General features: G+C 44.5%; 4 protein-coding genes across 6 annotated transcripts; 2 read left to right on the top strand and 2 right to left on the bottom strand.

The window, feature by feature from the left end:
- Positions 1–58489: 58489 nt before the first annotated feature.
- Positions 58490–148457, top strand: DMTF1 (cyclin D binding myb like transcription factor 1). 3 transcript variants are annotated; one of them, XM_088468788.1, is made up of 17 exons: positions 58490–58575; positions 64853–64922; positions 87410–87528; positions 92597–92691; positions 97842–97956; positions 100109–100185; positions 100524–100681; positions 101763–101795; positions 102687–102796; positions 105333–105561; positions 106864–107015; positions 115558–115767; positions 116486–116565; positions 116700–116858; positions 120883–121260; positions 125331–125472; positions 147886–148457. In XM_088468788.1, exons 3-17 carry the CDS (start codon positions 87417–87419, stop codon positions 147981–147983), a joined length of 2148 nt encoding a protein of 715 aa, XP_088324914.1. In that variant the 5' UTR covers positions 58490–58575; positions 64853–64922; positions 87410–87416; the 3' UTR covers positions 147984–148457. The 3 variants fall into 3 exon arrangements, with proteins under 3 accessions (XP_088324914.1, XP_088324916.1, XP_088324915.1); XM_088468789.1 differs by lacking the exon at positions 58490–58575 and adding an exon at positions 60068–60156; XM_088468790.1 differs by lacking the exon at positions 64853–64922 and having other exon boundaries at positions 58516–58575.
- Positions 148458–151396: 2939 nt separating this feature from the next.
- Positions 151397–196083, bottom strand: TMEM243 (transmembrane protein 243). Its single transcript, XM_088468791.1, has 5 exons — positions 195941–196083; positions 180067–180350; positions 156085–156135; positions 154782–154886; positions 151397–151956 (listed from the first exon to the last, which is right to left on the bottom strand). Exons 2-5 carry the CDS (start codon positions 180169–180171, stop codon positions 151834–151836), a joined length of 384 nt encoding a protein of 127 aa, XP_088324917.1. The 5' UTR covers positions 180172–180350; positions 195941–196083; the 3' UTR covers positions 151397–151833.
- Positions 196084–218370: 22287 nt separating this feature from the next.
- On the bottom strand, positions 218371–242160 carry MEIG1 (meiosis/spermiogenesis associated 1). Its single transcript, XM_088468787.1, has 3 exons — positions 241767–242160; positions 230858–231061; positions 218371–218795 (listed from the first exon to the last, which is right to left on the bottom strand). Exons 2-3 carry the CDS (start codon positions 231014–231016, stop codon positions 218667–218669), a joined length of 288 nt encoding a protein of 95 aa, XP_088324913.1. The 5' UTR covers positions 231017–231061; positions 241767–242160; the 3' UTR covers positions 218371–218666.
- On the top strand, positions 241958–286349 carry DCLRE1C (DNA cross-link repair 1C). The gene is made up of 13 exons (XM_088468786.1): positions 241958–242407; positions 249767–249818; positions 251664–251748; positions 252289–252348; positions 259605–259660; positions 264733–264907; positions 264984–265124; positions 267040–267141; positions 275944–276080; positions 280019–280073; positions 280910–280998; positions 282360–282460; positions 284912–286349. The coding sequence occupies exons 1-13, from the start codon at positions 242299–242301 to the stop codon at positions 285892–285894; spliced, it is 2145 nt and encodes a 714-aa protein (XP_088324912.1). The 5' UTR covers positions 241958–242298; the 3' UTR covers positions 285895–286349.
- The last annotated feature ends 2009 nt before the right edge of the window (positions 286350–288358 follow it).

Genomic DNA, 288358 nt, shown 5'->3' with positions numbered 1-288358 from the left:
TTAGAATAATTTTTGGTGTGGGTAATGTTAAAATTAAAGCTACCTGCTTAGGCCTAGAATTGCAAACATACTGATTCACCATAATACCTTTGGTGTTTGTTTTTAGCAACAAAGGGTACTAAACCTTTCAAATTAAGAAATTACAGTATTAGGCATTAAGCAACTTTGCATTTTTAGAAACAGGTTACACTTGGTTGTAATTTACGATGGAAATGGTTGGTTAACGTAAAATAAAAGTTTAATGCACACAAATAATAAACACCAAGTGAATTGACACAATAAATTAAAAAATTGAAAACACACACACAAGTCCAAACCACACCAAAACCCCCCAAAAAACACAATCAGGAACTGTTTGAAGAAGTAGCATGCCAACATGAATCCACAAATGAGGAGAAGAAATCATTGTTCCCGAAGTTATATCCAATGTGTCCACATAAAGTCATTTGTGTTGATCAGGTAGTAGGCATGGATTTTTAGGGTCATTTGAGGGATTAAAAAAAAAAAAAACAGTTAAAAGTGTACTTTAAAATAATACATGTCTACATTGTGGCAATTAAAAAAATTTGTGGAAATAATTACCTAAAAAATCTGGCCACAACTTCATCGCGTATGGCCCCCCCACATACTGACCTCTGACCAACCTCGGGGGGGCCATCCTCAGGCAAGGCATCCCTTGGTGCATTGGGACACCACTCCTTATGGCGATATTGTGAAATATCCCACACAGGACCACAATTTTGGAAACCATAGCCGGCAAATACATGAGGTCGCCACCAGAGCGGTGGAGGCATCTTAATCGGCCCTATAAAAGGCCGATACAGCACTCCACCACCTGCCTTGTGGCTGTAAGTGCGGAATTATACTGACTTTGTGGTCCTGGTGTGGGAACCAAATAAGGAGTGAGCAGCCAGGGCGTGCAAGGGTAACCACTGTCTCCTGTGAAAATATAAAAAAAAACATCAGGACCATTGTGTAACAAGCTTTGCATTGGTTTCAACAGAAGGTATCAACTTACCCAGAAGCCACGCATCACCAGCTTGTAGGTTGTTTCATTTGTGCCAAATCCCTGATTGCCGGATGACGAAGGAATCATGTGCACTGCCGGGGAATTTGGCATTCAGGGACAGGATCTGGTGGGAGGCATCACATACCACCATTACATTCAGTGAATGAAAGTGCTTGCGGTTCCTAAAAATAGCCTCCTGCCTTGCTGGAGTCTGAAGTGGTATGTGAGTGCCATCCACAACCCCTATGATGTGTGGGAAGCCAGCAATTTGGTAAAAATTAGCCTTTGCCACATTAAGGGAACCCATATCCAATGGCATTTTAATAAAATGATGGAGGTGTTTAAAAAGTGCCTCCATCACTGCCCTCAGGATCCTTGAAAAGGAGGATTGGGATATTCCAGCAACTATTCCCACAGTGGTTTGAAAGGATCCTGAGGCACAAAATTGTAACACTGACATTAATTGCGTAAGTGGTGGTATTGCTGTAGGAATGACAATTTGCCATTCAAGATCACTCTCTATTAATGAGAGAGTGTCTATGATGATTTGTGGCGGAAGACGGTATCGCCTTAACACCTCATCATCTGGCATTCCAAAAAGGGTGACACGTGTTCTATATATCTGGGGCCTTGCACACCTACGAGGCCTATGCCTGGGATGAAGTTGAGGTTGGTCGGGTTCTGGAACCATGGCCAATATAATACGACCAACATCAACCTGAAATGTTAAGCCAGGTAGTTATTGTTTTAGACAAATGTGTTAAGAAAAATATACTTATCTTTTCAAAGCAAACCAAAGATGCTTACAGGCCTGGGACGTGTCATGTGCAAACCAACCTACATTTCAAAAGTAGAAAATATTTTTAAGATTAATTTAATAAACTATGAATGAAAACAAATATAGTTTTTGAAAAAATAGAGAAGGGAGCACACATTAGTTCTCAAAATAGTACGCTACATTTATTGGTAAGACATGATTTTACACAGAAAAATTCAAAAAACATTAGTTCGCAAAATAGTACGCTACTTTTACAGTTAAAAACAAAAAAACATTAGTTCGCTAAATAGTAAGCTACTTTTACAGTTAAAACCAAAAAAACATTAGTTCGCTAAATAGTACGCTACTTTTACAGTTAAATAAGGACACATTAGTTCGCTAAATAGTACGCTACTTTTACAGTTAAAAAAACACATTATTTCGGTAAATAGTACGCTACATTTAGTGGTAAGACATGATTTTTCACAGAACAAAAAAACATTACTTAGTGAAACATATGCTAAGACCAACACATCGAATTTGTAAATTCATAAAACCAAAAACACTTACCAAAAACAGACAAATATCCCAAAGTTATAAAACGTCACTGGGTCACTGCCAAAATAACTGTAAAAAAAAAAAAAATTGGAAACTATTTACTATTAATTTTTTAGGTGGATTTTTGAAATACTTACTCAAAAATTAAAAAAAAAAAGGCAAAAAAAAGGCAAAAATGCTAACGGAAAAAAAACAAGTAAGAAAAAAAACAAAAATATCACAAATAACAACTACTTCTTCGAAACAACCACAAAGCACCAACAATCCACTACACCGCAAAACTTCCAACAATCCTAAAATGCCACCTCGACTCGAGTCACACCAAGCCATAAATAGGCTTTATTTTCCCGCTCAAATTAAGGACAGACAATAGGAGCGCACAAGGAATGATGCGGCCGAATAATGCTGACGCATGTCTAAAAACGTCACTGAGGGCAAAAATCGGTCTGCTACATTGAGAAAAAACAATGAGTACAGAGCAGCAAAGTACTAGCCAACAGGCACCATGTAAGTGGTTTTTTTTTATGGGAAAATGCGTATGTTTAACATTACATTTTAAAACATTTTACTAAAAATATTTTTTAACATTTTAAAAAAAAGGTGTGGAGGATGCCATGGAAAGTATGCAAACAAAAAAAAGGCAGCCACAATTCACAAGGAAGGAGATGGAGGTTTTGGTGCAAATGTGCAATGACAACCTGGCACAGGCACCAAGGAATTTGGGTGCAACCCAGAGATGGAAACTGTGGGACGACATAGCCAGTGCTGTCAATGGTGTGGGTGAGTTTGAACGTTCAACCCGGGAGGTCAAACGCCGGTACGTAAAAACTGCATTTTAGTAAAAAGTGTTTACAGGTCAAAATACTGCAGGAGTAATGCCAAATTTTAAACCAACAGATGGAGCGACTTCAAATATCGGCTTAAACAAAAACTGGCTGATAGGGCTAGGCATGCAGGGGGGACAGGTGGGGGTCCCACCCCTGTGTCACTTGTGCTCACAGATTTGGAGGAGCTGGCCCAGGGGTGTGTGTAGGATGAGGAGGTGTTTGGCGTGTCGAACATGGATACCGACATGCCAGACTTTGCGGCTCCTCATGTTGCCCCAGGTAAATGTTGTAATGTTAACAACTCAGAAATGTGTTTTTGACAATATCCAGATTATAATTTTACTCTTTTCTTTTTTTCTCACAGAGACACAGACGGATGAGTCTGCTCCAGAGGTGAGCTTTGGCCGCAGAATTTCTTCTGGCTCTGCAGGGGAGGAAGCAGTAGATCCGGCTGGGGACCCTGTGACAGACAGTCCAGGGCATTCCCCCTCACAGGCAGTGGCCCTCCTCACTGATCTCAATGTTAAAACGGATCAGCAGACCGAGATTCTGCTGAGGATGGACGCCAATCTCTGTACGGGTGGTGGACGCCCTGGAGCAAAGTGCTGCGGCCAACGTGACCATTGCTAAGGCCCTGGCGGAAAATCTGGGACCAACATGCGAATAGCAAATGCCCTGGAGCAGCTCGTTCGCCAGCACATGTTGGAGCCGGCCTCCCTTCCTGCCAGAACATTAGGACCCTCCACCTCTGGCACAACAACAGCCATCCCTCCAAATGTGCCTAGCCATATGCCTGTCCAGAGGCCACAACATCTGCCTCTGGCCAGGCCAGCCGAAGGACCCGTTCAGGCTCCCTCCAACCCCCGGCCAAATGGCCTAAAAGGCGATGACAGCACTGGCTAATTTCCCCACAATCCATCTCTGTGTTTGCCCCATATTCCGGTATGCCAAAAACCTCCCTCTCCTTTCTTGTGAATTGTTTTTATTTGTTTTATTTGTGTTCAAATGCCAGTTATTTTGTTGGTGTGTGGCCAAAATGATTTCTACATTTTGTTCCCTGAAAAATAATATGTTTACTTAATAAAAAACATTAAACCCCCCCAAAAAAATTCATAAACTTTGGAACCAAATTTGCCAAATTCTATTGTTGATTTATTCACAAAATGGTTAAAAGGTAATCCCTCTAACAAACTTACAAACAATACAACGGAAATAGAAATATTTTATATTTTTTTGACAAAAAAAGGGTTAAAAACAATTTATGAGTTTTTATTAACAATTATCCAAAAACAAAAGGACGAGTGTTTTCTTGGTCAAAAAATAAAATTGAAAAAAACCAAAAATGCGTACAATATTGTTTGCCTAAAAAATAAACACTTACAAATATGCCAAAAGCACACAAAAAACACAAACATTTGTTAGCTAATTGATTGTATGACCCAGAAATTAGCAGCTGAGTAGTTCACCTGCGTTCGGTTTTTAGCTACTAAAAAAGGTCTATTTGCTAAACACCTTACAAGCTGTTTAGCAATTAAAAGTTAATTGTTTTTGTTGCCTCACTTGATTAATCGCAACACCATCGATGAGTCCAGGGAAGAACGAGGAGACCATCATCATTGCAGTAGACTATACCAGACCACAAGCTGAGTGAGCAGTCTTAATGGAAATTGGATCACACAGTGACGTGTACAAAATAGCGTCCACATTGGACATTCGCACAAGATAATACATGTACACCCAAAAAACGCCTTGCCACGCCTGCGTTTTCTCATCTCCACCCCCGTTGCTACCCATAAACTGAACATTCTGTCAATCAAATGACATAGGACGCATGCGTGGTTTAAAACAATCGAATGCGTACGAGCGAATGGCTGATAGCGTCCGGCTCTGAATGAGGTCCTGAATCCGCTTGCAATGTCGATGTTCACATATTTCAGCAATTTTTTTGCAACTGCGCATGTACGAAAGTTTTGAAAGACTCGTTCAGCGCATGTGTTACAGAGTGTATGCACAAAGGTGCTGTTGCCATCGAGACAGACGGTATCAGCAACGTTGCGGAAAAGTGACGGGCATTCCTTGGCAGCGACTGGGAGGTGGCTAAACCCCCCCCCCCTTTCAAAAATGGTCTTTTCAGTGGGTATGTTGTGGGAGTTGTTGCAGGAGTGTCAATCAGGGCTGGATTAATAATGGGGCGAATGGAGCTGCAGCTCCAGGCTCCATATTAAAATAGGCCCACCGGTGACGGACAGCATTGACACAGGCTGCCAGCAGTCATCCTCGTAGGCCCCTCCCATACAAACCCTGCTGAGCCAGCCACACTTCAGTCTGTACGGGAGAACATCTCCGTTCTGTGTGAGTCGGGTCCTGTGCATTACAAACACTTCACTATCCCTTGCTATGCTGGGTGACATCACAAAAGTGCCGCTCAAGACCCCACCAGTGGCTAAGTACCGTGGTCTAGGCCCATCTGCTGCTTGCACCCAACTCACCTCACACTGCTTCTGCGCACAGGGCAGCTGAGAGTCTATTTGTTGTAGGGGCCTGGCAGCGGCTGGGTCTGATGCCGCACCCCTTCTTACCTGTCAGCAGCAGCTTCTCTCCCCAGCCCAGCACACGCTACTGTGTGCACCACTTCCTTTTGGAGGAGGGAGCAATCACACTGATCATCCCACCCAGTTTGATTTTCCCTTGGCTATGGGACTCACAGCGCCTCCCTTTGTTCGAAGTGCTGTAATCTTATTTATATTTTTGGAAGGGGGTGAGGTTACATCCGGCAAAAAGTACCCTGGCCAGGCTTACTACGGCCCTGGTTGAGCATAGTGCACCAACCACAAGGGGGCTCTGCAATGTCCAACCCACACGTTACTGGGAGGTCCTTTCACGGAGTTTGCTGGGGGTCCTAGTTGTTCCTGCAGGATTGTGCCAGGAGTCCGATGCTCAACTCTCTGCTCACACTGGCCACTTTCTGCACCACCGTACCTTACAGGCAACACTCCTACATGGCCAGGATGAACACTGCAGGAAAGGGAAGAGGGAGGAGGTTGGAGAAGGGGTGTATGGTTATGGATAGGATGGAATAGTGACAGATCAGGCTGTGCAGTAGAATATAATGGGGCATGGGAAGGGCATTATTTATAGAATGGGACACAGGAAGGGAAATTTTTATATAATGGTACATGGGAAGCCTATTATATTTGTATGGGGCATGGGAAGAGCATTCTATCTATAATGGGCATGATAAGACCACTATTTATGTAATGGGCCATTCTTAATGGCTGTTACCATGTTCCTATAGAAATGTTACCATGTAGCCGCTGTGTCAGGCTCACACTGAGGGGACCATTTATTATTAATCAGGTTTTAGACCTGGTAATTATAATTTCTTATTGCTGCTTATAGTGGAAATAAGAAATGATCAGCCTTATTCATAGTTGGACGGTATTGCACAGCCGCAGGGAAGTGGTTGTGCAATACTGTACAACTAATATGCTAATGCAGCAGGAGGAGTCTGGTGTAAATAGATGCCTCCTGTCCTAAGACGTAGCATCGTATCTTCTGTGAGACCATCAGCAATCTGAGTTCCACTGGAACTGGTGGCCATGTACCATTGTACATTCTGAGCAACCATAGGGTTGCTTGAATGTCCGATGGTTTGGCCAATGTTCTATCAATGTGCACTGCGAGGTCTTGTTAGATCCACCAAGGATCTGTGATTACCCTTTCAATAGAGGGTCACTACATACACACTTTACAAGTTGGTTATAATGATACATTTATTCAACAAATATCTGCTAAATTGACAATTTGTATCAATAGACTCTCCACCAAGTGTAATCAGTGCCTGTGTGAGCAATGCTACTTTCAGTCCTGCTGCCACATATGCATTTTATGTTTCAATTTTTTTTAATTATTATTTTGTGTCTCTATTGTATATTGTGAGATTTATTAAACTATTTATTTTATTGTATATAATCCATTGTCTTTGTAGTGACTTCGCTCCTGCTTTGTGTTTTTTATATGAATTTGATTGTTAAATGAGAATCAGCTCCTCTTTGGGAGCAGCAGTCCTACAGGATTTTAGTTTATTCAATTAATTTTGACATCTCTGTCTAGTGCCCCTTACTGTTTTTTGTTTAGGTGTAAATAGATGCCTCCTGTCCTAAGACACAGTATCATATCTTCTGCGAGACCATCAGCAATCTGAGGTTACTCAGATTTCCCCTAGCAGCTCCATAGCCGAGGACAGGAAGTCTGCATCGAAAGATGCAGACCATGGCCTCGGCACTCTCAGAAAACGGACTACCCGATCCCGTTTTCTGGAATGGAGGCCGGTCCCATCCATTTTACACCCCCAGTTTGCAATTCCATTGGTATTCCTTGGCATTGACTTGAGGGTATATTTCATTGACAGGCTTGTCGGAGGCATGCCGGTGTCAGGGACTGTGTCTGAAAATGCAGTTCCACTGTAACTGGTGGCCATGTACCATCGGACATTCTGAGCAACCGTAGGGTTGCTTGAATGTCCGATGGTGCATCCATTGTTCAATCAATGTGCACACATTGGTGGTCTTGCACCACGGCCAGTGTGAATCTCAATAGGACTCCCGTCGGCTGCGGCATTAGCATAAAGATGCAGTAGCAGCTGAGACTTTGTTACAGCTGCTAAAGTGTCCACCTCTGAATCTGCCCAATATATACTATGTGGGAAGAAATATGCAGCTACCTCAAAGGATGTCAGCAATGCCTTCTTACAGAGTTCACCCTTCCTGACTTTAGGAGACTCACGTAAAGCTGAACTAAAGAGGGGCACACAGGTCAAATTCCCCATGTCTGCCTCTTTCATCACCCTCCCACCCCCTCCCAGACAATAAAGTTACAGCTGCGGAGCAGTAAGCAGGTCAGAGTGGGAAGGGGTGAAGCCTGAGTAGGGGGGCGAGGCTGTGCAGTCTTGCTCGCGCTGGCACTATTGGAGATAAGGGGGAGTGGAGAAGCTGCAGTCCTCAGAGTGACAATTCTTTTGCCTGTAAGGTAAGTGACGGGGACACTATATTGTGTGACCCCATCTGTATCTTTGTGTGACCCTGAATGTGTATCAGACCCTCTTATATATACATATATGTCAACCTGTCCATGTCTTTGTGGCTCTGTGTGACTATGCATGTCTATATGTAACGCTATACATGCTAGGAAAACCTTTATTCCAGCTTTGGGAGACTCTATAGGTGTGTTAAGCAGCAGCTGGAAGTGACACAGGTGGGAGGGATCAGAGCTCATACCACCTGTCTTTACATTCCAATGAGATGACAATTTTTGCCAGCTGTCAATTTTATTATATAGATATACAATTCTGAAACAGATAATAATAGTAATACAAGTAGCAGAAGTCAGGATTTCCCCACACAAAGAGCCCACTAATCATATTATATTTTCAAACATAATAAACTATAAATGTAGTGCAAAATATTCATATAATGTAATTTATAAATAGTTGACAATATTGTGTTTACATTGTTAAAAATGTATGGTACTGTCATAGTACAGAAGTCATAAACACAATAATGTATTAAAATACAAGGGATAAATATGTCTTTATACTGTAGTGTAGTTGTTAATAGTAAAGACTCTAGTCAGGTCATAAACACTGTAAATGTATCATAATATAATGTGATGAAGAGTCATTACAAAATGAAGAATAGTTTATTTACTACAAATAGTTTTTACTGAGAAATGTGGCCTCTGTATCTATGTGCTATAGCTAAAGTTTTGTTGTTTTTTTAAATGTTTATTGAAAGAGTCATACAAAATAGAAGTGTGCAACAATAGCAATAACAACTTTGAGAAACAGAAAATAGAGGTAACAGTACAGGTTGAGTCTCCCATATCCAAATTTTCCGAAATACGGAATATTCCGAATTACGGAATAATTTTGGCATGACTGAGGTAATAAAACCTTTGATTTTTGATGGTTCAATGTACACAAACTTTGTCTAAGGCACAAATTATTAAAAATATGGTATAAAATTACCTTCAGGCTGTGTGTATAGGGTGTAAATGAAACAAATTTATTTCATGTATGTACACAAACTTTGCTTGAGCCACAAAATTATTGAAAATATTGTAGAAAATGAGCTGCAGGCTATGTGTATAAGGTGCATATAACACATATATGCATTCTGTGTGTATATTGGGGTCCCATTCCCAAGATATTTCATTATGATATGCAATTATTCCAAAATACGGAATATTCCTTTATCCAAAATACCCCTGGTCCCAAGCATTTTGGATATGGGAGACTCAACCTGTAATAGTGATAAAAGTAACAATAAAGTTATTCAGAGGCTGGTACAGTCTTTTAAGAAGGAGAACATTGGGATTTTGGGAGGACGGAGAGAAGGGTTGACATAACAATAAAACAAAATAGTAAGGGCAACACTGTAGTTATTTAGAGAAAAAAATACTAGAAAGGGGGGAACCCTTTGGACAAATTATACCAAGACGTCAGTTTGACCACTTGTCTAGTATATTCAATAACATGAGAAGGCATGGTGACAAAATAGGGGAGCCAGATATCAAGTAATTTTTCTACTCCAGCCTCTACATCTAGTGAACATTGAATCCAATCCATCTGAAATAAGAATGCCAATCTAGGAAGTAATAACGTCAATGAAATAGCCTCACTATGAATCCACTGGGATAAGATAGCCTTTTTAGCAGCGGCAGCTATATTGGCTAAAAACCTGGCATTGCCTGCTGAATAGTGGCGTGTAATAGGGGAAGCACGGATATCCCATTATGCCTATGTCATATCTATAGTAAAAATTATGCTCAAATCCCCAGAAATGTAGGTTTGAACTTTTAACCAAAATTCCACTATGTTGCAGGACCACATGCAGTTTATTAGGTCAGCGTCAATCTGAGAGCAATTGAAGCATTTGGGATCTGAAGATACACCCGTTAGGTGTCGCATTTTCGGAGTGTAGTAAGCCCTATGTATTAATTTGTAGTGCATCTCAGTTTAAGACACCAAGACCATATGTTTGTTAAGCCTTGCACAAGAGCTGATGATAGTCTGTAGGCTCGTTGCCAGAAAAACATTGTGCCACTTGGCCATTCCATTCTTTAACATGGATAAATCCAATCTATGTATGGAGTGAGCATAAATACATTAAGTGGGATAAGGCCCAATAATTTTGTGCCAGATTGTCCTATCTAAAGGATCGGCCTTGTCTTGGGGCTTTAATCTAGACAGCAATATATTGGCATAGCTACGAATTTGAAAATATGAGAATAAGGAGAAATCCCAGAGAGGGGCAAGCATAAGGAACGAGGTGCACCCACCATCCAAAAATTGGTAAACATAATGTAAACCCTGATGGTACCAAGAAGGAATAATACTACAGGGATTACCATGTTGGAAGTCGGGATTAGAAACAATAGGTAGAAATAACGAATGGGATGCAGAGAGGTGGAGTCGTTACTGAAAACTCATCATGAATGACAAGTCATGAAGATTAGTGGATTGTCGATGAGATTAGGTGGAAACTGAGAAGGGTGTCTATGAAATAAACTAATCAAATTATGTGTGTGTTCAATCCTTTTATTGACAAAGTTGTCCCCCCCACCAATCCAGTCTATTGCATATCTACAGTTAGCGACTAACGCATAATCTGGAAGGCATGGGACGTTTACACCGCCAAGACACAGAGGTTGTTGCAATTTGAAAAGAGATATATGAGGACAATTGTTGGCCCAAATAAATGTAGTCAGGGAGCATCCAAATGGGATTAAGAATACGGGGAAAATTGATCATTTTAAACAAATGAGAATTACCTAAGTAGGAGAAAGGGGGATGTATCCATCTAAAATCAGCCATCATTTGGGAAATTAATTTTCGGGAAATTGGGCGAATATAAAAGAGATGGATGAGGTGGTATTTGTAATCCTAAATAAATTATGCAGTCTGTGGCCAACCTAAAATTCATCAATCTTTCATCGCTTCAGCATGAAGCGCTAAAACTTCAGTTTTGAATGGATTTACTTGTAAACCAGAAATCAAATGGAAATCGTGTAATATGTCTAATAATAAAGGCATAGCATATTTGTGTTTGTTAAAATATAAGAGAAGATAATCTGTCAAAGCAGAAATCTTTATATCATGATCACGTATCAACAACGATCTCGTACGATGTGTTTAATTAAAGTGTCAAGGGCCAAATAAAAAAGCATTGGAGACAATGATGCAGTACAAACAAGGGAGTGTTCAGACCACTGATGGTCGAAAAAGCAGTTGGTCTATGATACAGCATTTAGAAAGGATATATGAAATCCTGGCCCAATTGCCGGATATGTAGTACCCTCAGGATATGTGACCAGGAAACATGGTAAAAGGCTTTTTCTGTGTCACAGCTAACCACAATATGGTTCTTGTCACCTTGCAGATGTTATTGAGTCATGGCGGTCACAAATAGGCAGGCATTGTGCACTGAGGTACGGCCATGGACAAAACCCATCTCAACTGGATGAAGGAGTGAAGGCAAAAGTCTCTGCAATTGTATAGCATCCAGTCTGGTGAATTACTTTAAATCCTGGTTTAAAAGGGATATTGGTCAGCATGATTGTATGGTAAAACAATAATTTGGGCTGTATTAAAATCGGGAGTGGGAGGGGGGGGTCATTTCCCTTTAACATGGAATTGTAAAGATGAGTGAGATGAGGAAGTATATGAGCATTTGATAATACTCCCCAAAACCATCAGGGCCAAGGGATTTACCCTTGTTAAGTGATTTAATCAAGTTAAGAAGTTCTGGTTTAATAAGAAGAAATGCAAACAGGAATGTTTACCATTCATGCCTTATCATCCATTCCCGAAGGAGATTCCGTAGAAAGAGAATCCAAAGAGTTCTTAGTGGTGTGTGGAGTGTCGAAGAGTTAAGGCTTTCCAACATATGAGACCCTCAACTTTGCGGGATAAATAAGCAAAGAGGTTGTACTTTTCAAAAAGCTGCTTACAAACTGGAGAGGTCCCAACGTTTCGTCGCCAGCATGAACGCGAAATCTATTCCCATTATGGGTGTGTCCCCAATGCTTCCTATATGCCTCCATAAGCAGTACCTTGTCCACATAGTTAAGGATTCCTATGATGACCGGTTGAGGTCAGCCCTGTTGATTCAAACGTTCTGGGCCAACACGATGAACCCTTTCCACCAGATGACCTGTACATAGAATGCAGCCTAGTTTACAAGGAAGCCAATAGGAGACTAATGGCATTAAATCCTTTGGTTTTACGGATTTCTAAGAGGCCAATGAGACGTAGATTATTTAGTCTGTTTCTGTTTTCAAAGTCTTCGATGAGATCGCAACCTCCTGTGTGCAAAGTACAGTTTTCTCTGCTGAGACATTGTCCTCCAAGTCGAAATCCTTTGTTCAGCATCCGAGATGTGCTGGGAGTTGGATTAATTTGTGTAAGAGCAGAGTTCAAGGAGTCTTTAGTAGTAGCCTTCTGGTTCAGAAGGCAGGATAATTGAAGTGGATGCTTGGAGATGACGTCATCTCCAAGCGCCGCTGAAGTCGGCCAATCGGCAGGCATGCGGCACGATCCGGGTTTTATATATATATATATCACTACAAAAAGTGACAACCTAGAATGGGTTCTATTACACCATCAGGTTGGCAGTCTTCCCATGTAACAATGATTCTTATGTAAATGCTGCATTACTGTATCACTAATAGGCTGTGCTAAAGCAAATATATTTGTTCTTAAAGTCATGTAACCCAAAGTACAGTATTTACAAAGGGTGACGATTTCAGTGTTGCATTGTTTAATGTAATCCCAGATTTACTGGGTGTTTTTTAACTGCAATATAATTTTATCACAAAAGGAATACAGTATAAGTTTTACAAACCAAAGTAAAATAAACAAGAAAAACAAGTCTGACATACATACAGTCAAAGGGGAAATTCTTGTTGCTTGTTGTATGTTTTATTTTCCACCAAGCCAAGCTTCTACTGCTTTACACCACTTTATTACACTTTTATACAACTTCCAATTTAAAAAGTGGCACTTTGGAATGCTGCCCTTAATATAGACCAGTTTAGAAAGCAATTCTTCCTTTTTCGTTTAGAGGTTGCAGATCCTCTGCTTACAGTTATGTGCTGTTGTTTTTTTAAGCTGTGGAGAACAGGTGTGTCTGCAATGCATAAACTCCACTCTCTCCCCTGCTAAAGGCATTAGGCGGTACCTTTGTCTTCTTTGTTTAATTATAACGTTCTTATCTTTGCTACAGTGTATAATTAATAAAACACCCAATTCTAATTTAGTCATAGTGTTTATGCTAAGACAGCAATATTTACACTATATTTAGCAATTTGTTCAGCACAGATGTGGTCACACAGCAAATTTAGCTGGTCACACAAACACGCTCCTGTATAGCATACTGAATGTGATTGCTCATTCAGAACATGGACAAATAGCAATAGCACAATCCGTACAAATTATAAATAACATAACACCCACCTATCCGTAGCAGGAAAACAAATGAGGAATCTGCACTAACTTGTATGAAGAAAGCAATAGTAAATTTATCGTAATTAGTTCAACGACATCAGGGCTCATCTAGTAGCCCGCACATATTTTAAAAGCAGCAATAATTTAAAAGCCAAAACCAGAATGCTAATGATGGACATTCACTATGCAATTATCTGTCAGATATCTGTCCAATCTGATTAGTTGGAATGAAAACCTGGTAATGTATGGGAGCAAATGACAATAGAAATTTGCTCCCAAACACTAGAAAATGGACCAGATTTTCCTTCCCACCAGACAGATTTGGCAGATATCTGACAGATAATTGTAGAGTGTATACCCAGCATTAGGGAGATGTGTCTGTTGTGGTGTACAAATTGATTGAATGTAAAATCACCAACATACTGTACGTATGCATTAAAATTCAATTGCAAGCTGCCGTTTTGTCCATATTTTTACATCAATAATACCACTGGCGTGCAGATGGAAAAAATGCAGTTTGGCACTGTTAGTAGTGTTGCCCCCCCATTGTGATAGCGGTGAAATAGGTTGGGGAAACTATATCCCCCAGCAGTCCTTGAGTAAGCAGGAAGAAGTAGATGGAATGGGGGCAGAAGAGGAGATCCTGACCTAATTATCACCACTTCTAATACAAGTGTCAAACAATTACAGGTTTATTGTAAATGGTGACAGAGGCATCACAGGGATTAGTGTCACCCAGTGTGCCTATTCACCCTTTCAGCCACTCTGCTGTGGGCTCCTTGTGAAAGGGGCATGGCCTCATGTCCACAAAGCCACTCCCCTTGCTGAATGACGTTTTTTGGGGAGTGATATCACTCTGGGGGCTAGGTCAAAACTTGCGGAGCTGCTGGGCAGCCCCCAGCTTCTCCAGACACAGTTTGGATGGCGCGCATGTACACATCCAGAGCCGGACTTAGACCTCATGGGGCCCTAGGCAAGATACCGGTTTTGGGGCCCCCCTCCCCCAAGCCATCTATAGCACTATACTTTCATTCCAAAATCATGCTGCTGTACAGCACCCTAATATGCCATGGCCTTGAAACGTTGGCTATGTATGTATGAATACACTTGATTTTTGCTAAGCTTTTCAAAGTTTGGCCCCACTGATTGCCCCCTCTATAGCTCTCACTGCCAGTCTATATCACACTGACTCACTGCCCTCTCACAGTGATCACTCATTCAGCACACTGACCTTCATCCCAACTCACAAGTTTCCCCCCATAGCACATCGACCCCCCAATGCACACACTGACCCAGTTACTGCCCACTTCACAGCATACTACCCCCTTCACTGCCCCCTCACAGAACCACGTATTGCCCCTCGCAGAACTACATACTACCCCATTCACTTCCTGTCTCACAGCACAGAACCCCTTTCCCCTCACAGCACAAAAGCCCTGTCACCTCAGAGCACAGAACCCACTCAGCACAGACCCTCTCCCCTAATGCACAAACCCCACTCAGCACCCCTCTACCTTCACAGCCCCCCTCTCTTCTTACAGCACAGACCCCTTTTACCTCTGAGCACCCCTCTCTACTCACAGCACAGACCGCTCTCCCCTCTCAGCACAAACCCCCTCTCCCTCACAGCACAGACCCCCTCTCCCCTCACAGCACAGATCACCCCTCTCAGCACAGATCCCCACTCTGCCCTTTCAGGACAGACCCCTCTCAGCACAGTCCCCCCCCTCTGCCATCACAGAACAGATCCCCCTTTGCCCTCACAGCGCAGACCCCACTCCCATCTCCTCACAGCACCTTTCTCCCATCCCCCCGCCAAACGTATCTGCCGGGAACACTTGTATTTGTGCCGCGGATCTGCATGGCTCCTTGAGTAGCTCATCCTCTGCCTCCCAGACAGTATAATTGTGATGTGACATGATGACATCATGTCGTATAACTGAGCAGGGCCAAGTCTCCTGAATACGCAGGGAGAGGGGGTCCAAGTGAGTTACTCACTGGCGCTCTACTCATAATGATAGAGCCGGGCCGGCCCAGGCCTGCAACCTTGCCTCCTCCTCCCCCGTGCTGCTGCTGTCAGACTCATAGTTGCATTAAGACTTTGGGGGGCCTTGGGCACTTAAGGCAGGGGGGCCCTAAAGTCTAAAATGAAAATCATAGTGTCATCAATCACTAGAGAAAGAATTACCGTATGACACAATTATTTGGTGAATATTAATATTATATATAGCATATAGGTATCCTGTAGAAAGGAAAAGGCTGCACTCCACAAACTTTTAAAATAGTTTAAATCTGTATTAATAGTTACCGATATTTCAAGACCTCTATCAGTCTTTTCCTCAGGGTACAGATTTACACTAATTTAAAATAGGGATGTGCAGGCTCGGATAGGTTCGAGTTTGCACGTTGAGTTCGGATTTTTCCCTCCAAAAAAACGGAACTCAGAAAGAGGCAAAACGTCATCTTACATGGACGAACATAATCATTCCAGGACAAAAGTCCAGGAATGATGATGTTCATAAGATGATGATGTTCGTCCATGTAAGATGACGTTTAGCCTCTTTCTGAGTTCCGTTTTTTTGGAGGGAAAAATCCGAACTCAACGTGCAAACTCGAACCTATCCGAGCCTGCACATCCCTAATTTAAAAGTATGTGGAGTGATGCTTCTTTCTATCTACAGGATACCTATATGCTTCTACTTACGTAGGAGGGCAGCCCGGCATACTGTTTCTTTTCCAGAGTGCCAAACTTCACACATTGGCCGGGATGTACTAAATGGGAAAATGCAGTAAAACACCATAAACGGGGGTATTACCACATTTTCTTTATGTACTAAGCACCTCGTCCCAGAGGGTAACGCCACCATATGTTCTTCGGCACTAACACTGTGTAGTGGCTAATGTTGCTCAGGTGGCCTCCTCTCAGGCAGTGTATATATATATATATATATATATATATATATATACAGCACCTCAGCAAGCAACCCGTTAGCTTGGATCAAGCATGAGTGCCAGTAACCTTTGTGATAGATAGATAGATAGATAGATAGATAGATAGATAGATAGATAGATAGATAGATAGATAGATAGATAGATACACACACACATAAATTATATATATATATATATACATACATATATATATTTATATATACACAAATACAATGCTATAGGACCCAGTGCCTTCAATTACAGTAACTACATTTTATTTGGTGACAAAAAAAAAAAGAGCTCTTCAATACTGTCTGTCTTACTTTATGATGATGCTGACAGACTGTGTGACACACTGGCTCAGTCACAGCCGCCCTCAGCTGCATTGCGGCATGTTCCAGCTTCCAGCTTCTCTTCTGTGGCTGTGTGCCCAGCGCCCGCCCCTCCTTTCCACGTCACATCCTCTCTTCCCTGCAGCCTGCACGCCAACCAGTCACTGGGAAACGTAGGCTGCTACTCGGCATCTGATTCAGCGCCAGCGGGGACTCTGTGAATGCTACCTCATCGCGGGATCCGATCTGCGGCGGGGGGGCCCAGGAGGACTTTCCTCCAATGACCACCCCCCACCTTTAATCCAGGATTGATCAGACTGCTTCCTCCCCAGGCCCCGGCTGGTGCGCTCAAAGCTCAGAGCAGCACTGCAGGTTCTCTCCAGGGCCGGATTACCGGGGGGGCCCCGGGCCTCTGGGGACCCACAGGGCCCTAGGCGGCCGCCTAGGTTGCCTAGCGGTAAATCTGGCCCTGCACACATCATCCATCACCTCTATAAGGGGACATCCCTGGATCATGGCCACACCTCCTTCCAGTATCAGTCAGTGAGGAGAGGCAGTGGCGGAGACAACCGAGAGAGCAGATGTGCCTACATTGCTGAAAGAGGACGACCACAGAGCTCAAAAGGTGAGTGCATTGCTGGCCTGGCAGCGTAAGTGCATATGTAGGCGGCACCGGCCACACAGCAGCCGCACCCACTGCGTCTATGGTAGCTACGCGTATACCTGTAGGCAGGAGTGGTTCTGCAGAGGAGGGGGCCCGTGTGCAGTCTCCAACATGGGCCCCCTCCTCTCCCTCCAGTGGCCAGCGCCACACTAATAGACTCTGGGCACTAGAGTGTGCCCGGAGTCTATAGCGCATGCACAAGTCACCAGGAAAACGGCGGCCATTTTCCCTGTACTGCGCATTTTCTGCCCGTTTTTACAGCACCGCCCCACCACACCGACGTGGGACTCCAGAGAGGTAAGTATACTATGGGCAGGCGCGTAACTAGGGTGGTGCGACTTGTGCCATGGCACAGGGCACTGCAGGGCAGGGGGCGGTGTTTGGGCCTGTCAGTTTTCCTGTTTATTATCATTCTCACTTGCAGCTTCCTCTTCTTTTATCCCCATCTCTTCCCTGGCCTCCCCTATCTCTTCCCTGGCCCTTCCCCATGAAGCCATGGCCCTTTTTCAGGTGCACTATCTTATGTGAAAAAAAAAAACAAATGTAGCACTAGTAGAACAAAAATACAAACAATTTAATAACAATGTCACAATCAATAAAAACAATACATGTGTAACAATATAAGAGTACACTGCAATTCCTCAGAAATGGAGGAACAAAGGAGATGAATATCTCTCTAAATGATGAATTGATATGAGGTAAGTGTCACTCAAAAAAGTCCAATGTTAATATCCACTGATAAAATAAGAACTGATGAGTATATACACCAAGCAACAGGCTAATGGATAAATCTCCAAAAAGGCTGATGGAGTGAGAGCCGTACAAATGAGATGGATAGACGGCTCACCTTTGCCTGAGAAATATGTCCAAACCTTCAGTAGGTACACACAGTCCATGTACAGGTACCCCGGTGTCTATGCAGGAACCGTGAGAACATCCCCTGTAAGCACTCGGTACGTGCACGCTGACCGCGGCTGCTGTGGATGGAGCTGAAAGTCACAGCCGCTGACAGTACATGCGGGGGCCCAGCTCGGAAGGTAAAGGGAGAAATCACCACTGTGGGCGCTCAGCCTGTGAGCAAGCGGCTCATCCAGCCGTCGGTGGAACTTGTATAAATACAACTGCAGTTGTTTTAGCTTAGTGACGGTGTGGTGTCAGAAAGTCTCCTCTCGGCTGGGGTTCTCCAAGTCGGGTATGGACAATAAAAAGGCAGGTGTATAATTGGCCGTGTATAGCCCATAAAAAGCCTTAACGCGTTTCTCCGGGACAGCACTCCCGGTTTCCTCAGAAGGTGGGCTCAGGTAGTTTGCACTTCCTGTCAGGGTATATATTGGCTCCACAATCACACACCTCTCAGCAATCATCAATGGGAAAGGCAATTCTCATATGTTGATTTTGTTGGGTTGTAGGTTCCTGACATTGTAGCAGCTAGTTGTAGATCAAATTGTTCTTAGGTTGAGCATATTTGCGCATCATTCCTTTGTTCTCTTTGAATAAACAAGAAAAACTGCGCTAATATACAGACAAGTGTAAAATAATAAGTTAATTTATTGGAGTCAAAATAAAATACCAAAAAATAAACAAAATATCAAGAAATATGTATAGATATATAAATGGTGGATGGAAATAGTGAACCACTAAAAATAACCACAGAATATCTAAAAGTAATGGGAATGAATGAATATCAAAAATGAATATTAATTAAAAAAAATAAATGCATATAAAAAAATAACATACATTTGACAATAAAAAACACACGTAATCCACAGTGAATAAATCTGTGCTAAATTGATTCGCTGGTATATATAAAGAATGACACAAATATTGCTATATTGAAGTTATAGAGCAACAGTCATTGCATGAAGAAAGTTCAATTGCATCAAATAAAAGTATTTAGCACACTTAATTAATTAGTAGCGTAATATTGCAACACTGTAACAGCAAGCCTGCAATTAAAGTATCCTTTTGAGTGTCCACAATGATATGCTGTCTGAGGTTTGTGTTTTGAGAGGTAATTATTAAATTGCGAAAGTCAGAGTGTCACCCTGTCGGGCGCACAGTACTGAGAAAAAGAGTAATATTACTGACCAGCCTCAAAGTCTCAGACGGCAGCTGATGTAAATAGCATAGCTCTCTATCCAGCTGTGCAGTGGAGAATAATAGCCAGAGAAGAAGACAGCCTCACTGTCTCGCAGCTGTAAGAATCAGGTGGTATGGCTCTCTGTCCGGCTACAGAATGATGATTACCTGCCGGTGATCAGGGCCAGAAAGGATGCAGGAGAATATTGAGTGGGTGGATAAGCACGGCCGCGGCTTGTCAGATCTCTCTGCCCCAAAAGCTTGTCGGATCTCCCCACAGGGACCCTGAGACAACAGATCTGGTCACAGAGGAAGTTGGAGAGGAATGTCTATGGAGAGACTTTGAAGGTCGGAGTACCAAGAGGACTGTTCCCCCCTTTTGCTTGAAATTCCTAAGAACCCGAGGTAGAAGGGAGACTGGAGGAAAGAGGTATGCCAAATGGAAGGTCCACCTCACAGATAATGCATCCACAAAGGCTGCAACAGGGTCCCTCATCCTGGCCCTGTACACTGGAAGCTTGTGTTTGTGAGGCCATGAGGTCCACGTACGGTAGACCCCATTTGTCCACCAGGAGCTGAAATACTTCTGAATGTAGAGACCACTCCCCTGTCTGCACATTGTTACGGCTTAAGGAAATCTGCTTCCCAATTGAGAATCCCCGGGATTAACACTGTGGAGATGGCTGGGAGATGTCGTTCGGCCCATGTGAGAATGGGGAACACTTCTGCCATTGCTGGCAGACTTCGAGTGCCTCCTTGGTGATTGAGGTAGGCCACTGCCGTGGCATTGTCGAACTGTACTTGTACTGGTCTGCCTTTAAGAAGATCCTGAGCCAGAGTGAGGGCTTTGTAAATGGCTCGGAGTTCCATTACATTGATTGGAGTCCAGCATCCCTGGAAGGAGTGCTGGCCAGTCACTGCACCCCACCCATGAAAGCTTGCATCCGTGGTGAGGAGTGCCCAGTTCAGGATCCAAAAGGGGCAACCCCTGTTTAAGTAGGACATCTGTAGCCACCAGGAGAGGGACAGGCGAACCTCCGGAGAGAGGCCCATTGTCTAGGATCTGAGCAGATGGGGCAGTCCGTTTCACCTGAATTGACACTCAGCAAATGTGGAGTAGCCTGCACACTCGGTGCTGTAGTGCAGAGATTTTGTCTGCTGTCAGGAAGATTCTCTGAACCTGAGAGTCCTGGAGGGCTCCCAGATGTACCATCTTTCAAAAGGAGTGAGGGAAGACTTTTTTCAGTTGATCAACCAACTGTGCATTTTCAGAAAGGTAATGGTTATTTGTAGAAGATGGTGAAGAATGTCTGGGGAGCGTGCTAAAAGCAAGAGATCGTCTAAGTATGGTAGCAATCTGAGCCCTTGACAACAAAGATAGGCTGCCATAACTGCCATGATCTTGGTAAGACCCGAGGAGCCAAAGGCAGAGCATGAAATTGGTAATGTTGCTGTAGTACAGCACATCGGAGATACTGGTGATGAGAGGGCACTATAGGTACATGAAGGTAAGTGTCTTGAATGTCCCCATAAAGTTCCCAGGCTCTATAGCCAGGACAATAGAGCATAAAGTTTCCATGCGAAATTTGGTCACCCTGATAAACTTGTTCAGAGACTTGAGGTTTAGGATAGGCCGATGAGACCCATTGGGCTTCTGAACCAAGAAAAGGGTAGAATAGCCCTTCCCTCGCTGTGATGAGGGGAGCGGAATTATTACCCCCAAGAGCAGTAAGGACTAAATGTCCTTTTCAAACAGCAGGGCTTTGCTTGGATCCGATGGAGGTCCTGTGCAAAAGAACTGCTGGGGTGCTGCCTCAGGAATAAGAGGGCGTATCTGTGGGAGACCACTTCTTTTACCCAGGTATCTGAGGTATTCTGATGCCAGAATTGGGTGAACTGACGAAGTCGGCCTCCCACCCTGGGAGCCCCCAGGTAGAGGCCCACCCCATCAGGCTGAAGACTTGTTCTCATATTTGGTAGGTGGACGTCTAGAAGCCCAAGTCTGTTTGATCCTAGGCTTGGAGCTCTTAGTGGATGCCTTGGAAAGGACTGACCTTTAGCTTTTCCTTGAGGACTCCGTCTTGGAAGCTGCCAAGGTTGTCACAATCTTGTCCAATTCTGGGCCAAACAGGATCTCCTCAGAATAAGGCAGAGACTCCAATGCCTTTTTAGAGTCCGACCTGCCTTCCATGAGTGAAGTCAAGCAATACGGCGGGCTACCACGGAAGTAACAGATGCCTTGGAAGCTAGGAGAAACGCTTCACCTAAATAGGAGGCTGCATCTCTAATGTAATATATGTAGGTCAGCTGTTCTCTCGAAGCATCTGAGGGAAATGTATCTTCTAGGGTCCAGCTCTCAATGGCTTTTGCCACCCAGGCCATAGCCAGGGCAGGACGAGTAATATAAAAGTGTATTGTAAGAGCGTATATAGATTTCAGGCAAGCTTCAATTCTTCTATCCATGGTCTCCTTTAAGGAGTTTGCAAAATGGATAGGTAAGGTAGCGTTCTTAACTGGGAATCCACTGCAGGGGGAACTTCCCATTTAGTGCAATCAGTAGCTGGAAAGGGGTAAAAGGAAATTAAGCATTTAGGCAGCTGAAAACTTTTACTTAGCATGCCTCAATCATATGATCAGATAGCTGATCAGAGTGAGGAAACTGTGGAAAAACTACCTTTTGTTGTTTAAATAGTGGCGCTTTTGCCTTAGGGGAGGGTTCTGCCTCTTCTATTTGAAGAATAGATTTTACAGCTCTCACAAGTGCAGGTATATTCAATTTAGAGGGGGTTCCTTGTCTCCCAAGGGGAAGTCAAAGAGAGAGAGGTCTGCCTCTTCTGCCTCCCCAGATGATAACTCAGAATCTGATAGCTGGGAGGACTGGGAAGATAACACAGCACGCTTAGTAGGTTTACTAGGTAAGGGTCTCTCTTTTTGCAGCATTTGTTGAAAGGCTGTAGAGGTATCCGCCAGACTCTGCACTAAGGTAGAAAGTTCGTCCACCCATGGGGAAGCAAAGGATTTGCAGGGAATACCTGCTGTGGCCATCCCATAGGGGGGATACCACATGGACCACTAGGTGGTCCACAATTTTTGCCAACACCTGTGAAAAAGAAGCACAGGGGGCTCAAGGGGGCACAAAGACCATCTTGAATGAGATACTCTGAAGCTAAACCTGCTAAGCAGGAATTGCAAGCCACTAGGCTGCTTGTTATTCTTGCCTTTGTCAGACATAGCTGCAAGAATAATGTAGCACACAATCTGGCACAGTGCAATGAGCAACCCAGAGATATGTGCAATTTGGCACAGCGTAGAACAGATCACAGATATATAGTAAATGATAGCCCTCACAAATATAGGGAGATGTAAGGTACAATAAACCCCCTATACCTCAGTATTCCGGCATTATAATGAAAGAAAGAGAACGGTATAAGCTGACAATTGTGAAAAATAAGTAAATAAACAGACAGCAGCGCTAGCACAAGTCACATACAATGCAGACCATACAATATAACTGCAGTGGGCACTAAATTCAAATACACAGACCGCAGTGGCTGATAGGAAATAGCGCTGTATAACCTGGCCCTGGGGAGAGTTATACAGGGAGACTGGACCCAGCATTCCCGGAGACCTGAATGCAGAAAATGGCTGCCGTGAGTCTCAGAGGGGGACAGAAGGTGAGGGAGAAGCAGCTCAGGTGCAGAAAGACCGCAGTGGAATGGCGTCCTGAACCAGGGGAGGGGCCGCAGGGAGAGGATCTTTTCTCCTATGCTGATATCAACCTCCGGGTCAATGGTGTGGTGTTTTGTAATGTCCTAGTGGTCTAGTGGAGTCCCGGACAAACTGGTGTCCACATCAGCGACTCCGGTCTGTCTCCAGAGACCGGAGGAAAGACTGTGCATAGACAGGGATCCGCCTAACCTGTCCCCTTGTTCCCTTGAGTCCTTGCTGCAGTCTGGGGTCTGAGGATCCAAGCTAGCTAGGTCGTCCCGGAGCCTCATCGAGAGTACCTAGCCGAGTGCTGGTGTCACGATGCCGCAGAGGGCTAATGGAGCACCGGTGCAGACGTCCATAGGACTGTCTAGTGCTGCTGCTTTGTAGTAAAATTGAAAATAAAAGTAAATCATAAAAATAAAGCTTGGGTTGCTTAATAGCAGCCCCACTGTTCTAACTGTCATCCAGCTCCTGCTGGACACCAATTAAACTGATTTGCCTTCAGGCTGTGGGCGGGGTATAGGGGGAAGGACCGGAGCATCCTGGAATAGGAAAAAGCTTTGCTGTTGGTGTCCGGTCCTCCAAGTACCACCTACACCCCATTGTCTCCCTGCGGAGCCCTATGGACCATGAAGAAGAAAGAGGGTTTAAAATTAGTTTGCCACAATGGGGTTCCAAAATAATTGCTAAATAATTGGTGTTATTAATATTTTATAAATTATAACTGTTAGAGGTAGTCAACAGAAGGGGGTAAATTTACTAAAGGTCGATTTGCAGCACGATTTGAGGAATGATTAAGCACTTCTCACATCGACTCAAATCGCAAGCAGTGAAAACCGTTTTTTCACTGCATTTACTATTAGTCGATTTGTTTTGGAACCCCATTGTGGCTGTATAATACATACACTCCACTGCCACCACTGCATATATGCTTAGAGCAGTGGTCATCAACCCGTCATAATTTCGGTAGCTCAGAGTCAACTATGAGGAAGTGATGAGGCCATGGGTAGAACCATGGGGAAGCACGTCAGGTGACACCCCAATTAAGGTTGGCGACCACTGGCTTAGAATGTGTGCACATAGACACACCACAGGCAACATTATTACCTTATATGCTCCTGACTGAATGGTGAGCTAGTAGGAAAAATTAGCTCACCAGATAGGACCCAGATTTCCTCTCAGCTAGTCTGTGTAGAAACTAGGGGACACTAAGCGACCAGGAAATCAAGTCCATTGGCTCAGGCTCACTGCAGAGAAAAGTGCTGACAAGTACAGCACACAAGAGCTACTGGGTGCATCTGCAAACAAGTCATTCCAGAGATTTAATTATTTTGAGCCAGCTTCCCACTTGCTCAAGTTAACTGATTCCCTGGAATGACGTGTGGCCATAGCCCTTCAAAGTAAAGTACTTTAGTAATGTTATGATGATGCTGTAGGACTTACCAAAATGTTTCTGGATTATACAGTGGTCGCTGGGATGTTCTCACTAACATATGGTGGCCAATGGGATGCTATCTGTGTCACTGGGATGATCTCTATATTGTACAGTGATCACTAGAATGCTCTCTGAAATTCATAGTAGTTACTGGGATGCTCTTTATATTGCATAGTGGTAACTGGGATTCACTATATTACATGGTGTTAACTGGGATACTCTCTGTATTGTGTGGTGATAACTGTGATACTATCTGTTTTGCACAGCAGTTTGTATTGAATGGCAGTTACTTGGATGTGCTCAGTTTAATGATGGTCACTGTTTGTTTTGTATGAAGTTCACTGGGATGCACTCTGCATTGTATAGTGGTCATTGTCATGTTCTCTGTATTTTTAGGCAGTGACAGGAATGCTACCTCTAGAGTGGTCACAGAGATGCTCTGTATTGTACAGTGGTCACTGTAATGCTCTCTGTATTCTATGGCGTTCACTGGTATTCTCTTTGTAACATACCATGGTCACTGGGGTTTTCTTTTTTGTCAAGCAGTCACTGGGATTGTCTTTGTATCATACAGCGGTTGGTGAAATGCTCTCTGAATTGTGCTGCAGTGATCTGAATGCTCTCTGTATTATTTGGCTGTAATTGGAACACTCTTTGGTCACTAAGATGTTATCTGTATTGTTTGTCTCTAGGATGCTCTATTTTGGATATAATTAGGCAGTGGCAATGTGAATTATTTTTCGTCACTGCTAGGGGAAATACATTTTAACCCAGACCCACTTTTGCATTGGCCTAATTTACAATTGATTTGGTCTCCCCTACATGAGGCTACATTCATGTATTTTCTTCAGGACCACTTTAATGTTCCTATCTGCCCCTGTTTTGTGTTGAATGGTTTAGAATAACAAGACATTATTAATATGTAAATTGAATTCTGCAGCTGCACAGTCTCTATGGTTGTGCTTAACAGCACCATAGTTACAGTATTCAAGCTGTATGATTCAGTAAGTAAGCCATATATCATTGTCTCATTCAATTTGTATTGCCTTTTCCAATTGTGTCACATCTATCCACTTTAATCATTTGTTTATAAACTAATTCCTGCACCCACTACTCACACACCTCTCCTTTATATATCACTTTTGGAGCTGCGCTCATACATTAAGCAGCACTGTTCTTTACATGTATTTTTGAACATTTAACAACTTTAATTCACACTGTCTCTATATCTCACAGCCTCCACTCCAGTTTACATCTCAATTATTACCTTGTCCACAGCATGAACACCCTTACTTCACACAACCCCCATATTCTATGTCCACATAATCCTCTACTTTATCCTTCCGTCTCCTCCCCCTCCTGTCTACTCCACTTGCTGTTCTTCCTTTTTTTCTCTCATCAGTCTGCTTCCAACCCTCTGCTTCTTTCCTCCACCTCTCCTATACCTCCACTCTCAACCACCTCCCTCCATGGTCTGGTTACCCCACTACTAAGCCCCATTCCCTCCTCGTTCTGTCTGTCACCTCCAGGGCTGCCAAGAGAAATTCTGGGCCCGGGTACTGCAACAGCCTGTGGGACCACATCACGTATGGCTGCACCCATTTGTGAGTGGGTCTAGCATGTGAGATGCACCCACTCACAGGAGCATGGCATAGCACCCAGCAGCTGGAACTAAAGTAGTCACTACTGTATTAGGATGGCGGGACAGTGCCATAATAGCTGCATTTCTTGTCAGGCTGTATATAGATGCTAAAATGTAACGCACAAATTAAAGTGCTTCTACTTTACTTTGTACATCTCTCATGTAAATAACACAAACAATCTATTTTCTATCATAGAGATAGATGTATGAAGGACTTAATTTTTACATAACATCAGGTCATCTTATACACACACATTCCGCAGCACATATCCTAACCCACTGCTCCATGCTCCTTCCTCACTATCTACCCCTCTGTGTCGCCCCTGTCTGTCTGCCCTTCCCCTTTAGAATGTAAGCTCTCACGAGCAGGGCCCTCGTCCCTCATGTGCTTCTCCTCCCCCTACTTATAGTATAATTTACTCATAACTCCCCACAATGGCACCTAACACCTGGTTGCTCATGTCCTGCTGCTTGTGTTTTGCAGCTGAGTTTATAACCTTGTCCTTGTCCTGCATTGCTTTGTATTACTATTAACTGTTTTTCTTGTGTGCTCATTTATGTACTGTGTAAGGCGCTGCGGAACCTTTGTGGCACCATATAAATAAAGGATAATAATAATAATAATAATAATAATAATAATAAAGCAAAAACATATTTAGTGCAGTTTTCATTTTACCTGTATAATGTTGTCAATTACTAGATAAGAGACATTAAGTGGGTTTTGTGCATGTTGAATATATGTACATGTGGGGCTCTACCATGGTCATTATTAAACAGAAATGCATATTAAAAAAAAGTCTTATGGCTTTATAAAAGACAAAAGTTCTTGTTATACAAACAAGGTTTATTAATTAAGGCATGTCAACAGATGTAGTATCTTGTAAGTCACACCTCTTGATAGTAAACCATTCTGAAATATTAATTTATTTAAAAATGGAATCAAGTTCTGATACTGAAAAATATATTTTTATAATTGAAAGCACACAAAGCATATAGAAAATTTAACAAACATGATATTATTCCAAACAACATAATTGTTACTTAATATAAAACTGCTCTTAGGGGCATATTTATCAAAGCTTTATGTGAGATAAAATTGTTAGATATATATCACCAACCAATCAGCTCCAAACTATAGTTTTTTAACACAGCCTGCAAAATGTAAGTTATTTCACATCAAGCTTTGATACATATGCCCCTTAAACTTGGACTTTTTGGAATTGTAGAAGAGAACTTTTTTTCTTACACAGAACGTTACCGAATTTAAAAATGAATGAAAAACCGTGAAAGGAGGACATTCTTTTCCTGGCTTTTAAAAAGGGTCGTATTGTTGATGAGGCATACTCCAGAATTTCTGGCTTTCTCCAAGAAATAACATGCCAGTTCCTCCAATCCCTTTCACAACATGAGTACCTTAAACCTGAAAATACTTTGAAGAATGCCTGTTTAATATTAATTTAGCATCAACTAGGAATGAAAGATCACTAAGAATCATTACTTAAATAGCTAAATCATCTTAAGCGACCATGAAAACATTGTAATTTCAAAATTGTAAGATTCACTCCATTTTTTTTAACAATGAAAATCCTGGAATAGAAATGTATGTTTCTTTAATGAGCAGGAGCCCAGATAATCACCTGAATTTATAAAAGCCGCAGACTGTCCAACATATTCAATCGTTCTTATGGAGACCATGGAAGTAGGAATTGTTCACCATTTTCTAATTGTAACATGCCACAAAACATCACAAGTCCTATTACAAATCATAGAAATACAGTTGCACATACAGTATAAAAGAGAACAAATATACATGAGGTTGATGAAGGAAGGGTAGACGAAATAGCCTGTGGATATTTAATAAATTCCAATGAAACCCTCATAAAGCTGTTGTAAAGACACATGCACCCATAGTTGTTCATGATTACGAAAGCCTTGCTATCCTGCCTCCCACCCTTTGGGTTCTTAATAGAAAGAAACCTCTTGGGCATCATTTGTAAGAAACTTGGGAAACCTCTTGCCCCTCATTAGTCAAAATCCCTGCCTTGAGGTTCCTGCGTGGATTTGGCTTTTACTTGGCCTGTATCTTTTGACATCTAAAATCTGAGTGGTCTACCCCTGAAAACACCTTCAGAATGTTTTCCTGTAGAGCCTGTCTTGTGACAAGTCCAGCTTCTCATCAAAAAGGTACAAAACTTATAATCTTGTAATAGTACCTCTGGCATTTTATTAATGCTAGTACTTTCCTGCTCCTTGTGTATTTGAACCTCTGAATTCTGCAATTCTACAAGCAGCCACTAGATTTCAACTTCTCCCACCAGTTACTGAAATTATACTAAATGAAAAAGTACCTGAAAAAACTACCGAGTATATTTAGGAAAGTGCAAAAAGCACTATTGATGATGAATACTTTTTGCCTGCAATAGAGCTTTACACAGGGGTGTATCCAGGGGTCCGAGCACCCCTGGCAAAGTAAGGAACTGGCACCCTCCATTGGCATTTAGTAAACAGACACCGTGGTGGCTGTACAAGCGGCGATCACCCCCCTTGTTCTCCCTCGTTGTCTGGCGCTGATGCTTCTGACTGAGAGATCAGCAGCAGCACAGACCTTTGACAGACAGAACTGGGCGTCACTGCTGGGCGGCGCCGGCGCCCCACCACCAGCCAGCTCCCCTGGGAAGTGCCATCCTGGCCAGTAGGAAGATACGCCCATGGCTTTGCACTATAGGCAAGGGTGGTACTGATGTGTTAACCTTTGTCAGGTATTGCAACTGATAATTTCCCCCATGGGGAGCCTATTTAACAAGTATTACGGTAATACACCATCACAATCCTTATTCTGTTATCGACTTTCTCCATTACTATAAAGTCAGCCTAATTGGCAAAGTAAAAAAATAAGACACCTAACCTAATCTGCAATTTAAGACCTACCTAATGACAGTCTGGTCTATCAGTCAAGTGAATCATACTACTTGTACATATGAAACCTATGATTTCAGCACATCTGGGCTTATTTCAAGGTGGCTTCTAACTGACTCATTAAGCTCAAAGAATATCAACAGTTGACCCCAAAAACAGCAATCATCACTACAACTTAAGAATGTTTGGGGCAGATGTATGAAGCTCTGGGAAGTGATAAAGTGGTGAGTGATAATCGACCAACCATTCAGCTCCCTGTCATTTTTCAAACACAGCCTGTAACATGACAGTTAGGAGCTGATTGGCTGGTTGTTTATCACTCTCCACAGCTTCATACAACTTCCCCTTTGTGTCACAAATATATTTTGGAATCATGTGTTCTAATTAGGGGTGAGCGGGTTCGGATTTCTGAAATCCGAACCCCCCCGAGCCCCCCCGATCCGAGTCCGATCCGAATCAGGCTCGACTTTTCCCGCCTGACTCGGATCTGAAATCGAGGCAAAACGTCATCATCCCGCCTTCCGAGTCTCGCGGGTTTTGGAACCTATATAAGGTACCCACGTCGGCGCCATTTTCTCACTCGGCTGTGGACAGTGAAGAGGGAGGGTGGGAGTTAGGGCTGTGTAGTGTAGTGTAGTGTAGTGCTGCTGTTGTCCACTACTTCAAAGTCCATAGGGGCTGGCTGTGTTGTGCTGTGCTGCTGTTGTTAATAGGGGCTGTGTCCACTACTTCAAAGTCCATAGGGGCTGGCTGGACTGTGTTGTGCAGTCAGTTCTCCATAGGGGCTGTGTCCACTCCAAAGTCCTGTGCAGTGTCCCAGTCCTAAAGAGGTGCTGTAGTGTTGTCCAGGGGGTGCTCTGTCCATCAGGGGTGCTCCCCCCAAGTGCTAAAAAAATAATATATTTTCTGTGTTTGTGAATTGTGTGTGCAGTAGCCGCACGTGCATCAACAAAGTAGTGCCAAGCGTGCGCCTGTGTCATAAGTAAAGGGCCGGCTGGCTTGACCGTTAAAGGGTGCTGTAACCCCCGAAAGTACACTCCAGTCCAAACCCAAAAAAAAATTATTTTCTGTGTTTGTGAATTGTGTGCGCAGTAGCCGCACGTGCATCAACAAAGTAGTGCCAAGCGTGCGCCTGTGTCATAAGTAAAGGGCCGGCTGGCTTGACCGTTAAGGGTGCTGTAACCCCCGAAAGTACACTCCAGTCCAAACCAAAAAAAAAATTATTTTCTGTGTTTGTGAATTGTGTGCGCAGTAGCCGCACGTGCATCAACAAAGTAGTGCCAAGCGTGCGCCTGTGTCATAAGTAAAGGGCCGGCTGGCTTGACCGTTAAGGGTGCTGTAACCCCCGAAAGTACACTCCAGTCCAAACCAAAAAAGAATTATTTTCTGTGTTTGTGAATTGTGTGCGCAGTAGCCGCACGTGCATCAACAAAGTAGTGCCAAGCGTGCGCCTGTGTCATAAGTAAAGGGCCGGCTGGCTTGACCGTTAAGGGTGCTGTAACCCCCGAAAGTACACTCCAGTCCAAACCAAAAAAAAAATTATTTTCTGTGTTTGTGAATTGTGTGCGCAGTAGCCGCACGTGCATCAACAAAGTAGTGCCAAGCGTGCGCCTGTGTCATAAGTAAAGGGCCGGCTGGCTTGACCGTTAAGGGTGCTGTAACCCCCGAAAGTACACTCCAGTCCAAACCAAAAAAAAAATTATTTTCTGTGTTTGTGAATTGTGTGCGCAGTAGCCGCACGTGCATCAACAAAGTAGTGCCAAGCGTGCGCCTGTGTCATAAGTAAAGGGCCGGCTGGCTTGACCGTTAAGGGTGCTGTAACCCCCGAAAGTACACTCCAGTCCAAACCAAAAAAAAAATTATTTTCTGTGTTTGTGAATTGTGTGCGCAGTAGCCGCACGTGCATCAACAAAGTAGTGCCAAGCGTGCGCCTGTGTCATAAGTAAAGGGCCGGCTCGCTTGACCGTTAAAGGGTTCTGTAACCCCCAAAGTACACTCCAAACCAAAAAAATATATATTTTCTGTGTTTGTGACTTGTGTGCACTGTGGCTGCACGTGCATCAACAAAGGAGCAGCGCCAAGCGTGCGCCTGTGTCCCATAAGTAAAGAGTCGGCTGGCTCATTTCTTAAAGGGTGGTGTAACCCACAAAGTGCACTACTCTCCAGCAAAAATAAAAAAATATTTTCTGTGTTTGTGTGCGCTTTAGCCGCACGTATATATATCAATATAACATAAATGGAGGACCAAACTTTCTCTGATAAAAATAAAATAGGGAAAGATCAAGAACCACTTCCTACTAGTGCTGTTGCTGCTGCTGGGAGTTGTTCATCATCCCAGAGAGGAAGTAGGAACATCACTACTTTTACTAAACAATTGACCCTCCAACAGTCCCTAGCGATGAGGATGAAGTACGACAGCAGTCATCCTGAAGCAAAACGTATAACTGAGGCCTTGACTGCTATGTTGGTGTTAGACGTGCGTCCGGTATCCGACATTAGTGCAGTGGGATTTAGACAATTGATGGAGGTAGTGTGTCCTCGGTTCCAAATCCCGTCTAGATTCCACCTGCATCCTCAAAGCAGCAGCGACAAGCGTGCGTCTGTCTGTTAAAGGGTGGTGACACCCTCAAAGTGTGCTACACAAACAATTAAAATATTGTTCTTTTTTTTTCTGTCTTTGTGAAATGTGTGGGCTGTAGCCGCACCTGCATCCTTAAAGCAGCAGCGACAAGTGTGCGTCTGTCTGTTAAAGGGTGGTGACACCCTCAAAGTGTGCTACACAAACAATTAAAATATTGTTCTTTTTTTTTCTGTCTTTGTGAATTGTGTGGGCTGTAGCCGCACTTGCATCCTCAAAGCAGCAGCGACAAGCGTGCGTCTGTCTGTTAAAGGGTGTTGTAACTCTCAAAGTGCTCCAAAAAAATCAAAAAATTTTTTTTTATGTGTTTGTGACTTGTGTGCGATGTAGCCACACTTGCATCCTCAAAGCAGCAGCGACAAGCGTGCGTCTGTCTGTTAAAGGGTGGTGACACCCTCAAAGTGTGCTACACAAACAATAAAAATATTCTTCTTCTTTTTTCTGTCTTTGTAAATTGTGTGGGCTGTAGCCGCACCTGCATCCTTAAAGCAGCAGCGACAAGCGTGCGTCTGTCTGTTAAAGGGTGGTGTAACTCCACGAAGTGCTCCAAAAAATAAAAAACTATTTTTTTAATGTGTTTGTGACTTGTGTGCGATGTAGCCGCACTTGCATCCTCAAAGCAGCAGCGACAAGCGTGCGTCTGTCTGTTAAAGGGTGGTGACACCCTCAAAGTGTGCTACACAAACAATAAAAATATTCTTCTTTTTTGTGTCTTTGTGAATTGTGTGGGCTGTAGCCGCACCTGCATCCTTAAAGCAGCAGCAACAAGCGTGCGTCTGTCTGTTAAAGGGTGGTGACACCCTCAAAGTGTGCTACACAAACAATTAAAATATTGTTCTTTTTTCTGTCTTTGTGAATTGTGTGGGCTGTAGCCGCACCTGCATCCTTAAAGCAGCTGCGACAAGCGTGCGTCTGTCTGTTAAAGGGTGGTGACACCCTCAAAGTGTGCTACACAAACAATTAAAATATTGTTCTTTTTTTTTCGGTCTTTGTGAAATGTGTGGGCTGTAGCCGCACCTGCATCCTTAAAGCAGCAGCGACAAGCGTGCGTCTGTCTGTTAAAGGGTGGTGACACCCTCAAAGTGTGCTACACAAACAATAAAAATATTCTTCTTCTTTTATCTGTCTATGTGAATTGTGTGGGCTGTAGCCGCACCTGCATCCTTAAAGCAGCAGCGACAAGCGTGCGTCTGTCTGTTAAAGGGTGGTGACACCCTCAAAGTGTTCTACACAATCAATTAAAATATTGTTCTTTTTTTTCGGTCTTTGTGAAATGTGTGGGCTGTAGCCGCACCTGCATCCTTAAAGCAGCAGCGACAAGCGTGCGTCTGTCTGTTAAAGGGTGGTGTAACTCTCAAAGTGCTCCAAAAAATAAAAAACTATTTTTTTTATGTGTTTGTGACTTGTGTGCGATGTAGCCGCACTTGCATCCTCAAAGCAGCAGCGACAAGCGTGCATCTGTCTGTTAAAGGGTGGTGACACCCTCAAAGTGTGCTACACAAACAATAAAAATATTCTTCTTTTTTCTGTCTTTGTAAATTGTGTGGGCTGTAGCCGCACCTGCATCCTTAAAGCAGCAGCGACAAGCGTGCGTCTGTCTGTTAAAGGGTGGTGACACCCTCAAAGTGTGCTACACAAACAATTAAAATATTGTTCTTTTTTTTTCGGTCTTTGTGAAATGTGTGGGCTGTAGCCGCACCTGCATCCTTAAAGCAGCAGCGACAAGCGTGCGTCTGTCTGTTAGAGGGTGGTGTAACCCTCAAAGTGTGCTCCACAAACAATAAAAATATTCTTTTTTTTTTTCTGTCTTTGTGAATTGTGTGGGCTGTAGCCGCACTTGAATCCTCAAAGCAGCAGCGACAAGCGTGCGTCTGTCTGTTAAAGGATTACATCGGTGACAGCATCCAAGTAGGCATGTCAGACAGTCCGTACCTGTACTGGCAGGAAAAAGAAGCAATTTGGAGGTCCCTGTACAAACTGGCTCTATTTTACCTGAGTTGCCCCCCCTCCAGTGTGTACTCCGAAAGAGTGTTTAGTGCAGCCGGGAACCTTGTTAGCGAAAGGCGTAGGAGGTTGCTTCCACAAAATGTGGAGAAGATGATGTTCATAAAATGAATGATCAACTCTTCCAGGGAGACCAGCCTCCAGAACGTACAGAGGGACCTGTGGTTCCAGCAGGGACGAATTAATACTCTGTGAGGATGAGGATGTACATAACACTGAAGAGGGTGAGGAATCTGTGGATGAGGAGGATGAGGACGACTTCTTGCCTCCGTAGAGCCAGTTTGTGCAGGGACAGATTAATTGCCAGCTTGTTTTGTGGGGGCCCAAACGAACCAATCATTTCAGCCACAGTTGTGTGGCAGACCCTGGCGCTGAAATGATTGGTTTGTTAAAGTGTGCATGTCCTGTTTATACAACATAAGGGTGGGTGGAAGGGCCCAAGGACAATTCCATCTTGCACCTCTTTTTTTTCTTTGCATTATGTACAGTTTGGGGCCTAGTTTTTCAATGCCATCCTGTCTGCCACTGCAGTTTCACGCCTAGATGGGTCACGTGTTTGTGCCGCCCACTCGTGTCGCTTAGCATAGTCATCCAGCTACCTCGGTGCAACCTTTTGGACATAAAAACACTATTGTGAGGTGTGAGGTATTCAGAATAGACTGGAAATGAGTGGAAATTAAGGTTATTGAGGTTAATAATAGCATAGGAGCAGAAAAACCTACAAATTCTGTGATTTTAGCTGTTTTTATGCTTTTTTTCAAAAAAATACAGATCCAAAACACAAAACCCAGAACCCAAAACACGGAAGGGTGGTTTTGGCAAAACCAATCCAGATCCAAAACACGAAGAAAGATCCAGATCCAAAACACAAAACACGAAAAGTGGCCGGTGCACACCCCTAGTTCTAATGTACCAAAGTGGGACTTACACTACATAGAACAGGGGTGTGGAGTCTAAAGCATCAGTGTTTTTTTGCCAGGATCCACTGTAGGGGGATTTGGGCTTTGTTCTGTCCGACCCTACAGGAGTGAACCAAACTTGCAGCGTCAGATTCTGCAGGGGTAACTGAAACAATTGGTTTTCCCTGGGAGTAAATAAAATCAATAGGAAAATCCTTGGTTGTACAGGTGTAAAAAATTATATTACAGAACTTGCCCTGAATGCCATTCAAAAGTAGCAGTATGTAAGGCAGGGTAACCCCAGAATGATTGAGGAAATAGCTGTAGGGATCACTAGAAAGGTTATACTATATTTGACAAGCGTTCCAATCTAAATTTGCACAGATACTGTCTTACTCCCATTTTAAGTAGTTAGGGAAAAAGTAATGGCAGATGTTTTGTAGATAATGCCAGTTTATAAACAACTGAGGAAGAAAAGAGATTCCCAACTGCCCTGAAACCAATGAAGGCTAACAATGAAACCATTGCTGGTCCCTCATGGAGAGAAACTTTAATAATGAATGCAGTGACAAAATAGACTGAGGAGATTGACGTACTGTTCCTAACATAGCCTCCCAATAACCAGTTAGAGTTTCCTGACTGATCAGGTCATTTAGAACAAAGAGGGAATTATGGAACCAGATTAACCACAAACCAAGGGCCGAATGTGATAGAGTGACAGTTTAGAAAATGTGAGAGTCTAGCAGTAAACTCTCACACTATTATATTGGTTGAGTTGTATCTTCAAAATGGGAAAGAATCTGGATGACAGTTTACATTGTGAGTTTTTTGTGTCTGAAAAACATGTGAGTTTGCATGTTCTCAAACTCTATTACTTTAGGTGAGTTTAAAAAGTGTGAGAGTTTACTCTCACATTTTCTAAACTTTCACCCTATTACATTTGGCCCCATAGTTTGTTTCTAATCCTTTGCTCCTGTTCTTCCGGAAGGATGCAAACTCTGGCCACATGCACAGGTTCTTCATGTGAAGAGATGGGATTAGAAATATGAGGTATGCATTTGAATTGGGTTCCTCCACACTAGTGGTTCTCAGACTCAACCCTTAAGTTTTCCCCGCAGGTCATATTTTGTGGATTTCTGTCCATGGAAGCAGGTGGGGTAATTACTGACCCAGCTAAATAGGTTAATTTACAAGTGCATGATTAAAGACATCCACAATAAAATATGACCTGTTTGTGGCACTTGAGGATTGGAGTTGAGAATTCCAGTTCTACAGTGTTCTATTTCATTAGAATTTTTGGGACAGGAGATTTACTTTGATACATAGAGATATTCTAAATAAGATTTTACTGCGCTCTGAAACAATGAATACGTTGATATATGGCAGCACTTTAAATAGATAAAGGGGTCCTCCTTCTTACATATACAATGAGAATAAAGAAAAAAGTGCGCTCAGATGCTCAACCTGATTAAATAAATCCTGATATGAAATAAATAGCTGATGCACGGGATTGAATAAAAATTTATTAATTTATTAATAAACTAAAATAGTCCTAAGACGAATCTTCCCTGTAAACGTCAATATGCAGTGACTCAACCCTCCAAGGGGCTGCTAATTGAGAATCAGGTGTCGAATTGGTAATCACCTGTATGTTCTGTGTCACTGTGGGGAGTCAGCTTATCTTTTAGGGACAAGCTCTCCGTATGTTCTCTGCTGCTGTGCTTATAACATACGTACCCCTGGGGGCTGCTATGCAGTCATCATTGAATAAACATAAATGTAATATTATAAGCACTAACCACCTTAATCAGTCTCACTGCGGGAGGTCAGCCTTTCTTGCAGGGATAGGCTCTCCGTATGATCTCTGTTTGTAACTTGTATCATACGTCTCCCAGGAGGTTGCTATGCAGCTGTCAGTGAGAAAGTGGCTATGCTGTGTAATGGTATGAATAACACAGTAGGGGGCGTCCCGCACTGTTACTCACCCCACTTCTGGGTGACTTCTCGTCTGAAGTCTATCCCCTCCTGGAGTGCAGAGTTATTTGCAGTGTAGAATTCATGCAAACTTGCCCTTCTGTATGGAGGCGTGTGTTGTCAATCAGCTATTGCTGTGAATCCTTGGATACCAGGTCAATCAGTCCTATGTTACCGGGACTTGGTCCGGGATTCCTTAAATGTCTGTCTGCTTGTCGCGGTGAAAGCTGCTTGTCTTCAAGCTGCTCGTGCTGGTAATGGAACTCCGTGGATAACGAGTCCCTCAGTGTTATGTAGCGGGGACTCAGTCCAGGGTTCCGTCTCTGCTTGAACCGCTTGTAGGGGTAAAGCTGGTTCATGCTTACTGCTCGAGCTGCTTCTGACATGCCAGTTGCATCCGAGTTTGTCTCTGTTAGGTCATGCGGGGATTCCCAACGCGTATCGGCCTCTGATTGGCCTTCCCCAGGGGGGTGTGTTTCTTGTGTCTGTGATAGTGCTGCCTCTATAAGGTGCAGGCTCCGTTCCTATTGGTCAGCAGGGGGCATCATAAATTGCTTGTTGGCTTCCTAATTAGTGCCGAATGACATAAATCTCAGTATGAGAATCTAATAGGTGCTTGGTGCCTTAGTAGGATAATTTAATAGTTGTTCTATGGCTACCTCATTAAAGATCCACAGCAATAGCTGATTGACAACACATGCCTCCATACAGAAGTGCAAGTTTGCATGAACTCTACACTGCAAACAACTCTGCACTCCGGGAGGGGATTGACTTCAGACGAGAAGTCACCCAGAAGTGGGGTGAGTAACAGTGCGGGACGCCACCTGTGTTATTCATACCATTACACAGCATTGCCACTTTCTCACTGATGGCTGCATAGCAACCTCCTGGGAGCCGTATGATACAAGTTACAAACAGAGATCATACAGAGAGTCTATCCCTGCAAGAAAGGCTGACCTCCCGCAGTGAGACTGATTAAGGTGGTTAGTGCTTATAATATTACAACACATTTATGTTTATTCACTGATGACTGCATAGCAGCCCCCAGGGGTACGTATGTTATAAGCACAGCAGCAGAGAACATACGGAGAGCTTGTCCCTAAAAGATAAGCTGACTCCCCACAGTGACACAGAACATACAGGTGATTACCAATTCGACACCTGATTCTCAATTAGCGGCCCCTTCCCTTTTACAGGGAAGATTCGTCTTAGGACTATTTTAGTTTATTAATAAATTAATAAATTTTTATTCAATCCCGTGCATCAGTAATTTATTTCATATCAGGATTTATTTAATCAGGTTGAGCATCTGAGCACACTTTTTTCTTTATTCTCATTGATACATAGAGAGACAAAGTTAGCAGCAGCAGATGAAGTCCCCCTGGGCTCATCAAATACCGATACTAGAATATGACAATATAAATCAAATGCCGTCCTTAATGTACAGAGGAAATGTTACAATCATGGGGTCATTACGTTCCCGTAGAGAAAAAGCCCATGCAGGAACTTCATTGGATTGCAAGAAAATTATATTTGCTTCTAACTGAAGTACCCAGCATTGCCTGGGTTTAAATCTTCAAGTTATTAAGTTTTATTATGTAATGTCATCCAAATCCATCCAGTGGAAGGACCACAACAGACTCCCCGGGTCAAAGTTCTGCTCAGAGCCCCCGTGTCAAAGTCCAGCCCAGCATACACCAATGGAACCCCCTCGTATATCTTCTGGGATCCAATGTTACCACTCTGTGAAGTTTTCGTCCAAATTATGTGATGTCATCCAAATCCATCTAGTGGAAGGGCCAGAACTGGCTCCCTGGGTCAAAGTTCTGCTTGGCACACTCTGCCATGAGGTCTGACCCCAGGACCCCAACCATGCCATTAGGCATCCCAAACTAATTGCCACCTCTCTGTGTAATTTTCATCCAAATTCATCCAGTGGAAGGCCCTGAACAGGCTCTCCGGGTCAACGTTTTGCCCAGCGTCCCCTGATCAAAGTTCTGCCCAGTGAACAACAACAGGTGGTCCGACCGGGACCTCAACACCCTAGTATGTCTTCTGGGATTCAACGTTAACACTCTGTGAAGTTTTCATCCAAATTCATCCAGTGATAGGCTCAGAACAGGCTCAAAGGTCAAAGTTCTGCCCAGCATACACCAACGGGAGGTGTGACCGGGACCTCAACCCCCTAGTATGTCTTCTGGAATCCAATGTTACCATTCTGTGAAGTTTTCATCCAAATCCATCCAGTGGAAGGCTCAGAACAGGCTCCCCGGTTGAAAGTTCTGCCCAGCGTACGCCAACGGAGGTCCAACCAGGACCCTAACCCCACTAAAACCTGGCCAGGATCCAACTGGACCATCTAACGTCGGTTTCATCCCAATTGGTGCAGGGTTGTCCGAATGCATAACCGGACAGACAAACAAATAAACAAACAGACCAATGAATTTAATATAGAAGCTTTTTTCAAAGAGAAATTATTAAGTTGCAGCCATTCAGCCAGTGGAAGATTTTATCTAGGGGCTGCAGACCCCATCACCCACCACCATCCCCAGTAAAATCCACCACAAACCAAATCTCCTAGTCCATGCACTTGCAGCTGGCAGGATTCCTATCAGACTTGAGATGTCACTAACAATGTCATGCTGCAGAATGCAGCATGACACGTCCCTCCCCCCGTCGGACCCGGCATTGGCAAGTGTGTATGACAATCGGCCATTTGCTCCCAAATATTAGAAAACACGAAAAAGGTTGTTCAGGCAAACTGGTTAAATCTATTTGATTTAACAACTTGTCTAAACAACAGCTTTCGTCCTTTTCACAGTGTTTGGGAGCAAATGGCTGATTGTCATTTGCTCCCATGCATTACCAGATTTTCATTCCAACCAACCAATTAGTTGGATGGTTGGAGGAAAGTTGGTCTTCACCATAAACAATCTTAATATAAATATTGATAAAGCCGGAATATGTGGCCGTACGTATTTCTTCAGCAATTCACGAATATATGCATGCTTATGTCTTTCATTATTTTCATTGCAATTAAGAGTACATAGAAATGATTCAGGAGATATATTAGTTGTAAGTTGCAGAGGACCGTCACATGTGTTGAATGGCCTCAGGCCTAGAGATGAGGTCTACCCTCTCTCTAAAGTAGGCAGGTGTGTGTCTGAAGCAACAGTTATTATTGGTTAATATTGTATAATCTAAAGGTATAGGTGTTATTACAGAAATAGGTATACATTAGAACTGATGAAAACCATTTCTTCTCTAGCAAGATAGAATAATGGGTTAGTTGAATATGAACAGACTAGGAGACAGTAGGTCCCAGATCCGTATAAACAAGAAGGGAGTTAATCGGGATAGCCTTGGCCTATAAGCGGTCACCAGTATTTTGAGAACATAGAAAGGAGATTATAGGTTTTGTTATGATTAAAACATATTATCAGTGAAATGTTTAGTGCGCATGAATATTGAATTAAGTAATTAATATTCGTCATTTAAGAAAATGTCAGTAGCAGAGAGGGAAAAAGTATAAAAGATTGATCAAATAGGGGAGGGGTGGGTCAGTCGGGTTGAGCAGGAGAGATCGTAGGTCGAGAGAGTCCCGGGGCGCTGGGCTGTAAGTATAAACAGGGCTGATTGTCACCTTGTGAGTCTATGCTAGGCATTGCAAATAATCATTTTGTCACTGCTGCTGAACTTGTTGTTTTTTTATGTTATAAGTCTGCTTTGTCAATAATACAATTATACATGTATAATTTGCTTTTAAGTAAAACATTGTCATTTATTTTAGAGTTGGTATTGGTGTGAATTATTTCATTTGTTCTTATAAGTAAGGTTTATAAATACTATCCAAAACACCTCGCATTATCAATCAATAGATATAAGAAAACACTTATTTGTATATGAAGGTCCATACATACTGTATATCTCATAATTAACTGATGTGTGGGTCTATAACTCGGTACATAGTACATCAATAAGCCCAGTGTGAAAAAGAGAAACCATACCTTCAGAAATTAATAATCTGTAGCATTAAGATTCCTTACACAGCATACAGAGCACTCCCATTCATCTGCAGAGAAACCGGCTGCAGAGTCGTTTCCACGTGGAACGCATACTGGAACCAACTCTCACTCATGAGTGTGTGAAAGCCTCGGCTTGCACTCCACTGTGGTGCGCATCACCTCACACTAGGGATGTGAGCCGGAACATTTTTGCCGGATTTGGATTTGGTTCTAATTCATCGTCCGGCTTTGGATTTGCCAAAATGCAGTGACTGGCTTTGGATTTGGATTTTTTTACAAAAATTGACAAAAAAAGCTAAAATCACATAAATTGGTCTTTTTTTTCTTCCTAGAGTATTATTAACCTCAATAACATTAATTTCCAGTCAATTTAGAACACCTCACAGCTTATAATATTGTTTTCAACATTATTGGCCAAAGGTTGCAGTGAGCTGACTGGTTACTAAGCGACAAAGCAGCAGCACAATGACACAGACACCACAGTATAAAGCACATCTATGACACATTGCCACACAGCAGTGGCAGAAATGAAAAAGTAGTGCACCCACCCAGTGGGGTACGGCCAGCAGAATCACAGTACTTATTTACAAAGTGGGCTACGGCCCTAGGAGTCACAGTGCACAATCTTATTCACATTACACCGCACATAGTGCCCCTGATTCACATTACACCATAAAGTAGTGTCTCTTATTTATGTTACGACACACAGTAGTGCCCCTTTTACACAATGCCCACAGTAGTGACCCCTTTTACACAATGCCCACAGTAGTGACCCTTTTGCACAATGCCCACAGTAGTGACCCTTTTGCACAATGCCCACAGTAGTAATGCCCCTTATACAATGCCCACAGCAGTAGTGCCACTTATACAATGCCCACAGCAATAGTGTCTAAAGATACTGCCTTGGAACCTCTATATACCCCTGCCTACACCTTCTAATATCCTGCCTATAAACCTCTAAGGATGACACTAATTTGCATACGCAGTCATACAGTAAATAAAGACTCCAGACCTAGAACCTGTGGTTCTAAAGCACAAAGTAATATTCAAGTAAAAGTACAGCAGTTACACGTTATGATCCTCATATAATCTTAGCGCAAAGAGATTATACAGACCCAAGTACAATTATACATACGCAGCGCTCTCTGGTCCAGATGTTAGGCATCAGCAAGCAACCCCTCGTCAATCAGCATTCAGCACAAAGACTAGGAACCTAGAGTCAGAGCACACATATTTATACCCCCCAGAAATAAACACAATAGAGAAGTTTGTTGCTAATACCATTGGTCCTAAAGGAGAGGGCATATGTTACAAGGCATTTAATAGGTTGATTCAAATAGATACAACCCAGCCTCTAACAACTAGGGGTCTCTGGTTTCCTGCCTCATAAAATATCCTAACAGTTGTTCATATAATGTACATTTTGTTGCTTGAAGTCTCTGCGGTCCATAAGTTGAGAATGCATGATGCGATCTCCACACCGATGGTACCGGAATACTGTTGAAAGAGTACGCATCAGTACAATACCAATCAATGCTTACTTATCATGTATAAAACCTTAGTTACCAAATAATCTTTATTTCACAGCATCTATGCTAAATGAACAAACTTAAATCTTATACTTTAAAGCTTATTAAACCTTTTATGTGAATATGTAATGTGTAAGTATGCGGGGTGTGATGTAAAGATGCTAGTGAACTTGGGGCAGATGCGTGCACATAAAGCTAATAAACAGTGTTTTCATACAGGATCTTATGCATTCGCTAATATGTGACTAGTTAACAGCGCAATTGTGCGTATTAATGTGTGTATGAGAAATGGTGCACTTAAATCTCACTTAAACCAAGTGAACACCTAGCGGTGTGGAATGCTGAGCCGTATAGTTCCATGACTTGCACATGCCCCAGCAGCCCCCACCCTTTTCAGGCTCCAAATACTGGTCTTTGTTCTCCCAGGGCCTGTGTGAATGCAAATTACCACAGCTACAAGATCCAAACCTCAGATAACACTCTTGGCTTTGAAGGTATTTTATTGTAGGAAGCCTGCTAATGTAAGGTGCTACAAATGACCCTCTTGCTGTATTCGGGCCACCTGGAGTGAGAGCAGACGTTATGTCCATGAAGCTTGTCTACACAGGCTAGTTGTCACGTGGCCATTTGCTCTGCTTAGCTAATGCAATCCAATTTTGACATACTGTATAGCCATTTCTGAAATATATCCTTTAGGGGAATTATAATAATATACACTTTATCCAGAGCACCCAAACTATGTGAAGTCATGAAAATGGGCTTTTGATGAATCGCCGTAACTTATGGCGATGGTCACAGATGCAATCGCATGATGCTAATAGTAATATCGCCACATGTACTAAAGTGTGAGTTTATCTAAAATGGCGCTTAGGCGGCCATTCGCAAAATGGCGTCTTGCAATCTCATTTCCAAGATGGCTTCTTGCAGCCAGTCGCAAGATGGTGTCACTGCGATTCAATTTTAAACTGATCTTGTCTCAGCCAATAATCCAGCTTCGACAGTCCACCCTATGATAGCGAACAACATGGTATCACAATCTGATTTTAAAATATAATTTAGGCTTACATTTATATACTATTTAGTGTTATTATGGGATGGCACAAGGTCGTTCTTAATTCATAAATAATGTGTCTCTGTGTGGGGACATAAAACTACTATTATACGCACACTGCGGATCTTGGAAGATCATGTGAAAGGTGTGGGGATACACCAGTCCTATAAAGGCAGTCTTGAAGGGGAATTGAGACTTTACATTATCTGAGGTGTTTTTAAAAATAACATTTCAATAATATATTCTATTCATGTCTAAATATTATACATTAAATGATGGTATTTCCTAGTTCAGGGTTGTAATGCAGTTCTGTATTTACCTCGGTATTCATACTGACCACCATCATAATTTCGTTCTTTCGTTTTACTCTATTTTTACATTTTCCACACTTCAATACAATAGGAACACACCGGACACATATGCCAATTATTATGATGACAATCAGTAAAAGGATCAGGGAGAACATAAGGAATAGTATGCATCATTATCATTAAACACATTTACCTTGCAAACAATCCTATTTCTTGGTCTTCCATCTGGTACATGCAAGTTTCTGGCTGTATTATTTTAGCACAATAACCATCTGGCACCTTACCAATAATTTCTTTGGTGGAACTCAATGTATAGCGATACCTAAAATGTTTCCCACTATATTTAATTGAGCGTAACAGATCATGGTTTATGGACTCATTATCAGCTCTTTGTGAGAAGGTCATCATCTGATTATTCCCCATCACTTCCCAACTCCCGGGTTTATTGGAGTTGGTTATGTTTAAACACAAAAGTGATCTATCTACTTGGAATTGATATAGTTTGAAATTAGGTGGTTTGGATGAGAGAAATTTTCCATCCAATGTTTTCCCTTTTTGTAATTCTAAAATTTCCGTGATATTCAGCGGAAATGGCACCAACCCTACATTATGCTGTCCCTGTGGCACATGTGAACACACCCAGCAATCAGTTTCATTTAACACTTTGCCTACCATGCTATGATAATCCTCTAAAGGATACCCACCCCAGTACGGGTTATATTTAGGCTGGCACCGTTGCATACAGTTCTCATCAACTAGGGACCCACAAAGCTCACAAATACAGGAATCTTCAGACGATAAACCTCCACACTGTCCCCGAGTATCAGGAATGACAGCTCTCTTAACAATAACAGTACTAAGATTGGTCAGACACTTCCCTGATTGGCATTGCACTCCTCCTGACTCCACTCCATCAGCACTGCCATCAGCTCCCATTTCCTCAATCGGTCTCCCATCACAGAAACTGGATATTCCCGAACCGACCAGGATGGTGAACACTCTAAAAGAGAATATGAAAATTAACACAGCAGGCCCGTCCATTGTCACAACAAGACCTGCAAATTTCTCTTAGTTCAGGTATCTCACTACAACCTTTCCAATCCTCCCGGAACAAGCTCATGAGCGACAGGTCCACGCTATCAGCCTGGTCTCCGACTTGTTTCTCCACCGGTTGATTGACCTTTTTGCAGTGAGTGGAATGGACCCAGGTATCTATCTCAGCCACCTTCAAAGATGTAGTACTTGTCAGCAGCACCTGGTACAGACCTTCCCACCGATCAGTCAAACAACCTAAACGCAAGAAATTTCTGATCATAACATATTCTCCTGGTTCAACATCATGACAGCTAGTTTCAGGCATATCATGGGACAATTTCAGTTTCTGCTGCTATTGCTTTAACTGCTTACTCATTGATACAAGATACTTTACAGTTACCTCGTTGTTACCCTTCAAGTCTTCCTGTGGACTTATAATCAAATGAGGTTGTCTACCGAACAGTATTTCAAAGGGGGATAGAATTAGAGGGGGTCTAGGAGTGGTCCTTATGCTATGTAGGACCAAAGGTAACGCTTCTGGCCATCCTAGTCCAGTCTCTGCCATGATTTTACTTAACTTATTTTTAATAGTCCCGTTCATCCTCTCTACCTAGGCGCTGGCTTGCGGTCGGTAGGGGGTGTGAAGTCGGCTATTAATACCCATCAGCTTACACATATTTTGAAAAACATCACCTGTGAAATGAGTACCCCTGTCACTCTCAATGATTTTAAGGATACCGTACCTGCATACAAATTCCTGATCTATTTTCTTGGCAGTAAATGCAGCAGTATTAGTGGCTGCTAGGTAGGCCTCAACCCAATTAGAAAATACATCAGTGCACACTAATACATACTTAAGATTCCTGCAGGGTGGTAATTGGATGAAATCAATTTGTATCACCTCGAAAAGTCCATCAGTCGGTGGAATGTGGGATGGTTCGGTAGGGATCGCTTTCCCTATGTTCTTCCTCAAGCAGGTCAGACAGGACATTGCTATCTTTTCTGCTTGTGAAGAAAAACCTGGTGCGCACCAGTATGCTCTCACCAACTTGCACATACCTTGTATTCCCAGATGAGTCAGACCGTGTGCTGCCTCAGCCAGGCTGGGGTAATATGCTTTGGGGGCTACTGGTTTACCTTGTCCGTCCCTCCAGAGCCCAGAGGACTCTTGCTAACATCCCTTGGACTTCCAAATGGACTTTTACTGAATTGAACACAAATTTTGCATCTCAATTAATTTCAGCATATCAATTGTTTGGAAAGACATAATTTTTTCAGTGGGAGAAAACATTTTTAACCCTGCTGGTTGCCCATTTTGCAGCTTCATCGGCTCTGTTGTTGCCCAGTGACACTGGATCATCCTCACATGTATGGGCTTTACATTTAATTACTGCCACCACTATGGGCAGTTGGATTGCTTCTAAAAGATGTTTTATGTGTCGGGAATGTGCAACTGGTGTGCCTGCTGCTGTCATAAAATTTCTCAGATGCCAGAGCCCCAAAATCGTGCACCACCCCGAACGCGTACCTCGAGTCAGTGTAAATGTTAGCAGATTTGCCTGCTGCCAGGCACACGCTCTAGTTAGTGCTACTAACTCTGCCACCTGGGCTGAGTGAGGAGGACCAAGAGGTTTAGCTTCTATGATGTCTGTGTCATTTACAACAGCTGTACATAATTCACCTGTGTCTGTTTGTCTATGACAACTCCCATCCGTATAAAAAGTCACATCCACATTCTCTAAAGGTGTGTCGTGTATGTCAGGTCTAGCAGTAAAGGTCTGATTCAGATATTCCATACAATCGTGCGTATCATTATGTCCGCTGAACTCACCTCCCGCCAGCAACTCGCCTCCTTCCACCCTTTGTACATCATGTTGTACATATGGTAAATACGTTGCTGGATTCAGCGTGCTGCAATGTTTAACAGTGATGTTTGCGGGTGCGATTAGAGCTAGTTCCCATTTGGTAAACATAGCCAAAGAGACGTGTCTGGTTTGAGCTGAGTTCAGCAGAGCAGATACAGCATGGGGAGTGTAGACAATCATATCATGACCCAATACAAAGTCCTCACTTTTACTCACCAATAAAGCGGTAGCTGCTACACTTCTCAAACAAGTGGGGAGTGATCTTGCTACAGTGTCCAATTGGGCACTGTAGTATGCTACGGGCCTACTGGCATCACCATGTTTTTGTGTAAGGATACCTGCAGCACAACCATCGGCTTCCGTACAATACAAATCAAAAGGTTTTTCATAATCAGGTATTCCTTATGCAGGAGCTTTTGTCAGACTATCCTTAAGATTAAGAAAAGCCTGCTCTGTTCCCTCTGTGTGTATGACATGATCGGGCTTTGAGGAAGAGACTAATTCCTGTAAAGGCAAGGCCAAAATAGAAAAACCTGGGATCCACATTCTACAGTAACCACACATTCCCAAGAAGGTAGAAATTTGCTGTTGATTCTGCGGCAGTGTCATGTTCTGTATGGCCTGGATTCTATCATTTGTAAGATGTCGTAACCCCTGGGTTAGGCAGTGTCCCAAATATTTTACTTTGGATTGGCACGGCTGTAGTTTGTCCTTAGCCACCTTGTGTCCTATATGCGAGAGATGAAGCAACAAAAGTTTAATATCATTCAAACATGACATAAACGAGTCAGAACATAGCAATAAATTGTCCACATATTGAATTAGAACAGATCCATTGGCAGGTTGAAAAGATTGTAAACAGTCGTGCAATGCCTGGGAGAAGATACTGGGGCTGTCTATGAAACCTTGGGGTAACCGTGTCCATGTGTATTGTACACCTCTGTATGTAAATGCGAATAGATACTGACAGTCAGGGTGGAGAGGCACAGAGAAGAAAGCAGAACAGAGGTCAATGAAAGTGAAATGGGTTGCATTTGGTGGGATCTGCATCAGGATGACAGCTCGATTTGGCACTACAGGGAATTGGCTCTCTAGTACCTTATTAACACCTCTAACGTCTTGGACCAGCCTATAACCCCTCCCACCACTCTTCTTCACCGGGAAGATGGGACTGTTGGCTACACTAGCTGTACGAACTAAAATTCCCTGTTGCAATAATCGCTCAATTTTTGGAAAAACCGCTAATTCTACCTCCTGTTTTAGTGGGTACTGGGGAATTTTTGGAGCTTGCCTACCGCTTTTTACATTTACCATTACAGGGCTTACGTTTGCCATTAATCCAGTGTCCTGTCCATCCTTAGTCCAAAGGGAATCTGGAACATTTCATCTACCCGAGATGGATTTTCATTTAAACTTGTAGAGTGATACACCTTTGGGAGTGTCCAACATATCCCGCAACTCTCTCTGGGATAGCTAAAAATACACCATCAGGGGTGCAATATATAACACATCCCATCTTACATAACAAGTCTCTACCCAGCAGGTTAGTAGGAGTCACAGCAGCCAGAAGGAAAGAATGCCTGGTATGCAATGGCCCAATAGTAACCTCTGTGGACTTTGTTAAAGGATAATGTTCCACTTTACCTGTTACACCCATTGTTGGTACTGTCTCGGATTTTATCACTGACCTGGTCGCCCCTGTGTCTACAAGAAAAGGATATTCAGTACCAGCTACATCAACCATCATGACCGGTTCTTCCCTAGTACTTCCCGTTAACCTATCTGTAGACGACAGTTATGACCTGACCCCTAGCGTTGGCTACCATTCTCCAATAAAGCATTTACGGCCACAATTGGAGCTGGTGCCTGCTGGACATTTGCTGGTCTCTGTGCATATCCCTTATGGGGATGTCCAGGTCTTCCCTGATTTGGGGTTCCTACTCTTTTTACTGTATAGTTTCTACTTAAGTGTCCTGTTTGTTTACAATTAAAACATGTTCGTGGATCGGGTGAAGACACGTGTTGTTGTGAGGTTTGAGCAGAGGGTAAAGGTGGTGGATATGGGTAAGGATAGAGGGGGTAAGGGTACTGTGGGGGAGATGAGGTTTCTTAGTATGGGACCTATGGTTGTATAGGGTTTGTGGAATAGAGCTGTTTGTTGTTGTGTGGGGTTAGTGAGGGCATATAACTGTTCAGGTGTAAGTGTGTGTGCAGATGCGAGTATGTCTGTTGGCTGTGATGTTAACATCATATACTGACAGCCATTAGTTTTTTGCTCTGGGTCTCTCTTCTTTGAGATGTTTTTATCATGTTCTATGACAGATTCTATGAGGGTATCTATTGTGACTCCCCTCCAGCCAGGTAAAGAGGTCTTAACCCGAGTCTTTAAATTCTCTTTCAGACCGTCCATGAATACCGTGACTATCATTCCCCTGTGATGAGTGCTATCTTTAATATCTTCTAACCCAATGTACTGGGTGATAGCCTGCAGTGCCCGGTCGCAATAATCTTCTGCAGATTCACTCTCCTTTTGCTTAATGGCCTGTGTGAATGCAAATTAGCACAGCTACAAGACCCAAACCTCAGATAACACTCTTGGCTTTGAAGGTATTTTATTGTAGGAAGCCTGCTAATGTAAGGTGCTACAAACGACCCTCTTGCTGTATTCGAGCAGGGCCACCTGGAGTGAGAGCAGACGTTATGTCCATGAAGCTTGTCTACACAGGCTAGTTGTCACGTGGCCATTTGCTCTGCTTAGCTAATGCAATCCAATTTTGACATACTGTACAGCCATTTCTGAAATATATCCTTTAGGGGAATTATAATAATATACACTTTATCCAGAGCACCCAAACTATGTGAAGTCATGAAAATGGGCTTTTGATGAATCGCCGTAACTTATGGCGATGGTCACAGATGCAATCGCATGATGCTAATAGTAATATCGCCACATGTACTAAAGTGTGAGTTTATCTAAAATGGCGCTTAGGCGGCCATTCGCAAAATGGCATCTTGCGATCTCATTTCCAAGATGGCGTCTTGCGGCCAGTCGCAAGATGGTGTCGCTGCGATTCAATTTTAAACTGATCTTGTCTTGCCAATAATCCAGCTTCGACATGTCCCTTACACAATGCCCCCAATTGTGGTGCCCCCTTAGTAGTAAGGCCCCCTATGCAGTGCCCCCAGTAGTAGTATGCCCCCCATTAGCAGGCCCTCAGTAGTATACCCCCCCAGTAGTATGCCCCCCATTAGCTGGCCCCCATAAGCAGGCCCCCAGTAGTATTCCCCCCATTAGCTGGCCCCCAGTAGTATGCCCCCATAAGCAGGCCCCCGTAGTATGCCCCCCATTAGCAGGCCCCCTGTAGTATGCCCCCCATTAGCAGGCCCCCTGTAGTATGCCCCCAGTAGCAGGCCCCTCTATTAGCAGGCCCACATACACACATAAAAAAAACAACTTACCTGTATCCCCACTCCAGCCGCCGTACGCTCTGCTGCCATGCGACGAGGAGGGAGCCGGAAGACGGAGCTTATGAGTGAGCTCCAGCCGGCTCCCTCCGTGCAGCAGCCAATGAGAGTCTGTGACTCTCATTGGCTGCTGTAACAAACACACAGCTACCGCTGGCGGCTGTGTTTGTTCTGTGTAGGGCAGACCGCTATCACAGCAGTCTGCCCTACACTCGAGGAGCCCTGATGTCGGATTCTCTAGTGAGAATCCGACATCAGGCGGCCGCCGTTCGACCCCGAACGGGGATCCAAGTCAGGCGGAGAACACCCGAACAGGGTTCGGGTGGACTTGGATCCCCTATGTTCGGAGCGGTTCGAATTCCACAGAATTAAGGGAGGGGGGGTCCGCGATCATGGGGGCGGGGCTTAGCGCCGGGGGGGGTAGTAGCGGCGGCCAGTCAGCACATGTGTGGGCACTTTGTCATGGTATTTTTTGCGAAAATACCGTGATAAGGCTCCGAAGGGGATTCGCAGGAACGGACCTTAAACAGACTCAATTAAAAGAGACATAAAGTTGTCAATATAAATAGATATAAATATCTAAAACCCACTAAGGTATATTACATCAATGTAAATATACCAATCAATCTCTAGAGGACATTTAATGAGGAATTACATGGACTGAGAAGACAAAGGGCCTGATTGCAACCGCTTACGCAGACTGGCCGATTGTTGCAGGCATGCCTGTCCATTTGAACGACGTTAAATTGGCATGCATAAATTAGCCACTGAGATTGCATATGCAACTTGAATACTACGGCGTGCGATGAGACTTGCATTTTCTGAGACAGGTCAGAGCTGCTGTAATTGTGCGTGATGGGCAGATGTTCCTCGATGGCACTGATGTATACGCAGGAGTGCGAGTTATTAGGGATGTGAGAAAGCAGCAGTGGGCATCTCTATGCTGGCAGAGCGGTGGCAGACATTACCATATTTTCACAGATGCATTGCATGCGATTACGGAGTTGCGATCACAATTGCGATCCGGGCTGAATCATGCCCAAAGTCATCAGAATAGAAAAATAATAAAAATGGTCACAGACTATATAGTGGTCATATTAAACTGCCTCATTTCCCCGGAAAAAGAGAGAGGACATATAAACCAAACCAAAAACCACAACATATATATATATATTTTAGGGATGAGCGGGTTTGGATTTCTGAAATCTGAACCCCCCCAATCCGACTCGGAAACCAACTGAAATCGAGGCAAAACGTCATCATCCCGCCTTCCGGATCTCGCGGGTTTTGGATTCTATAAAAGGTCCCCGAGACGGCGCCAATTCTCACTCCGGCTGTGGGCAGTGAAGAGGGAGGGTGGGAGTTAGGGCTGGCTGGGCTGTGTTGCTGTTGTCCATAGGGGCTGTGTCCACTCCTCCAAAGTCCATAGGGGATGGCTGGGTTGTGTTGTGCTGCTGTTGTCCATAGGGGCTGGCTAGGCTGTGTTTTGCAGTCAGTTGTCCATAGGGGCTGTGTCCACTCCAAAAGTCTATAGGGGCTGGCTGGGCTGTGTTGTGCAGTGCCCCATAAATTCTGTAGTCCTTAAGGGCTGCTGTAGTGTTGTCCAGGGGGTGATCTGTCCATCAGGGGTGCTCCCCACAAAGTGCAAAAAAACCCATATATTTCTGTGTTTGTGAATTGTGTGCACGTGCATCAACAAAGGAGCAGCGCCAAGCGTGCGCCTGTGTCATAATTAAAGGGCCGGCTGGCTCGTCTGTTATAGGGTGGTGTAACCCCCAAAGAGCACTCCCAAAAAAAATAAAACATTCTTCTTTTCTGTTTGTGTGCGCCTTAGCCACACATATATATCAATATAACATAAATGGAGGACAAAACTTTGTCCAATAAAATAAAATAGTGAAGATCAAGAACCACTTCCTCCTAGTGCTGAAGCTGCTGCCTCTAGTCATGACATAGACGATAAAATGCCATCAACGTCGTCTGTCAAGGTCGATGCCCATTGTCATTGTAGAGGGCATATAAAATCCCAAATGACAAAGTTCAGGAAAATGACCTTAAAAAAAAAATTTAAATCATCTGAGGAGAAACGTAAACTTGTCAATATGCCAGTTATGACACAGAGCGGCAAGGAACGGCTAAGGTCTTTCCCTATGTTCATGACTAGTGGTTCAGCTTCACATGATGGAAGCCCTCCTCCCGCTAAAAAAATCAAACGAGTTAAGTGCCTTCTAAGAAGATATCTCAAATCCCCAAGGAGAGTCCAAGTGTGGTGGCGGTTGCGATGCCTGACCTTCCCAGCACTGGACAGGAAGAGGTGGATCTTTCCACCATTTGCACGCCCTCTGCAAGTGCTGAAAGGAGCACCCACAGTCCACTTGCTGATATGCAAATTGAAGATGTCACTGTTGAAGTACAACAGGATGAGGATACTGATGTAGCTGGCGCTGAGGAGGAAGTTGGCGAGGAGGATTCTGATGGTGATGTGGTTTGTTTAAATCAGGCTCCGGGGGAGAGTTGTTGTCCGTGGGATGAAAAAGCCCATCACGGTCATGCCTGGGCAGAAGACCAAACATCCCACCTCTTTGGTCTGGAAAGATTTCTATCCAAATCCGGACAATTGTCTTGCCATATGTACCATATATAAAGGTGAAATAAGTAGGGGTAGGGACGTTAACCACCTAGGAACATCCTCCCTTATACGTCACCTGCAGCATGTTCATAAAAAGTTACTGTCAAGTTCAGAAACTTTGGCTAAGACCGTAAGCAGTCCAGGGACACCTAAATCCCTTTGTCCTGTTGTATCCAAGAGCCTGCAAACCACACCATCAACTCCCTCCTCGTCAATTTCCTCCTTAGTCAGGATTGGAAGTAGTGCTGCAGGCCATGTCACTGGCATGACTGACTCTCCTATCCGGGATTCCTACACAGGATCCTGCATTGCTACGCCTACTGCTGCCGCTGTTGCTGCTGGGAGCCATTCATCATCCCAGAGAGGAAGTAGGAACACCACTACTTTTACTAAACAATTGACCCTCCAACAGTTCTTAGCGAGGATGAAGTACGACAGCAGTCATCCTGAAGCAAAACGGATAACTGAGGCCTTGACTGCTATATTGGTGTTAGACGTGCGTCCGGTATCCGCCATTAGTGCAGTGGGATTTAGACAATTGATGAAGGTAGTGTGTCCCCGGTTCCAAATCCCATCTAGATTCCACTTCACTAGGCAGGCGATACCGAGTCTGTACAGAAACGTCAGAAAAAGTGTCCTCAGTGTCTAAAAAATGCGGTTGTACCCAATGTCCACTTAACCACGGACATGTGGAACAGGGCATACTAAGGACTATATGACTGTGACAACCCACTGGGTAGATTTATCACCTTACACAGCAAAAACAGCAACGTCACCAGTAGCAGCATCTCAGAAACACAAGCTCGCTCCAAGGCAGGCTACATTGAGTATCACCGGTTTCAGTAAGAGGCACAACGCCGACAACCTCTTAGATGAACTGAGGGAAATCATCATCCAGTGGCTTACCCAACTTAGACTCTCCTGGGGATTTGTGATATCTGATGCCACCAATATTGTACAGGCATTACATCTGGGCAAATTCCAGCACGTTCCATGTTTTGCTCACACAATAAATTTGGTGGTGCAGAATTTTCTTAAAAACGACAGGGGTTTGCAGGAGACGCTTTGGGTGGCCCAAAAAATTTCTGTCCACTTTCGCCATTCAGCGACTGCGTGCCGAAGACTGGAGCGCCAGCAAACACTCTTGAACCTGCCCCATCACCTGAAGCAAGAGGTTGTGACGCAGTGGAACTCAACCCTCTATATGCTTCAGAGGATGGAGGAGCAGCAAAAGGCCATTCAAGCCTATACATCCATTAATGACATAGGCAAAGGAGGGGGTATGCACCTGACTCAAGTGCAGTGGAGAATGATTTTCGTGTTGTGCAAGGTTCTCCAGCCCTTCAAACTTGCCACATGTGAAGTCAGTTCAGACACTGCCAGCTTGAATCAGGTCATTCCCCTCATCAAGCTTTTGCAGAAGCAGCTGGAGAAAGTGAAGGAGGAGCTAAGACGGAGCGATTCCGCTTGGCATGTGGGAGTTGTGGATGAAGCCCTTCATTCACTTTGCCAGGATTCCAGGGTGGTCAATCTGTTGAAATCAGACCACTACATTTTGGCCACCGTGCTCAATCCTAGGTTTAAAGCCTATGTGGTGTCTCTCTTTCTGGCCGACACAAGCCTGCAGAGGTGCAAAGACCTGCTGGTGAAAACACTGTCAGCTGTATCAGAACGTTGGCAGTGATGCAGGGCAGGCAGGACCAAGTTTGGACATCTGGTCCAGACTGAAGGACCTGGCAACAATTTCTGACATGTCTACTGTCACTGCATATGATACTGTCACCATTGACAGAATGGTGGAGGATTACATCGGTGACAGCATCCAAGTAGGCATGTCAGACAGTCCGTACCTGAACTGGCAGGAAAAAGAGGCAATTTGGAGGCCCCTGTACAAACTGGCTCTATTTTACCTGAGTTGCGCCCCCTCCAGTATGTACTCCGAAAGAGTGTTTAGTGCAGCCGGGAACCTTGTCAGCAAAAGGCGTAGGAGGTTGCTTCCACAAAATGTGGAGAAGATGGTGTTCATAAAAATGAATTATCAACTCTTCCAGGGAGATCAGCCTCCAGAACGTACAGAGGGACCTGTGATGGTGGATTCCAGCGGGGACGAATTAATACTCTGTGAGGATGAGGATGTACACAACACTGAAGAGGGTGAGGAATCGGTGGATGAGGACGACATGTTGCCTCGGTAGAGCCAGTTTGTGTAGGGACAGATTAATTGCCAGCTTGTTTTGTGGGGGCCCAAACGAACCAATCATTTCAGCCACAGTCATGTGGCAGACCCTGGCGCTGAAATGATTGGTTTGTTAAAGTGTGCATGTCCTGTTTATACAACATAAGGGTGGGTGGGAGGGCTCAAGGACAATTCCATCTTGCACCTCTTTTTTTCCTTTGCATTATGTACTGTTTGGGGCCTAGTTTTTCAATCTGCCATCCTGTCTGCCACTGCAGTGTCACTCCTAGATGGGCCACGTGTTTGTGCTGCCCACTCGTGTCGCTTAGCATAGTCATCCACCTACCTCGGTGCAACCTTTTGGACTAAAAACAATATATTGTGAGGTGTTCAGAATAGACTGGAAATGAGTGGAAATTAATGTTATTGAGGTTAATAATAGCATAGGAGCAGAAAAATCCACAAATTCTGTGATTTTAGCTGTTTTTAAAAAAAAATACAGATCCAAAACACAAAACCCAGAACCCAAAAGTCGGAAGGGTGGTTTTGGCAAAACCAATCCAGATCCAAAACACGAAGAAAGATCCAGACCCAACAAAAAGTGGCCGGTGCACACCCCTAATATATATATTTATATATATATATAAAATCATACAGACTCGGCACTCACTTGCTTTACAAACTGCAACTCCTTTGAATACAGGGAGTGTTGGTTCCAAAATATTGCAATAATTTGTTAAGCTGACCACCACTTCACGATCATTCCCATCTGGCCAGTCCCTACACTAATTCTCAGATAAATTATCTTGGTCTGCCACCTTTGGCTCAAGCTTGCATACATTTTAAACATGAATATGGGTCCTGGCTTAAAGAGACAGGACCACACCCAAAGATATCAGTTAATAAGCACCTGGAGAAAGACAAAAAAGTTTGTCTCACATTTGAAAAACAGGGTGCCCTAGCAAGTGTGACCCCAAAATTTAAATAAATGACAGGCTTAATCCACGGCACTCAACCATGTGGCACTCTTTCTTCCTCCATCTGCATCACTCTGCCCCCCCCCAACTGTGCAACTCTGTCTCCTCCCCCCACCCGCACTACTCTGTCCTTACCCATCCACACTAATCTGTTTTCCCCAATCCCTACTGTTGTGTTCTCCTATTTCTGCTAGTCTGTATTCCCTTATCCGCGCCAATCTGTCTTTGCCCATCTGCACTGCTCTGTCTTCCCATGTCCATGCCACTCTCTTCCCCATCCACGTCGCTGTCCCCCCATACCGTGCCACTGTTTCCCCTCATCCGCACCACTGTTTTCCACTCATCTGCATTACTTTGGCTAGCCCCCCCTCTGTACTGCTTAACCTTCCCTCCTCTAAACACCTTTGTGTCTCACCTATCCACACTGCTGTCTCCTCCCCCCATCCACAGCACTTTTACCCCATCTGACCAGCTCTATGCACCTGAGAAAATCAAATCAATAAGTCACAGATGGACGAAAGCAGCAGTGAGATCTACACATCTAAGTTAAAAATTGAATGTGTAAAAAAAAAAGTGCCATAAAAAAGTGCATCTCCGTGCGTCTGAATATCCACCTCGCAGGAATGCCCAAACATTTCTACAATCGGTCCTGCGCCTACGCAGATTCTCGACAATCAGGAATCTGTGCTCAGAGGGCACTAGCGTGTACTGCTGCATAAGGCTCAGTGGGGGGAATTCAATGGTTTTATCACTGTGTTTTTACCTGTGCTAAATGTGTTTAGGTGTGATAAAATTTAGTCGTTATTCAATTGAACTTTTTTTGTCGTGATAATTGTGATTCAGCTGTAACATGGCCAGGGCTATTCAATTGTTGTAAATTAGGCGTGATAAAAAATATTGGTCGACCTATTTTTCACTTTATCACCTGTCAGTTCTCACTACCCCTAGAGGGTGTGAGTTTTGAATAAAAAGAATTTTAATATTAGAATTTTATTAAAAATTAACTGGTATGCTATTTCTGAAGGTTGAATATCATTGATTTAATAAAATATTTCAATAAAATTACTTTTTGTAGGGACAAAGTACAGGGAAAAAATAAGCCGAGTGGGAAGGTGATCAGGATGTAGCCGATGGGTTGGGTATGAAATCCCGGCTGTCGGGATGCCACTGGTCAGAATACCGACAGCAGCATCCCGACACCCATAAGGAATCAAGGTAAGTCTAACCCTAACCGTCCCTCGTGCCTAACCTCCCCCTAACACCCCGATACTTACCTTCGGGATGATGCAGTGCCCCCAGTAGTGGTCTCTCCTATGCAATGCCCCTTAGAGTGCCACCTTTAGAGGTCCTCCCTATGCAGTGCCCCCATTTGTACCCCCAGTAGTGGCTCTTATAGGATGCCCCCAGTAGTCTTCCCCCTAATACATTTCCCCAGGTAGTGGTCACTCCTATGCAGTGCCCCTTATGCCCCCAGTAGTGGTCCCCCCATTAGAGGTCCTCCCTATGCAGTGCCCCTTATAGAGTGCTCCCAGTAGTGTCCCCCCCTATTCAATACCCCTTATAGAGTGCCCCCATATGTATTACCCCTTAGAGTGCCCCCAGAAGTGGTCCCCCATGCCTCTTGCAAATACACAGACAAACCCTTCACCCATGGCGGGAGTCGGAAGGTTGAGCTCCGGCCATGGGTGCTTGGCTGCTTCCGGCTCCCGCCGTGGGTGAAGAGACGTGGAAGGACAGAGGTGCAGACGGCAGCGGCAGGAGAGAGGATTAAGGCAAGTATGTATTTGTCTGTGTATTTGTAAGGGGCATGGGGGACCACTTCTGGGGGCACTATAGAGGTCCGCAGTACACAGACAGGCAGACCGGCCTGTCAACCTCCCCCCCTCCCACTGCCCTATTCCTTCCTAAGGAACCCTAGTTACCCCCACTGCCCTATTCTCCCCTAATTAAGCTTAGCCCCCCCTAGTAAGAAGATCTCACCTGGTTTCAATACAGCAGCTAAGTCTGCTATACAGCTAGAGGCAGCCGGAGGGACGGCCTGGGCATGCAGAAAAGCTCATTGCCGCCCAGCTGTTTTACACACCCACATGAAAGGGAAAGAATTGAATTGGGATCTAACCAGCAGGCTGGCTAGCCGCGATGTCGGTGAAGATACAGGGCAGTGAAATAGCAATCCCCCCCCCAAAAAAAACAACTGAATTCCCCTCAGTAATCTTAAATTCACATTGAATGCCACAATGCATTTCCCAAATGTTCATTATATGTCACACTACGCCCCTATTTCACATCATATGCCATGCTGCAGTAATTCACATCATATGCCATGCTGTGCCCCTACTTCACATCATATGCCATGCTGTGCCCCTGAATCACATTACACTGCAATATGCCAATAATTCAATAACAATGCCATGTACTGGGCACACAGTCACCACGAGACAGTGTTCAGCTACGTGCCGCCCTCCATGTCAGGTAAGGGCAGAAGTTACGCTGGAAGCAGTGGAAGGCAATTTCCGTTTCCTACGTGGCGCAGGAGGCGTGTCTGTGCTCTGTGGGATGCTCTGTTGTTCCTGCATCCTGGTACCTCGGAGCCTCCATCCTGCTCGTCAAGTGCCCGGACTAAAAACAGGAAGTGAGTATGAGGCCCGGCCCTGTGACAGGCAGCCGGGCCCGAGTGACAGCATAGCAGCCTTATCCCCGGTGTCCCGGCACCTGCTGGCGCGGGAGAGCCCGAGCTGTGCCCGTCACTATCACACAAGTCCTGTCAGTCTGTGTACAGGCAGCTACATAGCCCTCATTAACCCCATCCTGGCTGCACTGCGGGAGTGGTTTACTGCTGTCTAATATAATATATACGGGCAGTAACTATGTTACAAGCATCTGCTATATACTCTCCCAAATGCATATAAGTGCATCCCTCTCTCTACCTGCTGTATGTGTGCTCCTCCCAATACGTACAGTCGCTGGCTCATTGGTAACTTCATTGTGTTTTAATTCAATCTGCAGATGAGTTATGCAGCTGCATAATAATAGATGTAATATCATCCGCAATGACTGTTGAGATATTGCATTTCTATTACAATTCTTTCAGCATAAATAAAACGAGTCATATTAAAAGGAGTAGCATTAAATAGAAGTGGAGCAGTTATATTACTTTTTGGGGGTAAACAAATTATACTTTGGTCAGTATGTTCACTGATATCCCAGAAGCTTACCTTTAAAAGTTCATTTTTAGTCCAAATAAAGAATACAGCTTTGAGCTCTTTGGGTTTTCTGGCTTTTTTCTCATTCTATAACACAGGTTCTCAAACTTGGTCCTCAGGACCCCAAACAGTGCATGTTTTCCATGTCTCCTCACAGGATCAATTACTCAAGCTGTATAGACGCAAAAGGAAATAAATGATTACACTCCTACATAACCTACTACTACTAACTGAAGTACCCAGAGTTGCCCGGGTTTAAATCTTCAAGTTACGTTTTATGTGATGTCATCCAAATCCATCTCGTGGAAGGCCCAGAACTGGCTCCCTGGGTCAAAGTTCTGCCCGGCGCACTCCACTGTGAGCTCCGACTGGGACATCAACCATTCCATTTGGCATCCCAGACCAATTGCCACCCCTCTGTAAAGTTTTCATCCAAATCCATCCAGTGGAAGGCTCAGGACAACCTCCTTGGGACAAAGTTCTGAGGTCCGACTAGGACCTCAACCCCCTAGTATATCTTCTGGGATCCAATGTTACTACTCTGTGAAGTTTTCGTCCAAATCCATCCAGTGGAAGGTCCAGAACAGGCTCCCTGAAACAAAGTTCATTTCAGCGCATTCCGCCGTGAGGTCCGACTGAGACCCCAACTACTCCATTAGGTATTCCAGACCAATTGCCACCCCTCTGTGAAGTTTTCATCCAAATCCATGCAGTGGAAGGCCCATAACAGGCTTCCCAGGTCAAAGTTTTGGCCAGCGTACACTAACAGGAGGTCCGACCAGGACCTCAACCCACTAGTATAGCTTCTGGAATCCAATATTACCACTCTATGGAGTTTTCGTCCAAATCCATCCAGTGGAAGGCCCAGAACAGGCTTCCCGGGTCAAAGTTCTGCCCAGCGTACACCAGCAGGAGGTCCGACCGGGACCTTAACCCCCCTAAAACCTGGTCAGGATCCAACTGGACCACCTCGTGGACAGACAAACAAACAGACCAATGAATTTTATAAGGTAAAAATTAAAACAAACATGCTATTATGATTTAATACTCTATGTAGAATATATATTGCCATTGTTTTTAGAGATGCAATAATAAGTTCTATTTTAAATATACACAAATACAAATATAAAGAATGCCCTACAAAGATTTTTTATTTTTTTGCATCTATGAAATTTGAGTAATTGATCATTATACCAAATTCTGGGAGCACCGCCAACGGAATCGGTATGATTTACCGCCGGACACATGCCCGGCGGTTGGAATCCTGACAGCAGCATCCCGGCAGAGGAGGAAATCCCGAACGTCCAAGGTAAGTATTGTCTAACCTAATTCCACCCCCTAACCCTCCCTTAGGGGTGCCTAACCCTAACCTTCCCCCCCAGTGCCTAACCCTAATCCCCTCTCTAAATGCCTAAACCTAACCCACCCCCTTCCCCGCCGCCTAAACCTAAGTCCCCCGGGGGGGTGCCTAACCCCCCTAGCCTAAACCTAATCTCCCGGGGCGGTGCCTAACCCTAAATCCCCCCCGGGAACCCTAAACCTAACCCTCCCCCACCGCGGCTATCTGTGCTCGGCGTCCCTTCAATTGGGATTCCGGTCTCCCGGCATCGGTAAAATGACAGGCGTCTAGATTTAGACGCCAGTCATTTAACCCTCACTGGGATTAAGCAGTCTGGATGCCGGCTGTCGGGATTAGGTCCGCCGGCTTCCCGACTGCATACCCCGCCAACCAGGTGCTATATCCACAGTAGAACATATAGCAATTATGTTGGTTTAAACAGATTGTCATAAAAAAGCGATTTTAAGCATGTGCAGATCCGTCCCCAGATATTTGAAGAGCTCCTCACAGAATCGCAAGTGAAATAATTAGCTCCACCTGTGTCAGTGAGTAATAAGTACACCTGTGCACTTTCTGGGTGAACTGGAAAACGTGACCTGTGTGGGGTCCTGAGGACCGAGTTTGAGAACCACTGTTCTATAATATTGGGCACTGTCTAAATATTCTGAATTTCATTTAATGATGACCCCTATCTTCCCACACCAAGGCTCATTTATTGTATAACTTTTTTTGCACAATCACACATAATTGTCCTTGCTCTACACTTCCAGGTTGATGTCCATTTCCAGTAATTTAAGAGAGTATGAGCACATCTGTACGCTATTTATTACAGATGTCGCCTTGTGCGAAGTGCGCCTTTATCGACAAAGTGCAACCCATTAAAAGTGTATGGATGCTGTTTTGCAGGAGAGACAAATAGTAGGATTGCCTGCCTAAATGTTTCTTTTTCTCCCTGGAGTATGAAAGTAGGTGCAGTTGATTACCTACTGTAATCCAGATTTAGCAGGGCACAGCTTAATCACCCCAGTTTTCTCACTGTGAAGTGCAATCTTTTGCACCAAAACAGTGATCACCAATTTGTTCTGCACATCCAGGCGGATTCTAATAATAATTTTATTTATATAGCGCTTTTCTCCAGAAGCACTCAAGCAAATTTGGACAAAATTATGAGAGATATGTCATGAAAGAGTATTTGCGCTGTGGAGTTGTGAAATCTATGGTTGATAAAGACCCTTATTGTCACTGTTGGTATTATTACATTGCTTGGCAAAGCTCTTCTGAGCAACTGCAGATGGACATTCTGTAAGGTGCATACACACGTAAAGATTTGCTGTCCAACCATCCAACTAGTTGATTGGTTGGAATGAAAATCTGGTAACGTATGGGAGTAAATGATGATCAGCAATTTGCTCATAAATGCCAGAAAACAGATGAAAATAGTCGTCAGACAAGTTTGTTAAATGTTTGATCTAAATAATTTGTTCAAACAACAGTTTTTGTCCATTTTCCGGCATTTGGGAGCAAATTGCTGATTGTCATTTGCTTTCATACCTTACCATACTTTCATTCCAACCAATCAACTAGTTGGATGGTTGGACAGAAAATCTTTAGGTGTGTACCCAGCTTAACCATGTTTCTCAACTCCTGTCCGTATACACTACCAATAGCTCATGTTTTAATGATTTTTGTCTGTGGAGATATGTAGGATAATAACTGACCCAGCCAGTTAGACTAAGAGGCCCATATGTCAATAAATATTTGCGGCTTATTCCCCAAAAACATCTGTTTTTGGGGGTAAACACAAATATTTTGTATCCCCTAAATCAGGGGTGGGGAACTTTTTTTTTTGCCGAGGGCCATTTTGAGATATATAACATTATTCACAGGCCCGGTGCATTCCACGCCCCCTCTGTGTGATGTCACATGGGACGGGGCCACATTCGCAGTATGCTCCAAGGAGCTGTAAGGGCAGTGGTATGACTGTCTGAAATATCCTAAGGACGGTCCAGGCGGCACTGCTGCATAGATTCTAGTTACAGTGTGCCATTCTAGGCACTGTGCTAGCCAGATAAGGCTAGCAGAAAAATGCTCTGAGGGCACGATATTGCCATATTTAGCAACTTCCGGACTGAGATACATCCTGGAGATTGGACCCTGCAGGTGCTGTTATCTGAAGGTGGCGGTAGCCTTCTGTAGCCTATGGGCTACACATTGCAAAAACTACAGGGAGAGGGTCCTTAGGAACCCTCCCCCGGGCATTGGCCTCGATGCGAGGTCAGAACACCTGGCATGCGCTAGAGTCCAGGCACAGAAGTAAAGACACCGTTAACGTGGTCAGTTCACTTCCAGGACATCAATTAAATAATACATTATCAAGCCTGCTTTAAGTGTAGTTAACAGAGCACAAAAAATGTTATACTATGTTGTGGCTGCAGCTCTAGGAGAATTGTATACTACTGCTATTATGGTCATGATTTGAGCTGCTCCAGGCGACTGGAAACCCCACATGCATTTGCCTATGTGAGTTATAACTATTTTCTTTCTGGTCATTGTTGGACTAATGCAAAAAATTGTACATTGAGGGGATTGTGATGTGAAACATTACATAGATAAAACAGGAGGTAAAGATGACTTAACATGTAAGGTATTATATATCAACAGTAGCTGTTTGTGTAGATACATGTTCATGGTTACAGCTGTATTAATGTTTGGCGCCTGGCATTTGGTGGATACAGGCACTGGCTTGGCTCCTGGCGTTTAATGGATACAGCACTGCCCAAGATATCCGCCATAGATGACAAAATTACTGATCATCAGTGGCAAATCATCAATGGGTGTTAATCGTCCATGGCCAGCCCTAGGAAGGGGGAAGTAGGATCATAGGGCCATTCAGCAAGGATCGCAACTGCGATTACACACGCAATCGGGCGATTGTTACACAAACCCGACGCAGAGTGATTGACGGGAAGTACTATTTGGGGATGGTGACTGGGGGGTGGTCGGCGTAACACAGGTGTGCCAGTGCGTTTGAACGCCGTTACAGGGGCGTGCATAAATTAGGCACTGCGATGCCATACGTAGCTAGTGTACTCACTGTGTGCGACGAGGTTAGCAATTCCTGAGTAAGCTCAGAGCTTGTCATGTGTGCGTGAGGCTGCGATTGTACTTGATGTTACCGATTGTTTTGCAGTCTTGCCAAGTATTATGGATGTGTGTAAGGTAAGGTGGGCGTTCTTATGTTGTGCTGCGACGGCATAGTGATCGAAGTGGGTTAGCATATCTTCAGTGAGACTGCGTGCGTAATCACTATTGCAATCACAGTTGAGGTCTGTACTGAATCAGTCCCATAGTGTGTATGCACTACTTCGCATCACCCCCCAGTTACGCATTACATTGGGGGTGTGACTGTGCATCATGCCACCATTACTCGCTAGGCTAGAGGCATGCCCAGCACTTCCATAACTGCTGGGCACAGGCGATGAGAGTATCCTCCCAACTTTTCCCTCTGTGGTACTCTGCGACTGTGGGTGGGACAATAGGACAGTGACCAAAAAGCGGGACTGTCCTACTAAAATTGGGATGGCTGTGTGGTATGCATTGGGAGTATGGTGCTTTGCTATGTTGTCACAGCCAAGCACCAAACTTCCAGGACCAGGAGGAGAAGATGTCATCCCCATCTCCAAACTGCTAAGGTAAGCAGCAGTGGTCAGAGCAAAACGTTGGGAGAGTGGGTGGCAGCCCTGTTCTAGCTACAGCCCTGCTTTGGCTTCCATTGTGCTAGTTTCAAGCTGGGTTGGGTATGATATCCCGGCTGTCGGGATGCCGCTAGTCAGAATTCCGACAGTGGCATTCCGACAGCCAGAATGAGGGTGAGTATTTTCCTACCCCCTCCCCTAACCCTAGCCCACCCTTGCCGGTGCCTAGCCCTTAACCCTCCCCCCCCCCTAGTGCCTAAACCTAACCCTCCCTCCCCGTTGCCTAACCGAAACCCTCCCCTTAGTGCCTAACCCTAACCCCTCTACCTAACGCTACCCTCCCCCTGCACCCCGATACTTACCTTCGGGATACTGACAGTCGGGATACTGGTGCCGGGGTTTCAGCACCGGTATTAAGACTGCCAGCATCCCGCACGCCGGATCCCGACTACATCCCTTTCAAGCCCTAGGTAGTTCAAAACCACAGCTATGGCACAGGTTTCTTGCAGCTGGTAATTGCAGGTACAGCACTAGTTCCTGGCTCTGGGCAGTTGGTAATTACGGTTAATGCACAGCTTTTAATAGGAAATGCAGAATTTTACATTTTGATGTATTATGATTTTCTATAAATGTGTACGTACTCTGTTAACTGTTATTTATTTTATATCTTAGGGGTGAACAAAATGATGTAGAAGTCAGGAGCCTATGAATCAAATCTAGAAGCCAGCAAGATCTTTTAAAGGTCAGACATTTATTTCAGTATAATGCAAATTATAGGCACCAGCAGTACATTTCTAGGTGCATTGGTTATAGTGTATATAAGTTTTGGGCAATGCCCATTTTTTATTTATCCTTTTATGCCTCTAACAGGGGTATTCAATATGGGAGCGAAAACATCTTTTTTCCGTTAATATCGGAGGTATGACGTCATTATTGCAGGTTTTACTTTTACACCGTATTCAATTTCAAAGACTTATCGCAGTTTTTAAAAGTCTTTGATAAAAAATGGGGATAACTTTTCATCACTGAATAGGTGTCGAAAAAAAGTGCAGAATTGGGGTTTAGGGGTGCAGGCTTAAAAAAAATAGCCTGCACCCCTGGGAATGACATTTAAAAAAGAACTGTGTCAAAAAAAGTTTTTTTAAAAAAATAGGGACACCCCAAAAAATTAATTAAAAAATTGGGGTGAAAAAAAAAAAATTGGAAAAAAATTGTATAACAATAGGGAAATAGGTTCAGGGCTATTCTGCAAGTATGCGGCAGGTGTTTTGAAGAATAGAATTATAGCGGCAAGTGCACAAATGCAGAATTTTTTCAAATTTACTTTAGGGACTTAAAAATATGCTAGTACCCATTTTCATGTACCCCAAATTTGATGGGACCACTTAAAAAAACGAAAAAAATAACCTAAGTGCTCTTCTGCAACACTTCTTCAATGTCGGGAAAAAAACACCTGCTGCGGCTATTTAAATCCCCGACTTTCATTTAAAGGCTAAAACGGGGGTACCCATAGTGTTCCCCCATGTTTTTACAACTTTAGGGGAGTCTTACAATTTTTTAAAGGAAAAATTCGTAACTTTACGCAAATCCAACTTCGGAGTTTCCCGTTTTCGTTAATTTTATATTGAATACGGGGATAAGCGGGAGCGCGCCCGATACTTTAACGCAGGTAAAAACTCCGATATGAAATGTTAACTTCGACAGTGAAGTTAACGTTTCATATTGAATACCCCTCTAAAACTTGATTTACTCAGCCACAAATAAAATAACTAATTAAATCTAAAATATATTTACTGTAGGGAATGGGAATCACGCGCTGGAGACAGCATCTTATAAATATATATGTGATTTATTGTTGATTAACAGTTCTGGCATCTACATCATCACTGAATAGCACACTCTCCTCTCTAATGCTGGGCATACACTGGATAAAATGTCGATCAGACTGACAGTCATTTTATCTGACAGCCTGAAACCCATCAGATATATTGTGGCCATACATACACTGAGAGATATTTCACAGTTTATGGCTCACCTTATCTGTGATCCTTCCGAGGGGAGGAGACATTCCCCCATTCCTTCCCTGTGAAGGAACAGGTGAAAAGTGGGCGGTTGGCTGTGGCAGTGCATACACTGCTAGATGCGGCCATGATCAGGTCAGTCAGGCATCTTGGAAGAGTTCACATACCTAACCGTCCGATCATCAGTGACCGATCTCTGTAATACACTATGCAATTACCAGCCCGAACTGCCGATAATCTGGGGATTGGGCTGATTATTGCATAATGTATGCCCAGTTTAACTCCTCAGACATTTACATTCAAATATAAACAACCAGCAGCTCCAGCTCCTGTTATGCTGACCCTCCTCTCCTGAACATTTCCAGGCTACCTTGAAGTCAACTGCACACACAATACACACAACACTGTATACATCTTCTACCTGGCTTATATTGGAACAACACGACCATGCAGGGGCACACTTCTTAAACATTACATAACATTACTATATATAATAAGCCTAAATCAGTGCTGGATTCTTGAGACTCAGGTGTGGGTACTTACAAGGACCAGGTTTTTCTCGTTTCTATATATAACAGGCTTTACTGTAACGATAAGCACTTTGCTTATAGCATTTGTGAAAAACACCCATAACAGTATAAAGAAGAAATAGTGGACCTCACTGTAACAATAAGCACTTCACGTATAGCATTTGTAAAAAGCAATAACAGTCTATAGGAGAATAGCAGATCTCACTGTAATAATAAGCCCTTCAGCAGTTTCCTTATACAATTTGTGAACAGCAATAATAGTCTATAGGAGAATAGCAGGCCTCACTGTAAGAATAATCCCTTCAGCAGTTTCCTTATAGCATTTGTGAACAGCAATAACTGTCTATAGGAGAATAGCAGGCCTCACTGTAATAATCAGCCATTCAGCAGTTTCCTTATAGCATTTGTGAACACCAATAACAGCCTATAGGAGAATAGCAGGCATCACTGTAATGATAAGCACTTCCGCAGTTTCCTTATAGCATTTGTGAACAGCAATAATAGTCTATAGGAGAATAGCAGGCCTCACTGTAATAATAAGCCATTCAGCAGTATCCTTATAGCATTTGTGAACAGCAATAACAGTCTATAGGAGAATAGCAGGCCTCACTGTAATGATAAGCCCTTCAGCAGTTTCCTTATAGGATTTGTGAACAACAATAACAGCCTATAGGAGAATAGCAGGCCTCACTGTAATAATCAGCCCTTCAGCAGTTTCCTTATAGCAATTGTGAACAACAATAACAGCCTATAGGAGAATAGCAGGCGTCACTGTAATGATAAGCACTTCAGCAGTTTCCTTATAGCATTTGTGAACAGCAATAACAGCCTATAGGAGAATAGCATGCCTCACTGTAATAATCAGACCTTCAGCAGTTTCCCTATAACATTTGCGAACAACAATAACAGCCTATAGGAGAATAGCAGGCGTCACTGTAATGATAAGTACTTCAGCAGTTTCCTTATAGCATTTGTGAACAACAATAACAGTCTATAGGAGAATAGCAGGCCTCACTGTAATAATCAGCCCTTCAGCAGTTTCCTTATAGCATTTGTGAACACCAATAACAGCCTATAGGAGAATAGCAGGCATCACTGTAATGATAAGCACTTCAGCAGTTTCCTTATAGCATTTGTGAACAGCAATAATAGTCTATAGGAGAATAGCAGGCCTCACTGTAATAATAAGCCATTCAGCAGTATCCTTATAGCATTTGTGAACAGCAATAACAGTCTATAGGAGAATAGCTGGCCTCACTGTAATGATAAGCACGTCAGCAGTTTCCTTATAGCATTTGTGAATAGCAATAACAGTCTATAGGAGAATAGCAGGCCTCACTGTAATAATCAGCCCTTCAGCAGTTTCCTTATAGCATTTGTGAACACCAATAACAGCCTATAGGAGAATAGCAGGCCTCACTGTAATGATAAGCCCTTCAGCAGATTCCTTATAGCATTTGTGAACAGCAATAGTCTATAGGAGAATAGCAGGCCTCACTGTAATGATAAGCCCTTCATCAGTTTCCTTATAGCATTTGTGAACAGCAATAACAGTCTATAGGAGAATAGCAGGCCTCACTGTAATGATAATCCCTTCAGCAGATTCCTTATAGCATTTGTGAACAGCAATAATAGTCTATAGGAGAATAGCAGGCCTCACTGTAATGATAAGCCACTTCAGCAGTTTCCTTATAGCATTTGTGAACAGCAATAATAGTCTATAGGAGAATAGCAGGCCTCACTGTAAGAATAATCCCTTCAGCAGTTTCCTTATAGCATTTGTGAACAACAATAACAGCCTATAGGAGAATAGCAGGCCTCACTGTAATGATAAGCCCTTCATCAGTTTCCTTATAGCATTTGTGAACAACAATAACAGCCTATAGGAGAATAGCAGGCCTCACTGTAATAATCAGCCCTTCAGCAGTTTCCTTATAGCATTTGTGAACAACAATAACAGTCTATAGGAGAATAGCAGGCCTCACTGTAATGATAAGCCATTCAGCAGTTTCCTTATAGCATTTGTGAACAGCAATAACAGTCTATAGGAGAATAGCAGGCCTCACTGTAATGATAAGCACTTAAAGTAAAAGAGATTTTTTTTCTTTATAAATGCAAGCCTTGACAGAAGCAGATTATGAAGGATCTGTCTGTGAATAACTACTTCCCCTTCTTAGCTGGGACATTCCCAATAACATCTTAAGAGCAGGTTGTTAGCAGGGCAGTTACTAGTGTATGTGTAGATGTGTGTGTGTCAGCACCAACCTCTTCTGCAAACTGGTTTAACCTAAATGGCTCCCTCAGGGATGGGGTGGGGTCCGACAGCAGCGCTGACAGGAATGGGGTCTCAGCATCCTTCCTTTCTAGGAAACTGGAGTCAGGGTCAGCCTCTCTTCCCTCAGCTGACAAGCAGTGGCTCGCTCCCTCAGCTGTTCGGCAGTGGAACTTGCAGCAAACGGCTGCGGCTTCCATCCATAGTGGGGGGTGGGCTAACAGCACCTCATAACTATCCCCTGACTGGTCTCGACACCCGGGCTCTTCAACCCGGGCTCTTCAGCAGAATCTGCTAGACTTCTTCCCCTGCCACCTCTTCATGCACTGCTCTGCCTCAGTTTCTGGCATCATTCTTTTCTGCTCTGCCAGCTGGTATGGTCCTGTCACTAGTCTCTGCACCTGCTGCCCTGCCCCCTGTTGGGACTTTGGCCTTCCGTACTCCATGCTACTGCTATGTTCTGATTCTCACTGAAAAGACCCCTCACAGGCACACACTGCTGCTTTTTTTTACCAACTCGGTGAAGCTACGCCACCTCTGGGAGATTCCTGTAGCTTGGTCCAGGTCTCGCTGGCACAGGGGGACACCACTGGACTTCTGCCCCACAACATCAGTCCCTAATCAGCTGAGGGGGCCAAAACCAGTCTTTTTGACCATTGCTGGGTCTCTAGGACAGTCTTCCTACTCTTCCAACCCTTTCTGAGTTTGTCCAGCTAGAGGGGGTCACATATAGTTCAGATGAACCTTGTATGCTTAACAGGGCTGCATTCATACAGTGCTATACTGTACTGTATATCAATAGTGGTACTCCAATTCCACCTGCCTAATATTTCGTAGGTCCCCCACTTGTCGCCAAAATAGCTCTGACACATGGAGGCATGGGCTCCACAACACCTCTGAATATGTCCTGTGGTATCGGGCACAAAGACTTTAGCAGCAGATCCTTTAAAGCTGGGTATACACTATGGTGCAACCCAGTGACAATGCGATGTAACGATACAACACGCGTGCCGTAGACACATTGTTACAATTTATCGTATGATGTGCACCTAGCTGAAGTCCTGTAAGTTGCAAGGTGGGGCCTTCATGGCTCCGACTTGTTTTTCCAGCACATCTCACATATGCTCGATTGGGTTAATATATGGGGAATTTGAAGGACTAGGGCCTGATCCAGAGTAGTACACAAACCCAATGGTTTGCGTATTGCTCTGATTGAGAGAGACCTGCGCATGTGCAGGATGTGTACTGCGCATGTGTAAGACCCGGGGCTGCGTCTTACGATGCTGGCCTTGGCACTGGAGCTTTGAGGGGCAATTTGAGTAACCTCAGGGTTAGGGAAAAAAGAAGCAAAAGTACTCCTATTGGAGGGACACACTTCCATTTATACAATAAAACACAAATCTTTATTGGTCAATTTAAAATTGGGGGCAAAGAAACCACATTCTCAGAAATGTTTGGTACATGAGCCAGAAAATAATACAGGTTGAGTCTCCCATATCCAAATATTCAGAAATAGGGAATATTCTGAAATACGGAATAATTTTGGCATGACTGAGATAATGAAACCTTTGATTTTTGATGGTTCAATGTACACAAACTTTGTCTAAGGCACAAATGATTAAAAATATTGTATAAAATTACCTTCAGGCTGTGTGTATAAGGTGTATATGAAATAAGGATATTGAATTAGAACCTCTATATACTCCTGCCTATACTTTCTAATATCCTGCCTATACCTTCTAATATCCTGCCTATAAACCTCTAAGGATGACGCTATTTTGTGTACGCAGTCATATAGTAAATAAAGACTCCAGACCTTGAACCTGTGGTTCCAAAGCACAAAGTGATATTTCAAGTAAAAGTACAGTCAGTTACACGCTATGATCTAAGTACAATTTAGCGCAAAGAATTATACAGACCCAAGTACAGTTATACATACGCAGCGCTTTTGGACCAGATGCAGGCATCAGCAAGAAACCCCCGTCTATCAGCATTCAGCAAGAAGACTCAGACTGGGGTCACAACACACACGTTTATACTCTCACAGAAACAGACAAAACAATAGAGAGGCTTGTCGCTGATACCATTGGTTGCCAAGGAGGATGCATCTGTTGCAGAGCATTTAACAGGTTGATTCAAATAGACACAGTCCAGCCATTAACAACTGGTTGTCTCTGGTTTCCTGCCTCATGCACATCCTAACAGTTGGTCATATAATGTACATTTCGGTGCTTTAAGTCTCTGCGGTCCATAAGTTGAGAATGCATGTTGCGATCTTCACACCGACGATACCAGAATGCTGTTGAAAGAGTGCAGATCAGTATAATATCAAACATGACTTACTTATCATGTATTAAACCTTAACTACCAAATAACCTTTATTTCACAGCAATTATAATAAATGAACAAACTTGAATCTTATACTTTAAAGCTTATGAGACCTTTTATGTGAATATATACTGTGTAAGTATTTGGGGTTTGATATAAAGACGCTAGTTAACTTGGGGCAGATGCGTGCGCATGAAGCTAACAAACAGCGTTTTCATACAGGATCTTATGCATTCGCTAATATGCGACTAGTTAACAGCGCAATTGTGCGTATTTATGTGTGTATGAGAAATGGTGTAAGATGCAATCGCATGATGCTAATAGTAACATTGCCATATGTACTTAAGTGTGAGTTTAGCTAAAATGGCACTGGGCGGCCATTCGCAAAATGGCGTTTTGCAATCTAATTTACAAGATGGCGTCTTGCGGCCAGTCGTAAGATGGCATCGTTGCGACCTAATGTTAGGCTGGTCTTGTCTCAGCCAATTATCCAGCTTCGACAGTCCACCCTTTGATAGCGAACAACATACTATCACAATTTGATTTTAAAAATTAATTTAGGCTTACATTTATATATTATTTAGTGTTATTATGGGATGGCACAAGGTGGTTCTTAATCCATCAATAATGTGTCTCTGAGTGGGGACATAAAACTACTATTATACGCACACCGCAGATCTTGGAAGATCATGTGAAAGGTGTGGGGATACACCAATCCTATAAAGGCAGTCTTGAAGGGGAATTTGAGACTTTACATTATGTGTTTTAAAAATAACATTTCAATAATACATTCTATGCATGTCTAAATATAATACATTAAATTATGGTATTTCCTAGTTCAGGGTTGTAATGCAGTTCTATATTTACCTCAGTATTCATATTGCCATTACTGACCACCATCATAATTTCGTTCTTTCGTTTTACTCTATTTTTACATTTTCCACACTTCAGCACAATAGGAACACACCGGACACATAGGCCAATTATTATGATCACAATCAGTATAAGGATCAAGAATTTGCCTATGCTGGCAATCACTCCTGGACCCATTCCCCTAGGCCTGAGAACCATTTCACTGGGTTCAGCCATGAGACCCATCCTTCTATCTTCTCCCCTACTTCAGCCACTAAAGCATTATGGTTCTTAAGAAACTCCCATTTTAGCTGCAGAATTTCGTCCATCTTCCGGTCTATCACCTCTTTGGGGTCGCTGGTATCATTGGTGACATAGGTGCAACACTCTACTCCAAATTGAGTGGCCAATGTTACGCAATACCCTCCAGTAACAGCAGTTAAATAATTCAACACTAGCCTGTGTTGCACCAGTCCTTTCTTGTACGCTTGCAATTCTCTCCCTGTATACCTGAATGTGTCATCATACATCTCGGTGATATTACCTATCAATTTAGCAAGTTCCTGAATATATCTAAAATTTAATGTACCCCAAGCGATTCTGGTGGGATCCAGTGCGACTAAAACTTGGAAGCCAGTTGTCTCACTAATTAACTGAGTGGCTTTATGCACGTCACCAGGTATCATATTTCTTTTGCCTCTGTGTTCATATTGCGTGTGAAAATATGGTGATGGTGTGTTTTTATGGATACCGAGCATTTCAACATGTGTGAGGGTCATAACTTCTGGGACTACTCTTCCCGGGTAACACCAACCTTCGGAACTCGGGGAGAGCCACTTATACGCCTTTCTTCCACATATAAAATGCACATTATCAGGGAGAACATAAGGAATAGTATGCATCATTATCATTAAACACATTTACCTTGCAAACAATCCTATCTCAGGGTCTTCCATCTGGTACATGCAAGTCTCTGGTTGTATTATTTTAGCACAATAACCATCTGGTACCTTACCAATAATTTCTTTGGTGGAACGCAATGTGTACCGGTACCTAAAATGTTTCCCACTAGATTTAATTGAGCGTAACAGATCATGGTTTATGGACTCATTATCATCTCTCTGGGAGAAGGTCATCGTCTGATTATTCCCCGTCACTTCCCAACTCCGGGGTTTATTGGGGTTGGTTATGTTTAAACACAAAAGTGATCTGGAATTGATAGTTTGAAATGAGGTGGTTTGGATGAGAGGAATTTTCCATCCAATTTTTTCCCTTTCTGTATTTCTAAAAGTTCCATGATATTCAGCGGATAAGGCACCAACCCTACGTTATGCTGTCCCTGTGGCACATGTGAACACACCCAGCAATCAGTTTGGTTTAACACTTTGCCTACCATGCTATGATAATCCTCTAAAGGATACCCACCCCAATACAGGTTATATTTAGGCTGGCCCCGTTGCATACAGTTCTCATCAACTAGGGACCCACAAAGCTCACAAATACAGGAATCTTCAGACGATAAACCTCCACACCGTCCCCTAGTATCCGGAATTATAGCTCTCTTAACAATAACAGTACTAAGATTGGTCAGACACTCCCCTGATTGGCATTGCACTCTTCCTGACTCCATTCCATCAGCACTGCCATCAGCTCCCATCTCCTCAATTGGTCCCTCGTCACAGAAACCGGATATCCCTGAGCCAACCAGAATGGTGAAAACTGGAAAAGAATATGAAAATGAACACAGCAGGCCAGTCCATTGTCACAACAAAGACCTGCAGATTTCTTTTAGTTCAGGTATCTCACTACAACCTTTTCAATCCTCCCGGAACAAGCTCACGATAGACAGGTCCACACTATCAGCCTTGTCTCCGACTTGTTTCTCCACTGGTTGATTGACCTTTTTGCAATGAGTAGAATGGACCCAGGTATCTCTCTCAGCCACCTTCAAAGATGAAGTACTTGTCAGCAGCACCTGGTACGGACCTTCCCACCGATCAGTTAAACAACCTGAACGCAAGAAATTTCTGATCATAACATATTCTCCTGGTTCAACATCATGACAGATATTTGTAGGCACATCATTGGACAACAATTTCAGTTTCTGCTGCTGTTGTTTTAACTGCTTACTTATTGATATAAGATACCTTACAGTTACCTCGTTGTTACCCTTCAAGTCTTCCTGTGGACTTATAATCAAATGAGGTTGTCTACCGAACAGTATTTCAAAGGGGGACAGATTTAGAGGGGGTCTAGGAGTGGTCCTTATACTATGTAGAACCAATAGTAACGCTTCTGGCCATCCTAGTGGAGTCTCTGCCATGATTTTACTTAACTTATTTTTAATAGTCCCGTTCATCCTCTCTACCTTGGCGCTGGCTTGCGGTCGGTAGGGGGTGTGAAGTCGGCTATTAATACCCATCAGCTTACACTTATTTTGAAAAACATCACCTGTGAAATGAGTACCCCTGTCACTCTCGATGATTTTAGGGATACCGTACCTGCCTACAAATTCCTGAACTATTTTCTTGGCAGTAAATGCAGCCGTATTAGTGGCCGCTGGGTAGGCCTCAACCCAGTTGGAAAATACATCAGTGCACACTAATACATACTTAAGGTTCCTGCAGGGTGGTAATTGGATGAAATCAATTTGTATTACGTGGAAAGGTCCATCAGTCGGTGGAATGTGGGATGGTTCGGTAGGGATCACTTTCCCTATGTTCTTCCTCAAGCAGGTCAGACTGGAAATTGCTCTCTTTTCTGCTTGGGAAGAAAAACCTGGTGCGCACCAGTATGCCCTCACCAATTTACACATACCTTGTTTTCCCAGATGAGTCAGACCGTGGGCTGCCTCAGCCAGGCTGGGGTAATATGCTTTGGGGGCTACTGGCTTACCTTGTCCGTCCCTCCAGAGCCCAGAGGACTCTTGCCCACATCCCTTGGATTTCCAGATGGTCTTTTCCTGAGTTGAACACAAATTTTGCATCTCAATTAATTTCAGCATGTCAATTGTTTGAAAAGACATAGGCCCTGATTCAGAGCCGGACACTCTGACCAGAGCGCTCGCTCTGAATCAGGGCCCACCTCCATTAAAATGGAGCGTCCTCCTGGATGCTCGTATAGCTGTGGGTCACCACCCACAGCATATACGAGCGTCCAACAAGATGGTCGCGATGGTCTTGACCATCGCGACCATCGGACTTGCGAGTGAAACCCTGTGGTCGGGTTTCACAACCGCAAGGCCAGGAGTGATTTTGGCTCTATCAGAGCCAAAATCACTCCCACTGACATCACTAGTGATTTCAGTGGGGCCGGCTTCAGACGGTAGGCGTTCCTATAGGAACGCCTCCGTCTGGCAGGCACGCCCCCGGAACGCTGACCAAAGGGGGCGTGCTGTCAATCAACATCGACAGCACGCCCCCTTTGGTGCGAGACCCGGAGCGATGGAAAGTCCTTCGCTCGCCGGGTCTCGCGCATGCGCATGACGGAGCTCCCTCCGTCGTGCGCATGCGCAGTGGGGACCATCGACCCACTTGCGAGCGTACTGCCGCTCGCGAGTGGGTCTGAATGACCCCCATAATTTGTTCAGTTGGAGAAAACATTTTTAACCCTGCTGCCCATTTTGCAGTTTCATCGGCTCTGTTGTTGCCCTGTGACACCGGATCATCCTCACATGTATGGGCTTTACACTTAATTACTGCCACCGCTTTGGGCAGTTGGATTGCTTCTAAAAGGTGTTTTATGTGTCGGGAATGTGCAATTGGTCTGCCTGCTGCTGTCATAAAATTTCTCAGACGCCATAGAGCCCCGAAATCGTGCACCACCCCGAACGCATACCTAGAGTCAGTGTAAATGTTAGCAGACTTGCCTGCTGCCAATTCACACGCTCTTGTTAGTGCTACTAACTCTGCCACCTGGGCTGAGTGAGGAGGACCAAGAGGTTCAGCTTCTATGATGTCTGTGTCATTTACAACAGCATAACCTGTACATAACTCACCTGTGTCTGTTTGTCTATGACAACTCCCATCCGTGTAAAAAGTCACATCTACATTCTCGAAAGGTGTGTCACGTATGTCAGGTCTAGCAGTAAAGGTCTGATTTAGATATTCCATACAATCATGTGCATCATTATGTCCGCTGAACTCACCTCCCGCCAGCAACTCGTCCCCTTCCACCCTTTGTACATCATGTTGTACATATGGTAAATACATTGCTGGATTCAGCGTACTACAACGTTTAACAGTGATGTTTGCAGGTGCAATTAGAGCTAGTTCCCGTCTCCTAGCCGAGGAGACGTGTCTGGTTTGAGCAGAGTTCAGCAGAGCAGATACAGCGTGGGGAGTGTAGACAATCATATCATGACCCAATACTACGTCCTCACTTTTACTCACCAATAGAGCAGTAGCTGCTACACTTCTCAAACAGGTGGGGAGTGATCTTGCTACAGTGTCCAATTGGGCACTGTAGTATGCTACGGGCCTACTGGCATCACCATGTTTTTGTGTGAGGACACCTGCAGCACAACCATCGGCTTCTGTACAATACAAATCAAAAGGTTTTTCATAATCAGGTATTCCCAATGTAGGTGCTTTTATCAGACTATCCTTAAGATTAAGGAAAGCCTGCTCTGATTCCTCTGTGTGTATGACACGATCGGGCTTTGAGGAAGAGACTAATTCCTGTAAAGGCACATTCTACAGTATCCACACATTCCCAAGAAGGTATGAATTTGCTGTTGATTCTGCGGCAGTGCCAGGTTCTGTATGGCCTGTATTCTGTCATTTGTGAGATGTCGTAACCCCTGAGTTAGGCAGTGTCCCAAATATTTTACTCTGGATTGGCACGGCTGTAGTTTGTCCTTAGCAACCTTGTGAACTGTATGCGAGAGATGAAGTAACAAAAGTTTAGTATCATTCAAACATGACATAAACGAATCAGAACATAGCAGTAAATCGTCCACATATTGAATTAGAACAGATCCATTGGCAGGTTGAAAAGATTGTAAGCAGTCGTGCAAGGCCTGGGAGAAGATACTGGGGCTGTCTATGAAACCTTGGGGTAACCGTGTCCATATGTATTGTACACCTCTGTATGTAAATGCGAATAAATATTGACAGTCAGGGTGGAGAGGCACAGAGAAGAAAGCAGAACAGAGGTCAATGACAGTGAAATGGGTTGCGTTTGGAGGGATCTGCATAAGAATGACAGCTGGATTTGGCACTATGGGGAATTGGATCTCTACTACCTTATTAACACCTCTAAGGTCTTGTACCAGCCTATAACCCCTCCCACCACTCTTTTTCACTGGGAAGATGGGACTGTTGGCTACACTAGCTGTACGAACTAAAATTATCTGTTGCAATAATTGCTCAATTATTGGAATAACCCCTAATTCTACCTCCTGTTTTAGTGGGTACTGGGGAATTTTTGGAGCTTGCCTACCGCCTTTTAAATTCACCATTACGGGGCTTACGTTTGCCATTAATCCAGTGTCCTGTCCATCCTTAGTCCAAAAGAGAATCTGGAATTTGGGACAACATTTGATCTACCTGAGATGGATTTTCATTTAAACTGGTAGAGTGATACATTATCCTTTTGGGGAGTGTCCAACATATCCCGCACCTCGTTCGCGCAACTCTCTCAGGGGTATCTAGAAAACACCATCAGGGGTGCAATATATGACACATCCCATCTTACATAACAAATCTCTACCCAGCAGGTTAGTAGGAGCCGCAGCAGCCAGAAGGAAAGAATGCCTGGTATACAACGGTCCGATAGTAACCCCTGCGGATTTTGTTAAAGGATATTGTTCCACTTTACCTGTTACACCCATTGTTGGTACTGTCTCGTTGGTCACTTGTAAATTAACGGGAGATTTTATCACTGACCTGGTCGCCCCTGTGACTACAAGAAAAGGATATTTAGTACCAGCTACATCAACCATCATGACCTGTTCTTCCCTAGTACTTCCCGTTAACCTGACTATCTGTAGACTACAGGTATGACCTGACCCCTAGTGTTGGCTCCCACTCTCCAATAAAGCATTAACGGCTACTATTGGAGCTGGTGCCTGTTGGACATTTGCTGGTCTCTGTGCATATCCCTTATGGGGATATGCAGGTTTTCCCTGATTTGGGGGTCCTACCCATTTTGCTCTGCAGTTTCTACTTACATGTCCTGGCTGGTTACAATTAAAACATGTTCGTGGATCGGATGAAGACACGGGTTGTTGTGAGGTTTGAGCAGGGGGAAAAGGTAATGGATATGGGTAGGGATATGGAGGATAAGGGTATTGTGGGGGGTATGAAGTTTGTGAGTAGCATGGGACCTGTGGTTGTGTAGGGTTAGTGGAATAGAGCTGTGTTTGCTGTTGCGTGGGATTAGTGAGGGCATATAACTGTTCAGGTGCAAGTGTGTCTGTTGGCTGTGATGTGACCGTCATTCCTTCCAGAGCTTTGATACTGACAGCCATTCGTTTTTCGCACTGGGTCTCTCTCTTCTTTGAGATGTTTTTATCATGTTCTATGGCAGATTCTATGAGTGTATCTATTGTGACTCCCCAGACTGCGAGGTCTGAACCCGGGTCTTTAGGTTCTCTTTAAGACTGTCCATGAGTATGTGACTATCATTCTCCTGTGGTGAGTGCTATCTTTATTATCCTCTAACCCAGTGTACTGGGTCATAGCCTGCAGAGCCCGGTCGCAATAATCTTCTGCAGATTCACTCTCCTTTTGCTTTATGGTGAAAATTTTGTTCCAGTTAACTACTACTGAGAAATATATACCCAATTGAGTTACAATGCGGGAAATGTTACCTTGGTTTACTTGGTCTGTTAAGGGAACGTCACCATCCAATACACAATCCGTGATAAATTTTGGCACGTCAGTATTGTGTGGTAGACAGGCCCTTAACACCATACGCCAATCTTTATTAGTTGGTTCATGAGAACTACCCAGATTCCTCAAAAATCTTTGACATTTGGCTAGTTCCTTTTTGGGATCGGAGAAATCATTTATGATGGAATTTAGTTCTGCTGTTGTCCAAGGACAAGGCATTACCACTTCCCTCGTGGGCACTACATCGTTCGCATCTGCATTTCCATTCGGAACGGTTATTGTCCGAATGGGATGCAGACCGACAGTGCTGCTACCTTTTGACCTTGTTAGCTGGCTGGGGGTTTATTCTGTTGCTGCTACGTATGGTATTAACAACTTCCTCCACGAGTGCAGAGGGTGTTAACACTTCCCTTGCTCTTACCGATGAAGATGGCGGCACCACTCGTGATTGTTGTGGTGCAGCATCTATCATCTGTACAGCATGGGAAATGGCAGACATTACAATAGGCTCATCATCCACATCATGAACATTTTCTTTATGGTTGCTTAAGAGAGGGTATAAATTGCTTGTTACATTTTTATGGGTATTTTTGATAACTGTACTTGCACCTCCATCCACATAAGGTGGAGGTGGTGCGCGTGAACTGCCGACAATACTTTCCACAACGCTACCTTGCTGCACGTGCTCGCCCGCATTGCAATTTAGCGTCGCGGATGTACTCTCTGGCAACGCGCTGGCAACGCTAGTTTGCGTCGCTTGCGCATTTTTAAGCCACGCATCCCCTTCATGCTGCCACAACTTTAAACATTCATAATATTTTACCTTTTTCTCTCGGGAGCGCATCAGACTGATGTGGTCCCGGACATTATTTAATACATCTTTATCAAAATTACCAATTCTGGGAAACGGTCTAACACTCTTCATCGTCATTTTAAACCATACATCACAATACCTTATTGCATAAGTACCGTACTTAGTATGCATAATACGACGGGCCGATCCAAGCGGCGCTTCCATTAGCAGCACATCATTGTCTAACATCTCTATTGTTTGCGTGGCTCCCATTCTGAGACAACTCCTACGTTTTTCAATAAAGATTTAAACTGGTGAAAGGCAGTCAAGATACTTTCACTTACCTGTGGACGATTTAAACGGCAGTGCCCACACACCTGTGAAGATTTGAAGAAGGCTACTCCACACACCCGGATAAGATTTAAGAAGGCAACTTCCACACCTATGGAAGTTTAAGTCGGCTACTTCCACGCACCTCTCTGCAACAAAGACAACATGTACACCTGCTACTGTGTATACAACGGTAAGCTGCTTACCGAGCGGCTAGCACTTAGCCCTTAAAGGTCATACGGTACCTTAAACTTTAGGGAACAAGTTACCCCTACCAACAAATACTCACTGTTACACACTTTTTCCTGCGCAGAAAAATACACTTTAACCCAGATATTGATAACAATTGAAAAATGTAAACCTCAATGGCTTTGTTTAAACACGTGGCAGCACAACCGGAAGTACGTATACGCTATTGTGCGACCAGTCGCATACACAATAATGAGACTACCACACAACTGTATGACAACCATTAGCTGCGTACACAAAAGTGCGTCTTGACTGTGTGTGCAACTGCGACTCAGCCGCGTACTCAATACTGCGGCACCCCTCTAAACATAAGGTTCTATCAACAAAGGAAAACAAATTTTTTTCCTCTCTTGTCCCTGGATTCTAGTCAGCGTCCCTGGCTAACACGAGAACGGGTAGCTATTTCTCAGCACCGAGCGGTTGCAGGTAAGCCCTGCATGTGGCCACTCCACCCTTTGGTGAGATATCGATATCCGTATGTGCCGTGTGAGTAGGTACGTGACTTCACTATGAGCCCCCAACTAAGGATATTGAATTAGAACCTCTATACACTCCTGCCTATACATTCTAATATCCTGTCTATACCTTCTAATATCCTGCCTATAAACCTCTAAGGATGACGCTATTTTGCATACGCAGTCATATAGTAAATAAAGACTCCAGACCTTGAACCTGTGGTTCCAAAGCACAAAGTGATATTTCAAGTAAAAGTACAGTCGGTTACACGCTATGATCTAAGTACAATTTAGCACAAAGAATTATACAGACCCAAGTACAGTTATACATACGCAGCGCTCTGGGCCAGATGTAGGCATCAGCAAGAAGACTCAGACTGGGGTCACAACACACACGTTTATACTCTCACAGAAACAGACAACACAATAGAGAGGCTTGTCGCTGATGCCATTGGTTCCCAAGGAGGATGCATCTGTTGCAGAGCATTTAACAGGTTGATTCAAATAGACACAGTCCAGCCTCTAACAACTGGTTGTCTCTGTTTTCCTGCCTCATGCACATCCTAACAGTTGGTCATATAATGTACATTTCGGTGCTTTAAGTCTCTGCAGGCCATAAGTTGAGAATGCATGTTGCGATCTTCACACTGACGATACCAGAATGCTGTTGAAAGAGTGCAGATCAGTATAATATCAAACATGACTTACTTATCATGTTTTAAAACTTAGCTACCAAATACCGTATATACTCGAGTATAAGCCGAGTTTTTCAGCACATTTTTTGTGCTGAAAAAGCACCCCCTCGGCTTATACTCGAGTCATGCCCGCATGGTACGCTGCTGAGTAGCGTACCATGCGGGCCGCGGTGCAGACTGTGTCACTGTGACACAGCCTGCACCGCGTGTGTAGCGCTGACCGGACGGAGTTCGGTCAGCACTACACACTGCTAAACACACAGCCGCCGTAGCCGGCAGCTATGTGTTTGGTGTAATCAGCAGCCGCTGAGAGTCTGTCAGACTCTCAGCGGCTACTGCTGCTCCCACTGCGGGAGCCATCTTCCGGCTCCCGCAGTGGGTAATGGGAGAGACGTCGTCATGACGACGTCTGTCCCATTATGCAAAGCGGCGGAGGAGCCTGTAGCAGCGTCGGGACCAGGAGCGGGGTTACAGGTAAGTGTTTTTTTTTTTTACATTTCCTTCTACTGGGGGGGGTACTACCAGGGGGGGATATCGCTACTACCAGAGGGGGGGATTAATAATGGGGGAACTACCAGGGGGGGGGATGTTGCTACTGGGGGCACTACCAGGGAGGGGGGGAATACTGGGGGCACTACCAGGGGGGATGTTGCTACTGGGGGCACTACCAGGGGGGGTTAATACTGGGGGCACTACCAGGGGGGGATATTGCTACTGGGGGCACTACCAGGGGGGGGGGATTAATACTGGGGGCACTACCAGGGGGGGATGTTGCTACTGGGGGCACTACCAGGGGGGGTTAATACTGGGGGCACTACCAGGGGGGGATATTGCTACTGGGGGCACTACCAGGGGGGGATATTGCTATTGGGGGCACTACCAGGGGGGATGTTGCTACTGGGGGCACTACCAGGGGGGGGATTAATACTGGGGGCACTACCAGGGGGGGATATTGCTACTGGGGACACTACCAGGGGGGGTATTACTACTGGGGGCACTACCAGGGGGGGATATTACTACTGGGGGCACTACCAGGGGGGGATATTACTACTGGGGGCACTACCAGGGGGGGGGGATTAATACTGGGGGCACTACCAGGGGGGGATTACTACTGGGGACAGTACCAGAGGGGGGGATTACTACCAGTAGCTGCTGCATTTCCCACCCTAGGCTTATACTCGAGTCAATACGTTTTCCCAGTTTTTTGTGGTTAAATTAGGTACCTCGGCTTATATTTGGGTCGACTTATACTCGAGTATATACGGTAACCTTTATTTCACAGCAATTATAATAAATGAACAAACTTGAATCTTATACTTTAAAGCTTATGAGACCTTTTATGTGAATATGTACTGTGTAAGTATTTGGGGTTTGATATAAAGACGCTAGTTAACTTGGGGCAGATGCGTGCGCATGAAGCTAACAAACAGAGTTTTCATACAGGATCTTATGCATTCGCTAATATGCGACTAGTTAACAGCGCAATTGTGCGTATTTATGTGTGTATGAGAAATGGTGTAAGATGCAATCGCATGATGCTAATAGTAACATCGCCATATGTACTTAAGTGTGAGTTTAGCTAAAATGGCACTGGGCGGCCATTCGCAAAATGGCGTTTTGCGATCTGATTTACAAGATGGCGTCTTGCGGCCAGTCGCAAGATGGCGTCGTTACGACCTAATTTTAAGCTGGTCTTGTCTCAGCCAATTATCTAGCTTCGACAGAAACATAAATGAATTTCATTTCTGTACACAAACTTTGCTTGAGCCACAAAATTGTTGAAAATATTGTATAAAATGACCTGCAGGCTGTGTGTAAGTCGTATATAACACATAAATGCATTTTGTGTGTATATTGGGGTCCCATTCCCAAGAGATTTCATTATGATATGCAATTATTCCAAAATACGAAATATTCCGTTATGCAAAATACCCCTGGTCCCAAGCATTTTGGATATGGGACACTCAACCTGCATATATTGCACCATTTTTTTTATGAATAGATATACATAACAATTAATACCATATTGATGCAAATGTTATATTAAGAAAAAATAGAGTATTGAACAATGTTGACATAACTGGCAACATTGAACATTCTGGTGTCGCCATTATGAATGTTGACTTTGTAAATTTCAACATGATGACTACATCCTGCTGGGGTGACCTGCTTATTTCACAGTTACAGTACCTAGGACAATGTGATGCCAAAGCGAATCAGGGAATCACAGAAATAAATAGTATATCTACAGTTCAGACTTTGTCATAGCAGATTACTGGTGTGGTATAATAGATGTACATGAAAAAGGTCGACAATGTTTAGATGGACACCAGGGGTCAAATGTAATAGGGTGAGAGTTTATAAAATATGAGAGTTTAGCAGTAAAACACTCACACTAATACATCGAGTTGTATTTTCAGTACAGGAAACACCTGGATGAGAGTTTAAATCTTGAGAGTTATTTGAGTCTGAAAAACATGCAAGTTTGCATGTTCTGTGACTTTGTATCATTGGTGGAGTTTAAAAATGTGAGAGTTTTCTCTCACATTTTCTAAACTCTCACCCTATTACATTTGGCCCCAGATGTTAGACAGACAAAAGGTTGACACACTAAAAGTTGACATGGAAGAAGGTCGACAGGTTCAAAAGATCGACGTGAAAAATGGTCGACACACAAATGGTCGACAAGTTTTTTTCTTCCTTTTTTTACCCTAATCTTTACCCTAGCCCTAACCCTCCCTTGGTGCCTAACCCTAACCCTCCCTCCTAACCCTAACTGTCCCTTCTAGTGCCTAAACCTAACCCTCCGGTAAGTGCCTAACCCTAAAAAAAACAAAAACCTGTGTTGACCATTTGTACATGTCAACCTTTTGTGCCTGTCAACCTATTGTCTGTCTAACATCTGGTGTCTATCTAGATATTGTCGACCTTTTTCATGTAAATCTATATTCCGGATACCACAGATTAGTAACTATTCTGTAACAAGCACTGATCTTTATACCCTAGCTGAGTGACATCACAGATGCTATTCATAATGTAAGTCATAAGCTCAGTCATGTAATTGTCACCCTACCTGCATTTTATATATGAAAGGATAATTATCTGCTTTTGATATTTTAATTGGCTCTAACAATTTCTGTTTTTAGATATAAGTGAATAATCCTACCACATCAGTGACTATTATAAAGCTACATAATTGTTTCTGACATTTTGTACTAGTAACAAAGTTCTTATCTTGCCTCTCAAATTCTAATTCTGTAGTACCCCTTTTATACCGCAGCTAAAACCCGGGTTATTGCCGGGTTAACCTGGGTTGCTGCTCGGTGTAAAAGGGGCCAGAGACGGATTTCCAGGTCGAGTGACCCTGCAATCCAACTCGGGTAGCTTGCAGGGTTTAACACAGGAACGACCCGTGTAAACTGGCAACCAGGTCATTCGACCCGGTTCTGTTTACAGCATGGGGAGATACGGATTTCCTGGTGCTTGGAGATATTGTCATCTACAAGCATTGGCAGAAGAGTTCCACTGCACACGGGTTCAGGGTGAATGGCGCCGACCCGGGAATAACCCAGTCTGCCCTGGGTCTGACCCAGTTTGGAACCATGTTCAAAATGGTATACAATCGGGAAACCGGCTGCCTTAATACCGACAGCTGGCTTCCCGACTGTCATATCCCGGCGATGGTGAAATGCCGGGCATCTAGATGTAGATGCCTGTCATTTCCCCGACGCGGCGCCTGGCATCCCGATCGAAGTGATGCCGGGTGCCGCGAGCGGACAGCCGCAGGGGGGGGGGGTTAGGTTTAGGGCACCCGGGGGGGACTTAGAGTTAGCCCCCCCCCCACTCCCGGAGTGGGTTAGGGTTAGGCTAGGGGGAGGGAAGGTTAGGGATAGGCACCCCCGGGGGGACTTAGGGTTAGGCAGCGGGGAATGGGGGGGTTCGGTTTAGGCACTTGGGGGGGAGGTTAGGGTTAGGCACCCCTAAGGAGGGTTAGTTTTAGGGGGATAGGTTAGGTTAGTTTATACTTACCTTAGCGACGATCGTGATTTCCAGCGCTGTCGGGCTCCCACTGCCGGGAACTCTGCCTTTGTCGGCCAGGCGCTGCTGGGAATCAAACCGATTCCATTCAAAATACCTGTTCAGACTCGGTACTTAAGTGTAAAACGGGTATAAGAAACTCTCTGAGCCTGCAATTTGTCTCATTGGCAATGGGGAAATACAGCTGGCCACTGTTAATGTGAGGAACAACAAATAGTGAGCTGTATACTTCTGCACTTAAAATCTATCTGTCTGTCTGTCTGTCTGTCTATCTATCTATCTATCTATCTATCTATCTATCTATCTATCTATCTATCTATCTTGTGGTAGTGGCAGATTGGTTCCAATTTTCCTGTGCCTCTGTACTGAGTGACATCGCAGTGAATTTCACTGCTCGTAGCCATCCCCATTGGAAGGAATATCCTGGCCGCCCCCTCCACCATGACCCCAGCTTACCCTGCACTGGAGACAAGCATTGAAGTCTCTTAGCCTCTCCCTCTCCTACTGGAGCCTGCCAAACAATAAGCAAGATGCCGGGTGGAGGGGTTCAGTTCCCACCCACCTCCCCGGTCTGCACTCTCCCTCCATGGCTACCTCATAATGCTGCCCGGCATTAAAAAAATTCTGGGGAGGACACTACGTCACGGCTTCGTCCCTCCTCGACACCCCCACCCTTACTTACTTGGCGGCCAGTCCATCTTTCAAAAGTCTATCTGATCTCCCTTTCAATGGGAGCCATTGGGCCTTGCGCCCAGGCTTCCACTACTTGTGCACTGAGGAGATGGAACAGACCTTCCGCAGATATTATACAGTATGGATGTGTGTGCAAATAATCTCTCAAATATCGACAGACTGTTTAACTAACCAGCATGTTATATTAGTCTTTGCCTCTGAGTGGCGCACAGCTCCATCCTGTGGTAGTCAAATGACCACCAGCTTCTCTTTCCTCTGCAGTGCTTTTGTTGCCAGACATTACAACGGGTTCTCCACTATTAGAACTCACAAGGACAGTGACCTGGTAATGTGCTATTACAGCAGTCACAATCACAAAATCCTGGTCATGACATCATGGGTTTCCAGCAAATAGAGGGCCGCCACCCTCACTGCCATTATAGCACAGTATACAGTCAGGGCCGTAACTAGGGTGATGCGACCTGTGCCATGGCACAGGGCACCGCAGGGCAGGGGGCGCTGTTTGGGCCTGTCAATTTCCTGTTTATTATCATTTTCACTTGTAGCGTCCTCTTCTTTTATCCCCAGCATCTCCAGGCCTCCCCTATCTCTTCCCTGGCCCTTCCCCATGAGGCCATGGTCTTTTTTCAGGTGCACTATCTTATGTCCTTATTTAAAAAAGGGGGGGCACCAATGCTCTCTGTGGCACAGGGCACCGAAAAGTCTAGCTACAGCTCTGTATACAGTACCACAACACTAAGCTCTAATTGCAGAGCATCAGTTGTAGTGATTCTCAGCAAATGCATTACAGTAAGTTGTAACAGACCATCTTAAAAATGAAAAAGGAAGTGACTGACAAAATCGACAATGTACTATGTCTCTATCTTTTTTTTTTTTAAAGTATATCATTTTTTTAGATATTGCATCTACTGTATAAATCTAGTTGTGATAGGCATATAATATTTAACAATGGACTCTGCAAGAGATTTCATTGGTATGATGATATTTAGTTTTAATGTTTGCAACCTTTCTAATTATCATGTGATTGATGAAAGTGAATGTTTTGGAGCCTTGCCTTAGAAATGGGCACTACTTTGGTGTATCATGTTGCCAGTGCTGTAGGTTTCAGCATTATATCAGTGTTCTGTTTTCATGCAGGTTGAGTATGAGCACAGCTGAAGACGAGTCTGGAACAGTGAAAGTACAAACCACCAGGAACTCTCTAACACTCACACAGGACCTTGATGGAAACTTAATCCTCCATTGTCCTCAAAATGGTACCATAAATTACTTTACAGCATCTTAACAGTGCTTAAAATAGACAATGTACATGGAACACTCGGGTAAATAAGAAAAAGTCTATTCAAAGTAATGGCTTCCATAACATGACTCAACTATACTTGGTCATGGGTCACAAGCACCAGTATTTTGCATGATATTCATTTGTTATTTTAAGTAAAAATTATCAGCAAACTGCAGCATTGCGCTGGTGTCGGCTCTAGACCACAATTCTTCAACATCAATTTGAGATGTACAATCAGATAGAAAATCAGCATTTGACTGGTTGGCTGCTGCTCTGCCCTTTATGGAGGCCCTAATTGAAATATATCCAAGTTGCCCAATGTTTACCCAGTGTTTCCATTTTCCTCTCCATAATGTTTGTCTTGTATTTAGTTGTATACGTTTACAATTATATTAACACATACTGCCAAGTACAAATGTTTACATTTGCCTGTGTTATAAAACTATTCTGTGATGACTTCCACACCAGTGTCAAAATACATTACTCATGTGTGTATATATATATATATATATAAAAAAAAAAGTTATTACACTTTTTGTCTAGCAAAGTAATACAGGTAAACCCCTTCATAACTAAAACAACTTTCTTATGCAGTTTTCCCTCCTGCTTACACTGTGGTAGACATAGTAAAGTAAATAGAGACTGTAATAGGTTTCTCCTACTGTATATTTAACACTAATTGATTCACTGTAAACTATATCTAACAGTAACCATAGCTCAGCTAGTGCTACACCCAGTTCAACATTCACATTCCTTCTATTTTACCCATATACCAAGTGGAAGAAGATACTATGTTCAGATGAGATAATGGATAAACATTTTGACATGTAGCTTAACACTGAGTATCTTCAACACTACACCTGTACAGTGAAACATGCTGGTGGGAGTATAATGCTAAGGGGGATGTTTCTCTACTTTAGAGACTATAACTAGCAAGGGTTTATTTACAAACATTATATGTACTTGCAAATGTGTGCCAAATTATAGTAACCAATCAGATATTTGCTTTTATTATTCAACTTGCAGTAGCCAGGTTAAAAGCTCACTTCAAATTAGTTGGGGTTTAGTTCAAGCTTTGCACTTACGAGAATATGCAGTGTTAGTAAATGAGCAAAATAAAGAGCAAAATGGATGGCAGCTGAAGAAAAAAAACACATCTTGGAGTAGAAACTGCTGCAGTCTACAAAAGACCTAGGACTAGAGAAAAGATTTAAGTTAAGAGAATAAGTAAAGCACTGCTGCTTACCACTGGTATCCATGGACCCTGAATGAAATCGAGTAATAAGTGAAACCTGCAGTGTCCTGATGTGCAGGGCTGATGGAGACTAATTAGGCTTCTGGCTCTAAATACAGATAAATGTGCTTCTAACAAGTAAAAAAGTTGGTGAATAATTTTGTTTTGTAATTAATTAGAACAGTTTTTTAATTAAGCATTACAGATTGTTTTGTGGGGTTTTTATATTGTAGAGAATTTTCATATCCATCCAGTTTGAGTCTGTGAAGTATGAAAATTTGTAAAATGCATAAGGGTGTGAATGCTTTTTAAAAATGATGTAAAGTAATTGTTGGATAGGAGAACTAAGGGCCTGATTCAGAGCCGCTCGTAAGCGGCCGTTCGTTCGTTCCGAGCGATTTGCACAACTGCGGATCGTAATACGCATGCGCGAACCAGTCAATGCTGCCGAAATTCGTTTGTTCGCTAAATAGCGAATGCCTGCTATTTTGAGTGACATGAGGGTGGGTGGTAACAGGGGAAGGTGCTTGAAAACGGGGAGTGGAGATGAGAACGCAGGCGTGCTTAAAGGTCAAAACGGGCGTTTTATGGGTGTGCATAATTAATACAGCAGCGTCATTGACCACGTCACTGGGTTATTTTATAGTTAGAACTGCTCGCAAGATTGTGGTAGGAAAAACCAACCACAAGAATAGCGAACAGTTCATACGCTGATCGATGTACTCGATTAATCTAATAAATAGGGGACATGACGTAGGATGCGAGCGGCCAGGGGGCGTAGTTTTCCAAAAAACGACCGCAAGTTTTGTTCGCTCATTCAGACCTAGAGGCGTGAACAAACCGCAAAGAGCGAACGGTTCATTTGAATAGCCACCCCTTTTTTCTCAACGAGCGAGCGCAAATAGTGTCCGGCTCTGAATCAGGGCCTAAGCGTTGCACAGGAGAACTAAGATTCCCCTACCAAAGCTCATGGGTTTGTGAAAGATTATAAATTTGCTTGGCTAATCAGCTAGGACATTCATACCATGCTAAGTACAGAGTAGGCACACTGATACACCAAGCTTTGCATAGCAATGCAAAGTGATAATTAGCTTTGTGATATAAAACTATTGATAATCGATTAAGGGGGAAATTTAATTTGTCGTGGGATTTAACGCGGACTATTAGCTCCCGGGTTAAGAGCCCAGAGCTATTCAATTAATACCCATGGTTAGCCCTGAGGGTGTTCTTTACGTGGACTTCTGTTCGCAACTCAGGAGGCTCGGGGGGCTTACTGCGTGCCCTTCATGGGGATTTCTGTATGCATCCTCCTGAGTTGCGAACAGAAATCCACGTAAAGCGTGCAGACATAGGCTCCCTACTACTTTACAAAGCAAGGCTCACTTCTAGCTTACAAACCTAGACTCACTTTCAGCTTACAAACCAAGCACAATTTCTAGTTTTTAAATTCAGGCTCTCTACTAGTTTACTAATCTAGGCTCAGTGCATTTGAGGCCACAGTGAAAAGACAAGGCATTTGGCGGTGAGCATTTAGCCTATTTAGTAAATGTATTTGAAACTTAGAACATTTTGCTGTATTCACAATGATTTAAGCAACACAAACCCTTAGTCCAGCTGTCATTGATGCTGCCCGGTCAGTACACTGAGGGCCGTCAGCCTGTACAGCCATGGCCAAAAGTTTTGAGAATGACACAAGTTTTGGTTTTCACAAAGTTTGCTGCTTCAGTGTTTTTAGACCTTTATGTCAGATGTTACTATGGTATACTGAAGTAAAATTACAAGCATTTCATAAGTGTCAAAGTCTTTTATTGACAATTACATTAAGTTTATGCAAAGTGTCAATATTTGCAGCGTTTGACCCTTCTTAGTCAAGACCTCTGCAGTTCGCCCTGGCATGCTGTCAATCAAATTCTGGGCCACATACTGACTGATGGTCGCACCCATTCTTTCCTAATCCATGCTTGGAGTTTGTCAGAATTTGTGGGTTTTTGTTGTCCACCCGCCTCTTGAGGATTGACCACAAGTTCTCAATGGGATTAAGGTCTGGGGAGCTTCCTGGCCATGGACTCAAAATTTCGATGTTTTGTTCCCTGAGTCACTTAGTTATCACTTTTGCCTTATGGCAAGGTGCTCCCTCATGCTGGAAAAGGCATTGCTTGTCACCAAACAGTTCTTGGATGGTTGGGAGAAGTTGCTCTTGGAGGATGTTTTGGTACCATTCTTTATTCATGGCTGTGTTCTTAGGCAAAATTGTGAGTGAACCCACTCCCTTGACTGAGAAGCAATCCCACACATGAATGGTCTCAGGATGCTTTACTGTTGGCAGGACATGGCGCTCACCTTTCTTCTCCGGACAAGCAGTTTTCCAGATGCCCCAAAAAATCTGAAAGGGGATTCATCAGAGAAAATAACTTTACCCCAGTCCTCAGCAGTCCAATCCCTGTACCTTTTGCAGAATATCAGGCTGTCCCTGATGTTTATTTCGGAGAGAAGTGGCTTCTTTGCTGCCCTTCTTGACACCAGGCCTTCCTTCCAAAAGTCTTCACCTCACTGTGTGTGAAGATGCACTCACACCTGCCTGCTGCCATTCCTGAGCAAGCTCTGCACTGGTAGTGCCCCAACCAACCCCGCAGCTGAATCAACTTTAGGAGACTGTCTTTGCGCTTGCTGGATGTTCTTGGGCGCCCTGAAGCCTTCTTCACAATTATTGAACCTGTCTCCTTGAAGTTCTTGATGATTTGATAAATGGTTGATTTAGATGCCATCTTACTAGCAGCAATATCCTTGCCTTTTGGTGCAAAGCAATGATGACTGCACATCTTTCCTTGCAGGTAACCATGGTTAACAGAGGAAGAACAATTATTTCAAGCTCCACCCTCCTTTTAAAGCTTCCAGTCTGTTATTCTAACTCAATCAGCATGACAGAGTGATCTCCAGCCTTGTCCTCGTCAACATTCTCACCTGTGTTAACGAGAACATCACTGACATGATGTCAGCTGGTCCTTTTGTGTCAGGGCTGAAATGCAGTGGAAATGTTTTTGGGATTAAGGGCCTGATTCAGAGCCGGACGCTTTGACAGAGCGCTCGCTCTGAATCAGGGCCGTCCCTCTGGTTTTTTTTAGAGTGGCCTCCTGGCCGCTCGCATAGCTGTGGGTGACCACACACAGCTATAGCGAGCGGCCACGAAGATGGTCGCGTTGGTCAAGACCATCGCGACCATCGGGCTTGCGACGAGACCCTTGTGGTAGGGTCTCATTGCCGCAAGCCCTAGAGTGCTTTCAGCTCTATCAGAGCCTAAAGCACTCCCACTGACATCACTTTGGTACGAGACCCAGAGCGACGGCTTGCCCGTCGCTATCCGGGTCTCACGCATGCGCACGACGGAGCTGGCTCCGTCGTGCGCATGCACACTGGACCGACATCGACCCGCTTGTGAGCGCTCAGCGCTCACGAGCGTGTCTGAATCAGGCCCTAAGTTCATTCTCATGGCAAAGAGGGATTTTGCAATTAATTGCAATTCATCTGATCACTCTTCATGACATTCTGGAGTATATGCAAATTGCCATCATAAAAACTGAAGCAGACTTTGTGAAAACCAATACTTGTGTCATTCTGAAAACCTTTGGCCATGGCTGTACATCCCTGCTGCTATATATGTTATTTTGCACTCTCTCTCTTTTTTTTTGTGGGATTGTACAGTGACATAGTCTTTTAGCACTTACAGTATGTACCCATTACTATGGCTCCTTTAATGTTGAAAGTTAAAATTGTGATGTTTACATACATTGTATTTACTTCTTTCTTTTAGTATCAGAGCATGACCAGAGCTTTGAGGTGACCATGACTGCTACCACAGAAGTGGCAGATGATGACATTAATGAAGAATCTGTAACTCAGATCCAGGTAAAATAAGACATTCCACCCTTTTAACTATATCTCTCCCATGTTGATAACAATTGTCCTAGAATTCTGAAGCATTTAACAGTGAGCAAAATGCGAGTTGGGATGGCAACAATATAAATAATTCTTTATTCAAATTGATCTATCCAACATCTATATTCCTGGCTTTTTCTATTCAGCCATGCTAATTCTAGCACTTCATAGGTATGGTACAAAACAAGATGATATAAATAATATGGGGTAGATTTGAGTTAACCAAACACTTGGGGGAAATGTAATGGGGTCCGATTTAGCAAAGGTGTAGATTTTGCAGTAAGATTCATATCAGCATATTTTTCTAAAGGCTAAAGCAGTATGTTTTTATTGCTTTGGGGCCCAAAGTTGGAAGCACACAGGGCCTGATTCAGAGCCGAACGCTCTGACCAGAGCGCTCGCTCTGAATCAGTGCCCTCCTCCATGAAAATGGAGCGGCCTCCTGGCCGCTCGCATAGCTGTGGGTGACCACCCACAGCATATGCGAGCGGCCAAAAAGATGGTCGCGATGGTCAAGACCATCGCGACCATCGGACTTGCGACGGAGACCCTGTGGTAGGGTCTCCCTGCCGCAAGCCCTGGAGTGATTTTGGCTCTATCAGCCAAAATCACTCCCACTGACATCACTAGTGATGTCAGTGGGGCCGGCTTCAATCAACATCGACAGCACGCCCCCTTTGGTGCGAGATCCGGAGCGATGGTGAGCCCGTCACTTGCCGGGTCTCGCGCATGCGCACGACGGAGCTCCCTCCGTCGTGCGCATGCACAGTGGGGAACATCGACCCGCTTGCGAACGTCCTGCCGCTCGCGAGCGGGTCTGAATGACCACCACAGTTCTCTAAACTATCATTGTATGCTGTAGCATTAAGCTTTCCCTTCTCTGAAATGAAAGGGCCCAGGCCAAACCACAAAAAACCACAAAAAAACAGCCCAGACCATTATTCCTCTTCTACTAACCTCTACAGTTGACAGTATACCTTTGGGCAGGATGTGTCCTCCTTACAACACTCCATCTGATGTTTGATGTTGCGCATGGTGATCTGAGGCTTGTGTGTTCATCTGTTTGGTCATGGAAACCCAATCCATGAAGCTTCCAATTAAAAATTCTTAGTGCTATTTTGCAACTGAGCCCTTTATCCTTCAAAATTCGATAGTAATGTTCTGTGATCTTGCGTGGCCTACTGCTTTAAGACTGAGCAGTTGTTGCTCCTAGGCATTTTCTCATCATAGTAGTAGCATTTACTTTACAGTTGATGGAGGCAGCTCTAGAAGGGGAGACATTTGGTGAGGGCTCCCATTGCCAATAATGATGGCTCTTCTGCTGCCCATTGTGTGTCATCCGCATTCCCACCTAGCTGCTCTTTATTTCTCCAGAGCAGGAGATGGAGGTCCCAGAACATGATATGCCCTCTAAACACACAGCCTGAAAAAAAGGGGGATAGGGAAAGGGAGAACTGAGGAAGGGTATTTTGCAGAGAGAATATTTTCTGTATACATAACTCCACATCAGTGGCGTAACTAGGGTATTTAGAGCCCAGGTCAAGATGAAAAATAGAGCAACCACCATGTGCCTGCACAGAAAGTGGGTGTGGTCACATGTCACAGGGGGCGTGGCCACTGAAAATGGGGCTTGTCAACATGACATACCCCTGTTTCTCGTCATTCTGGGAACATTCCTTTTCGTGCCCTCAGTAGTAGTGCCCCTTATGCAATGCTCCAAGTGGTAGTGCCCCTTATGCAATACCCCCTGTTGTAGTGCACATTATGCAGTGCCCCTCATGCAATGTCCCCTGTAGTAGTGCCCCCTGTTGTAGTGCACATTATGCAGTGCCCCCAGTAGTGCACCTTACGCAGTGCCCAATATATAGTGCCCCCAGTAGTGCCCAATTTATAGTGCATCCAGTAGTTCCCCTTATACAATGACCCTTATGCAGTGCCCCATTTGTGCTCAATATATAGTGCCCCCAGTAGTGGCCAATATATAGTGCCCCCTATGCAGTGCCCAATATACAGGGCCCCCAGTAGCAGGCCTTTGACATAAAACACACAATATTATACTTAACGGAATCCCTGCTCCTGCGCCTGCCGCTGTCTGCTGCTCATTGTCCCGCTCGGCACTATGGGAGAGACGTCATGATATCTCTCCCTTCACCCAGTGTGGGAGCCAGAAGGCGGAGCTCATGAGTGAGCTCCAGCCCTGCTCCTGCCCTGGGTGCTGCAGCCAATAAGAGTCTCTGACTCTTATTTGCTGCAGTGCTAAAACAAACACACCGCTGCCGCCGTGTTTGTTTTAATAAGTAGTGAAGCAAACCGCATATGACCTTGACTGCGGCCTACAGTGCCAACGGCACCCAGGGCATGTGCCCTGCTCGACTCCCCCCCACCTTACGCCACTGCTCTACATAGATACACCAAACCCTTACCAACTCTTTGCTATTAGCAGGATGTTTTCTTTTCTTCAAATGCTTCACCAGTTTTTCATTGAGACTATATTTTGTAGTTGTGGCCAAACAGTTATATTTTGGATTCATCAGTCCACAGCATGGTGTTTCAGGAAGTTTCTGGGATTTTAATTAATGTTTTACGTACTTCGGACATTTATATGATGAGGTCATAGGAAATATGTACTTCTGACAACTCATCATTTAGATCATTTTTGTGTAGGCAAATCATTAATGTGGCCCACTACTCCAGTGTCAGCTAACCTATTTCAAGTGATATGTGGGTTCTCCTTTGCATTTGTCACCAGTTTATAAGAAGTTCTATCAGAAATATTTCTGGGACTTCAAGATCTCAACTTTCAACAGTTCTCCTTAACTACCATTTCTTAATAATGTTTCTGACAGTGAAACTTCCAAACTCGAAGCTGTTAGGTTTAATATGACTATCACATTAAATGAGGGACTACTTTTTTATTTATTTTACACAAGATAGGGGAGATATGGGCTTTATATTCTCTGCCCCCAATGTGTGGCAAATGTTATGTTTTGTGTACTGTTTTAGTCATTGTCTGGTGATCACCAGACAAAAACTATTAAGTGGGCACATCATTTGAAAGAGGAGACCCCCCTCTTTCATACAATTGTACACCCATGCATGTGTGGACCAGTATGGAAATATGGGGTAGATAGGGCACATTGTGCCCTTCCCCATCTATGGAAAACTATTGTTTTTTGTAGCATTGGGTGATTTTGTCTGGTGATAACAGGAGCTGATAAGTGGCCATATCATTTTAAAGAGGGGACTTGCATCTTTGATATGTGGGTCTCGTAATCTTTGCAAGTGTTATTATGAGCTTGGAAAATATAGAGCAAATCGGTAATAGCTCACTGGTTGCTTCTAATCCCGACGCTGAAAAAATGATTATTAATTGTGTTATTTACCAATTATACCGCCGGCCACAGGCAAGCTAGTTGCTACTAAATACACAACAGAAAAAATACTCACAAGGGAGCGCTATAATAAAAAGTTACAAATTTAATAAAACATGATTGTTAGGATACATTTTACACCTTACATATAATAAAACCACTTAATATGGCCAATGATAATTTAAATAAATAAAAAACAAGTATAGAATAGAGCAGAATAGCCTCAAGAAGAACAAATATAAAGTCCACTATGCCTTTAGAAATCCGTTTAAAATGCGGTGATCCACTTTGCAAATTAACGTGTACATTTATCCAGGTATACAATATAAGGATCAATAAGCCCCAATGCTGGCTTTTCAAGCGCAACCTCCTCACCGTGAATCAACCTCACCACCTTGCAGATTTCGATCCCCAGTACTCTGTCCCAGAGTAGCAGCGGTGGGAGGACAATACCTCAGTGACTTACACTCCCCGTGAGATGTACACACATCCACCTGATGTTGAAGATGGAGCTGTGTCAGTGGGAGCAACACATCATTGGCCGGTGTTTAGGGAGGGAGACGCAGATGGAATAGCGTAATAGGTCCAAATTGCTTGTATCCACGCGGTACTGATTGTTCACATATAAACCGCTGGAATCTGTGGCAATAGTGGGCAAGCAAAGAAACTGTTACACGTTTATAACAGAGAAACCAGTTAAGTACTTATCCACAGGCTTGCCCACTATTGCCACAGATTCAGGATCCCGTGGATGCAAGCAATTTGGATCTATTACGCTACGGGCGGCATTCCGGTATGTTAACCGCAACCCCAAAAAAGAACCTATATTAAAACACATAAATAAGTTTATACTGCAGCAGCCTTTAAATCTAGAGATGCATGTATCTTTGAGTTCACCCATTGGAAACCATATAATTCCTTCAGTGTCTTTCAGTTAATGAATTTCTGCACATGCGTCTAAGTTGCGCCAGGCATGCGTCCCGATTGGCTCCGTGCAGAGTTACAGTTATAGTTTCTGGCGCATGTAGAGATAAGTGTAGTGTGAATATAGTGGGTCCTGGGTGGTGACTGGGAAGTGGATAGAATTGCACACAAACATGGTCCGTTCAAAGGGCGTGTTATGGAAGTGTTACGGGCGTATCAGTGAAAGCAGCTGCCTACATAGACACACATATAAGAAGCCATACACGAATGAAGGAACTTCACCTGCCATAGAGCTGGTTCAAGTTTCGATGGTGTGTTGGTTGCGCCTAAGATTGCACCCATCGATATTACAGCGTGTACGGATACTGCTAGTGAACATCGCCAATAGATGTTGCTGTGTACAACCCCAACAGTGAACTCTGCAAAGACAAGTTCCCTAACATTCTGTGTTTCAGATCGATTTTATATGTAGATATATAATGATAATTTGTTTAAATAACATGTAATGTGATTAATAAAAGAGATGATAGATTGGTGTTGTGTGTGACATAATGATAATTCCAAAGCTGAGGATATCTAAATTAAAACAAATGTAAGCCCTGAGGGGGTAGAGAACCTGTGCCCTTTTGCCAAAAAGCTTCCCATTGTAGATGTAATTTAGAACAAGCTATGTCTTTTTTTTAGTGGTAGTAGTTAGCCAGATCCAATAAAATGAAAATATGGGCGATATGTGGGCTTTTAAAAAAAAAAAAACAATAATAATGCACGACAATAGGTTTATCAGTTTTACTTTCAGTTACTGAATTTTTTTTTTCTCCTTTTAAGATCCTCCAAAATGAACAACTTGCTGACCTCTCTCCTGGAGGCAATGATGAGGTGTCAGCAGTCAGTCGTGCCTGGTTTACTAGCAAAGAAGACAAAGATTCTCTCACCAACAAAGGTATAGATTTAAAGTGTATAGCAATTCTCTAACACCAGTTTACTTTCAATGTGCTAGGGCAGATGTATTGCACTAAGAAAGTGTCCTGGTTATAAAACCCTTCTCACTTACAGATCAATAACTGCACCACTAGAATATAGGCCCATCCTCTTAAATGAACAGGAAGTAGTTAAATAGCTGTTTCTATCCCAGTAAATTCTTGTCCCTTACAGAGGGCAGGAGCAGTGGGCTTCCTCCATTATTTTTGTACATATAGTGAGGCCAACCTCTCGCTCACCTGCGAAGCATATGTCAATGCGAAGCAGGCTAAGTGCGCTTGGAGGGCGAGCTTTTGGATACAGGTTGTGGCAATCTGTGTTGGCAGATCTTTGAGGCCCAGCATGCCTCATGCTGCCTTAATATGCTGAGCTGAGGGTGTTCACAGACTGGTGGAAGAATCAACTCTCCCCATCTGACTTGAACCAACCACACCCAGTGTATGGTTTATCTTGGATTTTGGTTCCCATCGCTGTGTTTTCTTTCCATAGATGTAAACTTACCACCCAGAAACAGTAATCTTAGCATTAACGCAATGTAAATGTGTATGTAGGAAGATCAGACTTTTATAAAAATAAAAAAAAAACATAATTTTGTTACCGTTGTACAGATTAGAAGATTACTGACAAAGCCCCTACTTTAATGACAAATTTGAAGGGTAGATTTGATGTTATGTACAAAGCACAGAACCACCTCTTCCAAGTCAGACCAGGGAATTTCTATGTCTTGGTTGGCCGAATGGAAGGATGCAGATCTTATAATCTAAGGAATTAAAGGAAGACTACTTGGAGGAAGATTAATCATATTAAACAAAAAGAGGACAGGTATAGGCCAGGTGAATGTGCTGTGCCGCTAAAATGATACCAGAAAAGGTATTTCCAATGCAAAGAACAATCCACAATATATTTACAACTCAAAGGACATATTCAGAAAAGAATGCACCAAGGCATGGTTGGCCTGTTTCCAAGCAGACGTTGGCCAGATGGATCCGTCAGGCTTATATGGCTAGTGCTCGGCCTCTGCCTGTTTCCATCTCTGCGCACACTACGCTCTCAGTGGGAACATCTTGGGCTGCCTGCAGAGGTGCTTCTGCGTTGCAGCTACTTGGTCCACGGTACACACATTGGTACTGTTTTACCATTTTGACACTTTTGCGGCCTCGGATTCAAGGTTTGGCTGCAGGGTTCCCGGCACTCTCCCAAACGGGAGGGAAGCTTTAAGACGTCCCCAGTGTAGTTCCAGTGTGCCCTAGTGGATGAAGGAGAAAACAGAATTTTGGTACTTAATGATAAATCCATTTTTCCGATTCCATAGGGGACACTGGATGACTGCCCAGCACTGCAATACCTGCCATTGATCAGTTATTTTCTGATTGCGGTGCTGCATTTTATTGTCTGTAGTGTGTTTGTATAGTTTTCTTTCTGCTTTGGTCTTTGGAATGTTTACGTGTGGGTACCTCCTTCTTGGTTTTCTTCCTGTTGTCTAGCTTTCTGTCTACACTCGGGCTCAGTTTCTCTAACTAGGGCTGATGGGGCATAGAGGGGAGGAGCCAGTCACTCTTCTAAATACATTTTAAGTGCAGGCTCCACAACCATCGTCTATAACCCAGTGTCTTAAGCTCCAGTGTCCCCTACGGAATCGGAGAAATGGATTTATCAGTAAGTACAAAAATCCTGTTCTTTGCGTGTAGCCCACAAATGCTGGACAGGTTTATTTTTTTACTGAAATTTAGATTTCAGTTTTGACACACCCCTCTAAAATCTAAATCTGCCCCACCTGCAGTGCAACATGTTTTTGTCAAGGTGCAAAGTTACTCCTTTTTTTGCTTTGCTCCCAACTCTGAATCAATCCCTGTGTCTCTATTAGATATGGACCACCAAATCGATTCATAGCTTGTCTCCATGCTGTGTATTGTCAGCGGCAGTCATTGCAGGCAGTTCCTCCTTGATTCCCTGATCAAAACACTTGTCCCCCCTTCCTTTCTCCTGTGATGAGGTTATCTCAGTGTTATCTAGGTAACACTCGCTCCTGGCTATAGGCATAAGAGGTGACTGACCGTACTCCGTTTACTGGCAGGATGCATTGTGCTGTACAAATATTTTCCCTTTTTTTGAAGGTCACAGATGGAAACAAGGCATGTGGTCTAAAGAGGAAATTGCAATCTTAATGAGCAACATTGACCGTTACTTAAAGGTATGGATTCATTCGTAGGATTGAAGAGTTAACACCTAATCATCTGGCTTTGGAGTGGCATATTGCATAGATTCTATAGTGGTGTACAATCCATCAGTCACAGCTGCCTGTGTACAACTTGCATCTCAAACATAATATTCCCATGCAGGTGATTAAGATTGAGTAACCCAGAAATATTTGCTGTCAAATCAATATTACTCACATCAATGTTTTACTGCATAAAAGACCTGTTTATGAAGATAGACTGCATGCAGCACCACCCACATCTTTGTAAAAAGCACTGTAGCCTGGTATATGTTTTTTGTTTAGTTTCCTGTCAAATGTCCTTGCTGATTTAGGCCCATGGCATTAAAGATGCAACCGAAATCATTTTTGAAATGTCAAAGGATGAAAGGAAAGACTTCTATCGGACGATAGCATGGGGTTTAAACCGTCCACTCTTTGCTGTGTACAGAAGAGTCCTTCGCATGTATGATGACAGGAACCATGTGGGAAAGTACGTGGCAAGCAGAACACTTATATCATGTAGATAACATAGTATACTACATTCTGTTTTACATGTCAACATTTTTAATTCCCAGCAGAAGTGGCACAGAGCAAAACCATAATTATGGTTTTGCTCTATTCCACTTCTGCTGGGAATTAAAATTTTTCGCACTGCTCATGCATATTTAGTTTATAGAAATATATTATTCTTTTGTTGTTTTATATTCTGTCCATTATCTATAAAAAATAACAGACTAAAATAAGAGATGATTTGTTGTTATTTATTCTCATAGTTACTTTGACAGATATAGAGAAATAGCAAAATGTATTTACCTAGCTTTTCTCAGAATGTTCAATCTGTTTTCATTAGGGGTAGGGAACATTTTTTTTTCACTACAATAGTGATTATGTCTGCATGATTCAGCTGTCCTAAGCATGCCAGAAGTAGTAAAGAGCATGAGGTATGTCGAGCACACAAGGATTGCAGAGGCTGAGGACAGAGGGCCTGAGTGTACCAGTGGATGGTGTGCACGCAACCGTCGCATTCATCAAGACCACCAGAAATTTAATTACCACTACTTTTAGCATGTGTAGGAAGCTAAGGAATATATTTACTAAAGTGCGGGTTTTTACTAGTAGCGGAGATGTTGCCAATTGCAACCAATCAGATTTTACTTTACATTTATCTAGCACCTTCTTGATAATAACTAGAATCTGATTGATTGCTATGGGTAACATCTTTACTTCTAAAACCCTGCACTTTAGTAAATATACCCCTCAGTGTGCAAATTGTGCCCACAATGGGTATAAATAATTGATAGTTTAGGTCAGTGGTAAGCAACTAGGTCATGCTGAAACTTTCCACAACAACTGAATTGCCACAGATTATCTAAAGATAGATTATGTGTTTTAAATGGACACACATGCTTTGTTTTTATTAAAATTTCCATTTAGTAGCATATTGAAATACAGATTTCCATAGAATGGACATGGAAGTAATTCTCCATAATTGTTAAATACAAAATCTGAGATTATTTTTATGCTGTTATCAGTGGATGTTGGCTGCTTATTATTATGTTTTTTTCTTGCAGATACACACATACTGAAATTGAAAGACTGAGAGAGTAAGTGCTACACACTGCATAAGGCGTTTCTTGAGGCAGATGTATGAAGCTCTCGGAAGTGATAAAGTGAAGAGTGATAAATGACCAACCAATCAGCTCCTAACTCATTTTTCAAACAAAGGGGCAGATGTATGAAGCTCTGGAAAGTGATAAAGTGGAGAGTGATAAACAACCAGCCAATCAGCTCCTAACTGTCATGTTACAGGCTGTGTTTGAAAAATGACAGTTGTAAGTTGAGTAGCTGGTGGTTTATCACTCTTCACTCTATAGGAGCATACACACAAGACGATATGCTCCCTGAGCGATATCGTCTAGTGTGTCCCTGGCAGGGTGTGCTCAATGTCGTTCATGACATTGAGCACAGCCGCTGAACGATATCATTAACGATATCGTTCAGCGACGGGCTCTCTCCCCCATTCCCCAGCATGCAGCAACCTGACAATATCGTCAGTTTGGCCTGCATGTTTGCCAGATGAACAATAAAGACGAACGACCTGCGGGAATACGCATAGTTGGTCGTTCGTCGTTATCATTCATCGTTTAGGTGAAAAAATGGACGATAAAGTGAACGATAATGATATTGTTATCATTCATTCCTCCACTTTAATCACCCAGTGTGTACGCACCTTATCACTTTCCATAGCTTCATACATCTGCCTCCAAGTCTTTTATGTGAAATCTAAGAAAGGGCACTTTATAGGTTTCATGGGCTGGAATTTTAGCTTGGTAGAAGGAAGATGTGAAGTACACTTGCAGTCTTCTATTATATGCTATTGATTTTATACTTGGAAAAGCATTACTATTTTTACTTGTCCATGTCCATAGTCCATTAAGCAATGCTTTCTGTTTGGACAATATAAAGCAGACTATTTTTCTTTTGTCTTCCTAAAGGTTACGTGTGAAGCATGGGAATGATTGGGCTACAATAGGAGCTGCTTTGGGCCGCAGTGCCTCATCTGTGAAAGATCGCTGTCGACTAATGAAAGAGACATGTAAAACAGGTGCAAACCCTGTTCAGATTAAATGTATCATTTTATTTATCTAATGCAATAAGCATAATAAATCTCCCCCCATTATTACCACCGGTCATTGAGATGGCAAGTTATTTTAGAAGATATTCTTATTTTCCCAAATATTTAAAAGAATATGTGCACAGTGTTGACTCTGGATGTTGGGTTCAACACAGGAAAGCAATGGGATGGATTAGTGGTACTGTAGCTACAGCAGGTGATAGGCATTTCACAGAAATAGAGTAAGATCCTTAGGAAGAGTAGTATTTATTGCTCATTAGTAATTTTTTTAAATGGCTGTTAAACATCACTAAAAGGTAGTGATTATACCACTTACGGACTAGAACAGATGGAATAAACCTAACATACTATGCGGTTTTTACTCACAGGTTAGGGAGTAATCCAGCCCATTGTTCCTTTAGCCAGTCCAAGTTGATTTACTCTGCGCTTTTTAACACTGTTAACATAACATAACTTTTAGGGGCATATTCAATTAGGTGCGAAAAGTCTGAAACTTTTCGTCTGGCGAGGTTTTCGCCGTAATCGCTGGTTTTCCATGCGGAAAAGAATCGCGCGCGTCCCCACTTATCCCCGTATTCATTTAGAAATCAGCAAAAACGGCACCCGGTGAATTCGGAGCTTGCGAAAAATACTGTAAAAAAATGGGGAAACAGCCTGTGCCCCCCGAAAAGCTGCACTAACATAGGGGATCACTATAGGGATGTACTAGTACCCCTAATAAAGCTAATCTATGTAATTAAGTTTTCTTAATTGCTTGCTATTAGCGTTTTTGCATAAGTGGTGAAGAATGCCATTAAGCAATGTTTATTCTTCAAAATAACTAGTTCCAGCAAATTTGGGGTACATGAAAATGGGTGCTAGCATATTTTGAAGTTGCTAATGTGAAGTTTTAAAAAACGTCAAAAATCCACCTGCCGCAAGCACCTGCAAACCAAAAAACACCTGCCGCATACTTGGGGACCCCCCTGGAGTCTATTTCGCTAGTTTTTAAGTTTGTCCCTAAAATTTGTTTGTTTTTTTCGTCCCCTTTTTCAAAGTAATTTTTTGGGGGGGTGTTAAGTATTTTACATTTTTTTTACACAGTTTGGCTATGGGGAACTGTCCCAGGGGAGCAGGGGGGTTCCCGCACGTTTGCACCCCAAAACCCCATTTCTGCACTTTTTTCCGCCAGGTTTCATAGACTAATCTTTTTCGCCTATTCCAATGCATTGACTTTCCGTACCGGCGAAAAGTCTTTGGAATTGAATACAGGGATAAGTTTTCGCCTGGCGAAATGACGTCACCGGTGAAATTTTTTTGCTGAAAACGGCTTTTTGCACCTAATTGAATATGCCCATTAGTGTGGTGGGGGTGTATTCCCACCATGGAAGGGGGAGGTGGAAATTGAGTAAGCTCACTAATAGCAAACCGTTCACATCCCCTTACAGACATTCCATTCATCCACACACCCCTTCTCTTTTGCCTTCTATTTCCATCTGTTTTCCCTTTTCATTATTTCACTTCTCTATTACCATCTTATCCTATGCTCTCTCTCTCTTCCCTTAAACACATTAGCCCCTTCCTCAGCATCATCATTACTCACTTAATCTCCTCCATCCCAAGGATACCCCCCCTCATCATTGATCACCTGATAATCCACCTATCAATGTGTCACAATCATTATTATCTTCATCATCATTATCACCACTCTGATCCCATCATCTCCCCTAGATTATATTAATCATAATTAACTCCTCTTTCCACATAGTCATCACTAACCCTAGTCCTCTTTATATCAATCATCATTGACCTCGGGGCAGAGGTTTTAAAGATTAAATCTCATAGCCCAGATTTAATGTCACCAGGGTGTAGAGAAGGCTGAGATGTCTTCTCATCCTGGTAGCATGTAAGCTGGGGGGAAGTACATCCTCTCCAGCACAATGTTAAATAGTGAAACGTTCTAGGCTGATTCACATACAAGATTTGTGAATTTGTCCAGACTTATTAATAAGGGGACAAGTGGCTGGATTACCTCCTCCAAAATATGTGCAGAATTACATAAAACGGTAGCAAAGCCCTATGTAAAGACATTCTGTATTCTAAGTGAGACTACAGTTTCTGGTGACCAAGTAACACGAGTAAGAATGTTCAGTAATGGCATGTTACTGACTGTAAGAGGAACCTCAAGACAAATTGCTAAAAACACTCCCCACAGACTAGGTGGCAGAGTTAGTCCATTCTGTCCCAACCTCATTCTCTTCAGTGCTGCCCTGAATCAAATCTGCTTGATCAGAGGGGAACTGATGTAAAAAGCCAAACCAAATGTTCTGAATCATCCAGGATACAACTCCCCAGGACTAAAATGCCATGGCTCAAATTCTTAGGTTCCATAGCAACCTGGTAGGTGTAGTTTGTAGGGACCTGCATTAGAGAACCATTGTGTTTGTCTTTTTTCTAGATACATGTTGTTTTGCTGTTCTAGTCTGTTTAATATATTAATTTTTAGTCCATTTATCTACTTTTTCAGGGAAATGGACTGATGAAGAAGAGCGACGGTTAACAGATGTTGTCCATGAACTTACTGGCACAGAAGCTGGGGATATAGTGACACAAGGAGTCTCCTGGGCATCAGTGGCAGAACGAGTGGGAACACGCTCAGAAAAACAATGTCGTTCCAAGTGGTTGAACTATTTGAATTGGAAGCAGAGTGGTGGAACACAATGGACCAAAGAAGATGAAATCAATTTAATTTTGAGGTTTGAATAATCCTCATTATTTGGATCCCATTTTCAACTAATATGAAATTCATATTGCAGATCCTTTCAACATTTATTATATCAAATTTACCACTTCGCAGCAAGCAGCCAAAACGCACATGGAATTGAACATGTCAAGTGTATGGGTGTAAGTCGTTTTTTACATGGGACAATGCACTTTCTTAGTAGTGCTGAGATGTTAGCAGCATATACTGTGGTGCTTCAGATATGCTGCCCTCAAAATTTTACCTACTACTTTATTTTGACTTAAATATGCTAGACCTAGCTTTATATGGTTCTGTCTTTGTTATTAACCTTATCATGTAACCTGTTGTTGGCTACATCACAACATGTCTATATAGGAATAATATTTATAGATTGAGTTGTGGAATGAGATAATGAGATTATGGAACAATGCAAAAACCTGTGGCTGAAAGCAGAGTCATTGATAACTTTATAAGAGCTAGGGAAAGGCCTGCAATAATAATATATTATTACTGTTTTCATGGGGAAATGCAAGGGCAGAAACATGAAAAGTGATTAGAAAAATGCTTCTAGTACTTGTCAAAAGATAGCATATAGAAGAACTGTATGTTATGCACATAGGGACTAAAACAAAGATGTTGTACCCCAAAATAAATGGCATATTTTGTCTCCCCAAAAAACAACAGCTAAAAGAAGTAGCTTGTGTTTTATGACACCACTGTTAACACCAAGTTAAGGGGGTTGTGTACACGGGACGTAATCAAAAGGTTGACAATGTTGACATCACATTGTCAAAATGTCTATAGGTAACATGTTGAAATGTTGACATTAGGGTTAGACATTAGAGGGAGTGGTAGGGATATTGGAGAAATACTCACCTGAACGCTGGAGGATAGGATGTCTGACTCGGAAGCCACAGTCCCATGACTGCCGGGAGCCGGAAGACGCCGATGGAGCCACTGCAACCATAGGAAGCAGGTAAGTCACCTTTGTGGCTCCAGGGACAATATGTCAACATTTCATCACTATCTACATGATGAATGTTGACATGGTCAACAATGACATTATAACAATGTAGAGATGATTAATGTGGACATTATGACTATCGATATATCCTATCCGACCTGTATACACAAGGGGGCATTTGAATAGAGGCAAACACATGTTTTTCTTAGAGAAAAGCAGTTACGGGTAAGGTGCGTCTTACACATTACAGTGTAATGGAGAAAAATATGATACTTATGTATTTTAAATCATTTATTTTAGAAAATTTGTATTATATTCTCATATCCCTTCTATGTTTTCTTTCAACACTAGAATAACAGAACTTGGCGTGTTGGATGAAAATGACATTAACTGGGATATATTGGCAGAAGGTTGGAGCAGTGTCCGCTCGCCCCAGTGGCTCAGAAGTAAATGGTGGACAGTCAAGAGACAAATTGCAAACCACAAGGACGTGTCCTTTCCTGGTAATTTACATTAGTTAAAACCAGTGCCAGGAAATTCAGAGCCCTTGATTAAAACCACTTACAAGTCCTTCCTTTGTAGATGTATTTATAATATAGAATACTTCTACTACAGCTTTATGCAAACAAGATAAATGTTTTCACACAATAATTGTTAAGGATAACTATTTAGACTTGATTTACTTAACATAAACATTTAGTTATTTGGTTTAAAGGGGGCCATCCACTATAAGATCTGAAAACGACTGCACGATTACGACATTGTAATTGTGCAGTCGTTTGTCAGTCGTGTGATGTGCCTGCACTGAACGAGCAGACGTTCAGTGCAGGGTCATCCATCATCTGGAAACATGCTGAGCCTGACGATATCGTCAGGTTGACCAGCATGTTTGCACGATGATAGATGTCTAAAAGACCAAATTTTCAAACGATGTTTGAACGATTATCGAACGATTTTATCGTTATTGTTCAGTCGTTCAACTTTATCGTCTAGTGGCTACCCCCCTTAAGACCTTTACAATGTGCAGATACTAAAACTTGGTCCTAATCATTTTTTATTATTTTTGAAATCTTCATATGACATATCTGTATTTATGCACAGGTTATATGTAATTTTGGCTTGCAGGACCATATACTGTATGAGTCACCGTATGTTGTTGGTGTGTGTAATTCACTGTTTTATCGTAGAAACGTAATTCTGCAACTCTTGGACCACCAAATAATACACCAATATAGATTGATATTGCATTAGATAAATGGTATATTGCTCGGCAGGTGTGATTTTAGTATTATCATCTAGAGGGTACAGTATTTTAAGAAGAAACTCTGCTTCCATCCCTCACTACTTCTGTGCACCTCCTCATATAGTTTAGCACCTTCTGATAGGCGTTTAAATGCATTCACCTGGTTTTCTCCTTCATCCACTAGGGGACACTGGAGTTCAAGACAGTGGGGTATAGACGGTGGTAGAGCAGAGCCTGGCACTTTAAATAATCTAGAAGTGTGACTGGCTCCTCCCCCTCTATGCCCCATCAGCCCCAGTTTTTAGAATGTGCCCGAGAGAGCCAGTCGCACATCAGGCTGTCTCCAGTCTTTCTCATATATATTTTTAGCTATTATTACAAGCACTGAGGACAGGCAGGCTGCTTACTGTGGCAGTCTGCCTGCTACGTGGGAGCCGCTGGGAAGGGCACCATACGGCTACTGCAGCCTGTGTCCGGAGGGGGCACACATAATGGAGTCATCCGACCCTGCGAGGACCCGCCACTGTTGACACCGGCATGTGTCCGGGTTCCACGCCGCCCCCTCAGCTCAGCATCCCGGCCGCAGCAGTCCGTAAGTATGACCACTGCTCCTGATTAGCAGGAGCAGTGGACGTTACCTGGGCTCAGTGACATGCCGCTAGCGGTCACTGTTGAGCCCGCCATTTCAGCGGTGCCATTTGTAACTGAGCGTCTGTGGCTCAGCGTTAAGGCGGGCTCTCCCCCTCAGTGCTCTGCACTGCAGTGAGGTCAATGCAGCGCTGGCAGGCCGCAATCCGGGTCCTCCTCCCCAGATGGGGAGCAGGAGGGGTAGCCGCGGTAGGCGCGCTAAACGCCTGCCACTAGCGGGAGCTTCCCTGTACAAACTAATAATTGTAGCTGCGCCGGGGCTTGTAATGTAGAAGCTCCAGCGACGGCATTGACGGGGGCACTTGGACACCGCTTCAGTGCATGCACCGCGCACCCTAACAGAGCCGTTCAGCGGCTGTCTGTAATCACCGCGCCAGTGCTTAAAAGAACACCGGCGCCGGGTTGATCTCCCACGCGCCTGTTAGATGCCGCTACAGCGCGCCTGTCTGTACCTGCAATGTCCCTCCTCTTGTTACAGGAGGAGACGCTGCACCGCGGATTATAGAACAACGGCTTGCGAGTCAGTGCAAAGAATCATCTTAAGCACCGTGCGGAGGCCCGACATTCTCCATAACGGGAGCGCTGCGTCTGCCTTTTCAAAGGGCGAGCTAGTATACGCAGCTGATGCACAGTCAAAACTACAGCAGACCTGCTGGACATAGAGCAGTGTGGTTCTGCTATCATTGTTCTGTAACACAGATAATGGTTGGCATGACTGCCTTTCAGCGTTGACGTTGTGGGCTCAGATCCCACCGCAGCCCTTGCTGTGTGGAGTTTGTGTGTACTCCCTGTGCTTGCAGCACTACCTGAGGTTTCATAGTGTAGTGGTTATTACATCTGCTTTACAGGCAGCAGGTCCTGGGTTCAGTCCCCAGTGAAACCACCAAATAGCTATTAGCAGCTCTCATCTAAACTCAGGAGGAGACGCTGCATCCCGCAACTCCTGGCGGGGCTGAGCAGGATTCCCTATTGGCTAGTCTATAGCATAGGGCTAATAGCCTTAACGTTATACCAAATGCAGCTCCCCAATGTAGCACTGTATGACCGTCATGCCCTGCCATAGCAGCCTACGACCACCTGGGAATACCGGGAACTGTAAGCCTAGAACAACATCAGTTCTCTAATGAACCCTCTCCGGTCTAGCAGGAGAGATGTTCAGTTAATGAGGGGTTTTGCATCAGGAGCCTTGAATGCTTCCCCGTTTTCCTGGCACAGACCGGATTTACAACTACTCCGCTTTATGCAAAACCAGTAGGGGACAGCACGCTGCTAAAATATCCTGCCCTACGCAGTAGCAGAATGACGGCCACATGCGGCACATGAGCAGTCTCCCTGAGTGGAGGTAAGCCACGTGTGTGTATGTGTGTACATGTATGTGTGTATGTATATATATGAGTGTGTGTGTGTGTGTGTGTGTGTATATATATATATATATATATATATATATATACACACATATTTGTATGAGGTACGCGTATCCATATGTGGATATCGCTTCTTAGCCTTACCATAAGAGCAGAGGTAGGATCTGTTCTTATCAGTTTTATGTCTGATACCTAGCATATTGAAAGAAGGAGGCTGCGATTGGATGCTGGCTCTCCTGATGCGCTAGTTGGTACAATAACTCCGCTTTACACTATCTCTCCTTGGGGTTTGAGTTGTGTGTGTGTGTATATATTCATATATATATTTATGTATGTGTGTAGGTATGCCTATACTTCCACTATCATTAGGTTTACCTATAATTCCACGCATGCGAAAGCCGCCTGGGCTTACCAGAAGCTGTAGGCTAGTTCCATACATATTATATGGTGCTCTATAAACTAGTCATGTGATCCGGCTTACATAGTGATAGTCTTAGGCATTGCTTCCAGTATAGACCCTATACATGTCCTGGGGCCTTCTTGTATGTCCACACATGTATATAAAGATACGTACTTACACCCTCCTTGGGTTATAGTTCGGTTTCCGTCAGTCTATATCTACAGCGCCCTGTTCAGAGGACCTATTATTACTTGGTCGCAAACTTATTAGACACCCATTCCTTGTATGAATACTTGGGATGACAAACGCGTTATATGTCTAAGTACAGGTACCCTTAAGTACAGATACCCTTCTCAATATCAATTCTGGTACTCCATATTATTGTCTCCATATCTCAATAAAATTAGTCTCTAAGGGGCCCTTGTGTACACTTCATATCATGAAGGCCTAGAGCCACCTGCCGATATAAGTAGTGTCAGTTCTATTAATGGGGTTAGCAGCGCTGTGCTGACTGGAGTGTAACACTTTGCATACTCAGAGCGGTATTCCAGCGCTCCCTGCTTCCCTTCTAAGGACAGTAGTTATAGAACATACACAGGCTGGGGTGAATTTTGTCCTTGGGCTCCGTTCATTTCATGGCTCTTAATTATTGCTCATGTTCTTATTTATAAATATTACTGTCATCTCCTGCACGCAAGTAGTATAGCTTAGGTACTACCTGCAGCAGGGAGTGCTTTAGCGTGGGTCTCCTATGCCCTCCTCCTCCCACGCTGGGAGTGCTTCAGCGCAAACGGTAGGGATGCCTGTCACTGGATGACAGGAGTATAGTGATGGCTGGTTTGCTAGCAGAATGGGAACTAACCCAATCCCCTTTTATTTTTTAACTATAACACCGCGTTATGAGGTTCTCAGAGGGGCCAGTTATTCAGCTGGTGCACATCCCGGCTAGTAGCGCTGTGCTGACGAGACACAGTCCCGCCAATTGCAGCGCCTGCTATTACCCCCTGTCAGACTTCCCCTTGGAACTGCCTCACCGCATCTATCACAAAGGGTGCCTAGCTTCATCTAAAGTCTGAGCTACCTCATGGTATACTAGCTACCTTGCCTAAATGTATAGTATTAGCCACTGTTCTGGTGCTGCGGCCAGAACTTATGGTTATAGTATACCCTTCACTCAGGGTTATCTCTTTTTTTGCGTCCTTCCCCAGGCTTATGCCTCACATTGGCTCGCCTTTGAGAGGGGCAGTACTCTTCCCATGCATATATGTGAAAACCCATATACTACATTATAGGCTGATCTTAAAACCTTTTTTTCATTCTGTGCTTACCTTAGAGGGTATGCATATGTGCATCTATATAGATTTATATCTTCTGTGCTCCATTCGGTGGCACATACAAGAAGAAGTTAGTGATGCACGGCTAGTGCGGTGGCATTACTGCCTCACAGCATTGAGGTCGTCTTTTTGATTCCCACTTCAAAAACGGGTTCATCTGGAGATAAAATGGCCCACCTGATAAGGCGGGTACACCAGTAACAGAAGGGTCCCAGGATCGAATGCCTGGGTGGTATTAGATTGGTGGGCATAATACGCACTTCACCATTATACATATTTATTTAAGGACTTACACTAGCAGACCGTTTTAGGGGCATATGTATGGTCTAACATGACTATACAGATACACATCCCTTATGGAACAGGCTCAAGTATAGAGTCCTGTTCTACGACTTTCTTGTCTCCTCTAACATTTTGCTAGTTTCCACAGTATTTTATGCTGCACATCTCCAGATGGATGTCCTTGCTGTAGAGCATTGGTCTTGGCCCACTGAAGCTACTCTCTATTCCTAACGTGGCAGGTTGCTGTGTGTTGGTAAAGGTCAGTGACATTCTACATAGCGTCCAGAGGGATTCTGGTCGCTCAAAGGTAAGAGCATACCTGATGCCTAGGAAGATGCTCATTTTTCATGCAACCTGACATACATAGTGTTATTCTCCCTTATGCACCCTAGCTGCTGTCCTAGCAGCCATCCACTCTTTTAATCAGTTGGCTCTACACTTTAGAGTTTTCCTGGTGTGTGGGTGCATAGTTACAACATTGGTTTAGTGACACTATCTACTAGAATCTGTTGGGGTTATGGACCGAAGCGCACCTATGGGCTAGTGCACATCTTTACATAGATGTGTAATAGTCACTATGTTCCACGCAGGGGGCCTGGTTGGGCTTTCTGTTCTATATCTGTTGATATTTGATCACACTGACAGGTACCTGACGGGTACCTTCATGGTTGTCCTAGTGCTCTAGCCTTGCTGACTGGATGCTTCCCTATATTGGTAGCTCTCCCTGGTTGACTGTTGCATTCGTGCTCTTTTACTGCTAGGGTTTGGGCCAGCAGTTGGTACTGACTAGGCACTTCCATCATGTTGGAAGTTGTTTTCTTTTTAGCGGCAGCGTTTCAGTTGCTGTTTTATCCCTGTTTTCAGTATGGGATGTACTGCTGTCTGACCCTCTGAAGGGTCTTGTAGTCTCAATAATCTCTATTTCGACTCAGTCTCAGGCCCAGTGGGATCTCCACTCTTTGGAGACTTCTATGGCCTAACCCTTCCGCTGGTTAACAGCTTTGTTGTAGTTGGACCTCAAGGAGGGTTCAGGGCGACTGTTCGGTCTAGTCTTTTGACTCCCTGCATACTCTGTTTGGAGTCTGTGGACAAGTTTAGCTCTGTATATTGATATTGTTATACTTCTGTATATACGATTTATGTCCAGCTGTGCTGGGATTCTGCTGTCTGCACCTGTTGCAGCTTCCTGTATAGCCTCTAGTACGGTTTCTCGAGTTTGTTCTCGTTTACGGCCCTTCTATGGATTCTTGTTGGGGCTCTTGGCTGCCAACGGTCCGGTTTGGTCTATTTCAGTTGAGATTACTGGTTCTGACGTTTCTCAACTGTCTTTGTTCTCTCGCCAGCCGTTCTGTTCCTTTTGACTTAACCTGTACGTTATGGAAGTTTCTATGACTGTTTAGCGAGGAGTGGTCTTTGGGCCTGATTCAGACCCACTCGCAAGCGGCTGTCCGCTCGCAAGTGGGTAGATGTTGTGCACTGCGCATGCGCACGACGGCGGGAGCTCCGTCGTGCGCATGCGCCAGACGCGACGAGCGAAGGAAAGTCCTTCGCTCGTTGTGTCTGATCAAAGGGGGCGTGCTGTCGATGTTGATAGCACGCCCCCTTTGGTGGGTGTGCCGGGGGCGTGCCTCCCTGACGGGGGCGTTCCCAAGGGAACGCCTACCGTCAGAAGCCGGCCCACTGACATCACTAGTGATGTCAGTGGGAGTGATTTTGGCTCTGATAGAGCCAAAATCACTCTGGGCCTTGCGGTTGAAAACCTCAACCGCAGGCTCCGGCTCGCAGTTTCGATGGTCGCGATGGTCACGACCATCGCGGCCATCAAACTGCACGCTCGTATATGCTGTGGGTGGTGACCCACAGCTATACGAGCGTCCAGGAGGATGCTCCAGAATTATGGACGGCGGCCGTCATTCAGAGCGTGCGCTCTACTCAGAGCGTACGGCTCTGAATGAGGGCCTTTGTCTCCTGTGCTCTACGACACTTAATCCTCAGCTTCCGCTGGGCCTATGGTTCTTGGCTGTCCCTGTTTTGGTTTGGCCGAGGGGTCAGCAAGTTCTCCGCGCTTCCCACCCAGGAGGTTGGCTTTGGGACGTCCCCACTGTCTTGAACTCCAGTGTCCCCTAGTGGATGAAGGAGAAAACAGGATTTTGGTACTTACCGATAAATCCCTTTCTCCGATTCCACAGGGGACACTGGACGCCCGCCCAGCGCTGCGTAACTGCTGGTTTGTTTGGTTCCTTCTCTGGTTGTGTGACTGCATGGGTTCCCTGCAATGGGTTCCTTTGTTCTCCTTTAGTCGGTCTTGTTCCGTTCTGTGGTCTTCTCCTTTTCCTAATTTTTCTGTTGTCCTCCGTCTCCTCTCGGGCTCAGTTCTTAAACTGGGGCTGATGGGGCATAGAGGGGGAGGAGCCAGTCACACTTCTATATTATCTAAAGTGCCAGGCTCTGCTCTACCACCGTCTATACCCCACTGTCTTGAACTCCAGTGTCCCCTGTGGAATCGGAGAAAGGGATTTATCGGTAAGTACCAAAATTCTGTTTTTTGCTTTTTATCATCTTTTTTTTCACTATTTGATGTAACAGTTCTGTTATTTTACCAGAACAGTTCTTTAGTCAGGCTGCTATTAATGAATTGTGCCTACCTGTGCTGCTACATCATTGGCTACTGGCCTCAGGGCTCTGCAGTTATGTCCCCCTCTCAGAATTTTGCTGCACTTTTAATAGGACTATGCGTGTCCTGACCATTCTATTTTTTTATAGCATCTGCTAGTAGAAAAAAACAGTTATGTTTTTCATGTTGAAGATTTCTTATGTTAAGTTTGTCTCTCTTTCTAGACTTCAGTTTGGTTTGTAGTGGTTTTGTGGTCAACTGCACTGTCTCTTCTATCTGGATAGATGGTCTTCCGGGTGTTTCCTCATCTGTAAACATGCTCATTAAGTTGAGCAGGTGCAGGGTAGTTATGTGGTCGCATGCTGAATTCTATCGCATTAGTCTTGTCGTATGGAGCAATTTAGGGCGGTTACCATTCCTTTCCATAGATTCCTTAACTACTTTTGGGTCTTGGTTAGCGCTAGGTAGTTAATCTCTCTTGTTTATATTTGGGCCATTCCCGCTGCATCTGTCCTCAAATTAAATAACTTTCTTTGAAACAGATTAGTGAGCTGGTCTTCTCACTCAGGGGGATATTAACTAAACTGCGTTTATTTGAAGTGGAGTTGTTGCCCATAGCAACCAATCAGATTTTAGCTATTATCTTCTAGAAAGTGCTAGATAAATAAGTAGAATCTGATTGGTTTCTGTGGGCAACAACTCCACTTCTAAAAAGCTGCACGTTAGTAAGTATACCCCTCAGAGAGCAAACCTTTTTGTTGTTGTGTCTTATCTGCTGCCTTTACATGCATTGTATATGGTAAATCACTGGAATGCTTGAGCTGTATGGGTAACTAAGGGAAGGAGTTGGGAGATACATCCAATAGTTCTTACTCTTTATCATAGTGATCACACCTGCTGTGTTTATGCAATATAAGAAGTTCATTCATTCAGCATTGGTATCACCTAATGAATATTGGCTTTACTCTGACTTCATCACTTCTTCACTACATCAAAGCTATACTGATGTATCGCTAACAACCATCATCATCCACCATTAACACAGTACTTAGAAACTTCTCACCGTAAATGTTAGTCTCATGGGAAGTTGTCCTTCAAATAATCAGAATGTGGTATTTATTGTCAGACTTGTTTAATGATGAATGTATTTATGTTTTCAGTGTTAATTAAAGGTCTGCGCCACTTACATGAAAACCAAGCATCTCTCCTGGGTACTCAGGAGCTGGAGAACAAAACGGACATACAGTCCCAGAGCAGCAACTCCGGCCTGCAGCATGTTCAGATAAGAGTAACTCACTTGGAGGACAGCCCAGGCCTTCCACAGAGTTCTTTGGCAGCATTGCAGATCCCTGTACAGATAACTCACCTTTGTAAGCAGCACTACTACATTACTGTTTTGTTTTTTGTTTATCCAATTCCAAGTGTAACTTTCTGTAACAGCACATTATATAAGTCAAGATCAGATGTTCTTTTTATAGACATCGATGAGATATTTGTTATAGATGCTTACAGAAATGCAATTACATTTTCTGTTAATAATGGCACTTGTTTTTATGAGTGGGAGCAAATTCCCATTATGTATCCACTGATACAGAAATAATGCTATGACCAGTGATCATTAATGATACTTGTGTTATTTAATGTGACAAGTAACACTTACATATGTAAACACTTTGTCTATGTGCTTTAAACTATTTACCATCTTTAATGTAAGTGCCCACTAACATGAACATATCTATGTTCAATTTACATTTGTCCAAATAAGAGGAGTATACAATAACCTATGTGATTTTAATTCTCATCTTTCAAGGTTATATAGTAGCCCGGACAGTCCGTCCAGTTGTTGACACCATTCTTATTTATTTTTTCTCTCCAAAAGAGTATTCATTCATTTTATTTTAGATTGCCGTAATTTAGATATATTCAGCAAATTTGTGGACAAAACTGAAGTTCAACTTGTTTTTTTGCAACTTACTGAAGTTGCATGTTAGTTAATATTCTGAGGTACTTTGGCTTGTTTATGTAATAATCATTGTTCCTTGGTGATAATTATGCTGGCATACATAGTAATCTTTCCCTTTTTTATAGCCTCATCAGACTCCTCCTCTCCCAGTGCTGACCCAGAAACACTTTCAGGCGGAACACTACAGACATTTGAGATCCTGCCAGTAAGTGCATGGCAAATAACTAGTAGTAATAAGATCATACATTGTCTTCATCACTTTATTTTCATATACACCTAATTTCAGTGGTCTGTGTATAGTGTTATATTGCAATTAACACATTTCTTTATGTCTTTAAGTCTTTCTACTTACAGCCAAGTGGAACCACAGGCACCTTTATTCTGCAGACGGGTTCCAGCCAAAGTCTTCCATTAACACTGACCTCAAGCCCAGGTGTGACCCTGACATCAAACACCTCCCCAGCATCACCAGAGCAGATTATTGTGCACGCCTTATCTGTGAGTAAGAGTACACAACACATGCTGACTATGTATGATAACTGGAGACAGAAACTTTTACTGACGCAAGACAAATCAGGGACAGGAATAGCAGAAAATAAAAGGCTTTATGTAAAACACATAATGCAGTTTAATGAGATACATCCGATGAACCAGAATCCCAGCAAAATTTGTGGTTGTAAAATTGTTTGTTTGCAAATGTATGGTCTATCATATTATTTTCTCTTTCAACCATTAATGGGATTACTGATAACTTGAGGTGTAGAGGGTGGGCACATCTTCAAACTAGAATTGTTTGTAACAAAACTCCACCCCTCTACATCCCACCTGTGCTTAGTAGTCAATAGAACTTCAGTTTTACTTTTGTGCCCAGAAGGCTCACCTCTTCTGCAAGCTGTTCTTGCAGCTACATTTTTTATATATAAAGGTTTAATGTATTTATTTTTAAAAATTCTGTTTTAAACTTAAAAACTTACACAGAGGTGGCGGTTAGGGGCACTATATAGCTCTATGGTTTTTTTCTTTATTTAGAAATGTTATAGGAGGCATCAGACAATATTGAGAAAGGTACATAATGGGAATAAGGAAAATAAATTACCAGAGAACACAGCTGCGCAGAGTTGATATAAAACAGACGTCTCAGACAGGATGGCAGTTTGGGAAGCTGGTTTGTGGAAGCCAAGGAACAAATGAGTTCCAAATACACTGTACATAATTTGACAGTAACAGAGGTCAGAGACCTAAATTAGTAGGAGGGGAACTAGGGAGGAATGAAGGGAAAAAGGGTACAGGGTAAGGGGGAACCTCTTGAACGATGGACTGTAATAGGAGAATGGGGGAAACTGCAAAGCTTACACAGAAACAATTCAGCACAGAGGAGAGAAGATGCCATGTTACCGAATCCAGGGATTCCATGTCTTAGAGATTCCTCAACCTCCTTCCATAAGTATCAGCGCTAACAATAATATACTGCAAATTTATGTGTGTGCAGCAAATAAAACAAAGGGGATTTTGTCATGATTTCATCAAAGCATTTAAGCCTGCAGCCCAGCATCAAGGGACCCCATTTTTCTGCAGGTCCCTAACACTAGCATATATGCCCAGCACATCATTACATTGCAATTAAATGTACTCACCTCCTAGATACAGAGGGGCACATCTATACAGGGGCTGGCTGTTAGTCACACCCAACTAGGCCTTTTATAGCCTTAATTGAAAGCTGCCATGATAGCACAAGGCAAAATTTACAAACCAGAAAAGAAATATGCCCGCGCTCGGTTTTACCCATATCATACATGGTAGCAGAAGCATGGCAATATTAATGCCATAAATGTATACAAAACAGAAAAACTTTTGCTATCGGCACTAACAATAATACACTGCAAGTTTATGTGTGTGCAGCAAATAAAACAAAGCGGATTTTGTCATGATTTGATCAAAGCATTTAAGCCTGCAGCCCAGCATCAAGGGACCCCATTTTTCTGCAGGTCCCTAACACTAGCATATATCGTGCACGTTCTAAAGATTTGCTGATCTTTAGATCGTGCAGGATAGCAGACAGATGCTTGCACGGATCATGGATATTCGTGATGCATGTATCTGTAAAAAAATAAACACAGATGCACGGACGGGATCAGTGAGATCCGTCTGTGCTGCAGTGTTTAAAAAATGAAAACCTGTGTAAACCCCCCCCCCCCCCCCGGGGTTTAGTCACCCAGTGCTGGTTGTGCAAAATACGGGGGGACAAACGACGTAGGAGTCCCCCGTACTTGAGCACAACCAGCACCGGGCTAGTCAGAACCAGCCCTGGTTGCCAAAATACGGGGGAGAAACGATGCAGGGGTCCCCCGTACTTTGAGCAACCAGCACTGGGCTCTGATCCAGTCCTGGTTCTGGAAATACAGGGAGAAAAAATTAGAAGGGTCCCCCTGTGTTAACCAGAGCCAGCACAGGACTTTTTCTAGCGGGGGGCTAATGCCACAGCCAGGGGAGCCCTTTCACAGGGTTCCCCTGCCGAAGCATTAACCCTGACTGCTAGTCAGCCCAGGCCCAGGATCCCTGGGGAGCTGGGGACCCCCCCAATAAAGGGGTCACCCTCTCCAGGACACCCCAGGCCTAGGCTGATAACCCGGGGCTATCCCCGGCACCCCTGGGCGGTGGGTGCTGAGTTGATAGTGTAGTGTAGTGCATTTCAAATAGTTAAAATATTGTCTTTTGCTGTGGAACTGCAGGTCCCAGCAAGCTTTCCCCGCATGCTGGTACTTGGAGAACCAGAAGTACCAGCATACGGGGCATTATGGGCCCGCTGGTACCTGTAGTTCCACTGCAAAAGCAATATTTAAATAAACACAGGAAACACACACCGTACACAGTATAAGTTTTTTAAACATACATGTACTCACACATGTACACATACTCACCTCTGTATCCCTGTAGCTATCTGACCCATTATCCAGTAGATTGTCCATAGCGTACCTGTGAAAAAAAAACATACTCACCGTCTCCTATGTGAAGTTCGGTCCTCTTCGGTCCAAAGTAGGCATCCAGGGACTTGGCAAAAAAACAACGGAAAGCGCAGAGCCACGAACTGAAGTACCGTTCTATAAGAACGGTACTTCCCGAATGAGAGCTTAGCGGCGGAATTTCGCCATGGAAACCCCGCCGCTGAGCGTTCATTGGCTGAGAGAGGCGAGCCTTCTGTACTATTTTTAATCAATATTGTATGATGCTGTATATATATGTGTGTGTATGTCTTTTTGCTTAATAGTTGCTTTAGAAAAAGACAGAAGAGACATGCTGTTTGAAAACATTATACAGTTAACACTCATATGTAAATGTGTAGCTGTACATTTACAATTTACTGTTGCTTTGGACATTAAGGGCCTGATTCAGAGTTGGATGCAGAAGCACACGCAGTAATACCAATTGTTGCATACCTACATGCCACCAATGCTTGCACCGTTATACTTTGCACCAGCCCATGGCATTGTCCATCTGCCTACTATGCTTGCGTCTGTATACGCAGCCACTTTCATTGACACGCACGTGACACTTTCAGAACATGCCCACTGAACGGAACATTTTTGAGAGCACTACTAGCCTACCGAGGAACGCCCATCTTTTTCCATCACATTTCTGATACGGGAAGCAATCGGGAAGCCGACTGCCTAAATACCGGCAGCCGGCTTCCCGACTGTCATATCCCGGCAAGGGTGAAATGCCGGGCGTCTAGATGTAGACGCCCGCATTTCCCCGACGCCGGGAGACCGGCGCCCGGCATCCCGATCGTAGTGACGCCGGGTACCGCCAGCGGACAGCCGCGGGGGGGGGAGGGTTATGTTTAGGGCTCCCGGGGTGGGGGCTTAGGGTTAGGCACCCCCCCGGGAGGGTTAGGCTAGGGGGAGGGAGGGTTAGGCACCCCCAGGGGGGACTTAGGGTTAGGGACCCCCCCCGGGGGACTTAGGTTTAGGCAGTGGGGAAGGGGGTGGTTAGGGTTAGGCACTTAGAGGGGGGATTAGGGTTAGGCACTTGGGAGGGGAGTTAGGGTTAGGCACCCCTAAGGAGGTTAGGGGGGTTAGGTTAGGTTAGACAATACTTACCTATCCACGATCAAGATTTCCAACGCTGTCGGGCTTCTGCTGCTCGGAACTCTGCTGATGTCGGCCTGCCGCTGACGGGAATCGAACCCATTCCTCTGATACCATCTGTCCTGATCGCAACTGTGTCTTTGTGCATACACTCTGTGTAACACATGCTTTTCATACATTTTCACACATGCGCAATAGAAAAACATCGCCCAACTACGTAAATATCGGCATTGCATGCTGTTCTGAATCAGGCTCTAATTTACTATTCTTTGCGTTATGGCTCTATGGAACATGTCGCCGTTTTGTACATAATTATCATGTAGCTAGCTTTTTCAGTATTTTTATTAGCAGACTGGACAGATTATCACCTTTCTTTCCCTACTTTTACTAGCAGACTGGACAGATTATCACCTTTCTTTCCCTGCATCTATTCACAGCCCGAGCACCTCCTCAACACAAGTGACAGTGTCACAGTCCACTGTCATACACCTGGTATTATTATTCGCACACTTGCTTCTGATGACATATCTACACCCCTCTGTCACCCTGAGGTTTCTATTGTTTCGGACTTGCAGCAAAATGATCTGCAAAATCCTCAGAGTTCTCTGGACACAGACTCTCTGCACCAAGAGACCCAGCGCACTGAGATAAACCTCAGCCATGATTCTCTGTATTGCACTGAGCAAACCTTAAAGATGAGGGTCAGGAGCAACATGAAACTGTTGCATCATCCTGAAGCGAAAGACAAAGACATCTCAAGTGGAAACATTAAGTCAGACGGCTGTCACATTGACTTGGCGGAAAATGTAAAAGAAGTAAGTATTGCCAAATAAATAATAATGAAGTATTGTCACTGAGTCATTCAGGGCACTGCATCAGGTATCTACTCTTACTTGTTTTATTCAGAGAACATCAAAATGATCAATGGACACAGATAGCATTAAGGACCTCATTCAGAGGCGATCGTTAGATGCAAGCGAATCAGGGCGGCCGCTTGCATCCTGAACGGCCGCCTCCTTGTCGGGAGGCGGCCGTTGTTACCACCCACAGCTTAACGACCGACCAGGTTGATGGTCGCGATGGTGGTCACCATCGCGACCATCGGGGCTTACGACCAGACCCTAAGGTTGGGTCTGGGCATTCGTAAGCCCCAGGGAGGTCTCTGCTCTGATGGAGCAGGAAGCTCGCTCCCCACTGACATCACTGATGATGTCAGTGTGGCCGCCCACAAAATGGTAGGCGTTTGTAAATGAACGCCTCTGTTTTGGAAACCACCCCCCTGGCCCGCCTACCAAACGGGGGCAGCTGTCGATCAACATCGACAGCCGCCCCTTTGGTAACTAGCTCCGGAGCAACAGAGTTTCTCAGTCGCTCCGGGGCTTGCGTACGCGCAGTGCGGCCGCCGTGCGTGCACCGGCCTAACCATCGAGTCGGTTACGAGCGCATCGGCGCTCGCGACCAACTCTGAATGAGGTCCTAATTGTAGGTGTGATAGGGAGGGAATAAAAACCATAGAAAAGTCTGGGAGATAAGGGAATCCCATTCGACTAGACAAAAAAATAACATGGCCACATGCTTTTGAAGAACTACCAACCCCCATCAATACAGTTACTATCCCCCATAGACAATAAATATATCATTTTCCATTTGCCAGACATATTATGCAGATACTGAATGGTACTCCAGCATGTGGATTGTGTACCCCAAGTCCCCACACTTAAGTATATTTGTTTACAAAACAGCATTGTATGTTATCTAGCTCGTTCCACATCCCCCTCCGTGAGCTCTTGCTGCAGTATGATTGTCTAATTATTGTATAATAATAAAGTTGTTTCTCCTTCATCCACCAGGGGACACTGGAGATCAAGACACTGGGGTATAGATGGGTGGATGAGTGGAGCTGGCACTATAAATCTTTAAATGTGAGTGACTCATCACATCACTGGCTACATTCAGAGTGGGGACCCGCCACAGGTCACGTGGCTAGTGTCCGGGTCCCCATCCCTTTCACGCACCAACAGGAACGGTAAGTATTCCTCTTCCTCCTTGATTAGTAGGGGGGCTGGGTGATAAGGACTATAGCGTGGGTGCCCCAGCCGGATCACAGAGGCAATGTACAGTGTACCTATTTCCCTCTCTAAACTACAGAGTGGGGGATTAACTATGCAGAAGTGCTTTATTTCTCCCCCTCAGGCAGCGCCATTTTTACACTTAGGGTGGCGGTGGTGCCTCCTGATTACACTGGGGGGCTCCCCACAGATGCCTTCATTATGCTCTGGCGGTTCCCGTGCAGGTGGCGGGGCTTGTGGTGCGGCAGACTCCCGCAATTCCGCCTGGCGTGCTGCATGGAGGAGGGGTCTCGCAATCTGTAAGCCCTGTGGGGAGGTGGTCTCTGATCCTTCCTTGCTGGCCACACAATCTCCATGCAGACGCCGCCTTGTCCCTCACATTGGCTGATGCAGCAGCACTCCACTGAGTATACTGGCCAAACGCAAGCATCTTGGGCAGTAACACTGCTACAACATGTAGTGTCACTGTTGTTATTCTTCAACTACATAGCCTGATCAGTGGGCGCAGTGGTTAGAATTGCGGCTCATGATTCATTCTGCAATGCCTGAAAACAAAGCTGCATTAGCTTAGTGGGATACTGCAGCATAGATATGAGTATAGGCCGTAAGTAAGAGCCACCTTTAACAATCTTCTGGTGCTGCCCCTAGGGTGCAGTAGTACTGTGCTTTTTGTATATATATATATATATGGTTTCTGAATATCCAGGTTTAATAGTAAGTCCTTTCCACGGATACACTTCCCAGAGTATGGTGGCTGCTAGGTGTTCTCCAATAGGATCGTTGTTGTAAACTCCCGAATGGTTTATGGGGGAAAAAAAGGTGAAAACACAGCGCCTCATAGTTTAGTAATCATATGGTTATGTGGAGTGTGAAAATAATAATGAAATGTGCTAGCCTCATAGGTTCTAATAGTATGCGTATAACCAATAGCTCCTAGGTTTTTGTAGCGGAGTTCCCTACTACAGGTTAATTTTCCCAGAGGATGCTAGTACATCACAGTCACGTATCGGTTTATGGATTCATGTAAAGAGACAGAAATAGAACTCTCATGGTGCAGTATAATAGACATTTATTACATACAACATATAAAAGGTAAATTCGTAATTACAATAGAATAATCTTAAAAATGCTTATCGCAATACTCCCAGCTGGGGAGAGTCAAAGTGCCACGATGTTCTTACGCGTTTCATCCCTTACGCTCACAATAGCTGGTGCGCCTTATAGCTATTATTCCTGTATATGGCAATAAAACGTACACACATTAATTTCAGAGACAATGTCCAAGTGTAATCAATCACTGCACTAGGTCTCCAACTTCTGAAACCGCAATTCCTCACTTCAATACTCGATATCCCTCAAGGTAAAACTGTTTGTCTGCAATAACAAGAGAGGGCGCTTCATAGTGCATAAAAGTTTAATTTAAAAGATTGGTGCACATATAACAATTGTTCCCGTACCTAAAACAAAACTGTGTGAGATTGATACCACATCGTTTGATATAAAAACATCCAACAGTAATCAGCTCCTACCGCATCGTCGACGCCTGCTGGATGCGGGACTCTGTGACGAATCTTACATCCTCTGAGCACGGCTCCCTGCTTCCGAGACACAATGAGGTAGTCTGGCGGGACCTGCATCCAGCAGGTGTCGACGGCACCAGGTGGAGGATTCGGTAGGAGCTGATCTGTCTCCATCTCCTCGGGCTCCATTTCTCTTACTGGGGCTTCCGGGGGATAGAGGGGGAGGAGTCATTCGCACTTAAAGATTTAAAGTGCCAGCTCCACTTAACCACCCGTCTATACCCCAGTGTCTTGATCTCCAGTGTCCCCTGTGGAATCGGAGAAACAGAGTTATCGGTAAGTACCAAAATCCTCTTTTATATGGCACTTTTCTCCCAATAGGACTTAGGGCCTGATTCAGAGCCGCTCGCTGTTTGCGAGCACTCGCTCTGAATCAGGGCGGGGATTTTTTATTTTTTTTCAGCCTCCAGGCTGCTCGCTAATTTGTGGGTGGCCACCCACAGCTTTTGCGAGCGGGCTTGCGAGGAGACCCTGTGGTAGGGTCTCAGCTCTCGCAAGCCCAAGTGGACTTCCTGCTCTAATAGAGCAGGAAGTCCACTACTGAAATCACGAGTGATGTCAGTAGAGCCGCCCACAAACGCCAGGCGTTCCTAAGGGAACGCCTGCGTTTGTGCAGCCACCCGCCCTCCCCGCCTACAAAACGGGGCGAGCTGTCAATCAACATCGACAGCTGCCCCGTCTTGTAGCGAGACCCGTTGCGACGGAGCTGCCGTCGCAGTACGGGTCTGACGCATGCGCACGCCAGAGGCAGTGCATTCGCAGTCGGGGGCCATCAACTCGTTTGCGAGCGCACTGCTCGCGGGTCTGAATCAGGCCCTTAGTGTTTTACATTTGCATTTTACAAACTACATGATACAAAATAAACGTAAGTATTACTTCAGAATAGAGATCTAAGCATTTGGATTTTTTTCTTTTTTTTTCATGAAATTCCTGAGTAAACCGGTTTACCTTGATTGACTTGTTCAATCTTGCTAACCATATATGTAACTATTATGGGCACATTTCTATTTTGCTTAGCTATATGAAGAATGATTGTCATAAAATTGCAATGGATATTTACAAAAATAATAATATTAGTAGTATTATTGTAAACACACTTGTCAGTCTATATTTTCAACCCTGTGCACAGTGGTAGGTGTATTTTCTCATGTGACTATGGAAAGTTTGCATCACTGTGTGCTAGTATCTTTTATAATTGAAATGTTAAATAATCTACATACGTTTCATCCGATGTAGGATATCAGACCCTCTGCGCTAGAAGAACAAGTTGAACAGCCTGCAGTTGAAGGAACAGTGCTTATTGTCCCGTCATGCCATGGTTACATACAGACTGATGATATTGATGGAGAGTCTGTGCTTCCTCTTACAACATTTGCAGGTAGCAGTAGTGAATGTGCCGTAGGCTTTCTCTGATTCAGAGCTGATGCAGTTGATAGAACGTATTTGGAACCATCCAATAATACTGTACACACGTGGATCCACGTACAAGCTTGTCTACCCTTCATATTGCAGTAGTGGGAAGCGGTAAAAAACAAAATGCTTCCCAGCTTCTTAATGGCTCTCCTTTTTGCCTTTATCCATATGGTGCCCCTCCTGTATTTTGATGAAAATTGTTTTGCCCATTTTTGTTTATAGAATTTGACACTTACTGAGCTACAGTTGTGTCCACATACATCTATCCTCCGTCGTGCTACACATAACGCAGGAGCTCCGGGTGACTCTGTAGCACCGAGCATCTTTTCGTGCAACTTTTTACACTCAAATGCGTCTTATTCGCACGGCGATGCGAATATTTAGCACATGCAGCTTCTGCTGTTTAAAATGATATGCTGATTAAAATGATATTAAAATAATAATTTTAATCAGCAGAAGCTGCATGTGCTAAATATTCGCATAGTTGTGCGAATAAGAGGCACTTGAATTTGAAAAGATGCTCAGCGCTACCAAGTAACGCCACGGCATGGCGCGACTAGAAGGGCTGTTTAGCGCGTAAGGAGGCTAGATGTATAAGGACAACAAGAGATATGGTAAGAACTTACCTTTGTTATCTCTGTTTCTACGAAGTCCATAGGGTCCACAGGGTTGACCTTGGGGTATAGCTTGATCTGGATCCATGGGCACCACGCAGTTAAAGCTTTAGCTGCTCCCAGGATGCACTTGGGTCCGTCCTCCTCTATACCCCGCCCCCGAGCCACAGGCACCTCAGTTGGTAAGCAGCCAAGGCCGGAGGAGGACACTAAACAGATAGAAGGAAGACTGGAACACACAAGAAACCATACTCACAGAAATGGGAGACGGAAAACCGGTGACCAGCCACACAGCCCATTTGAAGCCAGGTGCGTCAGGGCGGGCGCCCTGTGGACCCTATGGACTTCGTAGAAACAGAGATAACAAAGGTAAGTTCTTACCATATCTCTTGTTTTCTACTTCAGGGTCCATAGGGGTCCACAGGGTTGACCTTGGGGATGTCCCAAAGCAGTTCAACTAAGGACGGGGACGCTCCTGTGCTGAAAGGAGCACCCGGCGCCCAAAGGATGCATCCTGAGAGGCGAAGGTGTCAAACGCATAGAACCTCAAAAAAGTTTGAATTGAAGACCAAGTGGCCGCCTTACACAGCTGAACAGCAGAGGCGCCATGTCTAGCAGCCCAAGAGGGACCCACAGAACGAGTGGAATGAGCCTTAACAGAGGCTGGCACAGGTAAACCCTCCTGTGCATAAGCCTCACAAATAACGGAACGAAGCCAACGGGCTAATGTTTGTTTGTTGGCAGGCCAACCCCTCTTGTGAAAACCAAAGGATAAACAAGGAATCAGACTTCCTAACCGAAGCCGTCCGGTCCACATAAATTCTAAGCGCCCGGACCACATCTAAGGAAGTCTCACCAGCTGAAAGATCAGGGGACTGAAAAGCTGGCACAACAAGTTCCTGATTAATGTGGAACTTCGAGACCACTTTGGGCAAAAACTCAGGACGAGTGCGGAGCACCGCTCTGTCCTGGTGAAAAATCAGGAAAGGAGGGCGACAGGAAAGCGCCCCCAATTCAGACACCCTCCTGGCCGAAGCAATTGCCAGGAGAAAAACGGTCTTAAATGTCAGCCACTTGAGCTCCACCGACTCAAGAGGCTCAAACGGAGGACCCTGCAGGACCCGTAGAACCACCGCCAAGTCCCAAGGAGCCACAGGAGGCACAAAGGGAGGCTGGATCCTGAGAACACCTTGGAAAAAGGTGTGAACATCCGGCAGTATTGCAATCCGCCGTTGAAACCACACGGACAAGGCGGACACATGAACCTTCAGAGATGCAAGGCGTAAGCCGAGGTTCAATCCTGATTGTAGAAATTCCAAGATCCTGGAAACTCGGAACACCTGAGGATCATAATGTCTGGACTCACACCACTGAAAGTAAGTGTGCCACACCCTGTGATAAATCCGTGCTGAAGCAGGCTTGCGTGCCCTGAGCATGGTACCAATAACCGAACTGGAGAAGCCCCGAGACCTCAAGACGGCTGTCTCAAGAGCCACGCCGTCAAAGACAGCCGACCCAGATCCGGGTAAAGGCAGGGCCCCTGAGACAACAGGTCCCGACGCTGAGGAAGAAGGTACGGAGCGTCAATGGAGAGGCTCCTGAGATTTGAGTACCAAGGACGTCTGGGCCACGCTGGAGCCACCAGCACGAGCGTTCCGCCTTCCTGCTTGAATTTCCGCAGAACCCGACTAAGTAGGGATGTCGGAGGAAACAGATACGCCAGGTGAAACGTCCATTTCACCGACAGCGCGTCCACCAGACTTGCGTCTGCGTCTCTTGTCCTTGACCCGTAAACGGGCAACTTGTGATTGTGACGGGAGGCCATCAAGTCCAGCTCCGGCAGTCCCCACCTGTCCACGAGTAGCTGAAACACCTCTGGGTGAAGCGACCATTCCCCGGGATGCACGTCGTGGCGGCTGAGGAAGTCCGCTTCCCAATTGAGGACTCCGGAGATGAAGACCGCCGAGATCGCTGGAATGTGACCCTCCGCCCAAGTCAGGATGCGAGACACCCCCGACATCGCTGCCCGACTGCGAGTTCCTCCTTGGTGGTTGATATACGCCACCGTGGTGGCGTTGTCGGACTGCACCTGTACCGCCCTTCCGTGAAGAGCGGGGCCGGACGACTGCAGGGCCCTGTATACTGCCCGCAGTTCCAGGATGTTGATGGGAAGAAGTGCTTCTTCCGCAGACCAACGACCCTGGAGAGACAATGAGCCGGTCACTGCCCCCCAACCCCCGGAGACTGGCATCCGTCATGAGCAGGACCCAGTCCGGGATCCAAAAGGGGCGCCCCTCGACCAGATGAGCTGTCTCAAGCCACCAAGCCAAAGATTGACGAACGTCCGGAGACAACACCAGCACCTGAGAGCGGATCCGGTGTGGTAACCCGTTCCATTCCGATAGAATCAGCCCCTGCAGGGGCCGGGAATGGAACTGGGCAAATTCCACCATGTCGAATGTCGACACCATGGACCCCAGAACTCTCATAGCCGAATGGACCGACAGGCGGCAACTGCTCAGGCAACTGCGTATCCGCAGCTGTAGGGAGGCGACCTTCTCCGGAGTCAGGAAGATCCTTTGCTGACGCGAATCCAGCAGGGCTCCCAAATTAACCATCCGCTGTGATGGAATCAGGAAGGACTTTTTCCAATTTATCAACCACCCGTGTGCTTGCAGGCAAGCGATCGTCAGGTGGAGATGTTGAAGCACTACCTCCGGGGAGCTCGCCAGCAACAGGAGGTCGTCCAGATACGGCAGCAGCCGTACATTCTGGTTCCGAAGATGTGTGGCCATGACCGCCATAATCTTCGTGAACACCCTCGGTGCTGTGGAGAGACCAAAGGGTAGCGCCCGGAACTGATAGTGGTGTTGAAGGATAGCGAACCTCAGATACCGCTGGTGCGAAGGTGCTATCGGAACATGGAGTTAGGCGTCCTGGATATCCAGGGACACCATGTAATCCCCCGGTTCCATCGCCAGAATGATGGAAAGTAAGATTCCATCCTCAACTTGGGAACTCTGAGGAATTTGTTCAGAGACTTCAAGTTGAGGATAGGGCGATGAGAACCATTGGGTTTCTTCACCAGAAACAGAGACGAATAATACCCCGTCCCTCGTTGTGATTGAGGAACGGGAACAATGACCCCTGCTTTCAGCAAGGACTCTATAGCCTCCTGAATCTGTAACGCCTTGGTCTTGTCCTAAGAAGGACTCGTGCAGAAAAACTGGTGGGGTGGTCTGTGCCGAAAAGACAGGGCGTACCCCTGGGAGACCACTTCTCGAACCCAGGCATCCGAGGTGGTATTGTGCCAGCACTGGGCAAATCGAAGAAGTCGGCCTCCCACTCTGAGGTCCCCCAGAGGGAGGCCCGTCCCATCAGGCCGCAGGTTTATCTTCCTGCTTGGAAGAAGGGCGCCGAGCACTCCAGGCTTGCTTCTTGGGTTTAGAGGCAGTCTTACTCGCCGACTGTCTCGGGAAGGACTGACCTTTTGCCTTACCCTGAACCCGAAAGGAACGAAAAGCCGAACTCCGAACCTTAGCAGGCAATGCCGCCGAAGGGAGGAAAGCCGACTTGGGTTTAGCCAGGGTATCCACTATTTTGTCCAAGTCCAGACCAAATAGTAATTCCCCATTGAAAGGTAAGGCCTCCAGGCCTTTCTTTGAATCAGAGTCCGCTCTCCAGGACCGCAACCATAAGGATCAGCGGGCAGACACCGCTGCAGCCGATACCCGCGAAGTCAGCAAACTAGCATCTAAAGAGGCTTCCCCAATGTAAGAAGCAGCGTCCCTCATCTGACCCAACAACGCCCTCTGGACATCCGGAGCGTCGTCCGGGAAGGTATCTTCCAATGCATTGGCCCACCCCTCAATGGCCTTGGCCACCCAGGAGATGGCCATGGACGGTCGGGCCACTGCCCCGGAGAGGGAGTAAATAGACTTTAAGCAAGTCTCAACTTTCCTGTCCGTGGGATCCTTCAGCGAGGATATAGACGGTAATGGCAAAGTAGAGCTCCTTATTAAACGGGTGACATGGGAATCCACTGCCGGTGGAGTTTCCCATTTTTTACAATGTGCCTCAGGGAAGGGATAATTAGAAGCCAACCGCTTCTGAGGAAGGAATCTCTTACTGGGCGCCTGCCAAGCTACCGCCATATGATCCGTCAACTGATCCGACAGGGGAAATACCGCAGAAGCCACCTTAGTTTTTTTGAAACTAGGATACTTCGACTTAGGAGCCGGTGCCTCATCCTCTATAAGAAGAATGGCTCGCACCGCCCTAACCAGTGCTCGCACATTAATGGACGACTTGGTATCCATTTTCTGGACCGAGGCGTCCGAGTCAGTGTCATCAGGGACCTCCCCATCATCTGAGGAACCCTCTGAGTCCGATACCTGAGCCGCCCGCGCCATGAATGGGCGTTTTGAAACCCTAGAAGGCATGTCAGTCTGCAACATTGACTGAAAAGCCGAGGATGCGGCCGCCAAATTTTGCACGGAGTTGGAGAGCACATCCACCCAGGGTGGAGGAGTCGCCATAGGGGGCTGAAAAGGTACAGCAGGCTGCTGCGGCACAGGGGAAGCCTGTATATACATAGGCAACCCCGTATATGGACCCACAGACTGAGACCCAGGAGGACTCCGCAACAACTGCGGGACACCCCGGGAATGGGGGATGGTCGGCTGGGGTAACGCCCTAGTAGGGAGAGCAGTCGGGACCGACAGACGGTCCACAATAGACACCAGCACTTGAGAAAACATCGCCTACGGTGGTTCCTGCGTCAGAGAAGGTCTGGATGGGCCAGGAGCCACCTGGCACCGACTACATAGGCCATCCTGTGACATATCCTCCCTATCCACTCCTGCAGAACAGCGTCCGCAGGAGGCCAACACCGGAGCCACTGAGCGCTCAACCTCCTCGTCTGACATGACAGAATATATTATATAGTCAAAAAATATATCTGGCAACAGGGCAGAAGAAAACGCACTCACCAGTGTGCTGAACAACAGCCCACAATATGGCACTGTGTCGCACACAACTATATGTGACGAACCTCACAAATACGTGATTTATATAGGTGAGGTCTGTAGAAACGCCCCTCCCCCACACACCTATAGGGCTTGTAGGAAAAGTAAAGGGATAGGTATAAGCTGACAGTAAGCGGAAAATAAGCACAGACAGGCAGCACTAGCAAAAGTCACATACCATGCAGAGAAGATATACTCACTGCACCTTTCCACTACAATCAACCTGCCCAGATTCAGTGTCTGGGAGGGCTATAGTGCTGTGTACGCTGTCCTTAAATCGGGGGAGAGGTACACAGGGGGACCGGTCCGCGTGCTCCCTGAGATCTGCGCTGCCACAGAGAAAATGGCCACCAGAGACCTCAGAGGAGGAGTGGCCGAAGAGTCTGCAGCTCAGCGACGCCAGACTGCGTGCTGAAAGGTGCGCTGAGCTGAGGGGAGGAGCCGCTATACAGGGAAGGCTTCCTCCCCTGGCTAGCCTATTAACCCCAGGGCTTGCCGGCTTCCCGCTTGCCAATATATCCCTGGTGGTCTAGTGGTCCCACGGGGTATTCCTCCTCAGAGGGGGAGCCCGCCGCCACCGCTAGCGGCCCCCGGTCTGTCCCCTAGGACCGGGGGCAAAGGACTGCATGTGCAGGCAATACCCGCGAGCTGCCGCTAATCGGCGACTCGCGGCTTACCTTATCCCCGGCGACTCCGGCAGCAGTCCAGGGAGGGACCCAGAGTCCGGCTTGTACGGACTCTGGCCCCCCCCGCCGCGATCACCAGTGCAGTACTGGCGTCGAGGCGCCAGCGGGGAAGGAGAGCGGCAGCGTGGGCGTCTGCATAGACAGCCCGTCGCTGCCACACTAGAGCCTCTGTTTTAAAAGAAAAATCTAACAGGCTCTTTTTTTTTTTTTTTTTTTAAATATAAAGCTTTTGGGGGCTGCTCCTGCAGCCCCCCTGCGCAGGTGACCCGACTCCGGCGGGGACCAACTCAAACTGAGGTGCCTGTGGCTCGGGGGCGGGGTATAGAGGAGGACGGACCCAAGTGCATCCTGGGAGCAGCTAAAGCTTTAACTGCGTGGTGCCCATGGATCCAGATATACCCCAAGGTCAACCCTGTGGACCCCTATGGACCCTGAAGTAGAAACATCTGTATTCATTGTAGCTTTTATAATTTCACTTAAACCTTTATTTGTGATGCAATACATTCAATAAATAGTATTTGGAAAGCCATCAAAATGCTAAAAATATCACATGCCAAATATTCTAGTTTTAGTGTGACTCATGTTTAACAAGTAAAAAGTTGATAGGGACCTATCTGTGCGCAATGGACTAAAGGTCTGCCGCAATAAAACTTATCAAATCAGTCATACACCGTTAACTGATTAGACCAAAACACAACAATATAAAATTGATGAGTCTCTACATGCGCTCCCCTTAGAAAGATGTGTAGGCAAACAGGTGTAAATACTATAAACACCAAAAGTTGAATCAAACATCAATTAAAACACATAACAAATACATTAGTATACAATAATGAACATGGTGAAAGTGCAGACTTCAAGATGATGGGCTTGTAAGTACATACATGAAATAAGTCAAATGCATTAACATATACATGGAGGTTTGGAAACAACCATAAAATGTATCCCCTGTTTGCATTGCAGGAAGGCAATGCAATGTACATTTTCAGTTTTTTAGGTATTTTTGTACATAAAACATTTTTTTTAAATCCATTTTAGTGAATTCTGCATGTGTTATTACCCATTAGTGTATCAGGATGACTCTGTAACTAGCATGGCAGCAGTCCCAAGCATGGCATCCACACTGCTCTGATGAAGAAGATGCAATATTAAAATATATCTCTATCATCTTATTGGGGACACTTGACCCTCATGATATAAAGTCTCGATTTAATCACTTTAAATATTGTAAAGGTCTTGAGCTCATCTCTTTTCAATATCCCTATCCTGTGAGAACTATTTTAGAGTGTCCACAGAACAGAGGACCTCATTCAGAGGCAGTTAGATGCAAGCGGTCGCTCTGAATGAGGGCGGACGCTTGCATCTTGTAGTGCCGCCTCTTGTTCGATCGCTAAGCTGTGGGTATTCACCCACAGCTCTAGCGAACGACCAGGGTGATGGTTGCGATGGGCAAGACCATCGGGGCTTGCGACGAGACCCTAAGGTTGGGTCTTGGCACTCGCAAGCCCCAGGGAGCTTCCTGCTCTGATCGAGTAGGAAGCTCCCCACTGACATCACTGCTGATGTCAGTGGGGCCGCCCCCAAACAGCAAGCGTTCCTTCAGGAACGCCTCCGTTTGGCCGGCCACGCCCCCTGCCCTCCTCCCAAACGGGGCAAGCTGTCACTCACCATCGGCAGCACGCCCCCTTTGGTGCGAGACCCCTAGCGATGGAGCGCCCGTCGCTAGCCGGGTCTCGCGCATGCGCACGTCGGAGCCAGCTCCGACGTGCGTATGCCCAGTGGGGGAACATCGACCCAGTTGCGAGCTTGTCAATGCTCGCGACCGGGTCTGAATGACCCCCAGAGTGCTAACTAGATTTCTGTGGCAGCCTAATGTGTGTTTTTTATCCATTTTATATTTTGTTGTCCCTACTACTACCTGATTGCCTCAGACAATGTTGAGCTGCATAAGAACCGATCCAAAGCTTCCTCCAAACCACTACTACCATAGGATGTGGGGCTTTCACTACCTGCACAGGTAGGGTCTGTGGCCCTGATTCAGAGCCAGACGCTCTGACAGAGCGCTCGCTCTGAATCAGGGCCGTCCTTCTTAATTTTAGAGCGCCTCCTGGCCGCTCGTATAGCTGTGGGTGTCCACCCACAGCTATAGCGAACGGCCAGGAAGATGGTCGCGATGGTCAAGACCATCGCGACCGTCGGGCTTGTGACGAGACCCTTGTGGTAAGGTCTCGTTGCCGCAAGCCCTGGAGTGCTTTCGGCTCTATGAGAGCCGAGAGCACTCCCACTGACATCACTTGTGATCACATCGCTTGCCCGTCGCTATCCGGGTCTCGCGCATGCGCACAACAGAGGTGCCTCCGTCGTGTGCATGTGCACTGGGCCAACATCGACCCGCTTGCAAGCGGGTCTGAATTAGGCCCTGTGTTCCCTGTGCTGCCACCATGAGATTCAGCAGCACCAGACCATGAGTTTTAGGGGTGGAGTGAGGAACAGCAAGGTGTTTGTCTTCTTCCCAGAGACAGTAAGGAGATGAAAGCCGTGGTCCGCTTTAATTTGGGGCCTGTTTGGACTCTACTAGGAAAGTCAAGTTTGGTAAATGGAGTCACTCCAGCCCAGTTGAGCTTCATTCCAGACTTTTTACATCTGTGCAAAACGTCATGCTAAGTGGCCAGTAAGATGCAGATCCTTTATGCACAGCTTCCAAGGTGGACAGTATCCTGTTGCTGCTGGTGTTTCCCTGAGACCTATTTTAGCCTTTGCTTGGGTCAATAAGACCGATGGTCAGAGCCAGGGTTCTGAACTCCATTCCTTAAGTACAACCAACAGTTCATGTTTTGTGGATGTCTTTACTCATGCGCAGGTGACACCTACACGATTTCTAGAAGCTCACACGATTTTTCGACTCGACGCACGTTCAGTCTTGTAGAAATCGTGCATTTTTTCCTCCGATGCGCGCTCCTGTGGGTCCTTCAATCGTATCTTATGATCATATGTGCAGCACATATGTTCCATCGTATCGTGTTCAGATCGTGGCATTTTTTTTTTTACATGCGATCCATCGTGTGGTAATTCAAGTCATTTCAATGACTGTTTGTCCCTATTCCCATAATGAGCGCGTGAGGCACAGGATCGATCTTACGACAGATCCTGTGCTAAGAAAAAAAAGAAATGGTGACGACGGGACTGCAGGGTAATCTGATGTGAATCTTATTGGATGCTGATCGCGTAGGTGTATGGGCCCTATTAATCTATTAGGCTGGGTCAGTAATTATCCCACCTGCATCCACAAACAGAAATATTCAAAATATGACCTACAGGGAAAACTTGATGGTTGAAATTGAGAACCACTGGTCAGAGCAGAAGTTTGCAGTCAGGAAAGCCTAGGGGCAAGTCTTTGAAGGCAGACATTGTAGTCTATGGGTTTTTTTTTAGGTCATGTCTTATTCGGCCTTGAGTTATACAAGATTATTAGCCAGGCGATGGGCAGAGAGAGTTAGTTCCTACTGGTAAATCTGGAAAATGTACAGGGCTTTTGGTTTCAATCCTGACAGCAAAGACTAAGGTCAGGCTAAAGAAGGCAATTGGCTCCTTGTGGAGGGCTTAATCCTAAAAGAGACACAGGGGGGTGAGAGTCGCACCAGACTGATATTAAAGACCTGCACCTAGATCCTCTGGACCGAGGTAGGTACAAATTTGCTTCAGCCAACTAAACTAATTTATATACCACGCTGTGGGCTGAATTTTTGTATGTTGGTGGTGCTCCCTAGAGTCCGGAAAAGACTCACTATGAACTAATAAAGATAAAGAAGACTTCTTTTTGGGAGCACTGCTTTATATGGTTAATTATTATTTTAAAATATAACTTTTAATAAATTACTTCTAAAAAAGAAGTTAGAGTTAACAAACAAACATATATAAACACATAATCAAACCCTTACAATTAAGGGAAAATGTATATAGGAAAAAATAACCTATATAAAATCAAATACACTGATTGGCATCATATTGTTTACAAAGTGATCTCTCTATGCGATTTAATTGACCACAAGCATAATAGCAATAATGTGTCTGATGAATATAACACCACACAAAAAACAGCAAGGATAGAGCTGACAAAAATAAACAATTAAATGAATAATATCTTAATCTTTCTACATCAGGGTCCATAGGGTATCCACAGGATACCTTGGGGTATAGGTGATGACGTCAGGCATCGAGCACCATAGAGTTAAATTTTTCAGCGTCCCAGGATGCACTAGGGTCCCCCTCCTATACCCCGCCCCCGAGCCAAGGCATCTCAGTTTTGTTGGTGCCCGGCTCGGAGTCGGATGCACCTGTTTAGAGGGGGGCTAAGGTTAGCCCCTAAAGTTTCTTCGCAAGCAGCTGTGGCTGCTCATCTGGAAGTACAGCATGGACAGTCAATGCTGACGTCCATGTGGTCTTCCCTACACCCCCGCCGGTACCAGAACGCCGGTACTGATTCGGGCATGCTGGTAAGCATCTGGGGTCACAGCTAGCGGTGACCCCAGATGTTTGGGACCATGGCCAGATTCAAGGTGGCAGCAGGTAAGCAGCAGGGTCCCGCGGTGGGTCCCTGCTGAGTACATGGTCCAGAGTCCCCAGGCAGGGGGCTCCCTGGGGACTGGCTGCAGCGTGGAGCCAGGTAACTAACCTGCGCTTCCACTACCCCCCTGGGACAGTGGACCGTGGCTGAGCGGTAGTGCTGCGGCGTCCCAGGGGTTAATTGCATGCCAGGGGAGCGCGCTTTCCCTGTACACAGCCCTCTCTGCATCTGCTGACTGGCCCTGTGGCAGCGCTCCTCCCCCAGGCCGGCCTCCTCTCTGCTCCTCGGTGGCCATCTTTTGCTGGAAGCATGGTGAGCGCTGATGATCGGTGGCATCGCGGTCTGGGTCCCCCGGCATACCTCTCCTCCGTTGGTTACAGGTCTGTGTATGCAGCGCTGTGTCCTACCAGGCTCTGTGTCTGCGTAGTTGAGGATTAGCGCTGATAGTGCAGGAATTGATTTCTTTGCATTGTATGTGACTTCTGCTAGCGTCTGCTGCCTGTACTTTCACTTTCTACTGTCAGCCATTTCACTGTCCCTGCTCTTCTTCTGCTAAAGCCCTTGCTGTGCGGTGCTTGCAGGGTGGTTCTCCCACTATACTAACGAGTATCAGTGAGAGGGGTCACATACTTACCATCATGTCTGAGAGTGACTTTCCTCTCCAGCTTATTTGTACTACATGCAAGGTACCAATAGCGGAGGGGGAGGGTAACGCCGAGGGGCTATGTCGACAGTGTTATTTATTGGCGCGGCCAATTACTGTAACGGCCCCGGTACAGGAGCCGCCCTGGGCTTGTTTCGCCAAAGCGCTTACAACCTTCTTGGGCCAGTTAGCTCCGCAGCCTGCGTTACCACAGATGGGATTGTCCCAGCAGTCAGTGGTGTCGTCACCCATGCAGGGTTTCCCGAGACAATTGATGGTACCCCACAGTCTCCCTATTTCCCCTCCTCAGGTCTCTCAGGAGCCTGCGTGGGTTAATTCACTGACAAGTTGTGTACAGCATTTGTCGGACGTGTTACAAGGGGAGTCTGTGTTGAGGCCACATAAGCGGCCGGTGGCTTGTCTGTCCGCTCCTTATGAGGATGACGACATGACGTCCGATGATGGGGAGATTCTGGATCTTTCTGACCAAAAACCTCTCCATTCTAAAGAGTCGGACGCTAAGTCCAAGGTTTATATTCCTGGACTTCTTCGGCCAGTCCGCACGGCTTTAGTGATTGAGGATGAAGATCCTCCGGTGTCCAAGTCAAAATATGCCTTTTCTACTTCAGGGTCCATAGGGGGTCCACAGGGTTGACCTTGGGGTTATAGCTGGAACAGGATCCATGGGCACCACACAGTTAAGCTTTTAGCTCCCAGGATGCACTTGGGTCCTCCTCTATACCCCGCCCCCGAGCCACAGGCACCTCAGTGTAAGCTGGTGCCCGGGCGGAGTCGGTCACCGCGCAGGGGGGCTGCAGGAGCAGCCCCCAGAAGCTTTTATTTTAAGTTATATTTTATTTATTTTAATCTCTTTTTACTACAGACGGCAGCGAAGGGCTGTCTGTACAGACGCCCACGCTGCCGCTCTGATCCCCGACTGGCGCCGCGACGCCAGTACTGATCTGGGGATCGCGGCGGGAGGGCAGAGTCCGTACTAGCCGGACTCTGTCTACCTCCCAGGACTGCTGCCGGAGTCGCCGGGGATGCAGGTAAGCCGCGCGTCGCTGGCTAGCGGCGGCGCGCGGAATGCCTTAAATGCAGTCCTTTAGCCTCCGGTCCTGGGGACAGACCGGAGGCTGCTGGCAGTGGCGGCGGGCCTCCCCATAACCCGTGGGACCACTAGACCACCAGGGATAAAGGGGCAAGCGGGAAGCCAGCATCCCTGGGGTTATGGCCAGCCAGGGGAGGACGCCTTCCCTGTCAGCGGCTCCTCCCCTCAGCTCAGCGCGCCTTTCAGCACGCAGTCTGGCGTCGCTGAGCTGCAGACTCTTCGGCCACTCCTCCTCTGAGGTCGCCATATTGTGGGCTGTTGTTCAGCACACCGGTGAGTGCGTTTTACTTCTACCCTGGTGCCAGATATATAATATATTCTGTCATGTCAGACGAGGAGGTTGAGCGCTCAGTGGCTCCGATGTTGGCCTCCTGCGGACGCTGTTCTGCAGGAGTGGATAGGGAGGATTTGTCACAGGAGGGTCTGTGTAGTCGGTGCCAGGTGGCTCCTGGCCCATCCAGACCTTCTCTGACGCAGGAACCACCGTGGGCGATGTTTTCTCAAGTGCTGGTGTCTATTGCGGACCGTCTATCGGTCCCGACTGCTCTCCCTACTAGGGCGTTACCCCAGCCGACCATCCCCCATTCCCCGGCTGTCCCGCAGTTATTGCGGAGTCCTCCTGGGTCTCAGTCGGTGGGTCCCTATGCGGGGTTGCCTATGTATATACAGGCTTCCCCTGTGCCGCCGCAGCAGCCTGTGGTACCTTTTCAGGCCCCTATGGTGACTCCTCCACCCTGGGTGGATGTGCTCTCCAACTCAGTACAAAATTTGGCGGCCGCTTCCTCGGTTTTTCAGTCAATGTTGCAGACTGACATGCCTTCTAGGGTTTCAAAACGCTCACTCATGGCACGGGCTGCTCAGGTATCGGACTCAGAGGGTTCCTCAGATGATGGGGAGGTCCCTGATGACACTGACTCGGACGCCTCGGTCCAGGAAATGGATACCAAGTCGTCCATTAATGTGCGAGCACTGGTTAGGGCGGTGCGAGCTATTCTTCTTATAGAGGATGAGGCACCGGTTCCTAAGTCGAAGTTTCCCAGTTTCAAAAAAACTAAGGTGGCTTCTGCGGTATTTCCCCTGTCGGATCAGTTGACGGATCATATGGCGGTAGCTTGGCAGGCGCCCAGTAAGAGATTCCTTCCTCAGAAGCGGTTGGCTTCTAATTATCCCTTCCCTGAGGCACATTGTTAAAAATGGGAAACTCCACCGGCGGTGGATTCCCATGTCACCCGTTTAACTCGGGGCGCTACTTTACCATTACCGTCGATATCCTCGCTGAAGGATCCCACGGACAGGAAAGTTGAGACTTGTTTAAAGTCTATTTAGTCCCTCTCCGGGGCGGTGGCCCGACCGTCCATGGCCATCTCCTGGGTGGCCAAGGCCATTGAGGGGTGGGCCAATGCATTGGAAGATACCTTCTCGGATGACGCTCCGGATGTCCAGCGGGCGTTGTTGGGACAGATGAGGGACGCTGCTTCTTACATTGGGGAAGCCTCTTTAGATGCTAGTTTGCTGACTTCGCGGGTATCGGCTGCAGCGGTGTCTGCCCGCCGATCCTTATGGTTGCGGTCCTGGAGAGCGGACTCTGATTCAAAGAAGGGCCTGGAGGCCTTACCTTTCAATGGGGAATTACTATTTGGTCCGGACTTGGACAAAATTGTGGATACCCTGGCTAAATCCAAGTCAGCCTTCCTCCCTTCGGCGGCACTGCCTGCTAAGGTTCGGAGTTCGGCTTTTCGTTCCTTTCGGGTTCAGGGGAAGGCGAAAGGTCAGTCCTTCCCGAGACAATCTGCGAGTAAGACTGCCTCTAAGCCCAAGAAGCAAGCCTGGAGTGCACGGCGCCCTTCTTCCAAGCAGGAAGATAAACCTGCGGCCTGATGGGACGGGCCTCCCTCTGGGGGACCTCAGAGTGGGAAGCCGACTTCTTCTATTTGCCCAGTGCTGGCACAATACCACCACGGATGCCTGGGTTCGAGAAGTGGTCTCCCAGGGGTACGCCCTGTCTTTTCGGTACAGACCACCCCACCAGTTTTTCTGCACGAGTCCTTCTCAGGACAAGACCAAGGCGTTACGGATTCAGGAGGCTATAGAGTCCTTGCTGAAAGCAGGGGTCATTGTTCCCGTTCCTCAATCACAACGAGGGACGGGGTATTATTCGTCTCTGTTTCTGGTGCAGAAACCCAATGGTTCTCATCGCCCTATCCTCAACTTGAAGTCTCTGAACAAATTCCTCAGGGTTCCCAAGTTCAGGATGGAGACGTTACGTTCCATCATTCTGGCGATGGAACCGGGGGATTACATGGTGTCCCTGGATATCCAGGACGCCTACCTCCATGTTCCGATAGCACCTTCGCACCAGCGGTATCTGAGGTTCGCTATCCTTCAACACCACTATCAGTTCCGGGCGCTACCCTTTGGTCTCTCCACGGCGCTGAGGGTGTTCACGAAGATTATGGCGGTCATGGCCGCACATCTTCGGAACCAGAATGTACGGCTGCTGCCGTATCTGGACGACCTCCTGTTGCTGGCGAGCTCCCCAGAGGTACTACTTCAACATCTCCACCTGACGATCGCTTGCCTGCAAGCACACGGGTGGTTGATAAATTGGAAAAAGTCCTCCCTGATTCCATCACAGCGGATGGTTCATTTGGGAGCCCTGCTGGATTCGCGTCAGCAAAGGATCTTCCTGACTCCGGAGAAGGTCGCCTCCCTACAGCTGCGGATACGCAGTTGTCTGAGCAGTTGCTGCCTGTCGGTCCATTCGGCAATGAGAGTTCTGGGGTCCATGGTGTCGACATTCGACATGGTGGAATTTGCCCAGTTCCATTCCCGGCCCCTGCAGGGGCTGATTCTATCGGAATGGAACGGGTTACCTCACCGGATCCGCTCTCAGGTGCTGGTGTTGTCTCAGGGCGTTCGGCAATCTTTGGCTTGGTGGCTTCAGACAGCTCATCTGGTCGAGGGGCGCCCATTTTGGATCCCGGACTGGGTCCTGCTCACGACGGATGCCAGTCTCCGGGGTTGGGGAGCAGTGACCGGCTCATTGTCTCTCCAGGGTCGTTGGTCTGCGGAAGAAACTCTTCTTCCCATCAACATCCTGGAACTGAGGGCTGTATACAGGGCCCTGCAGTCGTCCGGCCCCGCTCTTCACGGAAGGGCGGTACAGGTGCAGTCCGACAACGCCACCACGGTGGCGTATATCAACCACCAAGGAGGAACTCGCAGTCGGGCAGCGATGTCGGAGGTGTCTCGCATCCTGACTTGGGCGGAGGGTCACATTCCAGCGATCTCGGCGGTCTTCATCCCTGGAGTCCTCAATTGGGAAGCGGACTTCCTCAGCCGTCACGACGTGCATCCCGGCGAATGGTCGCTTCACCCAGAGGTGTTTCAGCTACTCGTGGACAGGTTGGGGACTGCCGGAGCTGGACTTGATGGCCTCCCGTCACAATCACAAGTTGCCCGTTTATGGGTCAAGGACAAGAGACGCAGGCGCAAGTCTGGTGGACGCGCTGTCGGTGCAATGGACGTTTCACCTGGCGTATCTGTTTCCTCCGATATCCCTACTTCCTCGGGTTCTGCGGAAATTCAAGCAAGATGGCGGCACGCTAGTGCTGGTAGCTCCGGCGTGGCCCAGACGTCCTTGGTACTCCGATCTCAGGAGCCTCTCCATCGACGCTCCGTACCTTCTTCCTCAGCGTCGGGACCTGTTGTCTCAAGGGCCCTGTCTTTACCCGGATCTGGGTTGGCTGTCTTTGACGGCGTGGCTCTTGAGACAGCCGTCTTGAGGTCTCGGGGCTTCTCCAGTTCGGTTATTGGTACCATGCTCAGGGCACGCAAGCCTGCTTCCGCACGGATTTATCACAGGGTGTGGCACACTTACTTTCAGTGGTGTGAGTCCAGAAATTATGACCCTCAGGTGTTCCGAGTTTCTAGGGTCTTGGAATTTCTTCAATCAGGATTGGACCTCGGCTTACGCCTTGCATCTCTGAAGGTTCAGGTTTCCGCCTTGTCTGTGTGGTTTCAACGGCGGATTGCAATGCTGCCGGATGTTCACACCTTTTTCCAAGGTGTTCTCAGGATCCAGCCTCCCTTTGTGCCTCCTGTGGCTCCTTGGGACTTGGCGGTGGTTCTACGGGTCCTGCAGGGTCCTCCGTTTGAGCCTCTTGAGTCGGTGGAGCTCAAGTGGCTGACATTTAAGACCGTTTTTCTCCTGGCAATTGCTTCGGCCAGGAGGGTGTCTGAATTGGGGGCGCTTTCCTGTCGCCCTCCTTTCCTGATTTTTCACCAGGACAGAGCGGTGCTCCGCACTCGTCCTGAGTTTTTGCCCAAAGTGGTCTCGAAGTTCCACATTAATCAGGAACTTGTTGTGCCAGCTTTTCAGTCCCCTGATGTTTCAGCTGGTGAGACTTCCTTAGATGTGGTCCGGGCACTTAGAATTTATGTGGACCGGACGGCTTCGGTTAGGAAGTCTGATTCCTTGTTTATCCTCTTTGGTTTTCACAAGAGGGGTTGGCCTGCCAACAAACAAACGTTAGCCCGTTGGCTTCGTTCCGTTATTTGTGAGGCTTATGCACAGGAGGGTTTACCTGTGCCAGCCTCTGTTAAGGCTCATTCCACTCGTTCTGTGGGTCCCTCTTGGGCTGCTAGACGTGGCGCTTCTGCTGTTCAGCTGTGTAAGGCGGCCACTTGGTCTTCTATTCAAACGTTTTTGAGGTTCTATGCGTTTGACACCTTCGCCTCTCAGGATGCATCCTTTGGGCGCCGGGTGCTCCTTTCAGCACAGGAGCGTCCCCGCCCTTAGTTGAACTGCTTTGGGACATCCCCAAGGTCAACCCTGTGGACCCCCTATGGACCCTGAAGTAGAAAACAAGAGATATGGTAAGAACTTACCTTTGTTATCTCTGTTTCTACGAAGTCCATAGGGTCCACAGGGCGCCAGCCCTGACGCACCTGGCTTCAAATGGGCTGTGTGGCTGGTCACCGGTTTTCCGTCTCACATTGCTGTGTGTATGGTTTCTTGTGTGTTCCAGTCTTCCTTCTCTCTGTTCCATATTCTCCTCCGGCCTAGGCTGCTTACCAACTGAGGTGCCTGTGGCTCGGGGGCGAGGTATAGAGGAGGACCCAAGTGCATCCTGGGAGCTAAAAGCTTAACTGTGTGGTGCCCATGGATCCTGTTCCAGCTATAACCCCAAGGTCAACCCTGTGGACCCTATGGACTTCGTAGAAACAGAGATAACAAAGGTAAGTTCTTACCATATCTCTTGTTTTTTAAGGATATTAAGGGTGACGCCACAGTGTTTCCTCTTTCGGGTCAGTTAGTGGACCATTTAAAGGAGGCGTGGAAACACCCTGGCAAACGGTATCAGCCTCAGAGATGCTTGGCGGTGGCTTATCGGTTTGCGGACAATTAATTTTCTAAGTGGGAATCCCCTCCACAGGTGGATTCTCATGTGACACGCCTAGTCCGAAATGCCACATTGCCCATGCCCTCCTTGAAGGATGCTACGGACCGTAAGGTGGAGATCTGCCTAAAGTCAGTTTATTCCCTTGCGGGGGGGGCAGCCAGGCCGGCTATGGCCATTTGTTGGGTAGCCAGAGCTATGGAGCACTGGGCTGATAGTTTGGAGGTGTCTTTGGATTCCGACTGTTCGGCTGAACAGACAGAGTTGATAGGCAATCTCCGAGATTCGGCCACTTATATCAATGAAGCGGCCTTGGATATCAGTACCCTGACTTCTCGGATTTCTTCAGCAGCTGTAGCTGCTCGTCGCACCTTATGGTTGCGATCTTGGAAGGCGGATGCTGATTCCATGAAGGGCTTGGAAGCTTTGCCTTTTAATGGAGAAGTCCTATTTGGTCCGGATCTGGACAAAATTGTAGCCATGCTGGCGGCAGCCAAATCGGCATGTCTCCCGTCTGCTGCGGTTCCTTCCAGTTCAGGTACGTCGTCCTTTCGGCCTTACAGGGCCCAGGGTAGGCCTAAGGCACAGTCTTTTCCCCGACAGGCTGGCCCCAAAAAATCGGCCAAGCCCCGGAAACAGGCCTGGAGTACCAGACGTCCGGCCCCTAAGCCAGATGACAAGCCTGCGGACTGACGGTCCGGGCCTCCCTTTGGGGGATCCCAAAGTGGGAGGCCGCCTGCTGCAGTTCGCCCAGTGTTGGTCGGTTACCACGACAGACACTTGGGTTCACGAGGTGGTTTCTCACGGGTATGACCTCTCCTTCCGGCACAGGCCCCCGTCCCGATTCTTCACCACGGGTCTTCCATCAGACCGGAACAAAGGCATGGAACTGCGGAAGGTTTTGCACACTATGCTCCAGGCTGGAGTTATAGTGCCTGTTCCATTCTCCCAGAGGGGCCAGGGTTTCTATTCCAATCTGTTTTTGGTGCAGAAACCCAATGGGTCGTACCATCCGATCCTCAACCTCAAAGCACTCAACAAGGCCTTGTGGGTGCCGAGGTTTCGGATGGAGACCCTACGGTCCATCATTCTGGCGCTGGAACCTGGGGATTACATGGTTTCGTTGGAAATACAGGACGCTTACCTCAGGTTTGCAATCCGCAACGATCTCTTCCAGTTCCGGGCGTTAACTTTTGGGCTGGCGACAGCACCACGTGTGTTCACCAAGGTTATGGCGGCTTCCCTGCGGTTGCAGGGAGTGTGATAATCATCTGTCATGAATCAATTAATCAGCAAAAAATACATATAAATCAATGCATTAACCATATATGTCAAAGAGTGTGGTCCATCTGAACATAGGACTGTAGCTATCTCAAATCAATCTTTTAGATATTGATTGAAAAACAGTCTCTTATATCATTGGTAGTAATCTCCTGCCATTGATACATTATTGAGCAAAAAATACATACTAATTAACACATGTGTGTTGCATATATAAGAAGTCACCCATTCAATCATAGGGCACTAAATGTCTCAAATATGTCCTTCAATAGTTGATTGGAGAAAATACTCTTTATATAACCCAATATGTGATCGGTATATTACCAAAACAACACTTAATAATCTAGGCAATAGGAGTGCCAATTCATAAACAGTGTTTAAGATATATACAGTCAGGTCCATAAATATTGGGACATTGACAGAATTTTCAGATTTGGTCCTCTATTCACCACCACAATGGCTTTGAAATGAAACAAACAAGATGTGATTTAACTGCAGACTTTCAGATTTAATTTGAGGGTAATTACATCCAAATCGGGTGAACAGTGTAGGAATTACAACAGTTTCAATATATGCCTCCCACTTTTTAAGGGGCCAAAAGTAATGGGACAAACTAAACAATCCTAAATCTAACTTTCACTTTGTAATACTTTGTTGCAAATCCTTTACAGACAATTACAGCCTGAAGTCTGGAACGCATAGACATCACCAGACACTGGGTTTCATCCCTGGTGATGCTCTGCCAGGCCTCTAGTGCAAATGTCTTCAGTTCCTGCTTGTTCTTGTGTCATTAACCCTTCAGTTTTGTCTTCATCAAGTGAAATGCATGCTCAATCGGATCCAGGTCAGGGGATTGACTTGGCCATTGCACAACATTCCACTTTTTAGCCTTACAAAACTCTTTGGTTGCTTTTGCAGTATGCTTCGGGTCATTGTCCATCTGCACCGTGAAGCGCCGTCCAATGAGTTCTGAAGCATTTGACTGAATATGAGCATATAATATTGCCTGAAACACTTCAGAATTCATTCTGCTGCTTTTGTCAGCAGTCACATCATCAATAAATACAAGGGAACCAGTTCCATTGGCAGCCATACATGCCCACGCCATGACACTACCACCACCATGCTTCACTGATGAGGTGGTATGTTTTGGATCATGAGCAGTTCCTTTCCTTCTCCATACTCTTCTCTTCCCATCACTCTGGTACAAGTTGATCTTTGTCTCATCTGTCCATAGGATGTTGTTCCAGAACTGTAATGGCTTTTTTAGATGTTGTTTGGCAAACTTTGACACATATACATCTACCTCCTGGAGAGTGTTCTTGATTTGGCCAACTGTTGTGAAGGGGTTTTTCTTCACCAGGGAAATAATTATTTTGCCATCCACCACAGTTGTTTTCCGTGGTCTTCCGGGTCTTTTGGTGTTGCTGAGCTCTCCGATGCGTTCTTTCTTTTTAAGAATGTTCCAAACAGTTGATTTGGCCACACCTAATGTTTTTTCTATCTCTCTGATGGGTTTGTTTTGATTTTTCAGCCTAATGATGGCTTGCTTCACTGATAGTGACAGCTCTTTGGATCTCATATTGAGAGTTTACAGCAACTGATTCCAAATGCAAATGTCACACCTAGAATCAACTCCAGACCTTTTACCTGCTTAATTGATAATGAAATAACGAGGGAATAGCCCACACCTGTCCATGAAATAGCTTTTGAGTTGATAGTCCCATTACTTTTGGCCCCTTAAAAAGTGGGAGGTACATATAGAAACCGTTGTAATTCCTACACCGTTCACCTGATTTGGATGTAATTACCCTCAAATTAAATCTGAAAGTCTGCAGTTAAAGCACATCTTGTTTGTTTCATTTCAAAACCATTGTGGTGGTGAATAGAGGCCAAAATCTGAAAATTCTGTCAATGTCCCAATATTTATGGACCTGACTGAATATACACACACGCATCACCATACTTATATATCTGGGATATTATAGAGGAATATGGCTAATTCAAACACATATAGAGGCTGCTTCTCATCAGAGACTCAGCAACAGCAGTGTGCTACAAGTGAAGAGAAGGCATACACAGTTAATGTATCAGATCAAAAGCATGACTTGGCTAATGCTGAATTCATGAGGATATCCCATAGACATGCTGCTGTTCCCTATAGGGAAATGTGGCTGTGTATGCGCACAGAGGGCACAGACTTCGGAGTTGACGGCAGCGGGAATCCCTCTCCACGTGGCTTCACAGGATAATGCCTGGCCGTCCTGATAGCTTGCCTCACATGGGAACAGATAAGACCACAAGCTTCAGCAGTCACGCCGGCGGCAGCGGGAATCCCCCTACGCACTCCTTCACAGGATGGTACCTGACTGCTCCGACAGTCTGCCTCGTTCAAAGTCAGATGACATACGTTTCGCCGGGGGCGGGGCTGGATCACATCAGAGACTGATGTAATCTGTTCCCATATGAGGCAAGCTATCAGGATGGCCAGGCATTATCCTCTGAAGCCGCGTGGAGGGGGATTCCCGCTGCCGTCAACTCCGAAGTCTGTGCCCTCTGTGCGCATACACAGTATAAGGTGCTGTACTCTGCAACTCTGGGCATACACACTATGGTGCAGGTTGGGATGCCCCCAGAGTTCTGTGTCCAACATAGGTTGATGGAGAAAATTGAAGATACATTAAAACCTTTTTTTTTTTTTTTTTTTATGAATCCATTGGGAGACACCGCATTCCACCCATTTACGATCTAGTTCTCTGGTTTAAAGTTTACCAAAGTTAATCTTTTAGTTACATTATTTTTTTTGTTCTCTGGTTCTGTCTTGTGGGGCTTGGTTAGAATAATACCAACAATATGGAGATATATTCATCCTGCTGGACACTCAGGAGAAGCTCAAGACTTTTGCAATTTTTGAAGTTCCAGTGCCTATTGGATCTCCCAGTGTTCCCCAAAGGGCTCAAAAAAATATTTAAATACAAGTATAAAAATCATGTTATTGTTTTATAGCTTTATTGCAATACAAACTGATTAATTCCTTTTTTGTTTTCTAGATCCCATTTTACAGCACCACAGGGATAGATCCCATCATATTGACTCATCGATAGATGGACCAGACTCTGATGACTTAAAAGATGCTGAGGATATATAAAAATTGCAACTAAATATGCATTCCAAGCCTTCTGTTTAGACTTGCTGCACCCATTCCACCCTTTATTCCAATTGTTACAGTTTCTTATATGGCAGCAAACCAGTTGTGTGGGTTATTTTTTAACCAATGCAAAATGCACACTACTTTATCACTAGCTAATGTTGTTAGACTTGTATTTCTGGCTTCATTTGCCAGCACTGCTTAAGGGTCACATATTTTCACACTCAAGAAAATAAGTTGGTACTGTCCCATCCCCCTGACCAACAGAGATCAGTTCTCTGTAATTAGCTGCTTTTAAAGTCTTTTTTTGCTATTTGTGCGCATGTCTTTAATTCTACACAAGGAATTTAGGTTCTACTATCTCCTTGCCATACAAAAAAAAAAATTACCTAACTTAAATGGAAAATCAGACTTTCAGGGGCATATGTATGAAGATCTGGAAAGTGATAAACTGGAGAGTGATAAACGACCAGCCACTCAGCTCCCAACTGTCATGTTACAGGCTGTGTTTGAAAAATGAGAGTTGTGAGCCAATTGGTTGGAGGTTTATCACTCCACACTTTATCACTTTCCAGAGCTTCATACATCTGCCCCTCAGGCCTTGATGTCAGACACAAATACACTATTGTTAGAAGGCATTATGCTTTTGTATTAGCAGCGATATAAAACATAATTCGCTCTGGCACTAATGAGACATAGTTTACAGCATACTTGCCGACATTCAGCTCCCTCCTTCCGGGAGGGAGCTGAATGCCTGCATTGTGTGGGGGGGGTGGCCGGGTTATGATGCCGTTTTGGGGGCGGGGCCGGGGTGTGACCCCGCCCCCTCTTCACAATGCCGGAAAAAAGGCATTGTGAAGCAGGGGGCGGAGCCACGATGACGCAATTCAGCGCGAATCGTGTCATCGGGCCCCCCGCCAGCGGGGGTTTTTACTGTTAGTCTGGGGGGGTAGGCGGCAGCCGGGAGGCTTGCCTGCCTTCCCGGGGGGGTCGGGAGCGGCACCCAATATTCGGGAGGCTCTTGACCAAATCGGGAGGGTAGGCAAGCCTGGTTTACAGTGACTGATCATTGTAACAAAAAAACAAAAAAAAAAGTCAAAATTATTAAGCAACAAGACTATATGGTAGGGGGCTTACCATTTAAATTATATAATTTAAAAACCATGACATTTTCAAACCAAATAGAAAAAGTCTAAAGGGGTACACTTACTAACCAGTGGGTTTTCAAAGATGCCAGTCTCCGGCAACAGTAATAAATATTAAGAAAACCTGATTTAGAATGCATTTCTATTGGTTTTAAATCCTTCGGGCAAATCTGACTGACAACTCGTTGGTTAGTAAAACATACTCCCTAAGAGTTCATAATTTTCCACACAATACACTACAAGGACTGGATATATTGCATTAAACCAAGATCAGTGTTTTTCATTATAAACAAAAAAGTATCACAAGCCCTTTCACAGACAGTCACTGTGCATTTTAGATGCGGCCAGTATTTTGTAAACTGTGCTATGAATATATATTTCAGCATTATATCTAGGCCTACATTTTATAGCTTTAGAGAAGATGGATCCCAGTTTTTCATTGCCTATTGTTTTTTTTGACCATTGTAACAACCATTTTATAATGAATGTCTGGGGTCTTTAAATAGCCACTGGTGATAAGATGAAGTAAATGGATGTAATGGCAATCATCCCAAACCTGTAAGATGTACTGTAGGTAGGTGTGCAATACATATTGCAGTTTTCTATTACTGGAGGGTACAGAAGAATAATTACAGTAGGATCTGGCCCAGTGGATGTTCGCTGTGTACAGAGGAGGCACAATCTTTGTTTTTTTTACCTCACTGTAGAAGACAGACACCAACATATTTTTTTCGTGTTTTGAAACAGGAGAAAAGGTTCCACCCCACTTGCCATACACTCAAAACTCCCCCAAAAAAAATCAGTGTGGACGAAGCCTAATGCTGGCCATACATCTTGAGCTAACTCACCATCAGACAAACCAATTAACTTATATCGCTGTCAGAATTGGGTGTGTGTTCAAAGGATGTGTTTATTGAGCAACGGCTTGCAAAGGCCGCCACTTTCAGATATGTTTAAGACACACATTTAAAAAGACCATTGCTTTTAAAATCATTGCCCTTGTAATTTTTTCTGCTTAAACATGATGGGAAGCGGCAGCGTTTGCAAGCTGTTATTTTCTAGATAAACCCCCTAGCATTACAACATTCACACTACTTTGCATTGTGCATTGCACTAAGGGCCATTGCAACTTCAGATGTGTATTGGGAATTAGAATAAGAGGTTTCCCCATAGTTTATCAAGTGTACATGCTTTAAGTCAGTGGCACCAGTATGACTACAATTCTACTACACAGTAAAAAAAAAAAAATTACATTTAGTTCTACATTATCCAGTTTTCCATACATTATGTAGATGTGACTTGTATATTGTTGCCTAGTATGGTAAGCAGTTTGCCATCTATCCTAACATACAATATCAGGTGGGCCCTTTGAACACTAGTACTTTTCCACTCCGAAATGAACTAGTTTATACTGCTCAACCACCACGCCCATACCAACAGTCAAGTGAATAGGAAATGCTCCTTTTCCAGCCTTGAGCAGTTGAGCTCTGAAGATTTTGATGGCAAAGTTTTCTTCAAACCCTCCCCCTTTCCTCCTAAAAAAGTTCTGAATCAGGATTATTTTACCTGCAAATATTAAATAGCTACAGTAGGCTAACTCAATTTAAAAACAAAAAAAGAAACCATTTCTAAAAGATTTGCAGTTTGCGATCTGAAGACTTCAGGCTAATTGGTCAACCGGGGCTGCTCTTAACACTGATTTCTGAGGAAGGCTCGTACAGAAATCTGCAGTAAGTACACTTATTGCGGATGCTGCAAGCACATTAGCTTTAGGTACTTATCCCAGGAACTATACGTTAACACATGAGGAAAAGGGGTTGCAATGGAATAGCCTCTGGCTTTGCTACTACCCTTTACCTCACACAGTAAATTATTGTGGCTAATTGAACCAGGCCCTTAGAATAATAGGATTCTTATTAGTGGTTATATTTTTTTTTTAACACTTTTCAAATATTGTCCATGAGAGCTTTGGCTGGAGACCAGAGTTAGGTAAAGGATTTGCTTGTATTTTTTAAGTGCAATTAATTGGAAGAAGAACTTGGGTGTTTATTGGGGCCCAGCAGTTTGTGCATTCTCTGAGCCCAACTGGCTGCAGCTTCTTCCGAGTGGTTGGAGGGGTTTTTATCTCTGAAAGGAGAAATTGACAGGGCATCAATATAGTGTTAGTTTTACTTCAGGACCATTATTCTGCATTTCTCTGTTCAACCACTTTGCAATTTAAGGTTTCTTGTTTTTAAGGAAATGCCCACAAAAACACTACACAACAGGCATGTAAATAAATTTATTTATTGAAACCCACAATCAAAATGTGTTTTACAGCCTATTATTACAATTTTGGTCATGTGAAGTATAGTACTTACTGGCATCTGTTGCATAGTAAAAAAGAAAACTGTATTATATTTAAAGAAAATAAAGAATATTTAACAAATTGCGCACTCTTTGTTCATTTGGAGTTTGTCAGTGTTGCTATGAAAAAAAACGCAAATCATACTACAGTGAAAAAGTGCCAGTGAGTGGTTCTCACCCGATCTTTTAAGTGCAACAATGGTTTAAAAGAAAACAGTCTCTTATGGCAGTAGCTCTCCCCTTCCTAAAATGAACAACAAAATAAAACTTGTGTTTGTTCCACAATGTGCCGTCATCTTCGCGTAGCATTGCAGTACAGTATGCTGCTCAGTGCAGGTTAAGTTGCTTTTCTCCATGCTTCATTTCCCCACATCATGAAAGTATAAGTTGGCACATATACATAACATGACAACGGAAAATAAAATATAATAGATCAGATTCCTGAACTTGGGTTCCAGGTCCCCTTGCCGGTACCAGAAAATCTGTAAGAGTTAAATTTCAAGTGAACAAAAAGTTAACATCCCCTTAATGTAAACAAAAGAATACTGCAAATGTGGCAATCATCATCAATAACTCAGACCCTCAATGTAATTATGCATCAATGGGGAAAAAAAAAACGGTCTTGATCTCTCATATTATTATACAGGTTATAGCACATATCTGTTTAGTAGCTCTTTTCTACAATACAATTGGTATATTTAGTTATGGTTTTATATTCCCCAAATAAAATTCTCATTTTTCAGTATAACATAGCTGCAATGCAATACTCTGATCTGTATGAACCCCTGAGTTGCACAGCGACACACACTGTAATTTCATAGCTGTGTGCATTTCAATACAGTATTCATAATGTACATTTTATTTTGCACACTAATACTGGCACATGTTCTATACAAACATGACCAATAATAAAAATGTAGCATATGCTGGAGCTTTGTGCACCTGCATGCACCAGTACATCACATGTTCTACAATGCCTTCCAGACATTCTTTGAAAGCAGTTAATACACAGTAACTCCTTTTAAACAAAATACTGGTAGTCCAAAAATAAATGTAAGCTTACTAACCTATACACCCACTTTCACAACTGTTCAGTTTGTGTCAATGTCAACATTGTCTAAAGCATTAACAATTGGTAAAATGCTGTTGTCGTGTCCCTTAACATTGTGGACGTTTAGATTTGTGAATAAAAGTGCTTCGATAAATTGAGTAGATAAAGTAAACTATAGCCACCATTTCTACTTTATCCACTAGGGGACACTGAAGTAACACTGGGCTATAGAAGGGCGATGAGTGGAGCCTGGCACTCCACTACAATTTTGCCCAGGGGAGACAGGTGCTCTTTAGTCTGTATCCAATTAATTACATTTTCTTTCCCTCTACCCTTTTCCTTCCAGTGACAGGGCCAAGTGGGAGACTTCTCCTTGAAATTGACCAGTCCCAGGGACCACATCATTGAGAGATGGATCAGATAGGAAGTTGGAAACAACCCTGAAATCAATCTATAAAAGCAGCAGGTTTTTCAGAGACAGGCCTTAGTCGATGCCTTAGTGAATAAAACTGTTGAAAAGTGGGCGGAACAGTTCGTCGACAGCCTTCAATCCAATGTTCCATGAGCTGACCAGACTCCCCTAGCTAAGAATATTAGAGAGTCTGCTATATATCTGGGGGATTCCTCCATGAACATTGGCCAGATAGATTCAAAGGGTATACGTTCAGGAAGCCGGCGGACGCAATGCCGACCGCTGGCTTCCCGACTACTTAATCCCGGCGAGGGTTAAATGACAGGCGTCTAAATCTGGGGTGGGGGTGGGGTTAGGGCTCCCAGGGAGGACTTTGGGTTAGGCACCCCCCCAGTAGGCTAGGGGAACGGGAGGAGGGGGGGGGTGTTTAGGCACTCAAGGAGTACAACCACCTTTTGTACCTCCTACTGCTCCTTGGGATCTCAACTTAGTATTGATCATCCTTCAATCAGCTTTGTTTGAGCTTCCAGAAGAGGTGGACCTCAGGTACCTGTCCTGGATAAACAGTTCTCCTTTTAGCTCTAGCTTCGACCAGAAGGGTATCTGAGCTTGGGGCATTGTTCCGTCTATCTCCATGTCTCAAGTGCCACGATGATAGGTCTGTGCATCGCATGAAGCTGGTCTTCTTGCCAAAGGTGGTTTTCTCTTTACACATAATCAAGCTATTGTGGTTCCTGTCTCGTCAGCCAACATGCTTCTTCCCCGTCACTTGACGTAGTTCGGGCCCTCTGGATCTATGTTGTGTGTACGGCACCTCTGCGAAAGTCGGATTGCCTTTTTGTGCTGTATGAGGCTACCAGACAAGGTTGGCCTACTTCTAAGCAGACCCTACCTAGGTGGATCAGTCAAGTTTACGTAGCCAATGGCCGGACACCCCCTACATCCATTTTGGTGTTTCAACATGCTCAGTTGTTACCTCTCGGGCTACACATAGAGTTGCTTCTGAGTCTCAACTTTGCCATGCAGCAGATTTGTCCACGGTCCATACTTTGGACCGTGGACCAAGCGCTGCCTTTTCCTGACACGGTTTTTCTTGTATGTTAAGTCTGCATGTTGCTTGTTTGAACAGAGAAACTACAAATACTGCAGTCTTACTGTTGGTTCCTCCTCCTGCTTGCTTGTAGCCTTCCTCTATTGTTCTGCTCTCCGTCTCCACACGGGCTTGGTTAGCTTAATGGAGTCCAGTGGGATACAGAGGAGGGAGGAGCCAACTACATGTCTAAAGAATTTACAGTGCCTGGCACCACTCATCACCAGTCTATACCCAAGTGTAACTCCAGTGTCTCCCATGGAATTGGAGAAATTGATATATCAGCAAGTACCAAAATACAGGGTTTTTTTTTTTATTTCAACAACCAACAAGTGTTCAAACCCTTACTCTGCCCATAGCAGACAGTGTAATTTCTTAACGCACAACACTAATGGTGCGTACAGTGTGTCAGATAAAATTGATCAATTTGAACGATAACGTTCATATCGTAAAAATCATCCAGTTTTTGGCTCCATCAAACGCCCAAGCGATGGTCGATCTGCAGGCACGGATGGTCGCTCCCGTGCTTGCAGGCCAACCTGGTCGATATCTGATCGGAAGCATCGCTCTGCGTGTACGGAGCTTAACACTGATTATGAACTATTCGAATGCTGCAGGCAATGTGTTCCTGGAACTAAAATATTCTGAGCACATAGTGCATTAGCAGTAACCGTAGAACTCAGTCAAATGTATCCACTGATAAATATTGCTTTAATAACATCAACAAATACTATTTTAAATGTTTTGTACTTACCAGTATGAGACCAGTAATGGAGCACAAGAAAATGCAGACAGCAAAAAAAACATTCACTGGTTTTGGAGGTGGATGAGGGAAGACAAAAGCACTGATACATGTTACCTGTGTGTTAGTAAAGAAAAGATCACACATTTAGAAATCTAAAATTGCATACAAAACATTCAGCTAAGATAGTACATGCATTTCTAGGCATATTCTTCTATTATCAGAGAAATGGACACCACTACCATAGAATACATAATCAGCTCATGAGACTTAGCAATTTGGATTCTTGGAAAGTCTGGTGATAAGTGTGCCCGAGTCACTAATGAGGTGAAACACTGCATGTCCTCTAAAATATCATCTGGCTCCCTGCTCTAAAAGATGTATAATGGAAGCATACAGAAACACTGGATAATGTCAATTATCATTGCATCATCATTCACATTAATACTAATTTGACTTTTCAAACCTCTAAAATTAAGCCATCGCTGTAAGTCAAAGTTAATACATTTTTCCATACTAAAACTACAGCAGTAGCATATACCCAAGAGCAGGATCTACTACTTAAACAACTCCAGCTATGCTAGCACACAAATGCCAGTAATAATGTAATTGAAAGTATTGCACAGGCTTGTTACAATTTTAGACTGAAAGCCCTTGAATACCTCTTGGAATTTACAAGTGGTCAACAGAAACCAAGAAAAAGAATGTTAGTGAGATTTAAGAGGAGTTCATACTCCTATTTAATAATAAGTTTAGTCATAAAGTACTTTAACTATTTCTTTTTTATACAGCCTCATAAGGGGCGCTAAAACAATTCTATCGAGCCAGATCTCCCTTCTAAAGTGATGGAAGGTTGGTGTGCAATATTCAATTGTTATAGGTCGCCCATGCCTTATCGCATCCATATAGACCAGGCTTAGCCACGTAAAGCAGCTAAACCCAGCTAAAGTCCTGGTTAGCGCACCCAAACAATAATTTGGGAGCCCAAAACCATGGACTTATCGTACATTTCTGCTTACCACCTCATGAGGATGCAAGCAGACATGTGTCCAACCATGGCATTCACACACAAACGGAGCAACAACTGAATTTGCTCCGTCAGGTACCCATTAGTCAAAGCCACAGGTGCAAACAATTGAATCGCCTCCTTAGTATTGTACAATATTAAAGAGAACACTAATGAGTAATTTAACAGCTCAGAACATATGTTGAAACAAGTGGAGAAAGACCTACTCAATACCATCTGCAACTAATATAATTTTTCATTTACAAATCTTCATTACATTAGATATGATTTAACTAATAACATACTTACCAGGACCAGCAGGGATGTTATCACACCAACAATGACGTTAATGATTCTGTCCTAAAAGTAGATATGGAAAAATGGCTAGAATAAGCAGGATACAAGACCAAAGCTGAAGTTTAGGCTTACAATCGTAAAAATGTACTTTATGGGCAAAAAAAAAAACAAAACACAGCGGTGGTGCAGCACTCCTTGCGGCTTTGTGAAATAAACTATTAGGGCGGCATGTAGTATGGCAACATTTCAGTGCCCTTAATTGCGGCACTTTCGAAAGAATCTTTATAAATTAAATTCTGTAAATAGGCATGTGCATATGTAATCACCCCCTTTGCTATGAAGCCCCTCAAAAGTTCTGGTGCAACCAATTACCTTCAGAAGTCACAATTAGATTTCACACAGGTGGGCTTAATTTCACTAAGTGTCACATGATTTGTCAGTATAAACACAACTTTTCTGAAAGGCTGGAGGCTGCAACACCACTAATCATCATACCATGAAGACCAAGGAGCTCTCCAAACAAATCAGGGACAAAGTTGTTGAGAAGTAGAATTCTGGGGTGGGTTATAAAAAAAAAAAAAAAAAAAAATACAAATCTTTGATGATGCCCCGGAGCACCATCAAATCCACCTGCACCACCACCACCACCACCGAACATGGTACCACAACAAACCTGCCAAGAGAGGGCCGCCCACAAGAACTCACAGACCGGGCAAGGAGGGCATTAATCAGAGAGGTAACACAGAGAGCAAAAGGTAACCCAGAAGGAGCTGCGGAGTTCCACAGCAGAGACTGGTGTATCTGTGCATGTGACCACAATAAGCCGTACACTCCATAGAGCTGGGCTTTATGGAAGAGTGGCTAGAAAAAAAAAGCCATTACATTGTGATAAAAATAGGAAGACACGATTTGAGTTTGCCAAAAGGCACGTGGGCAACTCCCCAAATGTATGGAGGAAGGTGCTCTGGTCAGATGAGGCTAAACTAACTTTTCATCCACCAAGAAAAACACTATGTCTGGCGCAAACCCAACACATCCCATCACCCCAAGAACGCCATCCCTACAGTGAAACATGGTGGTGGCAGCATCATGCTGTGGGATGTTTTTCAGCAGCAGGGACTGGGAAACTGATTTGAGTCGAGGGAAAGATGGATGGTGCTAAATACAGGAATATTCTTGAGCAAAACCTGTTTCAATCTGCCTGTGATTTAAGACTGGGATGGAGGTTCACCTTCCAGCAGGACAATGACCCGAAGCATACTGCTAAAAGCAACACTCGAGTGGTTTAAGGGGAAACATTTAAATGTGTTGGAATGGCCTAGTCAAAGCCCAGATCTCAATCCAATTGAGAATGTGGTCAGACTTGAAGATTGCTGTTCACAAGCAGAAACCATCCAACATGAAGGGGCTGGAGCAGTTTTGCCTTGAGGAACGGGCAAAAATCCCAGGGGCAAGATGTGGCAAGCTCATAGAGACTTATTCAAAGCGACTTGCAGCTGTAATTGCCGCAAAAGGTGGCTCAACAAAGTACTGACTTTAGGGTGGTGAATAGTTATGCACGCTGAAGTTTTCTGTTATGTTGTTCTAAATGTTGTTTGAGTCACAATATAAAAAAAAACAAAAAAAAAAACAAACAAACAAACTTCACAGTTGTAGGCATGTTCTGTGAATTAAATGATGCACACCTTCAAACAATCCAATTTAATTCGAGGTTGTGAGGCGACAAAACATGAAAAATTAAAAGGGGGTGAATACTTTTGCAAGGCACTGAGATATATATGATAGATATCTATATATATTTCTATATCTATAGCAACACATGGCAGCTACTAAGGATTGAGTGCTCCTTAAGCAGATTCATTAAGGCCTCAATATTTGATTTACTTTTTAAACAGTGCGAGGACAACTTCAGAGTTGAGTAACTATTCTGTCCCTTCTAATCTGAGGATGTTAGCTCTACTGGAGAAAGGAAAATGCATGATGCATGTGCACTCTAAGCACTAAGAATACAGATAGTCAAAACAATTATGATAAACTCTACAATTAACATGTAAATGTGGTTCTTAGGACATTTGGCCAAAAATGCAGGTCCATCTACCACCTCAAGGTGAAACCCATTAGATAGGATTAGTAATTTTAGGGACCCAACACCAACTAGATTCTCCTTAACATTTAACGAGCACCTTCTAGAAGATGTAATTCCTACACCGTTCACCTGATTTGGACGTAATTACCCTCAAATTAAATCTGAAAGTCTGCAGTTAAAGCACATCTTGTTTGTTTCATTTCAAAGCCATTGTGGTGGTGAATAGAGGCCAAAATATGAAAATTCTGTCAATGTTCCGATATTTATGCACCTGACTGTATGTATGTATGTATGCCCCTGACTGTATGTATGTATGTATGCACCTGACTGTATGTATGTATGTATGTATGTATACATATAGTGTGTGACAGGCTTAATCCACGGCACTCAACCATCTGGGGTGCCCTTGGCATGTGACCACACCATCTACATAAAAAAATATCATACAAACTCGGCACTCACATACTTTTCAAACTGCAACTGCTTTGAACATAGGGAATGTTGGTTCCAAAATATTGCAAAAATGTATTAAGCTGACCACCGCTTCACGGTCATTCCCATCTGGCCAGTCCCTACATTGATTCTCAGATAAATGAACTTGATCTGCCACCTTTGGCTTGTCGAAGCTGGATTAGTGGCTGAGACGGAATCAGTGTAAAAATTAGCATGCGCGGCGTCATCTTGCGAATGGCAGCTAGACTCCATTTTAGAAACAAGAATCTGCAAGACGCCATTTTGTGACCAGCGCCATTTTAAGTTACAACTCACGATCTAAGTACAGCTGGCAATCTTTTTAGAAGCCATGACAGGCCCATTCTGGAGACAACCTTGCATAGAGAAATACCAAAACAACTAGAAAAACAGCCTCCTGAGAAAAGTAAATAGAATAGACAATACACCATAATACTGTGAGTGTTTTACATACAAATTGGGAATTCCTGTATATAGACAAGTATAGTTGTGGCAATTGTAATATAACCCAGACATTTATCTACACAATTGAATTTGTCTGAATCCTAAACACCTTTTAGTCTCACTCCCAGACAGAATGGCCCCAGCTTCACAGCTGGGGGTCTCCACCTTGTTTGAGAAGTGAAGCTCACTGCCCATAACACATTTGCATTGCAGTTTGAAACTGTTAGTAAGGAATGAGATGTGTGTATATTATATATATATTTATTAAATCCATCATAAATAGAATCTCATGCATAAACACCGCACATTACACACAGTTGTGCATTCGCTACTGTGCGTCATGTTAGCAGCACAATACCTTGCATGCGAATTCTGTTTATTAGCTGCATGCGTGCACATCTGCCCCAAATCAGATAAACCTAACTAGCGTCTTTTCTCATATCCCTAATACTTACATAACGCACACTTACACAAAAGGTTCCATAGCTATAAAGTAAAAGATCCAAGTTTTATTCATTTATTACAAATGCTGTGAAATAAAGACTATTTGGTATCTAAGGTTTAATACATGATAAATAAAAAAAGTTTTTGGTATTCTACTGATCTGCACTTTATCCACAGCTTTCTGGTATCATCGGTGTGAAGATCAGAACATGCGTTCGCAACTTATGGACCGTAAAGAACCAAAATGTACTTTGTAAAACCAACAGTCTAGATTTGCATGAGGTGGGAAAACGAAGGCATCCAGCTGTTGGAGGCTGGACTGTGGCCATTTGAATCAACCTGTTAAGTGCCTTGTAACAAACGCACCGTGAAGGAGAGCCAATGGAATCACAACAAGACCTCTCTTTTGTTCAGCTTATTTCTGGGGGGGGTATAAATATGTGTGCTCTGACCCTGGGTTTCTAGTCTATTCTGCTGATTGTCGATTGACGGAGGTCTCTTGCTGATGCCGGAATCTCGGAATCTGGACCCAGAGCGCTTGCGCATGTATGACTATCTTGGGTCTGTATAATTTCTTTGCGCTAAATTGTACTTAGATCACAGCGTGTATTATCTGTACTTTGGTTGAATAATGCTTTGTGCTTTGGAAACACATGTTCAAGGTCTAAGGTCTTTAATTTTACTGTATGACTGCGTACGCAAATAGCATCAATCTTAGAGGTTATAGACAGGTTTTAGAAGGTATAGGTAGAAAGGTATATAGCCAGTATCCTTAGTTGGGGGCTCATAGTGGAGTCACGTACCTAATCACACGATATATACACGGATATCTATATCTCAGCAAAGGGTGGATAGTGATCACAAGCAGTCTTACCTGCAACCATTCGATGCTGAGAGATCGCCACCCGTTATCATGTGACCAAGAGACGCTGACTAGAATCCAGGGACAAGAGAGGAAGAAGTTTGTTTTCCTTTGTTGATAGTATTTTGCGTTTAAAAAGGGGGTGTTGCAGTATTGCGCACGCGGCTAAGTCGCATTTTTGCTCGCAATAGGGACGCACTTTTGCATATGCAGCTAAGGGTACGTCATACGGTTGTGTGGTAGTCACATCATTATGTATGCGACTTGTCGCACAATAGCGTATACGCATTTTCCGGTTGTGCTGCCACGTGTTTAAACAAAGCCATTGAGTTTACATTATCAATTGTTGCGAATATCTGGGTTAACGTGTATTTTTCTGCGCAGGAAAAAAAGTGCATCAGTGAGTATTTGTTTAGAGTGTAACACGGGACCTAAATGTTAAGGGTATCGTAGGACCCTTAAGTGCTAGGCGCAGGAGTTTACACAAAGCAGGTGTATGAGTTGTTATTTTTGTTAGGGTTCGCCCCCAGCGTGATTATAGCGTTCAGTAATCAATGTGTGTGATCTGTTAGGCTTATTTGAACACTATAATTGAACCGCATAGTTTTGGTTAAATTGTGAGCAGGTGGGAGGGTGGACGAAATCAACTGGAACACAAAGGGTACTTGACTACCTTTCAACTGGTAGGGGGCAGCCAAAAAGGGATTGCTGAGCGGAAGCGGCCTTTACTTCCGCAGGTGAGTGGAAGCGTCTAGAAGTCCTCCATAGGGTTTGCGGATACACCCTTTCTCAAAGGCGTCCGCAGGTAAGTGAAAGTATCTTAATTGTCTTTCACCAGTTTAAAAATTTTTATTGAAAAAAAAACATAGGAGTTGTCCCAAGATGGGAGCCACGCAAACAATAGAAATGTTAGACAATGATGTGCTGCTAATGGAAGCGCCGCTTGGATCGGCCAATCGTATTATGCATACTAAGTACGGTACTTATGCAATAAGGTATTGTGACGTATGGTTTGAAATAACGATGAAGAGTGTTAGACAGTTTCCCAGGATTGGTAGTTTTGATAAAGATTATTGGATAATGTCCAGGATCACATCAGTCTGATGTGTTCTCGCGAGAAAAAAGTAAAATATTATGAATGTTGAAAATTGTGGCAGCATGAAGGGGATGCGTTGCTTAAAAATGAGCAAGCGACACAAACTAGCGTTGCGAGCACATTGCCAGCAAATACACCTGCAGCGCTGGATTGCAATGTGTGCGAGCCACAAAATGGCGCGCATGTGCAGCAAGGTAGCGTTGCGGAAGGTATTGCCAGTAGTTCACGCGCACCACCGCCACCTTATGTGGATGGAGGTGCAGATACAGTCTTGAGAAAAAAAAATAAATGTAACAAGCAACTTGTACCCTATCAAGTAACCATAAAGAAAATGTTTATGGATGTGGATGATGAGCCTATTGTTATGTCTGCAGTTTCCCATGCTGTGCACATGTTAGATGCACCACCACGACAAGCTCAAGTGGTGCCACCATCTCCATGTGTAACAGCACGGGAAGTGTTAAACTCCTCTGCGCCGTGGAGGAAGTTGTTGATACTATACATTGCAGCAACAGATTAAACCCCCAGTCAGGTAATAAGGTCAAAAGGTAGCACTGCGGCCGGTCTGCATCCCATTCGGACAATCACTGTTCCGAATGGGAATGCGGACGCGAACAGAGTTGTACCTACAAGGGATGTGGTAATGCATTGTCCTTGGACAAGAGCAGAGCTAAATTTCATCATGAAGGATTTCCCCGATCCCAAAAAGGAATTATCCAAATGTCAAAGATTTTTGAGAAACTTGGGTAGTTCTCATGAGCCCACCAATAAAGATTGGCAGGTGGTGTTAAGGGCCTGTCTACCACGCAATATCGACGTGACAAAATTTAACACAGATTGAGTATTGGATGGTGACGTTCCTTTAACAGACAAAGTAAACCAAGGTAATATTTCCCGCATTATAACTCAATTGGGTATATATTTTCCAGTAGTAGTTAGCTGGAACAAAATTTTCACCATAAAGCAAAAAAGGAGAGTGAATCTGCAGAAGATTATTGCGACCAGGCTCTGCAGGCTATCACTCAGTACCCTGGGTTAGAGGATATTAAAGATAGCACTCACCACAGGGGAATGATTGTCACCATACTCATGGATGGCCTTAAAGAGAACCTAAAAACCCAGGTTCAGACCTCACAGCCTGGCTGGAGGGGAGTGACAATAGATACCCTCATAGAATCCGCCATAGAACATGATAAAACCATCTCAAAGAAGAGAGAGACCCAGAGCGAGAAACTAATGGCTGTCAGTATACAAGCTCTGGAAGGAATGACGGTAACATCACAGCCAGCAGATATACCTGTGTGCGCGCGCACACACACACACACCTGAACAGTTACACGTCCTCACTAGTCCCACACCACTGCAAACACAACCCTATCCCACTTACCCTGCACAACCACAAGTCCCATACTATCCACAGACTACATATCCCCAATCATATCCTTTCCCATACCCACCACCTCTTCCTCCTGCACAACAACCCTTTTCTTCATCCAATCCACGAACGTGTTTTAATTGTAACCAGCCAGGACATGTAAGTAGAAACTGTACGGCAAATAGGGTAGGACCCCAAATCAGGGAAAACCTGGATATCCCCCTAAGGGATATGCACAGAGACCAGCAACTGTCCAACAGGCACCAGCTCCAATTGTGGCTGTTAATGCTTTATTGGAGAGTGGGAGCCAACGCTAGGGGTCAGGTTATACCTGTAGTCTACAGATAGTCAGGTTAACGGGAGGTATTGTGGAAGAGCCAGTCATGATGGTTGATGTAGCTGGTACTAAATATCCTTTTCTTGTAGACAGGGGCGACCAGGTCATTGATAAAATCTCTCGTTAATTTACAGGTAACCAACAAGACAGTACCAGCAATGGGCATAACGGGTAAAGTGCAACATTATCCTTTAACAAAATCCACAGAGGTTACTATTGGGCCGATGCATACCAGGCATTCTTTCCTTCTGGCTGCTGTGGCTCCTACTAACCTACTGGGAAGAGATTTGTTATGTAAGATGGGATGTGTCATATATTGCACCCCTGATGGTGTATTTCTAGATATCCCAGAGAGAGTTGCGCACGAGGTGAGGGATATGTTGGACACTCCCCAAAGGATAATGTATCACTCTACAAGTTTAAATGGAAATCCATCTCAGGTAGTTCAAATGTTATCCCAAATTCCAGATTCACTTCGGACCAAGGACGGACAGGACACTGGATTAATGGCAAACGTAAGCCCCGTAATGGTAAACTTAAAAAGCGGTAGGCAAGTTCCAAAAATTCCTCAGTACCCACTAAAACAGGAGGTAGAATTAGGAGTTTATCCAATAATTGAACGATTACTACAACAGGGAATTTTAGTTCGTACAGCTAGTGTAGCCAACAGTCCCATCTTCCCGGTAAAAAAAAAAAAAAAAAAAAAAGAGTGGTGGGAGGGGTTACAGGCTGGTACAAGACCTTAGAGGTGTTAATAAGGTGGTAGAAAGCCAATTTCCCGTAGTGCCAAATCCAGCTGTCATTCTTATGCAGATCCCACCAAATGCAACCCATTTCACTGTCATTGACCTCTGTTCTGCTTTCTTCTCTGTACCTCTTCATCCTGAACGTCAGTACCTTTCCGCTTTCATAAATAGGGGTGTACAATACACATGGACACGATTGCCCCAGGGTTTCATAGACAGCCCCAGTATCTTCTCCCAGGCCTTGCACGACTGTTTACAATCTTTTCAACCTGCCAATGGGTCTGTTCTAATCCAATATGTGGACGATTTATTGCTATGTTCTGATTTGTTTAGTCATGTTTAAATGATACTAAACTTTTGTTGCTTCACCTCTCGCACACAGGACATAAGGTTGCTAAGGACAAACTACAGCCGTGCCAATCCAGAGTAAAGTATTTGGGACACTGCCTAACTCAGGGGTTACGACATCTCACAAATGACAGAATCCAGGCCATACAGAACATGACACTGCCGCAGAACCAACAGCAAATTCGTACCTTCTTGGGAATGTGTGGATACTGTAGAATGTGGATCCCAGGTTTTTCTATTTTGGCCTTGCCTTTACAGGACTTAGGACCTCATTCAGAGTCGGTCGTTGCGGCCGCACGGTCGTAAGGGAAAAGGGGCCGGATATGCAAATGATGCACTCACAAGTTGCGTCCTTAAGATCGGATAGTTAGCTGGCCGACCAAGGGGAGGATGCGGCCGTAAGACAAAATACGCCCCCTTCTCGTACGCATTACAAGTCATCTCCGGCCATATAAGGATTAATCGAGACCATCGGTCTGGTCGTAGAGCTTAAAGGTTGACCATACCCTCTCTTAAGCACTACGATCAGGTCAGTGTACAAACCACCCATGTCAAGTGTGCCATGACACTACTTTGTTAATTATGCGCACCCATAAAACGCTGTTCGCATAATTATGCACGCCTGCGTTCGGATCTCCACTCCCCCATTTTCAAGCACCTTCCCCTGTTACCACCCACAAACGCCTCATTCTGTCACTCAAACTACCGACCTGGCTGTGTTCAAGGAGAGAGAAATTTCTGATCGTAGCAGCTAGTTTGCGCACGCGCATTGCGAACTTTACGCATGCGCAGTTTAGCGAACATCGGTGGCGTACGACCGTGCGGCCGCAACGACAGACTCTGAATGAGGTCCTTAGTCTCTTTCTCAAAGCCCGAACATGTCATACACAGGAATCAGAGCAGGCTTTCCTTAATCTTAAGGATAGTCTGACAAAAGCATCTGCATTGGGAATACCTGATTATGAAAAACCCTTTGATTTATATTGTACGGAAGTCAATGGTTGTGCTGCAGGTGTCCTCACACAAAAACATGGTGATGCCAGTAGGCCCGTAGCATACTACAGTGCCCAATTGGACACTGTGGCAAGATCATTCCCAACGTGTTTAAGAAGTGTAGCAGCAACAGCTCTATTGGTGAGGACGTAGTATTGGGCCATGATATGATTGTCTACACTCCCCACGTTGTACCTGCTCTGCTGCACTCTGCCCAAAACAGACATGTCTCTTCAGCTAGGTTTACCAAATGGGAACTAGCTCTAATTGCACCTGCAAACATCACTGTTAAACGATGCAGTACGCTGAATCCAGCAACGTATTTACCATATGTACAACATGATATACAAAGGGTGGAAGGAGACGGGTTGCTGGCGGGAAGTGAGTTCAGCGGACATAATGATGCACACGATTGTATGGAATATCTGAATCAGACCTTTGCTGCAAGACCTGACACGCCTATAGAGAATGTGGATGTGACATTTTACACGGACGGGAGTTGTCATAGACAGACAGGTGAGTTATGTACAGGTTATGCTGTTGTAAATGACACAGACATCATAGAAGCTGAACCTCTTGGTCCTCCTCACTCAGCCCCGGTGGCAGAGTTAGTAGCACTAAGAAGAGCGTGTGAATTGGCAGCAGGCAAATCTGCTAACATTTACACTGACTCTAGGTACGCGTTCGGAATCATGCACGATTTTGGAGCTCTATGGCGTCTGAGAAATTTTATGACAGCAGCAGGCACACCAGTTGCACATTCCAGACACATAAAACATCTTTTAAAAGCAATCCAACTGCCCAAAACAGTGGCAGTAATTAAGTGCAAAGCCCATACATGTGAGAGTGACCCAGTGGCACTAGGCAACACAGCCGATGAAGCTGCAAAATGGGCAGCAGGGTTAAAAATGGTTTTACCAACAGAGCAAATTAGGTCTTTCCACCTTGTTTGAGAAGTGAAGCTCACTGCCCATAACACATTTGCATTGCAGTTTGAAACTGTTATCTCATTCATGACTATGGGGGTCATTCAGACCCGCTCATGAGCGGCAGTACGCTCGCAAGCGGGTCGATGTTCCCCCACTGCGCATGCGCAAGACCCGGTGAGCGACGGGCTCTTCTTCGCTCCGGGTCTCGCACCAAAGGGGGCGTGCTGTCAATGTTGATTGACAGCACACCCCCTTTGGTGGGCGTGCCTGCCAGACAGAGGCGTTCCCATGGGAACGCCTACCATCTCAAGCCGGCCCCACTGACATCACTAGTGATGTCAGTGGGAGTGATTTTGGCTCCATCATCATGGACGCTCGCTATAGCTGTGGGTGGTAACCCACATTATGCGAGCGTCCATGAGGACGCTCCAAAAAAAAAGGTAGGAGGGCCCTGATTCAGAGCGAGCGGTCTGGTCAGAGCGTTCAGCTCTGAATCAGGCCGTGTGTGTGTGTGTGTGTGTGAGAGATAGATGGATTTAAATATTATTTATATCTATCAAATAGAATCTCATGCATAAACACCGCACATCACGCACAGTTGCGAATGCTCAATATCCTGCATGCGAACGCTGTTTATTAGCTGCATGCGTCTTTTCTCATATCCCTAATACTTACATAACGCACACTTACACAAAAGGTTCCATAGCTATAAAGTAAAAGATCCAAGTTTTATTCATTTATTACAAATGCTGTGAAATAAAGACTATTTGGTATCTAAGGTTTAATACATGATAAATAAACAGTGTTTGGTATTATACTGATCTGCACTTTATCCACAGCTTTCTGGTATCATCGGCGTGAAGATCGGAACATGCGTTCGCAACTTATGGACCGTAAAAGACAAAGAACCAAAATGTACTTTCTAAAACCAACAGTCTAGATTTGCATGAGGTGGGAAAACGAAGGCATCCAGCTGTTGGAGGCTGGACTGTGGCCATTTGAATCAACCTAAGTGCCTTGTAACAAACGCACCGTGAAGGAGAGCCAATGGAATCACAACAAGACCTTTTTTGTTCAGCTTATTTCTGGGGGGGTATAAATGTGTGCTCTGACCCTGGGTTTCTAGTCTATTCTGCCGATTGCCGAATGACGGAGGTCTCTTGCTGATGCCGGAATCTGCTCCCAGAGCGCTTGCGCATGTATGACTGTATAATTTCTTTGCGCTAAATTGTACTTAGATCACGGCGTGTATTATCTGTACTTTGGTTGAATAATACTTTGTGCTTTGGAAACACATGTTCAAAGTCTAAGGTCTTTATTTTACTGTATGACTGCATAAGCAAATAGCGTAAATCTAAGAGATTATAGGCACGTTTTAGAAGGAATAGGTAAGAAGGTATATAGCCAGTATCCTTAGTCTCAAGCTGCATATATTTTAAACATGAAACTGGGTCCTGCCTTAAAGAGACAGGACCACACCCAGGGTTATCAGTTAATAAAGCACCTAGAAAAAGAAAAAAGTAGTTTGTCTTACATTTGAAAAACAGGGTGCCGTGGATTAAGCCTGTCATTTAAATTTTGTGGTCACACTTGCTAGGGCACCCTGTTTTTCAAATGTAAGACAAATTTTTTTTCTTTTTCTAGATGCTTATTAACTGATAGCCCTGGGTGTGGTCCTGTCTCTAAAGGCAGGACCCAATTTCATGTTTAAAATATATGCGGCTTGAGCCAAAGGTTCATTTATCTGAGAATCAGTGTAGGGACTGGCCAGATGGGAATGACCGTGAAGCGGTGGTCAGCTTAACAAGTTATTGTAATATTTTTGAAACCAACATTCCCTATGTTCAAAGGAGTTGCAGTTTGAAAAGCATGTGAGTGCAGAGTTTGTATGATAGAGATAGATATTTAAATAATATATATATATATATATATATATATTTTTTTTTATTTTTACTAAAATTAGCCAGTAACCAAATAGTTTTATTACGGAATAGTCATAATAATTCATTATTTATAAGAAGCAGATTGTCAAAACTACAAAGGTGAGCTAGTGCAAAATGTATACCTCCCTACTGTCCCTAATTAGGCAGGATAGTCCTAATTTAAGAGCCCATTTGCAGTGAACAGATGCATTCCCCTACTGCAGAATATAGATGGAACTTCAGCAACATCTGCATAATTTATGCAGTGTAGTGTGGTTGGACATTGGAATATTAAAAGGGAGAAGTGAAGGTGGAGCAAAAATTATATAAAAAGGAATCCTGCATTGTACATAAAATATATTTTCTTATTTAATTCATCATTTAAAAAAATAAATAAAATCAGTCTGCTTTGCTGCTCTCATATGGGAGTAATACAATAATTACCCCTATATCTGATAGAACAAGAGACAGATTGCTTTTGAGGTGTGATTAGGCTTTGGATTTTTGTGTTTTTATCTATAAAATAAATATATTTGTCACTCTTTTCAAGCATTTTATTACTATAAACTCAGCTTTACAGTATGTTCTAATATGAACCAAACAAATATAGGCGCTCCAGAAAGAACTGAAATAAACAAATCTATAAGCCGCTCACCACTAAAGGGGATAGGCAAGCCCCAAAAGACCAAATCAAGGAGTAAATGAAAAGAAAAAAAAAAAAAAAAGTGTGGGAGCGCTACTGATATGTGAAAGCCAAGACACAAACAAAGATTGGCTCAGAGCCTCTCTCATCGATACACCAAAAGAATTTGTATCCTCAGTTGGCAACTGGTTACCACCTAAACACAAAGGCTTTTATAAATGTGGACGTAATAAATGTTTAACTTGCAAACAAACAGTTAATGGCACCAAGACCATCACCTCGTTTAGTACCATAGAGAAAGTTGAAATCAAGAGTGTTTTGAACTGCAGGTCACAATTTGTAATCTATGTGATTCAATGTAAATGTGGCATTCAATATGTTGGAAGGACCACACGCAGCCTACATTTAACATTTTTGGAATATAGAAGAAATATTCTAAAAAGTTGCAAACAACATAGCCTATCGCAACACATGGTTAAATGCCAAGTAAAAGATGAAAGGTATAACCATCACAGCTTTAGAGAAAATTAATCTTACAACTAGAGGAGGGGACAGGTTTAAATCTCTTATGTAAGTGCGAAGCCTTTTGGATCTTTAATCTAGACTCTCTCACCCAAAGGACTCAACGATACAATCGAACTTAATGATATCCATGTGACCGGAGAACCCCACACCCTAGGTCCCTAGAGGTGTATTTCCCTCATGTCACAGGGGATACTTTGGTATCAAAGTTGTCAACTGATATCATGTAGATGTCAGACACCTTTCACTATATACGTAGTGCACTACTGGTCAATCCCTATACTTTGAGTTTAAATATATCTTACTGCTGGGATTGGCCACTACTGCAATATGTATACTCTCACGTGGTTTTCAACTCTCTTCTCTTAATTTATATTTCATAATATATACACTATTGTGTAATATCTATATATCCATTACTTAGAGATATTGGGTCTCCCTATTTGGGACAAATTCTTCTATAAAAAGTTATTTTAATTTCTTTATTTTTGAATAATTATATTTTATTTTTAATGTCCTACTTATATTTTTTGATCACATTGATATTAACACTGTAGCCAAAGAAACCTATATTAGGTTTAGTTCTAATTTGAGGATATAGTGATCATCCATCCAACATGGTGAATATAAATGCCACATGTCCCCTATATCATACATTCCTCTTAAATTCATTTATACCTATCCGAATATTGTCCTAATTTTTCATGACCAGCTCTTTATAATCTTTGTCAGTTATTTGATATGTATTATCCATTAATCTTTATTACATTCTATTAGTTTTTATTTCATATTTATTTCTTTTTATATTTTTTGTTTGGGTCTAAATCTGTTTTTAATATGTGATAATATGCATTTGTTTAGCTGGAGAAATGTTATTGAAAAGTGTGTGTTACTTTGAAGAGGGTTTCCCATATGATTATTTTGTGTACAATTCTGCTGTTACAAAGTGTTTTTTTGCTAATCAATTTGCAACAAATGATTTTTCCATCTGCAATGGATAATTATAATTCTCTGGAGATATAAGGCCGACCCATCTGGAGTGGGAATCTTTACCTCTAAGGATCATCAGGAGTTTCTAAATAATGCCTTGCCTAACATTTAAGAACAAAACAGAAAATAGATTCCATACCAACCATTATAACATTAAATTCTATTTAGTTCATACAGTTCTAAATTTACATTAAAGAACTTTAAGGGGTCGATCCAATTAGGTGCGACTCAGGTCCGGCGAGCTGTTCTCATGGCTAACTCGCACTGCGAATTACACTAGCAATCCAATGACAATTTCGCAAGGATTTTCTACATAAAATTCAAGTTTTTTGTGCGCACCCCCCTGAGGGTGTGAAATGTTAGGGAAAAAGCTTTATTTTAAAAAGGTAAAAACGTTGGAACTTGCTTCAGAACCTGTTGGACACCCCCCCAGTGACTAATTAGGCAATTGGAAATTGAAATTAGCTCAACTGGGCCAATAATTACAAGTCATTATTGTGGTAAAAGAAAATGGCCTAAAATTACCCCCAAAATCAAACTTTTTTGTTAGTTTATGCACTCCAAATTGAAATTAGTTTAATTGAAAAATTGCTTTACTTTTTTTTTTTTTTTTTTTTTTACTTAAAGTGGCCTCAAATTACCACAATATCACCTTTTTTGCATTTTTCGTTTCATTTGTTCTTAAACAAAAGTTTTTATCAATTAATTATACTGACTAACAGCCTTCTATAAGATTCTCATATCAAAGTTCTCACTCTTTGGGATCCAGGATGGTCTACTCACTTTTTCATGCACTTCTCCCAGGTCGCATTTTGAAAAAAAGAAAATCGCGCACACTCGACAATTACCACACATAGGAATATCTAATTGGACCTTGCATTTGTCGGGTATGAGCACTGGTGCTAAGTATGCGAGTTTCATGAAACAAACTCGCATCTAAAAGGATTGAACCCCTAGTCTATAGAATTGTATTCCCTGAATGAGCAAACTAATTTCTATCAATTGTACAAGAATAGTTGTATTCCCCTTAGGTTACTGAAGTGAAAGATGGTAGCTAGTTTGAATATTAATCTTTGTTTCAAATGGTTCAATAAGCAAAATTAGGATTGGAGAAAGATCCATCTGATTGTAAAAGCTACAGACCTACTGCTCAAATAAGCTTCATTCTCCTGCAGCTCATCCACCCTGACAAAGTTGGTTTTGCAAATTAGAGACAAGCGTCTGACAATACTCAAGAGTCCCTAATCTGTTAGCGATGGTTTCTAGAAATCACTGAAAAGGAATTTTGCTTTCCTTAGATGCAAAGAAAGCCTTTGATAGGCTGCACTGCCATTATAGAAAGTTAGTATTACTAATAAAATATGACGCTTAATAGGAGATCTTGATAGATTTGAGCTTTGTATAAAGGCTCTTCAGTTAAGGTATTTAATAAACAGTTTAATATCTTTGGCATTTCCCATAATTAACAGGACTAGATAGGAGGTACAGCCTCTCTCTGTTGATTTTATACTGGCAGCTGAGCCCCTAGCTGCTACAATTGAGTCTTCCTCAACATTCATAGGTCTCACCATAAAGGACATTTTGCAGACATTACATCTACAAATGATGTCCTCCTCACTGTGACCAATTGGGAGACTACATTCTTCACCCTCAATAAAAGTTTCATCAGTTCTTTTTACAAACTGAATACATCCAAATATGATGCCCCTTCATTTATTTAATTTAAATCAGGGAAAGTTGAGCAAGATTAGTCATGTTTAAAAACAAACTTGACTAAGACTAAAGCTGGGCATCCACTATACAATTTTCTGTCAGATATCTGTCCAATCTGGCTGGTTGGAATGAAAACCTGGTAGTGTATGGGAGCAAATGACAATCGTTCATTTGCTCACAAACACTGGAAAATAGCCAAAAATGGTTGTTCAAACTGGTTAAAACACACAAAATTGAACACTTTTTTTGTCCTTTTTTCAGTGTTTAAAACCATATGATTGACTCATTTGCTCCCATAAATTACCAGGTTTTCATTCCAACCAGCTAGATTAGACAGATATCTGACAGAAAACTGTATAGTGGATGTCTCTTGGTTCCTGTGTAAAATTTAATAGCTTCACTTATTTCCCATTCGCCGTACTCTAATCTCCTTGCACTATTTCACAATTACTCTTCAACTGTTGAGATACTATAAGTCCTAGTACTCCTCCCACTTTGCTTTTCAACAAGAACTGGAGAGCCTCAGGTGTCCTAAACTTGTACTGCCAAGTTACTGTAATGACAGACTCCTCCTTCTCACATCATCAACTAATTCTCTATTTCCCGGCCACTACCAATGCAACAGATTTAGGCAGGAGAAGGACAATGTACACCAGAAACACTCACAGAAGTTGAGGGAATCCGTGACAGAGAAAAATTACCCAATACATCCAGACGTTTCAGGCTGGGTGCCCTGTGGACCTCGAAGAAAGAGTTAACAAAAGTAAGTCTACCATAACGCTTATTTTCTTCCCATAGGGGGGTCACAAGAATACCATGGGGGGGGGGGGGGATGTCCTAAAGCAGTTCCCCTAAGGGTGGGGACGCGCCTGAGCAGAAAGGAGAATCCATCGCCCAAAAGGAAGCATCCTGAGACACAAAAGGTGTCAAAGGCGTAGAACCTAAGAAAGGTGTGGACAGAAGACCACAAGGCTGCCTTGACCAATTGTTCAGCAGAGGCACCAAGTCGAAACGCCTACAATGGTTCCACAGACCAAGTAGAATGTGCTGCTGCCGTGTTTGGAACAGGAAGATCAGCCTGCGTGTAAGTCTGAGAGATAATCATGCGCAGCCATCTAGCCAGAGTTTGTTTGTTTTTTGAAACCATACAAACACAAAAAGGGTGTCGGATTTATAATAAATAAATTTTTTTTTTAAAAAGTGGTTTGTATGATCCACAGATACAGAGAGCACAAACCACATCCAGGGGGGCTACACCTACAGAAATGTCTGAAGACTGGAACCACAATCTCTTCATTCACATGAATACAGGATACAACCTTAGGAAGATAACCAGCCCGTGTATGAAGAACAGCTCTATCCTGGTTAGCAAAAAAAAAAAAAAGAAGGAGGGGGAGCAACAAGAGAGCGCTGCCAAATCAGAGACTCTGCAGACAGAGTCGTTAGAGAGGAGAGAAAATTAAAAAAAAAAAAGCGCCTACTCTGTCAAGCACTTCAAAATATACAGAGTCCAGAAGTTCAAATAGGGGAGCCTGTAGCCCCTTTAGAACCAAAGACCAATCCCACCGGTGGGACAAAAAAGGTGGCTGAACTCGGAGAACACCCTGAAAAAATGTTCTAACATCCGGCAGAGAAGAGATCCTTCGCTGGAACCAAACTGACAGCGCAGAAACCTGTACTCTCTGGGTGGCCAGGTGGAGACAGAGGTCTAACCCAGCCTGGAGAAAAGCAAGACCCTGGAAACCCTAAAAGCCTTAGGAACATACTTTTGGTGGGAACACCATTGACCAAAAGAGTGCCAAACTCTGTAATAGATGCAGGCAGAGGAAAGCTTTCGTGTCCGAAGCATCGTCTGAATCACAGAGCTGGAGAAACCTTTGGCTCTTAAGATGGAAGACTCAAGAGCCACACCATCAAAGACAGACGAGGCAGGTCCGGATGCAAGCAGAGACCCGGTGCTAATAGATCCGGCCATAAAAGGAAACAGTGTCTATGGATAGATTCCGTATGTCGGTGAACTAATGGCGCCTGGGCGAAGCAGGAGCTACCAGTACCACTGTGCCGCCTTCCTGCTTGAATTTCCCGAGGACCCTTGAGAGGAGGAGGGGGGGGGGGGGGAAACAAAGAAGAGGAGAGATACTAGCTTGAAAGTCCCACCTCACTGCCAGCATGTCCAAGAAGGCGGCTGAGGGATCTCTGGTCCTGGACCCGTACCTGGGGACCTTGTGGTCGTGATATGAGGCCATAAGGTCTACATCTGGTGGGCCCCATTTGTTCACCAGGAGTTGAAAAGCTCCCAGATGGAGAACCTACTCTCCGGCATGTATGCTGGACAACTTAGGAAGTCCGCTTCCCAGTTGAGGACTCCTGGGATGAATATTGCCGAGATAGCTGGAAGATGTCGTTCAGCCCAGATCAGAATGTTTGCTACTTCCCTCATGGCTGCCTGACTTCACGTGCCTCCTTGATTGAGATAGGCTACTGTGGTCGCATTGTCAGACTGGATCTGGACCAGTCTGCCTTGGAGGAGGTCCTGTGCCAGGATGAGCGCTTTGTATAATGCACAAAGCTCCAGGATGTCTAAGGGCAGGTGACTTTCCTGATTTGTCCATCTTCCCTGAAAAATGTATGATGACCCGTCACCGCCCCCCAACAGCGAAGATAGATGTCTGTGGTGAGGAGCACCCAATTTGGAATCCAAAATGGGCGACCCTTGTCCAGATGAGAGTTTTGTAGCCACCACGAGAGCCAAACCTCTGGAGTGAGAAGTATCATCTGGAACCGCATTAGATGATACTGCCATTTCACCGAGAGAGAATCAATGGTTGCAGAGCCCTGGAGTGGAACGGAGCATATTCCACCATGTCGAAGGTGGATACCATTGACCCCAGGACCTGCATCACTGATAGAATTGAAACCCTTCGCTTGTGGAGCAATTTGCACACTCGCAATAATAGGGTCGAAATCTTGTCCCCTGGCAGAAAAACCCTTTGTGCCTGAGAAACCAGAACTGTCCCCAAATGTAGCATCCGCTGTATTGGAGAAAGGGAGGACTACTTACAATTGATGAACCAGCTGTGCGTCTATAGGCAGGCATTGGTCAGTTGGAGATGGTGTTGTGAGACCAATCTGTTTTTGGTTCAGAAACCAATTGGAACAGGAACTGGAATTATCACCCCTGCCCACAACAAGGAGTAAATAGCCGCCTGGAAGAGTCGTACAAAACAACTTCTGGGGAGGTAGCCTCTGGAAAGTGAGGGCATACACCTGAGAGACCACTTCTCAGACCCAGGTGTCTGTTTGAGGCCAAGAGGCTGCGAAAATTAAGAAGTTGGCCTCCCACCCTGGGATCCCCCAGGAGGAGGCCCACCCCATTAGGCGGAGGGCTTGTCGTCCGGCTTGGAAGCTGGACATCCGACCGGCTAAGACCTCTTAGTTTGCGAGTTGGTGGTTCTGAGAACTAGATGGTCTGGAGAAAGGCTGTCCTTTTGCTCTTCCCTGAAAGCGAAAGGACCAAAAAAAAAGGGACCTAGGCTTTGATGTAGCTGTTGATGGCAGACCTGCAGATCTTGAGGCTGCTAGAGTAGCCACTATCTTATCTAATTCTGCTCCAAAAAGTAGGTTTCCATAAAAAGGCAGGGGATTCCAGAGCCTTCTTGGATCCCGCATCTGCTTTCCAGGATCTTAACCACAGGGCTCTACAAGCAAGTCCAGCATCTATTGCAGCTTCTCCCGCTTCCCGTATGTGGGAGATATGTGTCAGCTGTTCTCTGGTAGCATTTGGTACAGTATCTTCCAATTTCCCCGTCCATTCTTCAACAGCCTTGGATACCCAGGCAGCAGACATAGCCGGCAGAGTAACAGCTCCAGACAATGAAAACACGGATTTAAGACATGTTTCAAGTTTTCTATCTGTATGATCTTTAAGGGAAGATGCGAACGGTATAGACAACATAGTGCTCCTGACTAAATGTGTCAAATGAGCATCCACAGTAGGAGGGAGTTCCCACTTAGTACATTCAGTAGGTGGGAAAACATACAAAGCTACTAATATTTTTGTAACATGGAACAGTTTATCCGAAGTACACCATGCTTCTCCCATAAATTCAGTGAGCTGCTCATACTTACAAAACTCAGCTTTTATCACAGTCTGGTGTTTAAACACTGGCGCTTTAAGTCTAGGAGCTGGCTCAACATCCTCTATATTTAGGATTAATTTGACCGCCCTCACCAAAGGAGGGACATCCACTGTAGAAAGATGGTCCTCCTCTCCTGAGATAGACCCTGGAGAGGAACCAGACGCATCATCTGACTCCTCCGATTAGGTGTCTGCATCTACATGCTGGGCAGACTGACAAAATTATATTGAACGCTTAGGCGCTTTAATAGCTACCCGTCTTTTTGCCTGCATTTGTTGAAATGCAGCAACTGACTGAGCCGTACTCCGACTAGCAAGGGAATAAACATCCATTAAGGAAGGATGTATAGATGGGGCAAACATAGCAGGCTATAACTGCTGTGGGTATCACATTATGGGAGGCAGCGTGGGAGCAGCCAAAACGGTCCACTAGCTGCGTCATAACCTGAGACAAAGAGGACACCCAAGATGGCTCCTGTACAGGGGGCTGGTAGACAGTGGCAGGTGGGGAGTTTGACTGGGGCGGTACACCTGTCAAACCGTAACGCAGGTGTCCTAAGGCGGTTAATTATAACAAATAGCACACAAACCATCCTGTATAAAATCCTTTTGGGGACAAGCCCGCCAAACAGCTTTTACATGAAACCTGCACCGAGGCCTCAGTTTCCTGTTCACCCTTACCTTTAAACATAATAAATAAGTGTAAATGTGACTGCCTTCACAAATATCAATGTGAAGTACAATAGAGAGAAAAAAAAAATCCCCACACACCTGCAGCAAAGGATTTGAGGAGAAATAGCAGTTATAACTGACTGAAAAGAAAATAAAGGCAGTATCTCAATACAGCAGAGCTAGCAAAAGCTACATACAATGCATATACCATGTACTTGCAATGGGCCCTGAATCAACTACTCAAAACATAAGGCTTGGTGGGATTTGAGCACTGTATAACCTGGCCTCAGGGGAGAGGTATACAGGGAGACTAGACCAAACAACTCCTGAGACCAGCAGCTTCTGCAGAGCACCGATAGTTGTCGCCGGGAATCTCATATACAGAGGAGGGTAAGAGGAGCAACCCAGATGCATGAAAACCTCAGCTGGATCAGCGTCTGGCTGGGGGAAGGGCTACTGGGGAAAGCCTACTTCCCCTATGCTGTATTAACCCCCCTGGATGTGCTGGCCTTACACATGGCCACCACCACTGTCCCCAGCTCCAGACTTACTTGCCCCGGTGGCCTAATGTGGGAGCGGACACACTGGTCATCCCACTACAGAAACCTCTGGGAGGTACAGACTGCCACGTGGAATCACCTTATCTGCATACCCGTGCTTCCGGCTGCAGTCCCGCGTTCCAGCATCACCACTAGCCAAACTACGCTGGTGCCCGCTGAAATCACCAGTCCAGTTACTGGTGTTGCTGCGCCGGCAGGGGTAGGTGGAGCAGCAGCACAGGTGTCTTTTAGGAAGCCTAGAACTGCTTGCTTTGAAATAAAAATAAATAAAACTAAATAAAAAGCTTTGGACTACCTGAGCTGTCCCCTTGTTATAAAAGGTGTATCTGAATCCTGCCGCACCAAATGAAAAACTGAATGAATGCCTGTGGCTATGGGCGGGGTATATGTGGAGGCGGACCCCAGGCATCCTGGGTGCTTAAAGCTTTACCGTTTGGTGCCTGGATCACTCCACATTTCCCTATGATATCCCTGTGGACCCCCTATGGACCCTGAAGAAGAAAGACTAATTAGAAGGGATGTCCACATACTTTAGGTCTTGTAGTGTAGGTCTCCCAATTGCTCTAACTCTACCTTCTAGTTTCCTCCTGAAATTACTGAAGCGGCATATTAGAGCAAATGAAGAGTCCTTCAGGGTATACGACAAACATGAAAGCTCTATTTTAATGCGGTTTGTTAATCATCATTTTGAAAGCCCTTTTAATACCTATAATTAGCTGATGTCTTAACTCCATTCTTGTCGATATAAATAACCAAGCCTCCATTAAATAGGACTCTAAATTAAATTGAGAAAATTTAATTTTCCACAGTTCTATGGCATTAAGCTGACGTGATTGACATCTGGGATCCTTGCTGTCAACATGCATTGTAACAGTGTGCAGTAGCTACACAAGTCGAATACAAAGTGCAGAACATATCTGTCCAAGCATTGTACAATTTTGTTTTGCAGAAGCTTAGGACTACAACATTCTTACTAGAATCTTAAAGTGGGGACACACATTGCATAACATTTCTACTTTGGCTGGAAAACCATTTTTATTTTTTAGAAATCACATTAAACATTCTGAACATGTCTGGCAAGCATTGCACAAGTCAGTGGAAGTGTGGGCGCCAATATGTCCTGGTTTACTCAGGACAGTCTAATTTCCCACTAGACCTCATCCCATCTTAGTACAAGTTTGGATTTTTTGCTGAATGAGGGGTACTAGGATACACATTGCCTATTTGTAAATATATGTAAATTAGTTTTTGAAACATTGTTACTTATTAATTATTTTGACTGTCATGCAAATATATTGCCAATATACTTATTAAAACTATGCATATTAGGATTATATTTCATTGCTATACATTAACCATTATTCAATTGGGTCAAATCAATAATGTACGTTTTGGGTCCTGCAAGATGTTCTCACGTGCCAATCGCACCGCAAATTACATTTGCAGTTCAATCCCAAACTTGTACTTTTTTTTTTTTTTTTTTTTAACTTAACGCGCACCCCTCTGAGCAGGAGAAAAGGTAGGAAAAATGTTTATATTAAAAAGGTATAAAATATCAAGACAGTGCAGAACCCCTGGTATACCCCTCGTAATGTATAATCATGCGGGTTTAAATAGCATAATTTGGCCAATAAAGACTTGTCAGTTTTCAGGTGCATTTCTCTAAAAATCTCAAATGAGATAAATGTGGGACAGGTATGCTGAGGTGTTGCATTGATGGGAGAGGTTTTAGAATTTGCAGGTGAGAGCTAAAACGTGTTTGTTAACATTTTTTACAAACTGGTATAACAAATATTGAAAAATTACTAAACAGACATTTTTCTGCACCTCAAAAAGCTGGCAATATTTTAATTTGCTGAAATAAACTTGTTTCCTATAAGTTTTCAACTATTTATAAAAAGTGCAAAAGTCAGCTATTTAAAACCTTTTAAGAGCCTCCTTTCCCGACGACCGGTAACAGAGTTCTATATGGTCCTGCTATCTCAGTTGCCATTTTTTGGGGGGGTTCAGGATGGTTTCCCCACTTTTTAATGTACTTCTCCCAGTACTACAACGTTCAGAAAGTTTTATTTAATCTTGCATTTGCAGGGTGTGCACATTTGAGATGTATGTGAATTTAGTGAAACCAACTTGCCCCTAATTGAATTGACCCCAAAGCAATGACTGCAGGCTATTTTTAAAATATGATTAGAGTCAAAATTGTTATTCATTTACAGTATATTAAAAAAAAAAAAAAAATTATTGTAAGTTGCACTACCACTTCTCTGGTTTGCGGGGTTGCTCTGTGCAGCAGTTTTTCCCCAGCTCCATGGCTCATCTTATAGCCCCAGGTAAAAACCAGGGCATTTTGACATTGGAGGGAAGCGTAAGCAGGTGGACCAATCAGGAGCTACAATCAAGACAGACTTAATTGATCCTACTGCTCACATCTTTGTTTTCTAGCCATATTAAAGTGGTGGAAAAACATGTGGGAGGGCAATTTTAAAGCATATTTAGTTGTGAATAATACATTTTTAGAACCATGTCCTTTTATTTGCATAACCGATGAATGAATATTTACAAAGTTACGACTTGGGAGCCTTTTCCCACAGGGCACTTGGCTGTTTTCTGTTAGAACTTATGTTGAATATTTAAAACATGACGTCTTTTGAAAAATAAAGTGCTTCAGTAATATTTCTAGTAGAAGTACTACAAGTTACTTACCCTTGCAGAGTTCTCCCCAAACAAAGGTCTGTTGTCCATGCCACCGGTTCCATAGGTCCTGGTGGTATAGTCCTCCATTACAAACGGACTATGTTCTTCAGTCATTAACCTAGTGTTTCTGTGTATTAAAGTATACACCTGATGGCAGGGAAGCTAGTGTCTTCACAACATGGTACTGAACGAAGCTTGTTCATAGAGTGCACCCACTTGCGGAGGAAACACCAATGTTTCACTACTTGTTTAACAATAATCCCTGGAATGTTTACTTCATCGTAATGTACAGTCTGGAGAAACACAAAGAACATTGAATGTCATACTAAACTGAAGAGGAATACCTACAACAGAGGGTGTGGTCACAGAGTCATGTGTATTATCAGATGATGAAATCAAGTACTGCTACTAGCTCACATATTTAACAATTTAACTGAAAGGACTAAACTAACTACAGAGCAAGTTCACCAAATTGAGCAAGACCCTGGGGTTTGGGATACAAAATAGTTCTGTGCTACCATATTATTACAACAAAACCTTACTTTCTTTTTTTAATTATCCATTTCCCACCACAGTCATAATGACAACTGCATTCTATTCAAATTATAAATTCCAATTTATCTTAAAAGAACATTATACTGAAACCGTACATGAACAATATCATGTATATGCTTTAATCAAATAACTGTTTTGAGGTCATTCCATGTTAAGTGGACCAGGAGTCACCACCTTAACCAACTACAATTTTGATGATCTTTTACATGAAGGTTGGCATATATATCTAATTTGGATGCAAGCATAACGTGTCATTTTAGGGTACTTCAAAAAATAATAATAAATAAATAATTTTGAAATACACCTGGTGCAGCCACTGCAATGTTTACAACACCTGTACCATTCATACAGCCCCCCAAAATACCATACCCCCTACGTTAAACCCATTTTCCAACACTTAATTTCTTCATCCCAACACTGACATATTATTATTGGCTAAATAAAGCTAATTACAAAAATTATTCTTGACAGTTTTGTCATTGACGTGGGGCGTCCAAGGGGAGCTGAACTAAGTCACAAAATTTTTAGCCAAAAAATTAGGGGTTTTGCACAACCTTAGCGCTCCCGCTAGGCTGTTTTAGCGGGGCAAAAAGCACCTTGCTCTCCAGAAGGAGGGCAAAAAGCGACCTGCCCTCACAGCCTGCGGGTGCAATCTTCACCCGCGGGTTGCAGTGTCCCGCGGGTGGGGAAATGTACGGTGACCCGGTCACCGCCGGAGAATAGACGCCGGGCATATGCGCCCGGCATCTATTCTCCCTGACGGCAGCGCTTGGGGGCTGCTCAGTGTGTCCGTAAGTGTCGGGCATGCCCCCAAGAGTGACAAAAAGAGGACGTCTTATAGACCCACCCCCTTTTCGGTGGCCTCTCTAGCTCCGGCGGCAGAGTGAACACTACAACCTGTCACCTGCTCTGTTGTTGAACTTTTTGCCGCTTTGTCTATGGTGAACTCGCACGTGCGAAAACTGCGGCAACAGGATGCACGACACATTTTGGGCCGTATTCAATTAGCCACGAAAAGTCAGCTGAGTTTCACCTGCCGCACTTTCCGCCTACATCGCGTGTTTTTGGTGAACATACTTTGCGTGCACGCGGCTGCTTTTCGCCCTGTTCAATTCCAAAGGACGTGAAAACAGGACCCGGCGAAACTCAAACAGGCGAAAAGTGCTGTCAGATTTGGGGAAATCAGCCTGACACCCCCCAAATGATGCACTAACATTGGGGATCACTATGGATACCCCTGAATAGAAGCTATTGAGAGCATTTAAGTACCCCAAATACCTTCAGCAGTGCTAATTAGCGTCTTTGCACAAGTGGTGAAGAGCATTTAGAAGGTTTTTTTGGAGGGAAAAAAAAAAACCTAGTCCCAGCAAATTTGGGGTACATGAAAATGGGTGCAAGCATATTTTAAAGTTACTAATGTGAAGTTTTAAAAATCCACCTGCCGCAACAATCTGCAATCTTAAAAACACCTGGGGCATTCTTGGGGACCCCCCAGAGTCTATTTCGCTAGTTGTTAAGTTTGTCCCCTAACTTCGTACTCTTTTGCCCACCCCCCCAAAAAAAAAGCTTAAGTTTTTATTAACAGTTTACCTTTGGGGGGCTGTCCCAAGGGTGCAGGGTGGTTCCCGCAGGTTTGCACCCCAAAACACCAATTCTGCACTTTTTCCCACCTAGTTTTTTTTTCGCCTATTCCAATGCATTGACTTTCCGCACTGGTGAAAAAGTTATTGGAATTGCATACGGGGATAAGTTTTCACCTGGCGAAATGATGTCACTGGTGAAAGCTTTTCACCGAAAACGGCTTATAGCGGCTAATTGAATACGGCCCTGTGTGTGAAAAGTTAGCACCAATGAAAACATTTTGCACAAACGTGGCTAACTTTGGATAGTTCACAATATGCGATAGTAGCAAAACTAGGGTGGGACCATCGTCAAAATTGGTCCACTTGACATGGAATGACCCCTTTTGGTAGACATTTAGGGGCCTATTTATCAAATATATTTGCAGGATATCCCCCCAAAATTCCAGTTTTCGGGTGGTATCCACAAATATTAAAGTATCCCCCTGAATGTACCATGGAGGGACTGCAGCAGATCTCCATATCTGCTGTGGTCCCTCCATTTCCGACAGCAGCCCTATAGGGTACCACGTGGGCTGCAAAGCTGTTATATTTACCAATCTCCAGAATGCTGTGCATTCCAGAGATTGGCCCCATCAGCTAATGCCATTGGTGCGTACGCAACTGGCTGAAATAGAAAGTAACACTTTACTTGTACTGATCACCAGGAAAAGCTCCTATAGGAGTAGCTGTCCTAGCAACTCAGTAATATATTCAGGCGAATAAGGATCCCTTTATTGCGGCGATAAGAAATTATTATTATCGGGGGCTGGCCACATCTATTAATAAATATCACAGTCACTCATAATACAGAACAGGAATAGCCAAAATAATAGAATTTAGTCTAGTCAGATTAAGACAGGAATTTGTAACTCTTGCACTGAATAGGAATGGCTCTCAAAAGCTATATGCCAGTGATAATTCTTTTAGGCTGCTTGGTTCCTGGCTATAATTCTTACAGTCTATCTAAAATCCATCTATAACTAGCTTCTTATTGATGCTCCACAGGCACCTGGCCAAAGATCTAAGTGTATGCTTTTTCCTTGCAGTGTTATCCAGAACCATTAATTTCAGCATTCCTTATGTTTCCATACCTATAGTAGTGCCCATTAGGTATTTACAAATATGTGAACACCCCAGGAGGCACAAAAACAGATTGTTAATATGATTAATATGACAGGGGGCCACTGGATAGCAAAATCATAATGTCCCCTACAGACAGGTCAACAGTAGCACATATCCCATTATGCTGGGCTGAAAATACAAGTGTATTAAAGTTAACTAGTTTCATACGCTGGTTTTATTTAGGACTCTTTAAATACTTAACATAATGTAAAAAAGGTGTGATCAGAATATACAATTATATCACTTAGCGACATCGAGTTATTTATCTGTAAGGTAACAGCACACCTAAAATGCATCAACTGTGCATTAAAAAGAAGAGAGATGTAAGTATACTCAGCCATGCTGTCTGTAGTCTTGTTTAGGTGAATTCAGTCTCAGTTTGATTAATATATACAAAAATCAAATCTATCTGTAAGTCACATTATTGTATGTTCCAGGGCGTACCTATAATGGATGCAGGGCATGTGCTGCACACAGGCGCCTGGGTCCAGGGGGGGCCTGCACCACACCCCCTGAACCCATATTATATAATTACCTCTCCGAAGTCCCTACACAAATTGCCGGAAAACGGCCACCGCAGCCATTTTTTCAGCGTTTTGCGCATGCGCAGTAGACTCTGGGCACAGTTTTTTTTTTTCCATCAATTAACAAAATGCTATTAAGTTAATGAACAGAAGAGAAATCTAAAATCAATATTTGGCCTTCAAAACAGCAGCAATTCTTCTAGGTATACTTGCACAGTTTTTGAAGGGACTCGGTAGGGAGGTTGTTCCAAACATCTAGGAGAACCACATATCTTCTGTGGATGTACGCTTGCTCAAATCCTTTTGTCTCTTCATGTAACCCCAGACAGGCTAGATGTGGAGATCAGGGCCATATCATTACTTCCAGGACTCCTTGTTCTTTAAGCTGAAGATTTTTCTTAAAGACATTGGCTGTATGTTTGGGGCCGTTGTACTGCTGCAGAATAAATTTGGAGCCAATCAGACGCTTCCATGATGGTACTGCATGATGGATAAGTACCTGCCTATTTCTTAGCATTGAAGACACCATTAATCCTGACAAATCCCCAACTCCATTTACTGAAATGCAACCCCAAAGTTGCAAGGAACCTCCACCATGCTTCACTGGTTTTTACAGACACTCATTGTACCGCTCTTTAGCCCTTCGGTGGATAAACTGGCTTTGTTACAGCCAAATATTTCAAATTTTTACTCAGTCCAGAGCACCTACTGACATTTTTCTGCACCCCAGTTCCTATGTTTTCATGCATGGTTGAGTCGCTTGGCCTTGTTTCCATGTCGAAGAATGGCTTTTTGGTCACAATTCTTCCATGAAGACCACTTCTGGCCAGACTTCTCCAAAAAGTAGATGAGTATACCTGGGTCCCACTGGTTTCTGCCAGTTCTGAGCTGATGGCACTGCTGGACATCTTCCAATTTCGAAGTGATGTAATGATGATGTGATGCATCTGATGCACTGAGTTTCCTTGGCTGACCACTGCATCTACGGTCCTCCACGTTGCCAGTTTCTTTGCGCTTCTTCAAAAGAGCTTGAATAGCGCATCTTGAAATCCCATTCTACTTTGAAATCTTTGCCTGGGAGAGACCTTACTGATGCAGTATAACTACCCTGTGTCTTGCTGCTGTGCTCAGTCTTGCCATGGTGTATGGCCTGTGACATGAAAAGATCTTCCTTAACCTCACCTTTGTAGCAGAGTTTGGCTGTTCCTTACCTAGTTTTAAGCCTCCGACACATCCGTTTCTGTTTCAGTTAATGATTTCGTATGTAGATTGAAAGTCATTATCACCTGTTTGGTTAATCATACACCTGACTATGATCCTACAAAATTCTTGACTTTGTGCAAGTGTACCTAGAAAAATCGATGCCGTTTTAAAAGGCAAAGGGTGGTCACACCACATATTGATTTAGATTTCTCTTCTGTTCATTCACTTTTAATTTTTGTCAATTAACAAAATGCAACTATTAACTTATATTTATGAAAGCATTCTTAACTTTGCAGCATTTTTACCATACCTGCCTAAAACCTGTGCACAGTACTGAAAAAAAATAAATATATATATGCAAAATGATGGTCGCGATGGTCTTGACCATCTAGTGATGTCAGTGGGGCCGGCTTCAGACGGTAGGCGTTCCCTTGGGAATGCCTCCGTCTGGCAGGCACGCCCCCGGCACGCCCACCAAAGGGGGCGTGCTGTCAGTCACCATCGACAGCATGCCCCCTTTGATGAGACACTCCGAGCAAAGGAAAGTCCTTCGCTCGTCGGGTCTCGCGCATGCGCACGACGGAGCTCCCTCCGTCATGCGCATGCGCAGTGGGGAACATCGACCCACTTGCGAGCGGACTGCCGCTCGCGAGTGGGTCTGAATGACCCCCTTAATCCCAAAAACACTTCCACTGCATTTCAGCACTGCCACAAAAGGACCAGCTGACATGTCAGTGATTCTCTCATTAACACAGGTGAGAGTGTTGATGAGGACAAGGCAGGAGATCACTCTGTCATGCTGATTGAGTTAGAACAACAGACTGGAAGCTTTAAAAAGGAGGGTGGAGCTTGAAATCATTGTTCTTCCTCTGTTAACCATGGTTACCTGCAAGGAAACACATGCAGTCATCACTGCTTTGCACAAAAAGGGCTTCACATGCAAGGTATTGCTGCTAGTAAGATGGCACCTAAATCAACCATTTATCGGATCATCAAGAACTTCAAGAAGAGAGGTTCAATAGTTGTGAAGAATGCTTCAGGGCGCCCAAGAATGTCCAGCAAGTGCCAGGACCATCTCCTAAAGTTGATTCAGCTGCAGGATCAGGGCACCACCAGTGCAGAGCTTACTCAGGAATGGCAGCAAGCAGGTGAGGCAAAGACTTTTGAAGGATGGCCTGGTGTCAAGAAGGGCAGCAAAGAAGCCATTTCTCTCTAGGAAAAATATCATGGACAGACTGATATTCTGCAAAAGGTACAGGTGTTGGACTGCCGAGGACTGGGGTAAAGTTATTTTCTCTGATGAATCCCCTTTCAGATTGTTTGGGGCATCTGGAAAAATGCTTGTCCGGAAAAGGTGAGCGCTATCATCAGTCCCGTGTCCTGCCAACAGTAAAGCATCCTGACACCAGTCATGTGTGTGGTTGCTTCAGTAACCATAGTAACATCTGACAAAAAAAGGTCTAAAAACACTGAAGCAGTAAACTTTTTGTGAAAACCAATACTTGTGTCATTCTTAAAACTTTTGGCAATGGCTGCATATACACACACAAGTCAGAATAACATGGAATGGAACATTAATGGGACAGGATCACCAAAGTAAATAACTTTTGGTTTGTTTTCAAATCTATAATGAATACTTGATCAAATCAGATGCTATATCAACGTTTATTAATATATTGATTGTATAGATATTCACAACTGATGGAGATATCCACCCACATTTTAGATCTCTTGAGGTCTGTAGAAAGCACATAATTCAGGGTTGCTGTAAAACAATTACAGAGAGACCAGCCTGTTCTTTATTTTGAATTATAGCTGTGAAAAGTCATACAGTAGCTTCAAAAGAAAGTAATCCACTTTATTTACATAGACTCAATAGGGCATATTCAACTGGCCAGGAGGATTCCCCTGCAAAAATTAACACGAGTATCACAACCAATATTCTATTATCATGGGTATGACCACTTCCGATACCAGCGGTACTAAATAGAAAAAAAATTGCGATCTGTTTTTCAAGCAAATCCCCATGGGGGGGTTAACAGCCTGTACCCATAAAAAAAAAAAAAAGCAATATAATTTATAGCAATAAGGTTTATCACTGTTCCAAATATATAGGCCCGTATTCAATTTCAAGCGTCGGTTTCGCCTCTGCTGGTGAAATCCCATTTTCGCCTACATCGCCAGTTTGGAGGCGAAAACTTTACGCGCGTGCCAGCTATATCCCAGTATTCAATTTGAAGGTAGGCAAAATCGGGAACATGCGAAACTTGCGATCGGCGAAAAAAAAACTGGATTTTTCTGGAAATAATTGTAGGACCCTCCTAAAGATGTCCAGACCAGGGGGATCACTATGTGTACCCCTGATTTTGCCTGCAAAAGAAAGTCGGTTTTTAAATAGCCGCAGCAGGTTTTTTTTTCCCCCCAACATTGAAGTGATGCAGAAGAGTACTTAGCTTATTTTTTTTAGCGCAGTGCTAAGCTGGCAAACAACCTTGCAGCCAGCACTTTAATCTAATTTCTGCTCACACCCTCAGAATCAGAGCTGTAACTAGACTTTTTGGTGCCCTGTGCCAGAAAGAGCATTGGCGTCCCCCCATTTTTCAAATAGGGACATAATGAACCCAAAAAAGGGGAATGGTTTAATGAGGGAAGAGCCAGGGAAGAGATAGGGGAGGCCAGGAGATGCTGGGGGTGAAATAAGAGGAATCTACTAGTGACAATGATAATAAACAGAAAATTGCCAGGCCCAAACAGCGCTCCCTGTCCTGCGGTACCCTGGCACAGGTCGCACTACCCTAGCTATGGCCCTGCTCAGAATAGTGTGAAATTAAATCATTTAGTCGACCTAAGCGCGCCAAATTGAATAACTCTGGGAACTCCTTCCCAGCGCTATCAACAGCATGCCAAATTGAATCGGCCTCAGGGTGACTAAGGATGTATCTGCTTGTGAAATGCTACGTTACAGTGTCACAGCAGCTGACACCAACGTAGTATTCTGCATGCAGGTACACACGCAGAATATAGGCATACCGCATATAATTTTAATCAGCAGAAACTGCATGTGCATCCTATTTGCATAGCATTTGAAGGTAAAAAGTCTCACAAAACGCTCAGCGCTACAGAGCCGCATGGCGCTCACACATTGTGTTTAATGCAACTTGTAGCGCATGGAGGCAAGATGTATGTGGACACATCTGTAGATCAAATAAAAACATGCGAGACAGCGCATTAACCACCATTTCTTATCTTAAGGGCTAATGACTAATCAAGAAAGTACCACTAAATGCATAGGCTCAGACTGTTTAATATAAACATTTACTAAAACCATACAAAAAAATAAATAGATGAGAAATCTACATTGAATAACTAGAATGCTATAATATGAAGTCTGTTTCCACAGACATCCGCAAAACATGACTTGTGGGGAAAACTTGAGGATTGAGAACACCAAGATATATCCACCATGGGCTGATCATCATCGTAACGAACCAGTATCATGGGTTCAGAATTACAGACATTCCTCACTTAACAACTGAGTTCCGTCCCTACGACTTGGTCATTAAGCGAGGACATATAGTGGCCGGGAATTAGCAGGATCCAGGCTGGGGGTGACGTGCCTGTGTGTGCCCCACCTCCTCCGAGAGCCCCACTCTGTTTATACTCCGCCAGCTCCAGAGAGCCGAGCCGCAGAGAGCAGCAACCGCCGGGGAAGCCTGCCTTAGCAGGAGGGGGACTGATCATCTGTCTCCCCTGACAAAGTAGGTATGGCCATTGATGGCGAAACCATCAATGGTGTCATTACGATTGTTTCACATCATCGATGTTAACCACCAATGGTTAACCCACTTAAGGCCATCCCTATGATAAAGGCTCCACTGCACTCTGCATGTAGTTGCAGGGAAAGAGGGGGGCTTAAAAATTATACATAATACACTAGGGATGGGGGGAGGAGGAAAGTGATTATTAATGGGATCCTATAGACACGGGGTGGTGCGAAACACCCCCGAGGCATAATTTTTTTACATGAAATATTTAAGTAGATTTTTAAACTAGATTACTAAAAACACACACACACACACACATATATATATATATATACACACACACACATATATATATATATATATATATATATATATATATATATATATATATATATACACATATATATATTAGGGATGTGCAGGCTCGGATAGGTTCGAGTTTGCACGTGGAGTTCGGATTTTTCCCTCCAAAAAAACGGAACTCAGAACGAGGCAAAACGTCATCTTACATGGACGAACATCATCATTCCTGGTCTTTTGTCCAGGAATGATGATGTTCGTCCATGTAAGATGACGTTTTGCCTCGTTCTGAGTTCCGTTTTTTTGGAGGGAAAAATCCGAACTCCACGTGCAAACTCGAACCTATCCGAGCCTGCACATCCCTAATAAATATATATAAAATTATATATATATATATATATATATATATATACACACACACAGTCAGGTTTCAGGTTGTAACTTTAAAAATTAATCAGTTAAGTTGTTAAAAAAAAGTTGTTTCACGTCTGTGATGCTTAATGTAGCAGAGAGCTGATCTGTCTGTATAAAGTGCAGCTACATATGAAGGAGCAAGAAATCAGCAAGAGCCCGCTAAGTTACAGATAGGAAGGGAAGTAGCAGTGAACTAGGGTCACTAAAGTAAGTAGATTGATGTTGACATTAATTAAAGAAAAAAAACAAACAAACAAGAGTCAAAAAGGATGACCTGAGAATAGCTAGAAAACCATTTGATTAATGGTCATGGGACACACTGTCAAAGTAACACTAATTCTGCAATATATTGGAATTGGGGTCACCCATTATGTTGTTTTGCCTTTGGCTAGTAAGTGTTAGTTTCCCATTAGATGGAGATACACACATTACCAACAAATCATACAATGGGCGGTATTCAATTGTTATAGCACGCCCAATCTCCAGTCTAAAGTGACGAGAGATCTGTTTTTCGCACTGATTGCGTCCAAAGTGGTCAGGTTTAGCCACAAAGCAGCTACCCCCGACCAAAGTGCTGGGCGCGATCGCAAAAAGTGATGTTTGGGCGCCCAAACATGTAACTTTTCACCCATTTCAACTTGCACCCCCCTGGGGCTGCGAGCTGAAATGGTGCGCCGGTAGCTGATCGCGTCCGACAGGAGAAACAATTGAATAGCTCCTGTCGGGCACATACAGGGGTGCAACAATTGAATACTGCTCATAGATTTTATCTTATAGTCTACCTGCTCAAGATACCAGGAAAAAAAAACATACCACACGTTTTGTATCAAACTTCTTCAGGGATATTTTTTTCCTTGTATCCTGTCATCGCCCATTCTGGAAGATCAAACACCATTGGAGCTCCCACTCTGAGCGCTGTGTAGTGTGTTTTCCATCTATTCCTTTGTGTTTTGGTGAATGCTTATTTATTATACTTTACATATACAGGTTTTGAATTCCTTTATGATAAAAAAGATATTTGAAATACTACACTATATTTGTTTGTGGTGGGATTTATTACATATTTGCAGCCACCTTCTGGTCGGTGGAGTCATTTATAGCCCAACTGCTGTGAGGACTACAATTGTCAAGAGGAATTTTTATCAGATAAGCTTGTTTGGAACACTTTAAAGTAAGCATAATATATGAAACATTATAACACCAATTATTTGGCCTAATTTACTATACTATGAGCATCTTCCTGCTGTTTTCTATCATTGTGATTTTCAGATCCAGAGCTGACAAGGATCCTAGCAGGAGGCGCAGCCACTATTACTATTGCTGTTATTGTCATTACATTGTGGTTCTGACATTGTTATTTTTGATAGCGCATCAAGGGTTTGTTTTTATTAAAGTTAAATAGATCTACAAATGGAAAAAAAAAAAAAAAAGATTTTTATTTCTTAAAATATATATTGTGGTGTACACACACGGAAAAAAAAAAAAGTATTAAAAAATATACATGTATAGAAAAAAAAAAAAAAAAAAAGTCAGAATTTCCTTTTACATTAGAAATGGAAACATTTCAATAGTAATGGAAAATAATAGTGAGAAACCTTAAAATGGGCCAAAGCAAAAGGTGAATATTCATGCCCAGCAATTATATGCTGTATGAAAATGGGCATCCCCTTTTAAGCAGCTGTTGAACATAAAAGAAAATTTGCTTAAGTAGGGAATTCAAAACATTTAAGCTATTTTTCCAAGCAATGTGTAAATCATGAACTGAAATGAAAACTAAAAAAATAAGGGCAAACGTGATTTAAATGATGTGAAGATGTAGTTGGACTCCACAAAAACATTTATTCATGTAATTTTTTTACTTGACAAGTCCCATTGTTCGGCAAGAAGAGATTTTAAATAAAACCTCTAGTTAGCATATTCCATTAAGTGCCACAGCAAAGAAAGTCCTTTGTGAATCTTTATGGCATTTGTTGCCCATTTACAGCCAACAAGAGACTTAAGCTGGGTACACATTTAACTATGTGCTCCAAGCACGATCTCAGTAGCGACAAGAGCAGCGGGGGTCCCGGCATCGGCAAGTGCATACACACTTGCCGATGTCGGGAGGTACACCGCAATGGCGGGGGCCATGCTGCATTTGGCAGCATGGTCCCTGCTAACTATGTACACACTGAACGAAGTTGCCGACATGTCGCCCGATCCGGCCGGACAACATTTCGTCTGGCGTGTACTGGCCATAAGAGACCGTAGCATGTACTGAATATATCCAACACCTGTACTAGACAAAATACAGATTGCGGGTGATTGTGTGTTACATAATTATCAGACACTACACCCTGAAGCTCATTTATGAGCATGTACAGAAGTGAGGGCAGATGAAACGCAGACAGTTACGGAGCACTACGCACACTACACTAGAACGAAGTTCGGAAAAGCAGAGATCTTCACCCTAATCAGAGGGCCTTTTGTGCATCCCAGGGGTAACACTGCATCATGGTCCTTATAATGAATACATTTTCCTTATAATGAAGACATTTTGCAATAAAAGGTACAAGATGGAGAACCAGGTGGTAGAGGACGAGTTGGAACGGGGTGTGCTCTTTCCACAGCAAAGTGTAAGGCGAAAGAGTCCATGCCATACCAGGATTCAATCACCCATTTTTTCCAGAAATGATTCAGGAGAGGACCCCTCCTTCCCCCCTGGCAATCCAAGAAACCAGACATTGTTCCGGCGTAGTCTACCTTCCAAATCTAGTAATTTATTTGCATAGTAGCTGCTTGTTGACTTAAAGCAGATACCTTATCTTTCAGGGAGCCATGTGAGTCCTCTAAAGGTAAAAATGTGGGCTTCTACTTCGCCCACCCATTCCTGGACCCGCTGCACATCCAGCCGCAGCAGTGACTGGTCACATTGAACCATTTCAATTTTATCTGAAAGACGCTTCTTACTGCCTACTATCGCCTCCAAGACTTGTTGTAAAGTGACCACAGGTGTTATCGCAGAATCTGGTCCCTGCGGGCTACCCGCAGCATCTGGGGTAGAAGTATCACCCTGTGTTGGGGGCTGTGGAACCTGTGATGCAGAGGTGGGGACAAATTTTTTAAGTTTAGCCACTGCAGCAGCCTGCCCAGCTTTTCCCATGAGGAGCATGAAAGCAGCACAATAATACAGGCAGGGAACAGTGAAAATAGATAAAATGGCTGCTGGACTGTACAAGCTACGCCCACCGGCGATTTCTAGCCAGAGGGGAAAGTCATGGCATAGATGGGGGGAGAGCAGGACACCTCATCTCTGGCAGACTTGGGGGCCCACCTCAGTCCCTCCACTGCTAACTTGGCTCTCAGGGATGGAGAAGAAATGCCAGCTGCAGGTAGGACAAAGCTCCGATGCAGACGCGCAGACACCCAGCTGAACAGGCCACAGCAGGAAAGAGCAGCTCCCGGAAGCAGCGGTACACTCCTCCAGGTACTACGGGCTTTTAGGAAGCTGGGGGGACCACCAGACACCGGACTGTGTAGGGCAGGATAGTTAGACAGGATTCTTAGCTGGGGAGTTCTCCGGTCCAGCGACTTACTTCCTCACCACCGTGGCCATGCCGCCCGTCATGAATATTTTAATGGGACTCAAAGTGTACAGTGTTATTATGGAGAATTAAAATTCCTAACGAAACAGTTTACGAGAGTTTTGATTTGAAAACGTATGATCGCCAGTGACTGTTTCATACTGTGATATTTTGGCATAAGTGTATTTATTAATTAGCTTATTTTTTGCTGCCTAGACATGTGCAAATTATTTATATTTGAAAAATATATTTTATGTCATTTTGATATATCTGCTTAATCAAGTATCTGTGTATTGTGCTTATTCTAATAAGAACATTCAAGGCCCCATACACAGTGCGATATAGCAGCCGATCCGACGGATTGTTACGATATCGCCGCTATATCGTATCGTGTGTGGGCATGATATCGGCCAGTGTGCGCTCCCATGGGATCGTATATCGCACCTTCAGATCTTAAGGCACGTTCACTTGATCTGGTGATGCGATGTATGATCCCATGCAGCGCTTTGCGGGAGGGGGTGTCAGCATATCGGGCGGTCGACCATCCGATTGCTCAGTGTGTGGGGACCACCCGATTTGTCGTCCATCGGATAGCAAGGTGCACATTGCACCGTTTATGGGGGCCTTAAGTCAAACAACTCAGTCTAATGGTTGATTTTAATTATTATTTTGCAGGAGGGTGTCTAGCCTTTTCCACGACCACACATGTATTGAAAGATCATGGTTTCATCCTAAACTTTAAATGGGATGTAATTTACTTTTTTATAGGATACAGAACTTCTTTGTGCATTTAGCACACGGTCATAAAAGACAAAAGTGACATCTAAAATAAGTCTCAATGTTAGCTATCATAATTAAAAAAATTAAGATAAATGAAGTAGTCATTTAAGAGTAAACTTCAAAAAGGTGAACGTAATGAAGGACATAATCCAGAGCTGGCCCTAAGCACACAATGTTTGATCAGAAATTTCCCAAAGCCGGATGTCACCATGAGGCAGCCATTGTTGGAAGGTGGAGGCATGTAAGAGGAGAGAGCGGACATGGGTGTGGACCAAACCCCATCACGTGAGGCAAGCAGCAGTCCACTGCTCACCCTCTCTCCAGCATCTGACCCACTGCCCAGCAGGTTCCGGGCAGGAGAGGAGTGAGTCTGAAATGCCTGCCTCCAGTGAAGTGTGGCTAAGAGGCTAGGTGAAGGGGGTGACCAGGATCCTTCCTTTGGCAGGGGCAGAGGAAGGACCCCCACTGGCCAGGGCACTTTGCAAGCCAGGCCAGCCCCAGGCTGTATTAAAAAATGCCGGGCGGAGCTCCCAATTAAAATGTCCTGGGGAGAACACTGGCATTGGCCATCAAGGCAAATGCCTAGGGCAACATTGCTCCAAGGGGGAAGGGGGTGGGGGTAGTGCCCAGCAGGCACTACAGTGGATTGGCTGCAATTTAACAAGCACCAGATAAACTCTTGTCTAGGGCACCTAATTGATCAGAATCACTCTGAGGTACTCCTAAAGTGCTACTAGGAAGGTTTCCATTAATTCCACAAAGTATATTTTCAGGTGGTCCCAAAAAAGTAGGCATATTTTGAAGGAAGTTCCAAGGCTCATGAAGTATGTTTGGACCTTCAAAACAAAAACAGGCATACTTATACAAATAGGGCAGTCCTGGTCAGATTTTTTTTTTTTTTTTCAAGGTTCACAAGCTTCTCATACTACAGAATGTCTCACTCAGGCTTCTTATGTGTACAAACTAGGGATGTGCAGGCTCGGATAGGTTCGAGTTTGCACGTGGAGTTCGGATTTTTCCCTCCAAAAAAACGGAACTCAGAACGAGGCAAAACGTCATCTTACATGGACGAACATCATCATTCCTGGTCTTTTGTCCAGGAATGATGATGTTCGTCCATGTAAGATGACGTTTTGCCTCGTTCTGAGTTCCGTTTTTTTGGAGGGAAAAATCCGAACTCCACGTGCAAACTCGAACCTATCCGAGCCTGCACATCCCTAGTACAAACACTATACAAATTGCTTAAAGTTATTGTGTGTATGCATAGATCGGTAACATTGCTATATTTACTAATGCCGTTTTACTTTGTATCTCAAAACAATTAGACAAGTCAGATGAGAGAAGTTAGCCCTACTCACATTGCATGATGATTTCCTAAACAATCATAATACAACTTAAAAGTTTCAATGTTGCACATGTACTCTGATGTACAGAGGACTATAAAGCTGGGCAGAGTTGAATCCACAGTGTGAATTTAATTTATACAAGATACTCTCTACATACACATCCACATTTATCACAAGAGGTGTAATGTTGTTCTCACATAGGCAAGTTTAGTAAGGAAAGGTTTGTGCAAATGTGGCCCATACAGACCTGTTATGAGGGGTATATGTTGTACCTACTATAGGCAATGTACAAGCTGATCATGATGATGTGTAGTAAACCTTCTCATTTCCAACTCTGTACTCGCCCCTATGTAAGCCAAAGGTGCTCCCTTTTCTCACCCAGTCAACCATAGCAATGAGTGGCTGGCCAGACTGTAGTGCACAGGAAAAGGGGTCTGGCAAGAATAGACAGAACTATTGTATAGCAGTCACTGGCTGCAGCCAAATTACTAACAGCAGGTGTAACCCTCCCCCTGCCTGGCCGGCCTATACACGATTCCAGCTACAGCTGGGGGATAACAACGCTCCGCACCTCCATGTGTATGAGACGGTCTCTATGCACCGAGAGCAGTACATACAGCTTTCCCCTGTGCACCCACCGTACTGCGGGTACCACTGCTGCTACCTCCCCCCTCTCTCCTGCTGTCTTACCTGTAACATCCCGCCAGCACACAGCATGCAGCGACGTAAGTCAGCCCCGGCTGCGGAACATAGTTACCCGGACAACCGTGACCAGCACAATGCTGAGGGGCAGCAGCAGCAGTGACGGGAATATAACTGCGCATGAGCACCAGGCGCGCCTCTTCTCCTATTGGTGAGACCTCCGTGTAGTGACACGCCCACCCAGACGTCAGCGGACGCCTGAAGTCTGTCTGAGGAAGCGCTAAAGCCGGTCAGGTTTTCTTTTTAGAACCGCCCATCGTGGGCGGAGTCATAGAGCACTTCGGGACGGCAAGTGGAGGACACGCAGGTCAAAGTCAGAGACAGTCATCATCCAACTCCTGTGCTGCCTTTAAGCAGGAGCTCCCTGATACGAGACAACTGTGACAATACAACCCCCTGCATCTGATATACTCCCTTGGCTACACGATTCAGACTAGTCCCTCCTCTTCTCAGATCCCCGCGAATCGCGGCAATATGCCGTAAGGGGCGGGGCCTAATGGTGTGAAGTGCCCGCCCCCATCGGTAACCTGCTGCATCAAGAATGTGAGTCTACTGTGTGTATGATTTATATACATGTGTTGGTATTTTTATATATCTATATATAGATATATATATATATATTAGGGGTGTGCATCGGCCACGTTTTGTGTTTTGGTTTTGGATCTGGATCTTTCTTCGTGTTTTGGATCTGGATTGGTTTTGCCAAAACCACCCTTCCGTGTTTTGGGTTCTGGGTTTTGTGTTTTGGATCTGTATTTTTTTTAAAAAAAGCATAAAAACAGCTAAAATCACAGAATTTGTAGGTTTTTCTGCTCCTATGCTATTATTAACCTCAATAACCTTAATTTCCACTCATTTCCAGTCTATTCTGAACACCTCACACCTCACAATAGTGTTTTTATGTCCAAAAGGTTGCACCGAGGTAGCTGGATGACTATGCTAAGCGACACGAGTGGGCGGCACAAACACGTGACCCATCAAGAATTGCGGAGCGTCAGTGGAGAAAGTCACGCTCTAAGGCTGACTTCCTCCATTTCAAATTTATTCTCTCCTCCTACAGTGCTTCCCTGTCTCTCTCCAAACAAACATATTTCAAGAACCTCATCTCCTCCCAGTCCTCAAACCCCCGGCGTCTCTTTGCCACTTTCAACTCCCTACTCTGCCCTTCCCCTCCTCGCCTTCCCTCCTCGCTCTCTGCCCTCGACTTTGCCACCTACTTTACATCTAAAATTGACTCCATACGTGAGGACATCATATCCCATCAGACCCTTAGCACTCCTCTCCCTCCTTGCCCTTACCACCCCTCCCCTTCTGTCTCACCAACTCTGACATCCTTCTCCCCTGCTTCTGGAGAGGAAGTCTTGGCCCTCATCCGGTCCTCCCCTCCTTCCACCTCCCCTCTTGACCCTATCCCTTCCCGTCTCCTCTCCCACTTGTCTCCTTCTGCCTGTTCCCATCTGGCTCACCTCCTTAATCTTTCCCTATCATCTGGCACTGTCCCTTCTGCATTCAAACATGCTCTTGTCTCCCCCATTCTTAAAAAACCTACCCTTGATCCTAACATACTTTCAAACTATCGACCCATCTCTCTTCTCCCTTTTGCTTCCAAACTCCTTGAGCGTATTGTCTACAACCGCCTTACCACCTTTCTTTCCTCCCACTCCCTCCTTGACTCATTTCAATCTGGCTTCCGATCTCTCCACTCCACGGAAACTGCCCTCACGAAAGTCAGCAACGACCTCCTTGCTGCCAAATCCAAGGGTCACTACTCTCTGCTCATTCTCCTTGACCTCTCTGCTGCATTTGACACTGTAGACCACCCTCTCCTCCTGCAAATCCTTTACTCTCTCGGTTTACGTGAAACTGCCCTCTCCTGGCTTTCCTCCTACCTCTCTGATCGTTCCTTCGCTGTGTCCTCTCATGACTCCTCTTCCCCTCCACTTCCACTAAAGGTAGGAGTTCCCCAAGGTTCTGTTCTTGGACCTCTCCTTTTCTCCCTATATACATCCTCTTTAGGTGAACTCATTAACTCCTTTGACCTCCAATATCATCTCTATGCAGATGATACTCAAATTTACCTTTCCACCCCTGAGCTCACCCTTGAGCTCCTTACCCGTATCTCCAACTGTCTCTCTGCTGTCTCTTCGTGGATGTCCCAGCGCTTTCTTAAACTTAACATGTCTAAGACTGAGCTGATCATCTTCCCACCCTCTTCCACTACATCACTTTCCACAATTTCGTTATCTATTGATGGCACAACTATCTCCTCTAGCCCCAAAGTGCGCTGTCTTGGAGTTATCCTAGACTCCTCCCTCTCCTTTAAACCGCACATTCAGCACATCTCGCAGTCCTGCCGTTTTCACCTAAAAAATATCTCCAGGATTAGACCCTTCCTCACCCAGGATGCCACTAAAACCCTCATCCACTCACTGGTCATATCCAGATTGGACTACTGTAACCTTCTCCTAGCTGGCCTCCCAGTCTCTCACCTCTCTCCACTACAATCTGTTCTCAATGCTGCTGCTCGGCTCATCTTCCTCTCCAGACGTTCTATATCTGCTTCCCCTCTCCTTCAAGCCCTACACTGGCTCCCCTTCCCCTTCAGATGCCAATTCAAGGTTCTTACATTCACCTACAAAGCCCTCACCAAATCCTCTCCCGCATACATTTCTGACCTTCTCTCCCTTCACACTCCCACCCGCCCACTTCGCTCAACTAATGCATGCCGCCTCTCTTGCCAACTGATTACTTCCTCCCACTCCCGCATCCGAGATTTTGCCCGTGTTGCTCCCTACCTTTGGAATGCTCTCCCTCTCCCTATCAGACTCTCCACCTCTCTACAAATCTTCAAACGGGCTCTCAAGACCCACTACTTCATCAAGGCCTTCCAGCACTCCTCCTAACCCACCTCATGCTCTTTCCTTCCTATCTTCCCCTTCTGTGTCACGCCTGTCTGTCTGCCCCTCCCCTTAGAATGTAAGCTCTCATGAGCAGGGACCTCTTCCCTCATGTGCTTCTCTTTACATTTTCTTCTACTCTCTACTCCCCATTAGGGCACCTAACACGGGACCGCCAACTCCCGGCAGCTTATTGTGAGTGCTTTAATCACTATTTCAGCAATGTATATAAGTTGTGTCCCTGTCCTGCACTGTAATGTACTGTAAGTTACTTGTTTCTTGTTCACTTATTAGTTCTATGTACTATGTAAGGCGCTGCGGAACACTTGTGGCGCCATATAAATAAAGGATAATAATAATAATAATAATAATCTAGGCGTGAAACTGCAGTGGCAGACAGGATGGCAGTTTGAAAAACTAGGCCCCAAACTGTACATAATGCAAAGAAAAAAAAGAGGTGCAAGATGGAATTGTCCTTGGGCCCTCCCACCCACCCTTATGTTGTATAAACAGGACATGCACACTTTAACAAACCAATCATTTCAGCGCCAGGGTCTGCCACACAACTGTGGCTGAAATGATTGGTTCGTTTGGGCCCCCACAAAACAAGCTGGCAATTAATGTGTCCCTGCACAAACTGGCTCTACGGAGGCAAGATGTCATCCTCATCCACCGATTCCTCACCCTCTTCAGTGTGTACATCCTCATCCTCACAAAGTATTAACTCGTCCCCACTTGAATCCACCACCACAGGTCCCTCTGTACCTTCTGGAGGCTGGTCTCCCTGGAAGAGCTGATAATTCATTTTGATGAACATCATCTTCTCCACATTCTGTGGAAGCAACCTCCTACGCCTTTCGCTGACAAGGTTCCCGGCTGCACTAAACACTCTTTCGGAGTACACACTGGAGGGGGGGCAACTCAGGTAAAATAGAGCCAGTTTGTACAGGGGCCTCCAAATTGCCTCTTTTTCCTGCCAGTACAGGTATGGACTGTCTGACATGCCTACTTGGATGCTGTCACCGATGTAATCCTCCACTATTCTGTCAATGGTGACAGTATCATATGCAGTGACAGTAGACATGTCAGAAATTGTTGCCAGGTCCTTCAGTCCGGACCAGATGTCCAAACTTGGTCCTGCCTGCCCTGCATCACCGCCAGCGGGTTGCTTAGGATACCTAAGTTTTTTCCTGGCAGCCCCAGTTGCAGGAGAAAATGAAGAAGGAGCCGTTGACGTGTCACGTTCCGCTTCAGCTGACAGTGTGTTCACCAGCAGGTCTTTGCACCTCTGCAGGCTTGTGTCGGCCGGAAAGAGAGACACCACATAGGCTTTAAACCTAGGATCGAGCACGGTGGCCAAAATGTAGTGGTCTGATTTCAACAGATTGACCACCCTGGAATCCTGGCAAAGCGAATGAAGGGCTTCATCCACAAGTCCCACATGCTGAGCGGAATCGCTCCGTCTTAGCTCCTCCTTCACTTTCTCCAGCTGCTTCTGCAAAAGCCTGATGAGGGGAATGACCTGACTCAAGCTGGCAGTGTCTGAACTGACTTCACGTGTGGCAAGTTCGAAGGGCTGGAGAACCTTGCACAACACGGAAATCATTCTCCACTGCGCTTGAGTCAGGTGCATACCCCCTCCTTTGCCTATGTCATAGGTGGATGTATAGGCTTGTATGGCCTTTTGCTGCTCCTCCATCCTCTGAAGCATATAGAGGGTTGAGTTCCACCGCGTCACAACCTCTTGCTTCAGGTGATGGCGGGGCAGGTTCAAGAGTGTTTGCTGGCGCTCCAGTCTTCGGCACGCAGTCGCTGAATGGCGAAAGTGGGCAGAAATTTTTCGGGCCACCCAAAGCGTCTCCTGCACGCCCCTGTCGCTTTTCAGAAAATTCTGCACCACCAAGTTTATTGTGTGAGCAAAACATGGGACGTGCTGGAATTTGCCCAGATGTAATGCCCGCACAATATTGGTGGCATTGTCAAATATCACAAATCCCCAGGAGAGTCTAAGTGGGGTAAGCCACTGGGCGATGATTTCCCTCAGTTTCTCTAAGAGGTTGTCGGCGGTGTGCCTCTTACTGAAACCGGTGATACACAACGTAGCCTGCCTTGTAACGAGCTGGCGTTTCTGAGATGCTGCTACTGGTGACGCTGCTGCTGTTGCTGCGTAAGGTGATACATCTACCCAGTGGGCTGTCACATTCATATAGTCCTTAGTCTGCCCTGTTCCACTTGTCCACATGTCCGTGGTTAAGTGGACATTGTGTACAACGGCATTTTTCAGGACACTGAGGACACTTTTTCTGACGTTTCTGTACAGTCTCGGTATCGCCTGCCTAGTGAAGTGGAATCTAGACGGGATTTGGAACCGGGGACACACTACCTCCATCAATTGTCTAAATCCCACTGCATTAATGGCGGATACCGGACGCACGTCTAACACCAACATAGCAGTCAAGGCCTCAGTTATACGTTTTGCTTCAGGATGCTGTCGTACTTCATCCTCCTCGCTAAGGACTGTTGGAGGGTCAATTGTTTAGTAAAAGTAGTGGTGTTCCTACTTCCTCTCTGGGATGATGAACGACTCCCAGCAGTAGCAACAGCAGCAGCGGCAGCAGTAGGCGTAGCAATGCAGGATCCTCCGGAGGAATCCCGGATAGGAGAGTCAGTCATGCCAGTGACATGGCCTGCAGGACTACTTCCGATCCTGACTAAGGAGGAAATTGACGAGGAGGGAGTTGACGGTGTGGTTTGCAGGCGCTTGGATACAACAGGACAACGGGATTTAGGTGTCCCTGGACTGCTTACGGTCTTAGCCAAAGTTTCTGAACTTGACAGTAACTTTTTATGAACGCGCTGCAGGTGCCGTATAAGGGAGGATGTTCCTAGGTGGTTGACGTCCCTACCCCTACTTATTTCACCTTTACATATGGCAAGACAGTTGTTGTCCGGATTTGGATAGAAATATTGCCAGACCAAAGAGGTGGAATGTTTGGTCTTCTGCCCAGGCATGACCGTGATGGGCTTTTTCATCCCACGGACAACAACTGTCTCCCCCGGAGCCTGATTTAAACAAACCACATCACCATCAGAATCCTCCTCGCCAACTTCCTTCTCAGCGCCAGCTACACCAGTATCCTCATCCTGTTGTACTTCAACAGTGACATCTTCAATTTGCATATCAGCAAGTGGACTGTGGGTGCTCCTTTCAGCACTTGCAGGGGGCGTGCAAATGGTGGAAAGAGCCACCTCTTCCCGTCCAGTGCTGGGAAGGTCAGGCATCGCAACCACCACCACACTTGGACTCTCCTTGGGGATTTGTGATATCTTCTTAGAAAGCACAGTTCTTCGCTGTGCTTTTGCCAGCTTAACTCTTTTGATTTTATTAGTGGGAGGAGGGCTTCCATCGTCATGTGAAGCTGAACCACTAGTCATGAACATACTAGGGATCGACCTTAGCCGTTCCTTGCCACTCCGTGTCGTAAATGGCATATTGGCAAGTTTACGTTTCTCTTCAGCTGATTTAAATGTTTTTTTCAAGGTCATTTTCCTGAACTTTGTCATTTGGGATTGTATGTGCCCTCTACTATGACATTGGGCATCGGCCTTGGCAGACGACGTTGATGGCATGTTATCGTCTATGTCATGACTAGTGGCAGCAGCTTCAGCACTAGGAGGAAGTGGTTCTTGATCTTTCTCTATTTTATTTTTATCGGAGAAAGTTTGGTCCTCCATTTATGTGATATCGATTTGATATATACGTGCGGCTAAATACAGAAAATATTTTTTTATTTTTGCTGGAGAGTAGTGCACTTTGTGGGTTACACCAGCTTTTAAGAAATGAGCCAGCCGGCTCTTTACTTATGGGACACAGGCGCACGCTTGGCGCTGCTCCTTTGTTGATGCACGTGCGGCTACTGCGCACACAATTCACAAACACAGAAAATTTTATTTTTTTTGGTTTGGAGTGTACTTTGGGGGTTAAAGCACCCTTTAACGGTCAAGCCAGCCGGCCCTTTACTTATGACACAGGCGCACGCTTGGCACTACTTTGTTGATGCACGTGCGGCTACTGCGCACACAATTCACAAACACAGAAAATAATTTTTTTTTTGGTTTGGACTGGAGTGTACTTTCGGGGGTTACAGCACCCTTAACGGTCAAGCCAGCCGGCCCTTTACTTATGACACAGGCGCACGCTTGGCACTACTTTGTTGATGCACGTGCGGCTACTGCGCACACAATTCACAAACACAGAAAATAATTTTTTTTTTGGTTTGGACTGGAGTGTACTTTGGGGGTTACAGCACCCTTTAACGGTCAAGCCAGCCGGCCCTTTACTTATGACACAGGCGCACGCTTGGCACTACTTTGTTGATGCACGTGCGGCTACTGCGCACACAATTCACAAACACAGAAAATAATTTTTTTTTTGGTTTGGACTGGAGTGTACTTTCGGGGGTTACAGCACCCTTAACGGTCAAGCCAGCCGGCCCTTTACTTATGACACAGGCGCACGCTTGGCACTACTTTGTTGATGCACGTGCGGCTACTGCGCACACAATTCACAAACACAGAAAATATTTTATTTTTTTAGCACTTGGGGGGAGCACCCCTGATGGACAGAGCACCCCCTGGACAACACTACAGCACCCCTTTAGGACTGGGACACTGCACAGGACTTTGGAGTGGACACAGCCCCTATGGAGAACTGACTGCACAACACAGTCCAGCCAGCCCCTATGGACTTTGAAGTAGTGGACACAGCCCCTATTAACAACAGCAGCACAGCACAACACAGCCAGCCCCTATGGACTTTGAAGTAGTGGACAACAGCAGCACTACACTACACAGCCCTAACTCCCACCCTCCCTCTTCACTGTCCACAGCCGAGTGAGAAAATGGCGCCGATGCGGGTACCTTATATAGGATCCAAAACCCGCGAGACTCGGAAGGCGGGATGATGACGTTTTGCCTCGATTTCAGATCCGAGTCAGGCGGGAAAAGTCGAGCCTGACTCGGATCGGACTCGGATCGGGGGGGGTTCGGATTTCAGAAATCCGAACCCGCTCACCCCTAATATATATGTAGTGTGTGTATATATATATATAAACATATATATGGTATGTATAATATATATATATATATATATATATATAGTGCACATATAGAGAGAGAGAGTATATGTTATAAGATTTATATATATATATATATATATATATATATATATATAAAGGAGGGTATGGTCCGGCACTCTTTCTGAAAAATGGTAATTGGCTCCGGTGCCCCCCAGTATACACTGAAATTCTAAAATACAAAAAGGCTGCTGCACTCGGAGACTGACAGCAAATTAAGTATATTAAATTGTGTCACATGAAACAAACCAACGTTTCGGAGCGTTTGAGCCCCTTTGTCAAGGTGTGACAAAGGGGCTCAAACGCTCCGAAACGTTGGTTTGTTTCATGTGACACAATTTAATATATTTAATTTGCTGTCAGTCTCCGAGTGCCGCAGCCTTTTTGTAATATATATATACATATATATATATAATATATGTGCCCTCCTCCCAGACAATGCTGCATTGCCATCAGGGACTTGCAGACTCGAGCACTTCATCCACTGCTGTCCTGGCTTCCGTCTGCTGCGACCACTGCTAGGTCAAAATTGAAGTTGGCTGAAGGACTTCTGAAGTCACTGCCATGTGACACGCTACAGCAGGTTGAGGAGCAAGGTCCAGAACATGGGACCCAAAGTGTACCCTCGCAAACTCGCCTCGCTCGCCACGCTGTGGGCACGGTGGCTCACTTCGCTCGCAGGGCCAGCAACAGAAATCTTGGGGCCCGGTACACTAAAAGCTCTGGGCGCCACCACCCAACAGACCCTCTCCGACCTTTGACCACTGCACCCACACATTCCTCCGCTGCATGTGCCAACGGCCTATGAAACCTTCTGAAATGCTCTCAGTATCTGAGGCTATGCAGAGATAACAAATCTGCGTGGTGTCTTGAGGAAAAGAGACGGGGCAAGTGGTTTACATGCTAGACTGAGTTTTTTCATCATTTACATATGTATGTGCAGTGATCGCACTGAGTGACAAAATATTTAGGTCCCAGGGACCCTCCATTTAAAAAAAAAAATGGGGTCCTATCTGACCATTTCTGGGTCCCATCATAATTTATGCTTTAGAGGTCCCCATATGTCCCTCAAACCTCCCCACATGCCACCACCAGGGCCGTTTCTAGGGGCAGGCGACCCGTGCAATCGCACGGGGCGCGCTGCCTCCTACCCCTGCTGTAGAAACAGCATGTTAACTGCTGGGCGCCCGCTGAGATTCAGTTACCAGCGGGCACCCGGCAGAGCAGAGCAGCCGGAGACGGAGGCTCCTGCTTCCGGCTTGCGGCTCCCACAATGTGCACTATGGGAGGACGTCATGACGTCTTTCCCATAGTGCAGAGAGAGGAGCAGCCGAGCGGAGCGGACGCCAGAGCTGGGGCCAGAGCGGGGCTGAAGGTAAGTGTTACTGTTTTTTTTTTTTGTGTGTGTGTGCAGGCAGCCTGGACAATACTTGGGGGGAGGCACTACTACTGGGGGCACTTCTGCTGGGGGAGCCACCACTGCTGGGGGCACCTGGGCACAACTACTAGGGACATTACTCTGGGGGCACTTCTACTGGGGGAGACACCACTACTGGGGGCACCCGGGCACTACTACTGGGGACATTACTCGGGGGCCACTTCTACTGGGGTTATTGCTTAGGAGGCACCACTACTGGGTGCATTACTCAGGAGCCAGGGGCACTTCTACTGGGGGCACTACTACAAAGGGAGCATTACTATTGGGGGCACTAATACAGGGGCATTAATACTGGGGAATTTAAAAAGGGGACACTACTACAGGGGGCATTACTATTGGGGGCAATACAACTGGGGACACTACTACTGGGGCACTACAACAGGGACCATTACTATTGGGGGCATTACTGATGGGGGCATGACTACAGGGGACATGACTACAGGGGGCACTACTAATGGGGGCTCTGCATAAGTTACACTACCACTGTGGGCACTGCATAAGGGGCATAAATACAGGGGACACTGCATATGGGGACAACTACAGGGGGCACTGCATAATGGGCACTTTTGCCTGAGAGCCAGTGGGGGGGAAGCCTAAGACCTGTTGGGATGGAATGGCAAGGGAATGGGCTGGAATGAAGTGTGTATTATGTGAATCTTGTTTTTTCAATGTGTTTTATGTGGTTCTGGATTTAATAATGTATTTGAGGTGGATGTGGTTTTAAAACGTATTTTATGTGCCTCTGGCTTTTGCAATATATTTTATGTGGAAGTGGTTTGTTGCAGTGTATTTTATGTGGATCTGGCTGGGCTCGCTCCCAACGCGACTAAAACCGGGTGTGATGCAAGGTCATACTTCTGCAAATGTCACACCACAGGCATGCACACAGAAATGCGGCGTGGGCTTGTGACAGCCAGGCCACACCCCATTTTTTGATTGCGCGCCTCCGGCGCGCGCATGCTGTCTGTCTTTTGTTTAGCTACATATATTTTTCAGCGCTTTGCCTCTGACAGGTTAGACACCCCTGTACTCAGTAGTCACGGTGGCTGACATTCTGTGGTCTTTCTAGATCACGCTCCCTTACTGTGATACCACACCCCCTCACGATGATGCCACGCCCACTCCACAATATTACTGCTTCGAGGGGGGGGAGGGCGCATTTTGACTGCTCGCACTTGGAGCCTCAGACCCTAGAAACTGCCCTGGCCACCACACATCCCCTTAGAATGCCCATCTGATACCGCCAACAGCATCAGCATCAGACCTCCCCACATGCCCCTTAAATTCCCCCAGTAGTAATCCCCCCCCCCCTCCCCTGTTCAAAACATATGAATGACTGGTAGATAGTACTAACAGATCCCCTTTGAGTAGGAGTATCTGGATGCAGGCAACAAGTGTTGCAATAATATTACATAATCTATCTGTCGTTATCCCCCTGTTGCAATTTGGGATACAGGTGGATACAGTTTATGTGGAAGCACTTATAAGCACGATACTATAGATAAAAATCAGTAGGGAAGAATAGACCTTATCTGTATAAGTTATTATAAATATGGTGTTTAGAAAATAATTGACACTGTAGAAAGTGTTTTGATTATACTATGTAAGGTCTTTATAAATAGAGATATACAAAACAGAGATCTAACAATTCAATAATATATAATAAAGATAACTTACAACAGCAGTAACTGGATATTTCTTAATTAATTTAATTCATTGATATCATTCACAATATTACTATCCATAGTCCTGTTTAGGAATATTTCTATTGTTTTTATATTTCGCCGTATTGGTGTCCCTTATACAAATGTTTTAACAAGATACTAATAAAGATTTATTATTTTAATAGTTATTGAATTATCCTGATAATTTGTGGAATATCTGAGTAACTAAGAGTGCACCATATGAAAATACTATTTCTCTTTTTCTTGTTTATAGATAAGGAGTGGTTTCCGTCTTGCCACTCTACCATACAGGCCTGATTGGTGGATTGCTGCAGAGATGGTTGTCCTTCTGGAAGTTTCTCCTCTCTCCACAGAAGAATGCTGTAGCTGACAGAGTGACCATCGGGTTCTTGGTCACCTCCCTGACTAGGGCCCTTCTCCCCTGATCGCTCAGTTTAGATGGCCGGCCAACTGTAGGAAGAAACCAGGGAAAGGGAAAAGTGGAGAAATAATTTGAGCACAGGTTCTAATTTTATAAATGAATAGTGAACAAATATTATAGACGTAAGTATATCCACAAATATCAAAAATATAACCCTTGAGCGGGTATCAAAGAGTATCCTTGTGGAGGTGCTCCCCTTGAGAGTATAAATATACGTTGATAGAAAAGAGGAAAGAAAACACTCTTTTTGAGGGCACTCTAATACCAATGTTAGTAACAGAAATAAATAATAAATAACTTTTATTAAATATACATTAATAATGTGTTAACAAGTACAGACCTGCCAACACCCAAACGGTCTTACTGCTGAAAAGCAGCAGAAATATAAACAGTTTAAAAGAAACAAGAAAACAGACAAGCAAACGGACAACATGAAAATATAAATATAATACTGGTTGCAATATCACATGTAATGTGAAGCCAAGTGAAATATTAAAAAGAATTTCAATGATCAGTGGTGGTATAATTATCACCCATTCTGGTCCAATGACCAAATGATAAAATAGTAGCACAATGGCTAGTCACAAATATATACAGCCAGCACAAGTACCATCAACAGGCTCTAGCTAGTCAATAATCATGGATGGGAAAAAAACTATTGGAAAGATATTAAAGCATTTACACAAACCATAGGTTGTATCTATTGAAAATAGTGTACAGCGACCAGTATCAATTATCAGTATTGCTTTAGAATGTGTCCATATATATACACAGATAACTATGGTGTTTGAGGGGTAGATCCTTCATCAGCTGCCACTGAAAAATCCCCAGGTATAGGATGACAGTACAAGTATAGAAATTGATGAAAATAGACTACTCCCTTTTGTGGGTTGTCTAGTCCGCAGCTGCTGTATGTCATTATAATGTATTAGTGAATGACACGTGTGTAGTACTCCCCGGGTTGAGAATAAGTAAAATGAGCGTTTGCTTTTAGCCCAGGCTCAAAAGACGGTCCTGGTGTGTATATAGTGCAGGAGCCTCTTATGGCCAGACTCTAATGAGAGTGCCCATGGAATAATAGACAATATAGTAGGATAAATGTCAGAGCATAGAATCAGATTCTATGCTGCTTCCAGTCATATACCAAAGGCAGTGGTGACTGGTGAGAAGCATAGACCACGTATACACTGATGAGAAAAAGGAAAAGTATAGCGTCAGTAGGACTAATACAGAATGAGCAATACTGTGTTGCCCCAAGGGTATTGCAGGGTCATGTGCTCAGTCTTGTAACATATAGTCACTACATTTGCTTGAGTAAAGAGAGAAAGTCAGAAATACCTGGGTGCTCTCATGTAAGGAGAGCTGGCGTCAGATGAAAAAGGATCTGCCTCATGTAAAGCCTGTGGGTGTGCTGCTGCAATGAATCCCGCCTGTACACAGCGGGACTCGCGGGTCTGAGACATTCGTTTCACTCTGCTTCCTCAGTCAGATGCCGGTGAGTTGGAATACACAGCTGATATTAACTCTGTGTAGCTGGCAATCAGGGGGCAGATGCCCTGTGTAATGAGTGTAATGCATTCACTGATAGGTTCAAGAGAAGTCTCCTTCTATTGGCCGATTGGTTAGAGGAGAACAAATGAGTCATCAGAAGGGGAGGTGTCAAGACCAATAGCGCTAAGCACGATCTGTGTACAGGATTACAGAGGGGAAAAGGACTATATGCTGTTTGTAATATACAGAGCCCAAAAATTGCTGTATATAAAGATACAGTCCACCACACACAATTTAGTGTGGAGATTATGAATAAGTAACCAAACATTATTGCAGTGAAAGGAGGTAAGGTAACTTGTATCATAGGTGAAACATGTGAAATACATGTGTATCATCTTACAGATACTAATGATACATGGGGTGATAATGTTCTGAAATAATGAATAAGTGAATAATTATATAATAAATAATTATGAGAATTATATAAAATAAATAAAAAATATGAATTAGAAAAATAAAAATAGATAAATAAAAATGTATAAATAATAAAATAAATAAAAATAAATGTAAAATAAAAATGATTATTAAAAATGAATAGTGTCAATAGAATGTGAATCACATAGTATGAAAAATAGGATAAGTGATGCTAATATGTGACATAATGTGTATGTGATATAAGGTGATAACCAAGAATGAATAATAGATTGTAGTACCATGAGAAAAAAAGGGTAGAAAAATACCATAAAATATCTAAGAAATACTACACACAACTATTATAATTGTGTAATGAGTGATAAAAATTATGTAATGACTGATAAAAATGACAGAAAAAATAAATGAAATGATAAATGTAATAATAAATGTGAGTAATTGCATTTACTCTCCTGAAGTGAATAGAAGCAAACTAAAATAAAGCCTAATTAAATAATCATCCTTAGGCTGGGATATAGAGGGAAATCCTTTCAAAGCAGTGGATTAAATATGATTTTACCCAAAAATTATTTTATCATAAGAATATATTATAATTCATCATTTCATTCAGTCCATTGGGGCTCACAGTATTGAGTCTGAAAGTCCATTTACTTTCCCATTGGAGTAGTACCTTCATCAGATCACCACCTCTAACCCCCAATCTGATGTGTTCCAGACCAAAAGCTTTTAAGTCTTTTGTTGTTCCCTACGTGTTCCAAAATTCTTTGTTTAATGTTAGGCATGACTAGTCGTATCTTTAAACAAAGAATTTTGGAACACGTAGGGAACATCAAAAATGCACGCAACGATCTCATTAAAATGAAGAAACTCACCTCTGTTGCCAGACATTTTTTAAAACATCACAATGGAACAACAAAAGACTTAAAAGTTTTCGGTCTAGAACACATCAGATTGGGGGTTAGAGGTGGCGCTCTGATGAAGGTACTACTCCAATGGGAAAGTAAATGGACTTTCAGACTCAATACTGTGAGCCCCAATGGACTGAATGAAATGATTAATTATAATATATTCTTATGATAAAATAATTTTTTGGTAAAATCATATTTAATCCACTGCTTTGAAAGGATTTCCCTCTATATCCCAGCCTAAGGATGATTATTTATATTATTATATTAGGCTTTATTTTAGTTTGCTTCTATTCACTTCAGGAGGGTAAATGCAATTACTCACACTTATTATTACATTTATTATTTCATTTATTTTTTCTGTCATTTTTATCACTCATCACATAATTTTTATCACTCATTACACAATTATTATAGTTGTGTGTAGTATTTCTTTGATTTTTTATGGACATCACATATTTTTCTACCCTTTTTTTCTCATGGTACTACAATCTATTATTCATTCTTGGTTATCACCTTATATCACATGCACATAATGTCAATTATTAGCATCACTTATCCTATTTTTCATACTACGTGATTCACATTCTATTGTGACACTATTAATTTTTAATAATCATTTTTATTTTACATTTATTTTTATTTTATTATTTATATATTTTTATTTATTCATTTTTATTTTTCTAATTTATATTTTGTATTTATTTTTATATAATTCTCATTATTATTTATTATATAATTCACTTATTCATTATTTCAGAACATTATCACCCCATGTATCATTAGTATCTGTAAGATGATACACATGTATTTCACATGTTTCACCTATGATACAAGTTACCTTACCTCCTTTCACTGCAATAATGTTTGGTTACTTATTCATAATCTCCACACTAAATTGTGTGTGGTGGACTGTATCTTTATATACAGCGATTTTTGGGCTCTGTATATTACAAACAGCATATAGTCCTTTTCCCCTCTGTAATCCTGTACACAGATCGTGCTTAGCGCTATTGGTCTTGACACCTCCCTTTCTGATGACTCATTTGTTCTCCTCTAACCAATCGGCCAATAGAAGGAGACTTCTCTTGAACCTATCAGTGAATGCATTACACTCATTACACAGGGCATCTGCCCCCTGATTGCCCGCTACACAGAGTAAATATCAGCTGTGTATTCCAACTCACCGGCATCTGACTGAGGAAGCAGAGTGAAACGAATGTCTCAGACCCGCGAGTCCCGCTGTGTACAGGCGGGATTCATTGCAGCAGCACACCCACAGGCTTTACATGAGGCAGATCCTTTTTCATCTGACGCCAGCTCTCCTTACATGAGAGCACCCAGGTATTTCTGACTTTCTCTCTTTACTCAAGCAAATGTAGTGACTATATGTTACAAGACTGAGCACATGACCCTGCAATACCCTTGGGGAAACAGAGTGTTGCTCATTCTGTATTAGTCCCACTGACACTATACTTTTCCTTTGGCTAGCTGTATATATTTGTGACTAGTCATTGTGCTACTATTTTATCATTTGTTCATTGGACCAGAATGGGTGATAATCATACCACCACTGATCATTGAAATTCTTTGTAATACTTCACCTGTGATATTGCAACCAGTCTTATATTTATGTTTTCATGTTGTCCGTTTGCTTGTCTGTTTTCTTGTTTCTTTTAAACTGTTTATATTTCTGCTGCTTTCCGGCAATAAGACCGTTTGGGTGTTGGCAGGTCTGTACTTGTTAACACATTTTTAATGTATATTTAATAAAAGTTGTTTATTATTTATTTCTGTTACCAACATTGATATTAGAGTGCCCTCAAAAAGAGAGTTTTCTTTCCTCTTTTCTATCAACTCTAGGAAGAGTCCTGGTGGTTCCGTACTTCTTCCATTTACAGATGATGGGGGCCACTGTGCTCATTGGGACCTTCAAAACGGCAGATATTTTTCAGTACCCTTCCCCAGATTTGTGCCTCGAGACAATCCTGTCTGGGAGGTCTACAGACAATTCCTTGGACCTCATGCTTGGTTTGTGCTTTGATATTCACTGTCAAGTGTGGGACCTTATATAGACAGGTGTATGCCTATCAAAATCATGTCCAAACAATTGAATTTACCACAGGTAGACTCCAATTAAGCTGTAGGAACATCTCAAGGATGATCAGTGGAAACAGGATGCACCTGAGCTCAATTTTGAACTTCATGGCAAAGGCTGTGAATACTTATGTACAGTACATGTGATTTTTTATTTTTATTCAATTTGCAGTAATCTCAAAAAAACTTTTTTTCACGTTGTCATTATGGGGTATTGTGTGTAGAATTTGGAGAAGAATTAATTTATTCCATTTTGGAATAAGGCTGTAACATAACAAAATGTGGAAAAAGTGAAGCACTGTGAATACTTTCCAGATGCACTGTACATACCTGGTCTTGGCATATCCAGCTCCACTGTGTTTTCATCAGCTTTTCATTCTTTTCGATTGCGCTTGCGCAATTTTACCGACTTTGCTAACTGCGTATGTGAAAAATAATATCAATTTCGGTGAAAGATTTATATTATTTTCTGAATTAAATGGACATGGCCATTCTGTGTTCATTAGGCAGATCGATACAGAACTGTTGTTTGGCCATCCCTGTCTGTTCCGTGTCTAACATGCATGTGAAGTGGGAGCCCCTCCAACGGCTCCCACTGCAGCAAGCGACAGGACAGACATGGACAGTGGACCACTCTGCGGAGGAATACTGCAACATTGTGGCTTTTTGAAATGTTCGTATGTGTGGCACTGTGCAACACTTCACAGCTATAACACCGCAGCTGACACCTAGCTATAGCAAAGCAGACTGTTTTTACAATTTTGTATACTGCTAAAGAATACTTTTAAAAATAGTCAATGGATAATCTATGTTTTATAGCCCATGTAAACACTGTTACTAGATCAGCTTTTTATCATGTTAGGAATATTGCTTGTGTGCAAGGTTTCATTTATTTTGCTGAACTTCATCAGAATGCAGCAGTCTTGTCCATGACTAATAAATAGACAATATTACCTGTGCTATGGAAAACATAGGTAGGTGGGTGTGCATTATCCCACCCTATAATTACACAGCACGCATAATGGCACCCTTGTTTGAAAGAGTGGGATCCCATCTTTGAAATGATGCAGACTATTAGCAGCTATTCTCTTGTAATCACCTATGATCACCAGACAAAATCACTCTGCACTACAGAAATATGAACTTTTCACGTGGGGGCACCTTTATTTGAAAGAGAGGAGTCTCCTCTTTTAAACAATGGGCTCATTGAGGGCGGCCCCAATAAATTACATTCATACTCTCTATGAGCGCCGGAGCAATTAATAATTTCTCTGGCGCGGAGACAGCTGATCTGAAAATCAGCTGTCTCCACAAATGTTTTCACTGCTACTTTCATAGCAGTGAAAATGAATGCTGCTGAGTCTGACTCGGCAGTGCTAGTCCGTCTGCGTGAAGTAGGGTTCACACAGGCGCGCAAAACCCTGGCAGTCGACAGAAGGAGCTGGACAGGGGCGGAGAGATCCTCTTCGCAACCCGGGACTCCTTCCCATAGGGAAGGAGTGTGGGTGTGGGAGCAAGCGCCATCTGAAGAACGCTCCCACAGTCAAGCTCCGAAAATATTTTATTTTCGGAACTTGATGAATTTAGGTCCCCATACTAGTGTATGGGGACGCCAGGCCAGATCGGGAGTGAAAGGTAAGCAGGAGATATCTGTGATATTATAAATATGGCCATGAGTAGTTATTGGGCCTGATTCAGATCTGCATGCAAATGCCATCACACTTGCGATAACTCACGGATCACAATTGCAAAAATATGCTAATGACTCACCCACCGTCCAGTGCTTAGAGACGCCCACTGAAAGCATCTCACATCCGCCGCTCATGCACCAGAACCGGAAACACTGAATGCAGATCGGGCGGCCATCAGCATTCTGAGTAAGTCTTCGCTGCCGCAGACACAGCCGATCTCCAGACACACAGAGGGCTCTCCTGCTGCGAGCAAGGATGCAGTGGCTAATTTATGCATGCTCTAAAAACTGTGTTTAACCACTTGCCTGGCATGGTCGTATCAGATACGACCATACCAGACTGGGCTATACCTGACAATGTCGTATCTGATACGACCAGTCAGAAGTGCCAACTGGGCGGCTGCGGGAAGATAATCTTCCCGCAGCCGCCTATATAAGAGGGACCTCCTGGTCCCTCTACACCCTCGGCTCCCCCTCCTTTGTGTCCCGATCACTGCTGGCCACAGTGATCGGGCACCTGGCATCATCCCCCTCCCAGCGCGGCTGCAAGGACAGTAGTGTCTTACATAAACGCAGCAGCTCCGGCTGCTGCTGTGTCCCGATCACTATGGCCAGCAGTGATCGGGAAGCTGCCTTCACCCCTCCCGGCCCGTTCAAAGAAAGCAGTAGCCGTGGCTTCTTTTAGTCGCTGCGGCTGCTGCACTATGTCCAGCCAGCAGCACCCTCCTCCCAGCGCGGCTGCCTTCAGTGTGATAGCAGCAGCCCGGCCCCAGCTCCTAACATCTGCCACGGTTGCTGATCTGTTTCCTTCCCCCGGGACCTCCCTCACCTTCCGCTGGGTTCACAGTGCTTCCGGGTTCACTAGCACGCAGGTACATTAGCGCCACCTCTGTCGTCTGCTCCCATGGCATGTGTCTGACCACTGTTGGCAACAGTGATCGTGCAGTGACTACTGAGTACAGGGTCTGTGTGTGTGTGTATATATATATATATTTATATTACACACACACACACATTACCCGGCCCTTCGTTTTGTTCGTCCTCCCAGCTAGCAAGTTATTTAAAAATACAGTATAAATTTTTTTTTTTTTTTTTTTTTTCAAAACGTCCCCAAAATGGTAATTTTTATTATTATCACATTATATAATAGCTATTAAACGTGACTTTACATTTTTGTTAAAAAATATATATTAAATCAAGTATAAATGGCTATTATTTACATAATTTGATAATTAAAAAACCCGACAATTTTGGAAACGTTTTTTGAAAAAAAAATTGTCAGTTAAGTGGTGAAACTTGTCCGACACACCTGCATTTTTCTAACCACCCCCCCCCCGTTAACTGCCCCAAACGCTGACTACATGTCACTCACTTTGCGAGTGAATCCTCTGTGAGTATGTGATCACAAAACAATCACTGCATGTGCACAGTGCGGCTTTCACACATGAGCAATGGCTAACAATCACTCAATTTGCAAAAATATCAGCATTGCATGCGTATCTGAATCAGGCCCATTGTCTGGTGGTCACCAGACAATGACTTAAACAGTACACAAAAAGTCAAATAAAAAAGGGGTTATTACATTTAATGCAGTAGCTTTGTAGCTATCCTAATTTAAAACATTGCCTTGTTGGGCTGTAATATTATACCAACACATAGTGAGTGTTTAAATTGAGACAGCAATAATTAAATTTGCAAAAAAAAAAATGTAAGCCTACACAAATGTTTAAGTGTTGTTTTTCGCAAAAAACTACATGTAGAATCCTATTGGTTGCAACTTTAGAGCAATTAATTAATGCTGAAGAAAGAACCACAAAGTATTTATTTTGGGTATTTTTTTAATCATTTTTGCTTTTGGTTCACTTTATTGAAATTTTAATAAAGAAATCCACTTGGTCATTTTAGTTAAATTATATTTTATGTGTTACAATGAGCAAAAATACAATGTAATCTGGAAAAAAGGTATAATTTGCATAGGTATTGTATAAAAATAAATCAGTTATTGATGTTGGAATGTGATGAGTGCAAATGTCGGAAAAAGGCCTCTCAGCCCAATGGTAAACCCTTTGATTAAAGAGGTTAGAAAATGCATAGAATGTAAATATTTTTAAGAAACATCAAATTAAAACATAACTTTTTCCTATCCTTTTTACATGAGTTCTATTTTATAGATGGATATTATTTTGTGATGAGTACTATTGTTTTTTCTTAATGTTTTTTTAAAGTACATTGTATGCATGAAATGTGCTATATCAATAAAGATTGATTATGAATAATATGGATTATTATTTTGTTGATTATTTTGGCTTAACTAATTGTTGTTATGCTTTGTGTATTTCAAATAAACTACTAATATGAGAACAAGTACAGGATCCAAATCTGTGGAATTCAAAGTTATAGATGGTGAACTATGACTTCTATAGCAACTGTCTTGACCAAACTTTCAGCAGGAGATGGATATCTGGGCCTGCTGAAAATATAGAGTAGTGTTAAGGTCTATATTGTCAGGCCTCTTTACATGGTTTGTATACTGATGCCTTGTGTCTGTGCATTTCAATTTCAGCGACTCTGATGCGGTTTACGGTGGCCTCTAGGTAATCAAAGTACTGTATACTGTTCTGAAACCAATTGTTTTATTCTTCAGCTCACATACATTGTATTGAGTTGATATGCCATGTAACAGGGCACTGCAGATGACATATAGTATGAAGTTTCCTACTTGGTGACCTACACCAGGCCTGGAGTGTGAAGTATACAGGCCTCCTGGGATACCAGAATAAGTCTGAGTTTAAGTAAAGGGCTTATACCTACTTGCACCCATTACACAGATTTGATTCTCGATACTCTTTTTTTTCTGGTGTCATCATCATACCCACGGTTTTTGTTTACTAGAATTACATTTTGGTTTTCACCTGTGGGCTTGATTCAGAGGTGCACCCAAATCCCGTTGTATTGAGATGCCCGCTGGTGGCATCTGAAATCAACTGCTTTCATAAAAAGGTGCACTATCAGTCGCACATCACTCACAACATCAATGTTCTGAGCAACCCTATGGTCGCTCAGAATGTCTGCCGGAAGCAAGCCACCGAAGCTTTATCATACGAATTTGCAGACACAGATACGCCCCCGAAATGGTCACAACATGCCTGTTTTTGAGTCGACATCCGCCCGTTATCTCCCCCAAACACTCGACCGCCGGCAGTCAACTAACTTGGTGCATGCACAATGCAACTCATACGCATGTACGGTATAAAAAAGTTGCTCAGATCCACAAACATCGGCTTTCCGTTCTCCTCTGAATCACGCCCTGTGTCTTGGTCTATTTCTTTTGCTTTTCCATAGTTTTTGCTTTTCCATAGTTATATGCAGTGAAGAAGCCTAGGTAACCACTCCAAAAAAACTGGATGGTTAATCCTAATTTGTAAATTCTACTGTGGCACAAAGTAACATGTTGTCACTATATAAATAAGTTTAATAATGCATTTGATATGTGTTTTATTAGTGTTTTACATAGAAAAATGAGACCCAATGCCAATTATTGTTTGTACTGGTATATTTGTAAACCAAAATAATGTTGTTAAAAAAAAAATAAGCCCCAAGATGGATTCTTGACATAAACTGTTGACCAATTCCACCTTTGGACAACTGGTACAATAACTTACCATCAAAGCTCACATATATTCGAATTCCCTTGTGACAGCCATTTTCATTCTCAATACTTACAAAGCCTTCCTTTTTTGCACATTTATTTATCATTTTCCAATATCTTTACACAACTTAGGTCATCATCTGTAAAAGGGAGGATGTCCGAAGTATTATCTCCCAAAAGATAAAATGTGTATTTTGTGTAGGAAGAGGTTTCCGATAACTTGCCAAAGTATGGCCTTTTTGTACAAAGTTTCTCTTGTGGTGATACAAGCAAGGATGACCAGCTAAATGTTGTGGGTTTTCCTTCTATGAGCGGGACCACACTTCATGGCCATAACCAGGTTTCTTGATAATTTTAGACCTTCCAATTGCAAAACTTCCTATCTCTATTCCTCCTTCTTTTAAAATGCATGGAGTTTAGTTCCCATTATTTTCCAAATACCAACATGTCCCAATGCTTTCCTCCATACAATCACCATGTGCATGTTGGTGCGTGCAATTAGAACCTCAGCAGATATTCCCATTATTAGTTTCCAGTATGATGCTGTACAAGCAAATGCACAGTATGCTTCCCCACCACCTAAACTTGATATAAAAATGCCAGACTCCAGAATCAGTTTCTATAAATGTGCCCTGGTATCTTTCCACCCCAAATAATACAAAAGTTGAACAATTTAACTTTCAGTTTTAATGCCTGGTTTGTATAATGGTAAATGTAATTAATGACAATTATTTATAAAAAAAAAAAAAAGACAGTATTTACTATAAAATATGTGCATCCCCAGCAGGGCATAAAACAAATGAAATGAAGGATATCACTATTGACACATTAGTATGTAATGTATTGTGCATATTAGGTGACGATGCAGTGATGATCAATAGACATAAACTTTTACTTTATGAACTTCTCTATCTTCGCACTCCCTTTGTTTATTGTAATAGTAGAATGTATTGTCCTTCCTTTGCAGCTTTTTCACAAATCCAGTGTCTGGCCAGCGATCCACCTAAAATAGGAAAATAAAATGACTATAATCAGGTGTATTATTTAACGTTTTATACCAGGAAGATATAGTTTAAAATTACTGTATTTAACAATCTAGCCCTATACTTAGTTTTCTTAAAAACACTGAAGTCTAGAAAACTCTATAAGAATATAGCTACCTTCTCTTCCAGAAATTCCTGGAGACTGTCAAATTGGAAGGGGAGTTCCCCTGGGATAAAGTTCTACCCTCCTGTATTCCGCTCACTACTCTCACAAAGGGAATTAAGGGGTGTGAAGAGCTGTCCTCCCACCTGGACCTCTCTGAATCTCTTTGAGGACAGATATGGAAAGTATGTAAAAAATGCTCTAGACTACAGCTATGAAGATCATGTTGCCACATACCTTGTCATAATTGTCATCTCTCAGCGCTCATTAAAGCTGACAAACTGGGGCTGAGGCTGACACTGAGGCTGACACACGGGCTGGAGAATAAGGATGAGATTCACTGGGGCTGGAGAATGGGGCTGAGAAACACGAACTGGATGTGGGGGAGTGGGTATGAGACACGCACTGGATCTGGGGGAATGGGGCTGAGACTGACACACGGGCTGGAGATGAGGCTGAGATGCACTGGGGCTGGAGAATGGGGCTGAGAAACACGCAAAGGATCTGGGGGAATGGGGCTGGAAGACACGCACAGGATCTGGGGAAATGGGGCTGAGAGACACGCACTGGATCTGGTGGAATAGGGCTGAGAGACATGTACTGGATCTGGGGGAATAGGGCTGAGAGACACGCACTGGATCTGGCGGGAATGGGGATGAGACACGCACTGGATCTGGGGGAATGGGGCTGAGACTGACACACGGGCTGGAGAATGAGGCTGAGATGCACTGGGGCTTGAGATTGGGGCTGAGATACATACACTGGGGCTGAGAAACACGGGGAGAATGGGGCTGAGAGACATGCACTGGATCTGGGGGTATGGGGCTGAGAGACACGCACTAGATCTGGGGGAATGGGGCTGAGGCACACTGGGGCTGGGGGAATGAGGCTGAGCCGCAGGGGGGCCTGTAGAGACACAGGGGGTCCTGGGGATAGAGACACAGGGAGCCTGGAAAACCACAGGGGGGCCTGGGGATGGACACATAGGAGGTCGCAGTGTTGGGATCACCATCGCGACCATTGATGGTCGATGGACGCAATGGTGGACGGCGCCAGGCGGTTGGACAGCTGAGTAATCCTCAGCTTACTCAGGCTGGCCGGCTTGCGAGCCCAGTAGACTGCGTACATCCACGCAGTCTCTGGGCGGAATGGGATTGAAATGCCAGTGGCTGTTTAGCCGCCGGTTAAAATCCCGACAGCGGCTGCCCAACAGGATGAGGATCCTGACAGAGGCATGCAAGTACCCTAACCTCACCTGTCCCCCCCCCTAACCATCCCTTAGTGGTGCCTAACCTCCCCACCTAGTGCCTAACCCTAATCTCCCCCTGGGGGTGCCTAACCCTAACCCCCTCTTACCGCTCTCTAAACCTAACCCTCCCGTGGGGAGGTGCCTAACCCTAACCTCTCCTTGGAGGTGCCTAATACTAACCTCCCCCCCCAAAACCTAACACTAACCACGCTAACTGCCCTAAACCTAAGCCTCTCCCACCCGCGGCTAACAGGACACACGGCCCGTACTTACCTCATTCGGGCATGCGTCCTCCTGGATGCCGGCGTCAGGATTGATAGGCATCTGTATTTTGATGCCTAGCACAAATCCTTTGCCGGAATTGTGACCAGCGGCTGCAGATAACTACATCCCCTCTGGGTTGGCCACTCTGGGCGTGCACTGCTGAATTAGCCCCTCAGTCTACATGTCCACGACATACCTTCCCCAAACGTAACCAAACAAATGACCCTGGTGCTTATATAACCATTATATGTAAATAATTACAATTTGAATTTATTTATCAGCTGCAAGTCACCAATGAAGGGCTTGTAAGTACCCAATATACAAAAAAACAAAAAATACAACAAATTAGGACTGCGCCGTTTATTTTAAACCTTTTTGACTAGGAAATGGCAGAAAGAAACACATCAGTCAGGGCTCCAAGTGTTAAAAATCGATTTACAATTTAATCACATATAAAAAACACATCTCGCAATCTATATCAATGCATATAAATAAAATAATGCTATTACTTAAGTGTATTGTTGCGGTCCTTTCACTACAATAATAAAACACTTATAACTATAATATATTCCTAAAAAAAATATTTATCTCTGAGCTACACCCAGGTAATATCATAATTTAGAAGAGCATTTTGTTGAAGTCTATCAATTAGACCAGACGTAGAACTTCCAATAAGCAACTACTTAGTCCGATTTAAGGTAAAGTCCAGAATAATATAACTGCAGATACAGGGGCGTCTTAAGAGAGGAGAGGGCCTGTGTGCATTCCCTGTGCAGGGCCCCCTCCTCTCTGCCCGGCGGCCGGCAGCCGACTGACGTGGCTGGCCGGCCACCACAGAATCAGTGAACTCTGGGCACTAGAGTGTGCCCACAGTCTACTGCACATGCGCAGAACGCCGGAAAAATGGCCGCGGTGGCATTTTCCCTAGTTCTGTGCATCACTGACACCCAACGCGGGACCACGGACAGGTGAGTTTTAGATAAATGGGTGCAGGTTGTGCGGTACCCCGCACACCCTGCATCCATTATAGATACGCCCCTTTGTAGATATGGATTGTTTCCACACCATGTATTATAATTCCACAGTTGATGAACAGTTGAGGTTAATACGGACAATAGTTCACAGAGAGTCCTGTATATTTACCACACTGCGGGTCTCCACATTCGTTCAGACGGCAGCCAAGATCGGGCTATGCTGCATCAGTAGTCTCTCTATCTCCCGTGCCTGTCAGCTAATTTTGCCGCATCTGATATGCTGGAACCAGTTAAAGACCCAGCAAGGTCTGTGTAGAAGCTTGCATATTGGAATATTGGAGCAATTTTAACTTCTTTCTTCAAATGGAGTTAATACAGCAAGCTTCTCTACACAGACCTGGCTGGGTCTTCAACTGCTATTTCTGTTTGTACTTTTGTGCTTCTGTGTCTGACCTTTTTTCCACCCATCATCTTTATTTTGCTGAGCGCACTCCTGTTATCTACCAGTGGCCCTGTGTCTGCTGTCCTCAGCAGTCTGCTGCTATCTTTCCTTTCTGACATACACTCACTGATTCCATCTATTGCGGTTCTTTCAGGAAGGTCTCCAGCATCAGTATATCTGGACTCTCGCTCCATCCCTCTGGCTGTTATCCATTGGTCGGTACTGGTGTTTAGTTTCTACACTGGGGCTGTTCCTGAGTGTCACAATATAGTTCCAGGGCTGAGGTGGGCTGCGCTTCTAGGTTCACCTGGGTGGTTCAGTCAGGGTGCTGTATCTCCGCTTCTAGATTCTGATTCCAGTGCCAGGGCTGTGAATCGGGGTGTGGATTCCAGGGCAATTTGACCATTACGGTTGTTCGCCCTGAGTTCCTTCATTCTGATACAGGTTCTGAGTTTCTAGACTCCAGGGGCCTGATTCAGCAAGGATCGCTATCGCGATTGCAGCTCCATAATCGCACGGAGGTCTGCTGCAAAAATATGCTAATGAATTCAATCACAAAGCCGTCGCACACCAAGCATGGAGACGCCCACTACCGCTATCTCACATCCATAATACCTTGCAGTCCTGCAAGGTATTATGTATATATAACATAACAAGCGTGCTTGCACTCTCTACCTCCATAGAGTTTTTTTCGCCGGTGTCAATCCAAAGGAGACTTGTTGTTCGTTTATAAGCCGCTTTGAATGCCGCCCTCACGGTTGCAGATATATATATATATATATATATATATATATATATATATATATATACATACATACATATATACATACACACACTACCATTCAAAAGTTTGAGGTCACCCAGACAATTTCGTTTTTTACATGAAAACCGACTTCTATTTATAAAATGAGTGGCAAAATTAATAGAACATATAGTCAAGATTTTGGCAAGGTTAGAAATAATGATTTATATTTGAAATAATAATTTTGTCCTTCAAACCTTTTGCAGTAATTACAGCATTGCAGACCTTTGGCATTCTAGCTGTTAATTTGTTGAGGTAATCTGAAGAAATTTCTCCCCATGCTTCCCGAAGCACTTCCCACAAGTTGTATTGGCTTGATGGGCACTTCTTGCGTACCTTACGGTCAAGCTTCTCCCACAACAGCTCAATGGGGTTGAGATCTGGTGACTGCCCTGGCCACTCCATTACAGACAGAATACCAGCGGCCTGCTTCTTCACTAAATAGTTCTTGCATATTTTGGAGGTGTGCTTTGGGTCATTGTCCTGTTGGAGGTGGAAATTGGCTCCAGTCAAGCACTGTCCACAGGGAATGGCATGGCATTGGAAAATTGAGTGATAGCTTTCCTTATTCAAAATCCCTTTTACCTTGTACAAATCTCCCACTTTACCAGCACCAAAGCAGCCCCAAACCATGACATTACCTCCACCAGATGGCGTCAGGCACTCTTTCAGCATCTTTTCACTTGTTCTGCGCCTCACAAATGTTCTTCTGTATGATCCAAATACCTCAAACTTCGATTTGTCTGTCCATAACACTGTTTTCCAATCTTCCTCTGTCCAATGTCTGTGTTCTTTTGCCCATATTAATCTTTTCCTTTTATTGGCCAGTCTCAGATATGGCTTTTTCTTTGCCACTCTGCCTAGAAGGCCAGCATCCCGGAGTCGCCTCTTCACTGTAGAAGTTGACACTGGCGTTTTGCGGGTACCATTTAATGAAGCTGCCAGTTGAGGACTTGTCTTCTTGCACAGTTGTGCACCGGGGCCTCCCACTTCTCTTTCTACTCTGGTTAGAGCCTGTTTGTGCTGTTCTCTGAAGGGAGTAGTGCACACCGTTGTAGGAAATGTTCCGTTTCTTGGCAACTTCTGGCATGGGATAGCCTTCATTTCTAAGAACAAGAATAGACTGTCGAGTTTCACATGAAAGTTCTCTTTTTCTGGCCATTTGGAGAGTATAATCGAACCCATAAATGTGATGCTCCAGATACTCAACTAACTCAAAGGAAGGCCAGTTTTATAGCTTCTCTAACGAGAAAACCCATTTTCAGCTGTGCTAACATAATTGCACAAGGGTTTTCAAGGGTTTTCTAATCATCCATTAGTCTTCTAACGCACTTAGCAAACACAATGTACCATTAGAACACTGGAGTGATGGTTGCTGGAAAAGGGCCTCTGTACACCTATGTAGATATTTCTTTAAAAAACAGACGTTTGCAGCTAGTATAGTCATTTAGCACATGAACAATGTATAAAGTGTATTTCTGATTAATTTAATGTTATCTTCATTGAAAAAAAACAGTGCTTTTCTTTTCAAAAATAAGGAAATTTCTAAGTGACCCCAAACTTTTGAAATGTTAGTATATATATATATTATAATATAAAAGAGGAGCATTACATGCTCTACAGGCTCATAAGATTTCTTAAAATTGTTACTGTGCTTGCATGGGTTTCCTCCAGGTACTCTGGTTTCCTCCCATACTCCAAAATATACTGGTAGGTTAATAAAACCCTAGTGTGTATGTGTGTGCATGCGATAGGGAATATACAGTCAGGGGCATAAATATTGGGACATTAACAGAATTTTCATATTTCACCACCACAATGGCTTTGAAATGAAACAAACAAGATGTGCTTTAACTGCAGACTTTCAGATTTAATTTGAGGGTAATTACACCCAAATCAGGTGAACGGTGTAGGAATTACAACGGTTTCTATATGTGCCTCCCACTTTTTAAGGGGCCGAAAGTAATGGGACTATCAACTCAAAAGCTATTTCATGGACAGGTGTGGGCTGTTCCCTCGTTATTTCATTATCAATTAAGCAGGTAAAAGGTCTGGAGTTGATTCTAGGTGTGACATTTGCATTTGGAATCAGTTGCTGTCGACTCTCGATATGAGATCCAAAGAGCTGTCACTATCAGTGAAGCAAGCCATCATTAGGCTGAAAAATCATAAACCCATCAGAGAGATAGCAAAAACATTAGGTGTGGCCAAATCAACTGTATGGAACATTCTTAAAAAGAAAGAATGTACCGGAGAGCTCAGCAACACCAAAAGACCCGGAAGACCACGGAAAACAACTGTGGTGGATGACAGAAGAATTATTTCCCTGGCTAAGAAAAACCCCTTCACAACAGTTAGCCAAATCAAGAACACTCTCCAGGAGGTAGGTGTATATGTGTCAAAGTCAACAATCAAGAGAAGACTTCACAAGAGTGAATAAAGAGGGTTCACCACAAGATGTAAACCATTGGTGAGCCTCAAAAACAGGAAGACCAGATTAGACTTTGCCAAACAAGATCTAAAAAAGCCATTACAGTTCTGGAACAACATCCTTTTTTTCTTCACCAGGGAAATAATTCTTCTGTCATCCACCACAGTTGTTTTCCGTGGTCTTCCGAGTCTTTTGGTGTTGCTGAGCTCTCCGGTGCATTCTTTCTTTTAAAGAATGTTCCAAACAGTTGATTTGGCCACACCTAATGTTTTTGCTATTCTTCTGATGGGTTTGTTTTGATTTTTCAGCCTAATGAAGGCTGATATGAGTTTTACATACCAGGGTAAGTCATAGTCTGTACCAGGGTCGGCCTGGCCCACAGGGGTACAGGGAAAATCCCCAGTGGGCCCCACCTCCTCCAGGGGTGCAGCAGGATCATAGATAAACTTGGTTGCTTGATTTGTTTCAATTGAAACTACACCAAGATTAGCCCTACTCAATGGCGTAACTTCATCCCAGGTGCCCGGAGGCAAGATAAATGTTGGTGCCCCCCAGTACCTATGCCAGCCCCAGCTGCCACCGTCCCCCTTATGCAGTTCCTTTTATATAATGCCCCCAGTAGTGGTCCCCCTATGCAGTGCCCACCTATGTAGTGCTCCCCAGTTATGGTCCCCCTATGCAGTACCTCCAGTAGTGAGCCCCCAGTAGCTGCCCCCAGTAGTGAGCCCCCTGTAGTTGCCCCCAGTAGTGAGCCCCCTGTAGTTGCCCCCAGTAGTGAGACCCCTGTAGTGAGCCCCTTGTAGTTGCCCCCAGTAATGAGGCCCCTGTAGTTGCCCCCAGTAGTGAGGCCCCTGTAGTTGCCCCCAGCAGTGAGCCCCCTGTAGTTGCCCCCAGTAGTGAGCCCCCTGTAGTTGCCCCCAGTAGTGAGCCCCTGTAGTTGCCCCCAGTAGTGAGCCCCCTGTAGTTGCCCCCAGTAGTGAGCCCCCAGTAGTGAGACCCCGTTAGTGAGCCCCTGTAGTTGCCCCCAGTAGTGAGCCCCCTGTAGTTGCCCCCAGTAGTGAGCCCCTGTAGTTGCCCCCAGTAGTGAGCCCCTGTAGTTGCCCCCAGTAGTGAGCCCCTGTAGTTGTCCCCAGTAGTGAGCCCCTGTAGTCACCCCCAGTAGTGAGGCCCCTGTAGTTGCCCCCAGTAGTGAGCCCCTGTAGTTGCCCCCAGTAGTGAGCCCCTGTAGTTACCCCCAGTAGTGAGGCCTCTGTAGTCACCCCCAGTAGTGAGCACCCTGTAGTTGCCCCCAGTAGTGAACCCCTGTAGTTGCCCCCAGTAGTGAGCCCCTGTAGTTGCCCCCAGTAGTGAGACCCTTGTAGTTGCCCCCAGTAGTGAGCCCCTTTGGTTGCCCCCAGTAGTAGGCCCCTGTAGTTACCCCCAGTAGTGAAGCCCCTGTAGTCACCCCCAGTAGTGAGGCCCCTGTAGTTGCCCCCAGTAGTGAGCACCCTGTAGTTGCCCCCAGTAGTGAGCCCCTATAGTTGCCCCCAGTAGTGAGCCCCTGTAGTTGCACCCAATAGTGAGCCCCTGTAGTTGCCCCCCACACAAAAAAACCAAAAACCAAACACTTACCTTTATCCCAGCTCCAGTGCTGCTCCGTCCATCCCCGGCGTCCGCTCCTCGGCTCTATGGGAGTGACGTCATTACGTCACTCCCATAGTGCACTGCGGGTCCCGGAAGACGGAGCTCACTCCTGAGCTCCGTCCCCGGCGTCTGCTCCTCGGCCCATGGGAGTGACGTTATGACGTCACTCCCATAGTGCTCTGCGGGACCCGGAAGACGGAGGGAACTCCGTGCTCCGGCTACCGCCGGGGGTTTGAATAGGAGCCGGGCGCCCACTGGTAACACACTCAGCGGGCGCCCAGCAAATGGAGGGTGCAGGGGGTGTGACCGCACCCCTTGCACCCTCCGTAGTTACGCCAATGGAGGTGGAGCGCCGATCAGCGGCGCTCCTTCTCCATGCAGCTCTCGGGGACAATGGAGCCAGGTCCCCCCTTCAGGGCTGACGCCCGGCGGCTAATGACTCCATTGTCTCCGGGAGTTCCGCCACTGGCCCTACTGCCAATCAAAGTGGATGGTTCTGACATACCCCTGTCCCTTCTTTTATAAAGGGGCTCTGTTCTTTACATGTCTTCTCTAATGGTTGGCTAAATCCATCAGTAGTGGCTGGCCACACCCCCTATGGTGGCTGGTCACACCCCTAAGCTTGTGCCCCTACCACTGCATTTCCTGGTGGGCCGTTCATGTCCCTATCCGACACTGGGGCAATTCAATTCAGACTATAGCTGTTCTCTCAAGTTATAGTTGTTTGTTGAACATTATATATCATTACTATTATATTTACATGGGCAGTTATTAGAAATGAGAAAGCTATGGGTTAGAAAAAGTTGGCCCCTAAAATTCAGTATAATTAAGGTTTATGTTAAAATTAAAAAAAATAAATAAAAAAAGTTATAAAATAATGCCACAATTTCCTTTTACAGATTGTGCCATAGGTGATACACTTTGTAGTAATGATGTGTTAATATATACCTGCTGTCTATACAGAGCATTTGTTTCCACTGAAACACCTCTCTCCCTCTTCCAGCAAAAGGCTATCAAATTATGCAATAAATGCATTGTTTCCATTAATTGCCTTCTCAACCCTGGACCAAAGACAGGCAACCACAGGGCACAATAACCATTTAACCATAACCATGCCTAATGCACTATAATTCAGAAAGCAGACTTAGTTGATCAGAGACAAAATTGACTGTTACAGTGTTTCAGTTAATGGGTGTACTATTTATATTTGATTTGGTAATTACTATTAAACAATATTAATTTCATTAAAAGACTAAGGGCCATATTCAATTGCTGGTGAAAAGCCGAGATCAGCGAAAAGTTCTCGCCGATTGATGTCATTTCGCCAGGCGAGAACATTTCCCCATAATCAATTGCAAAGACTTTTCACCGCTGCGAAAAGTCTGCACCTTGTAACCAGCGTAAAAGATTCGCCTGTGAATGGAGGCAGAAAATAGTGCAGAATTGAGGGTTTAGGGGGGCAATGTTGCGGGAACACCCCTACACCCTTGGGACAGTCCCCCAAAGGTAAACTGCATCAAAAAAAGTTAATAAAATACTTTAGAACATCCCAAAAAACTACTTTTGTTTTGGGGACTGTCACGACACCGTGCCCAGCTTGCGCTCAGATACGCCAACCTGACGTAGCTGGGTGGTTGTGACGTGGGTTTTACTTAAGCTGCCACCACGAAGAGTATTAAAATAGCGCTCTTACGTTCGCCAGACACACAAATCTCACTTAAACTCACAGTTATTACACAAATATAGCATGGGCCTCTACAGGCACGTGAATTCATTAGAGCACAGAGATAACGCTGATAAAGTTTTAGTATTTATTGAGAAATATCTCCAGGGTTAAATTAAATAGGTAAATAAACAAGACATACATATAGTAATAATAATAAATGCACAGATTGATTACAGATAAGTAAAGGTTAGAAAGTCAGAATCCTAAGGTATCTTACGCTGAAGTCTTAGAGAATCTGTGTGGAGGTAGACCACCATAGACCGACATGGGGAGCACTTCTTCGCTCTCAGCTATCCCTAGAAGTGAACACGTAGCAGTCTGTAAAGATCAGCATTATAGTTCCATGACTTGCTCATCCCCCAGCAGCCCCCACCCTTCCCAGGCTCAAAAGTACAGTCCTTTGTTCTCCCAGGTTCTTGTGTTAATGCAAATTAGCACAACTACAAGACCTGACACTAATATACTTACCTGGAGCCTTTAGGGTATTTTATGACAGGAAGACTGCTAGCATGAGGTGTTACAAATGACCCTTCTAGCAGCCAGTGTGACTGCACTGCTCCTTGAGCAGGGCCACCTAGTGTTTGAGCAGACATTACCTCCCTGAAGCTTTTCTTCAAAGGCTAGGTGTCACGTTGCCATTTGCTCTGATTAGCTAAGGCAATCCAATTTTGACATACTGTATCCATTCATGGCAAGCAGCCATTCCTGAAATATACTTTAGGAAATTCTGATAATACACACACTTTATACAGAGCACACAAAATATGTACAGTCATGACATGGGCTTTTGATGAATCGCCGTAACCCATGGTGATGATCACAGGGACAAAAAAAAAACAAAGTTAGGGGGCAAACTTAAAAACTAGCGAAATAGACTACAGGGGGTCCCCCAAGTATGCCCAACCTGTTTTTTTTTTATTGCAGGTGCTTGCTCAAGGTGCGTTTTTCAGGATTTTTAAAAACGCACTTTAGCAGTTTTTAACCATGCTTGCACCCATTTTCATGTAACCCAAATTTGCTGGGACTACTTATTCTTCCAAAAAAAACCCCTGCAAAATGCTATTCTTCACCACTTGTGGAAATACACCAATTGAGAGCATTAAGCACCCCAAATACCTTCAGCAGGGCTATTTGGGGGTATCCATTGTGATCCCCCATGTCAGTGCATCTTTTGGGGGGTGTCAGGCTGATTTCCCCAAATCTGAGTATTTTTCGCCGATCTAAGTTTCGCCGGGACACGTTCTCGCGTCCTTTGCAACTGAATAGGGCAAAATGCAGTGCCGAGCGCGATACTTTTCCGGAGGCAAAACTGGCAATGACGGCAAAAAGTCCGGCATGCGAAAAGTCCATGACTTTTCGCCGACAATTGAATACGGGCCTAACTGTTTTAATGATAGACGACTATAACCAGTACAGTGCAGAATGCACATTTTATCTATACAGTTCAAAGTATTAATATCAGACACTAGCAACTTCTAAGAATCTTCTCTGAAGCTGGTCCCCTGTTCCCAAACGAAAATTAAATCAGATCATTGTGTTACAGCAACATAAATTTGTATTTATTTTTCATTATCATTCAATCATTTCAGCATGTAAATTTTCAGTCTACTGACTCTTAAAACTGCAATTCTAGAATAGAGATTAGCAGATCTTTTTTTGAGAAAACCGAACACACCTAAACTTAAGGTGCCTACACACTAGACGACTCGCAAACGATGCAATGTCGTCAATGATTTCCCTTGAACTCCCCGGCACTCTTGGACAAACGATATCGTGCATAAAACTGTGCAATCTGACCAACAACCTAACGGTCTGCGCCAAATAATTAACGATATTGCCAGATATTACTGCATGTAGGGAAGGTCTGAGGATACAACCAAAGACCCGCGGGACTGCGCATCGTTATCGTTCATGGACACTGCACGATTTGTTGTTCCGATGCGCTGGGATTGACCAATCGTGCAAAAAAAAGGTCTAGTGTGTACCCAGCTTTAGACAGGGTGCCAGTTCGGAATCACTTTGGGGTTCAGTGTAGAACATAGTCCTGACTTGGGTCCTTGCAATTTGGAACTCAGATTTAAAAACCGAATCCCGCATGTTTTGGATTTCATTTAAGTCCCTCCATCGTGATTTGTGGGGTGGGGTGGTCAAAATTGACTGGAAATGAAAGTTATTTATGTTAATAATAGTATAGGAACAAAAACAGGTCTAAATTACATGATTTTAGCTGTTTTTATAATTTTTTTAAGAAATCCAAAACCGAATCCGAACCAAAACACTTGAGGGATGTATTGGCAAAACCTTTGAGGGTGGTTTTGGCAAAACCAAAATACGGGGGTCCGCACACATCTCTATTCTAGAATCAGAGTGCTAGAAATAGAAAACTGGATACAAGGAAAAGGTCTTACCATTTCTACTTGCTTTATATGCATGTATTCCACTTCATCTCTATATCCAGCTGTTTGGAATCTGTACAAGTTTTCAATGTCATCAGACCACTGCTTTGCGCGAGTCATTGATATTGGTTTAACTTCGGAGCTAACGACACCAGAATCTTCTCCAGACATTGCACTAAGATCTTCTGGTTGTATTCAATAACATCAAATGGATTTCTGAGAGAGCAAATTAAACTTTTTAAGAACTGAGGTTGGACAGCATTATATTTAGAATGTAAGCTTTCACAGACAGATTCTCGACCACGGGGGTAGGCAATATGCAGTCCTCAAACTGCTGTGGAACTATATATACCAACATGCCCTTCCACAGTTTTATCACGTCCTAAAAGCAAAACTGTATCAGGGAACGATTACTTGTGCAGCTTTACAGCATCTGGAGTGCTGCACGTTGCTTGCCCTGGCTTTTGTTTATATGTTTACCCTCCCTGTACAGCGCTGCGGAGACTTTGTGGTACCTTATAAATGGAACATAATTATTATTATATACTATAAAAATAAGAACATGGGAGCACCAATAGTACATCATATCAGTGTGACTGACCATACTAAAAGGCTAAATTTCCATGTTCTTCATAAATATTAAATACAGCTTATCTGAAGTTCTTTGAATTAGTTCCAGATCAGACTTGTATACTTCCTTATCCTAGTCCAGGGAATTACAACTAATCTTTTTTGAAAAAGCTGCAACAAGGATACAGAGTTCCTCTTCTTATGTTGTGAGTGTGCAGAATGGGTCCTGTGTAATCACGTGCAGCCCCTTCTGTGCCTCTGCCTGATTGACAGGCAGAGGCATTTAAGAGGCGGTGCAAGGGGTGGGGTCGGCCGACATTCCTGGAAACAGGGGCGTGTCCGCCCCATTTTTCGGGAGTGGCAAGGCCAGGGACTGTGTCAACCGACGCAGTTTCCTGGCCTCACAAGCTGGCCAGCCTGAGTAAGCTGTCCACCGATGGTCACGATGTTGATCATAGCCTGCGAATGCAACAGGGGGTGTCATACACCTCCTGCTGCATTCGCATATTTACTATGACAAAATTGCAAAGCTGCCTGCGTGCAGCTTTGCAATTCCGATCTAACCTGAATCAGCCCCTTAATTTGTACATAGTATAAAAGTTTTTTGTTGCAAAGGAATTGGTATAAAGTCACAGATTAAGCATAATGATGGCGAGGATCATTCGTATCCAACCTGCCTTGTGTACTTTTTTCTCAAATTTGCTACTTTCCGCAACATTGCTTTTTTTCCCCTTTATTGTGCTACTCTTGCTCCAATTTTGCGTCTTGGTTCGCATATAGGCCCTGATTCAGACCTACTCGCTCCCGCAGGCAGCTCGCAGGGTCTGTGGGCGTTTTTTTTTTTTTCTCCAGGCCATTCGCAAAGCTGTGGTTGTCCACCCACAGCTTGTGCGAACGGCCTGGAGACCGTCGCGATTAACGCGACCATCGGGCTTGTGACGGGACCCTGGGGTAGGGTCTCGGCTGCCGCAAGCCTGAGTGGACTCTCTGCTCTAATTGAGCAGGAAGTCCACTACTGACATCACTAGTGATGTCAGTAGGTCCTCCCACAAACGCCAGGCGTTCCTAAATGCCTGCGTTTCACCGACCAACCCCTGCCACCTCCCACAAACGGCACTTCAATCACTCTGCGATGGGTCTGCATAGTCTCTGCGATTTCAGTCCAGATCGCAGTGGCTGGTTCGCACACACGCAATGCGATGCATACACATGCGCAGAACGCAACAATCTGCGATTGTGCACGTACTTGCAGCTGCGATCAGTAATGAAACAGGCCCTTAGTTTGCAAATAGTGTACTTGGTACTAGGATTATTGTTTTGGTGCGACTAAGTAGTAGTCTGTGGTGCGATAAATGTCGCTATTCTCTGCAATATGAGGATAGTTTTATGTTAGGGTTGCCGTGTTCTGGGGTGAGCGGCAGTACCTAGCACGCAACAATTAGTAGCGCACCAGTCCAGTCCTAAAGTATCCGCAGCTAGATTTATTTGAGACAATAAAATAAACAAAACACAAAAATAAATCCTAACCTGTCTGGTTCTAACTAACATACAATTCTCTCTCTAAAGGTGGAATGACCTAGGGTCCATCTCACAACCTGCAGTCCTCAACCTGCTCCCCAGGCAGTGAGAGACAGTTTAAAAAAACTGACACGTTTTATCAGTCTCTCACAAGTGGTCTGGCAATCAAGGTTTTTAATTAGCTGTCTACCAGACAAAAAGTACCTGGGGCATACTTCTTGACAACTTCCCCAGTGTTTACTACAAGGTGAATGGGCAACACTGAATCCTAGCTGGCATAATTTAAACTATATAGCTTGTACTGTTGAAAGACTTTCATTTGACACTGATCCCATGTGATCATCCAGAGCCAATGTACTGAGGGCCTGATTCAGAGCCGGACGCTCTGACAGAGCGCTCGCTCTGAATCAGGGCCGACCCTCTGGTTTTTTTGAGCGGCCTCCTGGCCGCTCGCATAGCTGTGGGTGACCACCCACAGCTATAGCGAGCGGCCATGATGATGGTCGCGATGGTCAAGATCATCGCGACCATCGGGCTTGCGACGAGACCCTTGTTGTAGGGTCTCGTTGCAGCAATCCCAGGAGTGCTTTCGGCTCAAACAGAGCCGAAAGCACTCCCACTGACATCACTTGTGATCGGGAAGCGATCGCAGCCAGTACACAGGCACTGTGATCGGGAAGCGATCGCAGCCAGTACACAGGCACTCCACAAGCATAAGTGACAGGACGTGCCGTTTGTGGGTGGTCGATGGTAACGGGGGTGTAGTGGTGCGAACGCAGGCGTGTGTGCGTTGGAACGCCATTTCAAGGGCTTGCATAATTAAGACGCATCGTCAGCATACACGTCACATGGCTGAATTAACACAGCAGAACTTGCAGTGCTTGCGGTAGTGTATGGTCAACCACTAGTGGTGCGTATGGGTCCGATGTCAGCCGATGTTACCGATTGTTTAAAACACTTCCTGGAGATGATGTATGTTACTAAGGGAAAGTGGGCGTCTTCTGTCGGGCTGGTGGCGTCTTATTTCATACCACGATCGCACGGCAATACATAGTGGGTATGCTAATGTCTTCCTAGCGATTGCGGGATTTGCATACTTTGACTGCGGACTGCTGCGTCCAAACGCAGCAGCAGCATTGCGAACCAACCTGAAACAGGCCCATAGCTTTTAGCTTCCCAGGGACTGGCTGATCAAGTGCTGACCCAATTTTACCTGCAGACACTGTTGTCTAGCAGAAGGATTTACAGGGCCCTGAGGACAGCAAAAATATATAATGGAATATTAAATGTTGTTTAAGTGCATTACTGAACAATGGGGGTTAACCACAGCCACTCAAGTACAGGAAGTGGGCGGTATTTGGGGTTCTTGCTATAAATATGTTGTTTGTACACCACCATGACACACCCTGAGAAAAACTATTGTTAGTCGAAATGCGTTGGTGGCTGTAAAGGACTTTTTACTTGGTGTGAACTGACGCAGAGACATTGCAGCTCCAGGAGAGAGGTGGATATCCGGGAATGAAACTTACCTGTTTTGCTGAGAATTGTGCCTTTGTTTAGGCCACAGTATTAAGCAAATTTTTTAATTGGTGGTTCATTATGTTTTATTGTTATGTGAATAAATAATGCTTTTTTACGCTATGAGAGAAAAAAATATAAAAAATTTTGAAGTATAAATGAAGGAAACCTCAATGGCTTTCTGAAGGAGGGATCATTCACTATTATTACCTCCACTATTATATTAGCCTATTCCAGGCCTTATAAGGGTACGCAGTACATATTATTTCTATCTGCACGTATTTCTGAACTAATTGATTTGCACTATGAGAAGTGGTCTATTTTATGTATTTTAGGTACTACGAAGATTTTACAGTTTGTGGGAAAGGATTTTTGGTAGACGAAGACTATTTAATTGACATCTTGGACCATTTCCATTTATGTATATACTTACGGAGTTTTCGTTTTTTAAATTTTTTAATTATAAAAGACACTGGACTACAAACATACAAGGTTTTATATATTTTTGCTTTATCCCAATTGTGGGAGTGCTTGTTCCATTTTTATTTTTCTATATGTGATTTGAGTAGTCAAGTGATCACTACTGGGAATTAAACTGCACCTTAGTTTTTGAAGCGCAGGGAATCATATATTTTTCTTAATACTATTTGTCTGATCTCTGCAAGCGCAAAGATCAGATCAGCTTCAGCAGGGGGGTCTGATAATCAGTCCCCCCTGACACAAACGTTCCGCATACGGGGGGGGGGGGGGAGGGCGGTGTATGCACCTGGGGTTTGGATAGGGTATCTAGCATAAGCTGGGGACGAGAAATATATATAGATGTTGGAGGGGGTAAAATAAAAAAATATATATTACAGGGTAGGAGGACATAGAAAAATAGCATCTTTTCAGGGGGGGTTGGTTTAGAAAACAGGGTTTTTTTTGTACTACTAATAGGGTGATGGGGGGTATTATTACTATTATGATTTATGACCCCTGGGGGGGGTCTATTGCCTATAGGGGATAAAAGTAATGAGACTGCCTCTGTTTTTCTGTCCCATAGGTAGACGTGGCAGTGCTATGCTGGTTATTGTGAAGCCCATACATTGATGTGTCTGAACCTGCAGTTGGACTGCTGTAGTATTCTTTGTTTGGTCACAGCAAGTGAAAGATCTTCATACATTTCTTCATGGCAGATGAGGAAGACTTGTCTGTGATATTATGTCAGAGATGTGTGATTGAATTTTGTGTTAAACTTGGAAAAAGTGGAAATGAAACTCATGAAATGTTACAGCAAGCATACAGTGCAGAAAAGCCGTGCTGCAGTATTTCGGTGGTGGAAGCACTTCGAAGAGGGTAATACGCGTGTGACTGATGAAGCGCGTTCTGGGAGACCATCCCCCCGCGGTTACAGATGTCAACATTGCCAAAGCTGCGGAGATGTTGCAAAACGACAGAAGATTAACTTTACGCAAACTTTTGGCTTCACTTGGCATCTCATTTGAACGGGTTCAGCATATTATGACAAAGGAACTGAAAATGCATCGCGTGTATGCCAGGTGGGTACCCAGAAGTCTCACAGAAGAGCAGATGCGATGATGAGTTGAATCGTGCAAGAACACCGTTCGAATGTCGAAGAGGATACCAGATTTCGTGACATCGATTGTGAAGTGTGATAAATCGTGGATTCATCATTATGATCCGGAATCCAAACATCAGTCCAGTGTATGGAAACACGCAAATTTGCCTAAAACATTCCGTGTGATTTCTTCGGCGTGTAAAGTCATGCTTCTGCTGATGTTTAGAGTATGATCCTACAGCACTGAGTTCCCAGTGGACAGACAATTAATGGTGACTACTATGCAAATGTCCTGAAACCCATTTGCATGGAGCCATGGGGAAGAAAAGACCACATTTGCTGAAGAAACAGTGGTTTTTGCTCCAAGACAATGTCCAACTACATGTTGCTGCTGTTACATTGGCAGCACTGACTGAAAGGAATGGGACAGCACTGGATCACCCTTCATATAGCCCGGACTTAGCGTCCTATGATTTCTGGGCATTCCCAACCCTGAAAAAACAACTGCGCAGAAAGAAGTTCTCAACAGATGATGAAGTGAAAAATGCCACAGCTGATGTCACAAACAGTCTAATACATATCTATGAACCATTGTTGAAATGCTGCAAAAAATTTATTAAATGTGAAGGGCGCTACTTTGATAAAAAAAAATGTTCAGATCCTGTGGAGTCATCTGATTCCGAATACAAAAATCAGTCTCATTGGTTTTCAATCAGCCCTCGTATAATGGGGGCCTATGGACACAGGGTGATTGGGGGGGAGGTTGTAAAACACCCCATATATTATATATATTTACTGGGAAAAAAATTGACAGTTAAGTGGTTAACAGCTAAATTGTATCCATAAAGTCCATCAAACCCTGAAGCCTATGATATATCTAATTAACACTAAGGAAACTCTATAACCGCAGATTCTTGCAGCTATCGGAGCAAGGTAAAATTGACAAGTACACAGTTTAATATCTTTCGTACTCTTCATAAGAATTATTCCAGCTGCAGCATCAGAAAAATAAATCTATCCTAGTTTATAGCATCAGAATTATCTATCCTTTGTACAAATTTATTTCTGACTGCTCTAATCTATGACTCTCCATTTTTAACATATGACATTGAGGTACCTAGCATTCAGATTTTTGCGATACATTGTAGTTGTTTTTACTCCATAGGAAGTAAATTTGTTACTTTATTAAATTTATCAAACCCTTTTTTTTCTGTGTTAAAAATAGTTGCATTGTTTTGTGCCCAAGCATATCTATATATTTTGTGATAAGATCAGGGTATGGTCCCCTCCCCCCCCTCATGAGGTAAATGGACACCTCCTTACACACAGCAGCCATGAAACAGCACTCCAGTCGTGGGTTTTCGTGCAAGCTGGTCGGTACCAGTTTTTATTGTGCAACACCAATAGTCAAATAAACCAAACATAAAATAAATCCTAGCCCGGCTGGGCACTGACTAGACAGGTAATTTCCTCTCTACAAGTGGCAAGGCCTACTGCCCCACCACAAACACAGCACTTTCAAAAAGGTCCCAGTGTCTCTGAACAAACCTCAATGTCTGTTTTCCCCAGGGTGTGTGAGACCCTGCATCAAAACTCTTACACAGCTATATTGAGCCACTTCCAGGTGTGGTCCCTAATTAGCCTGCTCTCAGGCTGAAAGGCCTAACACCTGAAATGGCCCTGTGGATGGAGCCTTCCCTTCTGTCTCACATCCACACCCCCAAGACCCATTATCCGTCTTTTACCAAAAGCCAACACTCAGATCTGTTTGGAAAATAGACTCTTCCTGGGGGCAAAAACACATATTACAGGAATCTGGGACACATATACATGCCATCCCTAACTTCTCCAGTGCTTCTATCACATATCCCCCCTTTGTTTAGACCTGTGTGCGGAACAACTGCAGCCCCCAAACAATGGACATGTGACAAAGCATCTGTATTGGCCAGCTGGCTTCCTGGCCTGTGTTCTACTGTGAACTTGAAATTTTGTAATGCCAAGAACCACCTTGTTATTAAGCTATGGCTTTATTAAACCTCTGCCAATGGTGTAACCAATATACTTTACTTCTTCCATCCCTAGGCAACATATCTTTGGGTTGGCTGTCAATCCTGCCCTATAGATGGAGTCCAACACTGCTTGTACTCTGGGCAAATGAGACTGCCAATCAGAACTATGACTACATCACCTAGACAAGCAGCAGCATACCGTCTATAGGGTCTTAGAATTCTGTCCATCATCCTTTGGAAGGTAGCCAGTGCCCCACATAACCCAAAGGGCAACATCTTGTATTGGAACAACCCTTCTGGTGTCGAAAAAGCTGTCTTTTCTTTGGCATTCTCAGTTAACGGCACTTGCCAATACTGTTCCTAGCCTTTCAACTAGTTCATCCACTCTTGGCATTGGGTAGGCATCGAACTTTGACACACTTCAATTTTCTGAAATCGTTGCCGAAACGTACACTCCCATCAGGCTTTGGAATAAGCACAATGGGACTTGACTACTCACTATGCGATTTTTCAATTACACCCAGTTCCAACATTATTTTAATTTCTTTAGACACTGATTCTCTTTGGGCTTCTGGTAACCTATAGGGCTTTAGGTTAATCTTAACCCGTGGGTCAGTGATTATGTCATGTTTAATGACTGTGGTTTTGCCTGGTACATCGGAGAACAAATCCCTATTTCTGATAAGAAATTCCTTAACTTCCTTCTGTTGAACAGTCAACAGGGTTTTAACTATTGTCACTTCAGGAACCAAAGGCCCTAGGTTTACTGGAGGGACCGGGACGGCTGACAGAGCTGCTCTATCCTTCCAAGGTTTGATAAGATTTACATGGTATAACTGTTCTGGCTTTCTTTTCCTAGACTCAATGACAGTTTTATAGGGACTGGACTGCCCCTCCCATGTCTCCTTGGCAATGTTAGGTAATCCCCTTGGATGTCTCCCATACAAAAAATCCTGGCGTACTGCCATGTGAGGACATGACAATGGACTATCAGAGTCTATGGATTTACCACCAACCACTTTTACATTTTCCCTGGCTTTTACCAGAGTAGGGTCATTTAACTGCTCCACTGCAAAGATCTCTTTTCTGACCTCAGGATCAGACAGACGATCAACTGGCTTAACAACACTTCCCACCTCAGTATTCTCTGGTTCACCAATCATGCTAGAAAAAGGGAACTTCCCAGACTCAGAAGAAACTTCCCCTGCTACTGCATTAGCAACCTGTGGATGGAGCCCTCCCTTCTCTCTCACATCCACACCCCCAGGAGCCATTCTCCGGCTTTTACCAAAAGCCGACACTCAGATCTGTTTGTAAAACAGACTCTACCTGGGGGTAAAAACACATATTAGAGGAATCTAAAGACACATATACAGGCCATCCCTAACTTCTCCAGTGCTTCTTTCACAATATGTCTATTTTTTTTTTTTAATACTATGGCCATCGATGTGTTTTATACTTCTATTTTTTAAATATAATTCCTCCTCATTTTATTCAGTAGTTTGTGTTTACGGCCTTTTGTGGATTGTGCAGTATCTGCTTCTTTCCCTCCTTTACTAAATCTTTTCCCACTTTGTACCGTGTGCGTGATGCTTCCTTATGCCCCTTTGTTTTGTACTATTTTAGTCCCCTTTCTACCTGTGATTTCTAGCTCCTCTTTTGTAGAGGTTAGCTAATGGTTACAAAAATCTTCTGTATTATGCATGTGCTTGATGCAAAGTGTTTTTCATTATGGGAATTTGACACTTAGGGGGTAGGTACGCACAGGGTGATGTAAACAGTGAATATTTTTAAACTACAGATAATCATCAAATAAGCACTATAAAGGCACACATCCACTTGCCGATTTCTATGCGCGATTGAATGATAACGATATCGTTTTATCGTGCATGAATTGGGCACATTAATTTTGGAACGATGTTTCCGACATCAATCATCGTCCGAACATGCTGGACAACCTGACGATAAAGTCAGGTTGAGCATGCTAGGGGATGATTGATGTGCCTATACTGAACGACTGATCATTCAGTGTAGGCACAGCACAGACTGTGAAACGACTGCACGATTACAATGTCGTAATCGTGAACTCGTTTCACAGTCGGCAAGTGGATGTGCCCCATTAGAGTTGTGTATCTAGTAATACAAAGCAGATGGAAAGAGACAAGTGTATAAACAAAATTTACCCGATTGGGCTAATTCATAAGTTCTCAAACTTGGTCCTCTGGACCCCACACAGTACACGTTTTTCAGGTCACCAAGCCTGTTGCACAGGTGTACTCATTACTCACTGACACATTTTAAAAGAACCACAGGTGGAGCTAATAATCTAATTTGTGATTCTGTGAGAAAACCTGGAAAATATGCACTGTTTGAGGTCCTGAGGACCGAGTTTAAGAACCTATGGTCTAATTAATTCAATCAGTCTGAGTTTAAATGAAAAAAAAAAAAAAGTCCACAATAGAGGAAACATACTATAATACAGGTTTAACACAACTTTTTAGAATGAAGGGCAAATGAAAAATGAGATGGAAGTCTGGTACTTTAATTCATTATGTCTTTATTTGCCATATTTTCCTATTTAAATATCTCTAAATACATTATTATTTATTGTGAGGGATGTCCCAAGGGTACTGCACTGTGTCCTGACATTTGTGCCTTAAAATAAATATTTTTCTCTACTTTGCATCTAGTCTGGAGCTGTGAACAAAAATCCGTGTTAACGAAACACAGATTTCAAAATGAATAGCAAATAGTTTTTGTTTTTTTTAAATTTTTATTCTATTATATATTTTTTCCAAGTGACAGTTTTTTTATTGTAGGTGACTCAGCTCCTGTAGCACCATAGGCCTATGTAATGGCACTATTAGGCACAGGAACAATGCTTGTGCTGAGGTGGGGATATCTCTGGCTGAGGTGGGGGTGTCTCTGGCTGGGGTGCGGTTGTCTCCTGCCAAGGTAGGGGTGTCTTCTGCTAAGGTGTGGGTGTCTCCGGCCGGGGATGACGCTTCACAGGCCGAGTCGTGGGCACCACTAGTTGTTGTTGACGTGCCACAGCCCTGGGTTGACGGCCCACAGGTAGAGTTGGGCGCACTACAGGTCGGGGTTGGTGCACCGCACTTCGAGGTTGGATGACCAGGGGTCAAGGTGGCATGCCTTATTTTAAGGTGGCACAGCCCGACTTGGGAAGGGTACAGCACGAGTTAAAAAAAAAATCACAGGCTGTGGTAGGGAAGTAATGGTGTTGAGGTGCATAAAAACTGTATTTTGCCGCATAATACTCATAAGGGGGCAAAACAAACCTATATTGTGGCCAATGTGGTGGTGGGCACCACAGGCTTTGATCCAAATTAGGCAGCATACATTTTCTCTGCTAACTCTTGGCTTCAACCTGCGCTGAGCAACTGTCGCCAAATCGTAGCTAATTAAGTTAGCCCCATGGAGACATTTATGGGCTGCATCTACTATGGTGTATTGCCCTGTGTTGCTGTATTCGGCCTGGCCTGGTCAGGGCAGGGGTGACACACACATGCACAAAGCAGGATTTACTACAGCAGCTCAGAGAAGATCCAATAATATACAGGGAATAGAGACCTAGAGGCAATATGACTATGACACCTGTTCTTGTGAGACCTGCGGGACATGATAACATAAGGGTTAGGGTATATGTATCACTAGGATATCACTGGCCGGCTCCTGCCCATGTAACCGCACAAACCCCTAAGTATAACATACTGATTGTCCCTCTTACCGGAGCTCCTGGGATGCGGGCGGCACCAAGTAGAGGCTGTTACAGGACGTTTCTTTGGTATCCTAGCAACTCATGACGCTGCTCTGTTACGGGGACAGACATTCCCACGCATTATAGGCGGATGCCACGCTGTAGTTGCAGCAGCCAATGATGGGTCGTTTTCTTGGTCAGCTGACAAATGATAAGCAGCTGCAGGACTTGCTCTGGGAGGGGAGGGTCTGCTTTCTGTCTCTCCCGACCCTCAGCAGTACTACGTGTGTGACAGTCGGATACCTGTGACTAGTAGCGGGACAGTAATGACTGCGTGACCGCTGTACTCTGTATACCCCAGCGGCCCCTCTCTGCACAGCCAGCCGCATCCATACTGACACCACTTCGCTGCCGCTCTCATCTCATTGGCTACTGGGAGCCCTATGCCAATTACAGGGCGCTTATTGGTTGCGGCGTGGCCTCTCGCAGCAGCTGCACGGGCCGCTTCCGGTACCCCAACCCGTAACCTGCATCGCTACTGGGGGCTGCGGCTGCCGCTACCATGAGCTCCTTCCAGGGCCGCATGAGAGAGTATCCCGCCATATCCATCGACAAGTTCGATAGGGAGAACCTCTCCGCTAAGGCGTACTTCCTGTCCCACTGCCACAAGGGTGAGTGTAAGCAGTCCCAGGTAGTCACTGACCAGGCAGGGACTTGGATCCTCTTTACATAAATGGTCAGTGGTTCCTCACTGATCATGGGGTGTCCTGACAGAGTGCTCGTAGTGTACATACAGAGATAACCGCGGTCAGTACACGGCTTGTCCCCCAGAGAAGCAGGTGACATGCTGGATCTGTGTACTATAGGGAGGTGTCAGGGCAGCAGCATGTGCCTTCCCTAGGGCTGACATACACTACATGGGCAACAGAATGAGAACACCCCTACTCATCAATGGTGCCATCCATACTATATAGTGTGTAGGGATGGAGCCATAGATGGAGGAATCCAATAGTTCTACTCCATTGATGGCTGACAGCAAGGCAATTTTCTTTTCACGCCCGGTGGTGCTTAATTGCCTCCAGTGCTTAGCCCTGTACCTTGATGTGCCCACATGCTTTACCCTCGGGATGGCCATCGACCATCAATGTTTTCAAAACATTGATGGTGGTCAACCGATGTTAATTAGTTTTACCATTGATGGAAGAGTAGTTCTCCGCCATCGATGGATGAGAGGGAGCCAATGTATTTTTTTTCCTTTAAAGGACAGAGCTTAGCCCCGCCTCCTGGCACCTGCTAAGCCCTCTCCCCATTTTTGATTGGCCAGCAGCCCACTGTACTACCCGCATTGGTGGTCATCGAAGAGGTGCAAACCATCGATGGCACAAAAAAACATCTATGGTGAACCATCGATGGTAATCACTGATGGGCCCATAAATGGTAACCATCATTGGACACCACACTGATAGGCATCTCTGCCCTCTTCCTTGATTGGCTTATCGAGTACTACTACCACCTCTGAGTGAGAGCAGCTGCACTGATGGCTGTCGATATAGACCAGTTGATGGCCATCCGTATTAGTGTGATTGTACATTTCCGCTACACCCACTGCTAATGTGGGCATATCATCAGACATACAGCCATGCAATCTCCATAGTCACACTGGAAAACTGTTAGGTTGAACCTGGCACTGTCTTAAGATGCCACATTTACAACAAGTCAGTTCATCACATTTCTACCCTGCTAAAGCTTCCCTAGTCACCTGTAAGTGCTGTTACTGTAAAGGGGAAATGTCTAGGAGTAACAGCTGAGCTGGGAAGTGTTTTTTTGCATGATATGGCTGATTTAGATCAATCGTAACAACCAATCGTGTGCAGTATTTGTACGATGACTGTGCATGTCCCTGCTGTCGTAAATCTGCATTGTAGATCTAAAGGAAAGCTGTAAGATATCGACCTATTTTGTAAAATGTGACACACATCATATGCTGTTTTGCTTGATGAACGATCCGATGTACGAGGTTTTGCAATATCCCTGGCCACTCCCCTCCATTTTGTGAGAAACTACGCATCGGTATCGTATGATCTTATGTACAATCGTACACCATTTGACCAATCGTATAGAGAATTTCAAGGAAATTGTACAACACATCTTAACGATAGGAAATCGCACCGTGTATAGCTGGCTTTAGGCACACAAGCTCTCAGTACAAGAACGTTGAGCACTGAAATTCATAGCGCACAAATATTGGCTGTCTTTTGATGCAACATTTACAACCAAGGCCCTGATTCGGAGCCATTCGCGAAAAGCGAGCGCTCGCTCTGAATCAGGGCGGCCGCTGTTAAAAAAAAAAAAAAAAAAACCAGCCTCCTGGCTGCTCGCTAAGCTGTGGGTGACCACCCACAGCTTTTGCGAGCGGCCAGGTGATGGTCGCGACCATCGGGCTTGCGACGAGACCCTTGTGGTAGAGTCTCGTCTACCGCAAGCCCCAGTGAGCTTCTGGCTCTAATAGAGCCGGAAGCTCACTACTGACATCAATGGTGATGTCACTAGGGCCTGCTCTCAAACGGCAGGCGTTCCTTCAGGAACGCCTCCGTTTGACCAGCCACCCCCACCCCACCTACAAAACGGGGCGAGCTGGCGATCAACATCGACAGCCGTCCCGTTTGTAGCGAGCCCCGAAGCAAGTGAATTTCTCATGGCTGTTTATTGGGAGCTTAATGTATAAGTTTCCATTGGCTGAAGAGGTACATACAAGCCCCATTCTCTGGAGTGAGGAATTGCACTGTACCGTCTGGCAGCCTAATTTAGGTTTGGTGGATGTTGGGAGAATGCCTCCTGTCTGAATACATACCTTCAGCTGTAAAGTTTGCTGGAAGAAAAATAATGGCCTCTGCCTCTATTTCCAGTGAAGGGAAATCTTAATGCTACAGCATACAGTAACCTTCTGCTGAATTGTCTGTTTACAACTTTGGTGGCAGTACTTTGCTAAATGCCCTTTCCTGCAGAGTGCCCTGGCATCAAACACATCTTGGGTGAAGTGGAATGCCAACTGTGAGCCAGGCCTTATTGCCCCAACATCCGTGATGCTCTTGTCTAAATGGATACGAATTCTCACAGCCATGTGTACAAAGTCAAGCGGAAAGCCTTTCCAGAAGATTGGAGGCTCTAGTAGCTGCAAAGGGTAGTGGGGGTATCCCACACCATAATAATGCCTATGGTTTTTAAACAATCACGTGTGTATTGATTGGGTGTCCACATAGTTTTGGTCATGTACTGTATATTATGTGATTTGTATTGTACCCAAAAGAAGGAAGGGGCATTTAGACCCCAACATGAACTTCCCATGTTATTAAAAAATGTCAGTTACTTGCTGTAAAGTTTTTTTTTTTTTTTTTTTGTTTGTTTGTTTTTTGCTTGTCTTTTAAACTTTGGCTATTTCAGAATAGGTAACTGTAAATGTGACATTTAAAAATAAATCTGGAATAGATGTTACAATAGAATAAAACATATTTGTAGAGCTGGAAATCCCTTTTTTGATATTTAAATACTCAAAATCAATGTTAAACACTTCTGGGGCAATTCAAATAGGGGTTGAGTTGCCTTTGCAATGGAATACAAATAATTTAAAACCAAATTAACCTGAAAATATCCAATTTGAGATCCAACATTAGCATTTACTACTAAAGCTGGCCAAACAATAGACCAAATTTCATCCAACCATCCAACTAGTTGGCTGGTTGGAATGAAAATCTGGTAACGTATGGGAGAAACTTATGATCAGCAATTTGCTCCTAAATGCCAGAAAACAGATGAAAATGGTCGTCAGACAAGTTTGTTAAATGTTTAATCTAAACAATTTGTTCAAACAACAGTTTTTGTCCATTTTCCAGTGTTTGGGAGCAAATTGCTGATTGTCATTTGCTTTAATACATTACCAGATTTCCATTCCAACCAAGCAACAAGTTGGTCTAGTGTGTGGCTAGCTTTATACTCAAGGCAGATCTCTTAAAGTAAACCAGGCATGTGTGCTGCCCTTGCAGAGCACTGTATGCATTGAGTAATCTAAGATGCGCAAAATGCCATTTTGGTGGGTGTATTTTATGCCTGCATTTGTGGCATAAGCTGCGTCCAACTCTACCTGAAACCAATAAATGTCCATATAAAGTTATGTAATGTTATATTTGTGGCCTGAACATTTGCCCTCTCAGTGATCATTAAAATGTGCCAGTGTTCTCGGACACCATTTCACTCACTGTAGATCAGAAATAAAGTTGGCAGTATTATCACAAATAAGCACTGTTGTGTATAGTTTGTAATGTATGAGAAGAGAAAATAGAGCAGTAAATTATCAGTACAGATTGGCGGGGTCAAAATGCGTCTTATCCAAGTGTGCCAATAGGACATACTGGATACAAATTAATAAAAGCACAAATAACTTGCCCTTTTAATTTTCGTAAGCTTGATTACAGAACATTATACTTTATTTAAAACAATATAATAGACAGAGGAACACAAAAGAAAACCCCCAAACATTTTAATGATAACTTTCCTTGTTGATAATGTTCCTGATGGTTGTTACTTGACATTATGTTTTACAATTTATATAAGGGCGTTTTCTTCTGGAGTGAATGCCTTCCAATATATGGTTTATCACATACCATTTCCCATTATTAATACAATTCTGATTGCGGATTAGACCTGTTAATAATTAAATGTTCAAGACCATGACCCTGTGCCGCATCAACAGGTAGTATGCCTGTTTAAGCTCCTGTTCATCCTGGTATGCCCTACCCTGTCTTGGTGTGTGACTGCTGTATTTGCAAACTGTAATTGACCAATTTAAGGTACAGAAAATGCAATAAAAACTGGTAATAAAAAAATAAAACAAACATTTATTTTGTTAAATGTGAATTAATTGTCACAATATATAACTGCTACTTTCAAATATGCAGTTTACTTGTGTTGTCTGGAGAAATGCAATGTTTCTGCATAAGTGGGAACAGTCGCATGCTTCCACTTCTCTTCTTTTGAGCATTTTTTTCCTGTTCTGTTCGTATTGGAAAGTTAATGTATAAAATCCTGCTAGAAAACTGTAGGGTTTTACCATGCTGTCCAAAACATTTCAGTTACAATCGTCTTTTATTTTTTCTCATGTTGACCTGTCAGTCAGTGGGCTCATAGGCATGTACCGAAGCTGGCACGGGGTGCTTCTTCGGCACTTCCCTCTCTGCTGGATCATGGTCTACCCTGTCCCCCCTTCCACCGGGACATACATCACTCACCTGAGCGGCCAGGTGAGTGTAGGTGAGTAGTGTATGTTCCAGGGTGAGGACGGGGTAGACCATTATCTGGCAGAGGGGGAAGTGCTGCAGTGGCACCCCCTGTGCCGGCTTCTGTGCACGCCTATGACTGGGCTGTTATTATGGAAGCCAATCCTGCCCCATTTCTGTAATATCAGGATTGAAGCACTTGCTTGAAGAAAAGAAGCCGGCCGGCAGAGAAACCCAGAGAAATGTGTCCGTGTACAGCTTATCGCTCACACCTCACACATCTCACAGATCTCTCCCCACTCACACAGCTTATCTCCACTCATACAGCTCTCTTCCCTCATGTAACCCCCCCTGATACATCTTTTCCTATCTCTTGCACTCCTCATGCCATCCTTCTCAGTACTCTTCCACCACTTGTCCCTTGGGACCCCCTTAATCTGGTTTTTACTCCGTTGGTGCTTTCAAAGTAAATCTCTTTGCAAGGTTCCACCTCAGAGCTGCGCTGTGCACTCTGGGCCTGATTCAGCAAGGAACGCAAAAAAGATTCCTTAACGCACCCGTCCCCTGCGAGAATGTGCTAATCAGTGCATACGCACAGAAACTGTAGCACAAGATGCAGACACCCAGCGGTATATTAAGACGCCCATCTCCCTTTACTCAAAGCCTGATCAGTACGCAAGATAGCGTAAACATTGGTAACATTGGACCCATTAGCATAATAGTGGTTGACCTGACCTGCCGCAGGATTTTGTCCACTTCCTGTGTAGAGCTTACGATATGGCTGCGTATGCCGCCACACTGTAACTGTTTCCCAACGCACTGGCACGCCTGCATCCCCCTCTCAATCACTCTGCCTTGGGTCTGCGTAGCCTGTGCTCATGCAGTTCCCATCGCAGTTGGTAGTTTGTGCAGTCTCTTTGCGTTGCATGCGTAGTACGATAACATCGGCCGAGTGCGTGCGTTCTCTCCTTTGCGTTTCTTGCTGAATCAGGCCCCCTGTCTCCTCAGCAGTGTGCACAGCAGTTGCTGGACCAGTCACAGACAAAATGCTCTGCTCCTGGTCTTCCCTCTTAATTTATGATTGTAGTTGCCTGTGCTGAAACACCTGTCTCATCAACTACATAGTTCAACACAGGTGACTGCAATCATGCATTAGGTGGGAAGTCCAGGAGTAGAGTGTTTTGTACCTAATGGAACGGGTCATGTAGGAGGATAGGCAAACACATCCGTCCTATCAGGTGGAACCTGTGGTGATGAGAGGCAGACGCAAGGCCGCAACTTCTGTCTGACACTTTTTTTTTAAATTTAGCGATTTCAGGAATTGGTGGCAGTAATCATGGGATTAAAATCCTAGAATTTTGAGGCTAGATCCCAGGATTGGCATAATAAACATAATTGTGAACATTCTCTAAGTGGTCACATGTGACATGAGCAAAGCAGGTGAACCGTATGTAAGCATGACTCCTGATATTGAAGTAAATCCTTACTTCAGTAGTATTTATCTAATGCTAAAGGTGCATACACACGTAACGATTTTTTGAACGATTTAACTATGTCGTTATCGTTTAAAAACTTGTTCAGTTTCTGAGTTATAACTATGAGCGATTATGGTTCATGCATGTTCCCGTTTGTAGTTCATTCTGACTGACCAACTGAACAATTTTCATTAAGGGAAGTTACAAAAATCTTTTGTAGTTCAGAAAATCGTTCACAAAATCGTTGTGTGTGTGTATGCAGCTTATGTAGTTAGGATTAAGTTCATCGGCTGTTGGTGCTGTTTGATACAAACTTAATCCAAATCAAACCTGGATGGGTACATATAGCCACAAAATAAATAAATCTCCTCATTGTGTGTTTGGTTGCAAAATTTAACATATTACCAACAGAATTTAGCCTTCAGAGTTTCCATTCCTACTCCAAATGCACCACACAGCAAAATTAAGTGACCATCATTGGCCTAACTGTTCATAGACTAAATTCTGGAAAATGTGAACTTACAAAAACAGTGAGAATGGCAAAGTAAAAGTGGAACCCGAAGACTGTATCATCGGAATTTCACACCTCTGCAAAATGGCTTGTTCTGCTGTGAATCTCAGCTACACCTCAACAGATTCTGTGGCTCTCCAGCTTTGGCCGGTATTCAATTAGCAGCGAAAAATTTTTGGACGCAAAAAAACGGGTATTCGGGTCTTTTTCACCAATTTTTTTTTTTTCATGGTATCCAATCCCTTATAAGTGTTGGCATCGGTGCTAAGTGGATAGCCCCGGGCGAGGTAATTAGTCTCGGTAATTTACAGTGGATAATAGGATACCGGCCTTTGTGTTCGCAATTACTATTAGTTCTGGGTTATTAACTAAGTATCATAGTAGTTGAGAAATTCCATTAAAGGATCCATGCAAAATAATTATTTTCTACACCCCTTCAACTACAGTAGTAAAACGTCTGCAATCCCTCCACCAGTAAACTATTTATTACCTCCTCTGTTGCAAAGTTTTAAGCCTTAAATTGGCATAGAATGGCTGCCTAACCATTGAAGCTCAGATTAAATGAAACCTGCAGCTTTACTAGTTTGCAGGGGAAGAATGGATTTTAAACTGTTATATTTTTATAGAGTTATCCTTTCAAAGTAATATGCCAACGACCCAGCTATTAAGTCCGACAACTTTCCTATAAAACAAACATTTTTGAGTGTTTTTAAGGTGATTTCAGGTAGTTGTATTATAAACACATTTACGTGTTACTTTTTTGTGTTTTTGCAGATCACATGAGAGGACTTCGAGCTCCCCTCTTGAAACGAAGACTACAGTGCTGGTGTGCTATTTGTATTATAAGTTTGTAGACTTTCATTAAAAAGACATTAACTTCAGCATTTTGTGTTCAATCTGTTTTTAGCAGTAGAATTGTGCTGGACACAACAGACTGAGGTTTACATCAAAGCTTGCCACTGTTCATTGTGCTGGCCCACAATTGCATGTTTGGTACCAAAACAATAATTTACACATAGTGGTAAATGTGATTAGAGGCTTGTTATTCTCCCGTGATCCATCTTCTTCTGACAGCACTTATGGCCCATACCCACTAGACCAGCGTCTTTCAACTAGTGTGCCGTGAGCGGTTGTCAAGTGTGCTGCGGCAGTCAGCACAGCGCACTTGTACTGTTGTGTGTTTTATTCCTGTGGAGGCCAGTGTGTGTGTGTGTGTATTTTTTATGTGGAATCCAATGTGTATGTTTTTTCATTGGTCATGCACACCGCATAGCCAGATAGTGTGCCTCGGGTTGAAAATCACTGCACTAGATGACAAATTGGAAGATATGAACGGTAGCGATATCGTTCATCACGTTTAATTTCGTCCAGTGTGTATGCAAGACATCGTCACCGATGCACGCTCCCGCAGATCGTTAACTGTCTTTTATCGCCTGTACTTACAGAACCTGACGATATCGTCAGATTGCCCTGCAAGTACGGGGATGAGGGAGGGTGCTGTCACTGAACAATATCGTTAACGATATTAATCATTGTGTTTGCTCACTGTCGTTAACGACACTGAGCCCGGCAGTGCAGGGGAAACACTTAATGATATCACTCATGGAGCATATTGTTAAATGTGTATGTGATTTTAAATGGTAACAATAGTGTTCACTCTAGCTCTGGCGGCAGGCAGGGCGTCGGAGCTAAGAGGGCACTTCCGCGTGAAAAGGGCGTGGTCATTGAAAAGGGGACGTGTCTATAAGACGCGTCCCCTTTTCGTGACTCTTGGGGGTGTGCCCGGCACTTATGGACATGCCGGGCACCCTCCAAGCGCTGCTGACAGGTAGAATAGATGCCGGGCGCATCTATTCTCCACCCGCAGGACACTGCGACCCGCGGGTGAAGACTGCAACCGCAGGCTGTCTTAGCGAGGCGCTGCACGGTGAGGGCAGGGCGCTTTTTGCCCTCCAGAAGGAGGGCAGGGCGCAGCGTCCCGCTAAAACAGCCTAGCGGGAAAGCTGAAAAACATGTAGCTGATAATACGCATGGCCATAGTTTGTCCAGTTTTGTTGCGGATCATGGTGCACTGGCCAAGCAGCAAGATTGGCATTTGTGAGCAGCACTCGGTTCTGTTGCTAAATAGCTGAATTGGTTATCAGTCACATCAGCTAGGTTTATTTAGTGAATGGTGCAAGCTGTCACCAGAGTGGGTTGTATTTGCTATACAGTGATATATTATTGATATACATTTTGTTAACATTGGTTTGAGTAGGAGAGATCCTTGCAGCCCTGAGAGTGGTTCCAATATAATGTGCATATGAACCACCAGGGGGGGGGGGGGTGTGTGTGTGTGTGTGTATTTTTGGGAGTCCCAATTCCAAAAGTAGAGTTTTATGTATACATAAGTAGTTCCTCTCTTCCTTTCTAATAATGTGTTTTATGTATTACTTTTGGGAGCACCACTGGTTCTTTTCTATGTTGACCACACATGATTATATGTAAATTTGTACTATTCATTAATTAACACCCTATATACATACCTGTCTAATATCTTTAGTTCACTATAAGTGGGAACCAGTGCACCTATCCAGCCCCCTTTCTTCTGTTGCAAAATGTTTAGTATAATGAATGCTTAGTGAAATTGAATAACCAAAAAAGTCACACTGTGTTGTTTTATATATTGTAGCCTGAAGGTTTACCTGTATTGTTCCCCAGTCACAAAGGAACTTCTTCTAACAAATCAAAAGTATGCATTTTGGGAATCTCGAATAGTAAGTACTTTACGTTTCTTCTGCTAAGTACCATTCTTTTAAACACTGCAACAAATACTAGGAAATTCCATGTATTACTGGGCCATGCTTTCTTAGGACATATCCAACACGTTTCTATTGTTGTGTTTAGATGGAGCACAAAACAAGAATGTACCCGGGAAATAGTGCAGTTGTGATGTCTATGATGGGCACGCAGGCAGCTTGTAATGTCTGCGGCATGGCTGTTGCAGAAAGAAAATGGTGTCTGTATTGCTTTCTTGCAGTAAGCCTCAAACCACTTACATCATTGCTGTTTGTGTGGACATATAGATGTAATGGCACAGAGATAAATGGCACTATATCCTCCAAGTGTGTAGATGACGATGTCTTATTAGAAAGTTACTCTGTTTATAATGAAATAAGCCTTTATAAAAAAAAAAAAACACTACCCCTTTGCTGGCCTAAACATGGCAGGATGTGTGACCTGTACACCTATTGGTGACAAGTGAAACTGGTGCAGGTGTGACGTCAGTAATGATGATTTGTTCTGTCTGCATTTAGAGAGCAATTGAAGTGGATACTCCAACTCAGATTTATTTGATTGACGAAGCCACTGATAATGTGAGTATTTGTTTATTATTGTTTGTTTTCCTGCTAACTTCTCATTTGCTTGCTAAATATTTATCATGTGTCAGTAAATTTACTAACACTGCAAATATTTGCAAACGTTTACCTGTTAGCAAGAAGAAAAGAAAAAGAGATCAGTAAAAATAGTGACCGTATCTGATGGTACTATGGGCCTGATTCAGAGCCGAACGCTCTGACCAGAGCGCTCGCTCTGAATCAGGGCCCTCCTCCATGAAAATGGAGCGTCCTCCTGGACACTCGCATAGCTGTGGGTGACCACCCACAGCTTATGCGAGCGTCCATGATGATGGTCAAGACCATCGCGACAATCAGGCTTGCGACGGAGACCCTGCGGTAGGGTTTCTACTTCAGGGTCCATAGGGGGTCCACAGGGTTGACCTTGGGGTATAGCTGGATCTGGATCCATGGGCACCACGCAGTTAAAGCTTTAGCTGCTCCCAGGATGCACTTGGGTCCGTCCTCCTCTATACCCCGCCCCCGGCCACAGCACCTCAGTTTGAGTTGGTGCCCAGCCGGAGTAGGGTCACCTGCGCAGGGGGGCTGCAGGAGCAGCCCCCAAAAGCTTTCTATTTAAAAAAAAAAAAAAAGAGCCTGTTAGATTTTTATTTTAAAACAGAGGCTCTAGTGTGGCAGCGACGGGCTGTCTATGCAGACGCCCACGCTGCCGCTCTCCTTCCCCGCTGGCGCCGCGACGCCAGTACTGCACTGGGGATCGCGGCGGGAGGCCAGAGTCCGTACTAGCCGGACTCTGGGTTCCTCCCTGGACTGCTGCCGGAGTCGCCGGGGACAAGGTAAGCCGCGAGTCGCCGATTAGCGGCAGCTCGCGGGTTTTGCCTGCACATGCAGTCCTTTGCCCCCGATCCTAGGGGACAGACCGGGGGCCGCTAGCGGTGGCGGCGGGCTCCCCCTCTGAGGAGGAATAACCCGTGGGACCACTAGACCACCAGGGATATATGGCAAGCGGGAAGCCTGCAGCCCTGGGGTTAATATGCTAGCCAGGGGAGGAAGCCTTCTCTGTCAGCGGCTCCTCCCCTCAGCTCAGCGCGCCTTTCAACACAGAGTCTGGCGTCGTTGAGCTGCAGATTCCTCGGCCACTCCTCCTCTGAGGTCTCCAGCAGCCATTTTCTCACAGTGGCAGCGCAGATCTTCAGGGAGCACGCGGACCGGTCCCCCTGTGTACCTCTCCCCTGATTAAGGACAGCGTACACAGCACTATAGCCCTCCCAGACACTGAATCTGGGCAGGTTGATTGTAGTGTAAAGGTGCAGTGAGTATATCTTCCTGCATGGTATGTGACTTTTGCTAGTGCTGCCTGTCTGTGCTTATTTTCTACTTACTGTCAGCTTATACCTATCCCTTTACTTCTCCTACAAGCCCTACAGGTGTGTGGGGGAGGGGCGTTTCTACTGACCTCACTTATATAGATCACGTATTTGTGAGGTCCGTCACATACAGTTGTGTGCTACTCAGTGCCATATTGTGGGCTGTTGTTCAGCACACCGGTGAGTGCGTTTTACTTCTACCCTGGTGCCAGATATATAATATATTCTGTCATGTCAGACGAGGAGGTTGAGCGCTCAGTGGCTCCGGTGTTGGCCTCCTGCGGACGCTGTTCTGCAGGAGTAGATAGGGAGGATTTGTCACAGGATGGCCTGTGTAGTCGATGCCAGGTGGCTCCTGGCCCATCCAGACCTTCTCTGGCGCAGGAACCACCGTGGGCGATGTTTTCTCAAGTGCTGGTGTCTATTGCGGACCGTCTGTCGGTCCCGACTGCTCTCCCTACTAGGGCGTTGCCCCAGCCGACCATCCCCCATTCCCCGGGTGTCCCGCAGTTATTGCGGAGTCCTCCTGGGTCTCAGTCGGTGGGTCCATATGCGGGGTTGCCTATGTATATACAGGCTTCCCCTGTGCCGCAGCAGCCTGTGGTACCTTTTCAGGCCCCTATGGTGACTCCTCCACCCTGGGTGGATGTGCTCTCCAACTCTGTGCAAAATTTGGCGGCCGCTTCCTCGGCTTTTCAGTCAATGTTGCAGACTGACATGCCTTCTAGGATTTCAAAACGCCCACTCATGACACGGGCTGCTCAGGTATCGGACTCAGAGGGTTCCTCAGATGATGGGGAGGTCCCTGATGACACTGACTCGGACGCCTCGGTCCAGGAAATGGATACCAAGTCGTCCATTAATGTGCGAGCACTAGTTAGGGCGGTGCGAGCTATTCTTCTTATAGAGGATGAGGCACCGCTTCCTAAGTCGAAGTTTCCTAGTTTCAAAAAAACTAAGGTGGCTTCTGCGGTGTTTCCCCTGTCGGATCAGTTGACGGATCATATAGCGGTAGCTTGGCAGGCGCCCAGTAAGAGATTCCTTCCTCAGAAGCGGTTGGCTTCTAATTACCCCTTCCCTGAGGCACATTGTAAAAAATGGGAAACTCCACCGGCGGTGGATTCCCATGTCACCCGTTTAACTCGGGGCGCCACCTTACCATTACCGTCGATATCCTCGCTGAAGGATCCCACGGACAGGAAAGTTGAGACTTGCTTAAAGTCTATTTACTCCCTCTCCGGGGCGGTGGCCCAACCGTCCATGGCCATCTCCTGGGTGGCCAAGGCCATTGAGGGGTGGGCCAATGCATTGGAAGATACCTTCCCGGACGACGCTCCAGATGTCCAGCGGGCGTTGTTGGGACAAATGAGGGACGCTGCTTCTTACATTGGAGAAGCTTCTTTAGATGCTAGTCTGCTGACCTTGCGGGTATCGGCTGCAGCGGTGTCTGCCCGCCGATCCTTATGGTTGCGGTCCTGGAGAGCGGACTCTGATTCAAAGAAAGGTCTGGAGGCCTTACCTTTCAATGGGGAATTACTATTTGGTCCGGACTTGGACAAAATAGTGGACACCCTGGCTAAATCCAAGTCGGCCTTCCTCCCTTCGGCGGCACTGCCTGCTAAGGTTCGGAGTTCGGCTTTTCGTTCCTTTCGGGTTCAGGGTAAGGCGAAAGGTCAGTCCTTCCCAAGACAGTCTGCGAGTAAGACGGCCTCTAAACCCAAGAAGCAAGCCTGGAGTGCTCGGCGCCCTTCTTCCAAGCAGGAAGATAAACCTGCGGCCTGATGGGACGGGCCTCCCTCTGGGGGACCTCAGAGTGGGAGGCCGACTTCTTCTATTTGCCCAGTGCTGGCACAATACCACCACGGATGCCTGGGTTCGAGAAGTGGTCTCCCAGGGGTACGCCCTGTCTTTTCGGCACAGACCACCCCACCAGTTTTTCTGCACAAGTCCTTCTCAGGACAAGACCAAGGCGTTACAGGTTCAGGAGGCTATAGAGTCCTTGCTGAAAGCAGGGGTCATTGTTCCCGTTCCTCTATCACAACGAGGGACGGGGTATTATTTGTCTCTGTTTCTGGTGCAGAAACCCAATGGTTCTCATCGCCCTATCCTCAACTTGAAGTCTCTGAACAAATTCCTCAGAGTTCCCAAGTTCAGGATGGAAACGTTACGTTCCATCATTCTGGCGATGGAACCGGGGGATTACATGGTGTCCCTGGACATCCAGGACGCCTACCTCCATGTTCCGATAGCATCTTCACACCAGCGGTATCTGAGGTTCGCTATCCTTCAACACCACTATCAGTTCCGGGCGCTACCCTTTGGTCTCTCCACGGCACCGAGGGTGTTCACGAAGATTATGGCGGTCATGGCCGCACATCTTCGGAACCAGAATGTACGGCTGCTGCCGTACCTGGACGACCTCCTGTTGCTGGCGAGCTCCCCGGAGGTACTGCTTCAACATCTCCACCTGACGATCGCTTGCCTGCAAGCACACGGGTGGTTGATAAATTGGAAAAAGTCCTCTCTGATTCCATCACAGCGGATGGTTCATTTGGGAGCCCTGCTGGATTCGCGTCAGCAAAGGATCTTCCTGACTCCGGAGAAGGTCGCCTCCCTACAGCTGCGGATACGCAGTTGCCTGAGCCGTTGCCGCCTGTCGGTCCATTCGGCTATGAGAGTTCTGGGGTCCATGGTGTCGACATTCGACATGGTGGAATTTGCCCAGTTCCATTCCCGGCCCCTGCAGGGGCTGATTCTATCAGAATGGAACGGGTTACCTCACCGGATCCGCTCTCAGGTGCTGGTGTTGTCTCCGGACGTTCGGCTATCTTTGGCTTGGTGGCTTCAGACAGCTCATCTGGTCGAGGGGCGCCCATTTTGGATCCCGGACTGGGTCCTGCTCATGACGGATGCCAGTCTCCGGGGTTGGGGGGCAGTGACCGGCTCTTTGTCGCTTCAGGGTCGTTGGTCAGCGGAAGAAGCACTTCTCCCCATCAACATCCTGGAACTGCGGGCAGTATACAAGGCCCTGCAGTCGTCCGGCCCCGCTCTTCACGGAAGGGCGGTACAGGTGCAGTCCGACAACGCCACCACGGTGGCGTATATCAATCACCAAGGCGGAACTCGCAGTCAGGCAGCGATGTCGGAGGTGTCTCGTATCCTGTCTTGGGCGGAGGGTCACATTCCAGCGATCTCGGCGGTCTTCATCCCCGGAGTCCTCAATTGGGAGGCGGACTTCCTCAGCCGTCACGACGTGCATCCCGGGGAATGGTCGCTTCACCCAGAGGTGTTTCAGCTACTCGTGGACAGGTGGGGACTGCCGGAGCTGGACTTGATGGCCTCCCGTCACAATCACAAGTTGCCTGTTTACGGGTCAAGGACAAGAGACGCAGGTGGACGCGCTGTCGGTGACATGGACGTTTCACCTGGCGTATCTGTTTCCTCCGATATCCCTGCTTCCTCGGGTTCTGCGGAAATTCAAGCAGGACGGCGGCATGCTCGTTCTGGTAGCTCCGGCGTGGCCCAGACGTCCTTGGTACTCCGATCTCAGGAGCCTCTCCATCGACCGTACCTTCTTCCTCAACGTCGGGACCTGTTGTCTCAGGGGCCCTGCCTTTACCCGGATCTGGGTCGGCTGTCTTTGACGGCGTGGCTCTTGAGACAGCCGTCTTGAGGTCTCGGGGCTTCTCCAGTTCGGTTATTGGTACCATGCTCAGGGCACGCAAGCCTGCTTCAGCACGGATTTATCACAGAGTGTGGCACACTTACTTTCAGTGGTGTGAGTCCAGACATTATGATCCTCAGGTGTTCAGAGTTTCCAGGATCTTGGAATTTCTTCAGTCAGGATTGGATCTCGGCTTACGCCTTGCATCTCTGAAAGTTCATGTGTCCGCCTTGTCCGTGTGGTTTCAACGGCGGATTGCAATACTACCAGACGTTCACACCTTTTTCCAAGGTGTTCTCAGGATCCAGCCTCCCTTTGTGCCTCCTGTGGCTCCTTGGGACTTGGCGGTGGTGCTACGGGTCCTGCAGGGTCCTCCGTTTGAGCCTCTTGAGGCGGTGGAGCTCAAGTGGCTGACATTTAAGACGGTTTTTCTCCTGGCAATTGCTTCGGCCAGGAGGGTGTCTGAATTGGGGGCGCTTTCCTGTCGCCCTCCTTTCCTGATTTTTCACCAGGAGAGAGCGGTGCTCCGCACTCGTCCTGAGTTTTTGCCCAAAGTGGTCTCGAAGTTCCACATTAATCAGGAACTTGTTGTGCCAGCTTTTCAGTCCCCTGATCTTTCAGCTGGTGAGACTTCCTTAGATGTGGTCCGGGCGCTTAGAATTTATGTAGACCGGACGGCTTCGGCTAGGAAGTCTGATTCCTTGTTTATCCTCTTTGGTTTTCACAAGAGGGGTTGGCCTGCCAACAAACAAACGTTAGCCCGTTGGCTTCGTTCCGTTATTTGTGAGGCTTATGCACAAGAGGGTTTACCTGTGCCAGCCTCTGTTAAGGCTCATTCCACTCGTTCTGTGGGTCCCTCTTGGGCTGCAAGACGTGGCGCTTCTGCTGTTCAGCTGTGTAAGGCGGCCACTTGGTCTTCAATTCAAACGTTTTTGAGGTTCTATGCGTTTGACACCTTTGCCTCTCAGGATGCATCCTTTGGGCGCCGGGTACTCCTTTCAGCACAGGAGCGTCCCCGCCCTTAGTTGTACTGCTTTGGGACATCCCCAAGGTCAACCCTGTGGACCCCCTATGGACCCTGAAGTAGAAAACAAGAGATATGGTAAGAACTTACCTTTGTTATCTCTGTTTCTACGAAGTCCATAGGGTCCACAGGGCGCCCGCCCTGACGCACCTGGCTTCAAATGGGCTGTGTAGCTGGTCACCGGTTTTCCGTCTCCCATTTCTGTGAGTATGGTTTCTTGTGTGTTCCAGTCTTCCTTCTCTCTGTTTAGTCTCCTCCTCCGGCCTTGGCTGCTTACCAACTGAGGTGCTGTGGCCGGGGGCGGGGTATAGAGGAGGACGGACCCAAGTGCATCCTGGGAGCAGCTAAAGCTTTAACTGCGTGGTGCCCATGGATCCAGATCCAGCTGTACCCCAAGGTCAACCCTGTGGACCCTATGGACTTCGTAGAAACAGAGATAACAAAGGTAAGTTCTTACCATATCTCTTGTTTTCGCTGCCGCAAGCCCTGGAGTGATTTTGGCTCTATCAGAGCCAAAATCACTCCCACTGACATCACTAGTGATGTCAGTGGGGCCGGCTCCAGACGGTAGGCCTCCGTCTGGCAGCCACGCCCACCAAAGGGGGCGTGCTGTCAATCAACATCGACAGCACGCCCCCTTTGGTGCGAGACCCAGAGCGACGGAAAGCTCGTCGCTATCCGGGTCTCGTGCATGCGCAGTGGGGCAACATCGACCCGCTTGCGAGCATCCTGCGCTCGCGAGCGGGTCTGAATGACCCCCTATATTTCACGTACCATTCACCACCCCAATGCTTATGAACATCTCTCGATTTTTCAGCCTAATGGGCAGATTGTGTTAGATCTAATTTCTGCTCACAGTTTATGCAGTTGCAGAATCAGGCCTACCGTAATGGCCCAATACACGCATAACGCAAATCTTTTATGTCCAAGTTTCCTGTAAATACGGTGTAAACTGACATATTTCAGCATAAATGTTGGCCACCAGTAAATCTTTTACAACTGTCAGAGAAGAATATTTTATTTTTCCAAGGCTGTGGTAACCTTGTTGAGAATCCACACACAAGTACTGGAGACTGGTCTGCCCATATATTTCAGTAGAATTGTGTATGCTTGTTCTGGTAGTAATAATGAAACAATTGGAAAGGTAAAGATTTGGAAAGATATAAAAAATATATACAGGTATTTTATATTATTTGTAAAATGTATTTTTTTTTTCCAGAAAGAAGCTGTTTTGGTCACACTTTTACCAGCGGGTCACTGTCCAGGCTCCGTAATGTAACATACTCAGTAATGCTTTTTACTATGGCTGTTCTGTTTAAACAATATTGCTTCTCTTTTCCCAAGAAAATGTATTTAGCCAGACCTCCCAAAACATCTTTACTTATATTGAGGATAAGTAGAAGGTGGCTACTTGGTTCTTTCTTCATTGACCCTATTTGTTTATTCAAAGATAACTATATGTACAGTGTGGTTAGTGACTGTCCGTAACAGAAATAAGGCAACTTTGCCCACTGGTAACAAAAGGGAGAAAGACCGAGAACCTTAAATCGCACCACCAGAATTTTGTCCACTGGTAAAGCAAAGATAGAGGTACATGATGTATAATTTAGAATGTCTGGGTATAAACAACTAAAATATATCACTATATATCTTGTTACCCCACTACTAAGCCCCATTCCCTCCTCGTTCTGTCTGTCACCTCCAGGGCTGCCAAGAGAAATTCTGGGCCCGGGTACTGCAACATCCTGTGGGACCACATCATCTATGGCTGCACCCATTTGTGAGTGGGTCTAGCATGTGAGATGCACCCACTCACAGGAGCATGGCATAGCACCCAGCAGCTGGAACTAAAGTAGTCACTACTGTATTAGGATGGCGGGACAGTCCCATAATAGCTGCATTTCTTGTCAGGCTGTATATAGATGCTAAAATGTAACACACAAATTAAAGTGCTTCTACTTTACTTTGTACATCTCTCATGTAAATAACACAAACAATCTATTTTCTATCATAGAGATAGATGTATGAAGGACTTAATTTTTACATAACATCAGGTCGTCTTATACACACACATTCCGCAGCACATATCCTAACCCACTGCTCCATGCTCCTTCTTCACTATCTACCCCTCTGTGTCGCCCCTGTCTATCTGCCCTTCCCCTTTAGAATGTAAGCTCTCACGAGCAGGGCTCTCATCCTCACGTGCTTCTCCTCCCCCTACTTATAGTATAATTTACTCCAAACTCCCTACAATGGCACCTACCATCTGGTTGCTCATGTCCTGCTGCTTGTGTTTTGCAGCTGAGTTTATAACCTTGTCCTTGTCCTGCATTGTTTTGTATTACTATTAACTGTTTTTCTTGTGTGCTCATTTATGTACTGTGTAAGGCGCTGCGGAACCTTTGTGGCGCCATATAAATAAAGGATAATAATAATAATAATAATAATAATATTACATTAAAAATACCCCTGTATGTCCCCTGAGTGACTAGAAGCAAAAATCAGCTTACTAGTACCTTTCTAGTGTTACTAAACTTGATAAAAATGGGTTTCAGATAAAAGGTTCCACACCTTTTATAGCTATACATTTATCAAGTAAATATATGATCTCTCATACTTGTCATTTTGGAGATCCTTTGTCTATTTTGTCCATTTATATGGCTCATAATGTCAGTTTTTATTTGATAGATTTTTCAGTAAACTTTTCTATTAAGGTTTTGAAATCTCCTTGTTGTGTGTTTGAGGTTAGCGATAAAAACAGGAAGAGGCCCCCAATGAAAGCATAGGTTTTGTCTCTTAAACTGAAGGATATACGCTATGTGTCATAACGGCCAATGTGCAGGTGTTTTCTGTTTTAAAAATACCATCTTTACTACTGAATGTTGGAGTATGTATTTTGGTGCATTTACATTTTTAGGAGAAAAGTATGAAGTTGAACTCATCACGTTTTTCAGTGTGCTTTGTGTTGATTTTATACATATGTATAAATGAAGGTTGGAATTCATATATTCATCTTGTTGTATGATACACCTACCAGTGTATTTATCTGTAAAGATGAAGATTGATGTCTGAGGAGGGGTCCAGATGCTCTAAACTATGTTTCTGAACTAAGGGAGATGTTAATTAACATACATGATGTACAGCAGACTAATCACAGATCAATAAAGACAGGAGGTTTCCTGTAGTCCAACGTTTCGGGTCTTTAATGAACCTTCCTCAGGAAACGGGTCATTAAAGACCTGAAACTTTGGACTACAGAAAATACAGGAAGCCTCCTGTCTTCATTGATTTGTGTCTGTGGAGTGCTGTCCTGCTGGCCATTTGGAGATGGAATGTCCCATCCGTCGGGCACCCACTATCCTGCCCCAAATGAACTCCCATGAGCAGCGTACCCGGTGTTCAAACTGACTCACAAGATGTCAGATTACAACTGAGAGGTGTGGGCATTTTCAAGACATCACCGTATGGTGGCTCCACCTACCATTACCTTTACATACTGCCATTCCATGACTCTTGGCTATGTGTGTGATACACACACGCACGCACACAGGAAGCAGTTCGGCACTCAACAATAAGAGAATCAAAAAGCAACTTGCTCTGGTGCCATCCAGAAATCCTATGTGATACTCTCCAAAACAGGTGGGACTGGTATACAAGAATAATCAAGTACTGCTACCACAGCAGTCCAACATTTCAGTTTATTTCAACTTTATTTCACAGAGCACTGCTCCTGGTCACAGGGCAAACATTGTAGTCACAGGGTATCCCTTCTAATTCACAGCACATCCCTGCTAGTCACAGGGAATCCCTCCCAGTCGTATAAAGCATCCTATACCGCCAGCACCCTACACACTGCATTTATATGTACAGTACACCATGTATCACAGAGCACCAATCATCATCACCATAATGAGCATCCTGCACAGATCATCCCTCCCGTACACAGGCAGAGCACAAAAGCAGAGCATTGCTCCAGTACACAGAGACAGAGCATTGCAGCCTGCACACAGCAGCATCTGGTACACATCCAGCATCCTGAGTGACCTGGGTGTGGGGGGCATCAGGTTGTGGCCACTGCAGACCCATCAGCTCCTCCCACCGGTGTCTGACAACCCCGAGGAAGAGGAGAAAGAGCGAGCTAGTATGAGTACCTGTCAGACAGCAGTAAGCAGGTATACTCCTCCATCTCTTCGGCACAGAATACTGTGCGCGGGAGCCCCTGGGTGCAGGGCCGGTGCAAGGTTTCTTTGCACCCTAGGCATTTCTTCAACCCTGCACCCCTCTCCCCCTCCCCTCTCAGATAGCTACACAAGCCCTTATACAGTGCCCCCAGTAGTTCCCCTTATACAGTGACCCCAGTAGTGGTCCCCCTATGCAGTACCCCTTATATATTGCCCCTAGTAGTAGTCCCTATTATATAGTGAACCCAGTACTAACCCCCCAGCAGTGCCCCCAGTAGTAGTCCCCCCCAACAGTGCCTCCAGTAGTAGTCCTCCCCCAGCAATGCTTCCAGTAGTGTGCCCCCAGTAGTAGTCCCCCTATGCAGTGCCCCTTATATAATGCCCCCAGTAGTAGTCCCCCTTATATAGTGACCCTCAGTACTAACCGCCCAGCAGTGCCTCCAGTAGTCGTTCCTCCAGCAGTGCCCTCAGTGGTAGTCCTCCCCTCATCCAAGGTTTCTTGGCACCCAAGGCATTTCTTCAACCCTGCACCCTCCCCCCCTCTCGGATTGCTACAGAAGCCCTTATACAGTGCCCCTTATATAGTGCCCCAGGTAGTGGTCCCCCTATGCAGTACCCCTTATATATTGCCCCTAGTAGTAGTCCCCCTTATATAGTGACCCCAGTACTAACCCCCCCCCCCCCCCCGGCAATGCCCCCCAGTGGTAGTCTCCCCCCAGCAGTGCCCCCAGTAGTAATCCCCCTCTATGTAGTAGGAGTAGTAGTAGCAGCAGCAGCTTACCTTGATCCACGCTCCGGCATCTGCTCCTCCGGCCGGCGTCCTTGCCGGCCCGCTCTGCATGATGGGAGAGACGTCATGACGTCTCTCCCATCACCCACTGCGGAAGCTGGAAGAGCCCGGCTCCGGCAGTGGGCGCAAGGTAAGCAGCCGATGAGTCTATCTGACGCTCATCGGCTGCTAAAACAAACATACAGGTGCCGGCAGCTGTGTGTTTGTTATACTAGTAGTGTAGTGCGGACTGCACTACCGCCCTGCCCGGGTGACTAACAGATGCTAAAGGTCCAGTAGGACCTCTAGCATATGTCTCCTCCTAGGCGGTGGCCATTTTTGGAGGGCCGTTTTCAGCCCCCCCCTCCTGCCAGCGTGCCCCACAAGCCTCCGCGCCCCCAAGCCACCGCGAGGTCTGAGGGGGCGGTAGTTACGCCACTGACAAGCTTGAATGGCACCTTCGGGCCCAATCTTTAATGCTTTGGTATCACTGTTTCACAACGCTGTGTGACAAGCGAGGTTTGTAGGCACCAATATCTATATCCTCATGTTTGATCCCTTATGGTGTGGGTAGACCTGTCACCATTTGTTATTGGTGTTTATAATATAGGGCCTAATTAAGAGATGTATGCAAACATGATGGTTTATGTATATCTTCGATGGTGTGATATCTGCACATGCTACACTACGCATATGCAGATCTCGTTTTATGAGATCGTTCTCGGTGCCCTGGACGTTTGGGGACAGAGCAGGGGCAGTGACCGGCAGCGTTACAGAACACGGGAGCATGTCGCCGCTGATTTCTGGGTTTTCTGAAGCCAGTGGCTTCGTCCTTGGACACATCTTCACTGGTTTAAGCAGCGTGAATTCCCTGGTCATCCTGATTATCCGAAGGGCTACTCAGATCATCAATGTTTGTGCAGATGATCCATTACTGTGTCTTTGGACACAGCAGCGGATCAAAGATGTTAGCAGGAGGTATCTAATTACATAATACTCCACCTGCGATATTAGCATATTATACCACAGCAGCTGCGTTCAAAGATTCAGCGGCTGTGTGATTAGCATACATCTCTCTCTGAATCAGAATTGTTTAATAGAAGTCTTCACTGCTAACTTCCTATGACTTCCTACACTGTGTGAAAATGTGCTAGTGCTCTGATTTGACTAGTATTATTTTATTCTCATGAATTGTTGTACGATGTTTAATGTTTGTATTGTTTTATTACCTGTAATATTTAAAAAAAATTCTGAGAACTGAAATTAAAAACAAATCTCTCTATGCTATAAATATAATAGAGGGTGGGAGAGAGATCTTTTTTTATTATTATTCTGTTAAATTGTTTGTTTAACTGATCTCACACGATGAATTTGAATAATTCTCAAATGTGTTTCAGGTTTTTGTTTCAAGGACAAAATGGTACCGTTCTATACACTGGGGATTTCAGACTGGCGAAAGGAGAAGTTGCCCGTATGGAGCTCTTGCATTCTGGGAACAGAGTGAAAAACATTGAAAGCATTTATTTGGATACAACATTCTGTGATCCCAAATTTTTTCAGATTCCTAGTAGGGTAAGTCTTTGGATCAGTGGTCATTTCTTTTTGTTCTTTTAGAAACTTATGTTTCTGTGGATTTTGCTCACTGTAGGAGGAATGTTTGATCGGGATTTTGGAGTTAGTACGCAGCTGGATAACACTGAGTCCTTACCATGTTGTCTGGCTTAACTGCAAAGCAGCTTATGGATATGAATATCTATTCACAAACCTGAGTGAGGAATTTGGAGCAAAGGTAGGAGATACTTTATTGTTCCTCTTGTATTAATACTCTTGTTAAATGACGCCATCATATTACACAGCGGTGAACAGATAATATGATCATTCCCAACAGTCTGCCACAGTGGCTCTTAAGACTCTTTTATATAATTGATCTAGTATGCTTTGTTTTCTTAGGTTGAAACTTCATTTACTGTTAATTTAACACTTAATTTACAGTTTGCAAAATGTTCATGTGATCAATTGCCTCTGACTACCTCCCTGTGATCTCTTTCCTATCTGATTTGTTGATTGTCCTAAAGTTTTTTGTTGCCAATTTCTTTTTTTGTTTGTACCTTTTTACTATTTGTTTATTAAGGGAAAACTTTTCATTAAAAATACTCATTTCAAATAAACACAATTCTTTATTATGTATGTGCAGCACGTAACCTCTTTCATGGTAGGGACTAATGGGGTTCGGGGGTTAGTCGTCAGTATTTACATCAATGCGAGAATGGGGGACCGAAGGAGGAGGTGAGGCTTCCTCACAGCCACTGCACGCAGAAAATCCAGGTGGTATGGCATTAAATGTGCAGTGAAGTTCCAAATTTTTAGTGTTATGGTCCATTAAAATAACTCCCTGCTTTGCATGAATTAGGGGATGGGGAAGGGCACAAAATGTGCCTGAATTTCCCCATTGTGGCACTTGCCTCTTTCAAATTCTGTGCCTCCTTTTAGTAGTTGTTTTTTTTCTGGTTCTCAAACAATAATATCTAATACTACAGAAAATGTATATATAAAATGTAGAGGTGGGGGTTTCTAACCAACATCTCAAACCTACCCCCCCTTTACCTGCTAGAAACCCAGTGGTGCCCTTATTTGAGAGAGAGTCTAATTTTTAAACTAATATACCTTGTTGGGCTACCATAATATTTTCTGTCACATTTAACATAGTAAAAAAAATTAAAACAATTACTATTTTCAAGTACAGATTTCATTATGAAACCTATGTGCAGAATCTGCCTTTTTGCTGATTTGAAAAGGTGCATTAATACAGAAGCAAGTACTTTAACATATTTTTTTGGTGGTGTTCACAACTGGGTTGTAACTGTATGTTTGCACCTAGTCAAATTTCAGTGGAATTGCAAGCTATGCAGAGGCTGATGATGTATCAAATCAAGCGTACGGTTAGTGGCGAGACAAATATATGCATTCAGCTTTGTGCACTTAATGTGGGATTACTTTAAAGGCTGACTTGTATCCAACCCTGTATCAGCCCCATTATGTTGAATACAAAAAGTTTTTTTGTTTTTTTTTCCCCTCCAAAAGTCTTGTCATAATTTAACGTTCAAATCTGCCCACCACACACCTAGCAACTATTGATGGTAGATGTGGTCATTTGTACACCAAATACATCTGGGCATCTAAAGCTACAGAGATCTCATATTTAGAATATATATATTTTATTAATATTCTAATGTGAAAAGTTTTGTGTCTCTAAATACCCATAGGTGGGACAAAATAAAGTGTAATAAAATAATCTTGGTTAGTCATTTAGCAGTTGTTTCTATGCATTAGTATTATGCCCAACATTTTAAATTACATTGTTGTCTTCACTTACATGTGAGGAATATAGGAATGTTTTGTGGGCCCACAAGTGTGCGGTATTTTATTTTGCTTTACATTTGGATTATTAAATTCTATGGAGACTTTTGGAATTTAATAAATGGATTTACAGTCCGTTTACGAATTGTCTTGGATACTGGCTACACCCGGCACACCCAAACCATAATTAATTTGAGATTGAATAGCTGATAATTGATACTAATATGTTGTGTTAATAATAATGCAATGTGTATATCAAATTGCACTGCATTTGCCCTAAATTAGAACTAACAAAAGGCTGTTTTGATCTAACGTGCATATTTAAAATAGAATGCCTTTGTTTGCAGGTTCACGTGAATAAATTGGATATGTTTAGGAACATGCCTGAGATTCTTTGCCACATAACAACTGATTCCCGGACACAGATTCATGCTTGCCGTCATCCACTGGTAAGCAAGATTCGATATAGGTTCTTACTATTTTTAATATTAAATATTTACAAGTGCAGTGTTCTCCCCAGAAATTTTTTCCAGCCGGGTGGCATCCAAAAGTAGCCGGGTGGGTGCCTTCGCAATTAGGCGCGCGCCGGGAAAAGGGGTATCTCCCAGCCCAATCCAGCCCGACAGTTCTCAGGCTGCTCCCCCACTGGCTCTCAGTCAAAAGTGCCCATTATGCAGTACCCCCTGTATTTGTGCCCTTTATACAGTGCCCCCTATAGTTTTCCCCTTTCTACTTCAGGGTCCATAGGGGGTCCACAGGGTTGACCTTGGGGTTATAGCTGGAACAGGATCCATGGGCACCACACAGTTAAGCTTTTAGCTCCCAGGATGCACTTGGGTCCTCCTCTATACCCCGCCCCCGAGCCACAGGCACCTCAGTGTAAGCTGGTGCCCGGCCGGAGTCGGTCACCGCGCAGGGGGGCTGCAGGAGCAGCCCCCAGAAGCTTTTTTTATTTTAAGTTAGATTTTATTTATTTTAATCTTTTTACTACAGACGGCAGCGAAGGGCTGTCTGTACAGACGCCCACGCTGCCGCTCTGATCCCCGACTGGCGCCGCGACGCCAGTACTGATCTGGGGATCGCGGCGGGAGGGCAGAGTCCGTACTAGCCGGACTCTGTCTACCTCCCAGGACTGCTGCCGGAGTCGCCGGGGATTCAGGTAAGCCGCGCGTCGCTGGCTAGCGGCGGCGCGCGGAATGCCTTAAATGCAGTCCTTTAGCCTCCGGTCCTGGGGACAGACCGGAGGCTGCTGGCAGTGGCGGCGGGCCCCCCCATAACCCGTGGGACCACTAGACCACCAGGGATAAAGGGGCAAGCGGGAAGCCAGCATCCCTGGGGTTATGGCCAGCCAGGGGAGGAAGCCTTCCCTGTCAGCGGCTCCTCCCCTCAGCTCAGCGCGCCTTTCAGCACGCAGTCTGGCGTCGCTGAGCTGCAGTTACTCGGCCACTCCTCCTCTGAGGTCTCCAGCGGCCATTTTCCCAGTGGCAGCGCAGATCTCAGGGAGCACGCGGACCGGTCCCCCTGTGTACCTCTCCCCTGATTAAGGACAGCGTACACAGCACTATAGCCCTAGCAGACACTGAATCTGGGCAGGTTGATTGTAGTGTAAAGGTGCAGTGAGTATATCTTCCTGCATGGTATGTGACTATTGCTAGTGCTGCCGTCTGTGCTTATCTTCTACTTACTGTCAGCTTATACCTATCCCTTTACTTCTCCTACAAGCCCTACAGGTGTGTGGGGGAGGGGCGTTTCTACTGACCTCACTTATATAGATCACGTATTTGTGAGGTCCGTCACATACAGTTGTGTGCTACTCAGTGCCATATTGTGGGCTGTTGTTCAGCACACCGGTGAGTGCGTTTTACTTCTACCCTGGTGCCAGATATATAATATATTCTGTCATGTCAGACGAGGAGGTTGAGCGCTCAGTGGCTCCGGTGTTGGCCTCCTGCGGACGCTGTTCTGCAGGAGTAGATAGGGAGGATTTGTCACAGGATGGCCTGTGTAGTCGATGCCAGGTGGCTCCTGGCCCATCCAGACCTTCTCTGGCGCAGGAACCACCGTGGGCGATGTTTTCTCAAGTGCTGGTGTCTATTGCGGACCGTCTGTCGGTCCCGACTGCTCTCCCTACTAGGGCGGTGCCCCAGCCGACCATCCCCCATTCCCCGGGTGTCCCGCAGTTATTGCGGAGTCCTCCTGGGTCTCAATCAGTAGGTCCCTATGCGGGGTTGCCTATGTATATACAGGCTTCCCCTGTGCCGCAGCAGCCTGTGGTACCTTTTCAGGCCCCTATGGCGACTCCTCCACCATGGGTGGATGTGCTCTCCAACTCTGTGCAAAATTTGGCGGCCGCTTCCTCGGCTTTTCAGTCAATGTTGCAGACTGACATGCCTTCTAGGATTTCAAAACGCCCACTCATGACACGGGCTGCTCAGGTATCGGACTCAGAGGGTTCCTCAGATGATGGGGAGGTCCCTGATGACACTGACTCGGACGCCTCGGTCCAGGAAATGGATACCAAGTCGTCCATTAATGTGCGAGCACTAGTTAGGGCGGTGCGAGCTATTCTTCTTATAGAGGATGAGGCACCGCTTCCTAAGTCGAAGTTTCCTAGTTTCAAAAAAACTAAGGTGGCTTCTGCGGTGTTTCCCCTGTCGGATCAGTTGACGGATCATATGGCGGTAGCTTGGCAGGCGCCCAGTAAGAGATTCCTTCCTCAGAAGCGGTTGGCTTCTAATTACCCCTTCCCTGAGGCACATTGTAAAAAATGGGAAACTCCACCGGCGGTGGATTCCCATGTCACCCGTTTAACTCGGGGTGCCACCTTACCATTACCGTCGATATCCTCGCTGAAGGATCCCACGGAAAGGAAAGTTGAGACTTGCTTAAAGTCTATTTACTCCCTCTCCGGGGCGGTGGCCCGACCATCCATGGCCATCTCCTGGGTGGCCAAGGCCATTGAGGGGTGGGCCAATGCATTGGAAGATACCTTCCCAGACGACGCTCCGGATGTCCAGCGGGCGTTGTTGGGACAAATGAGGGACGCTGCTTCTTACATTGGTGAAGCTTCTTTAGATGCTAGTCTGCTGACCTCGCGGGTATCGGCTGCAGCGGTGTCTGGCCGCCGATCCTTGTGGTTGCGGTCCTGGAGAGCGGACTCTGATTCAAAGAAGGGTCTGGAGGCCTTACCTTTCAATGGGGAATTACTATTTGGTCCGGACTTGGACAAAATAGTGGACACCCTGGCTAAATCCAAGTCGGCCTTCCTCCCTTCGGCGGCACTGCCTGCTAAGGTTCGGAGTTCGGCTTTTCGTTCCTTTCGGGTTCAGGGTAAGGCGAAATGTCAGTCCTTCCCGAGACAGTCTGCGAGTAAGACTGCCTCTAAACCCAAGAAGCAAGCCTGGAGTGCTCGGCGCCCTTCTTCCAAGCAGGAAGATAAACCTGCGGCCTGATGGGACGGGCCTCCCTCTGGGGGACCTCAGAGTGGGAGGCCGACTTCTTCTATTTGCCCAGTGCTGGCACAATACCACCACGGATGCCTGGGGTCGAGAAGTGGTCTCCCAGGGGTACGCCCTGTCTTTTCGGCACAGACCACCCCACCAGTTTTTCTGCACAAGTCCTTCTCAGGACAAGACCAAGGCGTTACAGGTTCAGGAGGCTATAGAGTCCTTGCTGAAAGCAGGGGTCATTGTTCCCGTTCCTCTATCACAACGAGGGACGGGGTATTATTCGTCTCTGTTTCTGGTGCAGAAACCCAATGGTTCTCATCGCCCTATCCTCAACTTGAAGTCTCTGAACAAATTCCTCAGAGTTCCCAAGTTCAGGATGGAAACGTTACGTTCCATCATTCTGGCGATAGAACCGGGGGATTACATGGTGTCCCTGGACATCCAGGACGCCTACCTCCATGTTCCGATAGCATTTTCACACCAGCGGTATCTGAGGTTCGCTATCCTTCAACACCACTATCAGTTCGGGGCGCTACCCTTTGGCCTCTCCACGGCACCAAGGGTGTTCACGAAGATTATGGCGGTCATGGCCGCACATCTTCGGAACCAGAATGTACGGCTGCTGCCGTATCTGGACGACCTCCTGTTGCTGGCGAGCTCCCCGGAGGTACTGCTAAAACATCTCCACCTGACGATCGCTTGCCTGCAAGCACACGGGTGGTTGATAAATTGGAAAAAGTCCTCCCTGATTCCATCACAGCGGATGGTTCATTTGGGAGCCCTGCTGGATTCGCGTCAGCAAAGGATCTTCCTGACTCCGGAGAAGGTCGCCTCCCTACAGCTGCGGATACGCAGTTGCCTGAGCCGTTGCCGTCTGTCGGTCCATTCGGCTATGAGAGTTCTGGGGTCCATGGTGTCGACATTCGACATGGTGGAATTTGCCCAGTTCCATTCCCGGCCCCTGCAGGGGCTGATTCTATCAGAATGGAACGGGTTACCTCACCGGATCCGCTCTCAGGTGCTGGTGTTGTCTCCGGACGTTCGGCAATCTTTGGCTTGGTGGCTTCAGACAGCTCATCTGGTCGAGGGGCGCCCATTTTGGATCCCGGACTGGGTCCTGCTCACGACGGATGCCAGTCTCCGGGGTTGGGGGGCAGTGACCGGCTCTTTGTCGCTTCAGGGTCGTTGGTCAGCGGAAGAAGCACTTCTCCCCATCAACATCCTGGAACTGCGGGCAGTATACAGGGCCCTGCAGTCGTCCGGCCCCGCTCTTCACGGAAGGGCGGTACAGGTGCAGTCCGACAACGCCACCACGGTGGCGTATATCAACCACCAAGGCGGAACTCGCAGTCAGGCAGCGATGTCGGAGGTGTCTCGTATCCTGACTTGGGCGGAGGGTCACATTCCGGCGATCTCGGCGGTCTTCATCCCCGGAGTCCTCAATTGGGAGGCGGACTTCCTCAGCCGTCACGACGTGCATCCCGGGGAATGGTCGCTTCACCCAGAGGTGTTTCAGCTACTCGTGGACAGGTGGGGACTGCCAGAGCTGGACTTGATGGCCTCCCGTCACAATCACAAGTTGCCCGTTTACGGGTCAAGGACAAGAGACGCAGGCGCAAGTCTGGTGGACGCGCTGTCGGTGAAATGGACGTTTCACCTGGCGTATCTGTTTCCTCCGCTATCTCTGCTTCCTCGGGTTCTGCGGAAATTCAAGCAGGACGGCGGCATGCTCGTGCTGGTAGCTCCGGCGTGGCCCAGACGTCCTTGGTACTCCGATCTCAGGAGCCTCTCCATCGACGCTCCGTACCTTCTTCCTCAGCGTCGGGACCTGTTGTCTCAGGGGCCCTGCCTTTACCCGGATCTGGGTCGGCTGTCTTTGACGGCGTGGCTCTTGAGACAGCCGTCTTGAGGTCTCGGGGCTTCTCCAGTTCGGTTATTGGTACCATGCTCAGGGCACGCAAGCCTGCTTCAGCACGGATTTATCACAGAGTGTGGCACACTTACTTTCAGTGGTGTGAGTCCAGACATTATGATCCTCAGGTGTTCAGAGTTTCCAGGATCTTGGAATTTCTTCAGTCAGGATTGGATCTCGGCTTACGCCTTGCATCTCTGAAGGTTCATGTGTCCGCCTTGTCCGTGTGGTTTCAACGGCGGATTGCAATACTACCAGACGTTCACACCTTTTTCCAGAGTGTTCTCAGGATCCAGCCTCCCTTTGTGCCTCCTGTGGCTCCTTGGGACTTGGCGGTGGTGCTACGGGTCCTGCAGGGTCCTCCGTTTGAGCCTCTTGAGGCGGTGGAGCTCAAGTGGCTGACATTTAAGACGGTTTTTCTCCTGGCAATTGCTTCGGCCAGGAGGGTGTCTGAATTGGGAGCGCTTTCCTGTCGCCCTCCTTTCCTGATTTTTCACCAGGAGAGAGCGGTGCTCCGCACTCGTCCTGAGTTTTTGCCCAAAGTGGTCTCGAAGTTCCACATTAATCAGGAACTTGTTGTGCCAGCTTTTCAGTCCCCTGATCTTTCAGCTGGTGAGACTTCCTTAGATGTTGTCCGGGCGCTTAGAATTTATGTGGACCGGACGGCTTCGGTTAGGAAGTCTGATTCCTTGTTTATCCTCTTTGGTTTTCACAAGAGGGGTTGGCCTGCCAACAAACAAACGTTAGCCCGTTGGCTTCGTTCCGTTATTTGTGAGGCTTATGCACAAGAGGGTTTACCTGTGCCAGCCTCTGTTAAGGCTCATTCCACTCGTTCTGTGGGTCCCTCTTGGGCTGCTAGAAGTGGCGCTTCAGCTGTGTAAGGCGGCCACTTGGTCTTCTATTCAAACGTTTTTGAGGTTCTATGCGTTTGACACCTTTGCCTCTCAGGATGCTTCCTTTGGGCGCCGGGTGCTCCTTTTCAGCACAGGAGCGTCCCCGCCCTTAGTTGAACTGCTTTGGGACATCCCCAAGGTCAACCCTGTGGACCCCCTATGGACCCTGAAGTAGAAAACAGGAGATATGGTAAGAACTTACCTTTGTTATCTCTGTTTCTACGAAGTCCATAGGGTCCACAGGGCGCCCGCCCTGACGCACCTGGCTTCAAATGGGCTGTGTGGCTGGTCACCGGTTTTCCGTCTCCTATTGCTGTGAGTATGGTTTCTTGTGTGTTCCAGTCTTTCTTCTCTCTGTTCCATATTCTCCTCCGGCCTAGGCTGCTTACCAACTGAGGTGCCTGTGGCTCGGGGGCGGGGTATAGAGGAGGACCCAAGTGCATCCTGGGAGCTAAAAGCTTAACTGTGTGGTGCCCATGGATCCTGTTCCAGCTATAACCCCAAGGTCAACCCTGTGGACCCTATGGACTTCGTAGAAACAGAGATAACAAAGGTAAGTTCTTACCATATCTCCTGTTTTATGCATTGCCCCCTGTAGTTTAGCTTTGCCCTTATGTAGTGCCCCTATGTAGTGCCCGCAGACTGGTCCCTTATGTAGTACCCCCAGGCTGGCACCTTTATGCAGTGCCCCCAGACTGGTCCTGGTCCCTGTCCTGACCCCAGCACTTACCTTTACTTGCTGGCCGCTCGCCGCTGCCGCTACCTCGTGCTGACTGGATCTAACTAGATCCAGCAGGCACGCGGGGCAGGCTCCTCACGTTGCGTAGTGCATCACTGGGAACAGTGGCCCCTGAAGCGATCGGAGGCTTCTTTAGCCTCCGGTCACTTCAGAGGCCAGCATTCCACAGCGGGGGTCGGTGTGGAAAAGTGCCGGGCGGCTGGCTGTTTCTGCCGGGCGATGCGCCCGCAGAAAACAGCCTGGGGAGAAGACTGAAGTGACCTCTATATCTGTTTTAAATACAGGGTCTCATTTACATACACACTGTCAGATGAACGATTTTACCAACGATTTCAAACCGTATCGTTATCTGACATGCAGGAACGCTCATCGTTGCAGGCCCACATGTCAGATTTTCTTTCAGATATGAACGATTTTTAAAATTATTATCGTTCATATCTGACAACAAATCTGACCCTGTGTATGCATCATAAGGGTTTGCACTGGCTAATGGATAGAGTGGTGGTGTTCCTGGTTAAGAGTGGGGCTGGTGCTACTGGTTTTACAGTGCCAAGCATAAATAAGATTTCCTTTTGTGGAACATGATTGCAAAAATTATAGTTCATTTTTATTTTTTGCTTTGGCTATGAGAAGGTAGCAACAGGGTCTTGCCCCTAATTTTATAATGGTATTATGCACTTTGCACTCTGCTAGTTGCACATCAGTAGAGAAGTGCACTTTACCTAGTGTAAAAAACACACCAATTGTCTGCCCGATGTACATTTAAATTGCCCACCCAGTTGATCTGTCATTCACCGCTGGTCCTTGTAGCATGTGTATGGGCGATTGGCGGGTCACCTGTACACACCAGCAGATGACCGATATATCTTTCAGATCTATCGACCATCTGCTTTGCTGCACATCATATTCTATATGTCTTTGAATGACGTCATTCACAAACATATCCGCTGCACACACCCAGCGATGCACTATAGATTTATTCCCCGTTCCATCGAACAGGCAATATATATCAGTCAGTGTGTACCCAGCTTGAGTCTCTCAGCCAAAAGCTGGCTCCGTGTGACAGTGCTGAGGGGGGTGTGGTGAACACCTTTAGGTCTGTGCAATCACATTCCTTTGAGGCACCATTGTAGTGTTTGCACCCCCTCTGCTAACAGAGTAGTGTAAAGCCATTTATTTTGCTGAATGGAGTAGTACTCATTCAGAAACCATGTTATGAAATAGAAGGCATCTAGGCAAAAGGTCGACATTGACGATGTCAACACTAGAATATCGACCGTTTAGATGTCAACATTGTCAGAATGGTCATAGTTAGGAAGCACGAGGAGGTTAGAGTTAGGCTGGGTAGGGAGGGGAGTAGGGTAAGGCACTGGAGGGAGGGTCTGCATAGGGAAGAAATACTAACCAGAAAGCCAGAGAATCTCGGCTCTGACCCAGAAGAAGCGCTGGACTCGCTGCAGCTATCAGGAGCAGGTAAGTCACTGCAGGGCCACCAGGGACGATATATTGTCCTTCTAACATGTTGACATTTCATCACTGTCTACATGATCAATATCGACGTGGTCAAGGTTGACATGACTATGTCGACATTCTCATGTTGACCTGATGGATGTCGATATTATGACTGTCGACATATCATGCCACACATGACATTGGTGGTTATAAAGTGGTGAAAGGTTATACTTTGTTGTGATGTTTTACTGCAATCTTGTTTCTGCTCCATTGCAAACCTAAGTGATATTGTAGTTTTAGGGATGTGTCTCCTGAGTATGTGCACATATTCATATGTAACCACTGTGATTGTCCTTTCTTCTAATACAGTGTTAAAAATTAAAGTAAAACATGAAAGTCTCTAGGGTTACAGAACTGACTAGCAGTGTCTTTCTTCAATCATCATTTTTGAATTTCCTATGACCTCAAAAAAACAAACCTGTATGTATGTATGTATGTATGTAAAGGATAAAAAAATTCATCCAGAATGTAATTACCTGGGAAACTATAGGTAGAAATATGTAGTTGTCCCCAAATTACAGTCTGACTTTTGTAGTGTGGAAAATCTGCAGCAAACTAATGGCTACAGTGTCATTCTTACCTAGTCTGTTGTTCGGGAGAGGTGGCTGGAATGAATGTACAGTAAGGCCAGTGTCTGGCAGAAGGGCTGTGAGCAAGAAGCATAAAACACTTTGATGATGGTGTTACTGAGAAGTGTCAGTGTCCCCTAGAAGTCTGACTGTAATGATTTTGGCTTTTCTTAAAAGAATGAAGAATTTTTGCGCATGAACAGATTGCCCTGTGGAATGTATACACATGATGGGGTCCCTTTGCGGATCATCACTATTAAACCATCAACTATGTGGTTTGGCGAGAGGACCAGGAAAACAAATGTGATTGTGAGGTATGTATTGGATGCCCATTAGTTATTTTTATTATATTATTTTTTCAGTTCTTTTTAACAATGCATTAGATATGTATCATGATACTGTGATCTCCTCCACTTTTACTTGGAACTTGATGAGCTCTCTTTTTGGGAGTGGTCCTCTAGAGGGAAAAGCAGCACATCACAGGCAGGCTGCACCTCCAGCTCACTGGACTGATACTGCTGCTAATAGTCCATTTTTCACAATAGAATACAATCGTCTATGGCGATTTCACCCTTTCTGCACATCCCATACATGCTGCAGCGCGTGGTTTAATATGAAAATGGGGCTACGGTGCCTTTTACTATTACACATTGGTATCCAAGCCCATACTAAGTGGTGCCAGAATAGAGGTAGCCCCCTCACCGTGGCAGTGTGTGGACCACCCCCTTTCTCCCCACCACTGATTGCAATATTAAAGTGTGTAGCAGGTCAAGGTATGATAAATAGACTGGTTAAAGGGATGGGGCTAGAGTACTGTCAACAATTATGCAAAAACGTAATACAAATAGCAGCAAAGCCTCATGTAAAGTGTATCTGTTTTGTGTGAGAGTGGTGTATCATTACTCCATATTAGTGATGATACATCTAAAAGCTATTGTTGAGCAATAAACACTACCGATCGTACAGTACTATTACAACACCTCTTTACTGGCTAACTTTGCGTGACCTATCTATAGGGAAATACCATAAAATCCTTCCCCCTGTTGTTTAACCCAATATCCAGAGTTAATACTATGGGCTTGATTCAGGTTGGATCGCAAGACTGCGGACACTCGCAACCGGTTGATTTTTGCGTATATGTATCGCAGTGTTTGTGCGCAAACCAGCCACTGCGATCGGGGTAGGTGAATGCAGTGGCACAAATGATTGACAGGAAGCACAGTTTGGGGGTGGAGATGGTGGGTGGTCGAAAGAACGCAGGCGTGCCTGTGAGTTTGAACGTCGTTACAGGGGTGTGCATAATTAAGCCCCTGCGAGGGCATATGCAGCCAGAGGTCTAGATGGTGACAGGATGTTTTGCAGTTTGAGTCACGGTCAGCTCAATCACAACTGCGCGTATGGATCCGATGTTACCGATGTTCTTGCGGATGTATGTAATGGGAAGTGGGCGGCTTTATACAGTGGTTGGCGTCTTGGTATAGTGCTGCGATTGTACTGCGTTCGCATTTGCATATTTTAGCATCAAGCGGGTGCGTGCGATTGCAGATTTGCGATCCGTGCTGAATCAGGCCCTATGTCTTTTATCTTGCAATCCTAATCCAAACTAAGGGGATCATTCAGACCCGCTCACGAGCAAAGGATGCTCGCAAGCGGGTCGATGTTGTGCGAATGCGGGAGCTCCTACGTGCGCATGCGCAAGACCCGGCGAGCGACGAATACGTCGCTCGGGGTCTCGCACCAAAGGGGGCGTGCTGTCGATGGTGAGTGACAGCACGCCCCCTTTGGTGGGCGTGCCGGGGGCGTGGCTGCCAGACGGAGGCGTTCCCATAGGAACGCCTACCGTCTGAAGCCGGCCCCACTGACATCAGTAATGACATCAGTAATGATGTCAGTGGGAGTGATTTTGGCTCTGATAGAGCCAAAATCACTCCAGGGCTTGCGGCAGCGAGACCCTACCGCAGGGTCTCGTCGCAAGCCCGATGGTCGCCATGGTCTTGACCATGGCGACCATCTTTTTGGCCGCTCGCATATGCTGTGGGTGGTCACCCACAGCTATGCGAGCGGCCAGGAGGACGCTCCATTTTCAGGGAGGAGGGCACTGATTCAGAGCGAGCGCTCTGGTCAGAGCGTTCGGCTCTCAATCAGGCCCTAAGTGGACAAACTAGCCATAGTAACCAGCAAAAGAGGTTCCTCAGCAGCTACACACATCACTCAGAAATAAACTCGTCCAGATGGTGGGATACTACTAAAAATAATCCCTTACATGCTGGCAATAAGAAACAAACACACAGCAATGTACATTGCAAAGGGAAGAATGATAAAAGGTGTAGCAGTGTGTAATAGTATTGTCATCAGTCACCCATGTCTCTACAGGGGGCACCACAGTTGACATTTAGGGGTTGATTCAATTAGACTCGCACCATGAGTCCTCACAATTAAGTGTGGCTACATTCCGCAATTACCATAGCTCCGGAACGATCCCTCCCCTGGGATCCCTCGCTGATTTTTGTTTGCAGCTCCATAGGGTTGTATACTGTAATCAGCCACTCCCTCAAATCGTCCACTTATGGTCTGTTAGTTTCTGGTGGCCAAGTATCAGCAGTAGGACTGGTCAATAGTAGCAGTTTACTGATGGTAAGATGGTAAGACAAAGTTTTAAAGCGTGGTCATAAATTATTATTTTTATGCCTTTTAAAAAGAAAGTTAGTTCCAGCTAAAACTAAAAAAAAAAACTGGACGAGATAAAAAAAAAGGTAATAATTATTATTTATGTGCATACTGCTGAGTCGGTGGGACTAATGTTTGAGAGCAGATAATACTCTCACTTGCTCAGGTGCGCCTTTTCCGCACAAATGCCAGTATTGATCAGGATCAGCTCTTCCAACAACCAACCATTGGATGCATCAGGGAACCAGCCAGATTGACGGAACACAGATGTGTCCTTATTCATCTTTGCTGCGGTCTTTAAAAAAACCCCTCTCTGCGCGCCAGATTCTATGAGACACTGCTAGCGGCGGGCGTCTTTTTTTTTTTTTTTGCTGAAAATGTGTCTGAGTTGCAATGTGATGTGACTAGGACGCATTAATCAGCACAGTCTGCTTGTGCGTCCTAGTCACATCACATTGCAACTTATGCTCCGTACACACAGAGCGATCAGCCAGCGATGCGATATCGCTGGCTGATTGCCCTGCACTGTGCCTGGTGTGTTGGATGATCTGTATAGATCATCCAACACACCACCAACTATAGCGACTTGCGATCAGCAATCGCAGGTCCCTATAGTAACCACCTGCTCGAAATCGAGCAGGTTGGGCAGCATGCACGGCCGATGGGAGATATCGCGATCATCCATACTTTCCCATGCAGCGCTGATCATTCAGGGGTTGGAAGGTGCCAAAACCTGATCAATTTGAACTATAACGATATGAATGATATCGTTATTGTTCAAATCGGGCAGTATTATCACTGCATGTGTACGCAGCATTAGACACATTTTTGGCAAAAAAAATTAAAAATGCCAGATGTCAGCAGAGTAGTACGGGACCTGGCTCCCTCACACCAGACAAGTCATGCTGCGTTGCGTACTGAAACTAGATATATGAGGACACCTCTTTATTAAATATATTTTCTTTGTCCTAACTGCACTGAAAAGTAAATTTGTGGAATAAACCACTAAAGCCATGCATTCCCTGTGTTTTTATTTGCTAGAAACCTAGTTTACAGATTTATTTGCTATCTTATATATAAAATTCATTGGTTGGTCTGTTTGTTTGTCTGTCCGGTTATGCAAATCAGACGCCCCTGCACCGATTGGGATGAAACCAACGTGAGGTGGTCTAGTTGGATCCTGGACAGATTTTAGGGCGGTTATTGTCATGGTCGGACCTCCCGTTGGTGTACGCTGGCCAGAACTTTGACCCAGGGGACGCTGGGCAGAGGGGTGGCAATTGGTCTTGGATGCCTAATGGCATGGTTGGGGTCCCGATCGGTCCTCACGGCGGAGTGCGCTGGGAAGAACTTTGACCCAGGGAGCCTGTTCTGGGACTTCCACTGGATGGATTTGGATGAGATCACATAATAAAATGTAATAATTTGAAAATACAAACCCGGACAACGCTGTGTACCGCAGCTAGATATATTTTGTCAACTTTTTAAATATTGTAATTGGTAAAATCATAAGTAGACTATATGAAAGAAACATCTGCATTGTGCTCCAGGCTGATAAACCTTTGCTTTCCTTTTGTCCTTGTAGAGCAGGATCCAGCTCATATAGAGCCTGCTTTTCCTTCCATTCATCCTACAGTGAGGTATGTAACACTGCTGCAATGCCTCTAACATGATAGCACTTGTAGTGACCACTGGTGTGCACCACAGATGGAGAGGCACTGTGGGGGCGATTCAGACCCGGACGCTAGGCTGCGTTTGTTTGTAGTTGGCCGGTTTTTACTTTCTGCACATGCATCACTGCGATCGCTCTCTTGCATACTTCCAGAGCGCTAGTTTGAGTGACAGAACGGGGCGTCTGGGGCAGGTCTGTGTAAACGAGGTGTACTTACACTAGCACAGGCGTGGTTGGGCGTCTTTACACCAATTTAAGGGCGTGCATATTTAACTCGCAGCGTCTGCATACACGTCACTGAGCTGTTTCAGTGGTGATCGCAGTGCTTGTGGTTGCCTAAGGTCTACCTCAAGCACTGCGTGCCGTTTCAATGTCACCCGATGGCACCAATGTTTACATTCATATGCTGGAGATGACGTCTGAGAGGGCGTCTTTACTCCAGGCTGGTGGGCGTCTTACTTAATTTGGCGAACGCTCGTAAAGACATAGGAGGCGTCCTAATGTCTAAGCGTTTGCATATTTTCTTTCCTTAAGGCTGCGTGCGTTTGCAGCCTAGCGTCCGGGTCTGAATCTGGCCCTGTGTTCAGTCATTTTCCCTTTTGCCTGCAGCTCTATGTAATAATGTTGTACTTGGGAGCCTGTTAGCTAACCTTTACCAAACAGGTTTCTCTTTAACATTAATAACTGTTAATGACACTCCCAACATCCCTATTGCATCCTTTGCCTCTAATTACTGTATAGTCGAGTATTAATACTCCTTTTTACAATGTAATCTGACTTGTTACTTATTTTTTTTTAATACAGATTAAGGATTTTCTGAGTTACATCAAACCTGCTAATGTTTTTCCCAATGTGATTCCTGTTGGAAAAACCATAGCCTATGTAGAAGAAATGTGAGTAAATGTTATTAACTTCTGTAAAAATAATCCCTTACATGCTGGCAATAAGAAACAAACACACAGCAATGTACATTGCAAAGGGAAGAATGATAAAAGGTGTAGCAGTGTGTAATAGTATTGTCATCAGTCACCCATGTCTCTACAGCTATAAGTACCCATTCCTCATGATGTGTCTTCTTGAAATTCTGTAACCTCCAAAATGTTGTTTGACAAGTAAACATAAAATTATATATTTATCTAAATCTACCCTTTAGAAATGTCTCTTACTGAGCAGGGCTTTATGTGTCCCGTACCTGTGACCATATGAGAGTCTGCCTCAAGACTCTGGTTAATCAAGCTGTCAATCCCCCAATCTTCTCTTGGGTGGGTGTAATGGTAGATGACAGCTGGAAGCAGTGTACTAGCACAGAAAGACTCTTCTCCCCGAGTCCATTTGCTATATAATAACAGCCACATACTTGCTCATCCTGTGGCATCACTACAGCCCTTCACTGATGATGTCTCACTCCATGCTGCACTCCACACACTCTGATCTACAGGCCAGAAGAATGGTGGGCAGTGAAGATGGTAGCTGTCCTGCGTAGCCAGGGGTGTAATTTTCTTAAAAAAAAAAAAAATTTTTGCTAATTTTATTTAAAAAAAAAAAAAACACTAATGGGGCATACATACTGGATGATAAAAGTGACCGATAACTATATCGTTCATATTGTCCAGTGTGTATGCACCAAACGACGTCACAGGATGACGTCACTGAACGATATCGTTAACGATATCTTTCAGTGTGTACACCCAATATCTTTCACAATATCTCTCATACAGCACATCGTCTAGTGCAGTGGTTCTCAAACTCTGTCCTCAGGACCCCACACAGGTCACGTTTTGCAGGTCACCCAGCAGGTGCACAGGTGTAATCATTACTCACTGACATGTTTTAAAAGGTCCACAGGTGGAGCTAATTATTTCACTTGATTCAGTGTGGAGACATGGAAAACATGCACTGTTTGGGGTCCTGAGGACTGAGTTTGAGAACCTGTGGTCTAGTATGTATGAGCCTTGAGTGTATTTTTTTTTTTATGGAGACTAGCACAGGGAAAATAGAATATTTTTATATGTTCGTCCCATAAAATTATAATTGCACAAATTATGTTACAGCTTGGAACAGTTACACTTGTAGTGTCTTCAGTAAAATGATGAATCATTAATGCTTTATTAAACATTTCCTGAAATGCATCAATTAATTATGAAAAGTTTTTAAAGCACACACATTTTTATATTAGAATATGAGAAGGGCTTAATCCTGAATGCATTGTAGGTTCGGTCTGTCAAGCAGTTGAAAATTATTTTATTTCTTACAGCTTGAAGCCTCTTTGTAGATCTTACTTGGAAAGCTCAGAAATTAAGTATCTGCCACTGGGTAGCCTGAAGAGATCTCGGAACACAAACTTGCAGGATACAGGTGAAAAGATTAATATTTTAATACTGTTTGCTTGAAATAGTTAAAATTGTTATGATTTGGCATAATGTTGTTGTCTTATGTACAAACAGTGTTAGCTCATCAACAAAAAGGTAAATGTTGCACAACACACATACTAATGTGCAGGTTTGTGGCGATGTTTACCTCTTGAAATAATGCTTCACTAAAAAATAACATGTTTCATCATTTTCTTTACCTGTGCATGAATGATTCCGATGTTACACTGGTGTCGGAAATAAGCTACCATCTAGAATCCTAAAACACAAATCTATTCTCATTTTATACTTGGCAAGACATAAGTGCCACTTTTGTATTATACCATACACACAGAATATGCATGACAAACTCCTAGAAAACAAGGTCATCAGCATATAAACATAAATCTAAATGGTACTTCGTGTCTTCTGGATAGAAATAAAAACCCGTATAATACACAAGTAACCGACCTGTGTACAAAAACATGCACCTCACAACATGGCAAGGACAGATAGAAGACAATTCCTGGCATTTTTAATATGAGAGAAACCAGTGTATAAAAATACAGAATTACAAAACATTTTCAGTAGTTTAAATTATTCCAGACATTCCCAGATTTCATTGTTGAAATAGGGGGGCTTATTGAGTGACTGTATAGAGCTAATTATAGAGATACAGAAAGATAAAATGAGTGGGTTAGATCTTAACATTAATCTTAAATGATGAAAGAACAAAGGTTGCACAAGGCCAGTCATCTATGATACCCATGACACATAGCACTGGGAATGCAGATGAACAGGTAAATCTGCCCTGCATGGCTGAAGTAGTAGGACAGCTGAGCATTTTTGCTAAAGGGGAGTTTAAATATGTTCTAATTTTGGATATTCTGTTTCTTGGAGCGGTGTGCTGAATGGCTTATATACATGGTGAAACTACTAAAGAATGTGATTGGTTTATTTTAACACCAGCAGCACCCCAAAAAATATGCAACAAGTAGTGGACATCCATGTGACTGGGCCTGAGGGATATGTGTGCACAAGTAGCAAGTTGTCACCACCAAATGTGTCACTAACAGTTTCCAGGTGAAATGATCTCAGTTATTATTGTCATTGATTTGTATAGAGTCACCGTGCTCTACAACTTTGGAAATTGAAGAAAACAGGGCGTGCATAAACCAAGGACATACACTGCAAAATAAAAAAATGCAGAGAACTGAAAACAATGGATAGGAGTGTGCTTAAGAGAGAAGATATAATGTAGAGGGGGTTGGGTATAATAAATTGACACTATAAAGGTAAACACCAATTGGTCATAGGTTGACTGGGACAAAAGGTCGACATGGATGTAGGTTGACATGAGGATGGTCCACAAAAAAATGGTTGACCCATTTTTTATTTTTTTTTCTAACCTAATCTTCACCCTAACCCTCCCCTTGGTGCCTAACCATCCCTCCTCGTGCCTAACCCTCCAGTAAGTGTTGACCTATTGTGTGTCGATCTTATATACAGCGCTCCAGTGTGTACCCGGCTTAAGACTTGAATGCTGGGAGAGAGTCTGATGGCAGAAGTCTTGTAGGCAGGAGTGTGAGGTGGATATCTGAGACAAGGCCTAGGTAAGAGGTAGTCATCCATTCTCTCAAGCAGCTAATCATTGGGCTGTATGAATTCACTAATTCCGTTTCTGTAGGAAGTCTGTCGGAGTGCTTCTCCTAAATGTGTCTAAAGACGATATCCACCTTCAGATCTTTTGATTTGTTGATTAATATATACCCTCCTACTGTAAACTTTTACTAAATATATAACTAATATTTGTTTTCCTTCACAATAGAGGATTATTTTGGTTATTTTGTACTGTTTACAACAGATGAGTTCTGCTTCAGTACAATAGATACAACAAGATCATATTGAAAGGCTACATAAATATTTAAAACTGCCTATGACATTAAAGTCATTGGTGGTGAAGGACAGCAGAAAGCTAAAGCAAGATGCTGAGTAAGAAGCGCACAATCCCAAAATATTGGTGACTTGTGCTGGGGACAACCCTGAAAAGGTAGTTTTTTTTTTTTCTGTGGCCGGGATCCTTTTCTCATTATAGCAGGTGTTTTAAATGTGACTAGATATTGGACTAAAAAGGCAATAACATGCAGTTATAATTTCTGCTTCTAGAAAAACACGTCTAATTATATTCTGCCTGTAGGTTTTGGTCATTCTTAAAACGTGTTATCTCTGTTGCAACCTTATTCTCTACAATTCCAGCTAGGCAAGACCATTGTACATGGCAGAGATCAGATCATCTTAAACCACAAATCATTTTCTACTCTTTATACCCTCAAGCTCCTAAACACTCCTGTCCTGATTTTACATATAGTGCTGCAAATCTATTGCCACCATCTCAATAACCTCTTATAATATTCTCTACCTGTCGTCTTCTAACACACTAATATTACTGTTTTTACAGATGAGGATGGGAGTAATGATTTATTCGATGATTATCCTTTGACTGATTTGAAGCACAAGATGCTCAGAGATGATAAATGGCCATCTGGGAAATGTCTCTTGGCTGCCAGACATGAAGAGAATCACAAACCCATAGAAATACCGGTGCCTACTCCAGAACCTATTGCTACACAAGGAAACTTCATGGAATGTGAGGAATCCAATGGAGATGATGATGATGATGATGAAGAGGAAGAAGTTGATGGACTAGGATCAGTTGCAACAAATGACACAGTCACAAATGAAGGGGCCCCCTTAGAAACCAGAGACTTAGATGGGAAGAATAAATTCCATGTTAGTTTACCTCAAATTGCCAAAGCACCAGAGGAGGCTGAGCCCCAGTGGCGTTCGTTCTTTCGGTCTGTTTCCGCAGAAGGTGGGGATGCCTTAGATATTGAAAACAAAGTTGCAGCTTCCGGGAAAGAAGGAAATTCTCAATCCCCAAAACTTTTCAGTGACTCTGATGATGATGATTCAACTCATATATCCTCTATGAACTCCTCTCAATCTACCCATATTTCTGAGCAAGGTAGTCAAGGATGGGACAGTCAGGCTGACACTGTGCTACTCTCATCACAAGAAAAGAGAGCAATTGACCTGTGCTCTTCAAATAGAAGTTGCTATAATCTCTCAGCCGTTTCAGAGAAAGGAATACCTGGAAACTCCAAACTGGAATCCACACAAAGTGAGAACTATATGTTCTATCATGGCAAAGTGAGGAACGTTACTCAAGTTATAATACCAAGTTTTAGCGATATAGGAGAATGTGTGCACTGTTCAGGGGATCAAACTGCCCACTGTGACAGTAAGCCAGGCTCCCAGAATTCATCCGACTTTGAAATTCCATCCACACCTGGAGCTGAGCAACCTCAACCAGAAACACTGCAGTATTTGTATGAACAGTTGGCCAAACGAGACACCACTACAGCAGATCAACAAAATTGAACTTCTAATCATGTAAATTACATCCTTTTTTTTAAATTTGAAAAAAATATAACTTATATTTTGTATAATTCTTTCATTGTCAATAACGTTTTTATATATTTATTCTGGCAGACACATGCTTAGGGCCTACACATTTTATCAGGAATTTGCTGATTGATTTATTTATTTTTCTAAACCAGGCTTGGTGTACTGTAAAAGAAGATAATTCAGATTTCTGAAATAGTAAATGCTGCATCTAAGTGCAGGGTTTTGGATCAAAAAGCAAATGTATTTTGTGATATTGTAGGTCTATGTTTAAATTTTGCACAAAAAAATGAAAATAACTAATGGCATATGTGATTCTAGAAAAAAAAAAAATGTATTCACTGTGTGACAAAAAAGCCTATGGATCTTGATGCAATATGTTTTTTTTTTTTTTTTTAAGTAGTGAATAGGACTCCATTCCCTATTAATGAATAAACTGCATTAACATATGAAAATAGAACATGCTGCATTATGAAATGTTTAGTATAGTGTTACAGGTTTCAGCACTCACTGGTGTGATCTACACTGTTGAAATCCATATATTTATTATGAATGCAGGTGAGCTTCTCCATTCACGTAAAGCTGAACATTTCTTAATAGAATCTCAAATGTCAATGTTTTTCTTCTGAATAGGAGCTGAAAATTAGTTTTTTTTTTTTACTCAAGTATATTATCTTTTACAGAAGTATAAAACCCACCCTGCTTGTCAATGTGAAGTAGCACAATTGGCAAATCATATCCAAATTGACAAAGTATCAATTCATTATCTATAATAGATATTACAGAAATGCTGGCAACAGGAGGTTAACAACAAAGGATATAAAAAATGCCCATTTTAACCAAAGCCAGTCACCACCCCAGGGCCCCATAAGCATGTAACCTGTCACACCTGGACTGATACCAGTGCGACCAAGTCTATTTATGCATATTCTTACTTTTTTACATAATGGCCTCATGATTCATGGTGTCATTGACAAGTGCCTTCCACGTTCTAGCAGTGATAACCTTGGCTAATGTTATCAAACGAAACCTATTTATACACAACACAATAGTAATGTGAAATTAAATACCAAAGAGTTTATGGGCTGCAATATATGTAATATGGGTAGAGTATCATGAAAATGATCTCACCTTTGCCAAAAAGGTAGCCAATACTGTACACTCTCCCAGCAATTGCCAAAATTAACAATTCTGCAAGCCCACATTGTGAACACTCCATATCCCTGCAAATACCCATTCTGCACATACTTTCCCAGGATTTTATTAGTATAGATTAAATAGATAAATCCTGACGTCTATCTTTAGTCAGACACCGAAATCCCAACGCCCGGCATCCCGAATGAAGGTAAGCCGGGGCTCCCTTGCTGATAGCCGCGGGAGGGGGGGGGTTAGGTTTCAGGTACCCTTGGGGGAGGGCAAGGGTTAGGCTAGAGGAAGGGGGGGTTAGGCACCAATAAGGGAGAGTTGGTAGGGGAGAGGAGAGGGGAGGGTTAGGGTACTTACGTGCCCCTGTCTGGATCTTCATCCTTCGGGCTTCCGGTGTCGGTATTTGGTCCGCCGGGAATAGATTCAGCAGCATTAGATTCCACTTAAATAGGTGTATTTGTTGGTATCTAACACAGGAAGATTCCTCGCAGCATAAAGGACCATACGTCAACTGGAAGAGTCTCCAAGTCCATCTCAATTTACTCTTAAAAAATAATAGCTCTTCGGGATTGAGTGGCGTATAAGGGGGAGACAGCTTACAAGTCCCAATTTTGTTCAACAGGGCTTTTTATCACTCCACAGTCAAAGAGTTGCTGAATTCTGCACCAAGAATGCCTCTTACTTTTAGGTATTGATAAAATGTTGGTGTTGGAGGTATTATAATCTAGCTGAAATTGTTCAAAGATTTAGACCAAGCTGACAAACCTTACCCAGAAACTCTGTGCTGCACCCAGAAGCACTGGCAGTCAATTTTCCCAGTTCCAGTAAACCAGTATTTCCCCACAATGGAGTGTCAGGTTCATAACCAATTCTTTCCAGAAGCCTATGATACTTGTTCGATACCACTATAGCCTGCCAGAAAATGGGGACGCAGACCCTGGAAGAGCTACCCACTGAAAGAAACCGCAGGGAAGTCAATGCAGTCGCCAAGAATACACCTCAGATGGAGAACCAATGTCCAGGAGGTGACATTCTGCAACTGTGCAGGTAAATAATACAGTATATCCTGTGGTTAGGAAGATTCAATTGACCTGAGCCCTTTGTTAGAGTGGTAATCTAGATTGTGGCCCTCTGCACACTCCAGACAAAGGAGGAGACCAACCATTATTGTAATAATTAAGAACATAGTGCTGAGGATACATTTTTTATTTAAATGGTTACACAGCCCAAGTATCTGTGGGCATGATTAAGCCAGGAACGCAGTTGCTAATACGCATACGGTTGATCTATTCAC

This window comes from Taudactylus pleione, unplaced genomic scaffold (genome assembly GCF_031769625.1).
Source record: "Taudactylus pleione unplaced genomic scaffold, aTauple2 ptg000086l, whole genome shotgun sequence".
Lineage (NCBI taxonomy): Eukaryota > Metazoa > Chordata > Amphibia > Anura > Myobatrachidae > Taudactylus > Taudactylus pleione.
This window is presented reverse-complemented; position numbering and strand designations above follow the sequence as displayed.

Excerpts from the sequence above, each read along its gene's own strand:
- TMEM243 (XM_088468791.1), bottom strand. The coding sequence starts at position 180,171 with ATGACTGAAGAACATAGTCCGTTTGTAATGGAGGACTATACCACCAGG. Across the intron at positions 156,136-180,066 it reads TTGGGGAGAACTCTGCAAGG|GACAGAATCATTAACGTCAT; the intron begins GTAAGTAACTTG and ends ATCTACTTTTAG. Across the intron at positions 151,957-154,781 it reads CCATTACTGGTCTCATACTG|ATTTTCTGGTACCGGCAAGG; the intron begins GTAAGTACAAAA and ends TAACTCTTACAG.
- MEIG1 (XM_088468787.1), bottom strand. The coding sequence starts at position 231,016 with ATGTCTGGAGAAGATTCTGGTGTCGTTAGCTCCGAAGTTAAACCAATA. Across the intron at positions 218,796-230,857 it reads ATATAAAGCAAGTAGAAATG|GTGGATCGCTGGCCAGACAC; the intron begins GTAAGACCTTTT and ends TTCCTATTTTAG.
- DCLRE1C (XM_088468786.1), top strand. The coding sequence starts at position 242,299 with ATGAGCTCCTTCCAGGGCCGCATGAGAGAGTATCCCGCCATATCCATC. Across the intron at positions 267,142-275,943 it reads ATGCTTGCCGTCATCCACTG|AATGAAGAATTTTTGCGCAT; the intron begins GTAAGCAAGATT and ends TTTTCTTAAAAG. Across the intron at positions 280,999-282,359 it reads ATAGCCTATGTAGAAGAAAT|CTTGAAGCCTCTTTGTAGAT; the intron begins GTGAGTAAATGT and ends TATTTCTTACAG.
- DMTF1 (XM_088468788.1), top strand. The coding sequence starts at position 87,417 with ATGAGCACAGCTGAAGACGAGTCTGGAACAGTGAAAGTACAAACCACC. Across the intron at positions 116,566-116,699 it reads AGACATTTGAGATCCTGCCA|TCTTTCTACTTACAGCCAAG; the intron begins GTAAGTGCATGG and ends TATGTCTTTAAG. Across the intron at positions 125,473-147,885 it reads TCCTCTTACAACATTTGCAG|ATCCCATTTTACAGCACCAC; the intron begins GTAGCAGTAGTG and ends TTTGTTTTCTAG.